The sequence below is a fragment of the Gopherus flavomarginatus genome, chromosome 14 (assembly GCF_025201925.1).
Source record: "Gopherus flavomarginatus isolate rGopFla2 chromosome 14, rGopFla2.mat.asm, whole genome shotgun sequence".
Lineage (NCBI taxonomy): Eukaryota > Metazoa > Chordata > Testudines > Testudinidae > Gopherus > Gopherus flavomarginatus.
In genome coordinates this window covers 43,935,710-44,222,340 of record NC_066630.1, presented here as the reverse complement: position 1 = coordinate 44,222,340, position 286,631 = coordinate 43,935,710, and the positions used below count along the sequence as shown (strand labels likewise).

At 49.3% G+C, this 286,631-nt stretch overlaps 4 protein-coding genes across 6 annotated transcripts; 2 read left to right on the top strand and 2 right to left on the bottom strand.

The window, feature by feature from the left end:
- Positions 1 to 29,012: 29,012 nt before the first annotated feature.
- LOC127034029 (C-factor-like) lies at positions 29,013 to 45,199 on the bottom strand. The gene is made up of 6 exons (XM_050922448.1): positions 44,984 to 45,199; positions 41,065 to 41,116; positions 38,910 to 39,097; positions 37,871 to 38,032; positions 34,366 to 34,488; positions 29,013 to 29,240 (listed from the first exon to the last, which is right to left on the bottom strand). The coding sequence occupies exons 1-6, from the start codon at positions 45,128 to 45,130 to the stop codon at positions 29,127 to 29,129; spliced, it is 786 nt and encodes a 261-aa protein (XP_050778405.1). The 5' UTR covers positions 45,131 to 45,199; the 3' UTR covers positions 29,013 to 29,126.
- A 14,076-nt stretch (positions 45,200 to 59,275) lies between these two features.
- LOC127034492 (galactitol 2-dehydrogenase-like) lies at positions 59,276 to 76,114 on the top strand. Its single transcript, XM_050923374.1, is given in 4 exon segments — positions 59,276 to 59,360; positions 59,363 to 59,421; positions 64,926 to 64,977; positions 74,421 to 76,114. Coding segments are annotated over 4 exon segments (471 nt in total). The 3' UTR covers positions 74,696 to 76,114.
- A 4,713-nt stretch (positions 76,115 to 80,827) lies between these two features.
- TMEM170A (transmembrane protein 170A) lies at positions 80,828 to 98,494 on the bottom strand. Of its 3 annotated transcripts, none has more exons than XM_050922479.1 (3): positions 98,334 to 98,494; positions 84,682 to 84,852; positions 80,828 to 81,407 (listed from the first exon to the last, which is right to left on the bottom strand). In XM_050922479.1, the coding sequence occupies exons 1-3, from the start codon at positions 98,446 to 98,448 to the stop codon at positions 81,277 to 81,279; spliced, it is 417 nt and encodes a 138-aa protein (XP_050778436.1). In that variant the 5' UTR covers positions 98,449 to 98,494; the 3' UTR covers positions 80,828 to 81,276. The 3 variants fall into 3 exon arrangements, with proteins under 3 accessions (XP_050778436.1, XP_050778437.1, XP_050778438.1); XM_050922480.1 differs by having other exon boundaries at positions 84,751 to 84,852; XM_050922481.1 differs by having other exon boundaries at positions 98,363 to 98,451.
- A 1,230-nt stretch (positions 98,495 to 99,724) lies between these two features.
- CFDP1 (craniofacial development protein 1) lies at positions 99,725 to 236,898 on the top strand. Its single transcript, XM_050922442.1, has 7 exons — positions 99,725 to 99,898; positions 102,910 to 103,018; positions 104,057 to 104,297; positions 106,793 to 106,911; positions 147,586 to 147,696; positions 222,389 to 222,547; positions 236,034 to 236,898. The coding sequence occupies exons 1-7, from the start codon at positions 99,844 to 99,846 to the stop codon at positions 236,122 to 236,124; spliced, it is 885 nt and encodes a 294-aa protein (XP_050778399.1). The 5' UTR covers positions 99,725 to 99,843; the 3' UTR covers positions 236,125 to 236,898.
- Positions 236,899 to 286,631: the final 49,733 nt, after the last annotated feature.

The following is a 286,631-nucleotide window of genomic DNA, read 5'->3' as shown; positions in this document are numbered from 1 at the left end:
TGGCAGCCATTGACAGAGTGTTCCTGTGAGGAGATTTTTCCGTCTCTAACAAAGGGTTTCTGTTCCCCCAGATCTCAGCTGCTCAGCAGAATGCGTTAGAGTCAAGTGCTGATGGGCTAGAGGGATCCCAGGAGTCGCTGTGCAGCAGGTGCAGTGTCTGCAGTCACCATGGGCCAAACCCTGCCCTCCAGACAACCCAGGTTGTTTCTCTGGATTGTAAAGGAGACTTTAACTGGTGTGAAATCCCCAGTGGTGAAAAGTGGAGACGCCATGGCTTATGTACACAAAAACCCAGAATGCTGCATACTGTTTTTGTTGCAAACTCTTCCAGTCTAATATTCCAGCCACATTGGGTTCTACAGGAACAAAGAACTGGAAAAATCTGGCTAGAAAGCTGGCATGCCATGAGAAGGCAGCAAATCACCAGAGAGCATTTCATAGGGGGAAAGAACTTGAGATAAGATTAAGGCCACCATAGATGATCGGCATCAAGAGAAGATTTCATCAGAGTCTCTTTACTGACAAAATGTTCTGAAAAGGCTCATTGCCCGTGTGAGAATGCTTGCTACCCAAAGCCTATCACTGTTTAACTCTGCCTTAAAATTGTGGAGCTGATGGCTGAGTTTGATGCTGTACTCCAGGAGCATCTAAGAAGAGTCATCACCCAAGAAATGGACACACTCTGCAACCTTGGAAAAACAATTAAAAATGAGATCATACAGTTACTGGCAATAAAAGTCAAACAGAAGATTATGGCAGATCTGAAGTCAGCAAGATATTATTCTGGACTGCACACCTGACATCAGCCATAAGGAACAAATGACTTTAATGGTGCATGTAACAACAACAGAATTTAGTGAAAATGTCCCTGAAATGGTGACTGTCAGAAAGCATTTTCTAGAATTTAGTGATGATGATACTACAAAAGCTACTACGACAAATACGCTTCTAAAAAAGCTGGAAGATATGGGAATTGTAATAGCTGACATGAGAGGTCAGGGCTATGATATTGGTGCCAATGTGAGAGGAAAGAATAGAGGAGCACAGACACGGATTCGGGAGTTAAACCCTCAAGCTTTTTTTGTTCCATGCAGTTCTCATTCATTGGACTTGGTGGTGAGTGATGAAGCATCAGCTTCTAACAAGGCTGCTGAATTTTTTAGTAAAAGAATAGGAGTACTTGTGGCACAGTACAGACTAACAAATTTATTTGAGCATAAGCTTTTGTGGACTACAGCCCACTTCATCGGATGCATAGAATGAAACATATAGTAAGGCTATACATATATATATATATATATACACACACACACACACACAGAGAGCATGAAAAGGTGGGGTTTTGTCCTGCCCACTCTAAGAGGGTAATTAATTAAGATGCGCTCTAACTTGTCAGGAGAAAAAAAAAACTTTTGAAGTGATAAAGAAGATAGCCCGTTTCAGACACTTTAACATCTTTTCATTACCTAGTCTAAATGTTCCATAATACATATAGAGAGACCTAAGGACACTGTTGAGGCTAAAGGGATGATCTAACCCCTCTATGTGAAATCATGGCTCCAATGAAGTCGATGTCAAAAATTGCCCTTTTGCTTATTTTCTTGCACCCAAATTTTCTGGCTTTTCTCTCCCTTTTTGGGGAACTGCTCTCTACTGAGTCACCAGCAGGGAAACGGAAATACTTTCGGAGGAGCATACCATGAGAAATTTGTCTCTAGCCCTGATCAGAAATGCATTTCGAAGTCTGACAGAATGGGTATTCACCCATGAAAGCTTAATCTCTAATATGTCTGCCACAGGTCCTATTGTCGCTTTTCTCAGTTTGGTATTTTTCACAAAGCTATTGCTATCAAACCACCAGGAGAGATTTCTCATGGCTTTAATAGGAAGACTATGAGTAATTGGTCACTAGCACTAATGAGGAATGAATTTCTCATTTGGTAATTTTTTTGAGACCCAATCTCTACCAAGCCAGCAGCAGTTTATCCTAAAGACTTTTAGAGTAACATTTCATGAGAAGTTTGTCACTATCATTGGTCAGGAATGACGTTCTCACTTTTAGTTATTTTCATGAGCAAGGCTATACCAAAGAAGCAGGGGAGAATCCTAATGGCTTCGAAGGATGATGCCATGAAAAATTTTGTCATTAGCACTACTCAGGAAGGAATTGCTCATTTAAAGTGTTTTTTTCCTCTAGCAATGTCTACAAAAACCACAAGGACAGTAAATGTTCAGGAAGAGAAGAGTTGGTAAGAAAGACAAAAACAATTAGTCAATTATTTCTTATCTGTGCTGGGGACAAGAATCTCAAGCTTCAAAAGCCACTAGAATGCAGTTTGGATCCACTAGGGTGCACTAGGATGCACTAATTTGGAAGAGATGAGAAAGAGGGAAAATGATAAACTCATTCCTGGGCTGTGAGCGTGATAAATTTCTCAAGGAATCATGCTTTTAAAAGCTTTTAGCTTGCAGTGCTAACGATTTGAAAGAGTTCTGTTAATGAGAAAGCTGGGAGTCAACCCTAATCAGCACAATCATCCCAACCAGTCCCCACCAGGGCACAGTAGCTTCCCGGAGCAATGACCCAATGCCTCCCCTCCAACACAGCGATAGAGGCTGAAAGTCCATAGTGGGTCAGGGGCTGGCGTGGATTGTGCTGGGATCTCGGCCTGGGCCCTAGGGGAGTAGGTGACTCCCTCACACACAACCAAACCCAGCAAAGCCTGCACAAATTTTCTCCCTGTTTGTGAGTCCCAGCAGAGAGACCAGGGACTCATTGGTCCACAGAGAATGAACTCCTCTACCCCAAATGGGAGCTGCAACTCAATGGTCGAGGGTAGCAGGTGAGGGGAGCTTGCAGTAGCACTTCTAGAGAGTTCATGGTGTGGGATGAACAGAGAACTCCAGTGTCCAGGGCTCTCAGGCCACTTGTCCATTCCACTGCAGGAGGGGATCTGGACGCAGCCTGCAGGGGCCTGGGGCAGGAGTCTTGAAAGCAGCCGTCTTGGAGAAGGAGAGAATTCAGCTGTGCTGGGGAAGCTGGGCTGACCAGAGATGCTGCTGCAGATGCAGCTAGTTCCCTGGGTACGATGCTGTAGCACTTTAACTACATGGTTAATAGAGGTTGCAACTCAGCTGAGTAAAGTGCTGCACCCGTTGTAATGGTGTTAGGGGTTTTGCCAGGGTATAAGACTGACGTGCAGCTTCATCCTGGCCACATCCCTCCATCCCTGCTCTACCCCCACTCCTCCTCCAGCCTGTCCATCCCCTGCCCCCTAGCACTCCTTGTGCCTGCAGCTGCTGGGGGGAGGCACAAGTGGCACCTGTGTTGGAGGAATTTCCCAGGGTGAGGGAGAGCTTTACACCTTCCCTACAGCCCGTTCGGCCCACACTAGCAAGCATGGGAGCCAGAGCACAGTTGTGGGCCGGGGTCAGATTTCAACAGTGTCTTTTGATGTAGGGCCCAAACATGGGATCCTGCCTTTAAGTGCAGGGGGGCTGGTTCTCTGAGGGGCTGGATGCCTGCAGTGCCCACGGACTCCAGATGCACCTGTGCATGCAGTTCCCTGCAGTCCTGTATTTCAAAGAGCGAAATTGAGGTACCAAAAATTAGGCCATTGTTGTAAATTGAGGCCTTTCCGCCTTTCCCGTTAACAACAGTAGGTGGGCTCAGGCTCATTGTAAGTCACTGTTTAGACTTGCTCATGGCTCACCTGGCCCTGGTTGGAAGCAGAGGTCTGGCAATGAAAGGTCTTGATTCCATCCCAGGGATCCAGAGGCAGATGGTCCCCCAGGGATGGAACAACCCTGGGAATATTTTACATTCACAATCTTCCCCATGGGATGGGTAATTCTACAGCCTCATTCACAGGGCTGGGAATCTCAGGGTTAAGTTGCACAAAGCTGTGTACTTTGCGCATGGCAAGGATGGCCCTGAGAGGCTGCACCCAAGACTGAAGGTCTAGTGCACTCGGTGCTGGATTAGACACACACATTGTGAGACACAGCTCCTAGTGGAAGGATCTTCAAGTCTAACTGTACAAAGCAGATGCAAGGAGGAGTGTGTGGGTGTCGGGAGCCTGTCTGCGCTTAAAGCCGTGCTTGTAAACCAAGTTTTCAACTTCCAATACGTGTGAAAAAACAACAACAGATTTTTCTTCCTCCAAATAACAGCACTTACGCTACAGAACAAGTAGCCCAAGTTCCCTGTAAGTGTCAAAGCCGCACAGCCACCCAGCAGCCTTCTTAGGGCTGCATGGGCACTCAGACAACCCACCCGGTGGCCTGCCATGGCCAGTTGAGGGACACCTCTTCCCTGAACCCCAATCTATCCAGGTCTACAACCCACCTGAACCCAGCTGTGCCTGAGCTGCCCATGCCCAGCCCTGAACCCAGCCCTGGCCTTTCTGGCTAGAGATGCCTCTCCTGTGGCCCCAGCCCTGTAGCTGATATGGGGAGGGGGAAACGCCTCTCCTCCATCCAGCCTACGTGCTGCTGCAGGAAGAGACACCTCTCTCCCGGCCTGAGCACCCTCCTGCAACACTGGAATTCCCCACCGAGGCCTGGGACACTTTCATCTCCAGCTCTAATGAGTTGGATACAGGATCAAATTGATACTAAGTGCAGAGACTCTTTGGGAGGGAAGGAACAAAATAAGAGTGGATAAACTCTACTGTGCCTCTGACATAGGCCAGCGCTGTTGGAGTCAGCAGATATAGTGATGGTAATGGGGAAGGAGGGAATCCCTCCGACTTCTCCTTTTTCTTTCTGGCGTTGCAGAGGCTGAAATGATATATCTGTCCCACTCCTGCTCCTCCTTGTTATAGGGAAATGTATTTTAAATAAGGAAAACGGTAAAAAAGAAAAATACCCACTGCCCAGCACAACCTGTACCAGAGTCAGAAGAACTGGGAAGGAGACATTTTGTCAGCAAAGGGGGGACTTCGTGACTAACAATTGCTCTGCTACTGGGGTGACAGTATAAATGTGATGCTCAGGGATTGTCCAGACCAGGAAAGTTGGTGTCCATTAGGACAGGCCAAAGGATAAGATGCCAGCTAATCCCAACCCCTGTGCTGGGTGATGTCAGCACTGCAAATATAGCGGCGTGTTTACATCTGGATAGCTACCTCAAGCACGCCAACCCCAAGGAAAATCCTAGAGTAGAAGACAAAATCCCTAGTCCATTCTCACTCTGTGAGGCTACTTGTGGTCACCCCAATTTCCCCCACCATGGACTGATGGAAACTCCTTGCCAGGAGGGGAGACACTGCCATGATGATTCACAGGAGAAAGGAATTGGGAGTAAGGAACATGGGATCCACCCCAGAGAAGGGCGAGCAGTAAAAGGCACAAGAGGGCAACACACGAGGCAGCTGCGAGAACAGAGTGATGCAAATGGTGCAAACAAACCAAAAGGGGAAACCAACCACTATGTGGGAATTAGCAAATGTTTTTCAAAAGTCTTTTCTCTGCCCTACACAACGTTTCTATGCTGTGTCTCTGTCCTGTGACCAGCTTGATGTCTTCTAACATGTGGGCCCCGGGTGGAACTTTTCCTGTACTCTCAGCATCTATAAGGTCTCTCTCCCGTGTGAATTCTCTGATGTACAATAAGGGCTGAGCTCACTCTGAAGCCTTTCCTGCACTCTCTAATAGGGTCTCTCTCCCGTATGGCTTGCCTAATGTGTAATTAGGGTTGCTTTTGGACAGAACAGCTTCCCACACTCACAGCACTCAGAGAGGCGCTCTCCCATGTGGATCCTCTGATGGCTATTGAGGGTTGTCTTGACATTGAATTTTTCCCCGCATTCACGGCATTCATAGGGTCTCACTCTGGTGTGTATCCTCTGATGTGTAATCTGAACTCTGTGTGAATGTTTTCGCACACTCAAAGCACTGGTGAGGTCTTTCCCATGTGACTATTCTGATGTCCAATAAGGTCTGAGTTGACAGTGAAGCTTTCCCACACTCTCAGCATTCATAGGGTCTCTGTCCTGTGTGGAATCTTTGATGTTGAATAAGGTGAAAGCTCTGATTGAAGCTTTTCCCACACTCACAGCATTCGTAGGGTCTTTCCCCTCTGTGGCTCCTCTGATGTTTAATAAGGGCTGCACGCTGAGTGAAGCTTTTACCACACACACTGCATCCATAGGGCCTCTCTCCAGTGTGGATTCTCTCATGTTTTAGAACTCCTGAGTGGCTAGTGAAATGTTTTCCACACTCAGTGCATGTGTTTTTTCTCTCTCCTGTAGGTATTCTTAGCTGGGCTGTGGGTTCCAGGAGGTCCTGGTGAGTTCCCTGACAATTAATGGAGTAACCCAATTTCTCCACTGGCTGGTTACTCTGCTCCCTCTCTGGCCTGTGCTGACTCTCACACAGTGCCTGGACACATTCCCTCTGGAGCCTTGCGATAATCCCCCATGTGGTGCCACTTGCTCGGAATCTTCCTCCTGAGGATTCTGCTTCTTCTCCTCACTCACCATCCCAGCACCTGCTGGGACAGAGAGAGAAACCTCAGACACAGGGATGGAAAAGAGGATAACAAGCCAAAATTAGAGCCAGAGAGACAGAAAAGAAACCTAGTAGCTGAATTCTCCACAACTCTTCCCCATAGAGGAGGGGAACAATTTTGCCTCCACATCCCCTCAGGGAGGGAGCTCTGCCAGGTGTCAGTCAGGATGCGCAGGAAGCCATGAGCGACAGCTGCCCTGAGGATACAAGGCCACCTGGGGATACTCCTGAACCCCAAGCACTCACAAGGCTTTTAGGGACTCCCAGCCGTTTCCTTCAGGCACTGAGAGCTTTGAGTTGGTTTAATGATCCCTCACCTGTGCAGGCACCTCTCGGGATCTCTCCTTCCTCAAAGTCCTGGAGATCCGGGACCCATGGCTCCTCCCCTCATGCCAGCTGAGAGATCACATCAGGTTTGGAAACTGGACAACCTGCTCAGGGGAAGGAAAACAAGTGAGATCAGGGGAATTCATGGGACGTTTCTATTACTTTAACTCCAGCCCATTTTACAGCAGTGAAATCCTGTGGGCAGCTCCCCAGATGCAGGAAACTCTGTGTATGAGAGATTTAACTATCCCCATCTCTGCTGGGAACACACACAGCCAGACACTGCTCAGCAAAGGGGCTCCTAAAACAGAGACAGGAACTCCGTGTTCCAGGAAGCTAAGGCTCCAGCCAGAGGAGAAGTTACCCTGGACCTGCTTCTTCATCCCAGAGAGAAACCCAGAGAGAATGGGAGAGTTGTAGGAGAGCTGGGAGCAGTGAGCATGGGCTGGTGGGATTCAGTGCAGTGTGGAATAGGAGGGACTGGAGGTGTCACTGAATGTCGTATCTCAGGGCTTGTCCACACTTGAGATACCATGACTGTACTGCTGTAGTGGGTCGGTGTAGCTACGCAGTAACGGGAAGGGTTCTGCTGTGGTTGTAGGTCATTCACCTCCCCAAGAGGCAATAGTTAGTCCACAGAAGCATCATTTTCTCTATAAAACACAACTATTTTAACTACCCTAAATTCCACAGGTGCGTTCAGATGAGATTGAACTTGAAATTTGATGGTTTTTATGGTCATTGATGGCTGAGTTACTGGTCCCACTATGGGGTGACTGGTTAAAGATGTTCCTGAGATTCAGCCCCACCACTCTAGGCAGCTTTTTACAAAATCATCTTGGTCTTGAAACTTTTTTTGCACAGAGCTGGGGCTGAAATTGTGGTTCTAATTGTCCCTGGACTGATCACAGTCACTTGGTGTTGATCTCTGTTAATACAGGACACCCCTGTCTTCTGCAGGAAACCAGCTCTGAAGGTCAATAGCTGCAGACTCTGGAATCTCAGAACAGCATAAGCCAAACTGAGCAGTCACTGACATGGAAGTGCACATGTGCTGCAAGACTACGTCCCTATGAACTGCTCGAGGGTTGCCAGCAATCTGCTGGCACAAGGAAAGGTTTGCTCAAGGGGATGGGCTGTAGCCACTGAACACGAACTACACCCATGAACTGGAGCCGGAGCCCGAGCTCCGATAGCTTTCGCACAAAATATGTTGTGCATTTTTCTTGCATTCGGCAGAAGTTCCTCTTGGAAGCTTTGCCCTTTTATACCAGAATGTTTGCGTTAAGATTAATAGTTTAAAGTTCTCAAACTAAAAAAAACACTTTCTTGCCCAGTCTGCACTTAAACTTTTTGCTAGCATAGCTCTTGTCTAATGGGGGTGTGAAAAATCACACCACTGACCAACACAGCTATGGTGGGGAAAGCTCTAAGATAGACATAGTTATGGGGATGTGGGGGGTGGAAATCAATTAAAAAATTAAAGGTAATTAAATACCCTTAAACTACATCAGGTCAAGTACATGCCACATCTGCAACACAACCTTAACTCTGCCCCTTCCCTAACCCTGGAGCTGGCAATAGCCACTGGAAATGGTTCAGTAAGGCTGGTGCAAAGGTTTACAAACTACCAATGGAAGTGGAGGATTCCCCGTCTCAGGAAGTCTTCCAGTGAGGCTTGGATGCCTTTGTGGAGGCTGATTAGTCACATACAACGTAGTCAGCTCAGTCCAGCTGTAAGTGGATGGAATTCCTGGCCTGTGTTGTAGACAGTCCTTTCAGGCCATAGAAAGCTATTGATATGAAGACGGACTAAGAAGAACATGCCACTGTTTGTGTTGTGTTCCATGGATCGGACTAGCAGCATTGTCTGCCTGTGTGAAGTCCGTGCTTCAGGAGGATTCCTGGGGGCAAAGAGAAAGGGGTGCTCTCACTCTGCAGGTCTGAGCTGGTTTGTGTGGAGTGGGATCAGTGTTCGAGTGCTGGCCAGGGGTTGGAAGTTTCTGTTTGTTACATTGGACCTAAATTCAAGTTTTGCCCTAGCAAGGAGATGTCAGACTTCGTGCTGTGCTGCTCCTGTGCGCTGTTCCCAGAGCGTCCTGTAGCAGGGGAGGGTAGAGCACCAGCGTGTGTGTCACGAGTATGTTGGGATGTTGCTGAAACAGGGCACAGTAGAAGTTGCATTCAGGGGCAGCTCCAGGCACCAGCATGCCAAGCGTGTGCCTGGTACGGCAAGCCACGGGGGCGCCCTCCTGGTCACTGTGAGGGAGGGGCAGGCAGGCTGTCTTCGGTGGCTTGCCTGCCAGAGGTCCACCGGCAATTCGGTGGAGGGTATGCCGAAGCAGCGGAACTGGAGGATCTTCCACAGGCATGGCCCCAAAGGCAGCCTGCCTGCCATGCTTGGGGCAACAAAATATCTAGAGCCACCCGTGGTTGCGTTGTGGGGATGCCATAAGCCAGGGGTCGGCAACCTTTCAGAAGTGCTGTGCCGAGTCTTCAGTTAGTCACTCTGATTTAAGGTTTCGCGTGCCGGTCATACATTTTAATGTTTTTTTAGAAAGTCTCTCTCTACAAGTGTATATATTATATAACTAAACTAGTGTTGTATGTAAAATAAACAAGGTTTTCAAAATGTTTAAGAAGCTTCATTTAAAATGAAATTAAAATGTTGATCTTACACTGCCGGCCCTCTCAGCCCGCTGCTGGTCTGGGGTTCTGTTCATCTAGGCCGGCAGTGAGCTGAGTGGGGCATGCGGCTGGGACCCCAGCTGGGAAGGGTCCATCAGCCAGAACCCCAGATCGGCAGTGGGCTGTGCGGCTCAGGAGTTCCATCCACCAGCTCCTGCCAGCTGGGATCCTGGCTGCCTGACCCACAGGGCTCAGGGCAAGGGCCTGGGGTGGGGGGGGGGGGGTGCAGAGCTCAGGGCAGAGGGCTGGGGGTGTGGGGGGGGTTAGGGCTCAGGGCAGAGGGCTGGGTGACTGCTCCCCCCCAGAACCCCCAATCCCCCTGCTCCTTGTCCTGATTACCCACACCTGGGACCCCACTCCATATCTAAGCCTCCCTGCCCCTTGTCCCCTGACTGCCCCCTTAGGACCCTACCCCCTACCTGTCCCCTGACTGCCCAAACCCTTATCAAAACCCCCGCACCCAGACAGAACCCCTGGACTCCCATGCCTATCTAACCGCTCTCCACCCCCGACAGGACCCCCCAGAACTCTGGACGGATACAACGCCCTTCTGCTCCCTGCTTGCCCAACCCCTCTCCACACTCCTGCCTCCTGATAGCCACCCCGAACGCGCAAATCATCCAACCCCCCCAGTTTCTTGTCCCCTGACCATCCCCTCCAGAGACCCCCTCCCCTACCCTAATTGCCTCCCCAGGACCCTCCTTGATCCCTGTCCCCTGACTGCCCTGACCCCTATCCACCCCCCAGACAGACCCTGAGACTCCCATGCCCCATCCAACCTCCCCTGCTCCCTGATTGCCCCCTCCAGAGACCCCCGCCCCTAACCACCCCCCGGGATGCCACCCCCCCATCCAACCCACCCTACTCCCTGTCCCCTGGCTGCCCCTACCCCTTATCCAACCCTCCCCGGCCCCAGATCCCTTACCATGAGGTTCCCCACTCATCTGGAGCCCCGCCGCCATGCACATAGCGCTCTGAGAGGCTGGGTGGGATTGCGCACTGCGGCGGAGCTCCGGATGAGTGGGGAGCATCTTTACCTCCTCACGGAGCCAAACGCTGTCCTGCAGAAGCGCGCAGTTGCGGGCCCCAGAGCACTGTGCACGGCAGCAGGGCTCCGGGGGAAGTGGGAGGAAGGCAGGGGAGGGCCGGCGGCTTGCTGCGTCGGCAGGGTTTTTAATGGCACGCTGGGGTCCTGGCAGGCCCCAGCGTGTAATTAAAAATTGGCTTGGATGCCATCTTTGGCACGCGTGACATAGGTTGCCGACCCCTGCCATAAGCCTTACTCTGCATTTCCTCTGCTAAGAATGGAGGGGACAGGAACCCTTCCCCAGCGAGGTCACATTCTCATAGTTCTCCTGCAGGAAGTCTCTGTAGAGGACTCTCAGAGCCCCCTGCTCCATGGTGAAATACACAGCCACCTCCTCAAAGCTCACTGGCCCCTGAAAGAACAGTCAGGCCCTGCTGCCCCAGCCACAACCCCATTACTCACGGGGAAGAGGAACCAATCAAATGGAAGCTCTGAGGGGCTCGCAGTCAGCGTCCAACCCTCAAACCACTCCTAGGAACAGCCAGCCTGAGTCAGACCAAAGGTCCATCTAGCCCAGTATCCTGTCTTCCCACAGTGGCCAATGCCAGACGCCTCAGAGAGAATAAGCAGAACAGGGAATCATCAAGTGATTCACCCGTTGCTCATTCCCAGCTTCTAGCAAACAGAGATTAGGGACACCATCCCTGCCCATACCGGCTAACAGCCATCGATGGACCTACCCTCTATGAATTTATCTAGTACCAGAGCATCTAGGAAACACCCAGATGAGGGGACAAAGAGAGAGCCCCTTGTCTCTCCTAGCAGATCCGTCACACACCTACTAGCCAGGGGCTGATACAGGAGACGGAGCCCTAGCAGGGTCCAGGGACAAGTCTCTGGTAGATACCAACACCCTCCTCATTGTGAGGAGCTGCATATGAAGGGAAGGACAGGTCCCCTAAGCTGCCCCTTTCATATTTTGCAGCTGCCGTTGGCCAGTCAAGTCAGGTTCCAGCACTGGGAGCCAGGGCCACCCAGAGGATTCAGGGGGCCTGGGGCAAAGCATTATTGGGGGCCCCTTGCATAAAAAAAGTTGCAATACTATAGTATCATGTATTTGGAAATGTAAAAAATAACCAGTGAAATACATTCAAAAATTAATTTTTAACAATTTGAAAGTACACTTCTAACTCAATATAATGCTGTCCTTGGGAGCCAAAAAGTCTTACCACATTATCTGTGAAACCGCTTTATATCTAACGTCTTTTGATCCACCAGAATGCACAGTCCCCTCTCCCCCAAGAACTGCTTTACTGCGTTATACCTGAATTCGTGTTATATGAGGTCCCATTATATCAGGGTAAAGGTGTACACGAACTACATTATTTAAAAACATTAAATGCTTTAATGACATATATACATTTGCAATTACATAATGGGCTGTCGCTGGGTAATGGAGAGGGTTGGTGCCAATGGGCTGTCACTACCTGGGAGTGGCACTGCTGTTGCCCAGAGCTGAGTGGGGAGCTGGGCTCTGGGTTGTGGGGTGCCCAGTTCACTGGGGCTGGCCTCAGAGCTCTGGAGGGAAGGGTCACGGGGTGCCCAGCTCAGCAGGGCTGTGCTCAGAGCTGGAGGTCAGGACTGTGGGGGGGCAGGGGGTGTCTGGCTCAGAGGGGCTTACCATGCTGCTTACTCCTGCCTCCCCCATCTCCCAGAGCTTCAGTGTGCCGCGTTCAGAAGGGCCCTGGACAGCACTGCAGTGGCCTGACTCAAGGAACCCGAGCTCCCACTGGTTGGCTGCAGTTTGCAGTCCCAACCCCTTACCATGCGGCTCTGAGCGGGAGGAAATGCAACTATGCCAACACTGACTTTGGCCATTAGGCCTCATTGCCCAGATAAGAAGGGTGAGTATGCTGATGGGCTAAGGAGGCATAGATGTAGGTTATGTATGCCCTAACCCTGATATCCTAAGAGATGGGGGGCACCTGACCCCCCCACTGGACAGGGTCTCCCCCAACATTGTCATACCAATGCTTCACTGAGGGTACGTCCAGACTACCCGTCCTATTAGCGGATAGCGATTGATTTATCGGGGATTGATATATTGCATCTTATCTAGATGCGATATATCGATCCCCGAACGCGCTCCCTGTCGACTCCGGAACTCCACCGGAGCGAGCGGTGGTAGCAGAGTTGACGGGGGAGCCGCGGACGTCGATCCCACGCCATGAGGACGGGAAGTAAGTCAGAATAAGATACTTCAACTTCAGCTACGGTATTCCTGTAGCTGAAGTTGCCTATCTTACATCGACATCCCCCTCCAGTGTAGACCAGGCCTGAGTCTTGTATCCTGACACAAACAGTGTCCGATCTCAGTTGCTTCAGAGGGAATGGACAGCACATGGCAATCACCACATGATCCACACCTCCAATTTCTTGCAGTCAGAGATTTAGGGATGCCCAGAGCACGGTGTTCTATCCCTTACTATCTTGGCTAATCTTGGCTTTTCTGAACCCAGTTATAGTTTTGGCCTTCACAATATCCCTGGCAATGAGTTGCACTGTGCATGTGTGAAGAAGTAGTTTCTTGTGTTAGTTTTAAACCTCTGCTGCCTAAGCTCTCCTGTCACAGTGTCCATGAGTCATGCTCTCCATGGTCTCTGCTCAGCTAGGAGACTGTGTCCCATCCCAGCAAACAATGACCTGGCCTCACTTAGTCATGCCATGGGGACTACAGCAGTGCACTATACCTGACCATGATGGCCTCAGTGCTTAGGACACTCCAGCTACTACTGAACCCAGCGGCGTGTCCCGTCAGCAATGCTGCTACTGTGAACACATCACTGTCGCACATAAGAATATAAGAACGGCCATACTGGGTTCAACCAAATGCCCATTTAGCCCAGTATCCTGTCTTCCAACAGTTGCCAATGCCAGTGCCCCAGAGAGAATGAAAGAACAGGTAGTCATCAAGTGAGCCATTCCCTGTTGCTCATTCCCAAGGTCCACACCTTTGTATTCAAACATCTCCCCAGGTTCCTTGGCAAAAACAATGCCAAGGTTTCTTTGCAATAAACAGGAACGATACAGCTTTTGTCCCCAGAGGGGATTTGAACCCACAATCTCTAGCTTGAGAGACTGAGGCTAGTGCATTAGCCATGATGCCACTGGGGGCCCATAATAAGCTAGAAGGAGGGACAGAAATTCTTTCACAAATGCACATTCCTCACATTAGCTTGGAAGAAAAATACCCTCTTTATGCACCTTACAGAACTGTCTGCATCCCCTGTGTGATAGGCCCAGGCCAGCTGGGAAGAGCAGAGTAGTCCTGTTGGTATCCAGGAAGTGGGCAGGCAAAGCCTGTCCACTGCTAAAGGACCTCCCCCCAGCCTAAGGGGAGGATCCACAGGTCTGTGAGACCAAATAAATATGGGGGACAACTAATGAAAAAAACAGGAGCAGGAGTGAGGTCATAGGGCTAAATGAAGGGAACCTGATGGGGACACCTAGCAGAGAACTCCGGACAACGCCCACTGCTCCTCAAAAGCATTAAGGGAGCCAGCGGACGCCACCCAGAGGAACTCAGCCTAGATGCAGACGGAGGAAAGGAAATAGGCCCCACAGTAGCAGGAAATCCTGTCGGCCAACCTCCTCTCCATGGTTTTGTAGATGGCTAGTTTGGCCAGTGCTAAGAGGAGGCTGATAAGGAGATCCCGTGACTTTGTGGGGCCACGGATGGGGAGTGAATAGATGAACAGGTGAGGGGAAAAGTGCAACCAAAAACATAATAAGAGATCTAAGAGGAGCCAGAATAGGGACTGCAACCTGGCACACTCTAGATAAATGTACATCAGGGTTTCCTTCATGCTGCAAAAGGGGCAGGTGTTCGGAATGGGGTAAACTGCACCAAGTACACGCCTGTGCTCATGGCCCCGTGAAGGAGCCGTGAACTGATATCCCCAGCAGGCTTTGGAATCAGGGTGGAATATAAGCTAGACCACCAGGGCGTCTCACCCTTGAGGGACGGCAGAAGGTCCCGCCACTTTGTGTCAGGGCGGGACGTGAGGGTGAGGAAGTGAAGAGTGTAGAGCACGAGCGTGTACAGATGTATCCTTGGCGCGGTCTGGAACAGAACCGGCTGCAGATCGTGCAGCCAGCTCGCAGTGAAAGGGTGGGAGGGCTGATTGGGTCCACGAGGCAGAGGCCCGATAAAAAGGTCCATGAGGCCTGGGGTGGGCGGGGCATGCCCTCTTGCAGGACTCGGTCGACATAGGCCTGAGCAGTGGTCAATAAAGCGGCATTCACCTCCTAAAGTACGCACTGGGGAGTGCGAGGTCTGGAAAGCCCCATGCACCGAGCAAGCATCAGGGGATCCAGTCAGTCTCCCCGGTCATAGTCCAGGAGGTCTCCGACCCTGGTGACTTCCGCCAAGACCAGCCTCTGGCGTACCACGGGGGACTCCGCCACTTGCACATGAAGCTGGAGGTTGTGTAGCAGGGGCTCCATAAGGAGATCAGCCCCGCCCCAATGGCCGCCATGGACCTGGTCATTGAACACAGCTTCCAGGTCAGGAGGAGGTCTTGGTAGAAGACCGGCAGCCTGGAGAGGTCTTGCGGAAGACCTCTCGGATGGAGGTAAAGGAGCTGCCGGTTGTATCGGAGCCCTCAGAAGCGGTGGAGGAAGGTTCGCGCCAATACGCTCCACGCCGGACTACCTGCAGCATACAGGAGCCTCTGCAGGGCCTGGAGAAGGAAGACATGGGCCTGAGTGTGTAGGCACTTCAGGCCCTGCCCCCCCTCCTCCAGGGGCAGGTGGAGGACCCCTGCAGAGACCCAGTGTGTTCCTGGCCAAAAGAACTCCAGAATCGCCGTCCTAAAGTACGCACTGGGGAGTACGAACTCCGAATCGCCGTCCGGAGGTTGGCCAGGAAACCAGGGGCTGAGGCCAGGGTGTTGAGCTGGTACCAGAGCATGGACAGGACCAGTTGATTAAGCACCAGTGCCCTCCCTTGAAGGGAGAGGCACCAGAGTAGTCCTGTCAATTTCCGGAGCCACTCTGTCTCCCTGCCCTCTAAACCATGCCAGTTCTCCAGCGGAGAGGGATGCATGGCCGAAAGGTAAAAGCCGAGATAGAGCAGCGGACCCAAGCTCCACCGGATGGCCTGAAGCGCTGGTGGGAGGGAGCTCGCCTGCCACCCATCCCCGACTACCAGGCCAGAGCTCTTGACCCTGTTGACCTGGGTGGAGGAGGCCACTGAGTACACAGCCTGGCAAGCCTCCACCCGCACCAAGTCGCCCAGGTCTTGGACCACGAGGAGTACATTGTCGGCATATGCCGACAGGACCAGCTGCAGCTCCGGCTCTCGAAGCACCAACCCAGTCAGCCTCTGGTGGAGGAGACAGAGGAAGGGCTCTATCGCCAGAGCGTACAGCTGACCCGAGAGGGGGCACCCATGCCGCACTCCTCACCCGAAGCTGTCCAGCTCGGTCAGGGTCCAGTTGAGCCTGACCAGACACTCTGCAGAAGCATACAGCACCTGGAGAAAACCCACAAACAGGAGTCCGAAGCCAAATGCTCGCAGAGTGCTCAGGAGATACCCGTGGTCCACCCTGTAGAACTCCTTCTCCTGATTCAGGGACAAGAGGCCGAATGACAGACCATCCCTACACCCTACTTCCAGGAGGTCCCGGACCAGATACAGGTTATCAAATATTGTGCGGCCCGGGACGGTGTAGCTCTGACCTGGGTGGACTACTCCGCCAGCAGAGACCCTAGCCGCATCGAGATGGTCTTCGCCACCATTTTGTAGTTCGTGCTGAGGAGTGAGATGGGACACCAATTTCATAAGTCGCGAAGGTCCCCCTTCTTTGGCAATAAGGCGAGCACGGCTCACCTGCACGAAAGAGAGAGGACCCTGCTCTGCAAAGACTCGGCTCAGAGGGTGAATAGGTCTGGGCTGAGGACGTCCCAGAACACGTGGTAAAACTCCACGGTCAGCCTGTCCATGCCTGGAGATTTATTGATGGGCATGCGACGCAGGGCTTCCGAGAACTCGGCCAGAGCAAAAGACAGCTCAAGCTGGTCCCGGTCACCTACACTGACTGTCGGGAGTCTGTCTCAGAGCACTCTGCAAGAGTTAGGATTGGTTGGATCCGGGGAGAAAAGAGTCGCATAGAAGGCCCTGGCCCTCTCACACATCTCCGCCGGATCCGTGAGGGGGGTGCCGTCCTCTGCCAGGAGGCAGGTGACGTATTTCTTGGCCCCTCTCCTTCTCTCCAGGGCGTAGAGGAAATGGGAGCCGCGATCCATCTCCAGAAGGAGGTAGATGCGGGATCGAACAAAAGCACCCCGGGCCCAATGGTCTTCAAGGGCCCGGAGCTCCTTCCGCTTCTCCCGGCACGCTCCACAGAGGGATGGATCCTCGGGGTTGGTGGCCAGATGCCTCTCCAGCTCCAAGACCTCCTGCTCCAACTGCCCTATCGCCGCATCCCTCCGTCGGCTGGCGCCCCGGGTGTAGTCGCGGCAGAAGAGTTGGGCGTGCACCTTCCCCAGATCCCACCACTGCCGCGTCGAGGAAAAGGCGCACCTCTGCCCTCGCCAGGCCAGCCAGAATTCCCGGAAGGACGCCACAAAGCCCGCATCCTCCAGCAAGCTATTATTAAAGTGCCAATAGGCCGGCCCCGGCCTCTCTGCACAGAGCGAGGCTGTCACGGTGGCAAGGTGGTGATCCGAAAAGGGGGCCGGCCGAACGCTGGAGGAGTGGGCCCGTGAAAGGTGGAAACACGATAGGTAAATATGATCCAGTCGGGAGTGGCGCGACCGATGGACCTCCACCCGGACAAAGGTGAACGTCGAGACGTCGTCCGGGTGGTGGTCACCCCAGACATCCACCAGGGAATGGCGTTCGACGATCTCTCAGAGGACGTCCGCGGCAGCCGGGCACTGCTCGGTTCCCGAGCGGTCCCGTTCCTCGAGGGTGGTGTTAAAGTCCCCTCCCAGGACCAGGCAGTCACAAGGATCCAGGGAGCTGAGGAAGGCGGACACCTGCTGATAAAAATGCAGCCTCTCCGGGCCCGACGTCGGGGCGTAAATGTTGACGAGATTAACCACAAGCCCCTCCATGCGGACCTGGAGGTGCAGCAGGCGACCCGGCACAGCCTCGGCGACCCCCAGCACCTCGGGCCGTAGGTCGGGGGAGAACAGGGTCACCACTCCAGCCACGCAGACCAAGAAGTGGCTAAAGTAGGCCCCGTCCCCCCACTCCAGCCGTCAGCTAGCTTCAGTGGCCGAATCCATATGGGTCTCCTGCAGAAAAACCACAGAGTATCCCCCCTCCGGGAGGAAGGAGAGCACCTGGCTCCTGCGGAGACCCATCCTACAGCCCCAGGTGTTTAAAGTGGCAAGGATGATCGGCACCATGAGGAGCGCGGTGGGGAGGGATCCTCGCCGGCAGACACATCCACGGCCTCCGGCAGGCCATGCAGCAATCCATGACCTACCCTGTAGGTGAGTAGAGTCATGGAAGACACGGACCCTCCGGTAGGCCGCGGAGGCCTCCTTCCCAGTCCTCTTACCCTCCCCCATGAGGGCCCTCGCGGCCCGGAGGACCTGAGGGAAATCCCCCCCACCGCTGGAGCGCAAGATGGACTTTGTTCCGGGACCCACGGACGTCCTCAAGGAACTCCTGCAGCTCCTCCCTCAGCGCATGGGGGGGCGGGGTCACTGATCGATGACCGTCCCCCAGTGGGGCCCCCGTCACAGCCCCGTGGCCCACCGAGGCGGGCAGACAGGGGGCAGACCCCCAGCGTGGCAGCAGATGGGCCGACGCCACGCGACCCGCCCCGCTCCCAGATTCAAGAAGGGGCGGTGGAAGGAGAACAGCAGCCACTGGGGGGTCAGGACAGGAAAAAACTAGTGAAGCCACTCCCTGGGGGGTATTCCCAGGGGCGGCACTGGCATCACAGGAGGTGTGGGGGACAAGGACAGGGCTAACAGGAGTAGGGAAGGGATCAGGGAGAGAAGTCGGGAAGGAGGTATAGGCAGGATCCGGAGCCTCTATATTTGAGCCGCCGGACAGTGGCTCCTCCTGGCCAGGCTCAGGGATCTGGAAAGTGGGAAGGGGACCCCTAACGATGCCGGGCTCACCCACTGTGGCACGTGCAGCAGCCTCGGCATCCAGAGATAGATGTTCGTCAATGGATCCCTGCCTACTAAGGAGGGCGGGTCCTCCACACTCAAGAGGGACTCCCCCTGGGAGCCGGGTCTCGGCAGCAGGGCACTGGCCATCGCCCCAAGGGGCTCGGCGGCCGTCAACAGGGTGCCACTCACAGCCAGGTTGATGGAAGATTCCAGGGGACCCTCAGAGGTGGGAGCAGAAGCAGTGGTTAGGGGAAGGGAACTCGGGGACAGGGGGGCCAGGGTGAGGTGGCCCAGATCGAGGCCCGCTGGCAGAGGATCGTCCTCCCACTGCGTTACCGGGGTCAGACCCGGGGCCTCGATCTCCTCGTAGATGGAAGGGAGATCACCGGCCACCACCCCAGGGCCCTCTCCGCCAGCACCCGAGGCTATACCCACCGCGGTGCTCGCAGAGGCGTTGAGTGGGAAGGGGGCGAGAGAGGCTCCTTCATGGTCTACCATGGGAAGGGATCCCAGAGGAGGGGCGTTGTTACCTTCTGTTGCTGCCACGGCGTCCCCAGCCGGCACCACAAAAGGGGAGTCATCGGGGGCAAGGCGGAAGGCTCGTCATTGGCGCCCCCCTTCCTGCTCTTCCGGTGGGGCCTCCGAATCCAAAGGAAGTAAGGAAACCCGAGCCTTCCGCTTGCCCCGCTTCCCCTGCACTAAGGACCAGCCCTCTATGGCATCATCCGGGGGCTGGCTAACAGGGGTCTGCTCGGGGGGCAAGGGCAATGGCTCAGGGACTCGGGGAGGCAGTGGTGGGACAGCAGAAGAGAGGGAGGACTCCCCCTGGGAGAGCCCTCTCCCACGTCCGACGGTAGCGCCGCCACACCCTCCTCCACAGAGGTGGACCGAGAAGGAGGAGGAGGAGGGGCAACTTCGTGTGCCGGGTAGCCAGGGGGACCGGCGATGACAGAGCCGGCGCCTTGCTGGGGCTTGTGGGTCCCGGACGCTCCTCCCTGCTCGGCTAAGGGATAGTCCCTCCGGACGTGCCCCATTGCCCGGCAGAGGTAGCACCGGGCCTCCCCCGTTGAATAATGCACCTGGTAGTGGGCTCCCTGGTAGGGGACCAGAAAGGACCCCTTGAGCGCCTCTCCGCCACGCGCCGCCAGCGGCAGTTGAAGCTGCACTTGCCGGCGGAACGAGAGAACATGATGGAGGGCAGGGATCTTGCAGCCCAAGGGGAGATGGCTGATGACGGAGATGGGGTGCCCCAGGGCAGAAAGGGCAGGCAGCAGGGTGGCATTGGGCAGGAAGGGAGGGACAGAGGTCAAGATTAAGCGGACCCCCAGGTCTTCCAACGGCTCCAGGGGGACGAACACGCCCCCCACCGTCAGGCCCATCTCTACTGCCTCCTGGGCAGCGGCCTCCGATGCCAGGAAGAAGACCACCTTCCCATACATTTTGGAGGCCGCCACGATGGCCGTGGGCCCCACCACCCTCGCCAACGCCCGCATGTAGCTCTCCACATGGGGCGAGGCGGGCACCAGGAGGCAACGGACACCGTGCTTCCTGGTCAAAGTGGGAAAAGGGCCCCGGCCACTGTAGATGGTAGCGGAAGCGGTGGTCGGAGGAGCGGTGGCAGGCGGGGGGCCGCCACCACCTGGGCGTACGCCCTGGGGGCCGGGGGAGGGACACCTGCAGAGCTGGTGGAGGGAATAGCGGGGAGGGATGCCGCAGCTGATAGCGGCGCCGTGGCAGCAGGGTCAGTCTCCGCCATGGAGGTCCTGGCCTTTTTAGCGGGGCCCTTACCCTTCTTCCCACCCCGACCCTTCCCACCGGCTGGGGGGGCTTCCCCCGAATCAAAAGGGGCGAGGGACGTGGCAGCAACGGAGGTCTCCCCGGTACTCGCTGCCGCCGGTGCCCCAGAAGGGGCGGTGGTAGGTGGATCGGCAGCCGCGGACGAGGTAGAGGCTTGGGCAGGGGACACGGGGGCAGGTGGAGGAGGGGCGGTGGGAGCATCGTGAGGGGTCTCTCCCGCCACGTCCCCTGCCATAACAAGAGCAGGGAGGGGGACAAACAGCGAGGGGAGGGGAAGGAGAGGAGGTGGCCACCCCTCCCCGCTAGGCTGCAGGCAGGGGAGGAGGGCGACAGAAAGGGAAGGCTAAAGGGGCGTGGGGAGCAACCAAGGACCTAAGGGTGGGAGGGTTTCAGGTCACCGACGCAGAGGGGAGTTCCGGCTCCTCTACTTGCACTAGGGGATCAGGGGGGACAACGGCAGAGGGGGGAGTGCAGTGAACAAGGGGAAACCAAATGGGGAAGGGCACAAGCGCATGGGAGGGGGCGTGGGCGCACGAGGGGGGGGACCGATCAGGGCTGGGGGAGCACGGGGGGGGGGCGAGCTGGGAATGCGGTAGAGGGACCACAGGGACAGCTGCAAGGCTGGGGCAGGACTATCAGGGCCGCAGAGGGAAATGGGTGCGGCAGACAAATGTGGCAAAGGGGAGGGGGTCAGCCCAGGGGGCGGGGGTGTGTGCGCTCACAGGCACTTGTGCCAAAAAGTCAGTGGTTGGCTGCTGCTGCTGCAGGCCCAAATGATGGAAGTGGGCGTGGTGAGCCAGGCGAGCAGCTCAGTCCCAAAGGCAGGAGGTCGAAACAGAAGGAAAACAGCCAGCGGGGGTGGTGGAGGGGGCAACGATGGTGGTGGGGGCGAAGGGGGACACAGATGGACCGGGGGCAGGCTCCACACCACATCCCCGGCATCCCAACAAACACAGTCCAAACCCCCACCACAAGAGCACAGTTTGAAAAAGACTAAGTCCAGAAAAGCCTCCTCCACAGTGGTCTTCACACAGTCTCCAGCAGCAGGCGGTCCTCTTCTCCTTCCTCTCCTCCTCCGGGCACCAACAGCTCCCCAGCAACAGCCACAGCAGCCCCAGCAGCTCCAGGTGGTGGTGGTCTGGTGTCCAGGCAGGAGGGACTCCGCTCAGAGGGTGGTGTCCTCAGCAACAAGAGCTGGGGTCCCTCACTCCCCTCCTCTCTGGGAAGCAGGCCAGCAGCTCCCCCCCCAAGGGGCTGTAGGTGGAGTAACAGCAGTAACTGAGGTTGGGGGAACCACTAGCCAGCCAGCAAACAGACAGCAGAGAGAGGGGTGGGTGGTGGTGTCTAGCCCAGCCAGGGGAGCAGCAGGAGCAGGAACAGCAGCAGAAACAGCAGCAGCAGCAGTGAGGGCCCGGTGCCCAGCAGGAACAGCAGCAGCAGCCCTCTCCCTCCTTCCTCTGCAGCAGAGCGGGCGAAGGGAGAGCTACTGGCCACAGGAGAAGCAGGCTTTTGCTCCCTGAGGGACCAGAGCAGGGGCTGCTCCAGGCTAATGAGAACACCTGACTCCAACTAACCTGCTAAGAGTCAGGTGAGGCTGTTAAGCACCTGACTCTAATTAAGGCCTCTCTGATGTTATAAAAGGGCTCACTCCAGTGAGGCCAGAGAGAGCCGGGGAGCCAGAGGAGAGGAAGTGCATGTGAGGAACTGGGAGCAAGAGGTGAGCAAGAAGCTAAGAGTGAGTAGGCACACTGCTGGAGGACTGAGAAGTATAAGTGTTATCAGACATCAGGAGGAAGGTCCTGTGGTGAGCATAAAGAAGGTGATGGGAGGAGGCCATGAGGAAGTAGCCCAGGGAGTTGTAGCTGTTGTGCAACTGTACCAGGAGGCACTCTAGACAGGTGCAGTCCACAGGGCCCTGGACTGGAAGTAGAGGGAGTAGAGGGGGGGCCTGGGTTCCCCCCATATCTCCCAACTCCTGATTAAACACAGGAGGAATTGACTTGGACTGTAGCTTCTACCAGTGGGGAAGGTCTCTGGGCTGTTTCCCAACCCACAGGGTGAATCTGAGGTGAGAAAATCTGCCAATAAGTGCAGGACCCATCAAGGCAGTGGAGGAACTCTGTCACACCTGTCAGAGAGGCAACTGGGCAGGTCGCTGACAGAGCTGAGCACCTTTCTGCCAGCCATCTTTAGAGAAGAACCCCATCCTAGAGTCACACCTCCCTCCTTCAGCACCCCCAAGTCTGGCTCTGGGTGGCAGTAAGATGTTTAGGGGGCAAATTTGGGGCTCAAAAGGGGGTAAGGTCGGCCTGTAAGAAGTAACCAGGTAGGGCATACCCAGGGTGAGGCTGTGGGCTGCTGGTTGGTTGGTGGGTTCAGAGCTCTAGATCAAACCTGCACAGCAATCTGACACCCAGGAGTATAGGGCAGACATCGTGAACCCCTTACAAGCCCTGATGAACCCTAAACTCTTGTTACAAAGGGCATTTAGGAGTCTCTGCCCCTTAGTAACTTATGGGAGCTCTCCAGCAGGCTGCGGGCATCAGCCTGCCTCACTTTTGGCACTATGCAAACTGCTCCCTTGCTTGAAGGCCCAGTGTGAGAAGCAGGCCTGGTGCTAGCAGACGAGGATTTTGATTAATCAACCTTCATGTTATGGGCGCTGCACACTTCCACAGTGTCACTCTGCTGGCTTTTCCTAAGCAGCACGAAGCTGCCCTGGCTCCACGCTAGTGCCTTGCAAACTCTGGCACTGCCACAAGAAGCAGTGCAGGGTGCTGGGCAGTGGCCCTGGCAAACCAGCTGCTTGTAGGTGTCTCTGTGGTATCATGGATCAGTGAATTCAGCCATTAATCGAAAGGAGAGTGGTTTATGCTGCCCCAGGGATGCCACTCAAGGCTCCTCGTGGGCTCCTCAAGGTCTGCTGGGAGCTACGAAGTCATCCTTTTGCCACCTTCAGGCCATCCCTCTTGAACACAGTGGCTTCACCTGGTAGCCATAAGTGTGCGGTGGCTGTGACACAAAACCCCATCTCCCAGCAGCCATGCCCCAGACAATCATCAAGGCTGAGAGCTGGTCTGCACTAGGGGAGGGGATCAATCTAAGATACGCAGCTTCAGCTACGTGAATAACATAGCTGAAGCTGAAGCATCTTAGATCGACTTACCTCCCGTCCTCACAACGTGGGATCGATGTCCGCGGCTCCCCCGTCGACTCCGCTACCGCCATTCACGTTGGTGGAATTCCAGAGTCGACGGGAAGCGCATTCGGGGACCGATATATCGCGTCTAGATGAGACGCGATATATCGATCCCAGAGAAATCGATCGCTACCCGCCAATACGGCCGGTAGTGAAGACGTACCCTGAGTGAAAGCCCAAGCAGCAAGGAAGAAACGATGAGAGATGCCAGCTCTAAGAGTGCCTCCCTCCCACTTCCTTGTTGACTGCACACAGCTCTTAACCTGCCTCATCAGGGAAGCGCGGCCATGCTGCCCAAGCCTGGGTCATGTCCACATCCTGGCCCGCCCCAGCTGACGGAGAGCAGAGCCACGCGAGTCAATGGCAGGTCGAAGTCGGGCACCTCAGTTTTTTCCCCTGACAGCCACACATTGCTGCCTAGTGTCCTGAGAGCCTCCCATGTGTGCTCCCGCAGCAGCTGCCTGCCAGAGTGGATGGGAAAAGGGGACAAGGAAGCACTGCTGCCTCTGACTGGGATAGGAGGCCCTCACCTCATGCAGGTCTGCCTCTTGCCTGCATTCCAGGCAGCCAGAGGCTCACACTTAATTAAACTGACACCAAAAGTCTTTTCAGTTTAAAATACTCCCAAACACTGAAGTATGTTCTTTCCCAAAGTTTAATTCTGTTCCCTTCATGCTGAGCACCCAACTAGCTGTTTCTAGAATTGGTCCTTACAGATTACCCTCTTTCCTTTTCAAGAGGACACTTGAGGGGTTAGTCACTTTTAGAAGGTAACTAAATAAAGACCACTAGGCTCCAGGGGCCAAATCAGCTGTTGCTGGTTCCCATAGTCTGGAAGATTGGTTCCTCAGTTTGATGAGATGCCGAGTCCAAGGAGATGCCACCATGTCTGTTCCTGAATGGCTGAGGCCTGGATATGTTAAAGACCCATTAACTATAAGTGACAGACCAAGAATCTTCAGCGGACGTGGGTTTTATTCAGAGCTGTCAATTAATTGCAGTTAACTCACACGAATAACTCAGAACTAATCATGACTAAAAAAATTAATCGTGATTAATTGCAATTTTAATCACACTGTTAAACAATAGAATACCAATTGAAATGTATTAAATACTTTGGATGTTTTTCTACATTTTCATATGTATTGTATTCTGTGTTGTAATTGAAGTCGAAGTGTATATTTTTATTACAAATATATGCACTGTAAAAATGATAAAGTATTTTTGATTCACCTCATACAAGAATTGTAGTGCAATCTCTTTATCTCTAAATCTACATGTGTAGATTTTTTTTGTTATAACTTCACTCAAAACCAAAACAATGTCAAACGTCAGAACCTACAAGTCCACTCAGTCCTACTTCTTGTTCAGTTAATGTCTAAGACAAACAAGTTTGTTTACTTTTACAAGAGCTAATGCTACTTTCTTCATATTAACAATGTCACCAGAAAATGGGAACAGGCGTTCGCATGGCACTTTTGTAGCGGGCATTGCAAGGTATTTATGTGCCAGATATGTTAAATGTTCATATGCTCCTTCATGTTTCAGCCACTGTCTCCATCCCTCCGTGAATCACAACTGAGAATACCAAATGCAGGACAAACTGCTGAGAAATAGGGCAGATACACCCCAAAACTGGTGGTTTTTCTCCCATAAGATATACCAAACCTGCAACAAAAGTAAACTTCTGTTTCACCACATTGCCTAACAAGAAGTTAGAAAAGCAGTCTTCTTAGGCATTCCAGTCCTGGATTCACCACTCAGACATTAGACTTAAAGATGAGTGGTTACTTAAAACCAATTCCATCAAACAAAAGGGCTCTTCTGATCCCAAAGGACCAGCCACATACCCAGATCAATATACAACTCAGATATTACCCAATAATCACGCTGTTGACAATCCTTTAGTATCTAAAATCTAAAGGTTTATTTATAAAAAGAAAGAAAGGTGAGAGTTAAAATTGGTTAAAAGGAAGCATATACATACAATATTGTAAAGTTCTTGGTTCAGGCCTGTAGCAGTAAAGGAATAAACTGCTGGTTTGTTAAATCTATGTCTATACTGGCAATTGAATGACAAAACTTTTGTCTTTCAGAGGTGTTACCTCCACCCTCTCCCTGTAAAAGACAAAAGTTTTGCCATGACAAGTGTCAGCATGAATAGTGCATTGTTTGCAGGAGAACTGACAAACGGCATCTACACTGCACGACTTTTAGCAGCACGGCTGTAGCAACACAACCATGTCACTAAAAGCTGTGTAGTGTAGACATCGCCTAATTCTCTGGTTGCTTCTAAATCACTAGCTGGTCCTCGGTCCTTTGGTTAGAACGGTCCCATTCATATAAGTCCATAGTCCAGAGGTCTGAGCAGGAAAGAGGCCAAATGGAGATATTGCCAGGGCCTTTTATAGCTTTTCTCAATGAAGAGAAACCCATTGTTCTCACTGTGAAAAATTACAGGTGACTAGATGGTTTTTGGAGTCACATGATTTTGCTTAGTCACAGCAAATCCATTACCTATACTGCAGATGGAACGTTCACAGGAAAGTCCATTAAGTGTAGATAGGTGTCTTCCATTGTGAGTTACGTGTTCTTTAATGGGCCATTCAACTTGAATAGTTCCTTCACAACGTGCTGGCTAAATACCTTGTGGGTGCTACCCAGGAGCAAACATTTGAAATCCAGGTATAAAACCAATACTCAAAACTTAAAATACAAAAATGATACATGCATACAAATAGTATAATCATATTCAGCAAATCAAAACATTGCTATAGACACCTTACTTGACACACTTTGTACAAGATTTGTTGTAATTATATAACAGTGGTCGCAGAGTCTGAAACCTGACATCTTTTGAAATGGCGATTGCCCTTGTCTGAGCAGGTTCTAGCTGAGCCTTCCTCTTTGTCTCAGTACTGTATACAATGGCCGTTCCTGTTACTGGGTATGTCACAGAGGTGTGGTCCCACTGGAGAAAGGTCTTTGTCTGAGAGGCATGCTGGTGCTATGGAGATGGAAATAGAAACTCTTCTGATCAGGTTCCCTCAGGAAACATGGGAGGGGGTCAAATGGGGAGATCTCACAGAGTGCTTTCTAGTCTGACTTAGCCAGAGGTTTGCTCTATATAGCCACCAGCCCGGAGTCCCAGAACACGAGGGTTGAAGCCTGGGGGTGCTGCCACAGGGCCACCGGGCTTTTCCACATGCCACAGGGACAGGAGCCCGGATGGATGAAATGAACCTATCGCCCAGCTCCTGGCAGATGGAGACCCTCTGTTCATCGCACTAGGAAGGAGATTGGGCTCCTGGGCCCTAGTGCCATAGCATTTCCTTATCATGACCCCAAATGGGCAGTCCTTTCTTTCTGCCCCCTGTTCCAGCTGCCAATGCACAGCTCCTCTGCACAGCTGCTTCCTCCTCTGAGCTCGGCTCAGGCTTACCTGGCTGGAGTGTGCTCCACCTCATCCCTGGTATGGTGTTTGGGAATTTATAGTGATGCCACTGAGCTGAGGGAGGCCCTGGCAGAATCAGCCCAATGAGTTTCAGCTCTTCGACTGGCGAGGGTGAGTGGCAAGGTCCAGAGCTACAGGAACTGGCACCAGGAGGGCAGCAGACAATGCAGCAGTCCAGTTGGGGACCCAGCCAACATGAAAGTATGGAGAGCAAAATGCAGTGTTTGTAGTGGTGGTGGATTCTGGTGGGGTGGGGTGGCCAGCGTTAAATGGAAGTGAGAAAGCTGGCATAGTGTGTATGGTGTGGAGGGTGTCTTGAGGCAGGCTCTCCCTCAGCCAATGGAACTGCAGTTGTGTTGCAGGTAGGCAGGGCTGGCTTTAGCCCAATTCAACCAATTCCTCTGAATTGGGCCTCACCCCTAAGAGGGCCCCATGCCCAAGCCCCAGTACCGTGTACCAGCAAGAGCCGGTGCACTGTACTGGAGTGGCCCGGCTTCCCCAGGGGAACAATTTAAAGGGCATGGGGCTCCCAGCAGGGGCTGGAGCCCCAGGCCCTTTAAATTGCCACCAGAACCCCACTGCTGGAACCCTGGGGTAGGGCTACGGGGCTCTGGGGGCTATTTAAAAAGTCTGTGGCTCCTGATGCTTCTACCACCCTGGCCCTTTAAACAGCTGCTGGAGCCCTGCCGCGTCCCCAGGACTCCCTCAGCTATTTAAGGAACCGGGGCAGTAGAAGCAGGGGCCCTTTAAATATCCCCTGAGCGCCAGGCTGCTGCTGCTACCCCAGTGGGGGAGGGAGGACAAGGGGGCACTTACCGTACAGAGTGGGCTGTGCCCCCTGTACCCGCAACCCCTGCCCACACCAGCACCACACCCCCTGCCCAACCCGCAACAGCCTCTGCCCGCAGCCAGCCCTGCACCCCCTTCCCGCAGCCAGCCCGTCTGCAGCCAGCCCTAAACCCACTGCCTGCAGCCAGCCCATCTCCAGCCAGCCCCGCATCCCCTGCCCACAGCCAACCCCTGTCGCACCCCCCTGCCCTGTCTTCAGCCCACCCCTGCTGCCTCCCCCTGCGGCTCTGCCTGAAGCCAGCCACCCCATAACCCCCTGTCTCCAGCCAGCCCCACACCCCTGCCCTGCCTCCAGCCAGCCCCATGTCCACTGGTGCCCTATAGTTCCCAGGGCAGTAACCCTGCACACCTGCTTCAATGAGTGGGGAAGGGAGCAGCTGGGACCCACACACGTGCACACCCTAGGGTGACCAGCAGCAAGTGTGAAAAATCGGGATGGAGGTGGAGAGTAATAGGCTCCTATATAAGAAAAAGACCCCAAAATTGGGACTCTCCCTATAAAATTGGGACATCTGGTCACTCTAGCACACCCCCAGGGATTGGTGGGGACCCATACATGTGAAATGGAGCTCAGTTCTAGTTCAGGCCCATCTTTTTCAAAAAGAACTTTAGGTAGGGTTAACATACATCTGTATTTTCCCAGACATGTCAGGATTTTTGGTTCTTAAATGGCCATCTGGGAGGAATTTTGGGGAATTCCTGGGAAAATATGGACGTATGGTAATCCTATCGGTACAAAAAATACATACTGTGGCACACCCCTTAAATCAGAACTTTTCATAGGTAACCGGTTGCTAAGAAATGAAAGGCTTTTTTTTTACTTTTTTTTTTAGTCATCCCTGCTGGGTCCCACCGAAAATGTTCCAATTAGGCCCCTCACTTCCTAATGCTGGCCCTGCTGAGGTGGGGCCCTCTGCATTGCTGGCGCTAGGTGAAGGATTTGCTCTTTTAAAGTAGTTCTGTTCCTTGGTTTGTGTCCCATTGCTGTATCTTGCCCCATGGCACCACTGAGGAGAGACTCAACACAAGGGAGTGATTTTTATTCATCCACATTCATGACAGATGCACCAAAAGGTGCCAGAGTGCTCAGCAGATGCTGCTGCTTGATTCCTTCACACCTCCATGCAGGGTTCTCACCAGGGCAGGGTATTTCCTTCCCAGTTCACCAGAATACCATGGTGTTTCTCAGAGAGGTCACAAATCACCTTCATGAGCCCACTCACGCTCTCGTCCACCGTCAGGTCTGCCTGCAACATTCACACCAGAGCGTGAGATGGAATACAGCTGCACTTTCCTTTCCAAGCACTAAGTATCCAGGGCTGGCTGGGGGTTCTCAACCTCTTCCATATGGTGACTCCCATGTTCCAACAGAAAGATGGCCAGATACCCTGGATTTCTATCTGGCCATTGATTGTTTGAAAAGTGTGAATTGGGAGTGCTTTATTCCAGGTGGGCCTGATTGCTATAAAAAGGCAGCCGTTGCAAACCAGTTGAGCGGCAAACAGTGGAGAGGCTAACAGAGGGAGTTCGCCTGGGGAGAGCCCACTGAGACTTTTATCTTGCAGGCTTCTCTGAGCAGTTACTGCAACAGCTGTGAAACTGCTTAGAAGGAAGGTAATATGGATGGTGAGCAATCAGCTGTTGTGACCTGCACAGGATATGCCATGTTTGTCTTTCTTCCCCAGGACAGAAGCAATTCTGTCTGTACAAAGTGCAAGCTGGTCCCCATATTGGAAGAAAAGGTTCAAGGTCTGGAGATCAATATCAACCCTGCATTACAGAAAAGAAAATGAAGACTTCCTGGACAGATGTCAGAATATGTTTCTACAGGCACAACATTCTCAAAAATCAGAGCAAGTTGCTCAGTGGGGACAGAAAGATGGTGAAGAAAATTGGCAGCACGTGACCTCCAGAAGAAGAAAGAGAAGAATCCATGTACCAGCAATGCAGCTACAGGTGAGTAATCATTTTCAAGTTCTCTCCACGGTACTAATGCGGAGAGTGGACTAGATGATACATCTGAGGGAAGGGAGCAGAAGGAGACTCCACCAATTGGAAGGCATGAGATGCACTGTCCTAGGGATGGGGGTTCCATGACCACCGCTCCAAAGTGGTGGTAGTCAGGGACTCCCTCCTAAGGGGGACTGAGTCATTTATCTGCTGTCCCAACCGGAAAACCGAGAAGTGTGCTCCTTGCTTGGAGCTAGGATTCACGATGTGACGGAGAGATCGCCGAGACTCATTAAGCCCTCGGATAGCTACTCATTCCTGCTTCTCCACATGGACACCAATGATACTGCCAAGAATGACCTTGAGTGGATCACTGTAGACTATGTGGCTCTAGGAAGAAGGATAAAGGAGTTTGAGGTGCAAGTGATGTTCCTGTCCATCCTCCCCGTGGAAGAAAAAGCCCCAGGTAGAGATCGTTGAATTGTGGAAGACAACGAATGGCTACGCAGCTGGTGTCAGAGAGAAGTCTTTGGATTCTTCGACCATGGGATGGTGTTCCAAGAAGAGAGAGTGCTAGGCAGAGACAGACTCCACCTAACGAAGAGAGGGAAGAGCATCTTCGCAGGCAGGCTGGCTAACGTAGTGAGGAAGGCTTTATAGGAGGTTAACCAGGGAAGGAGACCAAAGCCCTGAGGTAAGTGGGGAAGTGGGGTACCAGGAGGAGGCACGGGAAGGAGAGCGCAAGAGGGGAGGACTCCTGTCTCAGACCGAGAAAGCGGGACAATCAGCAAGTTATCTTAAGTGCCTATACACAAATGCAAGATGCCTGGGAAACAAGCAGGGAGAACTGAAAGTCCTGGCACAGTCAAGGAATTATGATGTGACTGGAATAACAGAGACTTGGTGGGATAACTCCTATGACTGGTGTACTGTCATGGATGGATATAAACTGTTCAGAAAGGACAGGAAGGGCAGAAAAGATGGGGGAGTTGCATTGTATGTAAGAGAGCAGTATGACTGCTCAGAGCTCCAGTATGAAACTGCAGAAAAACCTGAGAGTCTCTGGATTAAGTTTAGAAGTGTGAGCAACAAGGGTAATGTCATGGTGGGAGTCTGCTATAGACCACCAGACCAGGGGGATGAGGTGGACGAGACTTTCTTCCGGCAACTAACTGAAGTTACTAGATCACAGGCCCTGGTTCTCATGGGGGACTTCAACCACCCCGATATCTGCTGGGAGAGCAATACAGCGGTGCACAGACAATCCAGGAAGTTTTTGGAAAGTGTAGGGGACAATTTCCTGGTCCAAGTGCTGGAGGAACCAACTAGGGTCAGAGCTCTTCTTGACCTGCTGCTCCCAAGCAGGGAAGAATTAGTAGGGGAAGCAAAAGTGGATGGGAACCTGGGAAGCAGTGACTGTGAGATGGTTGAGTTCAGGATCCTGACATAAGGAAGAAAGGAGAGCAGCAGAATACAGACCCTGGACTTCAGAAAAGCAGAATTTTACTCCCTCAGGGAACTGATGGGCAGGATCCTCTGGGAGAATAACATGAGGGGGAAAGGAGTCCAGAAGAGCTGGCTGTATTTTAAAGAATCCTTATTGAAGTTGCAGGAACAAACCATCCCGATGTGTAGAAAGAATAGTAAATATGGCAGGCAACCAGCTTGGCTTAACAGTGAAATCCTTGCTGATCTTAAACGCAAAAAAGAAGCTTACAAGAAGTGGAAGATTGGACAAATGACCAGGGAGGAATATAAAAATATTGCTCAGTCATGCAGGAGTGAAATCAGGAAGGCCAAATCACATTTGGAGTTGCAGCTAGCAAGAGATGTTCAGAGTAATAAGAAGGGTTTCTTCAGGTATGTTGGCAACAAGAAAAAAGTTAAGGAAAGTGTGGGCCCGTTACTGAATGAGGGAGGCAACCTAGTGACAGAGGATGTGGAAAAAGCTAATGTTACTCAATGCTTTTTTTGCCTCTGTCTTCACAAACAAGGTCAGCTCCCAGACTACTGCACTGGGCAGCACAATATGGGGAGTAGGTGACGAGCCCTCTGTGGAGAAAGAAGTTTGCAGATGACACTAAACTGGGAGGAGTGGTAGATATGCTGGAGGGTAGGGATAGGATAAGTAGGGTAGGGTAGGGATAGGGACCTAGACAAATTAGAGGATTGAGCCAAAAGAAATCTGATGAGGTTCAACAAGGACAAGTGCAGAGTCCTGCACTTAGGATGGAAGAATCCCATCAGGGCCGGCTCCAGGCACCCGCATTCCAAGCTGGTGCTTGGGACAGCAATCTGCAAGAGGCGGCAGTCCCCCTTGTTTTGCCCCCAAGCAGCACACCAAATTACTGCCGCGGAGGGCGGGGGCAGTCTGTGTACCCTTAGGGCGGCAGGCACGTTTCCACGGCGGCGGCAATTGGGCAGCAGCTTCTATGTTTAGCTGTCTGGGCGGCTTCAGCTAAACATAGAAGCTGCCGCCAAATTGCCACTGGTGCAGAAACACGCCCGCCGCCCTAAGAGCACACGGACTGCCCCCGCCGCCCAGGGCGGCAATTTGGTGCGCTGCTTGGGGCGGCGAAAACTGTAGAGCCGGCCCTGAATCCCATTCACTATAGTAGACTAGGGACTGAGTGGCTAGGCAGCAGTGCTGCAGAAAAGGACCTAGGGGTTACAGTGGACGAGAAGCTGGATATGAGTCAACAGTGTGCCCTTGTTGCCAAGAAGGCTAACGGCATTTTGGGCTGTATAAGCAGGGGCATTGCCAGCAGATTGAGGGATGTGACCATTCCCCTCTATTAGGCATTGGTGAATGGGCCCCACACTACAAGAAGAATGTGGAAAAATTTGAAAGAGTCCAGTGGAGGGCAACAAAAATGATTAGGGGGCTGGAGCACGTGACTTATGAGGAGAGTCTGAGGGAACTGGGATTATTTAGTCTGCACAAGAGAAGAATGAGGGGGTATCTCATAGCTGCTTTCAACTACCTGAAAGGGGGTTCCAATGAGGATGGATCTAGACTGTTCTCAGTGGTACCAGATGACAGAACAAGGAGTAATGGTCTCAAGCTGCAGTGGGGTAGGTTTAAATTGGATATTAGGGAAAAACTTTTTCACTAGGCAGGTAGTGAAGTGCTGGAATGGGTTATCTAGGGAGGTGGTGGAATCTCCATTCTTAGAGGTTTTTAAGGTCAGGCTTAACAATGCCCTAGCTGAGATGATTTAGTTGGAGATTGGTCCTGCTTTGAGCAGGGAGTTGGACTAGATGACCTCCTGAGGTCCCTTCCAACCCTGATATTCTATGATTCTAGCAAGGAAGGTGGTTGTGACCATCTGAAACTGGTTTGGATCCCACTTGCCTGAAGGGGTCTGAGAATTCCTGGCCTAAAGAATCTTCTTTTCCATATAAAACTAGTGCAGTTCAATCAAGTGTCCCTTCCTCCTAGCCTGGAGTCTTGTGTAGGGGCTTGTCTGACTCCTAAAGGTTTCCATTCAACAGGCCACTTGCCAGAGAGTCATACCCTGCTCCCAACAGTGATTTACCTTGACCTGGGGGCTTCCCACCAGTTTCCATGCTTCTGGCAGCTCTCTACCCCAACTGACCTCTTGGCTTTTCTAATCACCTGGTCCCTAGCTGATCAGTCTCAGCTGGGGGGGTCACTGATCTGTCACAGGTAAGACTGAGCCTAACTCCCCTTAAAGAGCCAGCCACCCTTTGACACCATGGTTAATATTGTCCAAATCTCAGTGTCTGGACAGACAGGGTGGAGCTCTGGACTTACATAAAAATGGAATGGGTATGTCATTGGAAAACACTGATTTCAAGACTTGAGGATGACTCAGACGCTGCAGCTACACAAACCCATTTTGGGACATACACCATTGCACTAGGACCAGTTCAGCTTCCCCGGTGCTAACAAAGGTGAGCGAACCCGCGTGCACTGGAAATTGGCCCTTTTAGCTTCCTGTCGTCTAACCCCATCCAGAGCAAGCCTACATACTACAGCCATAGAAACACCAGCAGCTGGGATACACTGGCCCTCACACTGTTGCTTAGCTCTGGTGGAGATACGCTGGTCCTGTATTTCCTAAGTATCATTGGGGTAGATGAGGCTCAGTAGTGTGTGCTGCAGAAGGCTTTCTCCATACCCTGCTGTGTACCATCATAAGCCTGTTTTTGCTGAAAGTCCTTCAATTTTATTTCATGAATGATGTGGCCTGAAGGCTGGTGGATCCTCTGTGAATGTTCCATTTTTCTCCTGAGCAAATGATTTAATTATGGCTGTATTAGTATCTGGCTCTAGTTCCTTTTCCCTGCCAACACACATATCACAGCAGAGGCAGCAGAAGGATCCCTGAGTAAAAGGAAATGCTGGTGCATCCTCACCTTTCCCCAGACAATTTCTCTGCTGGGAGCCATAATTACCTGCACATTAGGTTGAAAGTTTCCCAGCTCGGTTTTCACCCAGCCTGGGTGCAGTGCAGTGCACAGGATCCCGTCTTGCTTGTATCCCATCGACTGGCACTTTGTGAGCATGTTCAGCGCCGCCTGGAGGCGAAGCATATGGTGAGCTGAGGCAGAACCACAGCAACCCCAGGCACAACCCACCAGACCCGGCTCATTCACATGTGGGGGACGCTGCATCTGGGAATGATCCACATTCACTGCCTGAATAGCCAGGAACTGAGGGATTCAGCCAGGCTGTGGGAGGGGAGAAGTGCTGTAGTGGCAGGGGGAAGAAGATCCTGGGGCAAGGGAAAGGCAGCAGAGGGAAGACGAGAGGAAGGAGCCTTCTGTAAGGGAACTGTTGGCCCTTTACTGACACTCAGGGGGGATTTGTGGTGGGCCATCTCCCAGTACCAAAAGAAAGAGGAAGAGAAATCAGGATCCTGAGACTGACTGACTGAGGCCAACGCTCCAGGTCAACCTGATTGACAGGTCAGCCAGGCCAATGAGGGAGTCACAAGGCAGGGGGTCCCATCCTCTGTGTGAGCTGGAGCTGCTGGGCCTGAGCAGGGCCAAGCTAAGGAGAGCTGGAGTCAGAGCTGCGCCAGAGGCAAGACCGGCGCTAGAGTTTTTCGCGCCCTAGGTGCACGGCCATTTCACCATCCTGCGCGCCGCTTCTGCGGCTCCGGTGGAGCTGCCGCAGCCATTTCTGCGGAGGGTCCGTTGGTCCGCGGTTCCAGTGGAGCTGCCGCAGGCATGCCTGCGGGAGATCCACCAGAGCTGTGCGGGACCAGTGGACCGTCCACAGGCATGCCTGCGGCAGCTCCGCCGCAGCCACGGACCAACGGACCCTCCGCAGGCATGACTGCAGCAGGTCCACCGGAGCCGCCTGCAGCCCTCCCCCCCCCCGGCAAAATACCGCCCCCTGAAAATCCTGGCGCCCTAGGCGATTGCCTAGTTCGCCTCAATGGAAGCGCCGGCCCTGGCCGGAGGCAGAGTGGAGCTGGAGCTCAACCTGGGGCTGGGGCTGGAGCCATCTGGAGCCAGGTGCAGGGAGCAGCTGGGCAGAGTAAGGGGGTTCCTGGGCATAGGGTCCAGCACAGGGAGACCCCACCAGTCAAGAGGCATTGCAGGCCGCACTGGGAGGGGGATCATAACCCCCATGGGAGGACAACACTGGAGGGAAGGGCCCTGCCACCTAGAACTTGAAGGCATGTGGCCATCGCCTGAGTCAGTGTCTGACCCGCAGCATCCCTGCAGCACAGCCAGAACCTGGGCAGGGGCCTGGGATATGTGAGGAACAGACTGTGCACTTCCCATGCATTCTAGCAACAGCTGTTTGGGGTTCCCCTGTGCCACAGAATGGAGTGATGGCTTTTCCTTTCACCTTTCCCAGTTTCTACTTATTTTTAATGACTTGCTGTTTAATAAATCATGTTTGCTTTGAACTATATGCAATGATCAGTTGGTCAGGGAAGTGTCCGGAGCAGAAAGAGTACCCCGGAGTGGGGAACACCCTAGCCCTGTCCTAAGTATGACAACCAGATTGGGGGTCGAGTCCCCGGAATCCTGGGCCCAGTCTTGTCAGGGTTACAAGGACTCTGCACAGATGAGAGTAGATGGGGTCTCCTCAAGCCAGGGCCTCTGGGTAAAGGGAGTGAGAGCGAGGACTAAGGTCCTTTGACTAGCGAATTCCAATGGTGTAGTTCACGGGTTCTCAAACTGGGGGTTGGGACCACTCAGGGGGTCACCAGATTATTACATGGGAGGTTGTGAGCTGTCAGCCTCCACCCCAAAACCGGCTCTAGCAGGATGGGGGTGTCTGGGCTGTGGGGGTTCCCCACAGCTGGGCTCTGGGAGGAAGTGAGTGCAGGTGTCTGGGCTTTGGGGGCCCCACACAGCCTCCTCCATCACCCCTCAACTAGAACTGGGTTGTCATAGGGGTTTCGTTAACTCTCTACTCCTGGGGAATCTTTATTGCTGTTGTCTATATTGTTGACATACTTGTTGACAGTATTTTGAAATAAATTACAACAAGAATTGAAACTGGAATGATTATATTGTGTTATTTTGACAAATAAAATGCAGAATTTTCCACAATTGTAAAATGTTTTGCTCAGAATTTTTAAATGTTGGCATAGACTTTTTATTTTTTTGGTGCAGAATTCCCCCAGGAGTAATCATTTGCAGGGTTTGCTCAGCACCTTAGGACCCTTCAGGTGAGCAATAAGGTGGCTGAAAAATATTGGTCTTAAAACAAAGCTTGGGCTGTTGGAGAGAGAAGCAGCGTGCACATGCAGGAAGAAATTCCATCAAGATGACCACTGGACGCGTGGTGAGAACATCCCTATTGGGAGCTCAATGCACATGGGCATTTACGAGTTGTGGAGTGGAGACAATAGGAGATTGTAAGATCAAGAGACTTAGCAGCGTTGGAGCCAAGTGTGGTGGAACTTGTGAGGCAGCAAACTTCCCAGGGAGAGTATGAAGTTTCTAACAGCTTTGTAGCTCCATATCCATCTTGCTTCAGGAGTCTGGCCAGTATGGTGGATTACATGGCCGCCTTTAGGCCTATTCCATCAATTCCCCTGAATTGGGCCCCGCGCCTAAGAGGGCCCCGCACCCAGTGAGAATCCCTTCCCTGGCTAGAGGCGCCTTTTTCATTTTTACTCACCTGGCGGTGCACCGGGTCTTCAGCGGCACTTTGGTGGCGGGTCCTTCGCTCGTTCCGGGTCTTCGGCAGCGGGTCCTTCAGTGCCGCTGAAGACCTGGAGTGAGTGAATGACCCTCCACCCAAGGGCCGCCGAAAACTCGGAGCACCGCCCGGTGAGTACAAGCCCCACGTGGTTTTTTACATGTGGTATGTTGTTTGATTGTTTGTTTTTTTTAAGTAATACCTGCCGGGGCCCCATCAAAACTGTTCGAATTGGGCCCCGCACTTCCTAAAGCCGACCCTGGTGGATTATATCTGCCTGAGGATGGTCCCTGTTATGCCACCAAGGAAAAGGGGGCAATACTTTACATCCCATCCCAGAGTGAAATCGATAACTATGCACTCACAGTCAGCGCTTGTAGCAGTCTGAAAAAAGTGTGTGTGGGTGTCTATCATCTGTAAAGCAATTAATTCTGCCCCCCAAGCCTGACATCAGTTCTGCTCCCCATCTGACCACTGCTCCAGCTGCAGGGCCTGGGGTTCCTCATGCCTCTGTCCCGGGACTGGAGAGGGAGAAGGTTTAGGAGTTCTTTGTCCCCCTCTGCTTCTTCTCTCACTGGGTGTTGCAGGGAAGGTTATTCTGTTATATGGACCAGTCACAAGTAGTGGGCAAAGACCCACCTTTCCTATTGGGGGTTAAATACACTACATTTGGGGGCATTGTGGATGTAACTGTTTCAGAATGGTCATTACCTTCACTCATTATCTTCAGGCTGAGAAATATGAGATTCAGTGACTATCCCATGACTGGTTAGCCTGGGAGAGACATACCTTGCTGCAGCGGTAGGAGACTACTGGCACGAAGGAGAACGTTTCAGGAGTTTTCTCAATGGATCCCAGAACAGTGGAGATGTTGACAATGGCCGCCTTGCTGCAGCTCATCCCTTTCTGGTTGCTTCCCAGGGCAGCCTTCTTCAGCAAGGGCAGGAACGCCTGGGGAGACATTCGGTCACTTTGTCCTTGATAACAAACTCACCAGCTTCTCATACCTAAATCTGCCTGCACCTGAATCCTACTTCCTGTGCTCCCACAACTGGCTCCCCCCTTTGCTTCCTCTTCCCACTCCCCATTTCCCACCTGCCTTCACGGCACCTCTTTTGCTAGGAACAGCTTCCTAATTAACTATCTTTGAGCATCTCTGCCTTCAAGCCACTCCTCAACCACCACCTGCTCTGTTTCTTCTACCACCTAGAATGTCCCTAAAATGCCACTGTCTGTCCTGAATCTGTTTGTGTCTTCATACTATAAACCCTTTAGTGTGAGAGCTGCATTCTATTCTGCTCTGCACGTTGCCAGCTGTAAAATGCCTGGTCCAATTACAATACTGTATAAGTAATAATAATACTAATTGATTAATAATAAGGCTCTAGATGAGGCTTGCAATGTCTGGATCACCAATGGCATAAAAAGTGGGTGCACTAAATTCTCTTCTTTGTTAGGCCTGTGTCACCCCATTAAAGTGAATGGAGCATGTCAGTTGTTACCAGGGCAGCTGCACCTTTGACCCCTTCTCTGGTCTCTGAGTGCCCCCCATCAGGTGTTACACCTTGTGCCGTTACCTCCCCAGGTTGGAATCCTGAGATTCCCCAGGTCTCAGAGCAGGTCTGGTTTGGCACCTGCAAGCAGAGCTGAGCAAAAGTTTTTGACCAAAACTTGTTTTCAGTGAAAAATGCAAATTAGGTGACATCACAATATCTCACAATTTCATGGCAATTTCATAGAATTGTTCTTTTTGGAGAAAAATGCAACGTTTCTGAAAAAATTGAAACATTTTAATTTTTCATTTCAAAATGACATTTTGGACTCTTACCTGGGTCACTAACAGTGGCCCAACAACGTTCGTGTTATAGACACTTAACATATCTTCAGGAGTGGCTGACTCAAGTGTGCTTGGTGGCATAATGCCAGCATTATTTATCAGCAGATTTAGGCCAGTTCCTCCCAGATGGGCCTCAGCTTTCTTTGCAGCGCTCTTGATGCTCGCTGAGTCTGTAGCTTCTGGACAGAGAATACAGGACTGGTTATGAGCATGGTTTGATACATTCCTGATACTATATGAAATAAATACAGCCACAGTTATGGTAGCCTGGTTAAAAGCATATCTCTAGAGACAACTGACACAGAATTCAGTTAAGATGTTGAGCAGAGGCCTGGCTCACTCCTAACTCTGATGGATCGCCCACAACCTGCAGCCCAATTTTAACCACATCACTGTTAGAATGTGCGCTCCATTCCCGAGGTCAGAGCAGGGAGCACAAATTCAGTCCGGGATTTCCTGTTTCAGGTGAAAAGTTCAGGCATTTTAAATTGAGAACAAGTTAGTCCAGACCTGGCAACATCTCTAGGTTAATGAACTGGAGACTTCAGTGCAATAAGAGTTTATTGAGTAGATTGTAAGTGCAAAATTAGACTCACATAATGCCACTTAACACTTAGAAGTATGGGTTTGGATGCAAGCTAAGGAAGGATCTTCTGGAAAGCAAGGGGAAAATTTGGAATGAGTGCTTTCATGGCTGCACCTACCCTCATTAACATTGTACTACATAACTTGAAGATGTGATGGTGATTTGTGCAGTAGAGAGGTGAAAACAGTGTCTAATGACTCTTTGGGCCAATTTAAAGCTGTTTTATCAGAACTAGCTTTGTGCTAATTTACAGATTTACTCTAAGTTAATTAATGTTAATCATGGACAACCTTAGCTGAGAACTTCCAAGTGTTTTCGTGTTTCAGTTTTATGCTACAAATGGTCAAACTTGAATGGCTAAAGTTAGTCTTCTACAGTCGTATTTTGGCACCTGAATATTAGTAGCTTGATCAACCACTGAAAGCCAGTAGTTCATGTCTATTCAGGTGCTTAAATATGGATTTAAGAGCTTAGAGTTTATGTCCTATGATTAAAACACTGGGTTAGGAACCAGGTGATCGGGATCCCAACTCTGCCATAGACTTCCTTTGTGATCTTGGCCAAAAGTGTCCACTAATTTTGGGTGCCTGTCTTGAGATACCATTGGGCCTGGTTTTCAGAGGTGCTGAGAAGTCTGGTTGAAATCATTGATAGATGCATGTGCTCAGTTCCTTTCATAATCAGGCTCTCAGAAACTATAAATGGCCTCTTTGAAATTCAGACCAATGTAAACCAAAGACATTTGCTCACCTGAATTTGTTAAAACCCGGGTCACAATCTAAGGAAGAATCTGCATGCATGCGAGGGTGAACAACAGACTACAAACAAAACAAAACACAACAAACCACTTCTGTCTGCAGAATAATCTTGTGAATTCTCAGGCTAAGGGAGATTTATTTTTGAGAAAGTTAGAAGGGAGGAGGAAAAACTGTACTAGGACTGGAATGGGTCTGGAAACTATAATCACCTAATCTCTGCTGAATGATTCCACAATATGTAACCTCATTCAACACCTTATATTGTTTGGTCATGTATTAGTAGATAAGTTCTGTTGCTATGACAGCCTCACCCCACCTTAGGGCATGTTGTATAAGGAATATTCAGGCACATTCTACCGTAATATTGTCAATCTAGACTGTTCTCGCAGACTCTAGGCTTGGCTGAGATTTCATTTGTCATCTTCTCTCACTGCAATTCTCACAAAGGTGAGCATGATCCAGTCCTGTTCCTGTGCTGGACTCAGTGACAGAACATCTTTTTGATTTAAAGGGAGCAGAACCAGGTGCAGTGTTTGGCACAGATACCAAACGAGGCAGGCAGCCTCTGTAACTGTGCGCTATGCACTGTTCAGCGATGAGGAACTACGATCCACTGACACTGGCAGTGCATTAAGAAGTTGTGGTCTGTTTAGCGGTACTAGGAAGCTGGAAAAGAATGGATGTGGAAAGGGTCATAGAGAACATAGAGCAGAGACTGCGAATCAGAAAGCAGCTAACGGAGAGCTGGCCTTGCAGTGTCTGCAGCGTGCTGGTTGGCAGGAGAAATGCACTGAGGACATACCTAGCTGCAGAATCACAACATTTGGGTGCTTGGAAGCCAAATTTTTTAGTTCCTGGAAGAAAAAAAAAAAAGCATTATGTGCATCACCCCATCAGCCGGAGCTCTGGCACCAAGAACACCCACAGCCCTATGGCACAGATTCTGCTGTCACCCACATGCAATCCCATTCATTTCAATGGGGTATGTGAGCTTAACAGAGAGCAGAAGCTGACACTGTGGCTGGCCGTTAGTAATGCCTGGGAGCGCCAGGACACTGCTCTGAGTGAAGACCATGGGAATAGTGTGGGTGATCATGGAACCAAAAAATCAGATTAGGTGCATATGAAGTCCCAGCTTTTCCCATTTAGGGCCCTTACCCCATGTTGTTCCCCATCCATTCTGTCCTTCAGCTGGCTTTTCCTTTCCACACACCTTGCATGTTGTTCACTCCCTTTTTCTGTCCATCACTCCTCATCCCCCATCCATCCTCTCTTCTAACCTGACTCCTGGTTCTTCTTTCCCCATCCCCTCAGCCTCTCTCTATCAGTTCTCCTCTTTCCCCCATTCTCCCAACTCTGCCCCAGCCATCACTCACCTGCTCCCCCATACCTATCACTCACTCCTGTTGACAGATTTTTCTCTTATTCCAGAGCCCCCTGGAGCAGGTACTGGGGATCAGCTCATGTTTTAGTAATTGCTCTGTGGAGACCCCTGAGAAACAGCTAAGGAACCTCCCAGACCTCCTCCCTATGGGCTGCTGTGAAGTAGTAAAGGTGCATCTTTTAGCACCAGGTGGTGATAAAGTAGCAGCGCATAAACCCTTTTTGCCCCATTGGTGTCATACGGGGGTTGGGGGACTGGCTGGGGATATCAGTACAGCTGAGTGAAAATTTTTGGCCAAAACTCCTTTGAGCGAAAGTTGCAGATTTGACAACACCAAAAGAGCTTGCGAATTTGTGGTGATTTCTAGAGAAATCTGAAAAAAATCAAAATGTTTCAATATTTTGGTTCGAAACACTTTTGTTTGGAAATTTCCTGTAATTTTATTTTGAAAAAAACCTTCCAAACCATTTAAAACTGCTCAGAATCAGAACATTTTGATTCAGATCGAAGTAAACGTTTTATTTCACCTGAAATAGGCTTCTTCCGAATTTCTAACATTTTTGTAAAAATTGTTTTTCGTGTGACCCATAACAATATTTTTGTTCGTCTGCTTTTTTGGAATTGCCAGCAAACCAAAATACCCATTACTCGCCCAGCTCTAGATGTTGGCTTCTGGCCGGCCCCTCCGTGACAAGTCGTGGGCAGATTCGGAGAGGCGGGGTCACTGGGAACCTCCCTGAAGACAGTTGCTGGAGAGCAGGAGCCACTTAGTACCAATAGTCCCTCTAATTTTTTACGTCCATGTGCGGAATGAATTTTATGTGCACCCATAGGGAGGTGATGTGTGGCAGGGGTGGGACCAAGGGGTTCGGAGTGCAGGAGGGGGCTCAGGGCTGGGGCAGAGGGTTGAGGGGGTTGTGTGGGGTGCAGGCTCCGGTTGCATGTGTGGGATCTGAGGTGGGGCCGGGGATAAGGGCACTGATGAGCTCCCAAAATCCTAATAACTGGTTCCCTCCTGGGTCCTCGGCGGCTCTTTGGTGGCAGGGGTGGTCTTCACTTGCTCCAGGTTTTCGTTGGCATTTCGGCGGCGAGTCCTTCACCTGGAATGAGTGAAGCCTCCCTCCCTCCCGCCCCCCCCCCCCCGCTGCTGAAGTGCCACCAAAGGCCTGGTAGGGAACTGCGCAGTGAGTACACACCCCACCTGCCTGTCCTCCCCCACCATCCGACCCCAACCCAACCCACGTCCTGCCCCCAACTGCCCACCTCAGAACCTGCAACCCATCAACCCTCCCCCCGGCTCCCTGTCCCCTGACCAACCCCTCCCGAGACCAGGGGTGAAAGTAAGTCCAGTGACTTACCGGTACCCTGGGGCCAGCTCTGGCCCCTGGGAGGTGCGGGGCCTAGGGTGGAAGGGGCATGGTTGAGGGAGTCAGAGCCAGCCCCAGCCCACCCTGTAAGGTAAATGCCCCCCTCCAGGGTAGCAGCAGCAGCCCAGGGCTCTAAGGGCTATTTAAAGGACTCCCCTGCTTCTGCTGCACCGGCCTTTTAAATAGCCGCCGGAACCCATCCCCTATCCAACTTGCCCCACTCCCTGTCCCTTGACTGCCCCAACCCCATCCACCACTACCCCGAAAGACCCCTGGAACTCCCACATCTACCCAACACCCCCGTTCCCCATCCCCTGACTGCCCCCCCAGAACCTCCACCTCTTCCAACCACTCCCTGCCCCTTATCCAACCGCTCCTCCCAGCCCCGGCCCGGCCCCATTACCATGCTGCTCAAAGCGGCAGGAGCTGCAGAGCTGCCCAGAGTGCTAGCGCTGGTGGCGTGGAGTGAGCTCTGTGAGGGGGGAGGGAAGTGGGGGAGGGGCTGGGGGAGCCTCCCCAGCTGGGAGCTCAGGTGGGATGGACAGGAGGGTCCCGTGGGCCAGATGTGGCCCGCAGACCGGAGTTTGCCCACCCGACGGCCCCTTTAATAACCGGTTCTACACCAGCTTCTAAATTTAACAACTGATTTTTGTGAACCAGTGCGAACTGGCTCCAGCTCACCACTGGATGAGGGGCTTGGGGTGGTGGTAGGGCTCAGGCAGAGGGTTGGGGTGCAGGAGTGAGGGCAGTAGGGTGAGGCTGGGGATGAGGGATTTGGGGTGCCGGCTGCCCTGGGGCTGCATCGGGGAGAGAGGACTCCCTGCAGTTCTCTCTCGCTGCAGCAGCTCCGGGCACAGGGGAGAGGTGCCTCTCTCTGCTGGGGCAGCTCTGGGGCTGGGGTCAGCTTAGAGGGAACTTAGTTTATTACCCTCGCAGGGTTTGTCTACACTGCAATTAAACACCTCTGGCTGGACCATTCCAACAGGCTGCTTAATTCTGTTGTAGATGTTCATACTTAGACTGGAGCCTGGACGGTAGAACCCTGCGAGGTGGGAGGGTCTCAGAGCTCAAGTTGCAGCCTGAGCCCAAATGTCTATTGTGCAAGGAGCCAGAGAGGAAGAAGCATCAAAGGAAGAGCGCCCACTATAGGAAGGATTATGGGACACCAGGCAAATCTCACTTCCCCCACAGCAACATCAAGGGTTAATGGGTGGTCCCAGCACTGTTGGGGAAGGAGGGCTGGGGTCTCAGAGGAGGTGAGGTATTTGGGCAGAAATCGTGCACTTTTTGGATTCAGATGTCTGAGCATTTCTTGAATATCAGCATCCTTCCCCATACTGAGCCTGAACATTAGCCAGGTCTGCCTTCAACCCCTGGCATAACAGGCCTATGGTTCTGTAACAAATCGGGAATCTGATTGGGCAATGTGCCAGGCTCCCTGCCATCATTACATATCTGTGACATTCTAGCTGTGGCTAGATAATGATAATGGGGACAAGCGAGTGATGCAGCGTGCACTAGAGCTGCGTATAATTAACGTGCAGCAGTAGAGTTGCATAAGTGTCCAGGGGAGTGGAGGAGCAATGTCTGAGCAGCAATGGCTGAGGGTCATCTGGTGGCAGAGGCAGACAGAATGTCTGTGTGTGTGTTGGAGGGGAGCTAACAGAATGGCAGCACCTCACACCCACTCTGCATAAGACGCAGGGCAGTGGAGAATCTGGCCCAGTATTGTTAGGTTGGGTAAAACTGGGGTCAGTCCAAATCAGGCCTCCTACTGAAACTTGCAAGGTTCCTTGTTTTAAGAGGGCAGGAGGCTTCAGGAGTGGAGGGGAACATACAGCTGGGAAACCATGTTACAGACTGTCTCAGCCCTTATGGGATCTGCCATCTAAACCTGCTTTTATTCCATGCCCTTTGGGGGAACATTTTCTAAAACAAAGTTCAGCTAAGCAAAAAAGGCTGCTTCTCACCTGCGCTCGCACTCCCTCTGGGTCCCGGCAGGTGGCAAAGATCACTTCTGGTGGGTTCAGTTTCCCAATAAAATGCTTGATCAGCTCCAGGCCAATTCCCCGATTGGATCCAGTCACCAGGACACTACGGACATGAAACCCTGCCATGGTCTCTTTGCAGCTGCCTCTAGTCTCTCTCAGTCTCCTTCTCTTTGCAAGTTCAGTTAAATTTGGGCTGTTTCATTTTCCCTGATCTGATTTCACTCAGTTGAGTCCCCGCCCACCTTTTTTGTTAGTTTCATTGGAGGCGTATGTTTGTTTGAAAAGCTTATGCTGTGTTTGAGAAAATGACTCCTTTGATGAATATCCGGAATAAACAAGAGCTGAGTTGGTGGACATGAGGGTGAAACACGAGTTCGCTGTCTGAACAGCTGCAAGTCATTGAGATAGAAAATCCCTGTTATTTTCGTTATCATTCTTAAGGTCTTAGGATACCTCAAAGCCTTTTCTTTTATCACTAACTTCTCTGTGGGGGTCTCTCTTGCTTTAGCTGTATGTTCAGTTGAGTACATCGGCATAGGTTGCCTGAAACTGCAGATCCAGTGTGCTATGTAGCTCAGCGGACTTGCACAGATCTAGAAAGGGTAGGAGGGGAAATGGAGCAAAGTTTGTTAAACAAAACAATAATCAGAGAACTGGAAAGGAGAGTCAGTGCAAAAAACTGTCCTAGGGTAAAAAGAACAGGAGTACTTGTGGCACCTTAGAGACTAACAAATTTATTTCAGCATAAGCTTTCGTGAGCTACAGCTCACTTCTTCGGCTGCATAGAATGGAACACACAGACAGGAGATATTTATACATACAGAGAACATGAAAAGGTAGAAGTAGCCATACCAACTGGAAGAGTCCAATCAATAGAGATGAGCTATCATCAGCAGGAGAAAAAAACCTTTGAAGTGATAATTGAGGGTATGTCTACACTACAGGATTATTCCGATTTTACAGAAACCATTTTTTAAAAACAGATTGTATAAAGTCGAGTGCACGTGGCCACACTAAGCACATTAATTCGGTGGTGTGCGTCCATGTACCAAGGCTAGCATCTCTTTCCGGAGCATTGCACTGTGGGTAGCTGTCCCATAGCTATCCCATAGTTCCCGCAGTCTCCCCCACCCGTTGGAATTCTGGGTTGAGATCCCAATGCATGATGGGGCCAAAACAGTGTCGCGGGTGATTCTGGGTAAATGTCACTCAATCCTTCCTCCGTGAAAGCAACGGCAGACAATCATTTCATGCTCTTTTTCCCTGGATTGCCCTGGCAGACGCCATAGCACGGCAACCATGGAGCCTGATTTGCCTTTTGTCACTGTCACCGTATGTGTACTGGATGCTGCTGACAGAGGCAGTACTGCAGTGCTACACAGCAGCATTCATTTGCCTTTGCAAGGTGGCAGAGATGGTTACCAGCCCTATATCACTGTCTGCAATTGGAAATTGGCAATGATGGTTATCAATCCTTTTGTACCGTCTGCTGCTGTCATGGGTGCTCCTGGCTGGCCTCGCTGAAGTTGGTCGGAGGTGCATGGACAAAAATGGGAATGACTCCCCAGGTCAGTCCCTTCTTTATGTTTTGTCTAAAAATAGAGTCAGTCCTGTCTAGACTATTGGACAAGCCTACTAAAGAACCAGAGAAGCAAATGGGCCACTCCGGGTCAGAGCCCCAGACATCCCGCAGAAATGATGAGCTGCATGCCATTTTAGGGGGTGCCCCTGCAACAACCCCACCCATTGCTTCCCTCCTCCCACACCCCTCCTGGGCTACCATGGCAGTGTCCCCGCATTTGTGTGATGAAGTAATAAAGAATGCAGGAATAAGAAACACTGACTTTTTAGTGAGATAAAATGAGGGGGAAGCAGCCTCCCGCTGCTATGATAGTCCAGGCAGTCCAGAATCTTCATTAGACATGAAAGGGGGGGGGTGAGGAGTTCAGCCCCCAGTTGCTATGATGAGGATGTTTTTCAATCCTTTTGCACTGTCTGCTGGGAATGACCAGGAGTCATTCCCATTGTTGCCCAGGCGCCCCCGTCCAACCTCACCGAGGCCAGCCAGGAGCACTCACGGGATGATGAGGATGGTTTCCAAGCCTTTTGTACCGTCTACCATCAGGAAAGGAAGGGACGGGGATGCTGCTGTTCAGCGCCACAGCACCGTGTCTACCAGCAGCATGCAGTAGACATACGGTGACATTGAAAAAAGGTGAGAAACGATTTGTTTCCCTTTTCTCTCGTGGGGGGAAGGGGGTAAATTGACGACATATACCCTGAACCACCCGGGACAATGCTTTTGACCCTTCAGGCATTGGGAGTTCAGCCAAGAATGCAAATGCTTTTTGGAGACTGCGGGGACTGTGGGATAGCTGGAGTCCTCAGTACCCCCTCCCTCCCTCCATGAGCGTCCATTTGATTCTTTGGCTTTCCGTTACGCTTGTCACGCAGCACTGTGTTGAGTCCCTGCTGTGGCCTCTATCTGGAGATTTTTTCAAATGCTTTGGCATTTCGACTTCTTGAACAGAGCTCTGATAGAAAAGATTTGTCTCCCCATAAAGCGATCTGATCCAGTATCTCCCGTATAGTCCATGCTGATCAGCGCTCCACGCTGGGCAAACAGGAAATGAAATTCAAAAGTTCGCGGGGCTTTTCCTGTCTACCTGGCCAGTGCATCCGACTCCAGATTGCTGTCCAGAGTGGTCACAATTGTGCATTGTGGGATAGCTCCCGGAGGCCAATACTGTCGAATTGCGGCCACACTAACCCTATTCCGAAATGGCAACACCGATTTGAGCGCCACTCCCCTCGTCAGGAAGAAGTACAGATATCGATATTAAGAGCCTTTTATATCGATATAAAGGGCTTCATTGTGTGGACAGGTGCAGGGTTAATTCGGTTTAACGCTGCTAAATTCGGTATAAACCCATAGTGTAGACCAGGCCTGAGATGACCCATAGAAGGTGTGAGGAGAACTTAACATACAGACTAACACGGCTGCTACTTTGAAACCTGTCCTAGAGTAGTGTTAGCTAGAGAAGTCAGATCCATTCTGAGTGCCCCAGAGTACAGGTCATAGCTGCGGTTTGGCCCATCGATAATTGTGATTGAAATATGTAAAAGTCATGAAGCTCAAAGAGACGGGGATCTGATTCTGCTCTTATTTATGCTGGTGTAAATTAGGAGCAACTCCATTAACTTTGGAGATATGTCACCAGTTTAAATCTGACATGGCATGGGTAAGAATCCACCCCAGGGGTTCCACAGCAGATAGAAAGCTGTCCTCTTTGCTCTGCTTTGTGAAGGTTAAAGGGCTTGTGCCAGTGAGCAATTGCACATTTGATTTGTGCACAACACATGTTGTGGCCTTTCCTGCTCAGTATTAAGCATCAGTGTGTTTCTTGCGTGAGACTTTAATGGGCTGCACAGTGAACATAAGAATGGCCATACTGGGTCAGACCAATTGTCCATCTAGCCCAGTGTCCTGTCTTTCAACCGTGGCCACTGCCAGATGCTTCAGAGGGAATGAACAGAACAGGGCAATTGATCTTGTCATCCAGTCCCAGCTTCTGGCAGTCAGACGTTTAAGGACACCCAGAACATGGGGTTGCATCCCTGACCATCTTGACTAATAGCCATTGATGGACCAATCCTCCATGAATTTATCTAATTCCTTTTTTGTTTTTTAATCCATTTATACTTTTGGCCTTCACAGCATCCCCTGGCAATGAGTTCTACAGGGTGACTGTGCAATACACAAAGTACTTCCTCTGGTTTGTTTTAAACCTGCTGCCTATTAATTTCATTGGGTGACCCCCTGGTGTTAGGCTATAGATATTCAGGCCTGTCTACAAAGGCCTATACTTTAAGAATGTAGGTGCATTCTTATCACTAAGCTAGTTATAGAGGTATAAAAGAAAGAATCATAATCACTGTCTGTCTGTGTAAGGACCTTTTCTCACTGTGACAGTCTGAGGCCTTGGTTTTAGGCTAAGCCTTTGGCTAAGCAGAAGAGGCCAGCCATAAGCTGGGAAGTGTATGGTCACATCAGGGCCAGGGCAACCATTCAGGTAAACTAGGCGGCCGCCTAAGGCGCCTCGTGGTTGGGGGGCGCCTAAAAGCCCCCTCAGGAGAGGAGGTGGAGGTGAGCTGGGTGGGGGGGGCGCGCAGAGAGAGTTGCCCACAATAACAAGGGTGGGGGGCGCACAGGGGAACAGCTCCCCGCCCCAGCTCACCTCCGCTCTGCCTCCTCCGCTGAGCACACAGCCCAGCTCTGAGTCTCCTCCAATCGGCGCCGCACGCCTGGGCGGGGAGGAGAATTAGAGCAGCGCCGGTGTGCTCAGTGGGGGAGGCAGAGCCGAGGCGAGCTGGGGCGGGCTACCCAGGCAGGGTTAGCTTCTGCAGGAGGTCTCCCCAGGCAGGGGTAGCTGCCGGGCGGGGGGAAGTCTCCCCAGGCAGGGGTAGCTGCTGGGGGGGGAAGGGAGGAAGTCTCCCCAGGCAGGGTTAGCTGCCGGGCGGGGGGAAAGTCTCCCCAGGCAGGGTTAGCTGCCGGGGGGGGGGGGAAGTCTCCCCAGTCAGGGTTAGCTGCCGGGCGGGGGGAAAGTCTCCCCAGGCAGGGTTAGCTGCCGGGGGGGGGGAAGTCTCCCCAGTCAGGGTTAGCTGCCAGGCGGGGGGAAGTCTCCCCAGTCAGGGTTAGCTGCCGGGGGGGGGAAGTCTCCCCAGGCAGGGTTAGCTGCCAGGCGGGGGGAAGTCTCCCCAGGCAGGGTTAGCTGCCAGGCGGGGGGAAGTCTCCCCAGGCAGGGTTAGCTGCCGGGGGGGGGAAGTCTCCCCAGGCAGGGTTAGCTGCCAGGCGGGGGGAAGTCTCCCCAGGCAGGGTTAGCTGCCAGGCGGGGGGAAGTCTCCCCAGGCAGGGTTAGCTGCCGGGGGGGGGAAGTCTCCCCAGGCAGGGTTAGCTGCTGGGGGGGGGAAGTCTCCCCAGGCAGGGTTAGCTGCTGGGGGGGGGAAGGAGGTAAGTCTCCCCAGGCAGGGTTAGTTGCCATGGGAGGACGGGGGGGAGAGGAGTTAGCTGTCATGATGGGGGGTAGCTGCTGCGAAGGGGGGCTCCTCGGGTGGGGGGCTGAGTTAGCTGCCGTGGGGGGGGCAGGGTTAGCTGTGGGGGGTGCAAGGTGGAAGTTTCACCTAGGGCGTGAAACTTCCTTGCACCGGCCTTGGGTCACATCCTCACATTCCAAACTAGTCATAAGGTGCTATTGGGCTCTTAGGAATACAATCCTGTCCTGATAGTCCTGTCACCTCCAGAGAAAGGAAAGAGCCTAGGAGATGTAAAAGGAAACTTAGTTTGGTAGCATCCTGTCTGGCAAGAACTCATTTATCAAGAGCTGGGATGTGAAACCCTCATTTCTGTATTGTTCTCACTGTAGACTCCACCTCCCTATTGTTTGTCTGTATAATCTGTCTGGTTCTGTGATTGTTTCTGTCTGCTGTATAATTAATTTTGTTAGGTGTAAACCAATTAAGGTGGTGGGATATAATTGGTTAGATAATCATGTTACAATATGTTAGGATTGGTTAGTTAAATTTCAGTAAAATGATTGGTTAAGGTATAGCTAGGCAGAACTCAAGTGTTACTATATAGTCTGCAGTCAATCAGGAAGTAAGGGGGGGAATGGGAACAAGGAATGGAGGTAGGGAATTGGAAACATGTTTCGCTAAGGAGGGGAATGGGAACAGGAAATGGGAACAGGGACATAGGCAACACTCTGGTGTCAGAGGAAGGAAACTGGAATCACGCTTGCTGGACGTTCACTCCAATAAACATCTAATTGTTTGCACCTTCGGACTTTGGGTGTTGTTGCTCTCTGTTCATGTGAGAAGGACCCGGGAAGTGAGAGGGTGAAGGAATAAGCCTCCTAACATCTGGTTCTGGTGTTACATGAAGGGGTAGATAACACTTCCCTATTCATGTCTCCATGCCACTCATGATTTTATAGTCCTCTATCATCTCCCCCCTTAGTCGTCTCTTTTCTAAGATGACCAGTGTTAGGGAAACCCCCCCGACCCCACCTTACCCAAGGCCCCAGGCTTTTTGCTGAGAATAGAGTAAGAGTAGGCCCTTAGCTAGAAGCAAGAGTTTTAACTCCTGCTAAACTTGTTTTTCTGTACAAAGGGCACGCTGAGGCAAAAAGATGTGGTCAGGGCCCCAAAAAGAGGAACTAGAATTGGATAAAGGGGAACCAGGAGATCTGTTAAGTTATAACAGCTGAGTTATAAGAAAAAGTAATAGAACGGTCAAACCGCAGACTTGACTGGCAAAGACAATAACAGGAAAAGCCATAGATGGAAGATTGGGGTTTTGCCATAGATGGAAAATTAATTGGTCAGCTTGCTTGTTATCATTATATTCCAAATAAGGCAAATAACATGTGTAACCAGCGTGCTACGTTTTGCGGTTTTAATCTTTATAAGCCTGGTAAAATTTGTAACATGTAGAGCAGCAGCCAGCCTCTTGCGTTTGGTCTATGCTGTCTCTCCCTGCATATATTCTTGTATGAAATAAAGGCGTCTCAGGCTGTCTGATCAAACCAACTGGGTGGTGGTTTTTTCCCCGACACCAGTCCCAATCTTTTTAATCTCTCCTCATATGGAAGCTCTTATAATTTTTGTTGCCCTTCGGCTGTACCTTTTCCAATTCTAATTTATTAATAAAATAATAAAATAACAGTGGAGAGTGCTGGGGGTTCCCCACGTCACTCAGAGGAAGGAAGAAAGCGTTAGTGCCCCAAGTCCTAACCCACTTTCATACTCACACATGCACTACCTGGGGCTGGCCAAGCCTGAGTGTAACATATGAAGAATGAGGGGAAGAGGTGCATGGGAGTTCTGTCCTGTGCACAGGTCATCCAGGGTTTGCTGTTGATCTCCGAGTTGCTTTAGCTCCCGAGAGGGTTTTAAGTCCTGGAGTCTCTTGGGGACGTCTCGTTCAGGGACCTCTGTCCCCCGTGCTCTTTGTACCAGTCCAAACCAGCCTTCCGTGGCTTCCTCAGCTTTTCCAAAACACACCGGCTTCTGGGATACGAAAACTGTTGTTTGGGATGCCAAAACCGTTGTTTTCCCCCTTGCTGGCCTTCCCTGTCTCCCTTGTTTTTGCAGCCCCTGCAGGTCAGTTCAGCTGAAGCCTCCTTTCTCACAGCTGGTCAGGTTTGGAATCCAGGCCCCCGTCTGTCTTGGCAGGCAACCGAGAGTCAGTTGTGTGCTGTGGCCTTGGGCTGGAGTCAGCGTCTTATCTCTGCTGGACCTAGCTTGAGAGTTGAGTTAACCCATTTCTGTCTCTCTCTTCCTCCCTCTTCAGCCTCTCACAACCTTCAAAGGAATATTTCACTCCACACTCACACCCTTAACCTTCCCAAAAATGTCTTGCAATAGTGTTAGCAACATACAATGCTGATTTGCCTCCCCAGGGGACCCCCTGAGGGAGTGGGGCCATTGGGTTGTGACATCATCCTATCTCATGAGCTGAAGGCCCGTCACCAAAATCCCAGATCTTTTACCTGTCGGAACCATTCATTTTCTTCATTTAATGGCACCGGAAACCAGCCTAGCCCACCGACCACACTGGCTGGTAACACCACCCCGATGTAACCCATCATCCCTGAAAATTTTGGCCAATTGCAGTAGCAGATTTACCATGGCATGGGCCCCCTCTCCAAAGAGGCCCCGGCCCAGCCTACTCTTCTTTGCCCCCTGTCCCCTGCTCTCTCCTGCGGGGGCAGAGGCTTGGTACCGCTGGCTCCTGGAGCTCCTGCTCCAGCAGGGCAGGCTCCGCCGGCAGCCAAGCTCCTCCCCTGCCTCTTTCCCCCTCCGCTCCCCCTCTCCCTCCCTCTCCCCGCCGACAAACCGCTGTTGGCTGGCATGAGGGAGGGGGAGGAGCGGAGCCACAACTCGCTTGCTGCTTGGAGGAGGAGGTGGGGAAGAGGTGGGGACAGGGCCTTGGGGAAGGGGGTGGAATCAGGACATACCTCCTCCAGCCCCCTGCCCTGAGGTGCTCAGGGCAGGGGGTGGGAACACTCCAACAACCCCAGCCCACATCCTCCAGCCCTCTTCCCTGACTCCTGCACCCCCTCACAGACCCCCAGCCCCCAGTCCTCACTCCTGCAACCCCCATATCCCCAGCCCCTCCCAGCCCCCATGCCCTGACACTTGCACCTCCCCACATCCCTACCCCCACCCTGAGCACCAAACGGAACATCCTGCACACACATTCCTACCTGTACCCCTTGCACCAAATGGGAACTGCTCCAGGTAAGCGCTCCACACCCCAGCCTCCTGCCCCAACCCTGAGCCCCCTCCCTCACCCTATCTCCTGGCCAGACTCTGCATCCCAACCCTCAGCCTGCTCCTGCATCCTAACTCCCTCCTAGACCTTGCACCCCCAGCACTGTGCTCAGTGCACCCCCACCCTCAGCTCAGTGCAGAGAGAGAGACAAAGAGAATGGGTTAGAACCAGGGAGACGGTAGATACCCGCTCTATGTGGGCAGGGGTGGGAGAGATCCTGTTTATCTCCTCCCGAGCCCTGCTGCACTTGCAGTTTACCCCCGGCCCCTCCCTTGCTCCAGGGACCAACCCTAGCTCCCGCCCCGCTGTGCTTTTGCCCCCATCCCCTGCCTTACTTCAGTCAGCAGGGACTAATCCTCTCCCCATGCCCCACTATGCTCATCTTGCCCCTGACCCCTGCCTCGCTCTAGCGGGGACCAATCCTTCCCCCCACATGCCCCGCTGTGCTCTTGCCCCTGGCCCCTGCCTTGCTCCAGCTGGGGACCAATCATTCCCCTCCCCCACACTATTCCCTGCTGTCAGGGTGGATAAAAATGATTTTTTTTTAAAAATCAAAAAATCAGATTTTTTTTAAAATTTAAAATGGATTATTAAGATACGTTATAGCTCATCATGGAATAGGAATTATAAATTCTAATTCTATAGTATGAGACAATATATTCATGTAATGTTTAAGAAAAGTTTTGTAAATGAGTTCTAATAGTTCATGGATTAGGAACCCAATTTTATGGGGTTCCACAGGCATTTGTATAGATTATTTAGCTTAATCTTTCCATCTACCCAATAGGACGCAGTGCTCATTCTAGAAGAAACCATCAGAGATGAATAGTTTTGCAGTTCTCAAACTGTGGATTTGTGTCTCCAGAGGTAACATGCTTGTTAACAGCAAAAATGTTTTAAAATAAATAAATAATATATAGACGTGAGAAATAACAGACCTCAATGCTATTGTCCCTCTGCAAATTTGTGTATAGAGAGTCAATCTCTCTTTAAAAGTGAAAAAGTTCAATGAATAGAAGATTGTTGGGGGCGGAATAGATCTGGACAAGGACAAGAAGTCTGGAGATAAATGTGAGACGGGAGGGACATATGCTTTTTTGTTAAAATATTACGTTTGCTGTTGAAGAAAAAAATCCAGAATACTTAACGTGGTTGTTTTAGTTAAATAAAACAACTTAAATGTCTGTCTGGTGATGTTCTCTTCCTAATACAGCTGGCAAGAAAATCTCCCAAATATTAGTGATTAACCTGTTGAATTGGAGATAGTTCACCTCCTAATGACTTCATAAATATCTGCTCCAATTATCTTTGGTAAATGAAAGAACCAAACCATTATTCATTTTCTGATATCACTGTAAAACTCATCTGAAAAGTTTTCAAAATAAATCACTGTTTAAAAATGTATAGTGCATACCTTCTAAAAATGAAACCTACATCTATCTCCGAATTGTGAAGAATATGTATTAAGGTTATAACAAGAATGCACTTTCATGTAGAAAATCATGATTAAATTGAGTCTTCCTGACTAGTGATTTAAATCAAATCCACCCTGCCCGCTGTGCTCTTACCCCTGTTCCCTTCATTCCCCGGAGGGGCCCACAGATATGTTTGGCGCTGGGCCCACAAAAAGTTAATCCGGCCCTGGCCAATTGTAACAGAAGTCCCCTTGCTGGATCACCGAATATCTTGGTGCCCTACTTTCCTTCTAGCTCTCTCCATACAGGTTGAGTCTGCTCCCAGCCCTGGCCTGACGGAGAGAGCAGAAGTGCAATGAGTTGATCTCACTGCATACCTCTTCTGGATGTGTACTTTGGCCCTGAAGCCCAGGTGAGATCCGGCTGCTATCCTGCCTGCCCTCTTGTGGGCCCAATGCACTATGGAGTGCCCACAGATCCACACGGTGCAGACACTGTGGGTAGCTCCTGAAACAAGTGCAGTTACATTTTGGCATTCCCTGGCCTCTTTTCCTCGGTGCGGCCGTCAAGCCCTGTACATCTTGATTTCCAGTGCCCTATGGCCTGTACTGCCATGTGCCAAACCTCCCTGCAGCTACTCCAACCCTGAAAGAATAAGTATTAAATTTACCCAGGTAAAAGTCGCAGTAGTGCAAGGTTTTCCTCAGTACTGCACTAAATTGGTACCTTGTCAGGAAGCTGCCATTGCCGCATGTGAACAATGGGTCTGGCTGCAGGCCCTGGATTTTTGGTAAGGCTCTTATTGTCTTTACAGGGCACAAGCACTCATCTGCACATTCCTTCTGTACCACCTCAGCCCTCATTTTCCTTCTCATCTGCTTCGAGTACTTTAAGTGCAAGGACAATGCCCCTGCAGATAGTTGCACGTATGTTAGGTTGAGTGCATGCTGAGACCTGTCCACAGCTGCCTTAGGCACCAGCTCGCTGACTCTGAAAGCACCAAAGATGGCAACAACAAATGCCACCTTAAGTAAAATGGCCTCTCCCACAGCTGCAGACTGAGCCCTTGATAATTCTGCTGGGGTTTCCAGTATTACAAGTAATCTGTCATGCCTCCGGTGCCCACCCCCTCTGGTCACTTAGGAGCAGACTTTTCAAAGCCCTGGTCTCCCTGAGTAGCCCTGAGTAGACCTGCCCGCTGGTTAAGAGTTGATGGATGCTAAAAGGCTTAGGGATCACAGCCTCGTTAAGAAGCTCTCAGCTCTTGGCTTTGCCTAGCAGGCCACTACATGGCTATGAAGAAATACATTATTTAGAGTAAATGGAATAAGTGAAATTGCTATAAAGGTTAGGCATGCCTTTCACTGGGGTCTGTCTACCATTTTTTAAAGATGAATGCTAAAGGCATTATGTAGAAAGAAATGAGTAACAGGTATGAAAGCTTTATTTAATCATATTGTTCTAAGGCACCCGATAAATATCAATGAAACCAACATTTAAAAAATCTTTTTTTTCAAAATGGCCAATAGCACCAAATATGCACATATCCAAAAATGAGACTGAGGGGTGAGCCATAAAGCAAAAAGTGGGACAGATTCCAGGAGTCAGACTGGGGCTGGGACCTGCCGCTAATGGGCAGTTCTTTGTGACTCTAGGAACTGCAGTCAGCTGTGTCCCCTTGATCAGCAGAGGAGGGGAGCAGAGAACATGCCCTGGGCTGGTTGTAAGGGCAAGGAGGTAACAGGCTGGGCTTTGCCCCAGATTCTCCATTCTTTCAGCAGGTGGCACTTTTCTGCTGGCAAAGGGCGCTTTGGGATTTGCTGACTCACTGGTGCAGCTGGCGGTTTGCCCTGCCCATTGCCCAAAGCCTGGCTCAGCCATGGTGCAAAGGCACCTTTCAGTGATAACAGACAAGCCTGGACCTAGCACCATCTCTGGGCTGTGTAACTCTGGGGCCTGGTACAATCAAGGGGAGTTTATCTTTGCTGCCTACGTGCAAAGCCAGAATCAGGTGGGATCACTTACTCTGCAGGGCTTTGTGTTTGCTGCTGCAGCAATAACAGCTGCTGACAGCCGGGATTTGCACAGGGTGCAGCTGAACTGGGCTGGGCTCTGACTCAGCTGCAAGTGTAGGAAAGGAAACCTGTTCGGCCCCAGGTCAGATATCTTTGCAGGTGAGAGGAGGGATGACAGTGGAGGTTTAAGATAAGAGAGGATCCTCTGGAAAGAAAACAGAGGAGGGAAGAATTGGAGCAAATCTGTGAAGAGTCCACACAGAGGACTAGTTGGAATCATAGAACCAGAAGCGTCCGCAAGGGTCATCTAGTCTAATCCCCACCAAGATGCTCAATTTGTTGTATCGAAACTGTCCCAGACACATGGCTCGCCAGCCTCCTTTTGAAAACCTCCAGTGAGGTAGATTCCACAACCTCCCTAGGCAGTTTGTTTCATTGTCCTGCTGGTCTTCTGTTAGGAAGCTTTTCATGAGACTTAATCTAAATCTGCTGTGCTGTACTTAGAACCAATTGCCTCTTGTCCTACCGTCTGCGGCAAGAGAGAACAACCTTTCTCCATCTTTTTTATGGCAGCCTTTTGAGTATTTGAGGACAGCTATCATAACCCCGCTTAATCTCCTCTTCTCCAAACTAAATATACTCAGTTCCTTCAGCCTTTGCTCATATGGCTTGGATTCCATCCTTTGAGAATCTCTGACACTCACCTCTGGATCCTTTCCAGTTTCCATGCATCCTTTTTTTACGGTGGTGACCAAAATTGGACACAGCACTGTGGCTGAGGCCTAATTCGCACTGAGTAGAGCTGTTCTATCACCTCCTGTGACTTGCATGCTATGCTTCTGTTAATGCAACCTACAATTGCATTTGATTTCTTTGCAACAGCATCACATTGGTGACTCACGTTGTGATTGTTATCCACCACAGCTCCCAGATCCTCCTCAGCGGTGTTGCTGCCTTGTCAATTAACCCTCATTCTGTATTTGTGCGCTTGGTTTTTCTTCTCTAACAGTAGCACCTTACATTTGTCTTGGCTGAATTTCATTTTGGTGTCTATAGCCCAGTCCTCTAATTTATCAAGAGTTAAAGTACAGCACTTTGGTTTGCACTGCTATTCATACCCCCATAGTCTGAACAGCTAGGCTGTGTAGACATAGCTTCACAGAGGGCCAAATTCCTTGTTGGTGGAAATGGGTTGGTGTAAAAGCTCAATGGAGCTGAGTCGATTTACACCAGTAAAGAACTTAGCACAAAAATTTGTAGAGGAGAGCTAGAATGTAGGGCGTTTCCAGGAGAGGGAGTTGCAGAGAGGATACCTAGCTGCAGTATCACAGTTAATGAGTGAAAGCCACATTCTTACATTCCTGGAAGGTGAAAGATACTACATTATAGAACCAAAGTGACAAACATGGTCAAAATATAAGGGGAAGTTTACAGAAAATCTGCTCAGGTGCCTGCAGTTTTTGGGGAGCCAGGGAGGGGTGCAGAGGGAGCTATTGGGCTGACACATTATTGCCAGTAGGAGGAAGCAGCTAGCCCAGCTGTTTGCCCCCCTCTGATGGAAATGGTGTCACCTCCGCCCACTATCCCTGCTAAACTCTTCAGGGGGCTCCTGGAGGGGGGAGCAGCAGGCTGGCAGATCCAGGCTCTGCAGGGTCATTCTTCTCTTGTGGGGAGGGACACATTCCCAGGCTTTCTGCCTGGGGACCCAGACCCAAACTCAGTAGCCCTTCTCTCTGTGTGTCAGTTTTCCCGCCCCACCTTTCCTATGTCTGTTAGGAGAGCCCAGGATCCCCTGCTCTTCTCTGGGTTCCAGACCAAGGACCCTGTGCCCAGCAGCTAGGCGCTGCTTCCTCAGACCCCCTGGACTTCTTCCCACCTTAGCCTTTCTTCAGGCCCTTTCTCACAGCCTCTCCCTGGCCTGACTGTACATCTGTCTCTCTCAAGGCCTTTCCTCCCCTTTCAAGCAACCAGAGGGACAGCCCCTCCTCACCTGGGCTTCTGCCCTCAATGCCCCACCCAGCTCCTGCCCCAGCTGGAAACAAAGGGTTACATATAAAACAAAATCATCACACACGTTCTAGAGCCTAAGCTTAACTCACAGGACAGTCCCCATCTCTGACAAGCCCCAACTCCTTTCCTCAGCATTTTCCACCAGATTGGCCAAGATTCCCTTTTCATAAGATCAGGACCACTGGCAGCTTGTCTTCACAGACAGAACAAGGCCAGAGTGTGTCTCTGCACCACAAATATACCAGAACAGACCTTTGATGTTCATCTGAAAACGGTACCCCTAGTTTATCTCTCCCTGCTAGTTTCCTTCTGAAATCTCCGCTAGCCCTTCACTATGATTTGACTTATGACTTCTGTTGTACGACACACAATGGTCCATCAGGAGGCAGGTGCTGAGAAGGCAGGTCTGCTCACTCAGGGTGACTCAGCACATAGCTAACATTTATAAAGAGAGCTAGCGAGTTGGTGGAGGGCTGGAGCCAGCAGCTGGGTGAAGATGGCAGGGCTGACAGCTCACAGTGTGCTGGTGACTGGGTCTACTCGGGGAATTGGCCTGGGACTGGTTAAACACTTCCTGGGGAACCAAACCCACCGGAATGGATCTTTGTGGCCTGCTGGGACCCAGAAAGTGCACGAGCGGAGGTGAGAAACTAGGGGGAAATGATCCCAACAGATTGAATGAAGCCTTGTTTGTACTGCTTCCAGCCTCCACTGTAGTTGCCTTGCTGTAAAGCCCTAGTGTAGACAAGCTAAACTGCAATTTGCATCAGTGCAGTGTACCGCAGTTTCCAGCTCTACTGGGGCACATAATGGCTTTACCTGTCTACACTAGGGGTTTGCACTAGTGCAGTTAGAGTTACCGTATATTTGAGTTTCCCTGCACTGAGCCTCTTTTTCAAGCCTGTTTTCTCTGTCCTGGCGGGGATTTCAAATAACAGAAAACCTGTGGGGCTTTGCAGAGCAGACAAGCTGCAACTCAGAAAGCTCTGGTTAGTCTGCTTTCTGATGGTCCATTCCCCTGCATCCACAGCTGATTGGTTCACATCCACAGCTGCCGGATCCCACCCGCCCAGGCCCCACCTCTCAGCCCTTGTGGATGGGTCCCACTGACTGATGGCTGTTGCTGCGTCCTGGGCTTGTGCCAGCCGCCCTGACACTGTGACAGGGAGTGACATTGACCCCCACCTCCAGCGAGCACCCCTGCTGCGGATACATGAGAACATCGGAATGGCCATACTGGGTTAGATCAAAGGTCCATCCAGCCCAGTATCTGTCCACCGACAGTGGCCAATGCCCGTGCCCCAGAGGGAGTGAAACTAACAGGCAATAATCAAGTGATCTCTCTCCTGCCATCCATCTCCATCCTCTGACAAACAGAGGCTAGGGACACCATTCCTTACCCATCCTGGCTAATAGCCATTTATGGACTTAACCTCCATGAATTTATCTAGTTCTCTTTTAAACACTGTTATAGTCCCAGCCTTCACAACCTCCTCAGGTGTGGAGTTCCACAGGTTGACTATGCACTGTGTGAAGAAGAACTTCCTTTTATTTGTTTTAAACCTGCTGCCCATTAATTTCATTTGGTGACCCCTAGTTCTTATATTATGGGTTCTCCACACCACTCATGATTTTATATACCTCTGTCATATCCCCCGTCTCCTCTTTTCCAAGCTGAAAAGTCCTAGCCTCTTTAATCTCTCCTCACATGGGACCTGTTCCAACCCCCTAATCATTTTAGTTGCCTTTCTCTGAACCTTTTCTAGTGCCAGTATATCTTTTTTGAGATGAGGAGACCACATCTGTACACAGTGTTCGAGATGTGGGCATCCCATGGATTTATATAAGGGCAACAAAATATTCTTTGTCTTATTCTCTATCCCTTTTTAAATGATTCCTAACATTCTCTTTGCTTTTTTGACCGCCTCTGCACACTGCGTGGACATCTTCAGAGAACTATCCACGATGACTCCAAGGTCTCTTTTCTGACTTGTAGCTATATTAGCCCCCATCATATTGTATGTATAGTTGGGGTTATTTTTTCCAATGTGCATTACTTTACATTTATCCATATTAAATTTCATTTGCCATTTTGTTGCCCAATCACTTAGTTTTGTGAGATCTTTTTGAAGTTCTTCACAGTCTGCTTTGGTCTTAACTATCTAGAGCAGTTTAGTATCATCTGCAAACTTTGCCACCTCACTTTTTACCCCTTTCTCCAGATCATTTATGAATAAGTTGAATAGGATTGGTCCTAGGACTGACCCTTGGGGAACACCACTAGTTACCCCTCTCCATTCTGAGAATTTACCATTAATTCCTACCCTTTGTTCCCTGTCTTTTAACCAGTTCTCAGTCCATGAAAGGACCTTCCCTTTCATCCCATGACAACTTAACCCCGCTTCCAGTTCCCCCTCCCTTTCTGTGTCCTCTTTTTGTGAACCTGAGTTATGGACCTAAGGGCTGTCCGTCAGTGGCTGCAGCCCCTGATGCAGACAGGACCTTATGCCAGGTGTCCCCTGACAAACCTAAAGGCCAATTTTTTCAGTGTGGGTTGCTCCTGCTCTCCTTATTCATGTGAGTCATCCCACTGATGTCAGTGGAACTACTCATCTGAGTAAGGGGTATTGGATTTGACCCAGAATGTTCAGAAAAAGAATCTTTGTTCATCCTGGGGTGAGAAGGGTGTGAGCCCAGGTTCCTGTGGGCCTTACTCCAGACAAGGGCAGGTCAAAAATGATGCCGCAAAATTTTATTATTTTTTTTAAACAGAAAATTCAGGGATTGAAAAGATCTTTTTTTTTGCCAGACATGTCTGCATTTACACGTCTATGTAACATTTTGACTTTTTGCCAAGACCACACAAAAAATCCCCAAACTGAAGAGTTGTTGTGTTTTGGTCAAAAGCCAAATTATTTTGAGGGAAACTCAAAATATTTCAATTTTGATAAGCTGCTGCAGTCCCTCACTGGAGTCATAGTCTGGTTTACTCATGTCCCTATTCTCCTCTATAGATTGGTTCTCCAGCCAGACTATATCTCCTATCATACACAATGGTCAGGGACTCCCATGATGCACCACAGTTGCCCCACTGGGGAGAGGAGTTGTACTGCTGCACATAATGGCTTTCTCTGTCTTCGGGAGGCTGCACCATGCAGTCTGACCAGAGAGCCTCATCTGTGGAGGAGAATGGGAGCAAGAGACACTCAAATGTTGTGTCACTCCATGGCCCCATTGCTGAATTGAACTATTTACATTTTTGATTTTTTGGCAGCAAGTCAATATTTCTCATGGGGAAAAAGCCCCACTATCTGACCGTCTCTCCTTCAGACAAGTGGAGTAGCTAGGACAGGAAAACTGAGTGAGCACTGACTTTTGGGGTAGGGGGCAATGACAGGGGAGACAGGGAGGAAGGGGAGGCAGAGGAGATGGGGGGCCTGCCTCCCCCTCCAGCTGGCTCTTACCTCTCAGCAGGCACCAGAAGATGAGGCTGCCCAGGGCACACAAGCTGCAGGGCATGCCCATAGGGCTGAGGGGGGGCCCCACCAGGGATCGAGCTCCGCCTGCCCCTCCTGATCCTGACTAAGTGTCCATCCGCCCATCCATCCATGTCCCTCTCTTGCCAGCACTGTGCGCTGCCAGGTCTCTAGCCCCAGCGCTAGCCCCATCCAGACTCACTCCTTCCAGGCACACCCCTCACTGAGGATGACTCACCTCTTCCCACCCTGTGGATTCAGGGAGCTCCAGCCCTGAGATTTGGGTGGGCCTAGATGCTAAGTGGGTGGATAGTAGCCTATCCAGGGCCACACACGGCTACGCCCCTGCTTCAGACAAATTGCCCATTGATCGCAAGGGCAGCTTTGCAAGAATAAATATTGCAAGATCAGGCCTTGAAAGTTAATGCAAGTAACAGAAACGTTCTTGTTCTGAACGTGCCCTAACACATAGTTGCCGTGGGGCTGATAATGGCTTCGTACCTGGTCAGGAGAGAATGGAACGCTGGGGACCTGAGCCAGCCCACTCATCAAGGGACTCACATCACGTGCTGCATCCCTGACCATCTGGTCCAATAATGGGCCTAATCCTCACCCAGACTCCTATGGGAAAGCACTGGGGGTTAGAGGGTGGCCAGCCCCTGCTCCCCCTTCCTCTCACTCATGCTTCTGGCACAAGAGTTGGATTCATCGGCACTCCGCACACTTCTGTGTGGGGCTTGTGGCTCAGGGACAGGGAGAAGGTAGGACCATAAGCTTGTACTGCTTCCCTGCATCAGATAGCAGAGCCGGCCAGCTGCAGAGGGCAGCTCACTCTGGGTGAGGCAGAATGTTTCCCAGAGCTGCCAGGGGGAAGGCAGCTCTGACCCATCCTCAATGCAGGCCTGTGCCTTAAGGCCATAGCTTGGCCCTGAGCAAGCACAGCAGTGTTTTAGCTCAGTGCCGCTCAGTATATGTCACGGTAGCCTTATAATATACAGTGCAAGCAAGCAGTGTAGAGGGGAAGCAGGGGTCTGGAAGTCCCTGCTCTGCCAGACTTCCTTTGTGACCTTAGGTCAGTCACTGAGGCTATGCTATGCTGGAGGTGGCGTGGTAATTTCCAGCGTGGGTAGATGGACCCACGCCAGCTCTGATCAAGCGAGCATACTAAAAATAGAAGTATAGTCACCTTGGAGACAGCAGCAGGAGAGGCTAGCTGACCTGATACATGCCTAGGATTTCAGACAGGGCTGCACAGGAGTGCTACTAGCCTGTCCCATGGCTACTTTTAGTGCAGTAGCTCAATCAGACCTAGCGTGGCTTGGTCTACTCAAGCTGCAAAGTGCACCTCCAGCTCCAGTACAGACACACCCTGAGTCTCTCTGCGCCTCAGTCCCCCCTCTGTGTAATGGAGGTACTAGCACTTCTGTGACAAATGAAAGGAGTGGGAGGGTAGCTCCCTTTTATGGACACCCAGCCAGCCAGCTATAAGCCCTCTCGTAGTAGTTGTTCTCTATTTGCTTTATCTGTAAAAGGTTAAAAAGTCTCCCTGCCTGAGTAAAAGGAAGGAAGTGGACACCGGACCAAAAAAGTCAATGGGAAGGCTAAAACTTTTTTTAAAAGGGGGAAAAAATGTCCCTGTTGTCTGCCTGTTGTGGTTCTCTGGAGAGGGGGGACAGAGCAGCGATGCTGTAAAAAGCTTTGGACCAGGTGTGAAAAATCATCAGATCATACCTAGAAACTATACATTTGAAACCCCAGATATGTAAGTAGATCAGGGAATGTTTAGGAAGACGCGATTAGGTTTCTCTCCTTTTTATTTCTTTATGGCTTGTGGACGCCTCTGTGCTAACCCCATGTGCTTTTGTTATGCTTGTAACCTTTAAACTGGACCTCAAGAGAGCTATCTTGATGCTTAATCCTTGTAATTATTTTCTTTTAAATCTAGCAAAAAGCCTAAGTTCCAGATGTATTTTCTTTCTTTTGTTTCTAATAAACTTTACCTTTTTTAAGAACAGTACTGGATTTTTGTGTCCTAAGAGGTTTGTGCACATGTTTAATTAGCTACTGGCAACAGCTGATTTCCTTTGTTTTCTTTCTCAGCTCTTCCCTGGAGGGGGGGCGAAAGGGCTTGAGGGTACCCCCCAGGAAGGAATTCCCAAGTGCGCCTTCCTGGGTCCTCAAAGGGGTTTTTGCATTTGAGTGGTGGCAGCATTTACCAAGCCAAGGTCAGAGAAAAGCTGTATCCTTGGGAGTTTAATACAAGCCTGGACTGGCCAGTATTAATTTTTAAACTCCTTCTGGGCCTCCACCCTCTGCACTCGAAGTGCCAGAGTGGGGAACAGGCCTTGACAACTTCCAAACCTCACAGGTGCGCTGTGAGGATAAATACATGACAGATTGTGAAGTGCTCAGACATGATGGTGATGGGGCCAGAGAAGTAGATAGAGGCTGGGAACACAATAAAAGCCAGCATGAATATACAGTGCTCATTGCCTTGTTACTGCATCAGGCCTCCTCAATGCTTTTCAGTCTTACTTCCAGAAATAATTCAAAATTTATCATATTTATACCAGTTTGATCATTACAGCTGCAAATGCCGCATAAGCTCCTCAGCAACCCACCCTTTAGCCTTATATTTCCAACAGTTTTTTAAAATGTTTCTATTTCCAGGAAATTAAGAATCTTGCTGCAAAACATCCAAACCTTGTGCTGGTGCCGCTGGGTATGTCATTTTTGCATAATCTCCCACTATAAACAATCTCTCGGAAATCTGATCTTTTCTACTTCTGGTTCCTATTATTTGCCTTGAAATTCAAGGTCTCTCTTCAGTTTCCATGCTCCTTTCTTCATCTGGAAATAATGTGCAACACTCATTCCAGCAAAATGACTGTTTTGAACTATTGAACCATTGCAGGTCAGCGTGGAAAGCGGCCCATCAGAAATGGCTCAGATCCCAAATTCCTTTATAAAACATCTGTTGTCAGTGTAAAAACGTGCAGACATGAAGTTTGGGCTTTGGGGTTGTCTCAGGCCAGGAGCAGACTGTTGGGGCTGTGTTCAGGTCAATCCCTGAAAGAGTTTTGCTTTATTTGCCTTATCAATTATCAACAAGGGCACAAGGACCTTTAGTTACCTGTTCTCCACTTCAGCAAGGTTTTCCTGAATCCAGTAAAGCTTGTAAAGACCCCAGATTACAGGCTTCAGCACAGCACCTGTGTCACAGATCTGGCTGGAGTCCCACTCACTAGATTGCTGTGGGGGAACCCAGCTTCTTGATCCCCAGGTGGTTTAAGCATCTCTGGGTCTCAGCAGGTGCAGCTGTGGTTCCTCCCTTAACCTTTCTGTCACTGTTCCTGGGTTCCCACTCCGTCTGCTACCCCTTCATGAAAATGGAGCCCCTCAGCCCACCTGCCTTGGGCACCCAGGAGCAGTGCTGATCTCCCCTGTAGATTAACCATACCATCTCCCAGAATCCCTTCAAGGATGTGAGTATCTCTCCCAGGAGACACATGGTAGGTGTAGCATAGAACTCACACAGACTTTGCAAGAGTTCTAGGATGCTGTTGCTCTTAACTTAATCACATGAAAAATACAGGAGTGCTTGTGGCACCTTAGAGACTAACAAATTTATTTCAGCATAAGCTTTCATGAGCTATAGCCCACTTCATCGGATTCATAGACAGGAGTTATTTATACATACAGAGAACATGAAAAGGTGGAAGTATGCATACCAATTGGAAGAGTCCCATCAACTGAGATGAGCTATCGTCAGCAGGAGAAAAAAAACCTTTGAAGTGATAATCGAGATGACCCATAGAAGGTGTCAGGAGAACTTAACATAGGGAAATAGATTCAATTAGTGTAATGACCCAACCATTCCCAGTCTCTGTTTCAACCTAAGTTAATTGTATCCAATTTGCATACTAATTCAAGTTCAGCAGTCTCTCTTTGGAGTCTGTTTTTGAAGCCTTTTTTTTTTTTTCATAATTGCCACCTTCAAGTCTGTCACTGTGTGGTTAGAGAGGCTGAAGTGTTCTCTCACTGGTTTTTGAATGTTCCAGCTCTGGGCCTCCCCCAACCTGCACCTCCCTGTTGCCCCAGCTCTGGGCTATCCCCCCCACCTGCACCCCCTGCTGCCCCAGCCCTGGGCCTTCGCCCGTGACCTGCACCCCCCTGCTGGCCCAGCCCTGGGTCACTGGTAACATGCTCCCAGGGCGGGTCATTCAGTAGGAATTTTGGATGTGCACAGAACACAGACAGGATTGGTTCCCGTGTGGTTACAGAACTGAAGTAAAGTGGAACAATTTTCAGCTTGTGTGGCTGGAGGATCTCTGGATGCATATTATAAGACTGTCCTCCATAAATGAGGAAAAGTTGAGGTGCCTTTATTATTCTTTTGTTCCACTCTTTCTTTCTATGGGGAATTTACCAATGCAATATCACTGTCTTCTTTTTAAACAAATAAAACTAAGAGAAAAAAAGGCACTGGCTGTTGAAAATAGCAATTCCAGTCCTAATAACCACTGGGAAGCATTTCTTGCTCAATTTTATCCTACTTTTTCTACAGCAAGTTACAGTGGATCAGTATATTTGATTTGGGAGAAATGAAGTACCAGCTGCCCAAACTGAGCCTGAGCGCTCCTGAATTTTGAGGTGTTCAAATCTGGAAGGCAGGTGCTAGATTCCCTCTCTGAATATTAGCTAGATCCGGAAAGGAAAAGTCAATTTCTGCTTCCATGGCTCAGAAGTGGAAATCCTCCTACATGCCTGGGACTGTATCTAAAGCTGCCCAGGTCCAGAGCCTCCCCTCCTTTACTTTTCATTTTAAATTCTAGTGGGATCCACGTACCTCCCTCGCTAGGCTTCAGATAGAGAGGGGCACGATCCATTTAGTCCACCCAATTCCTTCTTTGGGGGCTGCAAGATGAGGTCACACCAGTATCCCTAATCCAGTGTGGGGAGGTCTTCTGAAGGGGATATCTGGGCCAAAGCCTCCTACTCCTTGGTCACACTTGTTCCCCATTCCCAGTGCCACCCCGCTCTAGCAGTGAGCTCTCCATTCACAGCAAGCTGCAGCATGAGGGTTCAGCTACAATACTCCCTCCCCCACCCTTTCCGGTTGATAATGCCCAAAGGAATGCTGGGAAATGTAGTTCTAGCCAGGAAACTAGCTCTATAGGCAGGGAGCTAACCAAGGAACTACAGTTCCCAGGGCCCCCTGTAGGTTCTCAGCTCCAAGACTGGATCCCTGCCAGCTGCCGCCCCTGCAAATGGGCTGCCCCAAGCAGTTGCTTGTTTTGCTGGTGCCTAGATCTGCCTCTGCCCTCCGCATCCTCATCCAAGATTTTCTCCTCCTGGCTTGGTCTGCTCTCAGCTGGCACATGAGCCACCAAAGTATCCAGAGAGGCCTTCGCACTGGAGGTGGGGTTGCCCCTGAATATTGTGTCCAGCTCTTTGTAGAACCGACAGCTTGTGGGTGCAGCACCGGAGCGGCAGTTTGCCTCCCGTGCCTTGTGGTAGGCGTTCCACAGCTCCTTCACTTTGACCGTGCACTGTCCCCTCTCTGTCATGCATCGTGAAATCTGTCTGTAGGTATCAGGGCTGGCTCCAGGCACCTGCCCAGCAAGCAGCTGCTTGGGGCGACCAACGGTGAGGGGCAGCATGTCCAGCTTTTCGGTGGTGGGTCCCTCACACTCTCTCAGAGTGAAGGACCAGCTGCCAAATTGCCGCCGAAGACTGAAGCAGCAGCGGTAGAGCTGATTGCAGTCATGTTTTTTTTCTGCTTAGGGAGGTAAAAACCCTGGAGCCAGCCCTGGCTGTCTGTGCATAGGCTATGGCCAGCGCCCTTTGTAACTTGAGACCCAGCAGGGAGATGTGATCAGGTGATACCTTTTGCCCAGGAAGCAGGACAAAGTCCAGGGCATCAAGCCCAGGACTCCCCAAGATGGACTTAGCTAAGAGTCACTAAGTTCTGTGCTAACAAGTTCTGTTCTACGCTGTGTACCTCTTGACAAATAAACTTTCTGTTTTACTGGCTGGCTAAGAGTCACTGCTGACTGTGGAGTTGGGGTGCAGGGCCCTTTGGCTTCCACGGGAGCCCCGCCTGGGTGGACTCGCTGAGGGAAGCACATGGCGTGGATGGGGATGCTGAATGCTCTGAGGTCAGACCCAGGAAGGCTGAAGCTGTGTAGGCTTCTTGCCCTGGCGACAGTCTGCTCACAGGGAGGAGGCTCCTGCAGAGTCCTGACTGGCTTCCTAGGGAGTAGTTCCAGAGCATCACCCGGTGACTCCGTGACAGCTAGCTCTTCTCATTAGTGGATCTCAAAGGGATTTACAAAGGTCAGGATCCTTCTCCCCCTTACAGCTGAGGAAACTGAGGCACAGTGAGGGGCCCAAGTTCACCCAGCAGGCCAGTGGCAAAGCTGGGGATAGAACCCACGTCTCCTGAGTCCCAGTCCAGTGCTCTGTCCACAGCAGGTGTCACTCTCTAGGTCCAAGTGGAGAAGGGGCTCACTTTGAAAATGACTTGCAAGTGAGCTCTGCATGGGCTGTTTGTATGGGTAAGGGGCTCCCAGGCAAAATGACCCCTCCACAGCAGGATACATAAAGGTGACCAGATAGGCTACTTCTGCCATGACAGATACAGCAACTGTGAAAAAACGGGATGGGGTGGAGGGTAATAGGCGAGTACATATGAAAAAGTCCCCCCAAAATGGGACATCTGGTCACCCTATTGACAGGGAGATGTGTTCACATGGACTCTGCTGATCGAGCTAGTATCAGCTGAAGGTGACCCCTGCAAACTATTGGAGAAACTGACATGATCACTGGCCAGTGAAATCAATTGCACTAGATGTGTGGGGGTGCAAAGGCAGTTCCTACTCACTAGAGTAGGTTACCATATGTCCGTATTTTCCCGGACATGTCCGGCTATTTAGTTGTTAATTGCCGTCGAGGAGGATTTTTTAAATATATAAAAATGTCCGGTAAATACAGAGGTATGATAACCCTACCCACTGCCCCTCTCTCCTCTTGGGGTGTCAGCTCGCTGCAACCTGCGGACTTCAATCTCTCCCCCTGTGCTACTGCAACCCCGCACCCCACGGCTAGGAGCAGTGGCATCTCTGCAGCCAGTTGCGGGTAGGAGGGACCCGCGGCCGCTTCTCCCCCCTTCGAGCATCCCCTGCGGCTCTGGCAGAGCCTGTCTCCCCGCTCCGCCCCGGCCGTGCAAGGAGCCTCTCTGCCAGCGGTCCGTGCAGCACCTCCCAGGAGCCCGAGCTCCCCTCGGAAGGGCCCGCGTGCAGCCTCCCGCAGCTGTCTGGCCTAAGCCGCCATAGCCTCACCAGGTCCGGTTGGGAGCGGGGTGGAGGCGCCCTGACCCAGGGGCAAGGCCTGGGCCACGCATGCAGCACTTCTCTGCTCCAGCCCGGCCAGAGAGGGAGCCCGCGGCTGGGATGCAGCCTCGCAGGTGGGAGCGCGTTGGGATGGGATGCCCAGCTCGGGGCCCGAAGCAACTTCCCATCCCCTCAGCTCCAGCTGCTGCTGTGCCGGGGGAAGCGCCCGACCGGGGGCGCATGGGCTGGAGAGCAGGGAGCCAGGAAACTTGGACCCCAGGAAGGTGGCAGCTGTTTCACGGGGGGCGGGAGGGGGAATGTGGCACGCTCAGGGGAGGAGGCGGGGCTGGGGATTTGGGGAAGGGGTCCAATGGGGCAGGGAGGGGGTGGAGTTGGGGTGGGGACTGTGGGGAAGGGGTCCAATGGGGCGGGGAAGGGGCGGAGTTGGGGCAGGGCAGGGAGGGCATGGAATGTCCTCTTTTTTCAATGTTCAGAGATGGTAACCCTAGGCTAGAGGACAGTTCAGTTGACTGACCTCTCTCATCTAGACAAGGCTGCAGGTTTGGGGTGCTGGGTGCTGTTTTTTGCTGTGGACTAACATAAACCTCACAGATCTGCTGAAGGGGGCAGGGGTGAAGGAAGGTGGTTTTATGCCACATTTGTACCCTCCCAGTCCAGGGCTGAACCAGCCCATGCAGCAACATAGGCAACCCGCAGGCCCCCCGCACTGCCCACTGGATGACAGTGCTGCTGCTCACTCCCTCGCCCCCAGCTTACCTCTGGCTCCTCCACACACTCTCAGCATACACCCTGCACCTGGCCCAGGGGGCAGGGAAGGGCAGGTAGGGCCTCCTGGGACTGTCTTCCACAATGCCTGCCAGCTGCACGTTCCCCTCCGCCTGAAACCTCGGCCCTGTTAAATCCAGGAATCTTGCCTGTCGCAAAAGGAGGTCAGATTTGGGCTGACTCCACTTTTACCCAACTCTGTGTTGGGCCTAATTCTCCATTGCCCTGTGCCGTGTATGGAGTTGGTGCAAGGTGCTGCCATTGTGCTCTGGTGACTCCCCACACCCCAGAGACATTCTGTCCTTTGCCAATCCCAGTGCCTCCAGACCCTGCTGCTCGGATGCTGCTCCCCCACCCCATTCTTATGCAACTCCGGTTCCCACGGCCACGATTCTGTAGCCTTAATCACTGTTTTATTAACTCACCCCCATTAAAGTCCAAAATACTGACTCATTCCACATCAGTCCCCAAGGACATATCTGTTTATTGTGATATATTACAGCAGCCGGGCAAACTGGGATCAGGTACCACCAGCTGCACAACCCTGTAGGGAGGTGCTCTAAGGAGCCTGTGCAAATTTGGTGTTTAGGTTGGAGCTCCCAGACATCACTAACTTCAAGACCCAGGGTCAACATGGGCTCTAACTTACCCTCATTACCCCATTCAAATGAAGGGGATCACACGTGTGTAACAGCAGAATGGGCACCATAGAGCAGTGGGGTTTAGCCTAGCTGAGGCGCTCTCTGAGGAGTTAGACTTTGTATATTCCCAACAAAAAAGACTTTTCACAATAAAATGTCATTTTTTACAGGAAATTTTGAAAAAAAAAAAGAAAAAATTTTCTTTTCAGTTTTTGAAAACCCCAAAATGTTGGAAATTTCATATTTAAGTTTCTCCCCTTCTCTAATTTTTTCTCCACTAAATGAATAGATTGGAGTGGGGAAGTGTCCAATTTTCTTTTCTCCTTTCCACTCTGAAACTTCCAAAGTTGAAAAAAGTCTGAAAAAAGTTAAGAGTGGAAGAAGGAAAGGCTGCGACTTTATCACTCTGGAATCCTTTAAAAGATGAGGGAGTTTTAAAAAGATCTAGAATCCCACAGTTTGCTTTTTTCTGTTGCTGCTCTGCAAACTTTTCCAAAGTTAGAGAAGTTTTGAAAAGTTACAGAGTGGGAGAAAATAAACAAAACTCTGAGTATTAGTCATTTTTATTGCACCTTCTGAGAAAGAGGAAAAAAGGGGCTCTGTGTGTGTGTAAATATGTAAAAAAGGAAATTTAACGTTTTTTAAAAGGTAACAAAAATTTTTTAAAATTGAAGATTACTTCATTCAAACACTGCAAAACGGGGGAAAAGAACTGATTTTTTTGTAAATGTTTTCCCCTAAGTTTTGACCATATTTTGGTGGTTCCATAATGCAATATCTTTTAGCTTCCAAGAAATTTGCCTTACAAGCATCCAAACCTTGTGATACTGCTGCTAGGTATATTCTCTCCAAACACCCTAGAAATGCCCTACATTCTAAATCTCCTTCACAGTCCTTTTGCCCAGCTCTGTGGAGCTTTTCCACCAGCAGGGAACCTGGCCTTTTGTGATTCTATGTCTACGTGGCTCAGCAGTTCAAACTCCACGCTGTGCACCTGAGCGCACTCAGGTGTTGTGCTGTGACTCCCCTGCGTGGGATTCGCTCCAACCGTTCCCTCTTTGTTCTCTTCCCAGGGGAACCCTTCTTACTTGCATCTAAACCTGCACTGTCCCCCCAAAGATATCTGACCTGGAGCCGAACAGGTTTCCTTTCCTACACTTGCAGCTGAGTCAGAGCCCAGCCCAGTTCAGCTGCACCCAGTGCAAATCCTGGCTATCAGCAGCTGTTATTGCTGCAGCAGCAAACACAAAGCCCTGCAGAGTAAGTGATCCCACCTGATTCTGGCTTTGCACGTAGGCGGCAAAGGTAAACTCCCCTTGATTGTACCAGGCCCCAGAGTTACACAGCCCAGAGATGGTGCTAGGTCCAGGCTTGTCTGTTATCACTGAAAGGTGCCTTTGCACCATGGCTGAGCAAGGCTGTGGGCAATGGGCAGGGCAAACCGCCAGCTGCACCAGTGAGTCAGCAAATCCCAAAGCGCCCTTTGCCAGCAGAAAAGTGCTACCTGCTGAAAGAATGGAGAATCTGGGGCAAAGCCCAGCCTGTTACCTCCCTGCCCTTACACCAGCCCAGGGCATGTTCTCTGCTCCCCCCCCCCCTCTGCTGATCAAGGGGACACGACTGACTGTAGCTCCTGGAAAGAACTGCCCATTAGCAGCAGGTCCCAGCCCCAGTCTGACTCTTGGAATCTGTCCCCTCAGTCAGAGCTTCGACTCACATCTTGTGGCTATCAGCCAGGGCATTCGGGGGTGGGATTCCCTCCTCAGAGTCAGCCCTCCAATCTCCCCTCTGTGGGGGTTCAAAGCCAAATGACCAGGAGATGCCTGAGCTGCTGTAGCAGGACAAGCTGGGGAGGGGAAAGGAGGAAGCCAGCTGGGCTCCCTGTCTGATCATTCCTCTGATCTGATACATAGCACCAGCGCAGTTCCCTTTCTAGGGACACGACATGTAGCAAGAGCTCCTGACTTTTTTGGAGGGAGAGGGGGAAGCAAACCAGGCTTCCCTGAATTTTTGTTGGCCTCTGCTGGACTCTTTCCAATTTTTCCAGAAGGATGTGGAAAAATTGGAAAGAGTCCAGTGGAGGACAACAAAAATGATTAGGGGACTGGAGCATGTGACTTTTGAGGAGAGGCTGAGGGAACTGGGATTGTTTAGTCTGCAGAAGAGAAGAACGAAGGGGGATTTGATAGCTGCTTTCAACTACCTGAAAGGGGGATCCAAAGAGGATGGATCTATACTGTGGTGGCAGATGACAGAACAAGGAGTAATGGTCTCAAGTTGCAATAGGGGAGGTTTAGGTTGGATATTAGGAAAAACTTCACTAGGAGGGTGGTGAAGCACTGGAATGGGTTACCTAGAGAGGTGGTGGAATCTCCTTCCTTGGATGTTTTAAGGTCAGGATTGACAGAGCCCTGGCTGGGATGATTTAGTTGGGGATTGGTCCTGCTTTGAGCAGGGGGTTGGACTAGACTGACCTCCTGAGGTCTCTTCCATATTCTATGATTCTATTAAAAAATAATACATGGAGATATGCCTATCTCATAGGGCTGGAAGGGACCCTGAAAGGTCATCAAGTCCAGCCCTCTTCCTTCACTAGCAGGATCAAGTACTGATTTTTGCCCCAGATCCCTAAGTGGCCCTCTCAAGGATTAAACTCACAACGCTGGGTTTAGCAGGCTGATACTCAAACCACTGGGCTATCCCTCCAGGAATATGACGACACCAACTCATTCCCTTTCAGTATAACAACCTTCTCCTATTGCTAGCAAATGTATTTAGTTTTGTAGACAAGTGGCAGAAGTCTGTGCTGAAGCATTCACAATTCAAAGCTGTATTCATGATATATGAAGTAGGGTGGTTACAGGTGTAAATAACAGAGTTTCTTTTTAGCTTTTTCATTCCCTAAAACCCCCCTAGGAAATGAGATTAAAAAACGACATTAAAAGAATGTTAATTGGATTGCAAAATCAAGCTCCCATATGTTAAGAAATGCCAGAATTAAGATTGCTCATGTCACCTGCTGCATCATGATACAGTTCTTAATTACATGACCACATACTATTTTTTCCACAGGCTGCATGCCTCCTTCAGTGCACAGCTAGATGGGCAAGGGAACAGAATTAAGGTTGTGCAGACAATTATAAAGCTGCAAATCTTACATTTGAGGGCTTGACTTTGTAACCTAATTAACTCCATTTGTATGCAGTTTTTTGTATGTGATATATTGATAGCTTGAAGGAATCAGCCACAGCTCTACAACTATCTCCCGAGAGCTCAGCTGGTAAGGGATGACATCTCTCCCTCTCCAACACAAACCACTGTAACCTCAGCCATATTTATTTCATACAGTATCAGGAATGGAACCAGCTCATGCTCGTAATAAATCCAATCATCACTCTCTCCAGAAGCTACAGACCCCACGAGCATCCAGGCCACTGCAAAGAAAGCTGAGGCCCATCTGGGAGGATCTGGCCTGAATTTGCTGATAAATAATGCTGGCATTATGCCAGAGAGCACCCTGGAGTCAGTGACTGCTGCAGATATGTTGGCCGTGTATAAAATCAACTTTGTGGGACCAATGTTGGTGACCCAGGTCAGTCTGCCTGACACAGGGCTTCAGCTGAGAATTTGTAGCTTCTACTTTGGTTTCCAGGGAAGAAAAACAGCTGATGAGATCTAGAACTTCACTCATCTCTGTTCTAAGTCAAAGGGACTTGATCTTGCCTTAGTTACACCTGTGCCACCCCCATGACATTAATGGAGTGGCACTTACATAGCAAAGAGGAGAATTTAGCCCAAGGTTCATATAGGCATCCAGGCACCCGAAGCAAGACACAAATCATTCATTGCCATCTCTTTCCATTTCTCAAACCAGAGTGGTGCTTTGCTTTGCTGCTGATGCCGAGACAAGTTTCCTAGTGGGAAAAGTTAGCCAGACTCAGACCTTTAGTATCATCCAAATGAAATCCCCTGGCCACGCGCTGCTCACATTCACTTGGAGCAAATGGATAGCACTGATAACATCTGTGCTCATTTGGCTTTTCTCCGCACTCCAGCCACTGCTGGTGCTGAACATGCCCTGCACCCCCTGCCCTGTTTGCACCTGCAGACTCCTCCACTTTGAACAAATATGCTGTAGTTGTAAAATAAACAGGGTTTGACTAATGAAGTGAGAAGCCAGGACATTTCTGGAGTCCTCAGACATTTGTGGGGCTGCAGGACACTGTGAAGGCTGGGAGTGTCCCACTGAAACCTGCATTTGTAGTCACTTCACTAGTAGGCCCTAGGATCATCAGGGCACAAGACCATTGTGATTTCCCCCCTGGTGCAACCCACACTCTTGCAGATGGATGGGGAATAACCAAGGATGTGGTTTGTGTTTTCTGGAAGTATGATGGGGTTAAATCTTCCTCCCTTTCCAGTCATTTTTCTCCCCATCTTCCAGTGTCCCTGTCTGCATCTCACCTATGTCCTTGGGTCCCATGTGCTCGAGCTGCATCCCCCATCCTGCCTCATCTGTGTCCCCAGGTCCTATTGTCTCCCCCACCCCAGCTCCTGTTCTTATTTGTGCTTCTACCTGTCCACGAGAACTTGATCTGCTTCCAACTTTGGGAGGTCCAGCAGCTGCTGTGGCTTCTCCTCCGGTCCGTATTTCCATCCCTGCCTGCTCCCAGGTTCACAAGATCTGTGCTCCCCCTTCCTTCCAGAAAGGCAAGTATTGACCTCCCAGCAACAGCCTGGATTTGCTAGCTGTGATCCAGAAAGAAACAATGAGCACAGGAAGGTGTGGGCCAGCTGCCATCGAGGCCAGGATGGGTGGGTGCTTCGAACACGAGTGAAGTTTCATTCTCCCCCTTTCATGTTGTCGGGGATATCTTTATCCCAGACTTTTCAGGTTCGTTGTCTGACCGCAAGAGAGACAGGCAACCCAGCAAAGTCCGAAACCAAGTTCTTTATTGATGCATGCACACAAGCAACAAAGAACAAGCCCGTTCTCCACAGAGAACCAGAACCAGCCCCCCCCCCTTTCTTCAATAGAGCACAAATTTATATAAGCACGTTTACACCACAGTTAAAGCATGTAATTGCCTGCGGTAAATTAACAGCACCTGCTGAAGCATTTGATTACAAAATTCATGGCCTTGAGCAGTTCCTGGGGAACAAGCATTTTCCTTATTAGTACTGAGTGCAAGGGGTGGGGGGGTTAATTCACCCAGCTCCTGCTTGCTGACTTCATTCACCCACCTTCTGAGCCCCCCTTGTTCATGCATCAAGCGTGTGATTACCTGCTCAGCCTATCTTGTGGGCCTTCGGGCCCACTTTAAAGCATCCTATCTATCAATGTGCATGCTGCAGGCAGAGCTGATGGTGGAGGACAGCATGCAGGGGATTCTGAAGGTGCTCTCCATCCTCTCTGAGAAACACCATGGGATTGTAGTGGACTGGACAGGAAGAAATGTGCCATGGTGAGAGCCTGGCCTACAGGAATGATTTCACCAGCAGTGTACACAGGACACCCCAGCACCCGTCTGCATCTCATGAATAAACATCTCTGCCTGAACTAGTGCTGTTACTGAGTCTCTCTCCTCAGTCCTGCAAGGATGCCTTTTGGGTTATGGGTTCAGGACAAAAGGAGGACATTTCTTTAAAGGAGATTGCCTAGTAATTAGAGGGCAGGCAGCTCTGCCACTGGGCTGGTGGGCCCTTGGGCATGTTGCTTAGTCTCAGTTTTCCCCCTAATGCTGCCTGACCCTTGTGTAGCATTTGGAGAGCCTCTGATGAAAAGCAAAGTATTACAATGGCAGTTATAGTGTGCACAATCCAGCTGAGCTTACTGAAATAACTCCAGGCACGGGGTAGATAGTGTGGATTTCCATATATAACAAATTGGGCTTTTAGCAGGAAATTCACCTAATTCTCTATCTATATTAGCTCACTAGGAACAAAGGAACGGGAACAGGAACCAGTTGAGTGGGAAGCACCACTATCCACTGTCCCACCGCTCCACAAAGAGGATGTACACAGGTCTGCTTCACAGCGATCATTAGAGTTTATTGGTAAACAGCAACACCAGCATTAGAAGTGTCAGTAGAAAAATATAATTTACTTTTACATGGTTTTCTGTTATACAAAGATTTGCTCATATTGGCTGCAGCAGTGAGTGAGATAGAAAGGGAGGCTCATTTGGTTCAGCCAGCACACAGTATAAGCACACACGTGAACGACAGGACCACGAACCTCCGCTCCAGGCATAACATGACTCCAGTGCAGAAGGCCTCTTGCCAGGCTCTTTGCTTCACTTAAGCTTTTGATTAGGCCCTCTGGGCTAGGGTGAAATGCACCTTCGTCAGTCAGTCAACAGCACATGTGCTTTCACATTTTTCTACAAGTTCTTTGCTAGTTTTGGTCATTTTGCCCCATTATGCAGTGGGAACTGCACTGCACCAAAACAAGCCTGGATCATTTTAACAGCCCCATGCAACAGCTGCACAGACCTTTGATAAAAAGTTGGTGACAAAGAGCTACCTTCTAGGCATGAACTGTTATTACAGCGTCTTCACTGGCTCTTAAGATTCAGTCCCTCCCTGCCCCCCCAGTAAATATTTTTATGTACAGGCTGAGGGCCAGATCCTCAGTTTTTGTAAACTAGCATAGCCCTATTTATTTCAGTGATGCTACGTCCATTCACACCAGATGAAGATTAACTGTGAGCCTCTTCTACTTCCTTAATTAAGTTTGAAAGGACATTAAGGAACTGAGCAAGCACATTTGATGGTGGGGGTGGAAGACAGACATTGCTTTTAATAATGATTTGTTGTACCAGCTCACAAGTGCTCCTTTTGGGCTAGGTTTACTGCGTGGGAAAGGAGAGAGAAGGATGTCTCCCCTGTAGCCTTCTGCATTTCAACAGAGGGTGGAGAAGAAGACTGGAGAACACCGAAGATAGGGGAATCTCCAAAACAATATGAACAGTCTTGCCCACGGGACTCAGTATTGATAAGACTGGTCACATTTACAATTCGCTGGACCTGGGCAAATTCAGATAAACACTACAGATAACAAATCATTCAACACTCAATACCTACTGAAGAGGCATATTCACATTCTTCAAGATGAGCAGATAAATGGTAGTTAAGGAAATTAAATAGGTAGAAAATAGAACAGCTTCTAGGTCTTCCAGTTGCTCCAAGCCATTTTATCCTCATGTTTGTTCTAGCTCATAATCATGAGTTTTTCTCATTCAAGTCCAAACACAGCAATTAACAGTCAAAAGAACTCTGCTAGTGAGTGGCCATGGAAAGCACCAGTGAGCAGAGAGACCTTTTAGGAGGAGAACTTTTTGGCACCAGCTCTCGCCTCCCACCCCTGCTTTCTTCACATCCCTACAGGAAGAGTCAGCAGAAGGACAAAGTTTCCTCTCCAACCCTCTAGATTTGTTGAGCCAGCAGTCCCCCAAACTGGCTGTATAGATGAGGGCACCTGCTCTCCAGCTTCATTTATCCCCCTGGATTGTCCTCATGTGAGACCTGCAGATTCTTTGCTCTTTCGTGTCAGGACATCATTAAGCCTTTTCTGTTAAACTCTCCCATGGGGCATGATCCTTGCTCTTGAGAATCCAAACACGGGAGTGGGAACACAGCACAGGGGGCACTGCAGATGTCTGGAACACCAGTTTCTAGTGGCCCCCATAAAGAAAGGATTCTAAGATATTCAGTTTACCTGACCCGAGCCCCATGACCCAAGACTTTTATAGACTAAGGAATTTTGTACCCAACAAAATTCAGGGTCATCTGTGCAAGCAAGCTGTGTTTAGGACATGGGCTATGCTGTGCAGATATTGGAAGTAAGTGGGAAACAGGACAGGATACGGGTGACTTTTACATAGCTCATTTCAGACTGCTTTTCCTCCTTTCAGACTCTTGGCAAAGAAAGAGTCTGAGGTGGCCAAGCTAACCCAAGCCTTAGCCACCAGGAGAGAGGGATACAAGGATAATGGTGACGACAGCCCTTTGCATGCAGCATAACACACACAGGATACGTTTAGAAGTCCCAGGGTTTAGTACAAGTTACTTGGTGTTCAGTGGGTTACAACAGCAGTTACGTATAATTTGAACCTTTGCCACCTCCAGACTAGGGACTCACATGAAAGCCTCTCTCAGATTACACCACAGCTTGTATTTTTTTGACTAATGCTGACTGGCCTAGTTTAGATAGATTCTAGGAAGGCCTCATCACAATAAACTGCCTCTCCAGGTAACTGTTGATGGGCAACAGGACACTATTTTCTTTATGCTGCGACAAGTGCACTACCTCTCTTCTGACTGTTTATGGTAGCTAGCACTCGGTTCAGAGGAAGCGATGGGTGTTATTGTAAAAGGAAGCAGGAATTTAGATGTAAAAAGCAATCTGGTTTGCCTGGTTTGTTAATAAAATAATTAAAACCAAATTCAGTTAGAGAAAAAAAAAAAAACCACTTTTTTAAACGTGTCTCCTGAGGAGCGGATGCCCTACTAATGGACCCATCTGATGCTTCCCTTGTAGCAAGCCGAAGGACTCCATTAATTGATCTAGAAACGCAAATACATTGCCCTTGGCACCATGACAAAACAGTGGGGAAGCTGCAGATCCTACATAGCCTGAAAGGAATGCTGAGGGTTAATCCCCAGGCTCTAGAGAACTAGGGATACACCAGCCCCACAGAAAGCACAGGGCTGTACAAGGGCCTTTACTTCACAAGTGCAGAGAGAAAAGAGTTTAAAATCCTCTTCTTAAAAAACAAAAAACAGAAGAGATCATGTTTCCTGGCAGTACTAGTCATCGAAGGAAGGGCAAATCCCCTTGACACTTTCTGGGATCCCAAGGATGCATCCAATCCATGGAGATATCTCAGAGACAGTTAGGCCCAGATATTTAGAATGGAGGATGTGCACAGTCTGTGCTTGCAGGTTCTACAGCGGCATTAGCAAGTGGCCTGTTAAGACACACAGCTGGCACATGGTGTGACTGCAATTGTGCAGTCATGGAAGCCACGTGCAGAATTCTAAATCTCTGGACCTCTGATTATTACATCATCAAATTAAGACTTGAATTAGCATCATGCCCTTGTAAAAATGTTAAGATTAAGTACTTAAAGGGAGAACTAACAAAAGCTTAATCAAAGTCAGGCTTTTTCAAGGCTCGGAAATCAAGAGGGATACACACGTGATTTCCAACTACTTGTTGCTGGGGTAGTGGTCATTTGCCCCCTTAGCAGAAGGTATATGGTGGCTGGTAAGTTTCACTGTAATAGGATGTTATCAATAGTGACCTCTTAACATACAATAATTCTCCTGCCTCAGCAATGAATGTGAATACAATCTGGCACCAATTTCCATTTCCAAGTATCTGAAATGAGGTCTCCTTTTGCTCCTTCCCCCCACTAAGCCCAACATTTAGCATTAGAAAGAGGGGGGCCAGAAAGGTCAATTAATATATCTCATAAAAACTGCATTTCACATCTTTAAAAAGTGTTTTAAAAGGTTCAATCAAAGTGTAAAGTAGCGAGAGGTCAAAGCATTCACTGAACTTTGCACCTGCCACGTCATTCAGTAGTAACATTCCTACAGCAGAACCTCTCTATGTCCCATTGTGGATGCTCTCTGTTGCTACAACAGTTCATTGTTTGCAACATTATACTAAATGTTACTAACCTCCTACCCCATCCTATGACTCCTCCCCTCAAAAAACCTTGGCACTTAATGTTACCAAAATGTAACAAAATAAATGTTAATAAATTAGCTTCAATTTCAACAAAGTATACAACGGACCAAAGACTGCTCAAACAGTATATTCTGGTTTGAAGATGATAACGCTTGCAGTAGCATCTGTAAAATATTTTACCCCTTATTTTCCAGGAAAGTGTGTACACAGCTGTGCTACAAGAAAATCAAGACAGGCCTTTTTACTGTGCCTCCTTTTGTATTTTACAGAAGCCATGTATAAACAAACCACCTTTGTGTTGAGGAACTTCATTTGGAGCACATAACCCCTCAGATTAGATCTCTTCCCTAGTTTAAATCATTCTGCTACCAAACCAGTGACAGAACCAGGCCTTTAAAAACCAAAGGCATAACACCTTCCAGATATGTCCAGGATCTTCATCTCATGCAGTTTTCTGCCCAGAGATTGAAAAACTGCCACATTCATGGACTACTTCTGCAACGCAGTCGAAATCTTCTCCCCTCCCGATTTGACCTTCAGACTCAAGTCTCCGATGGAATGCTATAGAGTTGCTAAAATCCGTGAGAAGGAAACCACCATCACACAGAATGTCTGCCCCACACCTAGAGTAAGTGCTTCGAAGGGGATCATTTGTTTTGCGGCAGCTCTGTAAACTCCAGCAATAGCTGCACCTGATAAGAAAAGAGCGTTAATGTGCTATGGCAAGTTTGAGATAGAAACTTAGTCATACACAGCAATGGACAGCAAGGGCCAATCTCACAGTCTGGTCTATTTTTTTATGTTCAGTTTTGGTTATTTAGATGTCCAAACCACTGAGTACATCAGGGTTTTACATCTAAACAAAAGAAAATAATCATGCTAGCAAATAACTGTGCTTACAAAAAGCAATATAAACAAAATCTTGCCTGGTCTTTGTAAAGTCTCCAGTAATTAACCAGACATTTGTTTAAACCAAATACCTGAAGTACATTTTAAAAACTAAGGAGCTGGAAAGAATTGCTCTTTATTCAGCAGTTAAGATTAGAGTCTTAATTTCTACGTTTTCTTCTCCAACTCTTCACTTCATTAATGCCTACAACAGCACAGTGTACTTAGAGAGACACGTCAGCGTTCTTTTAATGTAGTTTTAACTATGCAACAGGCCAGTCCACACTTAACAGCCACCAAAGGAGGGTTTAGTTTCCCAGCCACCCTATTAGACTGTCACAGCACCACAATTAACAGGGAGGTACTGAGAGTTTATTATCTGATAGATCATTGTTAGCAGGTTTTACTATAGGTGGTATACATATACACGTGCTGGGTGCTTTGTTTACCATCCTCACAAGTTAAGGGAAGTGGAGAGAGGTTTCGACAGGAGAGGAGACTGGATACTACAGAAGGATCTGGGCCAATGGAAGGGATTTCACTGGAGAAAATGCAAAGCATTATATGAGAGACGGACATGTACTCCCACTCCAAGGTGGGAGTACGACAGACAGAGAGAGAATGCTGAACTGGATCCTGAGAAGGACAGCAATATCACATTACACATACATTGCAATGTGATACCAAGCACAGTCCAGAAGTATAATGAGGGAAGGAATAAAACCTTGCTAATGCCTCATTGAATGGCATATTGTATGGGCCTTCTTCAGATAAACTGTTTATTCAGTGAGATGTGGGACTCTGTAGACCAGGATCTTTTGTGCCCATAACTCAGAATCCTTTGTTCAGTTTCAGGCAAACACAGATGACTGTAAAATACGTTAAATATATTTCAAGTCTGAAAACGACTAGATGTGCCACAGTTAGATTCCACATTTATCATCTAGCTCCGTGTTAACTGTGCTCCATTTGAGTCCTTTCTGAAATCCTCAGTGGAGGGCACTAGAGAAAGAGCATTAAGGAAGTGGATATTGGACAAATGACCATGGAGCAGTATAAAAATATCGCTCAGTCATGCAGGAAATCAGGAAGGGCAAGTCACACTTGCAGTTGCAGCTAGCAAGAGATGTTAAGAGTAACAAGAAGGGTTTCTTCAAGTACGTTGGCAACAAGAAAAAAGTCAAGGAACGTGTGGGCCTGTTACTGAATGAGGGAGGCAAACTAGTGACAAAGTATGTGGAAAAAGCTAATGTACTCAATGACTTTTTTTCCCCCTGTCTTCACGAACAAGGTCAGCTCCCAGACTGCTGCACTGGGCAGCACAGCACGGGGAGGAGGTGACCAGCCCCCTGTGGAGAAAAGTGGTTTGGGACTATTTAGACAAGCTGGACAAGCACAGGTCCATGGGGCCGGATGCGCTGCATCCGAGGGTGCTAAAGAAGTTAGTGGATGTGATCGAAGCGCCATTGGCCATTATCTTTGAAAACTCATTGCGATCAGGGGAGGTCCCGGATGACTGAAAAAAGGCTAATGTAGTGCCCATCTTTAAAAAAGAGAAGGAAGAAGACCCCGGGAACTACAGGCCAGTCAACCTCACCTCAGTCCCTGGAAAAATCATGGAGCAGGTCCTCAAAGAATCAATTCTGAAGCACTTAGATGAGAGGAAAGTGATCAGAACAGTCAGCATGGATTCAGCAAGGGCAAGTCACGCCTGACTAACCTAATTGCCTTCTATGAGGAGATAACTGGCTCTGTGGATAAGGGGAAAGCAGTGGACGTGTTATTCCTTGACCTTAGCAAAACTTTTGAAATGGTCTCCCACAGTATTCTTGCCAGCAAGTTAAAGAAGTATGGGCTGGATGAATGGACTATAAGGTGGATAGAAAGCTGGCTAGATCGTCGGGCTCAATGGATAGTGATCAATGGCTCCATGTCTAATTGGCAGCTAGTATCAAGCGGAGTGCCCCAAGGGTTGGTCCTGGGGCTGGTTTCGTTCAATATCTTCATTAATGATCTGGAGGATGGTGTGGACTGCACTCTCAGCAAGTTTGCAGATGACACTAAACTGGGAGGAGACATAGATATGCTGGAGAGTAGGGATAGGATACAGAGGGACCAAGACAAATTAGAGGATTGGGCCAAAAGAAATCTGCACTTGTCCTTGTTGAACCTCATGAGAGTCCTGCACGTAGGATGGAAGAATCCCATGCACTGTTACAGACTACGGACCGAGCGGCTAGGCAGCAGTTCTGCAGAAAAGGACCTAGGGGTTACAGTGGACGAGAAGCTGGATAAGAGTCAACAGTGTGCCCTTGTTGCCAAGAAGGCTAACAGCATTTTGGGCTGTATAAGTAGGGGTACTGCCAGCAGATCAAAGCATGTGATCATTCCCCTCTATTTGACATTGGTGAAGCCTCATCTGGAGTACTGTGTCCAGTTTTGGGCCCCACACTACAAGAAGGATGTGGAAGAATTGGAAAGAGTCCAGCGGAGGACAAGAAAAATGATTAGGGGACTGGAGCACATGACTTATGAGGAGAAGCTGAGGGAACTGGGATTGTTTAGCCTGCAGAAGAGAAGAATGAGGGGGGATTTGATAGCTGCTTTCAACCACCTGAAAGGGGGTTCCAAAGAGGATGGCTCTAGACTGTTCTCAATGGTGGCAGATGACAGAACAAGGAGTAATAGCCTCAAGTTGCAGTGGGGGAGGTTTAGGTTGGATATTAGGAAAAAACGTTTTCACTAGGAGGGCGGTGAGGCATTGGAATGGGTTACCTAAGGTGGTGGTGGAATCTCCTTTTTAAGATGTTTTTAAGGTCAGGCTTGACAAAGCCCTGGCTGGAATGATTTAGTTGGGGTTGAACCTGCTTTGAGCAGGGGTTGGACTAGATGACCTCCTGAGGTCCCTTCGGACCCTGATATTCTATGATTAAAACACATGGGAAGGACCCTTACTTTGAGATGTTAGCTCCTTTCTCATGGGGAAGAAATAACATCCCACTTTAGCAAGCTTCTGAAGTGAACTCTCACTAACAGACACCCATCAGTCAAACAAGTACTTTGGAACGTCTAACATACTTGTTAAGATTCCAGCAGAAATTGGTCCCACGATGCCCATCAACAGGATGCTTACGGACATGAACCTACCATATTTGTGACGTCTGAGTGTGAAGAGCGCCAGTAATCCCGCAGGGATGTGGAAAGAGAGAGAGGACACCAGTGCCCACAGGAATACACCATACCACATTTCTGCAAGGCAACGAGAAAGGATGTTGACATAGACAGGACACTTCACCATCTACCTGAACACAAGAGCAGCTACCAAAGGCTCCTATCAGGATTGGGCTCCCTCTGTGCTAGGTGCTGTACAAACACACAGAATGACAAAGCTCCTGCTCTAAAGAGTTTAAGAGGAAACAAGATATAGATCATGTACCCTAAGGATGTCCGTGATGTAAGGGACCAAGCTGCGATCTCACTACGGGCAGCTACAGAAGTTTGTTCTGTACTAGGGATGGTAATGCTAAGACAACATTCAGCCATTGCAAATGCCTGCCCTGATTTCAGAATAATTTGAAAGTTTCATCACTTCCAAAACTACAATGCATCACAAGTGTAAACAGCCCTGTAATAATGCCTTGAGCATCTACAATCTGATCATTTCCTTATTATAGGAGCCAAGATACAGGCACAATTCTGTCACTCTCTTCATGCTACCAAAACTTATTTCATGCTGCAGGAAGATCAAAGTAACACCAAAATATTTTGGAATAAGAACCTGAAACAGCAGTAACTAGACAGAACACTGCACTGGTCTGTATCGCTGTCACAAAATGAGCCTTCTTAGGGGGGTTGGGGGAAGGTAAGGAAGAGATCAGGAGAGCAATTTCTTTGGCATGGCCAAGGAATACGACTATGCATTGAACCCCATGATCTAGCTTGAAAGTGACACTGAATAAGAATGGCAGCACCTCCTTAGTCTGGAAAATTTTCCTCACAGTATAGAGTCAGACTTGCTCAGTTACGTGACAACAACATGACTGACTGCTTTCTACTCCAATGAGTTAACACAGCTACAGCTGGATTCTACGCTGGCTGGTGCAGAGTGGAACATCTGCAGGGCCAAATTCTTCCCTCATTTACACTCATCCAACCCCATTCAGGACAAGGGCTACAGAGGTATCCTTGCAGGCAGGATGTGACCTGTCACTTGTTATCGGTGATGATTAGGGCCCTACAAAATTCACAGCCATGAAAAACACGTCACGGAACGTGAAATCTGGTCTTTTGTGTGCTTTTATCCTATGCTATACAGATTCATGGGGGAGACCAGCATTTCTCAAATTGGGGTCCCTGACCCAAAAGGGGTTACAGGGTTATTACAGGGAGATTATAAGGTTATTTTAGGGGGCTCACAGTATTGTCACCCTTGTTTCTGCGCTGCCTTCAGAGCTGGGCAACTGGAAAGCGGTGGCTGTTGGCCAGGCACCCAGCTCTGAAGGCAGTACCCTGCCAGCAGCAGCACAGAAGTAAGGATGGCAATACCATGCCATGCCACCCATTCTTATGTGCTGCTGTATTCAGAGCTAGGCAGTCAGAGAGTGGTGGCTGCTGGCCGAGGGCCCAGCTCTGCATGCAGCAGTGCAGAAGTAAAGATGGTAATACCATGCCAGGCCAGCCTTACTCCTGTGCCGCTGCTAGTGGCGGCTCTGCCTTCAGAGCTGGGCTCCCGGCTAGCAGCCGCCGCCCTCCAGCTGCCCAGCTCTGAAGGCAGCGCTGCCGTCAGCAGCAGCACAGAAGTAAGGGTAGCAGTACTGCAACATCCCCTACAAAATCCTTGTGGCCCCCCACCCCCAACTTCTTTTTGGGTCAGGACCCCACTGTGAAATTTCAAATTTAAATCATGAAATTTATGATTTTTAAAATCCTATGACCATGAAATTGACCAAAATGGACTATGAATTTGGTAGGGCCCTAGTGATGATGCACAAGCCAGATAGTAGCCATCTTGACCTGCATATCCTCAGTTGAGTTTGCAAGACTGGCAATTAAGGAAAAGTTGTATTTGTAAACTGACTAAATATGAGATGGATTCACCCAGATAGTCAACATGGATGCAAGTTTTGGTGCTAGGGCACCTGTAAAATCTTGAGTATTTAAAAAAAAAATTCTAGTACTGACCCTGAGAGGAAAAAACACCCAATTGCCATGGCATAAAGATCCTGTGTTATTTATGTGCTCGATTTCTGCTGGAAAATTAGTTAACAGCTTGGATTTCTAGCACTAAAGAGCTGTTTGAAAACCACATCTTTAAGTCAAACAGCAGAGTACAATAAAAAAGAAATCTATGCTATTACTTGCAATTTGTTTTGATCCTTTGAGTACTACTGCTCTGCACCTGTTCTTCTAGAGATCAGCTGCCTTTGAACCTGAGCAATAGGGATGCCTAGAAACAGAAGGCATTTTTTACTCTTGTGTAAGTGTAGCACTTCAGAAGCAGTTCTCTCTCCAGGGGATAGCCTGGATTCTAGCATCATTAGGAAGCAGTTAAATTAAGTTGGCAGAAAAACTGATTTGAGTTTTTCTTCCCATGCTGAAGCAGAACTCAGCCTGTAAGCTTGCTGACAAAGACTCCTGTACAACTTCTGCAGAAGTTATTTCAGGTTAACCAAGCAAGGAATTTAAAGTCTTGTAACGTGACAAGTGTTAATACCACAGATTCTGGAAACTATTTTGTTTTGTTTTGTTTTTTTGAGAATGTGGGGACTGGAGTCCTGATAGCTCTGCCAGAGGACTAAAATGATGATCTTTGAGAACCACTGTTGTTCCTTGTTTCTAAGGATGTTTACAGTAACTCCTGCTGTACGTCTCCTTTGTCTTATTACGTATTATTGTATTATAATACCAAGCTCTGTATGGATGTGCACTTTCAAGGCCTGCTTAATCTTTTTAAAATAACAAAAGCTCTACAAATTAATTAAATCTCCCTCAAAAAGAAGTTATTAATTGTACCTCTGAATTGAATTTGACATTACAGCTATGCATCTATTGCTTGTTACATTTTCCATTATTTAATGCAGTTGGAGTCTCAACAGCTTACCTATTTTAATAGAGTTGGTCCCAACAAAATGCATTACCTGTAACTCCTGGTTTTGTTTACTAATCAAACAAGCTTGCCACTTCTATATTCTGCATTCAGAACAACATGGAATTCTTAAATCAAGATTAAATGTTCTTCTAAAAAAAAAGTCTGCTCTAGGAATTATTTTGGGGGTGTTCTCTGGCCTGTGTTACACAGGAGGTAGATAGGATCACAATGGTCCCTTCTGATCTTCGAATCTTGAGGCCGTGCTATATTTAAAAAAAGCAGCTTAAATTCTGCGGTGAACGAGGTCTCAAGTGTAGAAGTGAGAGAGATAGCCAAGGACTCTTTTTTTAAAATTTCCTGATGAGATCGCTGTTAGAAAAGCCTTCCTACTGAGTAAACAAAATTGAGTTCTGTACCACTGTTCTCTGAAACAAAAGGAAGTTCAGTAAAACACAACCTGCATTTGTGACTGAAGTGATACCAAACCCGTAATGAGATGATTAGTAGTTTTTAATGCAAGCAAAGACATCCTTGCGTCCAGCCTCTCAACAACTAACCAAAGAGCAGCCCCTTTTTACACTTGCTTCAACTAGCAATACTGTACTGTAATAATCAGAAAAGGCTTCACTCCAGAGCTCTAAACTATCTAAAGACTGTATGGATCAGACTGATACTGTATGTACACTGTAAGCCTGCAGCCCATTTTTCTCATACTGTAAACTAGTCTCTGTATTTTAAATGCTATTCACTATATGGGGTGTCAAATGTCACGAAAGCTGGAGAGGCAGATGTACTGCCAAAGATATCCATCCATACAGGGGACGAATAAAAAAGGGGATTAAGAACATAAGAACGGCCAGACCAAAGATCCATCTAGCCCAGCATTCTGTCTTCCGACAATGGCCAATGCCAGGTGCCCAGAGGGAATGAACAGAACAGGTAATCATCAAGTGATCCATCCTCTGTCTCCTACTCTCAGTTTCTGGCAAACAGAGGCTAGGGGACACCATCTTTGCTTATGCTGACTAATAGCCTTTGATTCAAGTGACCCCATTGGTACCTACATTCATTTCGCCTGGGGGAGGGAGGGAGCAGGTTTTACTTACAGGGCCGGCTCCAGCTTTTTTGCTGCCCCAAGCGGCGAAGAGAAAAAAAATAATAAAAAAAGGCTGCGATCCACAGCAGCTCTATCACGCCGCTTCATTCTTTGGTAGCAATTCAAGAGTGACTGAGGGACCCGCCACCGAAGACCTGGATGTGCCGCTCCCTTCCCTGGGCCACCCCAAGCACCAGCTTGCTGTGCTGGTGCCAGCCCTGTTTACTTACAGGTTTTAAAATGGAAGCATGGTTTTGGTGGCTGGTGCATATGGGACACAATCAATCAAATTGATTTTTAAAGGTCAGAGTCATTGCGTGATTGCATCTGAGCATTCTCTGACCCTTGACCTATTACTGTCGCTAAGAACACTTAGTCACCGTTTCTCACATCTGCTTCCCAAGCATTTACCATGTTTCAGAACTTGCTGAGGACTGGCAGGGTTTGGCTTGAATCTAGGAGCAATGCAAACCCATTTGATGAGCTTCTTTCTAGCAGAGACACCACAACTCTTTTCTCTAAGCTTACCTACCTATAAGACATGTTTACAAAAGATTCCCAGTGTGGCCATCACCTAATCAGCGATCGCAAGGATAGGAGCCCTAGGGGCAGGCTCTGGCAGATGAGTTCAGCACCGACTCAATTAGATTTGCTCAGTTCTGGTCACCCTTTCTTAAAGAGCATACAGCAGCGGGGGCTTGGAGTCACGCAATGAAAAACTGTGAAAGACCAGGAGTGATTCCAGAGCCAGGGACTGCTTAGTTCAGACAAAGAGTAAAGAAAAGAGAATGTGATCAGAGCATCCAGACTGATGCATGAAGAGGGGAACATGCCCGGGGGCAGTCCTGGGCGGACGGGGGCAGGTCCGTCATGGGGGGATTGGTCCTGGAGGAGAAAGACTGGGTCTGGGGCGGATGTGGGCGTAGCTGGAGACTGTCCTGAAAGATGGGGTGGGGAGGGTTGGGTCCGGAGAAGGGATGTGGGCAGGAGCTGCGGCAGCAGGTGTAGTGAAGGATACTGCTCCTCGTAGGAATGTGCTACTTACTGTACATCTGAGCATGCTCGGTACTTCTGCTGAAGCCACTGCCCTTTACCCTGCCCTTATACCCCTAGGATTCTGCTGACTGCTTTTGACGGAGTTTAAAAAGTGGCAAAGGGGGCAAATCTGAGGGTGGGGGAGGGACTGAGCAGGAGGCGGAAATTTACTGGTCTGGGGGGTCAAGCAGCTGAAGGCAGCATTAGGAGAGGGGCTAAAGGGCAAAATAAGGAAGGGGGGGGGAAGAGGTGGAGTTAAGCCCAGGAGGGAGGCACTGGCAGAGGGGGTCAGAGGGCAAAACCCAGCACAGGCAGGGGCACAGGGGGCAGCAATTACCTCATTGGCACGGAGACACCAGCGCTTTGCAAAACAGTTTGTTGTGGGGGCCAGAGGCTTTTTTATTTGAGCAAAGTGGCTTTTTTGTATGGTCACACAAACTGAGCATGCTCAGTAACAGCTGCTGAAGCCACTGCCCTTCACCCTGCCCTTATTAGCCATGAAAATCTGCTGATTGCTATTTAGAGGGGTTAAAAAGGGGCAAAGGGGGTAAATCAGAGCGGGGGGGCCCAGGATCTGAGTAGGAGATGGAAATTTACTGGTGGGGGGGGGTCAGACAGCTGGAGACAGGGTTAGGAGAGGGGCTAAAGGGCAAAATCAGGGCAGGGGGGAGGAGCAAGAGTTAAGTTTGGGGGTGAGGTACTGACAGAGGGTAACCAAGGGCAAAACCCAGCACAGTCAGGGGCAGAGGAGTAGCAGTTACCTTAGTGTGACTGAGGCACCAGTGTTTGCAAAAATAGTGGGGGGCAGAGGGGCTTTTTAATTTCCCCTCTAACAGATAGCACCTCGGCTTCCCAGGGCTGGGTTCTTAAAGGCACAGGCACATCAATGCAGCTCCTCTTTGTCTGATCTAACTAGGGTGACCAGACAGCAAATCTGAAAAATTGGGATGGGGGTGGGGGGTAACAGGATAAGATAAAGACCCAAAAATCGGGACTGTCCCTATAAAATCAGGACATCTGGTCACACTAGATCTAACCTACTGAAGCTATTTCTACACTACAAATTTCAAAGCGCCATGCTCATGGTAATCCACCTTGATGAGGGGATTAGCTCTGAGCACTGGGAGATGAGCGTGTCCACACTAGCGCTTTAAAGAGCTCCAACGTGCTGCGCAGGGGTGTGTGTTTCTGTGTGATTTTTCACACCCCTGAGCCAGCAAGTTATAATGCTTTCACTTGCCAGTGTAGATAATCCCTGAGACTTAATTTGGTGAAACATTTTACATCTATCCCCTCAGAAACAAAAGAATCCCTTATCACTGTTTCTGAATGCATAGTCTCCCCAAGCAGTTTCCCAAGTTGTCTTATCTGCTGTTGGGGTTCCCTGAATTTTTTCTTCTAATTTTTAGAGCAGATGTTTATTCTGTTGGATCATATGACTTCCATTCTGACTAAATTTCTGGCCTATTGTCAAAACTTTGTTTTGAGTCAATCCACCAATAGTTACACTATTGGTGGTCAGACCAATAGGCCGCCTAATCTAGTATCCTGTCTTGTGACAGTGGCCAATGCCACCTGCTTCTAAGGGAACAATCAGACCAGGCAGTGACTCATTGAACCATCCCATTGTCTATTTCCAGCATCTGACAGTCAAAGAATGTTTCAAGGACATGCAGAGCATGGGCCTGCATCCCTGATTATCTTAGCTAATAGCCAATGTACTTATCCTGAGGGACTGATCTAATTCTTTGTTTAACCCACTCACAGTTTTTCTTTTCAAAATATAATGAACACACATCTATAATGACTTCTCTGTTTCGGTCTTGATCGAGAAGTCTGAAGGAAAGCCTAACATTGTGAATGCTAATGGGAAGGGGATAGGTTTAAAAGATAAAATAAAAAAAGAACAAGTTACAAATCACTTAGAAAAGTTAGATGCCTGCAAGTCACCAGAGCCTGATGAAATGCATCCTAGACTACTTAAAGAGCTAAGAGAGGAGTTATCTGAGCCTCTAACTATTATCTTTGGAAAAATCATAGGAGACAGGAGAGATTCCAGAAGACTGAAAAAGGGCAAATATAGTGCCCATCTATAAAAAGGGAAATAAAAACAACCCAGGAAACTACAGACCAGTTAGTTTAACTTCTGTGCCAGGGAAGATAATGGAGCAAGTAATTAAGGAAATCATCTGCAAATACTTGGAAGGTGGTAAGGTGATAGGGAATAGCCAGCATGGACTTGTAAAGAACAAATCATGTCAAACCAATCTGATAGCTTTCTTTGATAGGATAATGAGTCTTGTGGATAAGGGAGAAGCGGTGGATGTGGTATACCTAGACTTTAGTAAGGCATTTGATATGGTCTCGCATGATATTCTTATCGCTAAACTAGGCAAATACAATTTAGATGGGGCTACTATAAGGTGGGTGGATAACCGTACTCAGAGAGTAGTTATTAATGGCTCCCAATCCTGCTGGAAAGGTATAACAAGTGGGGTTCCGCAGGGGTCTGTTCTGCGACTGGCTCTGTTCAATATTTTCATCAACAACTGAGATATTGGCATAGAAAGTACACTTATTAAGTTTGCAGATGATACCAAACTGGGAGGGATTGCAACTGCTTTGGAGGATAAGGTCATAATTCAAAATGATAGGGACAAATTGGAGAAATGGTCTGAGGTAAACAGGATGGAGTTTAACAAAGACAAATGCAAAGTGCTCCACTTAGGAAAGAAAAAAATCAGTTTTACACATACAAAATGGGAAGAAACTGTCTAGGAAGGAGTACGGCAGAAAGGGATCTAGGGGTTATAGCGGACCACAAGCTAAATATGAGTCAACAGTGTGATGCTATTGCAAAAAAAGCAAGCGTGATTCTGGGCTGCATTAACAGGTGTGTTGTGAGCAAGACACGAGAAGTCATTCTTCCGCTCTACTCTGTGCTGGTTAGGCCTCAACTGGAGTATTGTGTCCAGTTCTGGGCACCGCATTTCAAGAAACATGTGGAGAAATTGGAGAGGGTCCAGAGAAGAGCAACAAGAATGATTAAAGGTCTTGAGAACATGACCCATGAAGGAAGGCTGCAAGAATTGGGTTTGTTTAGTTTGGAAAAGAGAAGACTGAGAGGGGACATGATAGCAGTTTTCAGGTATCTAAAAGGGTGTCATCAGGAGGAGGGAGAAAACTGGTTCACCTTAACCTCTAAGGATAGAACAAGAAGCAATGGGCTTAAACTGCAGCAAGGGAGGTTTAGGTTGGACATTAGGAAAAAGTTCCTAACTGTCAGGGTAGTTAAACACTGGAATAAATTGCCTAGGGAGGTTGTGGAATCTCCATCTCTGGAGATATTTAAGAGTAGGTTAGATAAATGTCTATCAGGGATGGTCTAGACTGGGGTAGGCAACCTATGGCACGAGTGCCGAAGGCGGCACCCGAGCTGATTTTCAGTGGCACTCATACTGCCCGGGTCCTGGCCACCAGTCGGGAGATGGGGGGGTGGGGGTGGGGGAGGCTGAATTTTATTTTAATTTTAAATGAAGCTTCTTAAACATTTTAAAAATCTTATTTACTTTACATACAACAATAGTTTAGTTATATATTATAGACTTATAGAAAGAGACCTTCTAAAAACGTTAACATGTATTACTGGCATGCAAAACCTTACATTAGAGTGAATAAACGAAGACTCGCACACCACTTCTGAAAGGCTGCTGACCCCTGGTCTAATCAGTATTTGGTCCTGCCATGAGGGCAGGGGACTGGACTCAATGACCTCTTGAGGTGCCTTCCAGTCCTAGAACATATGAACCCCAAGATACCTTTACAACCACAAGAATTTTAAAATCTTTGTTCCTGAGCCTGTAGCATGCAGTAAGGTCAGTTCCAATGCCTTGAGCTGAAACTCCTGAATGAATTGTAGTCTACCCTCATACTCCCAAACATTTCATATACCTAAGGCCATATCTACAGTTTAAGTGTGGGTAACTCACATTATGTCAGCACAGAGTCACTATGGTTACTATGTCACTTGTGTGCATGCCTCCTGGACTCCTTGCCTCAGCAGTCAGGGTACTCACCAGAAGCACTTGTATAGATTCAGAGTGAGATGCACTATGAATAGATATACCACTGTCCACCCACTGTATTTTGAGATGCTTTGGTTTGGCAGTGTATGCTGGGCACCAAACAGGTCAGACAAGGGTGGTTGTGGCCATGGGATCAAACTTCTTATAATGCATAAACGTACACATAATGTTTACACCTTTTTCTCTAAAAACTCACTAACCTGCTTGGCCCTCCTCACTGTCTGCCATCTGTTGACTGTGTTTATCCAACCTGTATGCATGTAAGACTGCTATCTGTAGGAATTAGCTACATCAGATGGCTTTTTTTTTAAAAAAAAGCAAAGTTGGACCTCTAGCTGCTGTGGGTAGCACATTCCTACAGAGAGCATTTTCATACACATACGTGTATGAAACTGCAAACTATAGAGATGTGCTGCTACCTTAGCACTGCAATGTGATGAAGCTAATTTCTACAGGCAGCAGTTTCTCACACCACTGGAATGTAAGACAGCTCTCTGAAGGAATCAGCTACATCAGATGGCCTTTTTTTTGTTGCTGTTGCAAAGTTGGACCTCCCGCTGATGCAGGTAGTGAATTCTTAAAATTAGCAGTTCCTGAGAACTGCGAAGGGCTGTACCTGTTAGCTTTGTGATGTTCTGAACAACAACTATTAGCTATTATTCTAACAGAAAGTGAGATGGATTAGGTATGAGCTAAAGATATGACAGTCTTAACTCCTCTGCTGACAAAACATGAAAATAACCTTCTCCTTACATATGTTTCTGGGTGGTACAGAGCTGTAGCCAGCTCAGTTAGGGCCCAGCTGGCCCTGATAAGGGAGCTGTGGGCCAGAAGCTAGAGAAGTACCTGAAGTTGAGCAGCGCTGGGGAAAGACAGGGGGACCTGTTAATAGTTTTGTTAAGTGAAATGGAACACAGTTTACAGATTTTAAGTGTGGTTTATTAATATTTAAGGAGTGATTAACTGTGTTAAAAACTCCCACCTTAACCTATTACTTCCCAGCTCGTGAGGATAAAAGAACTAACACAGCGGATACCAGTAAAATTCTAAACTTTAACTTGTCTTTGTGGGTCAATTGGACAAGTCTGTACAAACTAATGAAGAAAAATAACCACAATATCCAACTGACTGAAAACGCAACATTGGTATGATATTCTGAAAGGATGGGCCGCATCTTAACATAAGAACGGCCGTACCGGGTCAGACCAAAGGTCCATCTAGCCCAGTATCCTGTCTACCGACAGTGGCCAATGCCAGGTGCCCCAGAGGGAGTAAACCTAACAGGCAATGATCACGTGATCTCTTTCCTGCCGTCCATCTCCATCCTCTGACAAACAGAGGCTAGGGACACCATTCCTTACCCATCCTGGCTAATAGCCATTTATGGACTTAACCACCATGAATTTATCCGGTTCTCTTTTAAACGCTGTTATAGTCCAGCCTTCACAACCTCCTCAGGTAAGGAGTTCCACAAGTTGACTGTGAGCTGCGTGAAGAAGAACTTCCTTATATTTGTTTTAAACCTGCTGCCTATTAATTTCATTTGGTGACCCCTAGTTCTTGTATTATGGGAATAAGTAAATAACTTTTCCTTATCCGCTTTCTCAACATCACTCATGATTTTATAGACCTCTATCATATCCCCCCTTAGTTTCCTCTTTTCCAAGCTGAAGAGGCCTAGCCTTTTTAATCTTTCCTTATATGGGACCCTCTCCAAACTCCTAATCATTTTAGTTGCCCTTTTCTGAACCTTAAATTGTTACACTCAATTATTCTTTTCTTTATTCTGATAAGTTTAACATTAATTGTAATGTGTGGCATGTTCTGTTGGATGCTGAAACCACTAGCTTATATTGTTTCAAAAAAATTATATCGAATGAGACAATTACATAAAGTATGACCCATTCAATACCTCTGGATTGAAGAGTTATTTGCAGGTCAATGTACAGCTGAATTTATGACCATGTTTCTATTCTTTAATTACAATTATTAATATAAATTTTATTTTGTATCAAATGAACAAACCAAACTTCACTGTTCTAACACTTTAACTCCCGTTTGCCTACCAACATTCTAAATTGTTCATTACATTACTTTTTTTTAAAATAAGATTCCCTATTGTAACTAAAACCCCATTTTAAAATGCTTACTCCATTTTGCAAAACCCTGCTGTAACCTCATTAACTTAATTCAAGTGTGTGAATGAGGTATGCATGGATAATGAAATCAATCTCCAGCTGAAGCCTATCCTGATAAAGTTAAGTGCAAATGCCAATGGCCAAAGATGCAGACAACAGCCCTGACAAAGTAAGAAGAGTCCACCCCACCCCAAAAGAAAAGAACAAAGGTACAATTGACGGATGATCAATCATATCGAAACCAGAGGCAGTCTGACACAGCTAGACTATTGATTCAAACTAAAAGCCTATAAAAAAGATGGGTGAGATGTAAGACTTTGGGTAACATTCTGCTGCCAACATTGAATGGCATCTTTGCATGCCTGACAGAGAGACAGCCCTTATTCATGCCTGGCTTTCCTGGCCAGTTAGCTGCCACAAGCTACAAATCCAACCTGCAAAATCAAGCTATATACTCAAGCTATGTCCAGCAGCTGCAGAAGATTTGAATTGTGTGTGCATAAGTATTAGGTATTAGCTATTGGTTATAGATCAAATTGTGTTATCTAATAAACATGGCACTGAAACAATCCTGTGTAGCTTTATCTGTATAACATTTTACTCTTGAGTTAACAGGAGACGGACAGATAAATAGGCCAGCTACAATTCTGATTTCAGCAGCAGATATTTTCACCCCTCTGGATCTATCACCTGGTGCTACACAGAAATTGCTGTGCCTCCCACCTCTCTTGTGTGGTGTAGTGGACAAAAGAGATAGAGAAATGATTTTTGCAAACTGTCCCTCTGAATGATAGTGCTATACAATGGGGACTACTTGACCATGATCAGATACCTCTATACAGTGGGTGCTGTTGACCCAGGTCATGACGATGACAATGACAACCTACGAGAACAACCAGAAACACCTGAGGTACAAAGACTGAACGTTGAAAAATGATTGATCCAGCAATCTGGATGATGGGAAGACAGACACTTCAGCTCACCTCAGCATACTGAGAATGATAAAGATCTGATATTATCAACCACTGAAAAATAATCCAGGTGTGTCTTATACAGGGGTCCCCAACACGGTGCCTGCGGGAGCCATGGTGCCCACCGGTGCATCTAAGTGCACCCGCGTACTGGCCAGAGGATGAGCATCCACCGAAATGCCGCTACCTGTCGGTGGCATTTTGGTAGCAATGCCTATTGACGCTGCTTGTCAGCAGAATTTTGGCAGATGTTCATCCGCCGCCACGGTCCTCCATGGCTCGTTGTCTGGCATCTGCCAGACAAAAAAGGTTGGAGACCACTGGTCTAATATATCTGTTGTCCCCATTATACAGACATAGGCCTTTTTCTTTAGTTTTATTAGCAGTGAGAAAATAACACAAGACAAGTTAAGTTTTAACAGTGAAGACAAAGGCTAAAGAAAATGTCTCAAAAACGAAATGAGAGAGCAACGAGGCGACATTCCTACAGAGGAATTAGCTTCATCACATTGCAGTGCTACAGGTAGCAGCACATTTCCATAGGTTGCAGTTTCATACATGTATGTGTGCGAAAATGCCACCTGCAGGACCGTGCTACCCGCAGCAGCAAGAGGTCCAACTTTGATAAAAAAATGTATTTCAAGCAGTTTCACATGTAAAACCAACCTGACAGCTTTCCTTAACAGTGTAACAAGCCTACAAGCAGTACACGTGGTATATCTGGCCTTTGGTAAGGCTTTTGATACTGTCTTCCATGATCTTCTCATAAACAAACTATGGAAATGAAACCCAGATGCACGTAACGATAAATAAGATGGGCATAACAAGTGGGGTTCTCCAGGGATCAGTACTGGATATAATGGCATAGAAATATGATAACAGTTTCCAAGCATGTACAAATAAAGCAGCATCTTCTCACAGAAGCTGTGTCTTACAATCTATAGGGGTCACTACCGCTACAGGGAGCACATTTCTACACGTAGCAATTTCACATATAGGATACGGTGCACGAAACGGCTCCCGTGCGCATCTGCTACACCAGGGAGCCGTGTAACACAACAGCAACGTCTAACGATCCGTTCGGATCGGGAAGCGCTGCCAGCAGCACACTCCTCTGAGGAGCAGGATCCTTCACTCCGCCGGGGCCCGGAACCCGCTTCCGGCGGGGAAGCCGAGCCTAGGCGCGGGGGCAGGGGGCCCGGAACCCGCTTCGGGCGGGGAAGCCGAGCCTAGGCGCGGGGGCGGGGGGCCCGGAACCCGCTTCGGGCGGGGAAGCCGAGCCTAGGCGCGGGGGCGGGGGCCCGGCCCGCCCGGTACCTGGGAAGCTGACCAGCGGGGTGGCGTACAGGGTGCCGTTGCCCACCCGCGGTACTAGACGCAGGCTCAGGATCTGCTGCAGGAGCCCGCCCGCGCCCGGCTCGCCGCTCTCCATTCCGCCGCCATTAGAGCCTCGCAGCAGCCGCGGCGCCGCACCTGCGAATGCCGATCCGTCTCCCCGCCCCGGCGGAACGGACGGCTCTGTGCGCCAATCGCACCGCGGCTCGCTCCTCGGGTCCCGCCTCTCACTATGACAGACAAGGACCCCCGCCCATCACCCCGCTGTGCGCAGCGTGCGGGACGCCGCTCGGACCTGCCTCCCGCCCTGCCCCTCTTGCAAGCGCAAGTGCGCCCCCTGCGGGACGAGGGCGCTGCGCACCCGTGAGCGGCTCGAGCCGCCCAGCTCTGCGCGTCAGAAGCTACTCCGTGCTCGGGGAGTGCTGGGTCCCCTTGGCCGGGAGGGAGGGGGCGGCCCTGGGACCGCAGCGGGCGCTACAGAACCAATCGTCCACGTGCGGCCTCAGACTGCCGGGCCCATCCGCAGAGCTGGCCCCCGCACGGCTCCTCCTGCTTTGACCGGCGCCTCCCTCCGCTGGTCACCGCGCCTGTCAGCCCAAGGCCTGGCCACCCCTTGCGGTGACTTCGCTCTGACGCCTGAGCCGAAGTGCTGCACGGGGAGGGGGGCAGGGAGGTAATTAACGGGCCATCTATTTTTAAGGCAATAAAGGAACAGAGGGGAGCAGCACGCTGGTTGGCGCGGGGGCCCTGTGTGTGTTATTAGCCGCCGAGCATTTACAACCACAGCTTGGAATGGAACTCTGTCAGCTGATGAGGTATTCAGTATTTCGTATTCACCCACAGACGCTCCTGCTCCAATGCAGGTTAGTCTGTAAGGTGCCACAGGCCTCTCTGTGGCTTGGAAACAGACTGTCCGAATGGCGCAGCTCGTGCCGAGCAGCAACTGCACAGACACCGGCTAATCCAGCCTCAGGCCCCCAGCCCAGGAGTGGAGAGGCGCAGCGAGCTGCGCACAGAACCCAGGCAGCCGGCTCGCCGCAAGGCCACGGCGGGTACGGCTGAACCACAGCCCCACAGCGGGGGGAGCGCAAGGCACGCTGGGACGTATTGGTCCCAGCAGCAGCCTGGTGCGTCCTTCGGACAGAGAGCGCCGCACAGCGGGAAAGCCACTTCCGTAGCCAGGTAGCGCCGGATGTTCCCGTCCGTTCCCTTCCGGTTCCCCTCAGTGAGGTGAGCGCCGGTTAGTTCTTCCCTGGCTCGCGCAGAGATCACAGGGGACGCTCTAGCCTCTCAGCGCATAGCTCTATGGTGCCTCCTAGCGCAATAGGGCGCTCTAAGCCTCCCAATGCGTGGCTCTATGGTACCTCCCCCCTTTGAGTTTATAGCTCAGGCGCGAGTCGCGGAGGGCGCTCTAGGCCGCTGTGCTACGTCTCTCTGGTACCGGCTGGCGGCCTGAGCGGCTGGCTTGGAACAGGCGGCGGCCGCCGGCAGCATGTCGGACTCGGAGGAGTATTCCTCCGCCGAGGACGAGGACTATGTGCCCTCAGGTGGGGGGGACGGGGACCTCCGCGCACAGCGTCCCGGCGTTCGGGGGCTGTGCTGGTGGGGGAGGGGCATTGGGGCTATGATGGCAGAGGGAGGGGCATGGGGGGCTGTGCTGGTGGGGGAGGGGCATTGGGGCTGGCAGAGGGAGGGGCGTGGGGGGCTGTGCTGGTGGGGGAGGGGCATGGGGAGCTGTGATGGCAGAGGGAGGGGCGTGGGGGGGCTGTGCTGGTGGGGGAGGGGCATGGGGAGCTGTGATGGCAGAGGGAGAGGTGTGGGGAGCTCCGCTGGCAGGGGAGGGGGGGGGCATTGGGAGGCTGTGATGGTGAGGTGGCTGTGCCGGGAAGGGGGGTGGGGGGGGGGGGAAGGGCAGCTTTTGCTGGAGTAATAACAATAACTTGGCTCTTACCCAGACCACCCCGTGGGTAGATCCTAGAGCTCATGACAAAGGAGGCGATTAGCTCACTGTGTTCAAGGAGCTGCATGAGCCCTGCCACAAATGTGCGTGGTCTGAGCTGTGCCTGCAATGAGCCGGCCAGCCTGTTCTAGGGTACACTGGGCCTCAGCTGGCCACATGCAGTCGTTTTCAAACCATGGCTCAGAGCACTTGCTGGTGGCCCGGGAGGGCCAGCTGGACTCCTGGCTGCTGCAGAGGGTGGTTACAGAGTCTGTGGCTCTGTTCTTGACCAGCCTCAGATTTTAAGTCCTCCTCCAGTTACTGCCTTCAGCACCTCTCTTTGCTGCTGGTCATAACTCTCCAGAGTAGCTTCAGAGTGAAATTGGCTTGTTTCTAGTCAGTTTTCACTGTTGCCCAGACGTTCTGAATAGCTTCTATAAGTCAGTTTCATTCTGCAGTTGCAAGGAAGCGCTGAGCACCGGTAGCGGCAGTCTGCAGACTCAGGCAGGTATCACTGCATCATTAGACTTGGTTCACATGTGGAAGGATTTCTTTGGCTACCATAGTGGCTAGAAAATTAGCTTTTTTAAAAAACAAAAGCTCAGATTGTGCAGAATGAGGATATACATCCATAATAAGATCTGCAAACAGCGTGCAGAGCATCACCTGCAACTCCAAGGTGAACAAGTGTCTCTGTGCATTAGCATTTATATTGTGGTAGCACCTCATAGGCTGATGTTTTACCACACTGGTAAGATGTCTGTCACCCCTTGCCCTGTAACTTGGAAGTGCCTTGGTGCCGAGTGGCTGTGGTTCAGATCCATGATGTTATAGAGCCAGCCCACAAGCATATGGTCTCACCTTGGGCCTCACCAGTCTAGTTACTTCTGATAGGGTGATCCCAACATCTGGAGTCTCCCCAAATCCATCTTCCATGAGTTCTTAATTGCCAGCTGCTCAGACCATTCTCCTGTGGTTCATCAGTTCCAAAGGTGTAAAACCGGCCTTCCAGTTATCAGTTGATTTTGGTGTACATGCTCCACACAGTTTGCACACCAGAACCTACATGAGATAAAATTAAACCAAAAGTTAAATAGAAAACCTACAGACTCCAATATGAACTAGTAAGGGAAAGCAGATATGCGTAAGTTACAAAGAAAATAAACATATAGATGCAACCCTCAGGCTTTATACTTTTCTATTGGATAAAATCCCGTGTCTAATACAAGTTACCTGTTGTCTTTTAACAGCTTTCTGGTGCTCCCATTAAGCTGTAGTGGGGATCTCGTGTTCGTGGGTAGCTTTCCTTCGAGAAGCTGTTCCTCAGTTTCTAGTTGATCAGCCTCCCCTCCAAGACTCTTTTTAAAAGGCTTTGTCCTTTTTTAATTATCCTGGGTCTGGTCTACACTACACATTTAGGTCGACAAAGGCAGTTTACATCGACCTAACTCTGGAAGTGTCTACACTAAAATTTTACTCCCACCGATATAACTGCCCTGCTACACTGACTTAACTCCTCCACAAGAAACGTAGAGTCAAGGTTGATGTAGTTAGGTCGACACAATGTCAGTGTAGACACCGTGTTGCTTACATCGACTGTTACTGGCTTTCAGAAGCCGTCCCACGATGCCCCACACTGTGACAGTACAATTGATATACACGCTCCTGGTGGGGACGTGCACCACCAACACAACGAGCAAAGTGTAGGCACGCAAAACCAATGTAATTACTGCAGCAGCTGTATGCTGATGTAAATTAGGTCAACTTAATTTTGTAGTGTAGCTATGTCCTTAGATTATGGTTGACTCATGGTTATTCACGGAGAAATTCCCTCTTGACATGATACCTGAGGATGTCTCACTGTCTTTCCATTAACTCAAATGGTCCATCCTTGTCTTTTCCTGGGCTGGATAATGAATGGGTATTTGCAGATGGTTTAATGTAAATAACTTGTTTGGGAGGTGCCCCTCCCCACTTGCCTGCTACGCCACCCTGCTGGGATTTGTAACTGAAGCTTATGAGCCCAGTTTTTTATATACATAAATATATAAATTCATCACCATGGTCTGTTTACATATCTAATAATGACTATTAAGTTAGAACATTACAAGCTTTTATAAGAGATCTTACTTGATGTATTTATATAATACGACAACGAAGTATGCAACCAGTTGGTTTAATGGCTTATATTTGAGATTTAAACTTTCTGGTCTCCCCTTGGTGTGTCTGGACATTGATTGTCACGTAGGCCAACCAGGCTGAGGCCCCACTATGCTAGGTGCTGTGCAAACATAGTAAATGGCAGAATCTAAAAGACGAGTCCTAACAGGTGAATAAGACAAACAAGTGGCATGATAGAATTGAGCACTTCCCTCTGAAGCCTGACTGCTAAGGAACATTTGAACACAGTATGCCTATAGCTTGTTTCACCAGCATGCTTTTTGTGAGCAGGCAGAGGAGAAGGTTCCACTGGCAAGACTTGGATATGCCGCATAGTTACGATTCTAATTTTGGCAAATGGGTTGTTTGAAACCATTTTTTCCTGTAGCAAGAGCAAAAGCGTCTTTGTTTTCCTTTGTTTCTTTGGTGATTGTGGGTCCTGCTGCTGTGTGGTTCCAGGCGGAGAGTACAGCGAAGATGACGTGAGCGAGTTGATCAAGGAAGACGAGGATGAGGAGAAACCATACAAAGAAAAAGGCAAAAAAAGTTCCAAAGCCACTGTGTGCAGGTAAACGCCAAATCCACTCCATCTTAATGGGATAATAAGGGGTCTGTCAGTGGCTTCATTGCTAAGCCACTGAGGTCAGCCGCAATCTCTCTCCCTCACTTCAGTCACGAAAATGCGGTGTAGTTTAAACTTTTCTCTTTGGTTACAATTAAAGCTTACCTGCAAAGACAGTACAAAAAGTGCCAAACTTATAAGGGAAGATTGTCAAAGAGCATTATCTCTGTTCTGCAGACAGATGTGGAGACAGAGGTTAGATGATTTGCCCTAGGCCATGCTGGAAGTCAGTGTCAGAGCCAGGAATAGAGCCCAGTTCCTGACCTCCAGGTTCAGGCTCTTCCCCTAGACCAGGGCTCTCAACCTTTCTAGACTACTGTACCCATTTCAGGAGGCTGATTTATCTTCCATACCCGAAGTTTCACCTTAAAAACTACTTGCTTACAAAAGCAGATGTAAAAATACAAAAGTGTCACAGGACACTTTACTGAAAAATTGCTGACTTTCTAATTTTTGCCATATAATTATAAAATAAATCAGTTGGAATATAAATATTGTACTTACATTTTAGTGTATAATGTAGAGAGCAGTGTAAATAAGTCATTGTCTGTGTGAAATTCTAGTTAGTACTGACTTCACTAGTGCTTTTTATGTAACCTGTAAAACTAGGCAAATCTCTGAATGAGTTGATGTACTCGCTGGAAGACCTCTGCGTACTCCCAGGGGTACACATAGCCCGGATTGAGAGCCACTGCTCTAGAACGCTTTCTTCCTCACCCAAGTTCTCCATCTCCACCAGTCTTTGTAGCATGGGCTTTTGCCATATAATAGAGCATTTAAAGAGATTCTCTGAATCTTGCTCTTCAACTTTCAGACCAGTGTGGGGTTCTGGCTCAGTGTCTCCTCTTGAAGGTAAATGGAAGCCTCACGGTTAGAATCCAGCAGTCTTTAAATACAGAATCGTCAAGTCACTTCACCCATGCTCATGTTTCTACTGGTGGGGCTTTGCCCTATCTCAGCATTCCTGTTGTCATCTGTTCCCAGGAAAAGGAAGAGAGGAGGCCCCTTGTTAGTGCTAGGGGACAGAGAGGACTCGAAGAATCAACAAAGCGACAGTGGGGAGAAAGAGGAGGACGACAGTCTAAGGCAGGTGAAAGGAGGCAGAGCGGAGGAGGAGGAGAAAAAGAAGAAAGAGGATGCTCTGTGGGCCAGTTTCCTCAGTGATGTGGGTCAGAAATCTAAAGCACCGGCTGCTGCTCAGCTGACCAGTCCACAGACTAACAAGGTAATGGAGAAACCCTGGCTGGGGCAGTTTTTATTGTATGGAGTGAAGGAAAGAATCCAAAGGATTAAAATCTGCAGATGGTGATGAATAGTTCTAGTTTGTATTGAGTGTTGTCTTGAACAGCAAAACAATGGATTCTCTCTACCCTGAATGTGGCCTTGTAGGGCGAGGGTGTCAGAAATGGGGTTGAGCTCTTGGCACCAGCTGGAGTGCTGAAGCCAGAGTCTTTTATTCCAGTTAGAAAGAAGTGATACCGTAGAGTAAAGGGTGCTGATCTATCCTGGCTACTTTTGGTGCTAAGCAGCAGCTTTCTTTGCCTTTCTCTGAGCGTACAGTTGGGCACAGATGTCCCTACAAGGTACAAGGCCTATCTCCTCACTGGCTTTGGCATGAACGCTTCATCTAGCCTGTTGCACTGGCTAAGAGTGGTGAAGTCCTGGCTAAATCCGTCAGTATGATGGTGGGATGGGAAGGTCTGGTCCAGCATGGGAAGGAGGGGAACTGGAGCTGCCAGCTGCCAATGGCTTGTCAGGTTCCTGTTAAATGTTGGGCAGGCTGACTCCCCCTACCATGGGCTGCACGCAGCTGCAAATGGCAAGTGTAATTTGCATGAGTGCCTCTAGAGCAGCACTGTTCCTCTTTGGTTCCATGTGCATTTCCTAAAAGGACGATTAGGAGGAGGGGAAACATGGGGTATAAAACATACCAATGCGACCTCCTGCAATCCAGGCTGTCCTGAAGATGCTGCAGGTTTGGATTGTCACTCTGGGATGAAAGGGGATCTCAGCTCTCTGCTGCCTTTCTCTGAAGTGGTGCTTTTTAACATAAACTGCTTGACTGTGGAGTCTCTGACCCAGCTGTCCTTTTCTCCATAGCAGAAGTCTGACATCATAAAGCCATTGATTTTGGGTTCTTTGGTCAGGATATACTTTGTTGTAAACATTTCAGCACAAGAACCTGAATGAGAAACTAACTAGATCTACTGTTAACCTAATGAACTTGACTAATCCAAATGGTTTGGCACTTACTGGTAGCAGGTCACATGGAGGTAACTCCCCCTAGCTTTCAGCTGCTAAATTGCAATAACCACCCCCCTTAAAATACATTATTTTCCTGATGTCACTTTTCCATGTCCTTGAAGACAATAGGGTTGAACAGGAGTCAGTGAGGGCTCAGTTTGCCCCCAAAACCTTAAGTAGAGGCAGTGGTGAGTGAAAGGAAGGAACCCAGATTGACTCTCAGATCCCAATATGAGTGTACAGGGCTGGCAGCTAGAAAAAAACATTTGTAAACTTGAGCATACATGCGCTGTAGTCACTGAGCGACATGAAACACAGATCCCCACAAGGCCATTTATACAAAGCCACCCTTCAGAATATAGCTGCATCTGAAGGCTCCAAAATGGCTTCAGTTGTATAATCCTTGGTTTTCATTTGCTCATAACTTTTAGGAAAAAAATCTCCAGTTGGGTTGAAATCTTCATGCTTGATCTCTTCCCAAAGGTGAAGTGGTGCCTGTTGACTATTTGAGTCACTTACATTCAGGATAGTTTTAAAAATAAGCTGGTGAAAAAAATACACTATTCTGATAACTACTTTTTTGCAGGCTTATTGCGAAAAAATGGCTGGACTTTGAAAGTTCCACATGCAGTTAATTCTCAGTGCAGAGCCTGAGCTAGGTTTGCGAAATCTTGGTTTTAGATTTCTTAAAAGTCATGTCTGTTTTTAAATGTCTGACACTTGTACAGTGGATAGAAAACAAAAGTGTTACAGGCATGTTTGAAAAGTTTGCAGTTGTCATTTGTGTGCACCATTATAAATAGCAGTTGTTTCTGACTGGGGACACTGCCTGACCAGAAGCTAACCCCGTACCTGGTAGCTAAAAATCTGAAGACTTTTCCTTAAAACAAAGTATAAAATTAACTAAGGCAATTAAATGCAAACACTAGTGTTAATATAAGATGAGAAATCAGTCATCAGAAAATTCTCAAGAGCTCTACTGCAGCAGTAGTGTAACCATTGTGCATAGATGTATTTTCTCTGTTTTCCCTGTTTAAACGCATTGCTTTTAGTTGTTGAAAGGTAATGGGACAGGTGAGTGTAATTTGGTAGTAGAAAGCTTAATTTGGAATTTCCAGATGCTTACCTAATTTCTGAACTTTATACTGATGCTAGTTTTTGCATTTGGTCCCTTAAAGGGCAGCCCTTGGATTCCTCGGGCTTTTCTGCTGGGTGTGCAAGAGTCTGAGGTTCCAATCCTGGCCTTGCAATGAGGGTTAGAATCCAAGTGGCAAATTTAAATCTGCAAGCTGAGCCACTAATCTCCTTTGCCATTATTGTGGGTGACTTGCTTTGGATAGTGACCCCTAGAGCCAGGATCTGAGCTGTCAATCCAGTGCCTCGCACTGATGGGGCGGTCCATAGGCCACTTGACATAATTGGGTGGTCTCACTGCAGGTTTCAGGTTCTTTGATTTGTCATTGCTGTGTTTCTCAGACTACAGAGGAGAAGAGTTCGAGCAAACTCCAGGAAGAAGTAAAAGAGCCAGAGAAGCCAAAAGAGGTGGCAAAAGTGACAATCACCAAAGTGTTTGATTTTGCAGGTGAAGAGGTCAGGTGAGTTTGCCTTTAGCTGGTATGTCCAGGTTATTATATGTTGCCTTTGGAAAATGAGTGTCTAGAACATCTGTCTTCCTGCTAAACTGTTGGTGGTCCAGAGCAGAGCCAGATGCTCCTTCTGTTCTCAGTGTGCGGTTCTAGTTCCGTGACTGAGCATGGACAACTCTTGTAATGCAAATTGTACTGCAGTTCACCGTAGCTCTGGGTGACGCATGAAGTCTTGTTTAAGACAAGACACAAAGATAGTAGCACCTTGCTGTTAGCCAACCCCCTTATAAAACTGACAGACTTAGGGCTGGACTAATGAGCTGTTTGACGCTGAGTGTGCTTGGAGGAGCTGGTTCTCTTCAAAGCCTCCCATGAGCAACGTCCTGACTCTCTCTTGGACTGTGTCTCCTTTCACTCCCTGCGAGAGTGCTGGGATCAGCAAGTAGGCTAGTTGAGAGAGCTTAAGACAAAGCTCACAGAATCATAGAACTGGAAGGGGTCTCGAAAGATCTTCTAGTCCAGTCCCCTGCACTCATGGCAGCACTAAGTATTATCTAGACCGTCCCTGATTGTCTAACCCGCACTTAAAAAACCTCCAATAATGGAGATTCCACAACCTCCCTCATCAGTTCATTCCAGTGCTTAACTGCTCTGATAATTAGGAAGTTTTTCCTAATGTCCAACCTAAACTGGCCTGGTGCTGCAATTTAAGCCCATTGCTTCTTGTCCTGTCCTCAGAGGTTAACAAGAACAGTTTTTCACCTTCCTCCTTGTATCAACCTTTTATGTACTTGAAAACTGTTATCTTGTCCCTCCTCAGTCTTCTCTTCTCCAGACTAAATAAGCCTATTCTTTTCAATCTTCCCTCACAGGACATGTTTTCTAGACCTTTAATCATTTTTTCTTGCTCTTCTCTGGACTCTCTCCAGTTTGTCCACATCTTTCCTGAAATGTGGTGCCCAGAACTGAACACAATACTCCAATTGAGGCCTAATCAGCGCAGAGCAGAGCGGAAGAATGACTTCTCGTGTCTTGCTTACAACACTTCTGCTAATACATCCCAGAAGGATGTTTGGGTTGTTTTGGTTTTTTTTGGAACAGTGTAACACTGTTGACACACATTTAGCTTGTGATCCACTACAACCCCCAGATCCCTTTCCACAGTACTCCTTCCTAGGCAGTCACTTCTCATTTTGTATGTGTGCAACTGATTGTTCCTTCCTAAGTGGAGTACTTTGCATTTGTCCGTATTGAATTTCATCCTGTTTACTTCAGACCATTTCTCCAGTTTGTCCAGGTCATTTTGAATTTTAATCCTGTCTGCAGCCCCTCCCAGCTGGGTATCGTCTGTAAACTTTATAAGTGTACTGTCTATGCCATTATTTAAATTATTAATGTGGTGATGATGATGATGACGGTAGTGGGGCAGGTTTCTCAGTGGACAGTGATGGAACACCCTTCTGTGGAGCTTAGTCGTTGGCCATCTTTGGAGCACAAGGATAAACTCGCTACTTTGCTTAGGCCTTTCCTCAATGAGGGATGCTGGCAAATGGCTTGCCAGCCTCTACCCCATGGAATTCAGCCACCTTGCAGGATGATGTGTCAGGAAGTGCAGGGCATTCGGTCATAGTGGGACAACGGTGATGCCTCTTATTTTAAATGCCACAGTGAGAAGCATGTTAGCAATGCCCGAAGTTAGCACTGAGGAGCATTGGCTGTGCTGGGTTGGTGAAGCTTGCATAATGCCTGGCTGCATTATGGCCTGGTAAAGATAATGATGTTGGCAACAGAATAGAGTCGTCACTCTACGTAATAAGGCAAAATGCTGATCCCTGATCTCATGAAAAATTAAAATGTATGGAATTGAATTCCCCACCAGGGGGAGCCAAACCCAAGCAATAACACCCCAATCTTATCCAAGAAAGAAGAGGGAAGCATAGATAAACTGCTCCCAATGACATTGCTTTTAATTATGGGTGATTGAGTGATATGGAAAGACAGTGAACTAGTCACATAACTTGGACCTATTTCTCAGTGGAATTAGTACTGTTGAAATAATTGATACCTTGTATTCTCTGAAGATAGCACAGTCTGTTGGAGAATCTCCAAGTGCTTTTAATACGGTAATGAGGTAAGCCTCCCAATTGCGGTGCCTCAGTTTCCCTATGTATAAAATGGAGATACTGTATACCTTCTGGAGGGTGGGCAGGGGACTTTCACAAAAGCATCTGTTGCAGAGTCACAGAGAGAACCTAGGTGCCCTGACTCCCAGTACTCTACTCTAAGTGCTAGGTTCCATTGCTTCTCTCCAGGACTGTCTTAAGATTTGAACTTTTGCATATGTTCTTATTTCTTACCCACACGTATGAGAAATAGAAGTTCAGATGCAGTTGTGCTCTTAAATGAAAAGAGACTAAACAATGGCACTGCAGGTTGCCAGTTTAAAAACCCACACTGCTACTTGGATAAAGCAGCTTCTCAGCCAAATGAAGCATTGCAGAGACATGTTCCCTCTCAGTTACCAAAGGAATCTTTCTTCCCTTCACATCACACAAATGCCTTGTATTCAGGATACAGTCTAATTAGAGGTATAAGAGCACTCAACAAGAAACTATTACTGAATTTTTCTGAAATCTGTGGGATGTGGATCTGCAATTGCTATTGCTGATTCAAGTCTCTTGTGCATATAGGTGAGTATGATAAGAGTATAGTTTAAAGAACGACTTTGATTAATAGGCAAATGTACCTTGTAGGTTTTCTTAAGAACACCAGTATTCCATGGGTGGAAGAGTGCTTAAGCATTAATGCCTTTAAAGCAGGGATTGTCAAAGAAGCCTAGCAGAATTAGGTGAATTTATTCTCCTTTGACAAACTTAGCCTTAATTTTTCTCTCTTGTCCTCAGGAAAGAGCCTCTTGCTGAATGCCAGGACAGCACTGTGAGAGGGACAAGGGTGTTGTGAGCTTCTCCAGGCATGAGATCTGTCCCTAAATCTGTCTTGGGCATATGGAGAGGGCCCATTATCACAATAGCTAGATCTTGCAAAATGGATGTGAGAATTCTCACTGCCCTCCCTCACCATGGTGGTGATAATTTTGTGGAGGAGGAATTGGGGAGGGATTATTTTATTCCTGCCTGTCAAAAAGAGTGACATGCCCTGGGGGAATAAAATTTAGCAAGGGGCTCAAATACTAAGCTCAGGACTTTAAACATCAATATCCACTCATTCCATTTACAGCTTTTTAATATTACATCCTGAATGCCCTACATTCATGTAAGGCATCTTTTTCCTGCAGGAGCTGCTTTTCTGGCAGCCTCCCACTCTTTAGCAGTGGACTTATCTTTAAGGGGTCTGTCGGAGAAATGAGTTCAGTTACTAGTTAAACTGTCACTTCTTTCTAGAATAAATCAAATCTGGGGATTTGGTGTAATCCTGCAAACCACCAAGGTTAATTTATTTTATATTGTTTAAAGCAAGCCTTGTGTCAGCAAGTCCCCAAAGCTCGGGGTGGCTCGAGATAGACCAGCAGAGCAATGCCAACCATAGTTTGTGGTGACGTTCCAGTGGCATGCAGCTAATTCTTAACTCCTTGGAACATCTTTCTAATCTCCTTTCCCTGTTTTTATGAATAACCAGCCTGAAGCTCCAGCCATTCTGACATCAGAGTAATTGACACCCCAATCGCCCAGCTCCTTGCATCTCACAGCATCCCATACTGCAGGCTGCCAGTAAAGATTCCATGGACCATGGCTTGAGAACCACCCCTGTGAACACCCATCTGCACAGTGCTAGGTTGGGGAAGTGGGGGTATTCTTTTCTTTAAAGGAATATTATGCTGTTTGTGCACAATGGTAGCTTATAGAAAGGGCCTGAAAACCAAACACTGGATTTTTCTCCCAGGGAGATAACTGGCAAGTGTCTGTTATGCTGCTTTCTAAGTGGGCTGAGGTTGCATTTCAGGAATGGTTCCTTTTTTGAAAACTATAGAATTTAGATCAAGATTTAAGCCTGGATAGCTTTGAGGTACAGATCTCAATGGTCTTTTCTTGAACCTCTATTGCCTAGAAACCATTTTTTTTTATTCATATATAGATACAGAGAAAACACATCTAATCTGCAACACAAGGTGTTTAATACAGAACCATCCCAAGCTTCCTAGGGGATGGGGTGGGAAAGGCTCCTCTATGTCCAGCCCATTGTGTCATGTAGGATATTCCATGATTCCAGGGCCAGGAGAAACCACCCTTTCCTATATTAGATTAGATTAATCTAATTAGACTAAGTCTGCTGTTGGCTCACCCTTGCTAGTTTAGAGAAGCTTCTTAGGTTCAGAATATTCAAAATGCCAAATAAAGGACCAAGTTTGTGGCCTACTCTGTTTTCTAAATTAATAGTTTACCTATTACTATTCAGAGTTGAAGCATCTCAGTCTTGGAATTATTCATGATCATTCTTCGATGGCTGATTTCAATTTCTCCTTGGCACTTATTCTCCTGTTCTGACACTGTCTCTGCCGCTCATTGTCAGCAGTTCATGTCCCTTTTGTGTGCAATAGGCACGGAGCAGCGGGCGATTGTCACCCAGAGAGCTGTAAATAGTGGACAGTGGGAGCAATTTGCAAAGCCCGTTTACCTCTCAATGAAAGTTCAGCATCATCTCGCAGCACCTGGGTGGATAGAAGCCCTTTTGAAGCACTCTGCTTTATGGACTTGCCTCATGATGCAAGGCATGCAGCTGCATTAATAAGCAGCAGTTCTCTGGTGCCAGTCTAATTACAGATAAAAGCCCCTATCAGAGGCTTGTGTTCTGTTTGGCTGCCGCAGCTCCTGTGGCTCCTGGTCTTTCTGTCGATTACTGCTGGGCACTGGGTACAGAAACCAGTCTCCAGCTGGAAGGGAGCGGGTGCTCATCCAGAATCGCAGTAAAGCTGACCTAGTGTGAATGGAGCTGGCCATGAATCCATGCTATCGCTGCAATGTGTCACGGGCCAGGTTAGAGTCCAGGCGGCTGGGAGGAGGCCAGAGAGAAGCCAGTTCTGATAACGATCAGAAATGGGGGAGCTAATCTGAGAGCTCATTTCAGAGGACATTAATTACAGAGAAGAAGCATTGTCCAGTGGGCAGGACACTTCCCTACCTTACAAGGATGGGAGGGTAACTGTATTGAGAGATTGTGAGGTGCTCACAGACTATGGTGATAGGGGCTGTATAAGTACCATCAGTACAGGTGATATCCATGCAACTAGAGACGCGATCTGGATTGACTGGGCTGAGCTTTGGAGACCAGCTTTCTAGACTCGTGGCTCTATACCTTTGAGTTTCAGCCATCCAGCGTCCTTAACTTCTCCAGGCTCCCCACCACCACCACCACTCCTCGTCCTGTCGCCAGTCATGCATTTGCTTTAAATAGTGCTTGTGTGTGGGCTATTGAAACAACTGGCCCCCTTAGCTCCCCCATGGACAACATGGACAACCACATCCAGCTGCCCATGAAAGCGCACCCACACAAGACAAGCCTCACAGAAAAAACAAATGAATTTCCTGCAGGTTCCCAGTCATTGCAGTGAGCAGCTACCTCACTTCATTCCATGCACCAGGTGGCTCCATGCAAGGTTATAAACAGCAGCAGTTGTACCTTCAGCAAGGAGTGGTGCCTGCTGGATCCAGAGGAATCCCAGAACAGGCGGGACCAAGTGCTCAGTGCTGCCCAAGGCTGCCCTTGTGATGAGTGTCTGGGTCTCTGTTTGAAACACAAGGGCCAGATTTAAGCAATTTGCTTTCTGCAGTTGGTTCCTCTTCCTAACTTCGCGGAGGGGCTTGCTGTTGTCTTTGTAGAAGTGTTTCTAATGCAATTAGAATCCATTTGTATTGCCTCTTGTAGTTCTCTTCCCACCCTTACCCTGAGGGACTTTCATCCTCCCTGGCAGATGGCTCCATCAGAGAAGCTCTTTCCACCTTAAGGAAATTGAGCAAGGATCATTCTGGGGCACTTACTCTTGATTGAGGTCCTAGAGATGGGCGAGGGTTCTTTTGGAGAGTGAAGGAGGTCAGGTTTGGCCATGACATGAGGTAGAGAAAGCAAAGCCTGGGGGATAGTGGGTGTGAGGATCTGAACCATTAAGGGTTTGCCTGTTCTGATAAAACCACACATCGAGCCTGATGCTGCAGGCCCCTTATGTGCAGGCTAGAGACTGAGGCTGGGAGTTGTGTCTGCAGAACTGCAGCATTAAACCCAATGCTAGGAGAGCAATACAGCGGTGCACAGACAATCCAGGAAGTTTTTGGAAAGTGTAGGGGACAATTTCTTGGTCCAAGGGCTGGAGGAACCGAGCAGACCTCTTCTTGACCTGCTGCTCACAAACAGAAGAGTTAGCAGGGGAAGCAAAAGTGGATGGAAACCTGGGAGGCAGTGACCATGAGATGGTCAGGTTCAGGATCCTGACACAAGGAAGAAAGGAGAGCAGCAGAATACGGACCCTGGACTTCAGAAAAGCAGACTTTGACTCCCTCAGGGAATTGATGGGCAGGATCCCCTGGGAAAATAACATGAGGGGGAAAGGAGTCCAGGAGAGCTGGCTGTATTTTAAAGAATCCTTATTGAGGTTGCAGGAACAAACCATCCTGATGTGTAGAAAGAATAGTAAATATGGCAAGCGACCAGCTTGGCTTAATAATGAAATAAAAGAAGCTTACAAGAAGTGGAAGATTGGACAAATGACCAGGGAGGAGTATAAAAATATTGCTCAGTCATGCAGGAGTGAAATCAGGAAGGCCAAATCACACTTAGAGTTGCAGCTAGCAAGAGATGTTAAGAATAACAAGAAGAGTTTCTTCAGGTATGTTAGCAACAAGAAGAAAGTCAAGGAAAGTGTGGGCCCCTTACTGAATGTGGGAGGCAACCTAGTGACAGAGGATGTGGAAAAAGCTAATGTACTCAATGATTTTTTTGCCTCTGTCTTCACAAACAAGATCAGCTCCCAAACTGCTGCACTGGGCAGCACAATATGGGGATGAGGTGACCGGCCCTCTGTGGAGAATGAAGTGGTTCGGGACTATTTAGAAAAACAGGACGAGCACAAGTCCATGGGTCCGGATGCGTTGCATCCGAGGTTGTTAAAGGAGTTGGCGGATGTGACTGCAGAGCCATTGGCCATTATCTTTGAAAACTCATGGCGATTGGGGGAGGTCCCGGATGACTGGAAAAGGGCTACTGTAGTGCCCATCTTTAAAAAAGGGAAGGGGGAGGATCCGGGGAACTACAGGCCAGTCAGCCTCACCTCAGTCCCTGGAAAAATCATGGAGCAGGTCCTCAAGGAATCAATTCTGAAGCACTTAGAGGAGAAGAAAGTGATCAGGAATAGTCAGCATGGATTCACCAAGGGCAAGTCATGCCTGACTAATCTAATTGTCTTCTATGAGGAGATAACTGGGTCTGTGGATGAGGGAAAAGCAGTGGATGTGTTATTCATTGACTTTAGCAAAGCTTTAGAAATGGTCTCCCACAGTTTTCTTGCCAGCAAGTTAAAGAAGTATGGGCTGGATGAATGGACTGTAAGGTGGATAGAAAGCTGGCTAGATCATCAGGCTCAATGGGTGGTGATCAATGGCTCCATGTCTAATTAGCAGCCGGTTTCAAGCGGAGTGCCCCAAGGGTTGGTCCTGGGGCCGGTTTTGTTCAATATCTTCATTAATGATCTGGAGGATGGCGTGGACTGCACTCTCAGCACGTTTGCAGATGTCACTAAACTGGGAGGAGTGGCAGATACACTGGAGGTTAGGGATAGGATACAGAGGGACCTAGACAAATTAGAGGACTGGGCCAAAAGAAACCTGATGAGGTTCAACAAGGACAAGTGCCGAGTCCTGCAGTTAGGATGGAAGAATCCCATTCACTGTTACAGACTAGGGACCGAATGGCTAGGAAGCAGTTCTGCAGAAAAGGACCTAGAGGTTACAGTGGACGAGAAGCTGGATATGAGTCAACAATGTGCCCTTGTTGCCAAGAAGGCTAACGGCATTTTGGGCTGTATAAGTAGGGGCATTGCCAGCAGATCGAGAGACATGATCATTCCCCTCTATTTAACGTTAGTGAGGCCTCATCTGGAGTATTGTGTTCAGTTTTGAGCCCCACACTACAAGAAAAATGTGGAAAAATTGGGAAGTGTCCAGCGGAGGGTAACAAAAATAATTAGGGGGCTGGAGCACATGACTTATACGGAGAGGCAGAGGGAACTGGGATTGTTTAGTCTGCAGAAGAGAAGAATGAGGGGGGATTTGAAAGCTGCTTTCAATTACCTGAAAGGGGGTTCCAAAGAGAATGGATCTAGACTGTTTTCAGTGGTACCTGATGACAGAACAAGGAGTAATGGTCTCAAGTTGCAGTGGAGGAGGTTTAGATCGGATATTAGGAGAAACTTTTTCACTAGAAGGTTGGTAAAGCAGTGGAATAGGTTACCTAGGGAAGTGGTGGAATCTCCTTCCTTAGAGGTTTTTAAGGTCAGGCTTGACAAAGCCTGGCTGGGATGATTTAGTTGGGGATTAGTCCTGCTTTGAGCAGGGAGTTGGACTAGATGACCTCCTGAGGTCCCTTCTAACCCTGATAGTCTATGATTCTATAACCCTTACCGAGATGGTTAACTACAGAACAGTGGATCTGGCCTGTGAGAGCTCTTAGCGTGCTGCCAAGAGCTGCCCCCTACAAAGCACCTTCCCTGCTCCCTGGGGGGTTCTTTAGTTACCACCATGCAGTATTCCACATCCCTGCTCAGCTCTGCCTTCCCTCCCAGTAACTATAGTTTCACTCCTGCTCTTTCCTCAGCAGCCAGGACCCCTGGGGTAGGGTGGTATCCCTTCTGCCTCCCACGCTAGGTGGCTGAGTGAAGAATGAGCCCAAGGGTATGTCTGCTTTCCTGCCACAGTCCGTAGGATGGAATTCTGCCTCTCGGTTCTTTTGGGCTATCCCTACACTTAAGGCAGCATGTAGAGTACAGAACTATATATGTAGCCACATGCTGTGTCTAGCAGTGGGGAAAGGCTCCAGAAGCTCCCCACCACTAGAGCCTTTCACTGTGGCAAGGAAAGGCACTGGCAGCATGGAATCTTCTCTCCTGGCTTCTGGAGCCTATCTCACCGCCTCCCCCTGCCAGAGCCTTTCCTCGCCGCAGTGAAAGGTTCTGGTAGTGGGAGGCAATACTGCTAAAGATAGCAGTGTAGGCATGAGAGGTGCTGCTTGGCCTGCAGAGAGTGCTGCAAGGTTGTCAGGGTTCCTTCCCCACTCTGGACTTTAGAGTACAGATATGAGGATCTGCATGTGAACCCCTAAACTGAATTATCAGCCATTCCCCCACCAATTCCTGGTGAGTCCAGATCCAATCCCCTTGGATCTTAAAGCAAGGAAAAATCAATCAGGTTCTTAAAAATAAGGCTTTTAATTAAAGAAAGAAAGTAAGTTAAAAATCATCTCTGTAAAATCAGGATGGAAAATAACTTTACAGGGTAATCAGATTGATAGAGCCCAGAGGAACCCCCTCTAGCCTTCAGTTCAAAGTTACAGCAAACAGAGGTAAATCCTCTTAGCAAAAAGGAACATTTACAAGTTGAGAAAACAAAGGTAAAACTAACACGCCTTGCCTGGCTGTTACTTACAAGTTTGAAATATGAGAGACTGGTTCAGAAAGATTTGGATTGAGAGCATGGATTGATATCTGGTCCCTCTTAGTCTCAAGAGCGAACAACCCCAAAACAAAAAGCACACAAACAAAAGCCTTCCCCTCGACCAAGATTTTAAAATATCTTGTCCCCTTATTGGTCCTTTGCGTCAGGTGTCAGTCAGGTTACCTGAGCTTCTTAACCCTTTATAAGTAAAAGGATTTTGGTGTGTCTGACCAGGAGGGATTTTATAATATTGTACACAGGAGGGCTGTTTCCTTCCCTTTATAGTTATGACAAAGGTATAGCTGGGTGCATGGAGCACTTGAATCGCCTAAGTCGTGTCTCATCACCTACACTTGTGTTTATACCCAATCTAGCTGGTCCTCTGTGCACCGCCGCAAGTGTAGACGTAGCCTTAGTCTGTCAATACATCATGCTGAGCCCCTATCTCCTACCAGCAAGTATAGGGAACAGTTGGGAAATGCCAAGCATGAGCTATAAAATGAATCTTCTTTTTTTTAAAGCAAGGATTTACTGCAGTGACTTTCAGGATTTAGAGTGTTTTTCCCATCCCCAGTATAGCTCAGCCAGATGCCTTCCAGCTCTATGGTCACTCACGGTGTAGCTCAGACAAATGCATCACCTAAATCTGTCAGGATAGGCTTAGGATAGAACACATGGTTAACCCTCTTCTTGCATTACCAGTCAGGCTTCTGGAAATCCAGGCTGTTAGTAGCGAGAAGTTGAGAGAGCCTTCAGAATTCTTGCTGGAGATGTTGGTGAGAGTCTTGGATGCAATGTGTCATTCCCAAGTTGTTGTGCAGGGATGAATAGAAGAGAAGGACAGTGTCATTTGGTGCCATTCAGAAGTGGGGATCAGTGTTTTGATGTCTTGTCTTCAGTTGCTGATTCTGTAAATGAGGTGACAATGCTGATGTGTATTGCTGATCTTCATGCAGATTGTTTTTTTCTTTTTCTGAAAAGCTTTTGCAGCATCAGTGAATGATGGGGCAAGTAAGTGCTAGCGGAATTGTTCTTTGTGTCCAAAAGTCTCCAGTTCCTGTCGCTTTATACAGAAAGGGTTGTAGGATCCAGGGCTCTACAAGGGCTTCCGGCAAAAGTGGATCATTTAATTATTAAACCTACTTCATGGGACTGATCTGAGCAATTTAGTAGAAGCCCAGTTCATAGCCAGGCAAGGGATCACCCTCTGGAAACCAAACCCCATGGCTTCCTTCTGGACTGACAGGAGTTTGGAATACCCTGCATTTTCCTCTAGTTATTTCCTCAAAGAGAGGTATGGAGAGAGCTACATCCAGTGCTGATATATGGAGGTCTACTGTTTACTGGAAATAAGGGTAATTAACCATTGAAATAATTGGAACTCTTTACCAAGGGCTGTGGTCGATTCTCCATCATTGACCATTTTTCGATCAAGACTGTATGTTTTGCTAAAAGATCTGCTCTAGGAATTATTGTGGAGGAAGTTCTATGGCCTGTGCTATACAGGAAGTCAGACTAGATGATCACAACGGTCCATGTGAATACCTTGAAATAAGGCTGGTTGAGGGCAGTGGCAAGTAGGGGAGAGAGACACCCGTCTAGATATTTATACTGTGCTCCTCACCGTGGCATTGAGTGCAGTGCTGCTAAAAGCAGGGTCATGAACGTGGAATGGAAGTCCTGAGTCTGCTTGGCCAAGCTTTGAGTAGGGTAAGCTCTGAGGACCATCAGGGTGTCTAAGGCTGCCTTGTCTGGATGGGAGAAGATTGGTCTGTCTTGTATCCGTTTTAATTCCAGATCCTCTAACCTGGCGAAGGGGATCTGGAAGAGCCTATTCTAGTTGCTTCCTTGTTATTTTTGTTTCCTGGGATTAGCCTCTACATTCCTCACAGAGCCCTAAGGATCTTCCCACTTGGAACGCCCTGATCCTCAGTCTTTTTGGGATCCGCAGCTCCCATCCTTCCTGCAGAGTGAAGCTAGATAGTATTTCCTTTTGAGCCTGCTCTATCAGAGCTGTCAATGACTGTCACTTATCCCCATTGCCCCCCATAACATCCCCAAAGCTGAGAGCTCTTTTTCTATAGCACTTCCAGAAATTTGGCCTAGATAGTAAGAGACCAGAAGTCTTTTTGGACCCACAATTTCTGAAAGAGAATAAAGCCATCCTGGGAATGAAGCCAACCCCAAGTAGATTCCAGGGATGAATGCCTTTGGTATTGGTTTTGCTCTTTAAAATGAGTAGCAGCTTTGTTGCAGCTGATGCATAACCCGCTGATCTTGGCATTATGACATGTCAGCAGCACAGTTCAGTGCTGTATCCGTCCTTGCAATGTTATTGCTCTTAGAGGTCAGAGGATACCTCAGACCTGTGCGGTTTATATTGACTTATTCCCATTTCAAAAGCAGCTATTGATTTTGGAACCCAGTAAGTAAAAGTATGATACCTCTGAGGAGATGCATAAAGCTTCTGAACGGGTCTCCTGGCAAGCTTCGATAACCTTTTTGAAACTTATGTAGACAAATAAGGACATTTCCCCGGAGGGTTGGGTCGGGTCTAATTTTAGCTAATAGTGATTGACAACTATTGACCAAAGCTGCCGTCATTAGGTGCAGGCATCAGTTATGCTCCTATACATTATGCATAGGGTTCGCTGGCACTTCTGCGAGTAGATGCAGCTGTATATTCCACTTAGGTGTTTGTGCACTGGAGCCAGAGAATTTTGCCTAGCAGTACCCATAGGCAGCAGCATTCACACCTAGTGGCCATAGTCCTTCGCCTGGCTATGAGTTGGCGCCGCCTTGACTCCCCTCAATTTTTTCTTACTTTTCCTAGTAACCCTTCATAATATCACCCAGAATTCATACATTTGTGCAAACAGTTTGCCAGATCACCAAAGCCAATAACTAACCAGTGTAAGGAAAATGAAAGATCTCATCTATGTGTGTGACCCTCAAGGAGGGAATCTCAAAGCATCTTCAGAATTGTCAGCTGGATCTTTCCAACCTGTATTGGGTATTTTGAGGAATTCCATCACCATGACCATGCACAGTGAACTTGATGATGGACTCTACTCCTCATCTCTCCCCTCTCAGTTGCTTTCTGGTGGGATATTTTTATTTGCTGCTGGTGCCTTGTCTTCAGTCAGCACTGGAATATTGTGGGGGAAAAGTTTTTGAAAAGCATCTTCAGTGCAGTAGAGAAGAAATCTCCTCCTATGGCTACAGAGGTATTTGTAGCAAATTAAGTACCACAGCAACACACCAGCTAAAGCACAAGATGAATAGTCAGGAAATCTGAGTTCTTTTCCGTCTGCTGTGGATTTTTTGTGTCACTTGGCTAAGTCTGATCCAGACTGAATCAGATCAGGGTCCGTCTGGCTGAGGATCTTATCCCTACAACAGTGGCCAGTATCAGATGTTTGAGAGGAAAATGTAAGAACCTTGCAGCAGGCAGTGATGGCATAACTTCAGCTCTTCTATGCGTCCATTTCCGCATCTGGAAAAGGAAGACAACACTACTTGCCTCCTGTGGGGTTGAACAGCATAATGCTGGCAAAGCACATGCAAAATACTCTTCTTGTGCATTAGATCTTAGAAGAGGACAGTAGTTTTCAAGATTTAGTTGATCTGGTTTGTGCCTCAAACTCAGAAAATGGGAAGAGTTGGACAACGTAGTTGAGCCACAGATGGAGGAAGGGTTTTGTTTTTTGAATAGGTGTTTTCCTTGGTAGTATCAGTTGACAGTGTGACCTCTTGGACTCAGTTTGGCTGTAAAGAATCATGCCTGGTGTCGATGGATCTCAAAGCCTAAGGAATTGAGTGAGCTGTCCATGTTTCAAAGCTACTCTTCTGCTATCAGGTCATACACAGGGACCAAGAGCCTCTTTTATGGTTTATTCCAAAGGCCTCCGAGCCAAACTTGCTGTAACTTTTTTGCTGTGTTCCCCTTGTCTCCAAACCACTCCTTGTTCCTGACAGCTATGGGCTTAGACAAGTACTTTTGATGTCTGAATAGATGCTGACAGAGCCAGCTTTGTAGCCCACAGCTTTGGGTTTCCACCCAGGACAAAGAACAGCTTATGACATTTTAGTAACTGCCAGACTTTGAACCCCAGAGGACCTTTGTGTTTCCCACAGGAGACTGAGGGAAGGGAAGCTGGACTTGTCACTCTGTTATGTCATTGACAACTTACAAACAAAACCAGGCCTAATCTGTTCTCCTTTGGGTGATATTTTTCTCTGGTTATAGTATGTAGCATCTGTGACCTGAGTATTCACCATCTTTGTACAAACATTGGTAGTTTTAAGGTGCAGTTTTAGTACATGCTCTTTTGGACCCAGGAGACCCCTTCCTCAGGTGAGGGTCGTTTTCCGTAATGAAAGTAAATCTGCTGTACAAGAAGAATCAGAGAGACTAGCAGAATATTGATCAATCTTTGACTTTGATTGTACCTCCTTGCAAATCCAGGTAACAAGATGAGAGCACTATATTGCATTGACTTACAAAGAAATTCTACAAGAGCTAACTGCATCCATCCCCCCAGCTTGGCTAAGGAACCAACTAAAGGTTGGGGCCAGGAGTAGAGAGTTGTTTGGGCCCAGGCTCCATGAATATTCAGGGCCCAGGGGCCCAGCTCCAGCAATGTTCGGGGCTGGGTCTCCCCCGGCCCTGCCTGCTGCTCCCACCTGCTGCCCCCGCATGCCTCCCAACCCCTCCTGCTGCCTCTGGGCGATTGAAAAGGGCCCGGAGGCCCCTGCCACCACTGGCAGCACAGCGAGACTGCTCACGTTAGAGTGTGGCCGCAGCAACACTGTGATGTATAGTCATGCTTTATCACTAGGGGAGAGCTCTCCTAGCGATAAAAAATAAGTACCCTGAATGAGAGACAGTGGCTTTTTTTTCACACCCCTGAACGACTAAAGTTTTAGTGCTGAAAGTGGCAGTGTAGACACAGCCTAAGGTGGCTTCCTGCCCACCCACTGTGCGCTGCTCCAGGAAGCGGCCGGCACGTCCCTATGGCCCGGGGGAGGTGCAGCATGTCTCCATGCCTTGCCCCCGAGCCGCTGCCAGAGGGGTTTGTGGGTTGCTTTGGGAAGCTGGCACCGCCCGAGGTAAGCGCCAACTCCCAACCCCCTCCTGCACCACAACCCCCTACCCCATCCCAGAGCCTGCACTCCACACCCAAACTCCTTCCCAGAGACCGAACCCTCTCCTGCATGCCTGTCCCAGCCCAGAGCCTGCATAGAATCCTAGACTTTAAAGTCAGAAGGGACCATTATGATCATCTAGTCTGACCTCCTGCACTGCATTGCCACCGAATCTCACCCACCCACTCCTGTATCAGACCTGTGTCTGAGCCACTGAAGTCGTCAAATCATGGTTTAAAGACTTCAAGGTGCAGAGAACCTTCCAGCAAGTGACCCCTGCCCCATGCTGCAGAGGAAGGCAAAAAAAACCCAGGGCTTCTGCCAATCTGCCCTGGAGGAAAATTCCTTCCCAACCCCAAATATGGCAAACAGCTAAACCCTGAGCATATGGACAGGTCTCACCAGCCAGCACCCAGGAAAGAATTCTCTGTAGTAACTCAGATCCCACCCCATCTAACATCCCATCACAGGTCATTGGGCATATTTACCGCTAGTAGTCAAAGATGAATTAATTGCCAAAATTAGGCTATCCCGTTATACCATCCATTCCATAAAGTTATCAAGCTTAAGGATATGTCTGCACTACGAAATTAGGTCGAATTTATAGAAATCGTTTTTTAGAAATCATTTTTATACAGTCAATTGTGTGTGTCCTCACACAAAATGCTCTAAGTGCATTAAGTCGGTGGACTGCGTCCATGTACCGAGGCGAGCGTCGACTTCCGGAGCGTTGCACTGTGGGTAGCTGTGAGTAGCTATCCCACAGTTCCCGCAGTCTCCGTTGCCCATTGGGATTCTGGGTTGAGATCCCAATGCCTGATGGGGCAAAAACAGTGTCGCGGGTGGTTCTGGGCACATGTTGTCAGGCCCTCTTCTCCCTTCCTCCTTACCTCCATGAAAGCAACGGCAGACAATCGTTTTGCGCCTTTTTTCCTGGGTTACCTGAGCAGATGCCATACCACGGCAAGCATGAAGCCTGCTCAGTTCACCGTCACCGTACGTCTCCTGGGTGTTGGCAGATGTTGGACTGCATTGCTACGCAGCAGCAGCTCATTGCCTTTTGGCAGCAGATGGTGTATTATGATTGGTAGCCATCGTCATCATATTCCTGGGTGCTTTTTAAGTCGACCTCGGTGAGGTCGGTCGAGGGGCCTGGGCAGACATGGGAGTGACTCAGCTAGGTCATTCTCATGTTCTGCCGAGCTCCCAGGAGATGACGATGGCTTGCCGTCGTACTGCACCATCTGCTGCCAGCCCAAGATGTAAAAGATAGATGGATCAAAACAAGAAATTGACCCGATTTGTTTTGTGAAATCAACGGCCTGCTAAACTCATGGTTTTAAGTTCAATCCTTGAGGGGGCCATTCTGTGTGACAGTTGTTTGTGTTTCTCCTTGATGCAAAACCACCCTTTTTGTTGATTTTAATTTCCTGTAAGCCATGTCGTCAGTCGCACCTCCCTCTGTCAGAGAAATGGCAGACAATTATTTCGTGCAGAACCAGGCGAGGAGGCGATGACAGCATGTGATGAGAGGGACATGGTCATAGACTTCTCACAAAGTTAGGGCCGGGCAATGTGCAGTGTGCACATCATGCTGATGAGCTCTGCAAACACGCTGGCCAAACAGGAAATGAAATTCAAAAGTTTGTGGGCCTTTTCCTATCTACCTGGCCAGTGCATCTGAGTTGAGAGTGCTGTCCAGAGCGGTCACAATGGAGCACTCTGGGATAGCTCCTGGAGGCCAATACTGTTGAATTGCATCCACACTGTCCCAAATTCGACCCTACAAGGCCGATTTCAGTGCTAATCCCCTCATCGGAGTTGGAGTAAAGAAATCGATTTAAAGAACCCTTTAAGTTAAAAAAAAAAAAGGGCTTCGTCGTGTGGACGGGTCCAGGCTTAAATCGAGGTAATGCTGCTAAATTCGAACTAAAGTAGTAGTGTAGATGAAGCCTTAGTCTTTTGAAGCCAGATATGTTTTTTGCCCCCACTACTTCCCTTGGAAGGCTGTTCCAGAACTTCACTCCTCTAATGGTTAGAAACCTTCATCTAATTTCAAGTCTAAACTGCCTGATAGCCAGTTTATATCCAGCAAAGAATCCTGTGGCACCTTATAGACTAACAGACGTTTTGGAGCATGAGCTTTCGTGGGTGAATACCCACTTCCTCAGATGCATGTCATGCATCTGAGGAAGTGGGTATTCACCCACGAAAGCTCATGCTCCAAAACGTCTGTTAGTCTATAAGGTGCCACAGGATTCTTTGCTGCTTTTACAGATCCAGACTAACACGGCTACCCTCTGATACTTGAGTTTATATCCATTTATTCTTGTGTCCACATTGGTACTGAGTTTAAATAATTCCTCTCCCTCCCTGGTATTTATTCCTCTGATTTATTTATAGAGAGCAATCATGTCTCCCCTCAGCCTTCTTTTGATTAGGCTAAACAAGCCAAGCTCTTTGAGTCTCCTTTCATATGACAGGTTTTCCATTCCTCGGATCATCCTAGTAGCCCTTCTCTGTACCTGTTCCAGTTTGAATTCGTCCTTCTTAAACATGAGAGACCAGAACTGCACACAGTATTCCAGATGAGGTCTCACCAGTGCCTTGTATAACAGTACTAACACCTCATTATCTCTACTGGAAATACCTCACCTGATGCATCCCAAGGCCGCATTAGCTTTTTTCACAGCCATATCACACTGGTGGCTCATAGTCATCCTGTGATCAACCAATACTCCGAGATCCTTCTCCTCCTCTGTTACTTCCAACTGGTGCCTCCCAAGCTTATAACAATAGTTCTTGTTGTTAATCCCTAAATGCATGACCTTGCACTTTTCATTATTAAATTTCATCCTATTACTATTACTCCAGTTTACAAGGTCGTCCAGATCTTCCTGTATGATATCCCGGTCCTTCTCTGTAGTGGCAATACCTCCCAGCTTCGTGTCATCTGGAAACTCTATTAGCACATTCCCCCTTTTTTTGCCAAGGTCAGTAACAAAAAGATTTAAATAAGATTAGTCCCCAAGCCGATCCCTGAGGAACTCCACTAGTAACCTCCCTCAAGCCTGACAATTCACCTTTCAGTGTGACCTGTTGTAGTCTCCCCTTTAACCAGTTCCTTATCCACCTTTCAATTTTCATATTAATCCCCATCTTTTCCAATTTAACTAATAATGCTCTATGTGGAACCATATCAAATGCATTACTGAAATTGAGGTAAATTACATCCACTGCATTTCCTTTGTCTAAAAAATCTGTTACTTTCTCAAAAAAGAAGATCAGGTTGTGTCATATACAGATAGTTAAGGGTTAATGTCTCTTTTACCTGTAAAGGGTTAACAAACAGGGAACCAAACACCTGACCAGGGGACCAATCAGGAGACAAGATACTTTCAAATCTCGGTGGAGGGAAGCCTTTGTTTGTGTTTTTTGGGTTTTGCTTTGTTCTCTCTGGGCTCTGAGAGTGACCACACGTACCTACAGGCTCTCTAATCTTCTATTCCAATTTAGTAAGTACAAACGGTAGAAAGGCGGTTTAGTCTTTTTGATTATTTTTGCTTTATTTGCAAATGTGTATCTGGCTGGTAGGAGTCTAATGTGTATTTGGCTAAAAGTATTTTAAATTGTATTTCTGCTGGAGGAGGCTTTTTTCTCCAGTTTCTATAAGCTGACAGACCCTGTAATATTCCATCTTGAATTTACAGTGATTTTCTTTATTCTTTTTTTCTTTTATTAAAAGTTTTGCTCTTAAGACCTGTCTGATTTTTCCCCTTGTTGAGACTCAAGGGAATTGAGTCTGTACTTAACAGGGAAGGAGAAGGGAGAAGGAGAAAAAGGGAGGGGAACCCACCTGATTTCTCTGTGTTGTGATTCAAGGAGTTTGAATCACAGTGATCTTCTAGTGTACCCAGGGCGGGAAGGATCTGGGAGGAAGAAAGGAGAAAGGGGAATCCCTTTGTTTAGATTCACGGAGCTTGAATCTGTATCTCTCTCCAGGAGCCCAGGGAGGGAACACCTGGAGGTGAGGAGGGGGAAGGGAAATGGTTTATTCCCTTTGTTGTGAGACTCAAGGAATTTGGGTCTTGGGGGTCCCCAGGGAAGGTTTTGCGGGAGACCAGAGTTTATCAGGTACTCTAAGTCCTGATTGGTGGCAGCACTACAGGATCTAAGCTGGTAATTAAGCTTAGGGGAATTCATGCTAGTACCCATATTTTGGACGCTAAGGTTCAGAATTGGGAATTGTACTATGACAGGTTGGTTTGGCACTATCTACTTTTTGTAAAACCATATTGTATTTTGTCCCAATTACCACTGACCTCAATGTCCTTGACTACTTTTCCTTCAAATTTTTTTCCAAGACCTTGCATACTACAGATGTCAAACTAACAGGCCTGTAGTTGCCCAGATCACCTTTTTTCCCCTTTTTTAAAAGATAGGAACTACTGTAGCAATTCTCCAGTCATATGGTACAACCCCTGAGTTTACAGATTCATTAAAAATTCTTGCTAATGGGCTTGCAATTTCATGTGCCAGTTCCTTTAATATTCTTGGATGAAGATTATGTGGGCCCCCTGATTTCATCCCATTAAGCTGTTGGAGTTTGGCTTCTACCTCCATATCCTCATTCCTATTTGTCATCCTACCATTATCCCTAAGCTCCTCATTAAAGACTGAGGCAAAGTGTTTGTTTAGATATTGGGCCATGCCTAGATTATCCTTTATCTCCACTCCATCCTCAGTGTTTAGTGGTCCCACTTCTTCTTTCTTTGTTTTCTTCTTATTTATATGGCTGTAGAACCTTTTACTATTGGTTTTAATTCCCTTTGCAAGGTCTAACTCTACATGGCTTTTGGCCTTTCTCACTTCATCCCTACAGGTTCTGACCTCAATAAGGTAACTTTCCTTGCTGATCAGTTCCATCTTCCACTCCTTGTAGGCTTTCTGCTTTTTCTTAATCACCTCTCTGAGATGCTTGCTCATCCAGTTTGGTCTGCAATTCCTGCCTATGAATTTTCGCCCCTTTCTTGGAATGCAGGCTTCTGATAGTTTCTGCAATTTTGACTTGAAGTAATTCCAGGCTTCCTCCACCTTTAGATCCCCAAGTTCTTCAGTAAAATCCACTTCCATAACTAATTTCCTTAATTCTTTAAAGTTAGCCCTTTTGAAATAAAAAACCCTGGTCACAGATCTATTTTTGTTTATCCTTCCATTTAGTTTAAACTGAATTAGCTCATGATCAGTTGAACCAAGGTTGTCCCCTACAACCGTTTCTTCTATGAGATCCTCACTACTCACCAAAACCAAATCTAAAATGGCATCTTCTCTTGTTGGTTCAGCAACTACTTGGTGAAGGAATCCCTCAGCTATCGCATCTAGGAAAATCTGAGCCCTATTATTATTACTAGCACTTGTTCTCCAGTCTGTATCTGGGAAGTTAAAGTCTCCCATGATCACACAATTCCCATTAGTATTTACTTCATTAAAAACATTAAAAAGATCTTTATCCATATACAAATCAGATCCTGGTGGTCTACAGCACACCTCAAGCACTATCTCAGGGGAGGCTCTAGTAGCTTTCTTCTCCAATGTGATTTTTGCCCAGACGGACTCTGTCGTATCCATTCCATCACTTCTTATTTCTTTACAGTTAACCTCATCATTGATAATACAATGCTACTCCACCACCTTTGTCTTTATTTCTGTCTTTCCTAAACAGCACATAGCCTTCAATACCTGTACTCCAGTCATGACTACTACTGCACCCAAACTCCCTCCCAGAGCCTGCACCCCCTCCTACACCCCAACCCTCTGCCCAAGCCCAGAACCTGCACCCAGCACCCAGAATCCCTGCGAGAGCCTGAACCCCTTCCCGCATCCAAACTCTCCCTCCCAGAGCCATAGGCGGGGGTGGAGGTGCGGGACTTGGACCTGTTTTGGGCACCACCAAAAATTACCCAAACCTGCCGCCTCTGGCTGGGGCATTTGTCAAGGCCGAATCCCCACTCTGGCACTTTGAGTGCAGAAGGTGGGGGCCCACAAGGATTTAAAAAATTAATACTGGCCGCTCCAGGCTTGTATTAAACTCCCAGGGTTACAGCTTTTCTTTGACCTTGGCTTGGTAAACGCTGCCACCACCCAAATGCAAATCCTTGAATCCAGGAAGGAGCACTTGGGAATTTCTCCTTGTGGGGTACCCTCAAGCCCTTTCACCACTGTCTAGGGAAGAGCTAAGAAAGAAAACAAAAGAAATTAGCTGTTGCCACCAGCTAATTAGGCAACATACACCTCTACCCTGATATAATGCTGTCCTTGGGAGCCAAAAAATCTTACCACGTTATAGGTGAAACTGCATTATAGCAAACTTGCTTTGATCCGCCGGAGCTCGCAGCCCCACCCCCCTAGAGCGCTGTTTTACTGCATTATATCCGAATTCGTGTTATATCAGGTCACATTATGTCGAGGTAAAAGTGTATGCACAAACCTCTTAGGGACACAAAAATCCAATCCTGTTCTTAAACAAAGTACAATTTATTAAAAATAAAAAGAAAGAAAATACATTTGGAGCTTAGGCTTTTTGCTAGATCTTAAAAGAAACAATTACAAAAATTAAGCATCAAGATAGCTCGCTTGAGGTTCAGCTTGAAGGTTACAAGCAAAACAAAAGCATTTGGGGATAGCACAGAGGAGTCCATTAGCCATAGGAAATAAACAAACAGAGAGAACCCTAATCGCGTCTTTCTAAACATTTCTGATCTACTTACATATTTGGGGTTTCAGATAAGTAGGGTTGAGGTATGATTTGATGTTTTTTTTATATCTGATTTTAAAGCTGCTTACAGCATTGCAGCTCTGTGTCTCCTCTCTTTACAGGAGAACAACACACAGACAAAGGGAAGTTTTTTTCCCATTTAAAAAAGTTCTAGTGCTCCCATGGCTCTTTGGGTGAGGTCCCAACTCCTTTTCCTTTACCTGGGGAACTTTGTTAACCCTTTACAGGTAAAGCAAGCAGAGAACAGCCACCAAGAGGGACTTTATAGCTAACTGGCTGGCTGGGTGTCCATAAAAGGGAGCTACTCTCCTCCACCCCCCTTCATTTATCACAGCATGTCTGCAAAATTTGCTACTGGTCCTTTTAGGGGGTGTAACTAAGAGTCATGGGATGCTGTAGGAAAGATGAAATCTAGACTGAATATCTGAATAGAATCTTCCTGATAGTGAGCTGTTAGGCTCAGGAATAATCTCCCAATGGAAGCTGGTAGAAGCCCTGGGGCACTTCAAACTAGTGTGGCCAAAGCTTTAGGAAATGTACAGAGGAGAACGATCCTGCACTGGCTAGGGAATGGACCCCTATGGAGGACAACCTTGTTACCTCATTCCCAAACCAAATTCTAAACTCATAAATCTTTGAGAAAACAGTCACCTCGAGGGCTGCTTTTCAGAATGTGTTAACTACTTTATGGTAAACAATCTGTTCCACCCTGTATTTGGCTGTGACCGAGTATGTTTCCCAGAAATGAAGAAGAGCTCTGTGTAAGCTTAAAAGCTTCTCTCTCATTTACAGTTTAATAAAAGATTGTATCTCATCCACCTTATCTCTTGACCTTGTTAAGTGTCTTCCATCTCTAATCCTGTGGATGATTCAATAATAGGAACTCTGCTTTTCATGGGAGTCAGACCTCTCCTAAGGGAGAGGCACATTCAGGCAAAATTAGGTTTAGGGTGGACATTATGAAAAACTTCCTAACTGTCAGGGTGGTTAAGCACTGGAATAAATTGCCTGGGGAGGTTGTGGAATCTCCATCATTGGAGATTTTCAAGAGCAGGGTAGACAAACACCTGTCAGGGATGGTCTAGATTGGGGGTAGTCAATTATTTTTTGTCAAGGTCTAAATTTCTTGGTCAAGATATAGTCAAGATCTAGATGCCAGAGAAAATAATAGTAATTAAAAACACAAATAATGATGACAAAAAGTACATAAAAAGATTTTGCGTTCCATTCAAATGCATCTGGCAGTCAGGATTTGGCCTGCAGTACCCCTATTGACTACCCCGGTCTAGATAATACTTAGTCTGCCATGAGTGCAAGGGACTGGACTAGATCTCTTGTGGTCCCTTCCAGTCCTACAATTCTATGAAAATAATGTAGTTCTTAAATTTCACCTGCCTCAACAGTTAGATCTTGTCTGTTCAGAAGAAAGTGGGATTCTGAAAAGTAACCCTCAAGGTGACAGTTGTCATAAAGGTTATGAGTTAGAATTTGGTTTGGGAATTATTTACTCCTAAGCAAAGCAGTGCCACTTGTTTTCCTATAGAGCGGTTGGTACAAAAGACCCACAGGCAGGATTGCTGCAGACTAATCTCTGCACGTAAGCACAAGGCTGCTCTGTTTCAGACAGGTAAGGAAGCAGTGCCGAGTTGCATGGAGACTGAGAACGCAGGTCAGATTTTCTAAAAAGCACCCAGCTGCCCCCAGTCTGACACAGACCAGATTTCCCAAACAGCGGTGCTGAACTCTTTTAAAAACCAACCCTAGTGGCCCAGTAGTGTATGATTGCTTTGTTTGTGAGGTGCCTTGGCTGGTGGGCCAGAGGGAGAAACTCTGGGATTTGAAGACTCAGGGAGTCTGGTGGGTGCTAGGGAGGTGTCCTGGGGGCCTGGCCCTTTACGAGGAGTTGGGGCCCAACCTCACCTGTGACTTGTTAGCTGAGCAGTTTTAGCTGGGATGTAGCTAGGGATCAGGTGATTATAAAAGCTGCATTTAGCCCAGTTGTGGGCAGAGGAGCAGGAAGGCTCCTGCAGGTGGGAGAGCTACAGGGAGTGAGTTGGCTCCTGTGGCAGGCCATGGAGCAGGGGACTGCCACAGAACAGCCGGGAGCGGGGTGGCTGTGGCTGGAAGGTCCAGCTGAGGAGGACAGAGCCCAGTTTGTGGATGACTCTCAGGCAAGTGGCCTGTAGAGTGGAAATCTGTAGGGGATAGGCCAGCTGCCTGAGCGAGGCTGTTGCTGTCAGTGGGACAGAAGCAGACTCCCATTACAGTGCTACCTTAGGCAGGAAGGGAAGGAAATGCCTGGTGTTTGAGGAACACAGGGAGTGAGAAATCGTGAAGGAGGAAGAGGCTGTTCTCAGCCATATAAACGAGGGGTGGGGGGCTGGGAGTTGCCTGGAGTCTCCAGAAACATGAGGTTCGTGATTCAGGGGTCACCTGCCACCTTCTCTCCAGCTGTGATCTTGGCTAAGTTTTGTGGGCTAAGGAGATGTTCTGCCCCTTTCCCATTCCGCTCCCCAAGGCATGGCCTCTCCTGACTGGCTGGAGCAGCTGGGTTTGATGGGTCCTTTTTTTTTTTGAGGGCCGAGGAGTAACATCTAACTCAGAGCAGCAGTGGGTGTCGTATGGAAGAGACATAGGGACCAGTTCATCCCTGCACTGAGCTTGGCCCAGGGACCGAGGAGGAGGTAAAGGTGGCTTTGTGCCATGGCTAGGCAGTCAGGGATAGCCTGGGCATAGTCTTAGCCCAGCTGTGCACTCTCTCCTCAAGCAGGATGGCGTGTGGCTGTTCCTGACAAGGGAATTCCTGGGCTTCTTCACATTAGCAGAGCCAGCACATAGGCGCAACACACCTATTACTATTACGCTGGGTGTCGAATCTTGTCAGGGGCTGAGCACCCACAACTCCCATGGCTTCACCACCTTGCAGGATGGAACCCCTTAATTCTCAAAGTGCAGCTAGCTCTGGGGAGAGCACCCAAGCAGTTAGGCTCGGGCATGTGAGATCCAGAAGAGGAAACATTTCCTCTCTGTCTAGTCCAAAGGAGAGGTGGAAAGTGATTTACAAAACCTGCAACAAATGAGCATCTGCTCTGGAGTGCTTATAGAAAGCTGGTGGCCTGTAAAATAGGCCAAACCCAGCTGGTACTATTGAGAACGGGATAACTAGCCGAATTTTCCCCTTCCCTAGCACAAGTGGTGAGAAGTATTAGAATTGTCCAGCATGTCTAGGCTGGAGCAGGATCCCTGAGCAGGGCTGGCTGTTGTGAGATGTGACAGGCAAAAGAGCTGGGATTTTCCAGCTGAGCCACTCTGAGCACAGAAGGGTGGAGGGAGAGTTAGTGCTGCAGTTAGGGTCTGGCTGGACTGTAGGAGTTCCTTTCTTCCTCAGTGTTGGCATACCTTCTTAGCCTACACCTCTTTGTTCACCCATCACTTTCGTTGCTTTGAAGAAAGCTGTGTTGGCCAGTGTCCCCAGCATTGTGCTGAGCTGTGTCAGGAAAGGCTTGTGTGCAAATTTGGAGCCCAGTAGCATAAGGGGTGGGCTGGTCATAACCCAGGCATAGTGCAGACATGCTGTGCATGCTCTCTTCATAGAGCTTTGCACGTGGGCTTCTCTCCTGTCCTGATGTTATCCTCCCTTTCTAGTGCTGGACACCAGTTCTGTACCTTTCTTCCTCTCTCACACACAGCTCTGTTCAATAAGGACCCCCTTGCTGTTCCAGTCCTGAGCTTCATAAGACTGCCAAAGCCCCTGAATCCTAACTGCAGCATTCTGCATTTCCAGCCCTCTACCTCCCAGGGGCAAAAGGGCAGACTGTGTAACAAGGTATGGGAAGTGGTCCGGTATCTATCCAGGACCAGGCGGAGAGCACAAACCTTGTTTCACTTGTGCCTGAAGCCAGAAGCTGGACCAGAGAAGAGCTAGTATATTATAGTCCCGCTCTGCCATTGAATTCAAGTATTAAGCTTTAGGGTTTAATGGATTAAATTCAATGTTTTATCCAAATTGACTCAACGTTATAAAAGCAATATTGAAACTAGGCTGTATTGGCTTAGTTGCTGCTGTTGCTAAGAGGGCCGTTGTCATGAGTGGATAGCTCTGAAGCCCTGATTTATATTTGAAAATTTTGGGCCTGGTCTACACTATGTGTTTATACTGAATTTAGCAGTGTTAAACCGAATTAACCCTGCACCCGTCCACACAACAAAGCCCTTTATTTCGATATAAAGGGCTCTTAATATCGATATCTGTACTCCTCCCCGACGAGGGGAGTGGCGCTCAAATCGATATTGCCATTTCGGATTAGGGTTAGTGTGGCCGCAATTCAACGGTATCGGTCTCCGGGAGCTATCCCACAGTGCACCATAGTGACTGCTCTGGACAGCAATCTGGAGTCAGATGCACTGGCCAGGTAGACAGGAAAAGCCCCGCGAACTTTTGAATTTCATTTCCTGTTTGCCCAGCATGGAGAGCTGATCAGCACAGGTGACCACGCAGAGCTCATCAGCACAGGTAACTATGCAGTCTGAGAATCGAAAAAGAGCTCCAGCATGGACTGCACGGGAGGTACTGGATCTGATCGCTATATGGGGAGAGAATTCCGTGCTAACAGAACTCAGTTCCAAAAGATGAAATGAAAAAACGTTTGAAAAAATTTCCAAGGCCATGATGGAGAGAGGCCACACCATGGACTCAGTACAGTGCCATGTGAAAGTTAAGGAGCTCAGACAAGCCTACCAGCAAAGCAAAGAAGCAAACGGAAGGTCCGAGGCAGGGCCGCAAACATGCCGCTTCTACATTGAGCTGCATGCAATTCTAGGAGGGTCCGCCACCAGTACTCCACCCCATTCCGAGGCGAGGTAATCTTAGCTGTGCCTGAGGATTCTGCAGACAGGGAAGATGAGGAGGAGGAGGAAGAGGAGGACGAGCTTGCAGAGAGCACACAGCACACCGTTCTCACCAACAGCCAAGAGCTTTTTCTCAGCCTGGCAGAAGTACCCTCCCAGCCCTCCCAAGCCACTATCCCAGACAATGAAGCCATGGAAGTGACCTCTGGTGAGTGTACCTTTGTAAATATAAAACATAGTTTAAAAACAGGCGTTTTTAAATGATTAATTTGCCCTGAGGACTTGGGATGCATTCGCGGCCAGTACAGTTACTGGAAAAGTCTGTTAACATGTCTGGGGATGGAGCGGAAATCCTCCAGGGACTCTCCATGAAGCTCTCCTGGAGGTACTCCAAAAGCCTTTGCAGAGGGTTTCTGGGCAGGGCAGCCTTATTCTGTCCTCCATGGTAGGACACTTGACCACGGCATGCATGTAGCAAGTAATTTGGTATTATTGCATGACAAAGCCTAGCTGCGTATGGTCCCGGTGTTTGCTGGCACTGAAGCAACATCCGTTCTTTGTCTCGCTGTGTTATCCTCAGGAGAGTGATATCGTTCATGGTAATCTGGTTGAAATACAGGAATTTAATTAAGGGGCAGAGATGGTTGGGCTGTTTGCCTGTGGCTTAAAAGAAATTAGCCAAAAAGGGGGTGGGGGGGTGATGGGCGCTGAGCTTTTTCGCGTTTGGCTAGTTGGGATCTTCCTTGCTACCAGCCACGCGGTGAGGGGACGGTGGCTAGCAGCGATCTTCCATGATACCAGCCACGCGGTGCGGGGAGGGGTAAAGCGATCATCCCAGAGAATTGGATGGGGGCAGATCTGGTGCTACACGTTAACAGGAAAGAAGCAGCACTCAACGGGCTTTGCTTGCTTTTTGGGAAAGGAGAGCTCTGGATATATGAAGGCTGCAGAAGTTGAAAGACAGTGGCTTACCGTGGCTGCATGCAAGCCGAATTCTGCTGCCCAGACCTGCGTCTGATCTCTAACACCAAAGCCACAGGCACTCAATATTAAGATGCAAAATGTGACCTTGTATTGAGATCACATGTGCTATGTAATGTGTATAGTCTTGTTCATCGTGAAAGAGTATAACCATTGTTCTGTAAAATGTATCTTTTAAAATACTTCTCTCCCTTTTTTCCCTCCCTCCTGCAGCTGCAAATTTTCAAGTCTCCCTCCTCCGTCCCGAAAGCTATCTCAGATAAGGCGGCGGAAAAAAAAGACGCGAGACGAAATGTTCTCGGAAATCATGGAAGTAACCCGCAATGAAGGAGCTCATCTGAATGAGTGGAAGGGCGTGGTATCAAAGTACAGGAAAGATGCCAGTAAAAGTGAGGAGAGGAGAGACGGTTGAGATGAGAGGTGGCGGCAAGAAGATCAGAGGAAACATGATGCAATGCTGGGGCTGCTGCGTGATCAAATGGACATGCTCCGGTATCTGGTGGAGCTTCAGGAATGGCAGCAGGATCACAGAGTGCTGCTGCAGCCCCTGTATAACCACCTTCCCTCCTCATCATGTTCCTTAGCCTCCTCACCCACCAAACGACTAAGAACGCGTGGGGGGAGGCTTTGTGCACCCGCCCATTCCACCCCCATGGACAGCCCAACCAAAAGGGTGTCATTATTTTGAAATTCTTTTAGTGGCCTTTTCCTTCCCTCCTATCCTCCTCCCAAACCCCACCCGGGCTACCTTGTCAGTTCTCTCCCTCTTTTTATAATTAATTAATAAAGAATACATGATTTTTAAACAAGAGTGATTTTATTTCCTTAGAAAGCAAGTGGTAATTGAAGAGGGAGGTGGGTGGCTTACAGGGAATGAGTCAATCGGGGGAGGGGAGGGGGGGGTTCATCAAGGAGAAACAAACGCAACAGTCACACTGTACTCTGGCCTGTCGTGAAACTGGTTTTCAAAGCTTCTCTTATGTGCACTGCTTCCTGGTGTGATCTTCTAATCGCCCTGGTGTCTGGCTGCGTGTAATAAGCGGCCAGGTGATTTGTCTCAGCCTCCCGCCCCTCCATAAAGGTCTCCCCCTTACTCTCACAGAGATTGCGGAGCACACAGCAAGCAGCAATAACAAAGGGGACCTTGGTTTCACTGAGGTCTGAGCGAGTCAGTAATGTGCGCCAGCGCGCCTTTAAACGGCCAAATGCACATTCTACCACCATTCTGCACTTGCTCAGCCTGTAGTTGAACAACTCCTGACCACAGTCCAGGCTGCCTGTGTATGGCTTCATGAGCCATGGCATCAAGGGGTAGGCTGGGTCCCCCAGGATAACTGCAGGCATTTCAACATCCCCAACTGTTATTTTCTGGTCAGGGAAGTAATTCCCTTGCTGCAGCCATTTAAACAGAGCAGTGTTCCTGAAGATGCGAGCGTCATGAACCCTTCCCGGCCATCCCACGTGGATGTTGGTGAAACGTCCCTTGTGATCCACCAGTGCTTGCAGCACCATGGAAAAGTGCCCCTTGCGGTTTATGTACTGGGTGCCCTGGTGCTCCGGTGCCAAGGGATATGGGTTCCATCTATCGCCCCACCACAGTTAGGGAATCCCACTGCAGCAAAGCCATCCACTGTGACCTGCACATTTCCCAGAGTCACAGCCTTTCGTAGCAGCAGCTTAATGATTGCTATGGCTACTTGCATCACAGCAGCCCCCACAGTAGATTTGCCCACTCCAAATTGATTCCTGACTGACCGGTAGCAGTCTGGCGTTGCAAGCTTCCAGAGGGCTATTGCCACTCGCTTCTCAACTGTGAGGGCTGCTCTCATCTTGGTATTCTGGCTTTTCAGGACAGGGGAAAGCAAGTCACAAAGTTCCATGAAAGTGCTCTTACGCATGCGACAGTTTCGCAGCCACTGGGAATTGTCCCACACCAGCAACACTATGCAGTCCCACCAGTCTGTGCTTGTTTCCCTTGCCCAAAATTGGCATTCAGTGGCTAGAACCTGCCCCGTTACCAGCGTGATCTCCAAAGCACAGGGGCCCGCAGTTTGAAAGAATTGTGTGTCCATGTCTTCATCACTCTCGTCGCTGCCGTAGCCGCCACCGCCTCCTCGCCTGGTTTTGCAGGTCCTGGTTCAGCATAGACTGCACGAGAATGTGCGAGGTGTTTACAACGTCCATGATTGCTGTCTTGAGCTGAGCAGGCTCCATGCTTGCCATGCTATGGCGTCTGCGCAGTTCACTCAGGAAAAAAGGTGCGAAATGGTTGTCTGTGACTTGCACGGAGGGAGGGGTGAGGCTGTACCCAGAATCACCCGCGACAATGTTTTTTGCCCCATCAGGCACTGGGATCTCAGCCCAGAATTCCAATGGGCGGGGGAGACTGCAGGAACTATGGGATAGCTACCCACAGTGCAACGCTCCGGAAATCGACACTAGCCTCGGTACATGGACGCACACCGCCAAATTAATGTGCTTAGTGTGGCCATGTGTGCTCGACTTTATACAATCTGTTTTTAAAAACCAGTTTCGGTACAATCGGAATAATCCCGTAGTGTAGACATACCCCTATTCTCCCGTTTCCCAGTTTGTTTGCAGAGGCAAGGGCTCCTTGGCATGGAAAAGGCTGGGAGTGGGAGGGGTGTCTGTTTTTCTTTTTTTTACAGCTACCCAATGACTAGGGGTAACTGTGGGCATTTCTTCACTGCAGTTAACCTAGCTCTGATCCAGGTATTAGCCCAACCCCCGTTTGTGTCCACATACACCAACCTTTACCTGGTGTCACGCGGTGGCTGACCCTCTGTGATTGAAATAAGGCCAGCGCCCCTGTACCAAAGCAGGTGCTCCCAGAGAAGGCATTTAACAAGAGAGGGCTGAACCAAGCTGTAAAGTAGGGTGACCAGATGTCCTGATTTTATAGGGAGAGTCCCGATATTTGGGACTTTTTGAAATATGGGCTCCTATAACCCCCCACCCCCTGTCCTGATTTTTCACACTTGCTATCTGGTCATCCTACTATAAAGCATAAGGGAGTTCAGTGAGATGAGAGCTAAAGGGGATCTGTGGGGAGAGAGGGTCTTCTGCGGTTGTCCCTGAAGAAGGGATTTGGGGCTGGGGAAGAACACCCAGCTGAACATTTTGTTTTCCTTTGAGAGAAGAAAAGGAAGGCAAGCCAGGCCTTGCATCTTCCCAGCTGCTCAGACCTTGTGAAGGAGGAGCAGCACCCAGCTTAAGGATGGGTGAAAGATTTGGTTTTGTGTTTGCTTTTTGGGAACTTTGTTAACTTGATGGAGAACCAGACCCCAAGAAGGGCTGCAATTAGCAGAGAGACAATGTGGAGTTGGTTTAAGGAGACCTGAAGAAAGGGAAACAGTAGGCAGGACACTGCAGAGGCATCCCTAGCCACAAAGGGGTGTTCGCCTGGCAGCCTCCTAGTTACACTAGGGTTTACCTAGTGTAACTGGGAGGCTGGGAGTATCAGTTCCAAACTATGATTTAACCTCAGCTGGGACCCACCCACTTCGCAGCGAGGAATCAGCTAAACCACTTGAGTGCTGATAGTCATAGAATCACAGAATATCAGGGTCGGAAGGGACCTCAGGAGGTCATCTAGTCCAACCCCCTGCTCAAAGCAGGACCAATCCCCAACTCAGGGTATGGCTACACTTGAAATTTCAAAGCGCTGCCGCGGCAGCACTTTGAAGTGTGAGCGTGATTGGAGCGGCAGCGCTGGGAGAGAGCTCTCCCAGCGCTGCACGTAAACCACATCCCTTACAGGTGTAGCTTGCAGCGCTGGGAGCCACGCTCCCAGCACTGCGGCACTGATTACACTGAGGCTTTACAGCGCTGCATCTTGCAGCGCTCAGGGGGGTGTTTTTTCACACCCCTGAGCGTGAAAGTTGCAGCGCTGTAAAGTGCCAGTGTAGCCAAGGCCTAAATCATCCCAGCTAGGGCTTTGTTAAGCCTGACCTTAAAAACCTCTAAGGAAGGGGATTCCACTACCTCCCTAGGTAACCCATTCCACTGCTTCACCAACCTCCTAGTGAAACCTTTTTTCCTAATATCCAACCTAAACATCCCCCACTGCAACTAGAGACTATTACTCCTTGTTCTGTCATCTGCTGCCACCACTGAGAACAGTCTAGATCCATCCTCTTTGGAACCCCCTTTCAGGTAGTTGAAAGCAGCTATCAAATCCCCTCTCATTCTTCTCTTTTGCAGACTAAACAATCCCAGTTCCCTCAGCTTCTCCTCATAAGTCATGTGCTCTAGCCCCCTAATCATTTTTGTTGCCCTCTGCTGGACTCTTTCCAATTTTTCCACATCCTTCTTGTAGTGTGGGACCAAAACTGGACACAGTACTCCAGATGAGGCCTCACCAATGCCGAATAGAGGGGAATGATCACGTCCTTCGATCTGCTGGCAATGCCCTTATTTATACAGCCCAAAATGCTGTTAGCCTTCCTGGGAACAAGGGCACACTGTAGACTCTTATCCAGATTCTTGTCCACTGTAACCCCGGGTCCTTTTCTGCAGAACTGTTGCCTAGCCACTCGGTCCCTAGTCTGTACCAGTGCATGGGATTCTTCCATCCTAACTGCAGGACTCTGCACTTGTCCTTGTTGAACCTCATCAGGTTTCTTTTGGCCCAATCCTCTAATTTGTCTAGGTCCCCCTGTTCTCTATCCCTACTCTCCAGCGTATCTACCGCTCCTCCCAGTTTAATGTCGTCTGCAAACTTGCTGAGGGTGCAGTCTGCGCCATCCTCCAGATCATTAATTAAGATATTGAACAAAACCGATCCTTGGCAGCTGGTTTCAAGCGGAGTGCCTCAACTAGACATGGAGCCGTTGATCACTACCTGTTGAGCCCAACAATCTAGCCAGCTTTCTATCCACCTTATAGTCCATTCATCCAGCCCGTACTACTTTAACTTACTGGCAAGAATACTGTGGGAGACTGTTATCAAAAGCTTTGCTAATGTCAAGGAATAACACGTCCACTGCTTTCCCCTCATCCACAGAGCCAGTTATCTCCTCATAGAAGGCAGTTAGGTTAGTCAGGTATGACTTGCTCTTGGTGAATCCATGCTGACTGTTCCTGATCACTTTCCTCTCCTCTAAATGCTTCAGAATTGGTTCCCTGAGGACCTGCTCCATGATTTTTCCAGGGACTGATGTGAGGCTAGGGCCTGGGCTACACTAGCAGGGGGGATTTGACCTAAGATACGCAACTTCAGCTACGCTATTCGTGTAGCTGAAGTCGAAGTATCTTAGTTCGACTTACCTGGCCATCCTCACAGCGGCAAGTCGACTGCCGCGGCACCCCCGTCGACTGCGCTTACTCATCCTGCGTTAAGAAATGGTTGTTAGAATACTGGTTTTAGGTTTTGAGTTTGGGGATGCAGAGTGAGGTGGAAGGGTTGCTTGTCTGTCTGCATAAGGCTCCTGGTAAAAACAGGAGGTGCTGCATTAAGGGAAATTGTATTTGTTCTGTCTGTCCATGGTGAAGTTCTGTGAAGCAATGTGGTCTAGAGCAATGGTTCTCAAAGCCGGTCCTCTGCTTGTTTAGGGAAAGCCCCTGGTTGGTTTGTTTACCTGCCGCGTCTGCAGGTTCTGCACTCCAGGCCAATGGGGGCTGCGGGAAGGCGTCCAGCACATCCCTTGGCCCGCGCCGTTTCTCGCAGCTCCTATTGTCCCATTGTCCTTGAGTGGTGAGCCACGGCCAGTGGGAGCTGTGATTGACTGAACCTGCGGATGTGTCAAGTAAACAAACAGGCCCAGCCTGCCAGGGGCTTTCCCTGAACAAGTGGCGAACCGGCTTTGAAAACCACTGGTCTAGTGGAGAGGGCTCCGTAGTCCTGGGCTCTGTTCCAAGCTCTGCACCTCACCTGTCTTATGACTGTAGGCAAGTTGCTTTTCTTTTCTTTTCCTTAATTTTCCCCATATGTAATATGGCCTCCTTCTGAAGTGCTTTGAGATCTATGAATGAAATATTATTTATAAAACTGGATCAAAAGAACTACTAGCCAGATAGGAGGAGGATGTCGTCAAACTTTTTCAGGCCCTGTAGTCAGACCCTCACTAATGACTGGAAGACTTGTGAAGTGCTGGGTTTCACAATTTAATATCTCAAAAGCAAGGTCACTGTACTGCAAAATGTGCTTTATGCGTTTGTTTGACAAAGGTGGCTTAGGTTAGTTTTCAAGTATTCACTCAATCTCATATGTAGCTTGTAAATGTTAGACACCCTTAGTGATATCGTTAGTACTGTACTTAGAATATATGGTCTTTGGGGACAAGTATCAGAGGGGTAGCCGTGTTAGTCTGGATCTGTAAAAGCAGCAAAGAATCCTGTGGCACCTTATAGACTAACAGACGTTTTGGAGCACGAGCTTTCGTGGGTGAATACACACTTCCTCAGATGCATGCATGCATCTGAAGAAGTGGGTATTCACCCACGAAAGCTCGTGCTCCAAAACGTCTGTTAGTCTATAAGGTGCCACAGGATTCTTTGCCGGTCTTTGGGGAAAGTGCTGTCTTGTGCCCTGTGTCAGGGGTTCCCAGGCACTAATAATACCTAGCTCTTATTTAGCACCTTTCATCAGTAGATCTCATACTGCTTAACAAAGGAGGTCAGTAACATCATCTCCAATTTAAAGATGGGGAAACTAAGGCATGAAGTGGGAACATGACTGGCATAAGGTCCTCATCTGGCCACTGCCAGTCAGGAATAGAAGCTAGGTCTCCTGAGTGCAGTCCTTTGCTGTATCCACTAGGCAACACTGCCTTTCCTTATGCTAGTGCCATACAAATGACGACAATGTTCGTATTATTATATTTTGTACAAGTCTGAGGAAATTCATTTTAGCACTCAGCTACTGTATTAAATCTCCATAGAGAAATGAGGAGAGGCAGCAGATTTGTGTGTGCAAATTACAGGGTACATGAGTGGGCGAGACACGTCTGTACTTATTTTAATGCTGACAATATATTTATTTTCATGTTTATTCCTCGGTAAGAAAGTGTGAATAGGATCCTGGTAAACAGCCAGGCAAATAGTTACCTACCAAGTATTTAGTAGCAAAAGGTCTTGTAATTTTCTTTAGTAATCACTGTTGTTTCTTCCAGATGGATTAGCGGTTCCCAGTTCTGTTAGTGCAGAGCAGGGAGTACCTAGGTTAGTGCATGGTAAGCTATTGTCTCTTGAGAACCTGGCCTCCGTTATTACTTTCGCTTGGCCAGGGATCTGAGGATGGATGAAATGTACAAGCTCTGAGTAGGTGCCCATCAGAGCCTTTTAATATTCTTTCATTTGTCAGTTACGTTGGAACGATGCAAAGTCATTGCCGGCTTCGGCCCAGCCGTACCTTGCTGCCGAATTCTTTTGTGTCATTTTATGAGGCAGTATAGATCTCTTGTGATGGAATGATCTTCAGAGATAATTCTCTTCATTTTAATTCGTTTCCTGATGCTTGTCTCCGTCCCCAGCTGTGCTGTGCTGGCGAAACAGGCTGCGCTCTGCACTGTATCTTGGTGCTGCGATGGCTAATGATTTCTTAAGAATAAATTCAGAGCAGCTGTTGACAGGCCAAAAGGAGTGATAACTAATTGCAGACAAAGTGCTTTGTTGTACATCCAGCCACCACTGCTGTTGCTCTAAGCCGAGGTGTGAAGCAAGCCTGTCTCCTCTCACTGAAGCGCAGAGGGCCTCCTCGGTCCTGATCCTGCCTTCTCATTGAGGGACCTAGCCGTAGTCTTGCTGGATTTAGCGCTAGGTGGGGGTGAACTGTGGAAGCTCAGCTAATGTGACTGTGCTCACTGGGCATCTCTGCTGTATGCTCTTTGTCACATTGTACACAAGCAAATCTAGTCAGATATTTTCTTGGGAATCTTAAACTTAATAATGTTCTTTGGCCAGTTTCTTTCCTAATAATTTGGGGCAATGATGTCTTGTGGTGAGACCAGAGCAGAGGGAGCCAGGACTCCTGAGTGCTGTTCCTGGCTCTGTGACCTTGGGCATGTACTGTGGCTTATCTTGTGCACTGCAGTTCGCTCAGCACTACCAAATACACAGTGGGGTTGTGAGGTTAAATGCTGGTGCACTGCCTGAGAAAAAGAGCTCCAGAAATGCAGAATATTATAAGCTGTTTCCAGTTGTGTGTCATTGAAGGCAGCACCAGTAGGAGAGGATCTACTCAAAGCCAACGTACGCTCCCATGCAGTCACTGCTATTATTAGGTAGGCTAACCTAGGACTTGGGAGACCCGGGTTCACTTCCCTCCTCTGTTGCTGACTGCCTGGGTGACCTTGGGCAAGTCACTTAGTCTCTCTGTGTCTCCATTCCTCATCTGTATAATGGAGTAATAGGGTTGCCCTGCCTCATGGGTGCAAATGAGGATAAATCCAGTAAAGATTGTGAGGTGCTCAGATACCAGAGTGATGGGGGCCAATCAGGATCAGCATTTCATTATGCTAGATGCTGTCCCTGCTCTAAAGAGCTTATGGGCCATTATTCTTGATCGGAGCATACAGAGTTAATAGAGGCATTGCTCCCAGTTTAAATTTTCCTCCTGTAACCCTTGCTTTATTCCCAGACTGCTGCTCTCTGTTTGCCGTCTTCCCCAGGCCAAGGCTATCAAGTTCCAGAAAGGAGTTGAACAGAGAGTTTGGCTCCCAAGTGCTAAGCTCCCCTGGCAAATTGGAGAACAGGGGACAGTAGAGCCACAGAGTTCCGTTCCATGTCTCTTGAACTCCTGTATCCCTTGGGTTGTTCTGATGTTTCTCATGGCTGTTTGTCACTGTCTTTATGCCTTGGAGGCACACTTCAGGACTGGGTGAAAGCATGTGCGGGGCTGATAACAGCCAGGATAGCATCTACATGAGCTGTCATCTTTGTGCAAAATGCAGGAGAGCCTATTTTGCTGCACAGCAGTGAGGGGAACTGAGCTTATTGAGCTGGTGCATTTATAAATAGACACTGCAATGGTTTTAATCTGAGCCTGGCATCCACCGCTGATAGGCCTCCTTGGGGAGTTCCAGCTAATTGCCGCATAAAGGCGATGAGTTTATTCTGTCTAATGAAATTAATGAAAAGTACAATAACTGGTTGTATATAAATACAGCACGACACGAACATTATCTCTGAGGGCTGTGCATGGGCAGCATGTTCTGGATATTCTAAATTGTAATGCTGCTGTAACAAGAATTTTGCTTCTTCCTGAATAAATTTTTCCCCTTTCAATCTGATCTGCAGACACTTCTAAATATTCCTTGCTTTGAAACAGACTTCAGTCCATGTGGCTGCTGCCCATTGGAAATGCAGGTGGCAAAGCTAAAATGAAGCTAATCTCTCCTTTCTGCACTGAATGAACAAGGCTGGGGCAAGAATCAATTAACACAGATGTTAATTTACTTTTCAACATTCCTTTCCCTCCATATTTGGGCTTCAGGGAGGAAGATGAAGGTCTTTTTCTTTCATCCCCTCACCTTATTGCATCTTGCTGGCCTTAAGGTGCTGTTGTCGCTGAATGTTGACTCTGTATAAACAGCACTGTGGGAATTCCTCATCTGTTCCCCTGTCAATGTCTCCAAGTCAACAAGTTGACAGCATTTTTCTCACTGCCAGTCTTGGAAACTTATCCAAGGATATGAGAGTTAGGCTGGGTTTTCCTCTTGCACATCAACTGTAATAAACGGTTACAGATTGTGACCTCAGTGACCCCTATGTAACCTCATTGCATTCCTTTGATTGCTCTGGTGTAACTGATTGGAACATAGGTTGAAGGGGAGAATACAACAGGTCATACTGAAAGGGGAACTAATGGGCTGGAGAAATCTTATTAGTGGAGTTCTTCAGGGATCAGTCTTGGGATCAGTCTTATTTAACATTTTGATTAATGACCTTCGCATGAAAAGTGGGACTGTGCTAATAAAATTTGGGGATTATGCAAAGTTGGAGGTGTTGCCAATATGGAGGAGGATCGGAATGTCATCCGAGAAGATCTGGAGGATCTCGAAAACTGGGATAATAGATATAGGATGAAATTTAATAGTGCAGGGGCATGCACTTAGGGACTAACGACAAGAATTTTTGCTATAAGCTGAGAACATATCAGTTGGAAGTGACAGAGAGGGAGAAAGACCTGGGTGTATGGGTTGATCACAGGATGACTGTGTCATAACCTATTCCCAGATTTGGACCTTAGCGTCCAAAATATGGGTGTTAGCATGAAAACCTCCAAGCTTAGTTACTAGCTTGGACCTGGTAAAGCTGCCACCACCCAAAAAATTAGAGTGTTTTGGGGCACTCTGGTCCCCCCAACAACCTTCCCTGGGGACCCCAAGACCCAAATTCCTTGAGTCTTATAACAAAGGGGAATAAACCATTTCCCCCCCCTTCTCCCTTCCAGGTGTTCCCTCCCTTGGTTCCTGGAGAGATACACCGAAGCAAGCTCAGTGAATCTAAACAGAGGGACTCCACCCTCCCCGTTCCCAGTCCTGGAAAACAGAATTACTGAGAGCTAATCTCTCTTCCCCCCTCACCCAGAGGGAATGCAAAGTCAGGCTAGTAAATCTAACACACCCAGATTTCCCCCTGACTTCTTCGTCCCACCAATTCCCGGGTGAGCACAGACTCAATTCCCTGGAGTTCCCCACTAAAGAAAAACTCCAACAGGTCTTAAAAAGAAAGCTTTATGTAAAAAGAAAGAAAAATACATAAAAATGGTCTCTCTGTATTAAGGTGACAAATACAGGGTCAATTGCTTAAAAGAAATATGAATAAACAGAATAGAATTCAAAAAGAATAGAATGCAAAACATTCCAGCAACTACACACATGTAAATACAAAAGAAAACCATATAAACCTTACTGCCTTATTATATTTGTACTTACAACTTGGAAACAGAAGATTAGAAAGCACGAGACAGAAATCCTGTCATAGCCGAGAGAGAGACAGATTCAAGACAAAGAACTCGGACACAAACTTCCCTCCACCCAGATTTGAAAAAGTCTGGTTTCCTGATTGGTCCTCTGGTCAGGTGTTTCAGGTTACTTCTTTTCAGGTGTAAGAGACATTAACCCTTAGCTATCTGTTTATGACAGACTGTTAGACATCAATGTGATGCGCAATGCTAGGATGCATCAGGTGAAGTATTTCCAGCAGAGACAGGGAAATGTTGGTACCATTATACAAGGCACTGGTGAGACCCCCCTTGGAATACTGTGTGCAGTTCTGGGCTCCCAGCTTTAAGAAAGGTGAACTCAAACTGGAACAGGTGCAAAGAAGGGCTGCTAGGATGATCAGAGGAAAAGAGAGCCTACCTTACTAGAAGAGACTCAAAGAGCTTGTCTGGTTTAGCCTCACCAAACGATGGCTGTGGGGAGCTATGATGGCTCTCTATAAATACATCAGAGGCATAAACACCAGAGGGGGAGAGGAGTTATTTAAGTTAAGGGCCAATATGGGCACAAGAACAAATAGAGATAATGTGGAAATGGTCATTAACAATTTTAGGCTTGAAATTAGATGAAAGTGTCTAACCATCATAGGAGTGAGGTTCTGGAACAGCCTCCCAAGGGGAGCAATGGGGACAAAAAACCTAGCTTGTTTTAAGACTGATAAGTTTATGGAGGGGATGGCATGATGAGATGGGACGCATGCCATTTTAGGCAGTCGGCAACTGCTAGTAGCAAATATTCCCAACGGCCAGAGATGGGGCATTAAATGTGGAGAGCTCTGAGTTACTACAGAAAATTCTTTCACAGGTGTCTAGATGGTGGGCCTTGTTGAAGTGCTCAAGATCTAACTGATTGCCATATTTGAGGTTGCGAAGGAATTTCCCCCCAGGTCAGATTGGCAGGGACCCAGGGGGGTTTTCACCTTCCTCTGCAGCATGGGCAGGGTCACTCGCTGCTTTGAACTAGAGTGTATTCTCTGTAACTTGCAGTTTTTAAATCAAGATTTGAGGATGTCAGTAACTCAGCCAGAGGTTATGGATCTGTTACAGTAGTGGGTGGGTGAGGTTCTGTGACCTGCAATGCTCAGATCAGGCTAGATGACACGATAACCTTCAGGTCTGAGTCTATAGTCAGCAATTGTTTCATGTCCCATGTAGGGACCCAGGTAGCTCCAGCTTGCTCTTCATAGCGGCATTGGCTCAGCAGGGTTATGAGGAGTAAAAAGTTAGCAGCAGTGGGTCTGGATTTTGCCAGGCAGCAGGTCTTAGAAATCAGAGGAAGAGATTTTTACACAGTCTCTTTCCGAGAGAACGAGCATTTGTGTTGACCTGAAAGGAGTCTGTTCAGCGGGCAGATCCAGCAAATGGAATGAATGGAGCTGAGGTCTGGCGGTGGGTGGGGTGAAGGCTGTCCAAAAGGAGCAGTGATTAGCTGCATGGGGGCACACCACTTCCTTTAGGATGTTTTCAGGCTTCGGATGCTGAACTTCAAGGAGGTTGTGAGAGGCTTTAAGTTTTGTATAAGGAAGTGAGGCTTTTAGTTTGAAAAAACAGGACAAGCTCATTAGGAGCAGCTGAGTGCCTGCAAAACACATTGCTAGGGGCAGGCAGCAAAAATGAGGAGACTAAACTAGCTGGATATTTTGAATGATTCATTATAGAGTGGTTTTCTGGAGATTTTCTTTCTAATATTTATATTCTCCATAGCAGATGCAATGCTGACTTTTTTTTTTATAAGTTCAATATTTTGTATCCTCTAGGCCTGAAACGAAAATAGCAGCTAGAAAATTGTAGCAAATTTCTGCTTTCAGCATTAAGTCGGAGCGTGGTCACTATAGACATGTTCTCTGCTCCAGCATCAGTCACGGGGGTAGTCACCAGCCCAGTCCATTGTTGGTGGGGAAGTGTGGGTGGGAGAGATGCTATCACAGAAGACCAGCAAATGAGGAAATCAGGCATCCAATTAAAGAACAGACTTGCCTCCAGCGACCCTTTTGGGGTATTTAGTAGCTTCCAGTGAGATGGGCCTGTTTGAATGAATAAAAACATTTCTGTTCATTTCTAAAGCCCCGTTAGCTCTAATCTGCTGTCATTTCATTGTGACATGAATACAGACAGTTTGCAACTGGAATGGGATCTCATCAAGACGTGCTGATTCCGCCTGCAGTGGTTAATAGAAGGGGAATTAACACAATGCATGTGGCCCAGTGTCGCCTTTGGTACCGATATTTCCTGTGCTCCCTTGCTGGATCTCTCATTCTCATTCTGTGTGAGTCTCTGCTTTGACACATGGCTTTGTCTCTCCTGTGCCACAGGGTGACTAAAGAAGTGGATCCTGCCTCAAAAGAAGCCAAATTCTTCCTGAAGCAGCAAGAGAAGGAGAAACCGCAGCCAATGGCTCCTGCTTCCCTTCCAACAGTCTCTGGGTGAGTGCATGTGTTTTACATCCAGGGGTGCCTGAGCTTGTGGGGAGGAAGGAGGCCTGCTTGGGGCGTAAGGCCCAACCTGTGCTGTCAAAGCCAAAGGAAGCTTTGTACCGACTTCAGTGGGAGCAGGACTGAGCACTCGAGGCCTGATTCTGTGAGGTGCTGAGCATGCACAACTCCCAGGACTCAGTAGTTCTCAGGATCAGGCTCTAATTCTATTGTTACATCATCTCGTCTCAACAGGTGATATTAAAGGTCTGAAAAGACTGTCAGATCCCCTCCATGGATCTGTGACACTCGTCCTTATGAACAGCTTGAAAAACTCAGCACAACCTTCTTACCCAGCTAGGGCACACAAGAGATGCTTCCAGGTTCTATTGGGGATTTTTGTCTAGGCCTAAGCCATCTCTTTGGGTTTGGAGTGACCTAAAATGAGTTTGATCGGAATGTGGTTAGAATGAAAACCACTAAATTGTTATTTCATCAGCCTAAAGCGTGTGTTTGAAAGGACAGTTTCTTGCTGTGAGTTAATTCTGATATTAACTGGTAAAGCTTGAGTTCTTCAGCGTCTGCAGCTGGATCGTCAACTTTGAAATTATCTGTCTGAATATTGTCTTGCCTGTTAGCTAAATTGGGGAAATGTAAACAGACCATTATGAAGACTTCTAATACTCCTTGGATGAGTCTGGTCCTTCGAGGAATGAATGTGTATATAAGCTTAGTGTTGTCACATGTGACAGAATCCTGGAGTAGTGTGCTTGTCATGTAGGGCATTCTTCGCAACAAAGTTAACTCGGGTTAAGGGTTGCGTCTAAATTGAATCCTGTCCACAAACATGCACCCTTCACTGGAATGTGGGTGCTTTGAACTCGAGTAGGCTGCCTCTCAGGAGATACAGGGCTCAAGTGAGCACAACTTGTCAGCTGTTAACATAAAAAGTGTGCAGGATAGATGCAGATTAGCAACTCCTGCACTGCCTCCCTTACAGTCCCCCCGAGTGCCAAGAAAGGACAGACAAGTTCTCTCACAATACACTTTGCAATAATGTGTATGTGACTCAATTTACTGCAGCACAAAAGATCATGCCTCCAAAAGTCTTAGCACCCCACACAAATATATTGAATGAGTAATGAGGGCACTCCTTTAAAACATTCTGCTTCTGGAGTGAATGAAGTGGGGCCAGTTGCCTCCTACTAGATCCCTGCCCAGTTGAGTGAAGAGACCAGGAACAGCCTGCTGAAGACATGAGCCGAGGTTGTCGAGTTGGGTGCCAGTGAGGGGAGGCATGTCATGCATGGTCTGGCGTTGTAGAGTAACATTTAGCTGCAGACCAGCAGTTTGTAGCGCAGCCTAATGACTTGACTCAGCCAAAAGCACTTCTGACATCCCCTTCACTGGCATCTATGTGCCAAAACACTCTAAGCCCTACGGCATACTGTCATGATGGCACATGCATACATTGTGGGGCTTTATTTAGTTCAGTGTTTGGAATGAGCTCAAGTAGAAGAAAAATCAAAGGGCGCTAGACTGTTGCAAAGTCAGTCTATGCAAGTCAGTGGGCACTGCTATGATATCCTAATATCATGCTGTTCTAAGCAGGCTTACCAGTAGACTTTTACTGTACGTGAATTTCTTTGTACACGTCACTGGGGATAATCCATCCTGGTGCGTTTGCTCTGACCATCCATTGGGACTCTTTCCTTTAAGCACAAAGGTAAATGTGCTTCAGAGAATTCTGCTCCCGATTTGGAAACCAGCCAATGTACTTTCAGGTAAGAAAATTACTAACAGGCCTGATTTGTGTCTTTAAGCCAGAATAAGGCACCTTTACATTAAAAAACGCGCTCAGTTTCTAGACACTGAGCTCAGCTAGTGTCTGGGCACTGACTCCATGTTTCTGGAGTGAGGATCTCCAGACTGCTCTGACATGAAAGCTCTATGTGCGAGAAGTCTGTTTGGAGATGATAACGCTGCCCTTTGTCTGGTCTGTTTAGCACCCTGTGAGTTCTTTGGGGCAGGGACCGTCTGCCCCTCGTGTATTACATCACCTAGCACAGTGGGGCCCTGATATTGACTAGTGTCTCTAGAAGCTACTGAAATACAAATCCTCAGTAATTAAAGTTGTGCTGTTGTTGGAGCCTTCAGAGATCCAGTAACTGATCAGTGATCCCAATGAGGCGTATGTGTCAGTTGTGAAATGACCTGCTCTTTGACTGGATTGTATTTTTAGACCCCTGAAGTGTAAGATACAGTTCTAATAACGAAGGGTGGATTCTATGTAGGCTTTTCCTCCCTCATCCTGCAAGCAGTTTGTTTTGATTCTGCATGCAGCCAGCCTGCCCCATATTTATTTATTTTCCTTTATCTAAACAGCTTGAAGTAATCCAGGAAAGCAATGGTAGCAAAATCAAACATCCTGTTCTCATCTCCACCTTAGCAAGCCCTGGTAACTAACTTGTCCTGGGGAAGGGACCCTTGAGGCTGAAAATGCATTTCTGGCATGCTTGACATCCACACCAGATGTGCTATAAAAAGCAATGGTTTGGGGTGGGAGGGAAGGAGGAAGGTAACAGTTCTGGAGAGGAGCAAACTAAACACTTGGCTTTAAATAAAGCCAGGAATAAAAGGCAACGAACCCTGTTCCCTCAGCAGAGTTTCTTCCCAAGGTCAGTCCTCGGGAGCCTTCTGTTTGGTTCCCAGCCTCTTCCTTATTCTGATGCATTAGAGTTGTCCCACAATGATGCCCTAGCTTCTGAACTATGATTACGGACCATTGCATGGATGCCCCTGGTGATGTTCATTAGTGATTTGCTGGCAAATCAGACTGCCATTTGACACCATTTACCTGGCTGCATTACCATTGCGGTGCTAATTTGTTCGAATTTATGGTCACAGCCACAAGCGTCAGCTAGCATTAAGAAGGCCTTCCAGCTGTCAGCATTTGTTTGCTATCCCTAATATTGGGCAAGGACTCTCAGCCATACAATGCCATGCCAAAAAGCCACATGGTTTTTCCTGCAGTATTTCTTACTGCTGTGCATCTGAGCTCACACTGGGGAAGCCGTTACAGTCTGTCTCGTCAATAACATGCATGCTTAGCCAGTCCCGAGTAGTTCTCGGTGACACAGTAGAGCCTTTGTGGTCTATAGCATGAGTACTCCACGCTCTTAAAAAAGCCCTTCAGTATGCAAGGTAATGAGGACATAAAATGAAGCTGGAGGAACCTCAACACAGGCTGCTGGAATCACATTGCATGTGAATAGCATTGGCTTCAAACCAAGGGAGTTCAGTGAAAGATTGAGAAAGATCATTCCCTAATATTTGTGTCCCGATGCTTTCTTGTATCTTCCTTCCCCCCTCCATATAGGCAGCCATCCATGTTGCTTGATCTGTGCTCCTTGGTTAAGGAGCAAAGTTGCTTCCACTCTGAATTTCCTCACTCTTGTAAGTTTTTGGTTTTGTTTTAATCAGTGTATTTGATTTGAAAAGGGGCTGGGGGGAGATGTTTGTACTTGAGTTGAACTTAAGCCAGGAAGGAGCAAGGGATTTTCCACCAGCTTTGTTCTCATGTTTGTTTATTGTCAGAGCTGTTTGTCATTAAACAGGGGCTTGAACTCTCAACCCAGCTGTGCCCTCCCTGTTTAATTACAGTATTGCGTTTGTGACTTCCCAGGCCTTTTTGCTTTACGGGCTGACAGGAACACAGGGTAAAATCCACCTTTGAAGCAGGCAGGTGCCACTCCCAGTGACTTCAGTGGGAGGGGTGCACGTTAGCACGAAGAACTGGATTTGGCTTGCAGGGTTGTGATGTCATTGCAGGATCAGGCTGAAAGAGATGCTGAAGCTATGTGACTTCTCCTAGCCAAGCACGAGTATCTTCAATAAGAGCAAAAGCCAGAGAAATACCTGCCCAGTAAGTTCTCTTCTGGTCAGGCGCTTTTCTCCCACAACCTTTGATCTCCCTGTCTGCTTCAGCCAATTCTTTATTGGCCTGAGGATAGTCTGCCCTTTGCTTTTAGAAACATGCAGGAGGAAAACCACTGCACAGGTGATTGCCATCCGAGCAGTACTGCAATGGGCAATGCTGACTCCCTGCCTTCCACTGGGCCATGTGGCTGCATCCCAGCAGAAGTGCTGCCAGGCCTTGTTTCCTCCTCAGCCTTAAAGGTAGTGGGAGGAGCAGCTGTGGGACTCTTTCTGGGAGCATGTGCATGGGCTGCATCCCAACCCCCATAAACCTCAGCTGAACTTGCTCCCCAAGCGAGGCTGTTCCTAAGGTTTCTTTCCAGGGCTCCTCTGCCTAGAGATGTGCACCAGCCTCCTTTAGATCCTGGTTGGAGTTTATTGGACCCAACCTCCTCATAGCTCAGAAGTAATTGCTCTGGGTCTTAGTGGAGCATTTTAGCCCAGAGCCTGGGGTTCCTCAACAGAAGAGTCCTGTATTCCCAGGATCTTGGTGTCTGCCAGTCTGCTATGGAGGATGTGCAGCAGTTTGAGCGCTGGAGGAATGACAAGGTTGTCCAGTTTCAGAGTGGGCGTTGGTTAAGGAGGCCAGTGCTACTACACCATTAAAACTGGAGCAGCAAAAGAATGCTGTCCCTCATGGCTACCACATGCTCTGGTTTGCCTGGAACACTTTGCTGATTTCACAGCAGCCTGATCTGCCTCCTTTCTTCTGCACACCTGATTCCTGTGTTCTTGGGGTTGATGCTGAGTTGTCAGTCGTTTAGGTGTGGCAGAGCTCACCAGTGAGGAGTGAAAAAGAAGGTCTGCCTATAACCATCAGAGTAGCACAGAGGACGAAGAGCTCACTCTTGCTTGGACTTGATTTTCTTTTTAATAGTGCACTATGTATAATTGGACAGCTGAGTCCTCACTAACCATTTCAAGAACCATGCCTGTGCTTCTCTCTGGTGCCCCGGCTGTGCTCTAGGGGGCAGTATACTCCCAGCTAGGATGAGAAATCCTGGCTCCTTGCATTGGTGCCAACTGTCTGGAGGCGAACAGTACATGACATATATATTTTTCTTTTCATAATGAGGTGAGGCTGCCAGGGTGCGACTTGTGCCCCACAGTTAGTTTTACATATTTCTTATTAATTCCACTTGGGTCTGGAAGATGAGCTATTTTCAATGTGGCATTGGCTTTTCCAATGGAGCGAGCTCTATACAGGTCTCTGGTCTGTTTTTATTATCGTCCTTGTTATTTCTTTGCATCTCCCTGGACACTTCCCTTGTTAGCTTCTGCTAACTATTGATTTCTTGACTGACTCCTCTTTGATCCACCAGGGCAATTGTTTTTTAAAGTTACACTTTTGTTTATTACATTGAGATTAATTGCCATGGAAGGAGCAGTGTTTAAAGGCTGGGGAAGAAGGGGTGTCATCAGCTTGACTAAACAAGGGTGCAGCTGCCTTATTATCCTGTTTAGGGCATTCCAAGCAGCTTGACCCCTTGAACGTGCCCCTGTTGAAGTCATGGGGAGCTGAGTCTGCTAGCACTGCACAGGGCTGGGCCCTAGCTGAGACTCTACAACAGGAGTCGGCAGCCTTTCAGCAGTGCTGTGCCGAGTCTTCATTTATTCACTCTCATTTAGGGTTTCGTGTGCTTGTAATACATTTTAACGTTTTTAGAAGGTCTCTTTCTATGTCTATAATATATAACTAAACTATTGTTGTATGTAAAGTCAATAAGATTTTAAAAATGTTTAAGATGCTTCATTTAAACTTAAATTAAAATGCAGATCTCCCCAGACCGGTGGCCAAGACCCGGGCAGCGTGAGTGCCACTGAAAATCAACTCGCGTGCTGCCTTTGGCACACGTGCCATAGGTTGCCTACCCCTGCTCTACTAACTAGGCCGGGTTATTGTTCAGGATCTCCTCCCTCCATCCCCCAGTTCCCACTGCGGGGTTGCCATTAAGCATTTTCTCAGGACTGCGGGAGAACTGGGGGACGGGAGTCTCGGAGTTTGGAGAGCTCTCTTGCTTTGTGTTTGGTACGTTGGGCTCAAAGCAAAGAATGCAGCCAATATCTTCCTCCAAGAGGGAGATCACAGATCCTCAATCTCTTCTCCCTTGCCTATGTGTGGAATGGGTAAAACTCTACCCGCTTGGATGGAGTGATGCCTGAGTCACAGCAGGGTGAGATGAGAATCCGTCCCCCTGGCGCCCTGCCCCACTGCCACTTTTGCAAGTGTGTGGTGGGGGTTAACTTTGGCTTAGCAGAGCCCAGGCCGCTTCATGCCTCATTGTATTTCTTTGCCTTGATCGGCCTGAGTAGGTTCCCCAGGCCAGGCTAACTGGGATCAGCTGTTTCTTTTCCTAGTCTTGTCTGAGCTCAGCAGACTGGAATCTCAGCTATTTGAGGACTTAAACTCTCTAAAGCATCTGTCTTATAAAATACAAACGAACCCCTTGAAACTGGGTCCTTTAATAGTTCTCTGATGAAAGTTGGGGGGCAGTTTTCCCTCCAGGCAGCAGGGGTTCCAAGAAGCCTGCTGTTCTCTACCTCCATCTCCTGTGTCACGTGCATTTTTCTCTCTCTGAGAACGGTTGTGGAAACCAGCTGCTAATGGAGGTGGCTGTATTTTTATTCTGAACCATTTGCAAACATGCAGAGGGAGCCCCGTGTATCGTCTGGTGCTGGGCATTGTTGTATTGGAATGGGAAGTGAGGGAAAGCATTGCTGCCTAATGGTTAAAGTATGGCACTGGCAGTTGGGTGCTAATAGTTCCTTTGTTTCAAACTGACATGGCTTAGGGCAGGGGTCTCAAACTCAAATGACCACGAGGGCCACATGAGGACTAGTACGTTGGCCTGAGGGCCGCATTTACTGACACCTTCCCCCCGCCGCCCTTGGCCCCGCCCCCACTCCACCCCTTCCATGAAACCCCGCCCCAACCCACCTCTTTCCACCCCTTCCCTGCCCCCATTCCACTTCGAAATCCCCACCCCAACTCCGCCCCCTCCCTGCCCCCAGGGGCTCAGGGCATTGAGTTGGGGTGCAGAAGGGGTACAGGGTGCAGCATGGGGCTTAGGGGAGTGGGCTGGGGTGTAGAAGAGGTGTGGGGTGCAGCAGGGGGCTCAGGGCAGGGGGTCAGGGTGCAGGGTATGGCAGGGGGTGAGGGTGCGGCAGGGAGCTCAGGGCAGTGGGTTGGGGTGCAGAAAGCATGCGAGGTGCAGCAGGGGGCTCAGGGCAGTGGGTTGGAGTGCAGAAGGGGTGCGGGGTGCAACAGGGGGCTCAGGGCAGGGGGTCAGGGTGCAGGGTATGGCTGGGGGTGAGGGTGCGGAAGGGAGCTCAGGGCAGTGGGTTGGGGTGCAGAAGGGGTGCGGGGTGCAGCAGGGGGCTCAGGGCAGGGGGTCAGGGTGCAGGGTATGGCAGGGGGTGAGGGTGCGGCAGGGGGCTCAGGGCAGTGGACTGGGGTGCGGAAGGGGTGCGGGGTGCAGCAGGGGGTTCAGGGCAGGGGGTCAGGGTGCAGGGTATGGCAGGGGGTTGACGTGCAGCATGGGGCTCAGGGCAGTGGATTGGGGTGCAGGAGGGGTGCGGCAGGGGATTGGGGTGCAGGAGAGGTGTGGCAGGGGCTCAGGGCAGTGGTCTGGGGTGCAGAAGAGGTGTGGGGTGCAGCAGGGGGCTCAGGGCAGGGGGTCAGGGTGCAGGGTATGGCAGGGGGTCGAGGTGCGGCATGGGGCTCAGGGCAGTGGATTGGGGTGCAGGAGGGGTGTGGCAGGGGTTGGGGTGCAGGAGAGGTGTGGCAGGGGGCTCAGGGCAGTGGGTTGGGGTGCAGAAGGGGTGCGGGGTGCAGCAGGGGGCTCAGGGCAGGGGGTCAGGGTGCAGGGTATGGCAGGGGGTTGAGGTGCGGCGGGGGATCAGGGCAGTGGGTTGGGGTGCAGAAGGGGTGTGGGGTGCAGCAGGGGGTTCAGGGCAGGGGGTCAGGGTGCAGGGTATGGCAGGGGGTCGAGGTGCGGCATGGGGCTCAGGGCAATGGATTGGGGTGCAGGAGGGGTGCGGCAGGGGGTTGGGGTGCAGGAGAGGTGTGGCAGGGGGCTCAGGGCAGTGGGTTGGGGTGCAGAAGGGGTGCGGGGTGCAGCAGGGGGCTCAGGGCAGAGGGGTCAGGGTGCAGGGTATGGCAGGGGGTGAGGGTGCGGCAGGGGGCTCGGCAGTGGGTTGGGGTGCAGAAGGGGTGCCGGGTGCAGCAGGGGGCTCAGGGCAGGGGCTCAGGGTGCAGGGTATGGCAGGGGGTCAGGGTGCGGCAGGGGGCTCAGGGCAGTGGGTTGGGGTGCAGAAGGGGTGCGGGGTGCAGCAGGGGGCTCAGGGCAGGGGCTCAGGGTGCAGGGTATGGCAGGGGGTTGAGGTGCGGCAGGGGGCTCAGGGCAGTGAATTGGGGTGCCGTGCAGGAGGGGTGTGGCAGGGGGTTTGACTGCAGGACGGGTTCGGAGGGGTGGGCGCCGGCCCGACGCGCACCAGGGACAGGGCAGGCTCCCTGCCCCCCTGCCCTACCCCCGCACCGCTCCACTCTGGGAAGCGGCTGGAACGTGGGGGAGGAGAGGTGCAGGGGTGTGTGTTGCTGTTGCTTCAAGCACCGCCCCCAGCATCTCCCATTGGCCGACAACAGGGAACTGTGGCCAATGGGAGCTGCTGGGGGTGGTGCCTGAAGCAACATCGGTACACACCCCTGCACCTGTGTCCCCAAGGTTCTGTCTGCTTCCTGGAGCGGCGTGGGGGCAGGGCAGGCAGGCAGGGAGCCTGCCCTGCCCCCCAATGCATGTCGGGCCGGAGCTGCTCTAGGTAAATGCTGGGGAAGGGTGGGGGGGCCACGAGGAGCTCGCAGGCTGCAGAAGATAACCTGATGGGCCACATGCGTCCCGCGGGTATGAGACCCCTGGCTTAGGGTCTCTCCGCCAAGGTGCTGATGCAGTCTGTTCTGCTTTTGTAGTGCCTCTTTCCTTATGGACATGGTGCATATTTCCTTCACAGGAAGACAATGGTATACATTCTGCTTTCCTCCGATTAACGTCTGGGAGCCTTTCGGGTAGCAGGAAGCCACATCAATCCTGTCTTCCCTCTCGGAATAGAAACTGGGATAAGAAAGGGAGAAGCTGTGCTGTAGTGTGGTAAAGGGACATCCCTGAGTGCAGCATATTTAGCACTCCACCGAATGGCCTTTGCCTTGAATTCCTTCTCTCCCCTGTTGGAAGGTGGATAGCCTGGCGTAGAGAGCACTGGCTAGGTGACATTGTCAAGTCTGCTTGTTCTCTGCACGTTTGATTTGCATCCAAGGTTTTACTTTCCTCTGCTGGATGCAGGTATAGAAAATGGAACTGATCAGGTTGGCTCGGGTGGCATTTTGAATGAAGTTGGCTTCTTGGGTTGAATTGTGAAACTTGTTGGCTACAAGTGCTGGCTTCTCCCTTCCCATTTGAGTGAGCATTTTCAAACCCTTCCTAATGCTTTGGGGTCTCAGCCCATCAGGTCTGTTGAGCTAGGTAACAAGTACAGCCTGGGCGCAAACTTCCCTCTGCCAGCATGCCTCAGTCCTGATGTGGAGGGGCCTGTTGCTAGAACTCAGCAGGGAATTTAGTCTCTTAATTTTCCTGGAGCATCTCTGCTAAAGAGCCTGGTCAGTTAGCGATGTGCACGGCATGGACCCTGAGACTAAGACTCCCCAGCAAGCTTCACATAATCTTCCAAGCAGCTGTTTGATGCTACCAACCTTTATTGACTGCTGGCCTGCGGTCGATCGAAATCTATGAAATGGCCCAGGGACCAGGCCCTGGTTCAGTTCCCTTTTCCCAACAACTACAGGAAGGCTGATGGGAGACCCCAGGCTTGCACTGAGTGTAAAAAGGCAAAGTAAATGTGTCCCTCTATTTCTGTAGCCAAGGGGGCTCTGACTGGAGGGGAGCTTTTCCGCCATGCCTTGCTGCTGGGGCTGTGGTATGCAGCAGGCCATGGTGCTTGTGTTCCAATGGGTGATCAGCTGTAATGCTTTGAAAGGTATTTAGAGCACCTTTGGCAGTGATGTAGGGGTTAAAAATGGAAAAGAAAAGGCTGCTGTAGATTGCATCTCATGGCTTTCCTAATGCAAAGCCAGTGGGAATTCTGCCAAAAGCCTTTATTTCCCCCCTCCTGGCTAGAGGCAGGCTGACCTTTCCCGCACTTAAGGAACTCTGTCCCTGCCGCTGCTGCTAACTTGGAGAAGCTTTGCAAGGGAGCAGAGGTGTGAGCTCATGAAAGAGGAGGGTGATAAACTGGCTTGGGAGAGGGGCAAAAGGGGTGCTTTCTAAACTGATCCTTCTGTTTGATTGCTTGATGGCTGGCACACAGCATGACCATCTTTACACCATGCAACCGTCTTGGTGCAGCGGGTGTAACAGCTGTTCAAGGCGATCTGATAGAGCAGCTGGTGCATAGGGGCACTCTGTATGGATCGTGTGGTTTGGGGTCTGGATTGGGCCTTGGGAGATCTGGGTCAGTTCTCAGCTCTGCCACAGACTGCCTGGGTAACTGTGGACAGGTCACTTAATCCCTGTGTCTCAGTTCCCCATCTGTACAATGCTATACGCCTGCCTGACTACTGTAGATTCTGCTTAATAGTAGCCCGGATATAAACAGCGTTTTGCCGGGCACCAATCGCGGCCCATTGACTTTAATGTTAATGGGATTCAGATATTGGCACTGGCATGCTGCTTATTAGCAACATTTTTTGGAAGAAAGGCCCCACCTGCACACAGGTTTGCAAGGCTGCAACCAGGGAAGGGAGCACTGGGACGTGTGGAGCATCCCCTGCAGGCTGGTTTGCAGGGCTGCAGCCAGGGCAGGGGGCTGGGATGTGCCTTCCCTTGCTGCAGCCATGCAAACCTGGCTGCAGCCGGTGCTCAGCCCCTGTCAATGCAGCCATCTGGGGCTGCAGCCCCAGAAACTGCCTGCACACAGGTTCCATACAGGAGGTAAGGGCAGGGAAGGCTGTGTGCAGGGCAGTAGTGGCGAGAGGGGCTGCACCTGGGGAAGGCATGTCCTCATGCTTCGTCCCCTGGCTGCTGCTGCCTCACAGGCCTGACTTCCGCTTAATAGCAACTTTCTGCTGGCAACCAGGAGGTTGCTAATAGGCAGAACCTACAGTATATCCCATCCTGCCATCCTCTGTCTGCCCTGTTTATTTGAAGTGCAAGCCTTTCAGGGCAGTGACTGCTTCTCAATATGTATACCACCTAGCACTCTGGGGGCCTGCTCTCTGTTAGGGCCTCTAGTTGCTGCTGTAATACTAATCACAGTGTCTCAGTTTTCATCTATGCTTGATGCGCTAGACTGGCTGTCAGATCCCCCCACTGCCTCTTGTGAATGGATAATACAATCTAGGCCCTTCTGCTTTTTTGAGTTGCAGTTGCTTTAAGATACAATCATGATGGTATTTTTCCCTTCTCCCTCCCCACTGTTTTGGACTAACCCTATGGAAAACTGGAACGGATCCCTGTTCCCTTCCCTCCCTGACACGTGCATAGTGCTTTATTGGGAGGCCTGGCTATGAGTGCCTGGCTATTGCATTGTGGGAAATTTTCCACACACACACGCTCGCTCGCTCTCACTTTCCCCAGTTGAAAGAGCACTGGAGCATTTGTGTTGGAAACCAAGTCACTTCTAGAGAATTACATGGACTCTGCAAATAGATTTATAAAAAATAGGTCAGGCGGTTTGGGCCTTCTCTAAAGACTAAGCCAAGTCGCCCAGTGCCTCTTTCTGTTTCCTTTCTTTCCTGTTACATGGCTGTTGCATTTGAGCACTCTGGAGAATTCTTTAAAGGGGAAGTTGCACATGGCCAGCGCTGTGCGATCAGTATGTGTGGTGGTTCTCTATAGGTCCAGGCTGGATTGTAGGGCAGGGAATAGGATCTCTTTCTGCTCCTGGAGAAATGAGTAGTTTATCTGCCCATCTCTCTTCCTAAACCTCCAGTGGGGTAGCAGAATATTAGCATGAGCTTCTCAGTCTTAGGCAGCAAATGATGCTGTGGGCAGTTTGTCCTCATCCTTCTCTTTCAATGCACACACATCTCTCTATAGCCACTCCTGTAAAAAGCGTCTACTCCGAGCACTGGGCAAGCTCTGGGTTGGGACAGTGCTGCTGTTTTAAGGAGCATTCTGCCTTCTTAATGGTACGGCATGGTTGTTTTCAAACATAGGCTTGTATCCCAGGTTAACTGGGAGTTCCTGAAATCACCCGTGATACCTTGCTGCTCTGTACGCTTTATTGATTGCATCTGCATCGCATGGGTATCCACACAGACTGACTTCGTTCCCTTGAAATCTCATCCTAACAGGTATGGGGTTCAGTGTAAAGTTTGGGATGGATTCTCTTCTTTGGTTGTTCCAAAACACTGAGGAAGTTTGGAGGGAAGGGACCCAGGATGTTGCGCAAAGATGCTATTGCTCCTCTTGGCCCAGATGGTTACCCCAGCATTTGGGGCCAGATGGGTGCTCCACTAGGAGGAGAAATTGACTGTTGTCTCTGACGCAGTCTGTTTGTTTACAAAGAATGTACACAAAGTCCTGATTCTCTGAACACAGTAGGATCAAGCAACAGGAAACCGTTTCCTTGTTCACAACTCCAAGCCTGCCTTTCCAGCTCTGCCCCAAAAACTCTTTCTCAGCTTTCTCTCTGGGCCTCAGTACCAGAGCTTTGCTTGCTCTCTCCTATTTTCAGGATGCTTTCTCTTGGCTTTCTGTTGCTCTCTCCATCTGCTCTTGGTTTCTTTTTGATCCATACAGACAGCTGCAACAAAATCAACCCCCAGACCCTGTGTTTTCATTCAGTCTAGTCTTTGGGCAGTGGCTTCCATTGTTTTAGCTCTTATTAAATGTGGGAACCATTAAATGTCCCTTTGTTTAAGGTAAGTGGAAACCAATAACATGTCCATCAGTTTCAGCGACCTCTGTGACTGCCCGCAGATGAGACACGCTTGCTGGGAGCCACCCAACCTCCAGCATAACAATCCTAAGTTATTTGGCTAGATCCCAGACTCTTCTTCCACCCACTCTTGTTCACGGACAACTCCTGCCTGGGATGGGAATGTGCACAGTTTCCAATATACTAGTAGTGTAGTGACCCGTGGGTTATTCTGGTCCACTTCATGTTCCAGCAAGCAATATCCTGGTGGAGAGAACCCTACAAATGCCTATAAACAAACTGAATGTCCTGCTTGGACATGAGATTCTATCTGAACTGTTCCATAAGGAGCCAACAAGATGATGCCGACTGGATTGTGAACCTAAATCCAAATTGTGCTCTGGCCCCTGGTTAGAGGATGACATAGAGCGAGGGACCTTGGGTTTGAAAACCTAAGCAGAAATGTGTTTATTCCTTGTGCATGTGCCACTCTTGTTCTAGGGGTTTCACTCTCTTAGATTTCTAACAGCCAGGAGAGTAGGATGGTGAGAGATCAGCTACTGCAACTATTCAGTCTCGTGATTTTCTGTCTCAAGACTCAGCTAATGGAAAGAGCCTGAGACAAGACCACAGCTACCCCAGAAACTCTGAAGCGACTCTCAGCAGGATTCAGTGCTTGTAAAAACCGTTTGTGTGATTTTCCCCCCATGCAGCAGCCACAGTCTGTCGTTGCAGGGCAGCAACGATTGCCAGTTTAGGTATCCGCTTGTTTTATGTCGCCTGTGTTGTGTGTAATTTTACTACAGGGGAGAGCCATTAACTGTAGCCCTGGCAATGTAAGCCAGATTGATGGCTTTACAGTGAATGCTCCTCAGGCCAGTGTGGAAAGCTTATTCTTTTAGGGTGCCCATATATTTAGAGTTTATGGGGTTGTGTCATATTTCACAGCCAAGTACCATGTAGGAAAAAAACTCTCGGTGCGCTGTTCTGTAGTCAAAGTAGGACTGGCTGGTGGACAGTTGGGTAGAGTGCTGGGCAGAGTGCTAAGCAGAGCCTGGCCTTGAGTGTCCTCTGGATCCCTGGTTGCTCAGCAGCCCTGCTGGCCAGAGGTTGCCAGCAAGCTCAGGGTTAGGCCCTATCTGTGCTTGGAAGGGGACGTGAAGCAACTGGGATGCTCTCTAGCCAGCTGGTCTGGATGGTCCCAAGCCAGGTTAAATGTGTTTGAAGCGAGGTCGCTGCCGGAGTGACTTGACTGTAGTTTTGGCATGTCCCCTCTGGTTGACTGTACTGGGTTTTAAACGTCTCAGTCTAAAGTTGTTTTAAATGGTGAGTAATGCTGCCTCGGGACATGCAGGCCCTTCCCAAACACACACAAGGCTTCAGGGCTGCCATCCTATTTCTGGAGAAGCAGCCAAAAAATTATCTTTTTAATGGGGAGCTGTGCCTGCCGTTCCCCCCAGGAGCAGAGTCTTGTGAGGTAAAGCTCTAAGCACCAACCCATGGCATTATCTCAGGGGTAGAGCCGGGGATGCCTGCCCAGACTTGTGATGTCTGCAGCGATACGATGTTTGACCTGCTGGTTCAAAGAACCCACCATTATTAGTTCTTGTTATGTCTTTTGTCAAAAACTGGTTCTATTTATATCTAAAAGAAAGAAATGGAGGAGGGGATATAAATACAGCAGGGGTTTCCTAGGACACTACCCACTGCTTGAGTTTGTTCTGGTGGGTTTTAGTCACATCACACGTTTGTCATTCATAATGGCCTGTTGCTTTATTTCTCTCTGTTAAACTTTCTCTCCAAATCACTATCTTTATGTTTGAGAATGAACTGTGGCTGATTTTCTGTAACACTTCTCGTCTTGAGCATGCACGGGTGAACTCCAGAGTGATTCATCTAGTCTCCCATCCTACCTGAAGGGCAGTGTCATAGCAAGGGTCAGCTGTCATGCTGCTGTGCGAGTAGATCTCTCATGCGCACCTTAAGTGCAGATCTGTCACTCACATGCACATACAGTGTTATGTGACAATTCTAGAAACTCAGAGTGTGCAGAAATAAAGGGTTCTGAACATGAAGTGTTGGTAAAACACAAAGCGGGAGTGGGGGTGTGCAATCAGTCCAGAGTAGCATAATGCTTCATGAGCATTGGGGCATCAGGCTGAGTTGTGCCCCGCACCCAAGATCCATGGGAGATCTGGTGTTCCACAATAGGTAACCAACCATTTAAAAAAGTAATAAGTTCATAAATTCGAAAGCCAGAAGGATCATTGTGATCATCTAGTCTGACCTGTATAACAAAAGCCAAAGAACTGCCCCAAAATAACGCCTACAGGAGATCTTTTTAAAGAACATCCTATCTTGATTTAAAAATTGCCTGTGATGGAAAATCCACCACAACCTTTGGTACGTTGTTCCAATGGGTAATTTATCTCTCAAAAATTTAGCCCTTATTTTCAGACTGTTTTTGTCTAGCTTCAGCCTCTAGCCATTGGATCGTGTTATATCTTTCCCTGCTAGATTGAAGAGCCCATTGTTAAACTGTTGTTCCCCATGTAGATATTTATAGACTGTAATCAAGTTACCCCTTACCCTTCTCTTTGTTAAAATAGATTAAGTTCCTTGAGTCTACCACTATAGGGCCAATTTTCTAATCCTTTAATCATTCTCATGGCTCTTCTCTGACCCCTCTCCAATTTTTCAACGTCCTTCTTGAATTTTGGACACCAGAACTGGACACAATATTCCAACGACTGTCACACCAGTGCGAAATACAGCAGTAAACTAACTTCTGTACTCCTGCTTGAGATTCCTCTGTTTATGTATGCCAGGATTGCATTAGCCCTTTGGCTACATTGTTGCATGATTATCCACCACGATCCCCATATCTTTTTCAGAATCACTGTTTCCCATGATAGAGTCCCGCATCCTGTAAGTATGGCCTACCATCTTTGTTCCCAGATATACACATTTACATTTACCCCACTAAAACACACATTTGCTTCCGCCACTTTACTATGCAGTCCAGATCGCTCTGAATCGGTGACCTGTCCTCTTCGTTATTTATCACTCCCCCAATTTTTGTGTCATCTGCAAACTTTACCAGTGACAATTTAATGTTTTCTTCCAGGTCTTGATAAAAATATTAAATAGTGTAGGGCAAAGAACAGATACCACTGGACCCCATTGTAAACTTACCTGCACGATAATGATTCCTCATTTACAATAACATTTTGAGGCCTGTCAGTTAGCTAGTTTTTAATCCAATTAATATGCCATGTTAGTATAATATTGTTCTAGTTTTTTTAATCAAAATATTTTGTGGTACCAAATTAAATGCCTTACAGACATCTAAGTAGATATCCACACTATTACCTTCATCAACCAAACTTGTAATCTCCTCAACAAAAAAGATATCAAGTTAGTGTGATAGGATCTATTTTTCATACACCGTGTTGATTTGCATTAATTATATTATCCTCCTTTAATTTCCCTATCATCCACTCCATTATCTTGCCTGGGATCGATTTCAAACTGACAGAATGACCCAGGTAATTATAGGTCTATTTGCCCTTCTTAAATATTGGTACAACATTAGGTTTCTTCCAGTCTTTTGGGACTTCCCCATTGTTCCAAGACTTATTGAAAATCAACATTAACAGTCCTGTGATTTCCTAAGCCAATTATTTTAAAACTCTTGGGTGCAAGTTCTCTGAACCTGCCGATTTTAAAATGTCTAACTTTAGCAGCAGCTGTTTAATATCCTCCAGAGATAACAGCGGAATGGAAACAGCATTTTCATAACCTTATGATGAGAATACATCATCTGTTTTTCCCCCAAATATAGAACAGAAATATTCATTGAATACTTCTTCCTTTTCTACATTTTTATGGGTAATTCTACCATTTCCATCTAGTAATGGTCCAATACCTTTATCAGGATTATTTTTTTTCCTAATATGCTTAAAAAATTCTCCTATTTCCCTCAACCATGCTAGCCATAGGTGCCTTTGTGTCTCCTTGCTTCCTTTTTCAGTTTTTTGCAGTTCCTGGATTTTGATTTATATTCATTACTATCAACGTCCACTTTCTTCCATTTGTTTTATAAATCTAAAAATTTTACAGTTTCCTTCATTTCCTCGCTAAACCTGGTCATATTTTACCCAATACAGCCTTCTTTCTCGATTGTGGCTTTTTGGGCACCTAGAAAAGTGTTTGTAAACAATTCCCAATTCTCACTGATATTTTTCTGTACACATTTTTCTGGTTGAAATTCTTTCTGCCAGCTGATTTGTCTCATAATTGTTTTCAGCTATGTGAAATTAGCCCTTTCAAAGCACCAAATATATACATTTACTGGTTCGAACTTCATTCTGCTTGCTCTTCATAAATGTGATCAAGTCAATGATCCCTTGTATCTAAGCTACCATTCATTTTTAGGTCTGTGATCAGTGCCTCTTTATCTGTCAAGACTTGATCTAATAGAGAATTCCCCCATGTTGGTTGCAACACTTTCTGAGTTAGGAAATTGTCCTATTCTATTATAGAATGTTTAGAAATTCCAAGCATGTTTTACTACGGGCAGCATGAGATTTCCAGCATATGTCACTCAAATTGAAGCCCCCAGTGACCATGTCACTTGTTTTTCCTGCATATTTTAGATAGGTGCATAAGGTGGTGGTCGTGCTGTTCCCTAGTGTGATGTGGTGGCCTGTAGCGCACCAACTAATACCTTATCTTGTGTTTTATCTGTTAGGACATTAATCCAGAAACATGCAAGTAAAGAAAACGAGGCTTAAAGCCTTCTGGATGAACTGATGTACATCCCCTAGCACAGTAAATAAAACCGAATTGCACAGATGAGCGTTGAAAATTATCAATCTTTTCATTTCTTTTTATTTAGTTTTTAGATTAGTTGGCAACAATAAAATGTCAGCATCAGCTTGTGCTTCTCAAAGCAAGATTTGAAGGGCTGATGCAAGTTGATAGACTTCTGAACTGAAGCCCAGTGATTCATTTCAGTGCAGTCAAGGAATTATGATGTGATTGGAATAACAGAAATTTGGTGGGATAACTCACATGACTGAAGTACTGTCCTGGATGGATATAAACAGTTCAGGAAGGACAGGCAAGGCAGAAAAGGTTGTATGTATGAAAGGTTGTATTGTATGTAAGAGAACAGTATGACTGCTCAGAGCTCTGGTATAAAACTACAGAAAAACCTGAATCTCTGGATTAAGTTTAGAAGTGTGAGCAACAAGAGGGATGTTGTGGTGGGACTCTGCTATAGACCACCTGACCAGGGGGATGAGGTGGACGAGGCTTTCTTCCGGCAACTAGTAGAAGATATCAGATCACAGGCCCTGGTTCTCATGGGGGACTTCAGTCATCCTGATATCTGCTGGGAGAGCAATACAGCAGTGTGCAGGCAATCCAGGAAATTTTTGGAAAGGGTAGCGGACAATTTCCTGGTCCAAGTGCTGGAGGAACCAACTAGGGGCAGTGCTCTTCTAGATCTGCTGCTCCCAAACAGGGAAGAATTAGTAGGGGAAGCAAAAGTGGATGGGAACATGGGAGGCAGTGACTGTGAGATGATTGAGTTCAGGATCCTGACACAAGGAAGAAAGGAGAGCAGCAGAATACAGATCCTGTACTTCAGAAAAGCAGAATTTGACTCCCTCAGGGAACTGATGGGCAGGATCCTCTGGGAGAATAACATGAGGGGGAAAGGAGTCCAGGAGAGCTGGCTGTTTTTTAATGAATCCTTATTGAGGTTGCAGGAACAAACCATCCCGATGTGTAGAAAGAATAGTAAATATGGCAGGCAACCAGCTTGGCTTAACAGTGAAATCCTTGCTGATCTTAAATGCAAAAAAGAAGCTTACAAGAAGTGGAAGATTGGACAAATGACCAGGGAGGAGTATAAAAATATTGCTCAGTCATGCAGGAGTGAAATCAGGAAGGCCAAATCACACTTGGAGTTGCAGCTAGCAAGAGATGTTAAGAGTAACAAGAAGGGTTTCTTCAGGTATGTTGGCAACAAGAAAAAAGTCAAGGAAAGTGTGGGCCCGTTACTGAATGTGGGAGGCAACCTAGTGACAGAGGATGTGGAAAAAGCTAATGTTACTTAATGCTTTTTTTGCCTCTGTCTTCACGAACAAGGTCAGCTCCCAGACTGCTGCACTGGGCAGCACAGTGTGGGGAGGAGGTGACCAGCCCTCTGTGGAGAAAGAAGTGGTTCAGGACTATTTAGAAAAGCTGGATGAGCACAAGTCCATGGGGCTGGATGCGCTGCATCCGAGGGTGCTAAAGGAGTTAGCTGATGTGATTGAAGCGCCCTTGGCCATTATCTTTGAAAACTCATGGTGAATGGGGGAGGTCCCGGATGACTGGAAAAAGGCTAATGTAGCGCCCGTCTTTAAAAAAGGGAAGGAGGAGGATCCAGGAAACTACAGGCCAGTCAGCCTCACCTAAGTCGCTGGAAAAATCATGGAGCAGGTCCTCAAGGTATCAATTCTGAAGCACTTAGAGGAGAAGAAAGTGATCAGGAACAGTCAGCATGGATTCACCAAGGACAAGTCATGCCTGAATAACTTAATTGCCTTCTATGACTAGATAACTGGGTCTGTGGATGAGGGGAAGGCAATAGACATGTTATTCCTTGACTTTAGCAAAGCTTTTGATACAGTCTCCCACAGTATTCTTGCCAGCAAGTTAAAGTAGTATGGGCTGGATGAATGGACTGTAAGGTGGATAGAAAGCTGGCTAGATCATCAGGCTCAACAGGTAGTGATCAATGGCTCCGTGTCTAGTTGACAGCCGGTATCAAGCACAGTGCCCCAAGGGTCGGTTCTAGGGCCGGTTTTGTTCAGTTTCTTCATTAATGATCTGGAGGATGGCGTGGACTGCACCCTCAGCAAGTTTGCAGATGACACTAAACTGGGAGGAGTGGTAGATACACTGGAGGTTAGGGATAGGATACAGAGGGACCTAGACAAATTAGAGGATTGGGTCAAAAGAAATTTGATGAGGTTCAACAAGGACAAGTGCAGAGTCCTGCACTTAGGATGGAAGAATCCCATGCACTGCTACAGACTAGAGACCAAATGGCTAGGCAGCAGTTCTGCAGAAAAGAACCTAGGGGTTATAGTGGATGAGAATCTGGATAAGAGTCAACAATGTGCCCTTGTTGCCAAGAAAGCTAATGGCATTTTGGGCTGTATAAGTAGGGGCATTTCCGGCAGATCGAGGGACTTGATCATTCCCCTCTATTTGGCACTGATGAGGCCTCATCTGAAGTACTGTGTCCAGTTTTGGGCCCCACAGTACAAGAAGAATGTGGAAAAATTGGAAAAAGTCCAGCAGAGGGCAACAAAAATGATAAGGGGGCTGGAGCACATGACCTATGAGAAGGGGCTGAGGGAACTGGGATTGTTTAGTCTGCAGAAAAGAATGAGAGTGGATTTGATAGCTGCTTTCAACTACCTGAAAGAGGGTTCCAAAGAGGATGGATCTAGACTGTTCTCAGTGGTGGCAGATGACAGAACAAGGAGCAATGATCTCAAGTTGCAGTGGGGGAGGTTTAGGTTGGATATTAGGAAAAACGTTTTCACTAGGAGGTTGGTGAAGCAGTGGAATGGGTTACCTAGGGAGGTGGTGGGATCCCCGTCCTTAGAGGTTTTTAAGGTCAGGCTTGACAAAGCCCTAGCTGGGATGATTTAGTTGGGGATTGGTCCTGTGTTGAGGTCCCTTCCAACCCTGAAATTCTATGATTTTGTGATTTCCTGGGTGACTGATGGAGAAAGTGGCTTTCTGTGCTGAGTCTTTTATTTAAAAATAAAGGCCCTGTGTGAAAACCTTCAAAATGATATTGTTCCCAAAGTAGTCTCAGGGTGCGTGCAGCTTTCACACTTCCTGGTTCCTCTTGAAATCCCTGCTCTGTATTGATCAATTGCTTGACCACGCTTTGATTCATTATGAAATATATCTCAGAGGCCAAATAACCAGGGTCAGTCCGGTTTATTGCTCTAAGCCAATAATAATGTAATAGAAGGAAAAGGTTCTGTACGATGCCAGTCTCTGGAAAACTGTCTTATGCAACGATGTTACATTCACCTTGCTCAGAAAGTAAGTTCCCAAAGTTACACTTTTCAGCTGGTATTCTAATATGTTGGTTGTGAAAGTTACCCGTCTCTTTACACATCACTAAAATCCAACCCATCAGTTTGTCCCAGCTCCCTAAATTCTTGTTCTGTTCCTTCCTTATTTTTGTTTTGGATTCTTGCAGTCCAGGTACTGGTCCGTGAAGGTACTTCTCTAGCTTGTACTGAGACATGGAACAAATGTCTTAATTTTGACAAGTTTTCTATCTGCTTATGCCAAAGTTTTCTTCAGCTAATGCAAGGTGCTGTGGGCTACTTAGCATGAGAGAACAGGATTATAGTAGAGGTTTAGGCCAGTTTAGGATATATAACTGCTATATTCTTTGTGGTTAATGCATACTAATGTATGTATGGTATGTATAATATATGATATATCCCAGGTGCTGCTGCGGGGAGAGAGAGCTGTGGGGGAGCCCTCTCTCCCCGCTGTAGACCCAGAGCACCCTCCTGTACCCCAAACCCCTCATCCCCAGCCCCACCCTATGGCCTGCACTCCCAGCCAGAGCCCGCATACCCCTGCATCCCAACCTTCTGCCCCAGCTCTGAGCCCCTCTCCACACTCCACACCCCTCGATTCCAGCCCAACCACATGAATTTTGTTATGTGTAATTTGTCACACATCACTTCCATATTGATGCACATAACAAAATTCATTCCACACATGGGCGGGGAAAAGGTAGAGAGAACACTGACCAGTGTTTCCCAAATTGGGGGTCCTGACCCAAAAGGGAGTTGCAGGGGGCTCACAGGGTCATTCGGGGGGGTTGCGGGGGTGGCAGTATTGCCACCCTTACTTCTGTGCTGCCTTCAGATCTGGACAGCTCGAGAGTGGTGGCTGTTAGCCTGGTGCCCAGCTCTGAAGGAAGCGCCCCACCAGCAGCAGTACAGAAGTATGGGTGGCAATACCATACCATGCCACCCTCACTTCTGTGCCGCTGCCTTCAGAGCTGGGCGCTCTGATAGTGGCGGCTGCTGGCCGAGGGCCCAGCTCTGCAGGCAGCAGTGCAGAAGTAAGGGTGGTAATACCATGCCAGGCTATCCTTACTTCTGTGCCGCTGCTAGTGGCGGCTCTGCCTTCAGAGCTGGGCTCCCGGCCAGCAGCCGCCGCTCTCTAGCTTCCCAGCTCTGAAGGCAGCGCTGCCGTCAGCAGCAGCACGAAAGTAAGGGTAGCAGTACCGCAACCCCCTCTCTCCCTTGACTACAATAACCCTGTGATTCCCTCCACAACTCCTTTATGGGTCAGGACCCCTAAAATTACAGCACCATGAAAATTTAGATTGAAATAGCTGAAATCATGAAATTTACTATTTTTTAAACCCTATGACCATGAAATTGACTACAATGGATCATGAATTTGGTAGGGTCCCATCTATCTATCTATCTATGCTAGATAGATAGATAGATAGATATATTGGTCAACATTTGTGTGTGTAACCTATAGAACATGTTTGTATTATTGAGACATCAGTAACCACTCCTTAGTTAAAGTTGCATAGCGATTCACATTTAAAAAAAAATAGGCTGTGTATGTTCCAATAACGCATTTCAGTGGTCATTTCTTTCTTTTTGCTGCTGCTGGTAACCTTGAGAGTGGTCACACACTCATATATTTTGATTTTGCTGTCTCCAGCTTTTCATCAAACCAGAGGTTTTTTCCAGCTGTAGCCTGCTCTTTGCAAAGTTCCGTTATGACTTCTCCAAAGTTGGTGGATTTTTTCCGTCTTTCTCTCTATTTCTCCCTTCCTCTCCCCTGCTATGATTCTAGCCTGGTGGAAAACATAGAGCATATTGTGAAGCCCAGAGTGAGAGCTGACTCAGCAATCCTTTACAGTTAGTCCATTTTGCTGTTCTTGGAACGTGAGGTTGGGTTTAAAATGTTGCTTCCAAAAATATTGCTCCTGTAACAAAATCAGTGCCCATTTTAGTAACTGCCACTCCTCTGTCCTTTAACTTGATTTCTTTGTGTCTTTGGGCTTGGCTACACTTGCGAGTTACAGCGCAATAAAGGAGCCCTGGGCACACTAGCTCACTTCCTGTCCAAACTGGCAAGGCACGTTGGGCGCTCTGACTCCAAGGCTGCAGTGCTGCTGGTTCTCCACCTCGGCGAGAGGAATAACGTTTGCTGTGCCTTGGCTACAGCGCCTGGGTGTCAGTAGGAACAAGGTGTTGCATTACTGCTCTCTGATTGGCCTCCGGAAACATCCCATAATCCCCTTAAGTCAAGTGGCCACTCTTGTCATTGTTTTGAACTCCTGTAGGAATGCAGAAATGCCCTTTTAAAGATCCGTTTCTGACAGCTGGCATGCAAGCCGTTACTGTGGAATGCTGTGTGTGAGAGAGGCAGGCAGGGGGTAGGGGAGGTCTGCTGCTGCCTGAACTTACAAGACAGCGTGCTGACATGCTCTCAGCCCCCCAAAATCTCACTCTCTTCCCCCCCTACATACAACACACCCCCTGTCACACTCCACCCCACCTCTCCCCCATTTGAAAAGCACATTGCAGTCACTTGCATGCTGGGATAGCTGCCCATAATGCAACACTCCCAATGCCGCTGCAAGTGCTGCAAATGTGGCCACACCAGTGCGCAAGCAGCTATCAGTGTGGACAGACTACAGCGCTTTCCCCACTGCGCTCTACGAAGGCTGGTTTAACTCAAGGCACTCTACAGCTGCAAGTGTAGCCATGCCCTTTATCCCCTAGGGTATTTAAAAAGAGAGAGAATCTTAATTATGTAAAGAAACTTAGTAGTGCTTTGTGAAAGGGTAATAGCTCTTGATTGTTCTAGCTTTCAGGAGCACAGCATCTCTGGGTGCTAAAGATTGAGTGCTAGTCTACACTGGCAACACTAACGTGTCTTGTGTGGTCGTGGTGCTCCCAGCACTCTAAAAAACCCACCTCAATGAGGGACGCAGCTCCCAGTGCTGGTGCACTGGCTACACTGGCGCTTTACACTGCTGCAACTTGCTGTACTTGGGGGTGTTTTTTCATACCCCTGACCGAGAAAGTTGCAGCGCTGTAAATTGCCAGTGTAGACAAGCCCTTACAAGACAGCCTATGCAAGCACCTCTGTTGCTCTCTCCCTGCTGTTCCAGACTGAGCCCACCAAGAAAGGGTCATCTTCTCTGCATTGGAAAATGCCCCCAGCACATCTGTTCATGGAAAATAAGAGTGAGTGCGTGCTCCTGTTTGATCTCTGTGTGTTTGCATGGTCGTCTTTGTTTACAAACATGCTCATGTTAGAAATAAGGTATAGCCTAACATAGGAAAGTGCTTTTACTGTAGCCCATCATACAGGAGAAAAATAAATTACATGAGGCCATAATCTTCTTCAAGGCTGTGTTGCTGCAGAAGAGAAGGCTGAAGAGGGGAGATTGCTCTGGAGCACTGTTCCCCACAATAATGGTGAAAATGGTGCATATGTTTCATTCATAACGCTAGGTAAAACCGAACCTTTTCCACAGGGGACTTCAGACACCATGAGGACCTGGCCTAGTTTCTTTAATGGATTTAAAACAGGTTTTGGCATGGCCCTGTCGAGCACATCAGGAATGGAACAGAAAATATCCTTAAAGCCAAAAGCCATGGAAAGTACCTTGTGTGCCATGGAAAGCAAGGAACAAGTGCTCTTTCTGTTGTAATCTGAAGTCCACCCTCCACCCCCCATGCTTATAATTTATGCCTGATTGAAATCCATTGGCACCAGGCTGAGCTGTAGCCATGATGCCTTTTGTTATGTGGGATTCTTGCCCTGTGGCAGGAAGATTTGATATTAGAAGATACTTAACAACTGAATGAACAGCAAAGAATCCTGTGGCACCTTATAGACTAACAGACGTTTTGGAGCATGAGCTTTTGTGGGTGAATACCCACTTCCTCAGATGCATGTAGTGGAAATTTCCAGGGGCAGGTATATATATGCAAGCAAGCTAGCTAGAGATAATGAGGTTAGTTCAATCAGGGAGGATGAGGCCCTGTTCTAGCAGTTGAGGTGTGAAAACCAAGGGAGGAGAAACTGATTCTGTAGTTGGCAAACCATTCACAGTCTTTGTTTAATCCTGAGCTGATGGTGTCAAATTTGCAGATGAACTGAAGCTCAACAGTTTCTCTTTGAAGTCTGGTCCTGAAGTTTTTTTGCTGCAGGATGGCCACCTTAAGGTCTGCTATAGTGTGGCCAGGGAGGTTGAAGTGTTCTCCTACAGGTTTTTGTATATTGCCATTCCTAATATCTGATTTATGTCCATTTATCCTTTTCCGTAGAGACTGTCCAGTTTGGCCAATGTACATAGCAGAGGGGCATTGCTGGCATATGATGGTGTATATTACATTGGTGGACGTGCAGGTGAATGAATCGGTGATGGTGTGGCTGATCTGGTTAGGTCCTGTGATGGTATCGCTTGTGTAGATATGTGGGCAGAGTTGGCATGGAGGTTTGTTGCATGGATTGGTTCCTGAGCTAGAGTTTCTATGGTGCGGTGTGCAGTTACGGGTGAGAATATGTTTCAGATTGGCAGGTTGTCTGTGGGCAAGGACTGGCCTGCCACCCAAGGCCTGTGAAAGTGTGGGGTCTTTGTCCAGGATGGGTTGTAGATCCCTGGTGATGCGTTGGAGGGGTTTTAGCTGGGGACTGTATGTGATGACCAGTGGAGTCCTGTTGGTTTGTTTCTTGGATTTGTCTTGCAGTGGGAGGCTTCTGGGTACACGTCTGGCTCTGTTGATCTGTTTCCTTATTTCCTCATGCGGGTATTGTAGTTTTGAGACAAAACCCGGAAATCCTAGAAAATCCTAGAAAACCTAGAAAATCCTCTCTGTGGAAAAGGATAAATGGACATAAGTCAGATATTAGGAATGGCAATATACAAAAACCTGTAGAAGAGCACTTCAACCTCCCTGGCCACACTATAGCAGACCTTAAAGTGGCCATCCTGCAGCAAAAAAACTTCAGGACCAGACTTCAAAGAGAAACTGCTGAGCTTCAGTTCATCTGCAAATTTGACACCATCAGCTCAGGATTAAACAAAGACTGTGAATGGCTTGCCAACTACAGAACCAGTTTCTCCTTCCTTGGTTTTCACACCTCAACTGCTAGAACAGGGCCTCATCCTCCCTGATTGAACTAACCTCATTATCTCTAGCTTGCTAGCATATATATACCTGCCCCTGGAAATTTCCACTACATGCATCTGAGGAAGTGGGTATTCACCCACAAAAGCTCATGCTCCAAAACGTCTGTTAGTCTATAAGGTGCCACAGGATTCTTTGCTGCTTTTACAGATCCAGACTAACACAGCTACCCTTCTGATACTTAACAACTGAATGTAATTTGTTCTGATCTGCCTGCCATTTGAATTACTTGGGTATGGACAGTGACACTTGTCTCCCTTTTATACCTATTTCTCCTTCCTGATTTGTCCCTTTTACACCTATTCTTCCTTCCTGATCCTGTTTTTTGACATCCATTTCTTGTTATTGCGATAACTGACACCACAGTCAGCTTGATGACTTTCCTCCTGGATCCAGACGACAGTTTGTAATGAGCACAGATGATCTTTGAGCATCTGGAAATGAAAGTCAGAGACAACTGTGGGAAGATGGAGGCTGTACAGTCTGACTTGTCATGGTGGGTGAGCATACAGGCCATCTGGCTGGCTGTTGAGGTGGGAACCCAGAGGCTTGTCTGTCTGTCAAGGGTGTGCACCTCTGTTAAAGTTTCACCTTAGTACGAAAGCCACTCTTTAAGATAATGGCATCCACAAGACAGAAGGTTATAGGATGGTGTTTTCAGAAGCGCCCAGCTTTGTTCTAACTGCGCCGGTTAGCCCTTGCCCTTAGGGTGACCAGATAGAAAATGAAAAATCGGGATGGGGGTTGGGGGTAATAGCCACCTACATAAGAAAAAGCCCTGAATATCGGGACTGTCCCTATAAAATCAGGACATCCACTCATCCTACTTGCCCTTGTCATTGAGCTGAGGACAAAGGAGTAAAAATGTTACTCTATAAGGTATATGCTGAGCAAGTTTATAGGTGCAGGGACCCAGCCAACACATGGTAGCACCCAGTAGACTGTATCAAGTTGACGGTGACCAGCAGTGACTTGTCAGGTACGTGCTCTTGGGTTTCTGCAGGGCCTCTTGGTGTGGGTTGGTACTGCTCCTTCCATAGCTGAGGCTGAAGGTATCTTAGCCTTGCATCCTGAGCACTCGGAAGCTTGTTTTTCTGTTAGGCCATGATTCTATCGCACCCTACTTGTCAATCTGCACATTTCAAAATAGGAGGAGGAAGAGGGCAAAGAAATAACAGAGGGTCATAATACAATGGAAAGGAAGCCAGGGAAATGGAGGAGGAAATGGACAGCAAGAAATAGAAAAGGATCCAAACACAGCAGAGTACATAGACTCAGACTCATACACTTTAAGGTCAGAAGGGACCATTATGATGGTATGTTTGCCGGGGGCTTTCTGCCTGGTATTTAGAGAGAGGCAAAGCACTGAGGGCTTAGATTGTGTATTTGAACTTTCTTGCGACTTTGTGAGCCATTCAGACACCTAACAATGCCCATTATGTAGAGAGACTTGTTTGTTTATACACAATGCCTATTAATGCACCTTCTGTGTTCCATACCATTTTTTAAAAGCACACAATTAAAACAATACCCTCCAGGCAAGGTGGCCAGACCTTGCTATTTTATTGCACAAAAACCCCATTGTCTGCATGCAGGGAACGCCTCATTGCTATACAACGTCTGCCTTGCACTGCATCCTACGTCTCCCCATGGCAGACGGAATAGGCTCTGCAGGAGAGAGTCCTCTGCTGCGCACACTGTGCTGCCAATACTAGAGCTTCCTCTTGGGGACTGGCAGCAAGGACATCTCTACTGGTTTTACTCATTGCACCAGACGGAGCCTAGGGGAAGCAGCAGCTTCTCAAATGATAAGATTCCAGTCCATTCAGAGCTTTGCAGGGCAAACCAGTATGTTAAGCCGCATGCAGAAAGATGTCAGAAGTCTGACAACTGGCAGCCTGTGATGTTAGGTCTCCCTGGCAGCTGAGGCTTCTGGGTGATTCCATAACCAGACTGTGTCTACACTGAGCCTGTATCTGTGGGAACCCTGGGCTTGTGGACTCGGTGTTTCCAAGCCTGCATTTGAGCATCCACCCTGGTGTATCCCTGGGTTTACAGTTATGGGACCCAGGACTCACGTCCATGCTGCACTAGGCAGACCTCCTGATTTGGATCTGTGGCTTGAACTGTGTCCACGCTGCAGAATGACAGGGCTAGGCCTGGAGTCTCTGTGAGACTTGAGCTCTGCCCCACTCCCCTAGCCTGTTCCTAGGACTTGACTGCTTGCTGACCCAAATCAGACTGATTGTGTGTGGACAGGAGGATGGTTTGGGCTCAAACTTGAGAGTACATCTTCACTGCAGAGTTATCGTGGGTGGTTGGCATCCAAGTTGGCCTAGCCCTGCTGTGCACAAGGCAAGGTCCTACTGAGTTACGATATCTTTACTGGTGCCACACGCCCCCGTGTGTGTTGCTAGGACTAAGGGGGGCATGCCCCAGGGTTCCTTGTGCTGCAATAAGCTGGTCCACTCTCATTCTTTCCCAGTGAATTGCTGGAGGACTTGTCTGCCCTTCTGGGCACACAGGGGAATTGTGGGACAGCAGTGAAGGACTGCCAGCACGCAAGTGATTTAGCCTGCACCTTTGTTACAAAGTGGGTGGATTACCAGGCCAAGTGAAAGCCTCACTTGGGATTCAGCTAAAGCATCAGCTAAGCCAGCCAGCCAAGTTGATTGCACCACTGGCCATGGGTGAGAGGGTTGTATGTGTGAACAGGAGAGGGGTTGGGACAATGTCCAAGTAGGAGCCCAAGTTAATTGCAGTGAAGACAGCCACTGCAGCCTTACAGCCAAAGGTTTAGCCTTGTTACACAGTTCTCATCTGCTCTACAGAGTGTAATCATGTTGTCATTAGATCCCCTGATTCTGTTACAATGTGGACAAGGGCTTGTTAGTATAGACAAGCCCTTATGTGAACCTTTATAACACGTAGTTTGCAGCAAGCTGGGGTGAAAAATCTGCCATGTGTAGACAAGCCTGGTGACTTGATGGCCCATATGTTCCTACGTAGGGAGGGAGTTTTTGGTAGTAAAGGCTCTTTAATCTATCAAACAAAGCCATAACTACATCCAGCTGGAAGCTGAAGCTAGACAAATTCAGGCTAGAAATAAGGAGCAAATTTGAACACTGAGGGTTCTTAACATTTATGACGGAACACGGTGGACTCACATCCTTTGCCATCTTTCAATCGAGAAAGCCTTCTTCTAGCTTGCTTGTTCAGTCTTACGTCCTGACTTCTAACAAGCGCTTGTTCAATGAGAAGCACTTAGCGCCTTTCAACAAATTCCTTTTAAAAAAATAATAATAAAGTTTGTTTTTTAAAAAGATAGAAAATTTCATTCTCTCTCTTCAAGGGAACATCTGGCATCATTGTGCCTAGAAACTGTAGTTAACGCAGCCGGCTGAGCTCATGAAAGAACTCTCGTTTCTTACAGAAGCTACTCTGTCTGAAAGAGAGAAAATCTTAGTTATGAAAAAGATAGAGAAGGCAGCCCACCATACTAATCCATCTTTGGAAAAATATAGCAATACCTCTCAGGTTATCAGCTCCTGTGGGCTTGGAATTTGTATATATAGCGAGTAGCACAGTGGGTTCCTAGTCCTTACTGGGGGCTCTGGATACTACTGTCATATAAATATTAAGCTCAAGATTTTCAAAAGGGTTTCAGTGGCCAACTTGTAAGACATCTTAAAGGGGCTCAGTTTTCTATGGGTGAGAAAGAGCCAGACTTTTTAGGTGCCTCTACTTCAGCACCATAAAAATGAGGCACCAAAAATCACTAGTCACTTTTGGAACATCTTGGTCTAAATAATTCTCTTCTCATTCAGAATTTTGCTATAAGAACTGAGGGAAAAGGGCATTTAAATGGAAGAAAGAGAGGTGCTGCAGAAGCCATAGCCCAGCTAGATAACCTGTCAGTCTATTCATTGCTTTTAATTCTCACTTTAAGGCAGATGAACAGTAGGCAAAGCAATTAACCTCTATCCAGAATATTAACAATAAAATTAAATAACACTCGGCCTCAGCTAGTTCCTGCCTGCATAAATTAAAGGGCTGATCTAACTCTTCTTCCAACATTGCTGAAAAGACATTTCCCTTGCTTGAACTTCTCCAGTAATTTTTTTTTTGCATTCAAAATATCTAGAATTTAAGTATCAAATGTCCTGTTTTCTCTTCCTCTTTCTAAACCTGTGGAGGAAGAGAATTATGGATCTTATGGTCTTTCTTCTTTTCCTCCCTCCCGTCCCTGACTTCTTAAAAGTGAGTAGGACAGGACTACCTATACTGTAGTTCGTTCTCGTGGTAAATGAAATCTTACGAAAGCATATGGGGGATTAAGTGTGCTGTATTCTTCATGCTTCAAAGGTTACCTGAAAAGGGGGGTGCTTACCCTTTTGGGCTTCTTCTTGCACAAGGCATAGAGGAAGCTGGAAAGGTTTTTACTCTTTCTAAAAAAATTTCCTTCTTGTGGATATCAGAAATTCAGTTCTTGTACACCTTGCGAGATTGGTGAGAGACTGCAGTATTAAAGAGAGAAATTGGCAGGGTTCAAGAAGGTGGAAGCTGAGCCACTGAGAGGGCTGCTTAAAACGCTGCTTCTGTTTGGTTTGGGCAGTTAGCCTCAACAACTAATAAAAATTTTGGAGAAATGGCATCTTTGTTACAGATGCAACCCTCCAACCTTCAGTTAAAGTGATAAAGATCCCTGAGACCTCCAAGAAGTCCTCCAACAAAATTAAGCAAGACTAGACTTAATGTCCTAAAAGCAGCAAAGAGTCCTGTGGCACCTTATAGACTAACAGACGTATTGGAGCATGAGCTATCGTGCATCTGACGAAGTGGGTATTCACCCACAGAAGCTCATGCTCCAATTCGTCTGTTAGTCTGTAAGGTGCCACAGGACTCTCTGCTGCTTTTACAGATCCAGACTAACACGGCTACCCCTCTGATACTTGACTCAATGTTCCTAGTATTTCTAAGAAAGAAATGAGGAGGGACTTATTTTCGGAGGGAATTAACACCTTTTCAGTTGCCTTTATCCATAAAAAGGGCACAAAACCCCAGCTTAAAAAACCCTTTATGTGTCCTCTCTAAGCATGACACGTGGTATACACAGTGATGCTGTCTTTGCAACAGTTGCCGTGGTAGCGATGGGGAATGGCATGCCGATTGCATTCATACCAGTGTGTGCACAAGAGGAGGGTGCTAGCAGTTCCCTTGTAGGCTTTTACAGGGGAGTCTGGAATAATATTTAACATCCTTGTGCCAATCATTCATCCCTGCGCTGGTGGGGTGATGGGGGTGGGGGGGGTTGGTTGTGTGTGTGTGTGGAGTAAAAGAGCCTTATTTTGTGGGTGGAGGAGGAGGATTCTTGGTTGGTTTGACAGTGGAGAGGTTACTGGTTTTGACTGTCACCAGCTCTGGGGAGCAGTCTGAGATGCCAAATGGCTTATTTCCACAGCAGATGTTCGACCTCCTGCCTCTGTGTAATCTAGAGGGTAGGTTACTGAAAAGTGCCCGGGAAGCTTTAGCCCAAAATCCCACTTTCAGAAATCAAGAAGTTGTAAAGCCCTGTATCTGAAACCTCCTCGCTTACCTGTCCAACTCTGTTTAACCTTTGGGGTGCTGATATTGTTCCTCTGGCTTTCACCCACTTTCCCTCGCATGGCATCTGAATCTGCAACTCGCCAGCCACTGGCCGAAGAGACTTTGTCCATTTGGAGCATCTCAGTGCTGCTCTTTACATGTGCTGCACACCGACAGCATGTCCAGCCGTCCAAATCTTAAAGAAAAAACTATTTCCTTTCATCTTTTTAACCATCCACTTGTCACAGTCTCAGTGCCTGAAACAGCAGCAAATGCAAGAAAAGGGGAGGAGGTGGTTTCAGAAGGGAACTGGGAGCCAGCTCTTATAGGTTCCATCCCAACTGCATCCCTGACTTTACTGTATGATCTTACATGTCACTTAACCTCCCTGTCCCATGGCTCCGCAAGAGGTCTACCCCATAAGGATATGGTGAGACTGAGTTCCTTCGCACTCCTCTGGCGAAAGGTGCAAGAGAAGGGAAGAGCTTTAGTTGAGTGAGTTATTTCAGTTCCTCTGCAGGATAATTACAATTACAGCTGGTGGAAAAACATTTTGGTGAAATGTTTTTTTTTCCCCTAGGAAAATGCCTTTTTGGTTGAAATCAAAACATTTTGAAAAATACTGATTTGGATACAAATTTGGACCCTCCGCCCCATGAAACAAAACATTTCAATAATGTGAAATCATCCAACTTCACCATTTTCAGAATGGCACATTTTGATTCTTCGTTTTGAAACAAAATTCTTTTTACATGTAAAAAGATTTCCAACAGTCAAGATCAGGACAAAAAGTTTCAATCAACATAAACCAAAAATGTTTTTGGAATTTTGTTTTTCAGGAAATTTCAAAGTCAGATGAAAAAACCTCAAACTCACAGAATTTCCTGCAAAAGAGCAAATGCATTCTCTCTCTTCCCCCCCACCAGGCTTATTCACAATGGCTTAGCCCATAGTTTCTGTGTTTAGGGCTACTTTCCCAGCGTACCAGCCAGTGGCTGCTCTCTCTGATTCACTTACTGTTCTCTGTCCTCCACTGTTCATGGCTACAGGACTGAGGCAGCCAGGTTCCATTTTGCCTAGTATTTGCATGAATGAATGGGAAGGAGGTGATGGCAGCTAGACCTAGCGCAGCTCAACATTTAACAGATTGCAAGCTCTTTGGGGCAGGGTCTGCCTGTGTTTGTACAACCCTGGCACAGTGATCCATGGCTGGAGCTATGATGATGGTAATAACAGAGAGAGAGGAGAGCCTAGAGTACCAGTGCTGGTATGGGGAGCCATGATTAGGATCTGTTGGCCTTAGTAACTCACCTGTTAACTTAGTGGGATAAGTCCTACTGCTCTTCCTCCTGCAGCACCTGCTTTCATCCTTCCTGCCATTTTCAGTTCCATCTACTTTTTCAAATAATCTTTTACTCTTTTAAGACATCTCACCTATTTCTTGGTCACCATGAAGAGTCAAGAACCCAGCAGCACCCAGACAAGGAAACACTTGGCCTCAATCATTTGGGAGAGGGCAGATCTGATAAGAAATAGGTAAAAAAACCAAATACTCCTACTAACTGGTTACTGACAATACAATTGACACAGCCTGCCTTTCTCCTTTGCTGCATTTCTCAGAGGAATTCAGTGCAGCAGCGTCTGCCAACTTGAAACAAGGACCACCCAGGAAATGCTCAACTGTCTTCCTGCTGAGAGGAAAGAAAACGGAAGTCTTGTTTTCTGCCCATAATGAAAGGATCTCACTTCCAAGCTATGCATTGGGGCGAATTTTTGGGTAGAAGAGACTGTCAGTTTTACTTCTGTCAAACCTTTTCCTGTTGCTTCATTAAAAGCTGGTTCACTTCTGAAAGGTGACGCTAATGGCACAATCTTACTCTGCAGCTCTGTTCCCTTTGGTGTGTCAAGTCAGATCTGTGCAGGTTTTTACTGCCTTGATTTGTTTGTGTTATTTTTGTCAGGCCTGTAAAGCCAACACAGCTTTGGGGCAGGGAGTTCCATTTTTACTCACTTCATCAGCAGATTTAACCAAATTCTGATTTACTCTTGTACAGCCCTTTTGAGACAGTTGAGTCATATGGGTACTGCTGAGGATAGTATCTGGCCTGCATACTCTTTATCTGTGGTGATGATGCGCAACCCAGAAACAGCCAGATTGACCGTCATATCCCATAGTCACACACCCTGCTGATGACTGGCTGCCCAGTTTTCATACCATGTCTTTGTATTGATCAAAAGTGCCAGTGTAACATCCCTTCTGTTTAACCACAGTATAAACTTCCTCTGCACACCACCTCCTCCAGTGTGCCAAAATCCTGATTTGGGGACATCCACTTCTGAGGACAAAAGGGTAATTCAGACTCCGTGGTCTACATAACCCTTGGCCTCTCTGCTAGGGCTGCCAGAAAGGTGCCAGTTATGACCATGTGTTTCATGGTGATATTTTTCCACCAAACTTTTCCATGTAAGTGACCAAGCAGCTGCCCTGAGGTAATAGCTGGTCTGGATTCTAACCAATGACCTTGAGTTAATAACTTCTGTACCTCATTACAGATCCCTGGAGCCATCCAGAGCCCTATTGAATTTCAAGAGAGGAATGATACGAAATCTAACAGGAGCGATGTTACAAAGTCTAAAAATGTTGGGCAATTTTTTTTCTTAAAGCCCCAGCTCTAGGAGGCCAACAAGTATCCCAGCTTTCATTAAAAAACAAAAAACAGATTTCTGGCTCTCATCCTTGCAGAGAAAAGCTGGAAAATGTGACCCAAGTGCATCCTAAAGGCACAGAAATCAGAAGGCAAATAAAAAGAACCCAAATGTATTATTTTTTAAGACAAACTCATGACTTTCTGGGAGCCTGACTCACGATTTTTGAACACTTGGGGTTGGCAGTACTGGATGAGGATACCCATGTGCTCTTGATTACACTAGCATTCTGTGCTTGTAAAACTTGGGGGTATGCTCTGTCTCGTATTGCTCATTAATAGCACGGGGCTGCATAGGTAGCCTGCCCCTCCCCTGGCCTGTAATTTGGCTGAGGCTAATGAATCAGTGCTGTGCTAATTTGCCATGTGTTACTTGTTTCCTTGTCACAGAGACTGCATATAGGTTTCAGGTAGTAGAATCCTCATGGGGGTTGCTGTTGGGAATATTTTAATTGACCCAATATTAATTTAATGTCCTACTCTCTTACAGAGTCAAGAGTGCTTTGTGTTTAATAAGTTGTTTTGTCTTTTGGCTCTGTAATTTATCTAGTTCCTTTCTATTGTCAGCAGAATTATGTATTATCAGGAAGATTATTGTGCTGAATTTTATACTGTGGATTGGAATAAAACCGCTGGCACACTCTCTGTCTCTCTCTCACACACATGCTCTCCTCCCTCCAATTAGTGCTGGGCTAGACTAGGATCAGCTGTCTTGATTTAATAGCCAAAGCGGGGGAAATCCAATGCCTTTGCATTTTTTTCTTCAGTGAACTTTAGCTTTGAGGGGCACGTCTCTGCTAATTGACTATTAAATGAGATTGCTTGCTGAGGTGCGCTGTTTTGCAATTTGAATCCTTTAAGGAACAGCTCTCTGTGCTCAGCTGTACACATGGCTCTTAAATATAATCTGCCTAATGACTGGAAGGCTTTGACTGGCTGCTTTGCTGGTATTAAGCAGCCTACAGTTTGGGTTACGAAACAAAACCTCTGTGCTTTTATTTCTAAAACAGTAACTTTCCAAACAAAGGGCCACTCTTTAATCATGAAGTGGGTCCTAAAAGCAGGGTAATTTTAGGCTGGAGTTATGGGTAAATAATGCAGAGAGGTCTAGATTGTCAGAATTGTCAACACTCAGTTGCACATTCAAGTGAGCAATTAGATGTCCATCTGTCCATTTTGATGTGCAGCTGCAATGACTGCATGCAAATAATCCCGCGTAGCAGTGGTTACCCCAGGGATGGGCAAACTACGGGCCGCATCCGGCCCGCGAGCCATTTTAAGCGGGCCCGCAAGCCGCACCATGCGACTCAGCCCTGCTCCGGCCAGGGTGCTAGGTTGGGGGGCCGCACCAGCGGCTCAGCCCTACTCCAGCGCTCCGGCTGGGGTGCTGGGTCAGGGCCACACCACGCTGCTCCTGGAAGTTGTGGCATGGCCCCGCTCCAGCTCCTACGTGCTCCAGTGGCTCCCTCTGGCAGTCCAATGGGAGCTGCAGGGGCGGTGCCTGTGGATGGGGCAGCGTGCTTAGGTGCCTGGCCATGCCTCCATGTAGGAGCCAGAGAAGGAACGTGCCACTGCTTCCGGGAGCCACTTGAGGTAAGTGCCACTCAGAGCCTGCACTCCCTGAGCCTCTTCCCATGCCCCAACCCCCAGCCCCAGCCTTGATCTCCCTCCTGCTCTCCAAAGCCCTCGATCCCAGCCTGGAGCACCCTCCTGCACCCCAGACCGCTCATCTCCAGCCCCACCCCAGAGCCTGCACTTCCAGCCGGAACCTGCACCCCTGCCCCAGGCCTGATTCCCCCACCACCACCCTCTGAATCCCTCAGTCCAAGTCCAGAGCACCCTCCTACACCCCAAACTCCTCATCCCAGCCCCACCCCAGAGTCTGCACCCCCTCCTGCACCCCAACCCCAATTTTATGAGCATGCGTGGCCCGCCGTACAATTTCTATTCCCCGATGTGGCCCTCAGGCCAAAAAGTTTTCCCACCCCTGGGTTGCGCAGTTCTGAAATCTGAGGCACCCTGGTTTCATTTGTGTTATGTAACAGACTGTATACCAAGCTACCCAATGAGCGCTCTGCAGAAGCAGCTTCCAGTCTCCTGCTCCTGCAGCTGGCAGGGCTTTGGAAGTGGCATGCTCAACTTTTGAGAGGACTCACGTTACTGAACAAGGATCCCTTCTGCCCATTTGAAGGGCGAGCACTGACTGACTCCAGAGGGGATTCTGTCCACACCTACTCAGACACCACATGGTAGCTGTAGCACCCGCCTATGGGTGACTGGACAAAATTTGGGATTGACTGAGAAAATGAGGCATACTTAATCCTTCCTCACCTTGATCCCAGGGTAAGAAATAACCAAATCTGTTCCCTTCAGTACGGCTGCCTTCTGCACAGCACTGTCAGCTGGGAGTGCCCATGTGAGGAATGCCGTGGGAGCCTATGCCCCTTGTCATGGGAGGCTGGGTGAATCCTCGGCAGGGTGTGTGGGGAAGGGACAGATTGCTCAGGTTCCTTCCAGTTTTCTACTGTTGTCCGATATGCATTGTGCTAGAAACCAGTGTCATAATGATTGAAGCAGCAGGACGGAAGTGGTAAAAGAGGCAAATACCATGCTTGCTTTGTTGCTCTAGGGTAGATACTGCAGGAGCAGGTGGCTTTTCATCACTAATATTACTGCTGGACAAGGGAGGAGAGAATCTGTTGCTAACACAGAGCACCTGGCTTTGACAAATGCCCAACCCAATAATAATTCTGTAAATCATAGACAGGTTTCCCATCCCCCATGGTCTCTGTTCCTTTCAAATATTAGTCATTGATTTACAGCAGTGGTCCTCAAACGTTTTTATTCTGTCCCCCCACTCCTGGTCCACATCCCTGGGAGCCACAGTCAGGAGCTGAATGGAGCCGGTGGCAGGGGCCTGACCTGCGGTGGGGCTAAGGGCGGAGCTGGAGTGGAACTGGGAGCAGAGGGGGGCTGGGTGGTGTTCCCTCCCTGCCCTTTGTGGCGGCTGGGCCCAGCCCTGCCACGCCCTCTCCTGCCCCGAAAGTTCCTCTGCACCGCCATAGTTTGGAGACCATGGATTTGCAGGGATTTGTGTCAAGTGGCTTAAATTCTGGGTACAATAGTTTTAATAAATAAATTTAAAATGGTAGCAGCTTTAGAATAGTGGTTGGAGGAGAAATATATATATCTAGTTCAATACTGACTGTGCAAGCTTGTCAGGTTATTCTGCCTTGAAGAATAGCACAGCCAGTTGTTTGTGTTCTACCTAAATATGCTGGAGTCCAACTCTTTAACTGAGGCTTCATGAAATGAGATCTGTATCTCCACAGGGCTTTCTGAAGCAACACAATTTTAAATAAAAACATGCAGCAGGGTAAGGATGTGAGTAATGAATGATCTCCAGCTTGTGCTTGGTTTCTGTCCCAAACCTTAAAATCCACCCCAACCTGTCTCTCCTTCCTGTTACATTCCTCCTTCCTGCCCCAGCTTATTTGATCCCTGTGTTCTAGGTAGCCTGAAGGCCCCCCTTCCTCTTCAGAGATGAAAGGCCAAAAAAAGAACATAGGGATCAACTGAGTTCATGGGACAACAAATGAGAAAACTGGAAGGTTCAAAATCCAGGTTCTGGAAGGGGACACTGAGCAGTGAATCCTGTAACAGAACCTACTGCTCCTTAAAGTAGTTCAAGGAGCTGTTGTACACCGTCCAGAGAGACTGTTCCTGGGCGCCTTTCTACTCCAGACCATTATGACCAGGGGCATAGGAAGTGTTGTATCTACTTAAGCTGTACCCATAAATCCAAGATCTAATCAAGAGCCCACAGTAGCTGCATATTTATGTGATAAAAGGAAGCGGTTAACCCTGAAACCCAATTACAATATAAATATCAACATCCTGAGATAAATAAAGTGAGTTCTACCTGTGACAGTGCTGCTGTAGGGCCACATTTGAAAGGCTCTTTGCACCAGCAAAGACCAGAAACACAATTTTAAAAAGCTTAGATTCTGCAGAAACTGACCATGCCAACAGGGAGGCAGCAGAATAGCGTCCTACCAAACACTGGCTCAACCCGACTCTTGTTTTGGACCATGGCGGTGTCTGCAGTTAAGGACTATTAGGAAAAGCTGGACATGCGCAAGTCCATGGGTCCAGATCTAATGCATCCAAGGGTGCTGAGGGAGTTGGCTGATGTGATTGCAGAGCCATTGGCCATTATCTTTGAAAACTCGTGGCGATCAGGGGAGGTCCCGGACAATTGGAAAAAGGCAAATGTAGTGACATCTTTAAAAAAGGGAAGAAAGAAAACCTGGGGAACTACAGACTGGTCAGCGTCACCTCAGTCCCTGGAAAGATCATGGAGCAGGTCCTCAAGGAAACCATTTTGAAGCACTTGGAGAGAGGAAGGTGATCAGGAACAGTCAACATGGATTCACCAAGGGCAAGTCATGCCTGACCAACCTAATTGCCTTCTATGATGAGATAACTGACTGTGAATAACTGGCTCTGAAGGTGGTGGATGTGATGTATCTTGATTTTAGCAAAGCTTTTGATACGGTCTCCCACAGTATTCTTGCCAGCAAGTTAAAAAGTATGGATTGGGATGAATGGACTTTACGGTGGATAGAAAGCTGGCTAGATTGTCGGGCTCAATGGGTAGTGATCAATGGCTCCGTGTCTGGTTGGCAGCGGAGTGCCCCAGGGTCGGTCCTGGGGCTGGTTTTGTTCAACATCTTTATTAACGATCTGGTTGATGGGATGAATTACACCCTCAGTAAGTTTGCAGACGATACTAAGCTGGGGGGAGAGGTAGATACGCTGGAAGGTGGGGATAGGGTCCAGAGTGACCTAGACAAATTAGAGGACTGGGCCAAAAGAAACCTGATGAGATTCAACAAGGACAAGTGCAGAGTCCTACACTTAGGAAGGAAGAATCCCATGCACTGCTACAGGCTGGGAACCAACTGGCATGAGTCATGCCTTGAAAAATTCATGAGATTTGGCTTAAAATGAGAACTTCAAAAAAAAACCTGGGGCTTTTTTCTCTGCTTTCTGGTTTGGGAGCCTTTGGGGAGCACTCACACTTGAAAACAGGATATATGCCATCATGTGCCAGCAATGCCCCTCTTCCGTATACATTGGCCAAACCCGACAGTCTCTATTCAAAAGAATAAATGGATACAAATCTGACATCAAATATCATAACATTCAAAAACCAGTGAGAGAACACTTCAGCCGCTCTAACCACTCAGTGACAGACTTGAAGATGGCAATTTTACAACAGAAAAACTTCAAAAACAGACTCCAAAGAGAGACTGCTGAACTTGAATTAATATGCAAATTAGATACAATTAACTTAGGTTTGCACAGAGACTGGGAATGTTTGGGCCATTACACTAATTGAATCTGTTTCCCCATGTTAAGTATCCTTCTATGGGTCATCTCGATTATCACTTCAAAAGTTTTTTCCTCCTGCTGGTGATAGCTCATCTCCATTGATTGGCCTCTTACAGTTGGTCTTGCTACTTCCACCTTTTCATGTTCTCTGTATGTATAAATATCTTCTTGCTGTATGTTCCAGTCTATGCAGCCGATGAAGTGGGCTGTAGCCCATGAAAGCTCATGCTCTAATAAATGTGTTAGTCTCTAAGGTGCCACAAGTACTCCTGTTCTTTTTGCGGACACAGATCAACACGGCTGCTACTCTGAAACCTGTCACTTATTTCTTTTTATCGAGATACAGTTGTGCTAGGCTGGAGAGGCCTGCTTTAATTTTGGGGGTCTTTCTCATCCTGTTCTCTTTTCCTTTTCCGTTGGACTTTGCAAACATCTACTGATGGGAAGCAGCATGTTTTGTTTTGAACCCGACCATTCACAAGTCTGTCACAAGATGCATTGTTCTTTCAGTCCCTTTCTGCCCTGCCCCCATCTTGGCTCTCTTGCCTCGTTTTGATCAGAGTACGGCGTTAAACTGGCGCAGTGGGAAGCTGATCAGAATTGAAGCTCAGGCATCTATCAAACCACCTCTGTCATTGTACGTGGGCACACTGATATAGCCTGGCCCCCGTTCCCTGGAAGATGAGCACCGGGCACGTTCTCAGGCTCGGCTGAGTAGGATGTTACGACCTCTATGCAGTTATACTACTGCAAGGCACATAGGGCTAAAAAAAAAAAAAAAAAAAGTGTGGGAATTGCATCAGTTGCTGTATCATCCAAAGTCATTCACTTTGAAATCCCTTTAGTCTTGGAACAATTCCATCACCGTTACTTTTTATACACGATTTGAAGCAGCTTCTCAGCTGGCTAGAAATGAATCAACACATCAGTCTGGAGGGGATATCATAACCAAGACATTCCTGGAGTACTTCAAGGCTGCTTAGAACAGGAATTCTAAACAAAGGAGCTGCTATTAAACAGAAGGGGATGGAGTTTGCCTCCATGAAAAGAGAGGAAGAATTTCTGTTCTGTGCACCAGCAATTTTTTTTTAAATAAACTCAATTGTCAATTAAAATCTGAATAGTTTGGCAGGAAGGAACATAGATGTTTTTAAGGTAGCAATGTGGAGTAATTTTGTGCAAACATTTTCAGCTACTCCTACCTTTCTCAGGCAAATTCCTTTTAAGTACATTTTATTCCAGTCTTAATTTCAGCCTAGAGCTGTGGTGGCTGGTGGTTTGATTTTAAACATTTGACCAACCTCCATTGGTCAGTAAGAGCTGAGCGCTTAGTCGCTTTGAAAGTCAAGTCACGTTTATTTCCATGCCTGGCTATAGACGTCACTAAAGGGTGTTACTCCAAATTGTCACCAATGTTAGTGAGCTGAATTTAGCCTCAAAATTATGCAGAATATAAGCCACCAACAGAGTCCACTACTACCTTGTGGTATATATGCCAGATTGGACCATGTAATTAGAGCCGGGGGAAGTGTTTTCAGCAAATAATAAATTTTCCAAAAATGCATTTTTTGGGGCACAGAAACTCTTTAGGAATTTGGCAAATGGTTTCAGCCCAAAAATGATTTGTTTTTAAAGTTGATGGGGTGTGTTTTGACCATTTCAAAATAAAACACAATGGCTTTTCATTTCAAAATGTGTCCTCTTGAACTTTAGCTAGATTTATATTAAAAACCCAAACAAAAGGAAACAAACATCTGAAAATGAAACATGATTGATTTATTGGTTTTTCAGATCAAATAAAACATTTGTTCAACCCGCAATGAAATTTTGGTTATGGGGGGGATTAGATTATGGTGAAAAAAAAACCCCAAAACATGCGATTACAGCTCAAACTGAACCAAAAAAAAATATTTTTTTGATATTTCGGTTCCACTGCTCTCTTACCAACAAGTCAATAATTCGCTCATCTTTACAGGCAACAAAATACCACTGAATCTGTCCTTTCCTTCTGTCTGCTATTGGCATGCCATACCAGTTGTCTGACCCATTGTGTAAACACAAGTTTTTATACTGATTTAACTAAGGTAGTTTAGAAACAGATCTAGTTAATTTAGAACACGCACTAGCATGGACAAAGTTATAGAAATATGAAGGTGCTTATACCAGGGGTCTCAAACACGCAGCCCACGGGGCTATTTCCTGCGACCTGTGCCGCCCCAGCCTACCTCCAGGCCAGAGATGGGCAAAGTACCGTGGATTGCCCCCCTCGAGCCCCACGTCACTCCCTGAAGCGGCTGGCATCATGTCCCTGCGGCCAGGGTGGAGGTGCGGGGGAAGCAGAGGGCTCCATGTGTTGCCCTGGTTCCAGGCACAAGATTCCCCCACTGCCCCTCCTCACCCCCGCAGATCCCATTGGCTGGGAATGGGGAACTGCGGCCAATGAGAACTTCAGGGGATGTACCTAGAGGAGAGGCAAGCAGCGCGCAGAGCCCTATGGATCCTGCCTCCAGGGGCTTCAGGGACATGGCTCCAGCTGCCCTGGCCCCAGTGTGCGCCACTGCCACCCCGAGCCACTCTAGGTAAGCATCCCTCCTGCACCCTGCCCCCAACTCCCTGCCCTGAGCCCCCTGCTGCATCGCACACCCCTTCTGCACCCTGAGCCCACTGCCTGCACCCCAACTCTGTGCCCTGAGCCCCCTGCCTGCACCCCAACTCTCTGCCACACCCCAACCCCCTGCCCTGAGCCCCCTGCTGCATCGCACACCCCTTCTGCACCCTGAGCCCCCTGCCTGCACCCCAACTCTGTGCCCTGAGCCCCCTGCTGCACCCTGGACCCCTCACCCCTCTTGCTCCCCACACCCAAACTCCCTGCCCTGAGCCCCCTACCACACCCTGCACACCTCCTGCACTCCCTGCCCTGAGCCCCCACCACACCCCTCCTGCACCCTCTGGAGGCAGGGAGGGGGCAGAGTTGGAGTGGAGACTTCGGGGAAGGGGTTGGAATGGAGGCAGGGAAGGGGTGGGAAGAGGTGGGGCAGGAGCCGGGCCTCGGAAAGGGGTGGAGTGGGGGCAGGGCCAGGGGCAGTGAGGGGGGTGTCAGTGATGCGGCCCTCGGGCCAATGAACTAGTGCTCATGTGGCCCTCGTGGTCATTTGAGTTTGAGACCCCTGGATTATACAGACAGCTTATTGTCTTAATATGCCAGTGCAGGCACCTTTAAAGCAATACATCCATATTGGGGGTCTGATCGAACTGTATCCGTCTTCTAAACTGGTATAGTTAAATCAGTGCAAAACTAGTGTGTTGACCAACCCAAATAGTTTACAGACTAAAAAGAAGAAAAACACCTTGATGGTGAAATTATCCCGCAAATGGTGAAAGAAATGAAATTCAGCACTTCTATTTGACATGTGCCATTAATTTAGAGGATTGTCTTTGTTACAGTTTATTTTTATAAATGTTTTAAATACATCATAAAAATATAAAGGTTGTGGATACACCAATGTTCAACCTCACCTCATCTTTGCATATAACAATAAATCAGAGGATTATTTATTTCCCTTTTATTTAAAGTGGCTGGTCTCCACCAAGAAGTTGCACTGGTGCAGGTAAAGGTGTGATGTTTCACTGATTTAGTTAAAGGGGTACAACGGTGTGTACAGGGCAAACCCTAGAACCCGTGGTCAGGTGTGAGAGGAGGAATAGGTGGTTACTAGTGGGTTGGAATCATTCTGTCTGTCCTCACAGTATCAAAAGCCAGGGCTTTTTCACTTAAACCTCCATTGTGGTCCATGCACAGTCGTTATAAAGTAATTAGCTTGCCTTCTGTGACTGCTTTAGAAATCTCTGCCAATCAGAGTATGTCTTCACTGTAGTGTTAGCCTGGGCTAGCCTAGCCTGGGTAGGGTGTCCCCACTGCAAAGCCCTACCCGGGCCAGACACATTTAACCACATCCATAGCATCTCTGGACTAGCTTGTGGGCTGGGGTTGATGACTGATGGGGTAACCTATCGTTCTTAGCAGTGTATGAAGCTGGGCTACTCTGTGAATTCTTTTGCTGGGTGTTGCCCCTTATCTCCTCTTTCATCCACACAGGAAAATCTCTGTCCCAGGCTTGAGCTGGATTTCTCTTCGGCTCAGCTGGCCACCTGCCTACTTCGCAGTGAGCACGCAGGCTATAACTGCCTCACACTATCCTGTAAAGGAGCCAGAGTTGGGCCTGGCCTATGTGCGGTTTTTGTACTGGTGTAACTGAGGGTATGTCTTCACTACCTCCTTTAACGTGGCTATGTGGTCACAGCAGCTCTCCCAGGGCTGTGAAAAAACCGCTCCCACAAAGGGAGTAGCTACCTGCTGTGCTCCCAGTGCTGGTGCACTGTTTACACTGCCACTTTACTGCACTGAAACGTGCATCGCTTGGGGGGGGAGAGGGTTTTCACACCCCTGAGCAAGAAAGTTTCAGTGCTGTAAAGTGGCAGTGTAGACAAGGCCTAAAGGCGGGGGTGCTTTTGCACCAATATAATTATACCAGTATAGTGCCCCTATTGTGGATGCAGTTATACTGGTATAAAGGGGCCTGCTACCAGAATAATTTATTCCCCTACACCACTGGGAGCACCTTCTTACCACTCTAGCTGCATCCACACAAGGGTTTAACTGTTCTGGGGCACTTTGACTGTGTAGACAAGCCCTTAGCAACTATCTTTAAAAGGCTCCAGGGAAATATTTTCCTTCATCCCACTGGCAGGAAGTGCGCTTTCCATGGCAGCAGTCTCTTCCCAAAACATTCTGAGCTGGGCAGGAAACTCCCATCCATTCCCTGATGAGGTTTTCCTGCTGAGAAAGGAAACTTGCGGGTCAGAGGCTCACAAACTTTAAGGTCAGAAGGGACCATCATGATCATCTAGTCTGACCTCCTGCACATCACAGGCCACAGAATGTCACCCACCCACTCATGTAATAGGCCCCTAACCTCTGGCTGAGTTGCTGAAGTCTTCAGATCATGATTCAAAGGCTTCTAGTTGCAGAGAATCCATCATTTACTGTAGTTCAACCCAGCAAGTGACCTGTGTCCCACACAGAGGAAGGCAAAAATAAACGTGGGTCTCTGCCAATCTGATCTGAGGAAAATGTCTTTCCACCCCCAACTATGGCTGTAGTTTGAGCTATGTGTTTGCCACATAGCTTTCCAGAACTGTGCTTTCAAAAGGCAAATCAAAGATGGAGGGGGACTTTTGTAAAGTGTTTATAAAGCTTGAACGGTCATCTGCGCTCATAGGGAACACTGGACTGGGAGTTGAGACTAGGGATCTCTGCCATTTGCTTTCTGTGTGACCCTTGGCAAGTCGTGTTGCTGCTCTCTGCCTCAGTTTCCCCATATGTAAATTGAGGGTGATGATGCTGACCTTTTTAAAGCGCTTTGAGATATACTGATGAAAAACACTGTATAAGAGCTAGGTAGTTCACCACTCTCTGCCTCAGTTTCCCCATCATGTCAATGGAGATCATGCTGTTTATCCCCCTTGTGAAGTGGTTTGAGATCACAGGAGAAAAGCATTGTGGAATAGCTAGGGTGCACTGTATATCTTGAAAAGTACCATGTAAATCCCCTGCACTGGATTAATATAGAAATATAGCAATAAAAATACCTTAGCATGGCAGAGTTTGACCTTCTGTCAATCGCTACCACCAGGAAGTTGGAATGACATTTTGTCTTCCTGTAGCAAATCTTTATTCCCTGCTGACTTGACTTAGACAAAAATACATCCAGCTCTGGCTGTGCTGTTAGCAAGCTCTTCCACTGCTTCGAGCAGTCCTCACCATGTCAATGACAGCCTTGCTCTTGGCCTGTCATATCCTTCCTTGCGTCTCTGGGCTGATGGAGCCCACATGTCATCTTGTCCGGAGCCTGGCCACTGGGCTTTTCAGGTCTAGCAGTCTGCCTGTTAAAGCCACCTTCTGGCAGCCCCTTTATTATTGTAATGATGCTGAAAGAACTAAACTCTCTTCCTCGCAGAGGTTACAGGTTCCAGGCTGTGGGAAAGAGAGGTGGGGAGATATTGATTCCCAGTTCTCTGTACTAATCACTGGTTAGACTGCTACTTTTGTACTTCTTTTAGGAGCCCTGGTGAGATTTAACCCAAGGGAAAGAAGTCTGTGTGGTTTTGATGGTTATGCAAACATTCCTTTCTCTGAGACTGATAATCCACTAGGGTTTTCAGCATTGCACATTCAATTTTGTTACCATCATTATTCATTTGGAAAGGACCATTCATTTGATAGCTGACACTGGCTAGGGCAGGGGTCTAAAACTCAAATTACCACGAGGGCCACACAAGGACTAGTACATTGGCCCGAGGGCCACATCGCTGACACCTTTTCATACAACGATACAGAAGTGTAGTCTAAAATGAAAAAACTGAAGAGTAACATAGTATGCTATTAAAAGTCAATGTATTAACTTTTTTAAAACTGTAATGCGAAGAGGGGTTTTAATAAAATACAAACACCTGTAACTATTCCTTATGTGATCAGTAACACTGATGATGATCTACACTAACAGTCTATCAACATAGCTGTAATGGCAGGAACTTTTTAAAGTAACTATTCATACAAAATACGTTGCCACTTTTAACAAACATTCTTCCCGACTACTCATGTCAAAGAATAATACATACTGAACTTCATACCTGAGACTGCTCATCTAGTCCATGAGGCCCTGCCTCGCTCCACATCTTCCCTCCCCTTCCCTCCCTCTCTTCCAACCCCTTCCCCAAATCCCCACCCCAGCCCCACCTCTTCTCCGCCTCCTCCCCTGAGTGCGCCAGGTCCCTGCTCCTCCCTCTCCCTCCTGGAAAGTCCTGAGCGGTGCCAAACAGGTGTTTAGTAGCAGGAAGCACTGAGAGGTAGGCAGAGGAGCGGGGATGCAGCACGCTTGGGCCTATGGCCACGTGTTTGAGATCCCTGGTCTAGGGAGATGGGTGGTATGCCTGCACAGGCTATCACCGCTGTTTAATTTGTTGCAGTAGCCCCTAGTAGCCTCACCAGGTGGGACCCCACTATGCAAAGCTCTATACAAACACATACATGTATAAAATAAAATTGTACATGTTTCATACCCAGAATCCTTCCTGACATTTCCACGGTATGTGCCATTCAGTCCCCAAGCCAAGGTGGATTGATTTAAATCAAGGCAATTTAAATCATCAGTTTTTTTAATCAACTTTTCCATTTGTACTTCAGTTTTTCCCTAAAGAAAGGTGTGCACTCTCATTGATTGATATAACCATTAAAACATGTTGATTTACAAGTAAGTAGACCTTTTACGCTATATTTGGTATATCTGTTTGCTTCCTGGTTTACTATAACTATGTAGGCTTATTTAGGTAATGATATAACCTAATATTTTCAGATTCTTATTAATTGTGCATTTTTAGCACAGTAGAAAATGGTGAATGAGATATTGCTTATTTACTAGATAACTTTTTGCGCATGGTTTGTGTCAAGCTGCATTAGTATGGTAACTGGAATTTAGACAAACACACAAAATAGCATATACAATTTGATATAACAACGTTAAATATTTTGAATACATAAACATCTCTGATCAGAACACATTTCAGATATACAACCGACTATCTATTTCTATTAAATTCAGATTTCATTTTAAACAGGTTTATTTTAAAAAAAGAAAAAAATGATTCTAATTGAAATAACAAAATAAAAAAATCCAATTCAAATTAAAAAAATACTTCAAAAAGCTCTTCAATTTGTATCACCTTGCTCCGCTCACGAGGCTTGGACACTGCATCCGTGTCCTGCTCCTTTTTGTCTTTTTAAGTTGCAGCCTCTTACGAGTACAGCAGCCTTGTTTTCCCATATGGCTGCACGGCATCTAGCACATGTTGTCTATTACAGTCTTAAAAAAAATTAAATGTAACGTTTTTTATTCATTGATGTGAACAGGGAGCCTGGCAGCATGCAGATGCTTAAAATAAGTCCCTTGCTCAAAGAGTTTTCAGTCTAGTAAATTATATGATGGAAGAGAGAGAAGAGGGAGGATGGGAGTGGGGTGGGGAGGAAGAGAGGACAGTAACAAGACTGTACAGTTTATTAGTGTGTGCATAGCGCAGTGGATGTAAGAGGACGTTTTTGAGAGCACAGCGCAGTTCAGTGCCCAAGTCCCATCAAAAGTCGGAACTGCCCTGTACTTTTCAATATCTCCCCCTTAAAAACAAACCACACAGACCTATCAAATAAATGACCTACAAGGAAGTTGTCTTTGCCAGGTCCTATCCTGAGTCTGTCATGGTAGTGGCAACTGGTTCTGATGGGGCGAGCATGTGGGGGCGGGCAGCATGGAGATGGGCTCCAATGCCTTGCACAGAACTCACCGAGGCTGGTATCATTAGCAGAATGGGAGAAAGGAGGCAATTTCTTTTCCTGTTGAAGTAAATAGCAAGGCTCTCCTTGGGTTAAATTCAGTGGGAGGTTTGCTACTGACTTTGATGGAGCCAGAACTTGCATGGGGAGTAGCATGGCTGTGGTTGCAGTAGTCAGAATTAAGTGTCTCTTCATAGCAGCTATGACACGTGCGGCAATTTCCTGCAGTATCTTTCGGAGATGTGAGTGAATAGAGTTTCAATAGCTTTGGAGTCCATTGTATTCTAAATGTAAAGTGCATGTGTTATTGTGGGATTGTGTGTAACTCCTCTAGGGGAGAGATGTGGCCATTGGAAACCTTGGGATGTATTGTGAACTTCAAAGCATGCTTTTAAACAGTGTGCCAGAGGAGAAGGAACTTTTGGGACAAACCATGGGAAGTGGGTTTCCTAGGATATACCTGGGGTGAGGCAAATGCAAGTTCTCATCTGGACCCAAACTTTTGAAGCTACGCCCTGAGGAGGGGAACATTGTCTCCCTGATTACCCCCACTGTATGAAGGAAAGGCTAATCTATGAATGGGTGTGTTTGTTCTAACAACTGTTATGAACTTGTTACCACAGAAAAACCCCATGGTGGGGTTCAAAAAACTGTTCACCTGCCTTTGTTGGAGTTGGGGTGATATCTAGTGAGCTTATTAGCATGTGTGTAGGTTCTTTTATTGTTTTTAATGTGTTTTCTGTGCAGTGCTGACAAATAAATGTGCTTGCTTTAGAAAGAGCTGTGTGATAACTTGTAGCTCCAGGCAATTGTGCTGTTTGTAGCCTCTGAGGAAAAAGCAAAGGTCATCTAGCTTGCTGCGGAGGTCACAGTGTAGGCAGGGAACTGTGCAGCCTGGAAAACCCCCATTCAGGAGGGAGAGAGACGCGGGTCTCTGCCCTAGAGAAGTGACAGCTAAGGAGCTGGGACCATGCTGGACCATGAGGGGAGCAATAGAGGTGCAGTTGCCTTGAACTGTGACAGAAGCAATGTAAATTCCTTTTTCTCTTGAATTCTTAGCCCTCGTCCAGACTAACCCGCGGCATCGGCGGGTTAAAATCGATTGCTCGGGGATCGATATATCGCGTCTAGTCTGGACGCGGTGTATCGATCCCCGAGCGCGCTTACATCGATTCCGGAACTCCATCAATCCGAACGGAGTTCCGGAATCGACGCGGAGAGCCGCGGACATCGATGCCGCGCCGTCCAGACTGGTGAGTACCTCGATTTTAGAAATTCGACTTCAGCTACGTTATTCCCGTAGCTGAAGTTGCGTATCTAAAATCGATTTTAATTCCTAGTCTGGACATGGCCTTAGTGCGCAAAGGCCAGATTTTCAGTAAGTCAGTGTTGATCCTCTGAAGTCAACTGAGGCTCTGAGCCCAGGTGTTTACAGTCATGCCCACCCTTGAGATAACAGCACGGTCAAATGACCAGTCGACTGCCTGGCATCTCGGTAATCAGGCAAACAAATTATGTTACAGATGTTTCTAAAAAACCTGCACCAAAGTACATGACTGTTTTTCAAGTGGTATTCAGGCCTTTGCCGCTGCTGTTGAATTATTCAGGTGATTGTGCATCACCCGAAGTGCTTTTCAGTGGGATCAAAAGATGCCATCCGTGATTGGCTTTCCCAGCGGTTGGGGGGGTGGGGGGGGCAGTTGAGCCCTTCATGGTCCTGCTAGTGAAGGCAGGGGGCTGGACTCGATGACCTTTCGAGGTCCCTTCCAGTTCTAGGAGATTGGTATGTCTCCAATTATTATTATTATTTATTATTTATTATTATGGCTAATGCCATAAAAGTAGAAGGCTGCTAATTTTTTGTTTTGATCTTTTAGCACAGGGGGGCTATTAAAGTAATGAAGCTGACTGCAAATGTGTGGGTGTGCAGACATGACACATCTGGGGCGCAAGGGAAAGCAGATGTCTCCCCTTCTCCTTAATTGGTGAAGGGGACTTCACCACGTTTTGCGGAGGTTATGGCCTCTCTTGCCCCAATGGCTGCCTGACTTAAACGTTCATTTTGGCCTGCAGCTATCCCGCCTTGAGCTGTGATCCCGGATTATCCCCTAAGCTAAGCAGGTCAGGTCAGCTCTTACGTGAAAGACTTCCGAGGAGTGCACTGGGACTGCAGGAGGAGCTGATGAGTCACTAGTTGGCAGTCTTCCCTCTTGAGCCAGTGCTCCGCCATGGTGCTCTGGAAGGCACTGTCCTGCTGGCAATGCAGGCTTGTCAATGGGAAATGCTAACAACATTGGTCGCCAGAGACCCCACTGGACTTTCGGTCAGTCCTGAGCTGCACCTGATGGGCTCGATGCATCACCAGGGCAGCACGGGGGGATTTGCCATCCTGGCAGAGAAGTACTCTTCGCACCTGTTGGTGGAGAAAACTGCTATGAGGCAGCTTGCAGAGCAGTAGAAGCCCGCGCTTTGCCACGCTGGCCTGGCACCTTTCTGCTTCATCCCTCACTGCTATGGGGTGCGTCAGAGCTTGAACTGGTCTGGGAAGAGCAAAGGAGCATTTGCTGTCACTTGTGCCAGCCCTGTGCAGGGCAGGGTTTGAATCATAGAAGATTATGGTTGGAAGAGACCTCAGGAGGTCATCTGTCCAATCCCTGCTCAAGGCAGGACAAACACCAACTAAATCATCCCAGCCAGGGCTTTGTCAAGCTGGGCCTTAAAAAGCTCTAAGGATGGAGATTCCACCACCTCCCTAGGTAACCCATTCCAGTGCTTCACCACCCTCCTATTGAAATAGTGTTTCCTAATATCGATCCTAGACCTTCCACACTGCAACTTGAGACCATTGCTCCTTGTTCTGTCATCTGCCACCACTGAGAACAGCCGAGCTCCATCCTCTTTGGAACCCCCCTTCAGGTAGTTGAAGGCTGCTATCAAATCCCCCCTCACTCTTCCCTTCTGCAGGCTAAACAAGCCCAGTTCCCTCAACCTCTCCTTGTAAATCATGTGCCCCAGAGCATTTTTATTGCCCTCCGTTGGACTCTCTCCAATTTGTCCACATCCTTTCCAGTGGGGGGCCCAAAACGACACAATACCCCTGGCCTCACCAGTGCTGAATAGAGGGGAATCTACTTGCAGTTCTCCTACTAATGCAGCCCAATATGCCATTGTGCTCTTGGCAGGAAGGGCACACTGCTGACTCATATTCAGCTTCTCATCCACTGCAATCCCCAGGTCCTTTTCTGCAGAACTGCTGCTTAGCCAGTTGGTCCCCATGTTGTAGCAGTGCATGAGCTTTCTTCCGTCCTAAGTGCAGAATGTGAGAGGCCAGATCCTCAGCTGGTGAAAATCAGCCTATCTCCATTGCCACCAGTTGGCTTTAATGGAGCGACATCTATTTGTACCAGCAGGGGAGCTGCACTGAAGCGTGCCCTGTGCACTGCCAAGGGGAGGCACCTGGTACAGGAAGGGTGCAGGGAGCTCCTGGAGGCACTTATTGGATGTGGGGGGTGGCAGGTGTTGTAGTGGCTGGCTGTAGGGGGTGCTCTAGTGGGTGCCAAAGCAATTGGCCCTGGAAGGGCTTTAATTGAGTGAGAGGAAAGGAAAGTGGCTGGTTCCAGTGGGAGGCACTGGGAAGGGGGTGGCAATGTGGCTTTGGGAGGCAGGAGAGGTGGCTCTCCAGGGTCCATAGATTTTTTTGCTTCGTATGTGGAGTGGTGAATCTGGAGGGTTTTCTGTGGAGAGCCATGCAGGCAGAGGAGGTGAGGACCAGGCTGCTGGATAACCGTTCCCTGGCGCCTGTGCTGCTTATCGGAAAGCCAAATTGATGCTCTGAGGATGGTGACTTGGTGCAGTGAGAGCAGACAGACTTCACCCACTGCCCTGGAGGTGTGGGAGCAGAGGAGAAGCAAATCCAAGGCAACTTGGTTTTCCCTGTAAAGGTGACAGCTCCCTTTCCAGTGCTACCTCTGCCTCTGCTACAGAGCTTTCTGGCTGCCTCTTAACTGAAAAAATATAGTGACTGTATGAAGTGTGATTTCTCCTCCCACCCTCCCAGGCAGGAAGTAACTGCTGCCGCCTCCCCACTGCAGTGTGCCCTGGGGCTGTGCTCCGCACGCCTAAAGAAATTGCATTGGCAGGTGGAGCTCTGACAAGCTGTTGCAAGACTCCCAGCATGCTGTGTGCTTACACCAAGGACAATGAGTATGTCCGTTCTTACTCCCTTTCTTTCAGCTTCCAGGGAGCATAGAGATGCTGCTAACTCTCGCTCTAGGTTGTTTTTAGAAAGCATGTGACTCATGTGTCTTGGAGCCTCAAAATCCCTGTCCTGCTTTCCCGAGAGCTTCTGAGCTCACTGACCTGCTCGGTATGGGCCATTTGTGTCTATTCCCATCATCTGATGGTGAGCACATGTTTCCTCTTGAAGTCTGATAGTGTAACCAAATCCCCGAACTGCCAGAAATGGACACACTTGCTGTATGAATTCCAACCCCCCACTGGAAGATGGGCTTCAGCTCGAAAAACACGGGCCAGTCCCAGCTGAGCTGCAGGGGAGCCCCCAGGTCTGTTGTAATAACATGTCTCTCACTCTCTCTAGGGAAAGCCCGCAGAGAGCGCTGTGATGCTCCTACAATGAAGCCGGTACATTAGTGTGAGTCGGGCAGGGGAGCAGCCCAGTGGAGCGTGGGAAGCAATCGCCAACTCTTAGTAATGGGACTTAGACATGTAATAAATATTAAGGGAAACTCTTGAACATTGGCCTGGAGCCGCTGCCCTGCTGCTCCAATCCTCCCAGCAGCGCGAATGGGACTCTAGAGTTGATCCTTTCCAGAAAGGAATGTGACGTTAAAACTGTCCCATCTTCACTGCTCCCCAAGCATATGGTCAAACAATCCATTTCATTGGCTGCAGCTCTTGGGGGAATTTAGGGCTGGGCAAAGGCGGTGGGTGGTAGCTCTGGAGACCAAGTAGCTCTGTATACCCCAGTGGGCACAGGCTGGGCAGTGGCAGTGCACACATCTCCGCACTATGCCACCCAGGGGCTCTGGGCAAGAGGAAAGATCCCTCATGTGGCCCTTCCGTCCTGCCCTCTGCTCGAGGTGAATTTAGCAAAGCTAGAACTGGATGGAGATTTTGCTCTTTCATACAGGCCACTGCTCAGCCCCGAGATGGTGAGGCTGAATCACTGCTAATCTGAGCTAGAAAATTTATTTAATTAGACTTAAATACATAAAAATCCACCTAAACTAAGGCTGTCAGTGCCTGGGAAGAGAATTAAAACTACAATCAAAATGCAAATATCAGCTGGCCGCCTCCCCATCCTTCTCCTTCACTCCTTCACCAAGCAAAGAGCCAGTCGTCAGTATCAGAGGGGTAGCCGTGTTAGTCTGGTTCTTCTTCGAGTGATTGCTCATATCCATTCCAGTTAAGTGTGCACGCGCTGCGTGCACCTTCGTCGGAAGATTTTTACCCTAGCAACACTTGGTGGGTCGGCTGGGCGCCCCCTGGAGTGGCGCCGCCATGGCGCCGGATATATACCCCTGCCGACCCAACCGCCCCTCAGTTCCTTCTTAACGCCCGTGTCGGTCATTGGAACAGTGGAGCGCGGCTTAGCTGATCTCCACCTCCCTAGCTTCTCGTAGTTCTTTCATCGTTATTGTGTATATAGTTCCATTTTCTATATTTCTACTTAGTTTTATTAGTTCTTTAACGTAGTTATTGTATATAGTTAAGAGGGATTGGGGCTTAGCCCTTTCCCCTCACCCGGTGCCGGGGCCCATGCCCGGTTCACCGGGTTTCAAACCCTGTTCGGCGTGTCGCAAGCTGATGCCGACAGGAGATCCTCACGACTCCTGCCTTAAGTGCCTGGGGGAATCCCACCTCGCAGACAAGTGCCGCATCTGCAAGGCCTTCAAGCCGCGGACGAAAAAGGAGCAGGACTTTCGTCTCAAACAGCTCCTGATGGAGGCAGCCCATACTCCTCCACCCTCGCCACTGAGCGCTGGATAGTCCGCACCGGGGAGAAGTGCATCTTCAGCACCGGAGCGCACTGGCACCGTGAAGGCCCCTCAGCACCAACCATCGCCGACCCAGAAGCCTGCCCGGCACCGCGCTCTCTCCCCACGGTTCAAGAGGCACAAGACTCCTGCGACACCCGTGCCTACGTCGCAGTCAGAGCACCCGCCTAAGTCGGACCGCCCGGCATCGACAACTGCCCCGGCACCGACAACTTCAGCGCCGTTGATTCCGGCCTCGCAAGAGCCATCGAGTCCGGTGCCTGACAGCTCCCCGGCACGTGCTGTGGTTGAGCTTATTGTTCCCTCCACACTGGAGACATTCTTTACGGCAGGCGAGCTGATTGCCCTGACAGACCCTGCGCTGCCTCAACCCCCGGCACCGCCGGTGCGGGTTATCCAATCAGTAGGCAAGCCTGCCCTGCTGAGACCATCCTCGCTCGGCACCACTGAAAGGCACCCGACACGATCGAGGTCCCACTGGCATTCTCGGTCCCGTCACCGATCCCGGTCCCGGTACCGCTCTCCATCTTGGTACCGGTCGTACTCGTGGCACCGTTCGAGACCGCGCTCGCCGACCCGACACTCTCGGCACTGATCCAGCTCCCAGCACTGTTCACGGCACCGCACTTCTCTCAGCCACTCTCAACGTAGAGCTTCGAGGTCCCGGTCGACCTCCCAGCACCACTCCGGTTGCAGGTCCCGGTCTCATTCCCGGTACCGGTATGGCACCCGGTACCATTCTCCAGTGCCGTGAGGAGACGGATCAACCAGACGCAGAGACCCTTCCCAAGTGGTTTCAGCTCCTCCGTGGCCGTCTCGCCATACATCAGTATCATCACACGCGGACAGTGCCTCCTACGCACACGACCGTGATTCCGATACTCACAGCCGAGTCTTCCAAGAGACCCACGGCCCAGACCAGGGACCTCATCAGTGGTCCTTCTGGACACCTTGGGCATATCACCAAGCCCCAGGTGGACCCGCAGTAACATCATGCTCCGTTCCATCAGAACATCGGGTGCCAGAGACCACTGTCAGCCGCCCCCCTCCTGCGGGTATGGAGGAAGCTTCCATCCACGCACCAGACCCTGAGGTCCCACCGGTCCCTGACGTCCCCCATGGTCAGGAGACCATACAGGACCCACTCGTCCCGAGCCTTTCGTCTTCCTCTTCCCCGGATGAAGCGGTAGCCGGGACATCCTCATCAGGTCTGCCTCCAATTGACCTCAGGGCACACCAGGACCTCCTGAGGCGCGTCGCCCTGAATATAAACCTACAGGTGGAGGAGGTTCCGGAGGTTGAGGACCCCTTGGTAGATATACTGTCGGCTGATGCACCAACTCGAGTGGCCTCACCGTTCATTCGATCGATTCAAGCTAAGGCAGATACCATCTGGCAATCCCCGGCATCTATTCCGCCCACGGCCAGAGGAGTGGAACGGAAGTACATGGTGCCCTTTAAGGGGTATGAGTACTTATACGTGCACCCTCCTCCCTGCTCACTGGTCGTACAGTCTGTAAATGAACGGGAGTGCCATGGCCAGCAAGCCCCTGCCCCAAAATCTAAGGAGGCTAGGCGCATGGATTTGTTGGGCCGTAAAATCTACTCCGCGGGGGGCCTCCACCTCAGAGTGGCGAACCAGCAAGCCCTACTTAGCAGATATAATTACAACACCTGGGAGGCGGTAGGGAAATTCACAGAGCTGGTCCCTCAAGACTCCCGCCAAGAATTTAAGGCACTACTGGAGATAAGAAAGAAGGTGGCAAGAACTTCTCTCCAGGCCTCGCTGGACGCTGCCGATTTGGCAGCCAGAACTGTGGCCTCTGGAATTGCCATGAGGCGTATATCATGGCTTCAAGTGTCAGGCCTGCCACCCGAACTTCAGCACACTATCCAAACTTGCCATTCGATGGCCAGGGTCTTTTCTCTGAGAAGACGGACCCTAGGCTACAGAGTCTGAAAGATAATCGGGTGATTATGCGTTCGCTCGGGATGCATACACCACAGACTCAACGAAGATCCTTCCGCACCCAACCTCAATGCCCTTTCCCACCGCCTAGACCAAGACAGGACTTTGGCAGGAGGCGAGGTCAAGGCAACCGCAGACGACAGTCTGGGCCTCAAGGGGGTCAGAACAACGGTCCCTCGAAGTCAATGATGGGATCCAAACCGAAATTTTGAAGGTGTGCCCGAGGGCGGTGTACCAGTAGTCTCCCAGGATCCTTTTCAGTTTTACAACCGCCTTTCCCCTTTCCTCCCTGCGTGGACCCAGTTAACCTCGGATCATTGGGTCCTACGCACGGTAGAATTCGGATACCACCTCCAGTTTATTTCACTCCCTCCCTCCCAACCCCCCTCCTCGTCCCTCTTAAGGGACCCCTCTCACGAGCAATTCCTCTTGCAAGAGGTACGGATGCTCCTTGCCATGGGAGCTATAGAGGAGATACCGAAGGACTTAAGGGGCAAGGGGTTCTATTCCCGGTGTTTTCTAATCCCCAAGGCGAAGAGAGGCCTCAGGCCTATCCTAGACCTGCGAGGACTGAACAAGTTCATGAAAAAGTTGAAGTTCCACATGGTATCCCTGGGGACAGTCATCCCAGAGACTGGTATGCCACCCTCGACATGAAGGACGCATATTTCCACATTGCCATTTACCCTCCGCACAGACGGTACCTCTTGTTTGTGGTCAGCCATCAGCATTTTCAGTTTACGGTCCTTCCGTTTGGCCTCTCTACAGCCCCTCGGGTATTCACGAAGTGCAAGACTGTAGTCGCTGCCTCCCTCCATCGTCATCGAATACATGTCTCCCTGTACCTCAACGATTGGCTCATTCGGGGGACCTCCGAGGCCCAAGTCACCAGTCATGTGGGCGTCGTCAAGGACCTCTTCATGCGACTAGGACTGATGATCAACCTAGAGAAATCTACTCTAGTGCCCACGCAAAGAAAAGAGTTCATTGGGGCCATCCTGGACTCCAATCTCGCAAGGGCCAGTTTACCACGACCCTGATTTCAGGCAATAGTATCAATTATACAAAGCCTTCAAAACTTCCCGACAACTTCGGCTCGCGCTTGTCTTGGCCTCCTCGTTCACATGGCTGCCTGCACGTTCGTGACCAAGCATGCCAGACTACATCTGTGTCCCCTTCAAACTTGGCTCGCCTCGGTTTACCACCAGGCAAGGATGCCATAGACATGGTAGTCACCTTTCCCCTGAGCATCTTAGGCTCCCTCGACTGGTGGCTGATGCCCTCCCTGGTGTGTGTAGGACTGCCATTCCATCCGCCATAGCCCTCCATGTCCCTGACGACGGACGCGTCATCTCTCGGCTGGGGTGCTCACCTCGGACATCTTCACACTCAAGGCCTTTGGTCGTCTCAGGAGCTGGCGTTACACATAAATGTCCGAGAACTAAGAGCAGTCCGCCTGGCGTGCTAGGCGTTCCAGCAACACCTACAGGGCCGTTGTGTCTCAGTGTTTACAGACAACACAACGGTCATGTACTGCATAAACAAGCGGGGAGGGACACGATCCTCCCCCCTTTGTCGGGAGGCAATCCAACTATGGGACTTTTGCATAGCCCACTCGATAGACCTGGTAGCGTCCTTTCTCCCAGGAGTTCGGAACACTCTGGCAGATCAACTCAGCAGATCCTTCCTGTCTCACAAGTGGTAGATTCGTCCGGACATTATACATTCTGTCTTCTGGAAGTGGAGATTTCCCCACATAGACCTCTTCGCTTCCCGCGAGAACAGGAAATGCCAGAGGTACTGCTCCTTCCAAGGTCTCTCCCGGGGTTTGATCTCGGACGCCTTCCTGATTCCATGGAAGAGCCATCTACTTTGCACCTTTACGCCATTCCCGTTGGTTCACCAGGTCCTACTAGAGCTCCGCAGGGACAGAGCTCGCCTGATCATGATCTCCCCTGCGTGGCCCAGGCAACACTGGTACACCATGTTGCTCGACCTGTCGATAGCCAACCCAATCACCTTGCCTCATCATCCAGACCTCATAACTCAGGACCACAGCAGGCTTCACCACCCAGACCTGTAGTCCCTTCACCTCATGGCATGGCTCCTGAGTGGTTAACCCAGTCAGAGTTACGTTGTTCTGCTCCAATGCAACAAGTAGTCCTGGGTAGCAGAAAACCTTCCACTCGATCTACATATCTGGCTAAGTGGAAGCGTTTCTTCTGCTGGTGCGAAACGCAAAATGTTACTCCCATCGAGGTCTCGATCGTCACCATCCTGGACTACCTCTGGTCTCTCAAACAGCAGGGCCTCATGGTATCATCATTGAGGGTGCACTTGGCGGCCATTTCTACCTTCCACCCAGGAGAAAGTGGCCGCTCCATGTTTTCACACTCTATGGTTTCCAGGTTCCTTAAGGGCTTGGAACGCCTATTGTCATAAACAGATAGCTAAGGGTTAATGTCTCTTTCACCTGAAGCACCTGACCAGAGGACCAATCAGGAAACCGGATTTTTTCAACTTTGGGTGGAGGGAATTTTGTGTCTGAGGTCTTTGTCTGTCTGCCTGCTTTCTCTGAGCTTTGGAGAAGTAGTTTCTGCTTTCTAATCTTCTGTTTCCAAGTTGTAAGGACAAAGAGATCAAATAGTGAGTTATATGATTTCTTTTCTTTGGTATTTACATGTCTGTAGTGGCTGGAGTGCTTTGATTTGTATTCTTTTTGAATAAGGCTGTTTATTCAATATTCTTTTAAGCAATTGACCCTGTATGTGTCACCTTAATACAGAGAGACCATTTGTATGTATTTTTTCTTTCTTTTTTATATAAAGCTTTCTTTTTGAGACCTGTTGGAGTTTTCTTTTCTGGGAAACTTCAGGGAAATTGAGTCTGTACTCACCAGGGAATTGGTGGGAGGAAGAAGTCAGAGGGAGATCTGTGTGTGTGTTAGATTTACTAGTCTGATTTTGCATTCCCTCTGGGTGAAGAGGAAAGTGCTTTTGTTTCCAGGATTGGAATTACACAGGGTGGGCTCCCTCTGTTTAGATTCACAGAGCTTGTGTCTGTGTATCTCTCCAGGAGCACCTGGAGGGGGGAAGGGAAAAGATTTATTTCCCTTTGTTGTGAGACTCAAGAGTTTGGGTCTTGGGGTCCCCAGGGAAGGGTTTCGGGGGACCAGAGTGCCCCAAAACACTCTAATTTTTTGGGTGGTGGCAGCAAGTACCAACTCCAAGCTGGTAACTAAGCTTGGAGGTTTTCATGCTAACCTCCATATTTTGGACACTAAGGTCCAAATCTGGGACTAAGTTATGACATGGTGTGCAGTGGTGGGATAGAATCCAGAAGCCAGTAGGAATATTATATTTTTCTTTTCTCTGCTAGGGACTTTTTAGCAGAGAGGGTTTGGTTTTCAAAGAAACCAGAGAGAATTTTTTTTTCTGCTCTCTCTGGCAGTTTGTGGCTTGCATATTAAGCAAGAAGCCATTAAGAAGCTGTTACAGATCTTTTGTCATGCAATAGCACTCCCATTAGGAGGCAAATACCAGCACTATATACATGCAAATAAAGTGGTTTTTCTAGTTTACGCTAGAGGAAGAAAAGGAAATAAGCACTGTTGCTAGGCAGACTTCAGGAGGCAACAGAGAACCTGCAGTTCTGAAGATAAACACCAAAGGGCACCCCAACACAAGAAAACAGAAACCATGTCTACCAAGACAAAAATGGAGGCCGAAGAACAAATCGAAGAAGCTGAACACAGGCGACAACTGGAAAAAAGACAAAAAGAGGTGGAGCTGAAAGAAAAGAAAGAAAGCATCAAACTGGCAGCCTACCAAAGAGAACAGGCAGCCAAAGAGGCAGCACACAAAAAAAAACTAGAAGAAGAGGTGGCCCACAGAAGGAAACAAGAAGAAGAAGAGGCGGCCCACCGCCGAGAAATGGAAAAAACAACAAAAAGAAAATGAAGAAAAGGAAAAACAGAGAAAACATGAACTGGACTTAGCGCAAGCTGGGCTGCATGTGCCAGCTAATCCTAACAACCCTTCGCCAATTATGGTTCCACACCACAGAAAATTTCCCACCTACAAGGCAGGTGACGACACCGAGGCCTTCTTGGAAAATTTTGAAACAGCCTGTCTTGGGTACAGCATCCCTGAAGACCAGTACATGGTAGAATTGAGGCCACAGCTCAGTGGACCTTTAGCAGAGGTGGCAGCTGAAATGACATTTATACCCCCAAATACGCTGCCCTGCCCCTACCTGGGACCTCAACCTAGTCTTAAACAGACTTATGTCTCCACCATTTGAGCCATTGGCAACTTGCTCGCTTCTATACCTGTCCTGGAAGACAGTTTTCCTCGTAGCCATTACATCGGCCAGACGAGTCTCCGAGCTTCGGGCGCTCATGGTGGACCCACCGTATACACTGTTTCACAAGGACAAGGTGCAGTTGCGACCACACCCAGCGTTCCTCCCTAAAGTGGTATTGGCCTTTCATACCAATCAGGAGATCTTCCTTCCGGTCTTCTTCCCGAAGCTGCACTCATCACGACGAGAACAACAATTGCACTCCCTAGATGTCCATAGGGCCCTCGCATTTTATATCGAACGGACGAAGTCCTTTCGTAAATCGCCCCAACTCTTTGTTGCAGTGGCAGTCCGAACGAAGGGACTACCTGTCTCCTCGCAAAAGATCTCCTCTTGGGTGACGGCATGCATCCGCACTTGCTATGACCTGGCTCATGTTCCCTCGGGCCATCTCACCGCACATTCTACCAGGGCTCAGGCTTCATCTGCTGCCTTCCTGGCTCATGTACCAATCCAGGAAATATGTCGCGCAGCTACCTGGTCCTCGGTCCACACCTTTGCTTCACATTATGCTCTGGTTCAACAGTCTAGAGATGATGCAGCATTTGTCTCAGCAGTTTTGCATTCTGCCACATCTCACTCCGACCCCACCACCTAGGTAAGGCTTGGGAATCACCTAACTGGAATGGATATGAGCAAGCACTTGAAGAAGAAAAGACGGTTACTCACCTTTGTAACTGTTGTTCTTCGAGATGTGTTGCTCATATCCGTTCCAAACCCGCCCCCCTTCCCCACTGTCGGAGTAGCCGGCAAGAAGGAACTGAGGGGCGGTTGGGTCAGCAAGGGTATATATCCGGCGCCACTCCAGGGGGCACCCAGCCAACCCACCAAGTGTTGCTAGGGTAAAAATCTTCTGACGAACGTGCACGCAGCGCGCGCACACCTAACTGGAATGGATATGAGCAACACATCTCGAAGAGCAACAGTTACAAAGGTGAGTAACCGTCTTATCTATAAAAGCAGCAAAGAGTCCTGTGGCACCTTATAGACTAACAGACGTTTTGGAGCATGACTTTCGTGGGTGAATACCCACTTCGTCGGATGCATGTCCTCAGTAGTATCAGCCACCTCATCTCAGAGCCCACTGAGATGCTCACCCATCAAAATTCAGGCCCTCACCCCATGAGGATCCTCTGCCGCATAGACTGTGGAAAAGGCTATGGAAGCTGCTCTCAGATATTGGCACCTAGAGCCACCTGTGGGAGTAGAACGGCCAGCCACCAGCAGAAGTGGCCGTGAAAGAGGAGCCTGGAGCTGCTGATCACACTGGACCCACCATCAGGCAAGAATCTCCACAAGAGGAGGGGACCAGGCGGCAGGTGAGTCTGGGCGGGGAAGCCAGGGGGTGGGTGAGATGAAATGGGGAGTTTATTGTATTAAACTCAATCAGCAATCAATGTGTCCCCCATGCCACTGATCTGTGTCAGCCATCGCTACGGGTAGCACTGGGATATTGCATTATGAGTGGCATTGTTACTCGCAGCCTGCACTGTGAATGAGTCACAGAGCCCCTTGCGTCCAGCTGAGCTCAGCCTGCCAATGCCTTTGTGATTAGTCACTGTCCAAGCTGGAGCGACCCCAGCCTGGTTCATTTCAGCAAGTTCCTAGCCCAGGACTGGGAAAACAGGGCTTTCCTCTGAGAGGATAACCCAGCCATCCCACATCCCCGGGGGGAGGGAGTGGCTGCCCTGTGGTGAGTAACGCTCCACTCGTGCTCTGTACCCACAGTGACTGAGGCCCCAGTGCTCCGTCTGAAAAAGGCGGATTCAGAGACGTCGCCAACCAAGAACCAACACTGGTGTCTAGGCTGCGAGTCAGAACTGCGGATTTCTACACAACTTCTCTCTTTGTGGTGTTGTTGAGAGTGCCTCTCGCACGCAGGCACATTGTCCTGGGACAGGAGGGGGTGGGCTTGGTGGTCTGTGATGCATTGGGTAAGAATCTTCTATTTAGGACAGAGAAAGTATTTACTGGCTGCATAGCTTGCCCAGCTGTGGTTAGTGTCTAATGAGAACCATTTCCTGCAGTTAAGGAAACTATTCAGCTTCACAGCAGCCCCTGCTAGGCACAAGTATTTCTATTTATTAACCCCTCAGCACCCTTCTCCTTGCAAAATGACGTCGTTCCTTGCCTCGCCCACCTTTCCCCCCACATTTAGGGATTTCCTGCTTGTTCCGCTGATACCAGGTGGCCTGCCATTGCCTGGCATACCTGCACCTGTGGGAGACCAGGCGACAGAGCCTCTCTTCGCCACCACTCCCGAAGAGGTGCTCTGCAGCAAGTACTGGGACAAGCCTGCTCTGTCAAAGCTGGAGGGGGGAGAGGGGAGGGAAGGCAAGTGATTGTACTTCATTAAACTGGTCTGTGCCATTGGCAAGCACTGTGGTGTGTGGAGATCAGGTGCGCAGCTTCCTCGGCTGCGCTGCAAGGGAATAACATTGCAGACACTAGTTCAGCAGAGGGCTAGTGAGGAGCGTAGCAGCAGGTCTAAGGTCTGATAATACACACAGCCTCTGCAGAGCCGCCTGACGTAGCTGCAATGTGGAGCGAAGCGCCATCCCGTTGCTTCCCTTCACTTTTGATTGCCAATGTCCCTGTATAGACCATCAATATGGGATGCCCCCAAAGCCTTCCTCTGCCCCACAAGCAGCTAGCAGGAAAGGGTTAATCTGGCAGTTTGGAGTCAGGTTTTCTTATGGTTGGGACTCTGCAAAGCCCTTGAGCTGTGCAGTCCCCTTGCGTTTCCCCAAGAGTCATGTGCCTACCATCCCATGCAACAGCGAGGTAACGGGTCTTCTGGGAGGGCTTGAATTGTGCAGTCTGCCGTCCGCGGCAAATGAGGAACTGAGGGTGGGATGCCCTCTCTTGTGCCTGGGTAGCGCCGCGCTCCTGTGTGTTACAGCTCTCTCACTGCCTAGACCGTTACAAAACTGACCCCCAGAATTACTTGAGTGAAGTGTTTTCTCTTAAAAAATGGGAACTTGGCCCGCACCTGCCCCTGAAAACCAGGTTTAGAGCGCAGTTACAAACCAGCATTTTTAGCGGTAAATCTCCAGGTAAACTAACTTCTGGAGGCTCTTGTGGGTGCAGAATGGCACAGGGCAAGGAGGAGGTTCTGCGCCTGGCTCTGGCACAGGTTTCCTTGGTGACCTTGGGAAAATCACTGAATGTCTGTGGGTGTCAGTTCTGCCCTGTATGAAAAGGGGAGAAAACCCTCCATCACAGTGGGGCTAGGAGATGTACACCACGACTGTGTGTCTAGCCACGCCTGGACATCTTTGATTGAAGGTGCTAGGGAGGGATGCAGTGTTCTCTCTGCTGCAGGGGGTGGGGAGGAGCCTGGGAGTGCTTTGTGGGGGATGTAAGGTGCCCATCATCTTGGTATCAAAGCCCCACCCTAGGGCCTGAGCTGAATGTGGCTCAACAGCATCCCATGCTGGTGTGCTCCATTATGTGCTTGTAGGAAAGTCCTGGTGAGCTGGAAGAGGCCCGTGGTGGTATGAAGGAGGCCGTAGGTTAGAGCTGTGTTGGTCTAGGGTGAATATGTACACACCTGTGCTGCTTCCCAAGTCCTTTGTTTTATCTTCTGCTCCCTCTGCACATGGGATGGAGAAGGGGTAGCTCCCAAAACACTTGGTGTGGGGCTGGATAGGTCTTGTGCTGGGCGGAAGCTGGTGAAAAACACATGGACAACAGGTCTATAATTATAACAGGATTTTAACGAAACCACTGCAGCTCCATGCTTCATAACATGGATTCATGCGACTTCACCCAAGTCCTCAGAACCCCCCCCCCCCCGCCTTCCCTTCCAGTGGTGTCCAGTGAACCACCCTGGCTTGGCCAACCACGTCTCAGGCGAGCAGGAAGGTTTGCACTGTGTTCTGACGCAGAGTGTAATTCCCCATTGGCTCTCTTTGCCAGGGCAACGCTGTGCTTTTAAAGACTTGCTAGGGCTTGATGGGCTTCTCCAAGTCGCTGAGGATGCAGCAGCACAAAGATCTCTCCTAAAAGGGGGTTCAACAGAAGAATGTCTAGCTTTGTCATCGTATGTTCTTCTCCATTGGTCTGCTGCTGTGGCACGCTGGGTGCCCTGCAGGAGCCAGCGGCTGTAAAATAAGCTGGATACCTGCGTGAGCTCTTCCACGCTGCAGCGGCCACTTACTCATTCACAAGATGTTCATTGACAAAAATACAATTATAGGTGGGTTACTAGCAGCTATGCTTAATAGCCACTTTTTGAAAGGAGGCAGAAGGCCGAGTCTTGGCCCATGAATGGTTTGTTTATGCACATCACTAACAGTTCTCCTCTGATTATGCTGCTTCTCCCAGTTTGACCATGGAGTGAGGCAGGGAAGTTTTCACTTGGCAGTCCCGCACTGGCCAAGCACCATCAGATTTTCAGCACCATCAGATTTTATCATCCAGGGTTTGCCGCTTATGAATCGAAGGCCAGCAAGCCCTTTGTAATCTGCATTGCTGCAGGCCAGAAGAGATCCTGCCTGGCTTTAGGAGCGTAACACGCCATATGGTACACAGTGGGGAGAAGGGAATAGGGACTGAGCCAAAGTGCCCCAAGATCCCAACTCAGCCGGGAGCAACTGGAAACTGGGCAGGGATTGGGAATCGATTGCTGAGCAGCTTTCATTCCATTTCATCCCCAGTGCTGGTGGAAACTTAAAGGCAAACAAAAGGAACCCCAAATGTACTGTTCTTCAGACTGTGGGATTTCTGAGACAAGCTCATGATTTTTGAATGCCTGGGATCGGCCTTGCTGAGATCAGTACGCCCTTATAACGTAGAGCGTAGTGTTATCACTGTTGTTCACTATTTGCACTGTGATAGTTCCTAGAGGTCCTACCAGGGATCAGGACACCACGCTGTGCTGGGCACAAATACACTGGGAGAGCCAACCCCTGCTCCAAAGAGCTTGTAGTTGGCTGTGAGCAGATGGCCCCTTACATCCAGGCAGAACCAGAGTTCCCTTACACGGATCTGATTGCTGGATTGGGACTGCACTATCTCTCCAGGTTTTAAGCATGGAAAGTTAGGGCTTGTCTAACTAAGTAGGTGATTATTATTCTGCTGTCATGACGATGATCCCAGGAATCCACGCACACAAGGAATGATCCCTTTGCACCTAAGCAAATTGCCTTCTCTCCATTAAGTGTAAGAATGATTAAAGATGCTACAGCAGATACCCTTAATGACTACAAAAAGAGTAATAATTCCTCAAGTTGGCACTCAACGCAGCTAATCTATCCCCTTTTCCTGCTGTTCAAACCATCGAGGCATATAATGCCGTACGACTCCCTAATTAGACTTTAATGGCCTTCGGTTTTGGCACAAGCTCAACAGCTCTCGTCCACTGTGGGGATTTGCTGTTGGATTTATTTTGGGAGTTCAGAGCCGCTGCACAGAGCAAGAAGATCTCACATGTGTCCTTCAGAATGGTGACTGACTCCGTCCAACGGCATCTCCCGCATACACAGTGGCAGGGAACATAGGAGTAGCCAGCCTGCCTTGAACCCCCGCCCAGCTCACCCAGCATCCTGTCTGCAGTGTGGCCGGCACCAGCTGCTGAAGAGGAAGATGCAAGAAGCCCGTCAGTAGGCAGATGTGGGCAGATCTGCCTCCCCTGATAGTTTCATCCTAATGTCTAGTGCTTAAAGGTTGACTTACGCCCTGAAGCATGAGGTTTTATCTGCCTTCCAGTAGCATTTACTGCTTGTAGACCTGCAGACTCACCCGTGTGGCACCGCCTGCTGGTGACTCCTGGGAATTAGCTCGATTCCAGCTCCAGAGCGCCCTCTGCAGGCCGGTGATCCGCCTGTCCTCTGGCCCCGTGTCCCTCCCAGGACCCCAGTGCCCTGTTACCTGGGGTGCTGCCCCCTGGCAGTAACCCCTTTCTCTCAGGGTCTCCCCTCCCTGGGAAACCCCCACCCTCTATCCACACCTCACTTCAGTGTATGGCTACTGCCAGTAATCATCTAGCCCCACGCCCTGGGGCAGACTGCAGTATCAGCCTACTCATCACTGGCAAGGAGGGTTTGGACCTACTGCCTTGGCCTATCCCTGGGCTGCCCCCTGCAACCCCCAGTACCCCTTGGCCTTCTGCTAGGCTGCAGCCTGGGGCTTTCCAGGCTAGAGCTCCCCAGCTCCTCAGCCTGTCCCCAGCCCTGCTCCACTCAGGTACGCTGTCTTTAGCTCCCTGCAGCCAGGCCTTTTTCCCTCTACAGGCAGAGGGAGAGTTGTCTACCCCTGGCTTCTCTGCCTTTATAGGGCCAGCTGAGTCTGTTTGGGGCATGGCCCTAGCTGCAGCCACTTCCCCCAATCAGCCCAGCCTTTTAGAGCTGTTTTCTCCAGCCGCAGCCCCCTCCCAGAGCTGTTTTTAACACTTCAGGGCAGGAGCGGGGGTCCACCCCGCTACACTGCTATAACTCTGAGTTTTGCTCTGCATTGGTTATTCCCAGATTCTGCCAAGGACAGGGCCTTTTACAAAGTCCTTGTTCCTATGTGCTCTTTCTCAGTCCCCTGCACCACGTATGGCGTGTGGCTCCCACAGGAGTTTTGTTCCTGTGATGTTCTCTGCCACCTGTCCACAGCCCTTCACTTCCCCACTCCAAAAAACACCCACTTGGTGGGACTTGGGCTGCACATCATGGCAGGGGAACGGCTGGGAATTCCCATGGGGGGGAACAAGGAGATGGAAAGCTACTTTCCCCAAGCAGTGCCCTCGCCCGACCTGCAGAGCCAGCAGTGTCCTCATCTCTCCAGCCCAGATCCATTTCTTTTTGACCCCCTTCACTCTTGGAAGTGGATGGGAGTTGGGTGGGACAGGCATCTGATGCCTTAAGGTGAACATATCCCAAGCTGTGTTGCTGTGGGCCGTGCATCTGGAGCACTAAACGGCCTTCTGCAATTGATCAGAATTAGGGGAAAGTCTTCTCAGACAAGCTTCCTAGGTGTCTTCATCAAGAGAGCCCCCAGCTGGATTTCTCTGTAGTCGCGGTTTTGTGTGTCCACCTGCTGAAGAGTGAGCAGGGAAGAGGAAGTAGTACCTTCTGGTATCTATTTGTTCTCAGTGGTGTGGTGATATCTGTGATGTGTCACTGAGGATGTACGAGGGACAGAACATTTCCAAAGAAGACAGAGGAATTTACAGACACCCTTTCTATCCAGTTCCCACTTTAAAGGCAGGTGAAATTGTACTAAATATTGGTCCAGCAAATTACACATATGCATAGCATCCTGTTAACTCTGATCTCGCCTTTGCATCCCACTCTAGAAATAAGGAGAAGAGAAGGAGACTTAAAAAAAAAGCTGGGTCTCCCAGTTCATCTTGTCTTGTAAGCTGCTGGGGCAGTGAGCATGTTCATTGTGCGCCTTGGTCAGGACCTAGCACGTCAGCATGTAACAAATTGCAATAACTGGACACCTCTTGGCATGTGCCAACTCCTGTCTCATACCCTGTCCAACTTGCATGTAGCTGTCTGCCTAGCACCAATGAGCAGAATCAAATAATGAGATTAAGGTGATTGGAAACATCTGTCTGTATAGGTTCTTTAGCTCACGCCCGTTGCCATGGTAGCCATGTTTCTACACACCCTCGAGTTACCTCCTGTCCTACAGAATGCATGTGTGTTTATGTACATTCTCCCCTTCGTCTGTGCCGGAGCAAGGGGTTTAAAGCATTCTCACGGTTCAATGTATCAAGCTGCTGTGTGTGAATACAGCATTAGTCATTCCACTCAGTTGTGTTTAGTTCAGGGAATGCCGCCAGGGAATGCTGTGGGGGGCACTAGCCCAATATTTTGTTTGTTTCTTTTCTTCCTATTTTGTCATCTTGTGGGGTTTTTTTCCACAATTTAAACAGACATCTGATATTAGAATTGGCACTTCTGCAAGGCAAACGCACAATCATCTGCTCCAGGGTGTTCTCTCTTGCAAGCAGAGTGCCAGTAGCTGCTTCCTTTGCCCTTGTATTCCTGTGGGAAGGTTTTTTGCATGTCAGAGGCATCCAGAAAGGTACAACTGCACCCTAGAACAGTGGTCTCCAAAGTGGGGTGCGCGCACCCCAGGTGGTGCGCAAGACGATCCATTGGGGGGCACGGCAGGAGGAGTGTCACCGGGGGGGGGCGGGAGGGTGGCTGGAGGAGGGAGGGAACGAGCAAGCGAGGAAGCTGCCCCACGCCCTCTGCAAGTAGGGCCACCCGGAATGCATGGGTTTTAGGGGTCCCAGGGCCCCGGCCTGCAGCTCTAAAGCCCCTTTTGGAATGCGGCCCTGAGTCCTCCGGCCCCTGGAGGAGCAGGGGCAGCCACGCAGCCAGCGGTGGGAAAGAAGTGGCGCTTTCCCCTTCAAAGCCAGCTGGAGAGAAGTGGTGCTTTGAAGGGGAAAAACGCCGCTTCTCTCTGGCCGCTGGCTGCGGGCTGCCCCTGCTCCTCCTGAGTGCTCTGGCCTGTGCTCGCAGGGCCACATTCCAAAAGGGGCTTTAGAGCTGCAGGCCAGGGCCCCGGGGCCCTGCAGCCCCTAAAGCCCCTGTGTTCCAGGTGGCCTTGCCCGGGGGGGGCAGCTTCCCCGCTCGCTCATTCCCTTCCCACTCCGGCGGCACTCGTCCTGCCGTGCTCCCAATGGCAGCTTCCAGAATTGTGGCCATGGGCGTGGTGCCGCGCTGCGCAGAGCCACCTGCACACCCCCTGCACCAAACAGGAGCTGCCCCAGGTAAGTGCTCTGTACCCCCTGCCTGCCCCAGCCCTGAGCCTCCTCCCGCACCCCCTCCTTGAGTGCCTTCCCACACCCTAACTCCCTCTCAGACCCCGCACCCCCACCCGGAGTGCCCTCCTGCACCCTAACTCTCTCCCAGACCCACACCCCCACCCTGAGCCCCCTCCCAGACCCTACATCCCATCGTGGGCAGCGTCCCGCACCCTAACTCCCTCTCAGACCTCGCACCCCCACCCGGAGTGCCCTCCTGCACCCTAACTCTCTCCCAGACCCCACACCCCCACCCTGAGCCCCCTCCCAGACCCTACATCCCACCGTGAGCGGCGTCCCGCACCCTAACTCCCTCTCAGACCCTGCACCCCCACCCGGAGTGCCCTCCTGCACCCTAACTCTCTCCCAGACCCCACACCCCCACCCTGAGCCCCCTCCCAGACCCTACATCCCACCGTGAGCGGCGTCCCGCACCCTAACTCCCTCTCAGACCCCGCACCCGCACCCGGAGTGCCCTCCTGCACCCTAACTCTCTCCTAGACCCCACACCCCCACCCTGAGCCCCCTCCCAGACACTAACTCCCTCCCAGACCCCACACCCCCACCCTGAGCCCCCTCCCAGACACTAACTCCCTCCCAGACCCTACATCCCACCGTGAGCGGCCTCCCGCACCCTAACTCCCTCCCAGACCCCACACCCCCACCCTGAGCTCCCTCCCAGACACTACCTCCCTCCCAGACCCCACACCCTCACCCTGAGCCCCCTCCCAGACACTAACTCCCTCCCAGACTTACATCTCACCCTGAGCCCCCTCCCAGACACTAACCCTAATCCAGACCTTCAAATTGCTGCATCACAGTGTTAAACCAAGATTTTCAGAAATAATGAAATATATTCAATCACATTGCTCTCATTAAAAAATATTAACAATTTTTTGAGAGCAAAAAGATTTTTTGTACTGTTAATAAATAAAATACAATAAACATTATTTTAAAAATATTGTTTATTTCATCTTTATCTCATCCTTTTTTAATTTCTATTTTTTTATGTTTTATAATGTACATTATAAATTCGTACCGTAGTACAAGTACATAATTTATATGTACATAAATATACATATATTGGGGGTGCCTGCTCAAGAAGTTTTTACTGATAGTGGTGCGCGATCAAAAACGTGTGGAGCCCACTGCCCTGGAGACATAGGAGAGTACTGTAGCTTTGCTTAGGAATCTTTCCAGTAATGGGAATGTTAGTCTTCATGTCCCTGCTTTAAGCTGGGCTTAGAACTGAGCCATCAGCCCGGTTAGACAGCAACCAGTGACTTCCAGGATTCAATTTGCTGTGGAATTGTGTTTCTGTTTAATGATAGTGCTTGCAAGCCCCCATGGTTATCAAGATAACCTTCAAACTGGACTGAAGGTGAACTGATGCAGAGCTGTCTTCCTGAGGCAGCCCGAAACAATGGTTGCTCCATACACCTCGATGCATCATTGACTCAGTTTGACATGTCAACTCTGTCACTGCTGATCATTTAAGCCAAAACATCCAGCTGCAAACTCAAACTGCAGTCTGTGCCTTTGCAGGTACCAGAACCCAATCTGCCAAATCCTCCTCCCAAAATTCCTACAGTCTAGTTCTCTTTCGTCTGTACAGACGTCTGCAGTACTTTGACAACTGCAAAGGTAGAGACAGATGGGTTAAAAGGGAGCAGGTTCTGAGTCTCTGGCGGTAAGGGCGAGGTTGGTTATTAAGAGTAGAAGGGTGCGTGTTATGAAGTGGATAGACGCTTTTCAGCTGGGATGTATTCCTGGCAGGGATGTGACTGCCTGCTCTGGGTACCTTCCTTCAGGGTGCATTCAGCCCAGCCCCACTGACACATACATGGAGGCTGGTGGGCTCTGTGGTGAGAAGGATTATGCTGTGTGCTCCTCCCCCGGGTTTGACCGGCCCTTGGTTTCTCGTTCCTCAAGCCAGCTGAGGATGAGGGCTCAGCAGAGCCACTGTACTCCACGCCAGAGGCCAGGGTTAGCCTGGCTGTGCTCCACTGGGACACCTGGCTGGCCTGTCAAGGCAACATGAACTAGACCCTCCCACGTGGGAGGAGAATTGTAGCAATCTGGGATCTGTGTAATGAGAGGAGGAAGGGCAAAAGGAGGCCTCAGGAAGGTGCAGGGTGGGCTCCTCAGTATTGCCAGTAGCTGCATGGAACATTGAGGAGAACAAAACAATCAAGGACTGAGCAGTGTCCATCCAAGGTGAAAAGTGCCTGCTGCCGAAATGTTACCCTAGTGATGGACAAGGAGAACTGTTGGGGCAGCTCACGGACGGTGGACCAGACCAATCTGAACAGGAGTGGCCTCTAATGCACACCTGCCACAGTGAGCCTGCCCTTCACATACCGTAGCTGTCGTGCAAACACAGTCTGATCTGGATTCAGATCCCCGAGCAGCATTGCTCCCCAGTAGACCAGCCAATGTCAGGAAATGGCAGGTACTGCTGTGAGCCGTGCTTGTCTGGAGAGTCTTCTGGCTGAAGCCTGTAAAAATCCATCTTCCTGGATTTAGTCTCATAGAAACTATTGAATTATTTTTCTTCAGAAGCTTGCAAATTAGGGAAACATAAACTGTGTTAATGACCTGATAAGGACAGATTTGGATGCTTTCCCAAGGAACAGCAACGCACATGAAGCGTATGCTTGAGTTTGGGTGTTCAGTGTGGATTGGAGCAATCTCTTGCATGCACCTGCACCCCCATCCATCCCACCCCCATTGCTCTGGAAAGCAAATTGTTTCCTTTCAAGCTTTTCACAGCTGTGCAGAAATGAAGGACTGGAGAATGCTTGTAAATAAGGAGTGCAGCAGGGGTGGGGTGCTGATGATTGCAGGCTGGGTTAACATGAGCTGCATTGCCATTTCTGGCTTCGAGGATTGACTGCTTCTGATACTGAGCCTGTTGGCCTGGCTCATTCACATCATAGTGCATTTCCCAGCCCAGACTGGAGGTGGTGGGGTCACGCTGTGTGGCACTGCTTGGGTTTGACTTTCAGCTCCTTTTTGCATTGAACAGGTGGGAGTGCTCTCTGCTACATTGCCCCATGCTATGAGACTGACAGCTCAAGGTCAGTGGAGTTACGATGTGCTGACAGATCTTTAATTTGCCAAGGGAGAGAATGAGGCCTAGTGGTACAGAGCAGGGGAATGGGAATCAGGAGACCTGTTGCCTTTACGACCTAGGGCAGGTCGTTCCTTGTTTGGTGCCTTGGTTTCCCCTGGACAACGGGGATGATTTTGGTCACTAAAGTTAGTGTTTTATCCCAAGAGTCACAGATTTGTGATTTCTTGTTTTTTTCCTCACTGTTCACTGCTGTAACAACTGCTCTCCACTGGATGCTGGCAAGGGGCTGGGCCTTGCTGGACTCTGAATAACAGCTGCTGCACCCCCTCCTGTAACATACGAGGGGAAGGGAGCACCAGGAAGCATGAGAGCGAGAGAGAGCCCAGTAGAGACCGTTTCACAAACAATCCTGGATAACTCACACTTGGGATCGGATCAGAATTTCCCACAGTTGATTCAACCAGGAAGTTTTGCAGAATTTTCTAAGCCAAACCAACAGAGTAACTTTCCCTTGTTGGATAGGTGCTTTGGGTGCCTCTGCTGGTGCAGCATGGTAGACTAACAATCTCGCATCAGGAACAGATCCGGTGTGCGTGGGAAGGTGTCCTCTACTCATAACCATACACATCCGGGCTTGCTTATGTCCATCAGACACCTCTGAGATCCCAGAGATCCAGCCTGAGGCAAGAATCTAGGATCCCAGGGGGCAGAGAGTCAGAGGTGCTGATGTGTTATATGGATGAGAGCATGAGGGATGGGTTTTGCCTGGCTGACTGGGAATTCCTGATGCTTCCATCACCATATTATCCAAGCCTCTAGTGTTCTGGTGGGGGAAGGTAATATTAAGCCTATGCTAGTCTAGAGGTCTAGTGGGGAGTTCTTATTGCGGTGGCAATAGTGTATCACAAGGAGTGTAACAGGATGGCTGGCAAATCATGTGCCTGGGCTAAGCTCTCTTGCTCCATTGTAGGTGCTCCTAGTGGGGCAATTAAGAGGGCAAGGCAGCACCTCGGGGGTTATAAAAAGGGCAGGCAGGAGATAAGAGCTGCCAGAGAGACAAGACAGCTCCTGGGAAAAGACTGAAGGCAGGGAAACAGCAAGAGGGGTTTGCTGGCTGACGTCTTCAAGCCAGAGAGCCAGGACCAGAGCAGCAGCAGAGGTAGATGCTGGCTGGCTCTGAGCTGGAGGGGCCCAGAGAGAGCTGAAGGGAGGGGGAGCAGCAGAGTAGCTCACCAGCTGATGTCTCCTTGCTGGAGAGCTGACCCAGAGTAACCGTGAGAAGGCTGGAGGTGGAGGGATGCTTCCCTGGTAAAGATGCTCTCCCAGCGGAGAGGCTACAGGAGTTCCTGCAGGGGAGAGTGGGGTTGTACCCTAAAAGGAAGGGCTGGGGTGGAAGAAGATGCGTAAGGATGTAATGGAAGACCCTGGGGTATGGTGAGAACAAGGACTGCTTGAACTGGGGTGATATGGATTATACTTTGGGACTATCTGCACTATGTATTGTTAATAAACTATGTTGATGGACTAGATCTGCTTCCATGGACTTACTAGGGTCTCAAAAGGAAACTGAGGCGAAGGGCCACTTGCAGGGCTGTCACGAGGCCACAAGGGTGCATCCCGGAGGAGGTCACTGCTTTACAGGGAGCTGGCCAGCTGCTCCTTCCTAGTTATGTGATGTGCTTCCCATTTGTTATACTTACGTGGCCATCAGCCTCCTTGCTTTAGTAGCCCTGCAGAGGTGGCTACGGCTGATATGATTCATGCCACTGTGAGTGCCACTGCTGTGCAAGCCTCAAAGGGCTTCCCAGTCTCCATGCTTTTCTCTCCCCCCTGCTCCTCACAAACCAACAGACCCTGTTTTTTCATTTAGCCTTATGTATTAGAAGGGGACTCTTAAGCTCTGTGTCTGCCCCAGGTTGTGTATGGGTCTCCTGAAGCAGTGGCTAATACCATTAGCCCCTTAAAGCAGGGTATGGAGCTCCGCCCCTTCCCCCCCCACCCCCCCATCGCGGTCTTGCTGTTCACGGTGCGTTGTGAGCTTGCAGGGCAGACGCTCTTTTCACCTCAAAGAGATTCTGCCCATCAGATCTGCATGGGATGAGAGGCTCCAAGGAAATGTGGCTTGTTGGCTGGAGTGTCTCTGACGTAGGGGTTGAGCAAAGGAAACCGTTCTCCTTAGCTGGGGCCACCTGGTTCACACATAGCATTTCTCATCTCTGTTTTGATTTGAGGTGATAATGACATCTTCTTTCAGTAAATAATGAGTGTCTGCTTCGTCGTCTCTATCAGGGTGAAGAAGCCAAGTGGCATGAGCAGCCTCCTGGGAAAGATTGGCTCCAAAAAGCAGAAGATGAGCACGCTGGAGAAATCCAAACTGGACTGGGAGAACTTCAAGGAGGAGGAGGGGATCGGGGAAGATCTGGCCATCTACAACCGAGGGAAAGAAGGGTAAGACGGGGCTTTATTTAGTCGCAGTTGGGGTCTGCCAAGCACCCAGGAAACCGTCACTTCCTGCAGAGAAGTAACCAAACCCCAAAGCACTAGGCAGCTGTTGATCTCTCTCTAAGGGTCCTAGGGATAGACTGTTGAAGGATGTCTGGCTGTCCTGAGCGCTTCCACAGTCCTCGAAGCCATCAGCAGGATTTTCAGGCCCACCCTTATGGACTCTGGTTGGCATGGCTCCTGATAGGGTGGCAAATGCAGCTTGACCAGGGTCTTTGAGTAGCCAGTCCAGCAATCTACTGACAAAAGATGGTGGCCCCCTGTACTGCTTGCTTTGAAATATCCCTGGCCTCTAACATACCACTCATCCTATTAGATCTGCCCTGTTGGCCTCTCCAGCATAGACAGGTGGGTGCCAATAGAGCGGGGGATGGGGATGGCAGTTCATCAAGCAGAGCAAGGCAAAGGAGCTGTGTTGATTTACACTAAGTGTGGATCTGGCCCTCCAGCTTAAGATGCTCATTTATCAGGCTCTGGAGATGTTAGACCAGGATGCAGGACCGGTTCTAGGCACCAGCAAACCAAGCACATGCTTGGGGCGGCATTCTGGGTGGGGTTTTTTGGTTTTTTTTTGCTTTGGCAGTTGTGCTCTTCGAGGTTTTTTTGTTTTGTTTTGCTTGGGGCGGCAAAAAACCGAGAGCTGGCCCTGCCAGGATGGGGAAGAGGCTTTTGTGCAAGACCTGATGAGTCATCTCAACACAGTGAACTCCGTTAGTGCTCAGAGCTGGACTTCTCTGGGGAAAAGCCCACCTGAGGAAGGCTTACAGTTCAGATGGCATATGTCAGCATCACCAGGAGTGACAGATGTCTGCAAGCAAGGCTGTGCCAGAGCCCTCTGCTCTCTGATGGGCTCCGCTCCCCAGAATGGGTAGATGATGAGCAGTGCCAGTTTCCTCCATACAAAGTCCCACCAGCGTCCCTTAGCTTGGCTTTGCAGGGTCTTGCCTTCAAGAGGTTAGAGAGGGAAGTTGAATCTCCATGCTCATCAGCCTTTGAGATCTCTGTAGCTACCTCTAGTGGTGCCAGTTGCTTAAAATGGTTATGTCCATGTGGTGGACACTTTTTTACCAGGAACTGGACTAACAAGCCACCTGAGAATTCATTTCACATGGACAACTGAGCAGCCATCAGGACTTTAGGCTGCTATTGATCTGGGCTGTATTCAAACCAGTGGCATAAAATGAAAGGCTCTGCAACCTTCTATCAACCCTTAGACATTCTTCTTACCTGGAAATGCATCCTTGTTGTATGTCGATGCAGCGTCACTGCAGTCAATGGAACTGAGCTACATCTGCTTATGTCCGGGCTGATCAGGGCCCCTGCAGTTTCAGTATCACTGCATTAAATATACTAATTTAGCAGCATGGGGACAAAGAATCTTATAGGAAATCATGAAGATCCTTCAGCCTCTTTAATTGCTTGGTTCTAGCCTTGCTTATTAACTGCCCAAGCAGATCTCAGGTCCACTGAGCTATCAGCAGGTGGCTTTGTCATTACACAGAAGAGAAACATGGTGCCATGAAAACACGAGACTTCTTCTTTAAAAAAATTTGATACTAGTCAAATGCATAACAGCAGGGGGTCTCCAGAGAACCGGCTCACCTTTAATCACGTTCACCTCCAAGCACATAAGTGAGCCAAAGCTACTAGTAAATGATGGGGGGCGGGGGGTAAGGTGGTGAAACTGCAGCTGTTAGCCTGGGATCACGAGATCACACAAACACCATTTTCATTGGCTGCTTTTGCAACCCGGCTATTTTGTATGAGCCACTTTTTCTTTTACTATCCTCTCCCTCCCCTCAGATATTTGTCAAGTGGCTTTTGTCCACAATTCAGTGGGTAGTAATTGACACGTCTCATTATAAAAATCCAAACAAGAACTATTAGGATGAGGAATGGTGCCTGTTCCTGGTGCCTGCCTGGTGCTGGTGAACCGTGCTTCATGTGTCTTTTACGAATCTTTCTGCTGCCATTTGTCACATGGGCAGGCTCTGCAGATCTCATTGTGTAACTGAAGATGGGTTCCACCTGATTAGGAAAGCAGCCAGTCACCCATGGCAAGCCAAGGCTCAGATTGTTAAGCACCAGGCAAACCCGAGACGCTATAGAAATAGTAATCGTATGTCTTATGGCCAGGGGGAAGAAATTGTTCATTTAAAAAAAAATAACCTTGCCAAAGTCACTGTTCACATCTCAGGGCGGCGCCTCAGGCCTTCGCTTGCTTTCTCAAGCTGTTAGAAGTTGCTCCATCAGCATTCTTGTTCTGGCTGAGTGGTGGAATTGCAGTTTCCTTCCTTTCGTAACACCGTTCATTCTGCCCTCTGCAGCATGGCCTGCTGTAATCCCAAAACTAAAGGGGACAAGTGGTACCCTCTGGCTACGTCTAACTTGCCCAAGTCTCTTTCTGCCCCTCGTCATCAATTTTCAATCCACGGGTTTATTTTTCATCAGCAATGGAATCTGGGTTTGTGTTCAACCCAAATTCTGTCAGATCCTCAGGGCCTGTCCTGCTTTTGAAAAGGAGACGTTGAGACAGGGGGTGGGGGAAGAGACATCCCTTTGGCTGTAAATCTGTCGCTCTATCATATTTTATAAACTTGAATGTGTGGCACAGCTTCTTAACTGTGCCGTGTTATGTAGGGCAACCCCAGTGGGGGATCTGCACTAGATCTCTCCTCCTCTCCTTGTCTCAGGCAAACTGGGGCTGTCACACTGTGTGATTGCAAATGACTGGCAGGGGACCCAAAGTGCCAATAAAATCCTCCCAAAGGGAACTATCAGCTCTCCTCATTAGCAGAGACATCTTTTACAGCAAGTGTACCTTCATCTGACACAGCTCATGGTTACCCCACTTCCATTATTGCAGGTTATTTATAGCGAATAATGAATTGGGCAATGTAGGTTATTTAAAAAAAAAAAACAAAACCGTTCCCTAGCATGAGTAATTCCGTGTCACTGTCAGTTTCCGACGCTATATCTCATTGTATTCCTGCTCTGAGGTCTTTGCCCAACTTGCACTGTGGCAGCTGTTAGTTCCTGTAGTTTCTTGTTTTGCATGCATATGCTCCGAAAAGCGGCTGTGGACAAATGGGTGTGTGGGGTTCCGTGTTCATCTCTCAGAGACGCCAGACATGCTCCGTTTACAGGCAATGTGTTGGCTTTTTTTTTCCTCCCATTGCTACCAGCCATGCAAACTTAGGCCGGAATTGGAGTCAAGCTGGGCTGACTTTCCCAAAGGGTTCTCGGGCCCACTGCTGCGCTGAGTGACCCGTGCACAGCCCCATAGCTTTCATTAGGTGTTTACGGGTGCGACTGTTTGGACTGTCCTAATCAATCCTGCTGCTGCACAAGAAGGAATAGGCTAATATGAGGGGGAAAGGAGTCCAGGAGAGCTGGCTGTATTTTAAAGAATCCTTATTGAGGACACAGGAACAAACCATCCTGGTGTGCAGAAAGAATAACAAATATGGCAGACAACCAGCTTGGCTAAACCGTGAAATCTTTGGTGAACTTAAACACAAAAAGGAAGCTTACAAGAAGTGGAAACTTGGACAGATGACTAGGGAGAAGTATAAAAATATTGCTCGAGCATGCAGGGTTGTAATCAGGAAGGCCAAAACAGAAGTGGAGTTGCAGCCAGCAAGGGGTGTGAAGGGTAACAGGAAGGGTTTCTACAGGTATGTTAGCAACAAGGAAAAGGTCAGGGAAAATGTGGGACGCTTACTGAATGGAGGAGGCAACACAGTGACAGATGATGTGGAAAAAGCTGAAGTACTCAATGCTTTTTTTGTACTTGGTCTTCACAGACAAGGTCAGCTCCCAGACTGCTGCACTGGGCAACACAGTATGAGGAGGAGGTGAGCAGCCCTCAGTGTTGAAAGAACAGGTTAAGGACTATTTCGAAAAGCTGGACGTGCACAAGTCCATGGGTCCAGATCTAATGCATCCAAGGGTGCTGAGGGAGTTGGCTGATGTGATTGCAGAGCCATTAGCCATTATCTTTGAAAACTCATGGCGATCAGGGGAGGTCCTGGACAATTGGAAAAAGGCAGATGTAGTGCCCATCTTTGAAAAAGGGAAGAAAGAGAACCCGGGGAAGTACAAACCGGTCAGCCTCACCTCAGTCCCTGGAACAATCATGGAGCAGGTCCTCAGGGAATCCATTCTGAAGCACTTGGAGGAGAGAAAGGTGATCAGGAACAGTCAACATGGATTCACCAAGGGCAAGTCATGCCTGACTAACCTAATTGCCTTCTCTGATGAGATAACTGGCTCTGTGGATGAGAGGAAAGCAGTGGATGTGATATATCTTGACTTTAGCAAAGCTTTTGATTTGGTCTCCCGCAGTATTCTTGCCAGCAAAAAATATGGATTGGATGAATGGACTATAAGGTGGATAGAAAGCTGGCTAGGTTGTCCGGCTCAGCAAGTAGTGATCAACGGCTCCATGTCTAGCTGGCAGCTGGTATCAGGCAGAGTGCCCCAGGGGTCATTTTGGTTTTGTTCAACATCTTTATTAATGATGATGGGATGAACTGCACCCTCAGCAAGTTTGCAGATGACACTAAGCTGTGGGGAGAGGTAGATACACTGGAGGATAGGGATAGAGTCCAAAGTGACCTGGACAAATTAGAGGTTTGGGCCGAAAGAAATCTGATAAGGTTCAACAAGGACAAATGCAGAGTCCTGCACTTAGGAAGGAAGAATCCCATGGACCGCTACAAGTTGGGGACTGACTGGCTTAGCAGCAGTTCTGCAGAAAAGGACCTGGGGATTACAGTGGACGAGAAGCTGGATATGAGTCAGTAGTGTGCCTTTGTTGCCAAGAAGGCCAGCGGCATATTGGGCTGCATTAATAGAAGCATTGCCAGCAGATCAAGGGAAGTGATTATTCCGTTCTATTCGGCACTGGTGAGGCCACCTCTGGAGTATTGCGTCTAGTTTTGAGCCCCCCACTACAGAAAGGATGTGGACAAATTGGAGAGAGTCTAGTGGAGGGTATCAAAAATGATTAGGGGGCTGGGGCACATGACTTATGAGGAGAGGCTGAGGGAACTGGGCTTGTTTAGTTTGCAGAAGAGACGAGTGAGGGGGGATTTGATAGCAGCCTTCATCTACCTGAAGGGGGGGGTCCAAAGAGGATGGAGCTCAGCTGTTCTCAGTGGTGACAGATGACAGAACAAGGAACAATGGTCTCAAGTTGCAGTGGGGGAGGTCTAGGATGGATATTAGGAAACATTATTTCACTAGGAGGGTGGTGAAGCACTGGAATGGGTTACCTAGGGAGGTGGTGGAATCTCCATCCTTAGAGGTTTTTAAGACCCGGCTTGACAGAGCCCTGGCTGGGATGATTTAGTTCAGGGGTTCTCAAACTGGGGGTCAGGAACCCTCAGAGGGTTGCAAGGTTATTACATGGTGGGTCGCAAGCTGTCAGCCTCCACCCCAAACCCCACATTGCCTCCACCATTTATAATATATTAAATATATTAAATATATTTATAAATTATTATACCATTTATAATATATTAAATATATTAAATATATTAAAAAGTGTTTTTAATTTGTAAAGGGAGGTCGCACACAGAGACTTGCTATGTGAAAGGGGTCACCACTACAAAAGTTTGAGAACCACTGATTTAGTTGGGGTTGGTCCTGCTTTGAGGAGGGGGTTGGACTAGATGACCTTGTGAGGTCTCTTCCAACCCTAATCTGTGATTCAATTATTCCAGCTCCGGGAACATCTACACTGCAAACTCTCACCCCACCCCAACTGACTCGGGCTTATGCTGCTGGGCTAAAAATCACTGTGTAGCCGTTCCTGCTCGGTCTCTGAGACCCACCTCCCCTTGCCAGGTTTCAGAACCCAGGCCCCAGTCTGTGCAGGAACATCTACACTGCTGTTTTTAACCCAGTAGCATGAGCCTGGCATACTGGAGTCAGTTGACCTAGGCGCTGAGACTTGCTTACCCTCTTTAGCTGCCATGGCTCTTGAGAGGCAGGGACAGATCTGCGGAGTGATTTCACCAGTCCCTTCGCAAGGTAGAGCCCCCGTCTAAGGGCCTCGCCTTTGCATATGTCTGCATGGCAGCTGGAAGGTGTCATTCCGCCCTAGGTGAACATACACAGATTAACACTGCTCAAGCTAGCACCTAAAAACAGCGTGGCTGCAGCGGTACAGACAGGGGCTTCAACTAACGTATGAATAGCCAGATTGGGTCAGACCAACGGTCCATCTAGCCCAGTCTCCTGTCTTCCCACAGTGGCCAATGCCAGGTACCCCAGAGGGAATGAACAGAACAGGTAAAATCATCAAGTGATCCATCCCCTGTCGCCCATTCCCAGCTTCTGGAAAACAGAGGCTAGGGACACCATCCCTGCCCCTCCTGGTTAATAGCCATTGATGGACCTACCCTATATGAACATATCTAGTTCTTTTTTGGACCCTGTTATAATCTTGGCCTGCACAACATCCTCTGGCAAAGAGTTCCACAGGTGGACTGTGTGTTGTGTGAAGAAATCCTTCCTTTTGTTGTTTTAAACCTGCTGCCTATTAATTTCATTTGGTGGCCCCTAGTTCTGCATAGAATATCAGGGTTGGAAGGGACCTCAGGAGGTCATCTAGTCCAACCCCCTGCGCAAAGCAGGACCAATCCCCAACTAAATCATCCCAGCCAGGGCTTTGTCAAGCCTGACATTAAAAACCTCTAAGGACGGGGATTCCACCACCTCCCTAGGTAACCCATTCCAGTGCTTCATCACCCTCCTAGTGAAAAAGTTTTTCCTAATATCCGACTTAAACCTCCCCCACTGCAACTTGAGACCATTACTCCTTGTTCTGTCATCTGCCACCATTGAGAACAGTCTAGATCCATCCTCTTTGGAACCCTCTTTCAGGTAATTGAAAGCAGCTATCAAATCCCCCCTCACTCTTCTCTTCTGCAGACTAAACAATCCCAGTTCCCTCAGCCCCTTCTCAGAAGTCGTGTGCTCGAGCCCCCTAATCATTTTTGTTGCCCTCCACTGGACTCTTTCCAATTTTTCCACATTCTTCTTGTAGTGTGGGGCCCAGAACTGGACACTGTACTCCAGATGAGGCCTCACTAATGCCAAATAGAGGGGAATTATCATGTCCCTCGATCTGCTGGCCATGCCCCTACTTATACAGCCCAAAATGCCGTTAGCCTTCTTGGCAACAAGGGCACACTGTTGACTCTTATCCAGCTTCTCGTCCACTGTAACCCCTAGGTCCTTGCTGCAGAACTGCTGCCTAGCCATTCAGTCCCTAGTCTGTAACAGTGAATGGGATTCTTCCGTCCTTAGTGCAGGACTCTACACTTGTCCTCGTTGAACCTCATCAAATTTCTTTTGACCCAATCCTCTAATTTGTCTAGGTCCCTCATTCTTGTGTTATGTGAAAGAATAAATAACACCTCTTTGTTCACTTTCTCTACACCAGTCATGATTTTATAGACCTCTAGCATATCCCTGCTTAGTTTCTCTTTCCTCATATGGAAGCTGTTCCAGTCCCCTAAACATTTTTGTTGCCCTTCTCTGTATCTTTTCCAATTCCAGTATATCTTTTTTGAGACAGGGTGAGCAGAACCACGCACAGTATTCCAGATGAGGGCGTACCATGGATTTATACAGCGGCAATATGATATTTTCTGTTTTCTTATCTATCCCTTTCCTAATGGCTCCTAACATTCTGTTAGCTTTTTTCGACTGCCACTACACACATTGAGTGGATGTTTTCAGAGAACTGTCCACAATGACGCCAAGGTCTCTTTCTTGAGTGGTAACAGCTAATTTAGAGCCCATCATGTTATATGTATAGTTGGAATGATGTTTTCCAATGTGCACTACTTTGCATTTATCAACGTTGAATTTCATCTGCCATTTTGTTGCCCATCACTCAGTTTAGTGAGCTCCCTTTGTGACTCCTCTCAGGCTGCTTTGGTTATAACTAGCTGCCCGAGTATGTGCCTAGGATCTTGACTGGGGTTGTACTGCAGCAGCTAGTCCTGTGGCCAAACTGCTGTTTTTAGGGGCTAGCCCAGGGAGAGCTAGCACATCTATCTACCCATGCTGGGAATTATCTCTCCCCGCTGCTGCATAGACATAGCTTTTGTGGCACAAAATGATGTTCCTTCATTGTGATTCTTGTAAGGAGTTACCTCCACAAGCTACGTTTGGGATCTGATAACGACAAGAGAAGACCGGAGCTGTCCTACATTCAGGAGGGACGGCATCATTCTGTCCCTGGTACTGATTCTCTAATCCATGCATGCCTGGACTGTAAGCAGGCTGACAGGTGAGTGTGTGCGAAATCAACGCCACACTCTTATTAGCACCTGCCATCAGCCAACGTGAGTACAGACCGAGCCGTCAGTCATCCGTTCCTGTGCAGCATTCTGAAAAGGCACTTCCCCACGCCCCAGTGCCCACCAGCAGTGAGCCTGGCTGGGCTGGGCAGTGTTTCATACAGGGTGATGCTGATGTCATCCAGCGTGGAGCTGGCCAGCAGTTGTGATGTGCTCTGCACCTGGGTTCTGTTTTCAATCTGAATCTTGGCCCCTGGGTGGGAGGGACTTGGCACATTGCTGAGCCTTAGCCTAGCAGTGAGCTAACAGCAGCCATGCTGGCTGACTCTAAAGGGAGTCCCCACCAGTCCTCCCAGGCTGGAAGGATGATTCCCATGCTGCAAGTCTGTCGTTGGGCTGCAAGCTGCCTGGGGTAGGGACTATTTTCCTGTGTCTACACAGTGAGCCACTGATCCATGAATGGAGTGTAGATGTGCTCCCCTAGTATCAATTGCAATACTGAGGGAGAGGTGAATCGCCAGACTTTATGGGAACCATGTTCACCAAGACAGGGTACGTCTGCGCTGCGCACAAAGGCTGGGCTCTGACTCTGGTTTGAGACCAGGCCCCCTTTCGGGACACCCTCAGATCAGTCTTATTCGGGTCAGCACTCACTCAGGACCAGGGTCCCAGGACGCCACTGGCGGGTCAGTCAGAGCCCCGTCATTCTGCAGTGTCAGAAGGTGCTGCATGGAGTCAGAGGGTGCTGCATGGATGTGTTAGTGTGGCTGTGAGAACTGGGCCCAAGTTTACAATGCAGTGTGGATGCTCAGTTGCAGGGTTGCAAACAATGAGTCCACAAGCCCGGGTCCCACTGGTTTACACTGCCGTGTAGACATACCTGAACCGTCCCCATTGCTGCCTGAAGGTTACCAGAGAGATGAGACTCTCAGTGACATTGTGATGAAACCCAGTCAGAAAAGCAGCAGGGGTCAGATGAAGCCACATCCCTAACTCTGTCTCCTCCCCACTCTAAGTGACCCTGGTTTTACTTTCTCTCAAAATGCCAGATTCTTTCCTGTGCCCCTCGGCATTGCAGTATCCAGGCTTCTCCCAGGAATAATTAATAACCCCCAGCTTTTATCGAGCGCTATTCACCAGCGGATTGCAAAGTGCTTTGCAAAGGAGGTCAGTGCCATCAGCCCCACAAGCACCAACGGATTTCTCCTCCCCACAGCTCTGCGAGGAAGGGAGGTGCTCTTATTCCCAGTGTGGAGATGGGAAACTGAGGCACAGAGAAAGCAAAGGTTGAACTCGCATCTCTTTAGTCCAGCGCATCGCCTTAACCAAAGCCCTGTTGTGCTTCCTGTGTCAGTGCAGGTTGCATTTCATCATTTCTTGTGCCCTTGTTGTGACCCCCATTCGGCACCCCTGAACCTACCCCCTTGCCAGGAGCAGCCTGGCTTCATCGCTCATGGGGCTGGTGGTGAGGGCTGCCTGCCATTCACACATCTCCGTTGAGTAGAGGGGTGAATGCTGAACAACCCAAAAACTCCCCATCCCAAGAGGGGTGAGTCCTCGAGGATCTCTGAGGCCGGGCGGAGAGCACTGTCCCAGCGTGTGGCCAGGCCGGTGTCTGTGAAATGTAGCAAATAGGCATTTCCACGTTTCCCTTGGAGCTGTTTTTCATTGGTACCCCGGTGAAGGCTGGACTTCCAAGGGCTCCTAGCAACATGCACAAACTGCTGCTGTGACTTGTCCTGTCACTCGAAGCTCTCTACAAAACCTCATGTGGCCTCAGTGCCTCCGCGGCCATGTTCTCTGGAGCTCTCCTGAGCTTCTCCCCGCAGCCCAGGGCAGAGTGAATAAGATAGAAGATAATCTCCAGCAAACCTCCCATGCTGCAGGTGAGCGGGTTAATCAGTCTGGGGGAGGGGGAAGCTCCCAGCATCCTTTGTGCTCTGCATTTTGTTATGCTTCAGTTTGTTATCATGTGGCCCCTGCTGAGATGGGGACCTCCTTGGCCTGGTGGCAGGTACAGTCGTGGAGCAGACGTTGTTGAGGTAGGGCACTGGAGCTGGAGACCTCGGTTCAGTGCCTAGTTCGGCCACCGCCTCTCTGTAACCTGGGGCAAGGCTACCTGGGCCTCCCTAGCTGTGAATAGGGCTAGCGCTGCCCTGCTGGGAGGTGCTCAGATACGCCAGGCTGGATCCACAGCTAGGCTTACAACTAACCAGGCCAGCTGAGAAAGCCAGGGAGAAAGGCAGCAGGGTTCGCCCCGTTCATTTCCCACACATATTAGAGGACGGGGAAGGGGATGCAGATGAGAGCGAGGAGCCTGTTGGAGAACGCAGATCTGGACAATCCCAGCCGATGCCTCTCATTGAACTGCCAAGCCAGGCCGACCAAGCGCTTCATTGTGGACTGACACGTTCCCCTGGGGGGTTTGCACATCACAGGAGGTGGAGCTGGCTGGGTACATGACCAGGACCTAGGATGCTCTGAGTGTGAATCCTCACTCTTGCGGGACATTGCTCTGTATCCATTACCCCATGGCAGCAAGGGGTAACCTGAACCCCACCTCACAGGGAGGTTGGGAGGGGTAGTTAATTCATGTCTGAGCCGGAAGACCTCACTGCCACCAGAATTTCCAGGCACAAGGGCCTCATGTTAGGCACTTGAATAGAGCTGATTTTCCAGAGGTGGTTTAGGGGAGGTGAAGCCCCCTGAGCTGCCTCTGCAAATGTGGCCCTCATCCAGGTGTCTCAGTGCAGACGCCAGCATACCACGCTGACCCCCAGGCATGCCCGTGTTGGGGTGTGGACACCAGTGGGGGTGCTTGCTCTAGAAGTGCCTCTAGTTTCTGTCCACATCCAGGTAACTCTTGGCCCCCATGGACCTCCCTCACAAACCATGGCTGGCCCGTTCAGTGACTGGCAGTGCTGTTCAGCTCTCAGGTGAGAGGGTGCATGCCAGAGCCACGGGCAGCAGTCAGGGGAGAGTCTGACAAGCTCCTAGAATTGCATTGGGCCTGCCCCGACCTCGGCTCGCTCAGCTCTGTGCCATGTGGTCTGTAACCCCACGGCTGGTACCGTTCCTGCCCCAGGGCCAGCCTGACTCAGCAGAAGTTCTCGCAGCCACTGCAGCAACATTCTTCCTGCCTACTGGAGCGTTCACAGGCACTTAATGCACTAGGGCCTCAACCTCTCTCTTCAGTTGGGGAGAGCCCAGCGCAGGAGCAGTTAAGCTCTGTCAGGGCAAAAGGCTCACTCTCAGGTGCCCCTGGTTTTCCTTTGCTCTGAGCCCTCCCAGCTTCGCCCCATAGAATTGTTTGCTGTGATTGGAGGGTCGTTCTCTGGGAAGTGAAGGGCTAGTGCCATTGGCATAGGGTGGGGACGGTGCCCAGGAGCTCTTTTGCAAGTTTTTCCACACTCCATTGCTGTGCACCCCTGTTCATAGTCGCAGCACCCGGTGTGGGTGCCTACCCCACGCAGCGAGCTGTGCCATGCGCCTCACCTCTGATTCACAGTCCCGTCCCCTGCTAGGCCAGACCAGGCCTTGGCTAAGCAGACACTGCAAGGAGGATCAAACTGAGTGGCAACTTGTGACTGGTGAGAAACAGGAACTTGTGCGAAGCAACCCAACTACTGGGCACTTGTGAACTGAAGCAGGCTCTGCGGGCAGGTCCCCCCAGGAGAGCGACCAGTACTAGCACGCTGGGCCACTGCTCCTCGGCAGCATTCCCCCCGAGCTGACCCGCGTCTGTCATCATGAGATGGCGCAGGGTAGGACCATGTCGGACAGTACTTCTGTCTTTGGGGCAGGGCTGCAAGGGGCAAAGACACATCCCTTAATGTGCAGGCGTGGTGGCAGGCCAGATAGCACTGCGTTTGGAGGACGCTGCTCACCAAACCTTCTGAGTGGGACAGTTTGAGGCTGGCCAGTCACTGCCAGAGGGGAGAGAAATGTGTTATCGCAGCTTGTGAAAGGGGGCTGCAAGCCAGGAATCCCTGCAGTTTGAAAGCAGGCACAGCCGGGGCAGCGGCAGAGCGAGCTTCCCACCCCCAGTCCTCTGCCGACGCGCCACCTCCTGTCCTGGAGCGTCCATCCTAGAGGCAAGTGAATGGTTCTGTAGCCGATTTAGTCCCTGCCTTCACTGCCACCCAGGATGTCAGCTGTGCGGCTCAGCTTGCTGGCCAGCTGCCCTGGGAAGAGGACTGACAGAGCCAGCTCAGCCAGCTAATAGCTTCTAAACCAGGTGGAGTCTTGGGATATTTGTCCCCTCACTGCCCTGGGGCTGGCTCAGCTGCAGCCTTCGCCACTGCTTTGGAGCTGGACTTTCTGTAGGTGGTTAGCACTCTCTGCCTGCTGTGTGTGCCAAGCATACCTGGGGTGGCAATGAGAGAGGACCCGAGCAAACCCACTCCTCTGGGGCCTGGGGCTTGGGCATGTCTTGGCATCCCCATGCTGAGTGCAGTGACCTTGTGCTGAGCGCTGAACATGTTCCATGGTGGAGCAAAAGGCAAACGAGCATGATGAGTCAACTACAGCTCCCGTTTTGCTGTGGCAATAGGTTAATGAGTAGCACGGAGCCCAGGCTAGCTGGAGTACGGTTTGTGGCAGAGGGTATTATAATACAGTTGTAGCTCATTAACAAATGGCAAAGTGTCTCTGCCCGACAGTGTTCTCAGGCACTTCTGTGAGAGCTTGGGGAGATGGGGAAATAATCTTGGGGGGTGGGGGTAGGGAACTAGGTTGGTGGACTGGGGTCCGTTACCTGCTCAGCCACCGATTGCCTGGCCAACCTTGGGCAAGTCACTTAGTCTGGCTGTGCTTGAGTTCCCCTCTGTACAATGGGGAGAATAGCGCTGCCCTGCCTCCCGGGGAGGTGAGGAGGGAATGCGAGGTGCTCATTAATGGAGGCTGGGTAAAGACAGAGACAGTCGTGTAGCATACACTGCTTGCCCCCAGCTGCTCGCTTTGGCTGCTTGGGGACATGTGAAAGTTGCTCTGGGATGCTCCCAGGACTTTTCAGTCAAGGCAGCATTCCACACTACAGGCTCCAGGCCTGGCATCCCTCCAGGGCAAGTCTGTGCTGACCCTGCTTCTCTCGGCCTCCCTCTCCCCTGCAGGTACATTGACAGGAAAGCATTTCTGGAGCGTGTGGATCACAGGCAGTTTGAAATCGAGCGTGACATCCGACTGAGCAAGACCAAGCCGTGAGACTGGCACAAGGGCATCCCGCTCCTCCCTGCATGGCCAAGAACTGGCCAGTGGCTGGCAGCTGCTGAAAATAAGAGACAGAAACAGTTTTTCTCTCCAAGACTCAACCTGTATGTCCTGCAGGGTTTTTCCTTTTACTGTAAAGGCAGGGAGGGGGTTTGTCAGCAGGTGGGGGCACTTTGGGGGTAGTATTGCCTAGCCGATGGCAGTAGCATGTCTCCACTGGCATGATCCCAGTGGGCGCACTCTGAGCGCCAGTCCCCACGAAAGCCCAGGGCAGTGTCCCTCTCCCAGCCCTTTATGCTGCTGGCAGTGGGAGGAATCAGATGGAGCAGGCAGGAGCTGCCCACTTCCTGCCTAAAGATAAGGCCTTGCCCTGCCTGTTGATGGTCTCGGGGCACCAGCGCTTGGCAGCCTGGGAAAGCGGACGAGGGGATCAAGGTTCACCCCACATACTGAGCACAAACTGGACTCCTGCTGACCCCCCAGCAGTTTTGCTGTCGAAGCCTTTTTTTGAGGATGCTGTGGAATTTGGATTGTAGCCCTTCGCTCCACTCTTCCTGTGGAGCCAGCTGGGTCCCAGCCCCTCCGTGCTGGGACTTCCCCCACACGACTCTGGCTCATCTGGGTGTTTTGGTGATTTTATTTTTTTAATACATGAAAACCTCCCTCTGTCTGGTTTCCATTCAGTCTCCCCAGGAAGGTGAGAGCAACAGCAGGTGGGGGAGGGCTCACGTCCAGCCGGTCATACTAATAAAGGATTCAATCCCTGCATTGTCGTGTGCTTAGTGTGTCTCATCATTTCTGTCCCAGGCTGGGCACTCTATACGCTTAGGGAGATGCAGTCTCTGCCCCAAGCAGCTTACAACAGAAGCAGGTAAGGCAGTCACCATTGCAGGGGTGCGGAGCCGGTGAAAGGTGCAGCAAGGAGTCTGGGGCAGAACCGGAAAGTGAACCCAGTTCTGCTCCACCGTAAGATCAGCAGGATGCTGTCTGCACACATGGGACTCTAATATTGAGGGGAAGGATGGCTCAGTGGTTACAGTGTTAACCTAGAGTTCGGGGGACCAGGGTTGGGTTCTCTGTTCTGCTACAGCCTTCCTGTGTGCCCTGGAGCATGTCACTGAGGGTATGTCTACACTGCGCTGTAAACCCAGGTTGTGGGACCTGGGCTTCTGGACTTGATGTGTCCAAGTCTGAGCATGAGCATCCCCACTGCACTGTAAACGTGGGTTTACAGCTGCGCTAACGTCTGCACTGCGCAGACCTTCTGACTCAGGTGTGTGCCTTGAGCTGCATCCACACTGCAAAATGACAGGGCTTGGACCTGGGTCACAGCAGGATGTGGGCTCAGACCCACCCCCCTAGCGCTGGTCCTGCTGCTTGCTGCCCCCCGTCAGATGGATTTGTGCGTGGATGGAAGGTGCGGCTTGTGCTTAAACCCATGACAGAGCCCTGTGTAGACATACCCTTAGTCTCTCTGTGCCTTGGTTTCCCATCCAAAGAACAGCAATGACAGCACTGCCCTACCTCACACAGGGAGGTGTGAGGTGTTCGGCTACTGCGTAAGGGGGCCCAGCTAAGTACCTCAGCTAGATTTCTAGGCTCTTTCCTGTTATATACAAGTCCTATACAGACTAAATTGTCTTATGGCATAATCATTTGATCCGCAGTCGTCATGAATGGCTCACATAGCTCCCTCCTGGCTTTATGCCCCTAGGTTATGCAGCCTCCCTGGGCTTGTGCCAATAAAGACTCTATAGCATCCTGCACCATCATGGATGTTGCTTATGCCAAAACATTTTTCTGTAAATGGGCTGGAGAGTTTGGGGTGCTATTTTCACACCCCTCCTCTGTAACTCAAGCTTCTTGTTGCTCTGAGTTTAACTGCTCTGGTGTCGAGAGAGGAAGGACAATGTAATGAATTAAGTTCTACAAACAATCTCTAAATCATAGCTCCTCGGGCTATAAGAACTGGTGCTGCGAAGGGCCAATGCCCTGGTCTGCCAGTGGTGGAGGCAAAAGCATTTGACCATTGGAAAGGGGCAGAGAATCTGAGCTCCTCTCCAATGGTAGAAAGCATTCACTGCTGGGACCAATGTGTCCCTGCTGCAGAGCGGGATGCGATTCAACCCTGATGTGTTCGGGATGGGAAAATTGGAAAAGCAGCAAATATTTCTGACCAATTATCCTGTTCCACTCCCCTCATTGGAAGTCAAACCAGTAGCTCTTTGAAGGGGAGCACAGCTGGATCTAGAAGCAGAGCTCAGGAGAAGCCATCAAAGGAGTGTAACAAATGCATTGTGTCCCGTGGTCCTTGCACAGGCTGTGCATACAGAGGGAGGGGTTTTCAAAAGCACTCTGTGTTGGCCTAACTCTCCTCCCCCAGGAGTCAGTGGAAGCAAGGCTCTGCCAGTGCTGAGTGCTTTCCCAGATCCCGCCGCCGGGAATGCAGGTCATAGAATCATAGAATATCAGGGCTGGAAGGGACCTCAGGAGGTCATCTAGTCCAAACCCCTGCTCAAAGCAGGACCAATCCCCAACTAAATCATCCCAGCCAGGGCTTTGTCAAGCCTGACCTTAAAAACCTCTAAGGAAGGAAATTCCACCACCTCCCTAGGTAACCTATTCCAGTGCTTCACCACCTTACCAGTAAAAAAGTTTCTCCTAAAATCTAACCTAAACCTCCCCCACTGCAACTTGAGACTGTTACTCCTTGTTCTGTCATCAGGTAGCACTGAGAACAGTCTAGATCCCTCCTCTTTGAAACCCCCTTTCAGGTAGTTGAAAGCAGCTATCAAATCCCCCCTCATTCTGGTGAAAGGTGCAGCAAACTATCCCAGTTCTCTTCTGCAGACTAAACAATCCCAGTTTCCTCAGCCCCTTTTCACAGGTCAAGTGCTCCAGCCCTCTAATCATTTTTGTTGCCCTCCACTGGATGCTTTCCAATTTTTCCACATCCTCCTGGACACAGTACTCAAGATGAGGCCTCATCAATGTCAAGTAGAAGGGAATGATCACGTCTCTCGATCTGCAGGCAGTGCCCCTACTTATACAGCCCAAAATGCCGTTAGCCTTCTTGGCAACAAGGACACACTGTTGACTCATATCCAGCTTCTCGTCCACTGTAACCCTAGGTCCTTTTCTGCAGAACTGCTTCCTAGCAATTCGGTCCCTAGTCTGTAACAGTGAATGAGTTTCTTCCATCCTAAGTGCAGGAGTCTGCAGTTATCCTTGTTGAACCTCATCAGGTTTCTTTTGGCCCAGTCCTCTAATTTGTCTAGGTCCCTCTGTATCCTATCCCTAACCTCCAGTGTATCTGCCACTCCTCCCAGTTTACTGTCATCTGCAAACTTGGTAAGAGTGCAGTCCATGCCATCCTCCAGATCATTAATGAAAATATTGAACAAAACCAGCCCCGGGACCGATCCTTGGGGCACTCCGCTTGAAACTGGCTGCCAACTAGACATGGAGCCATTGATCACTATCCATTGAGCCCGATGATCTAGCCAGCTTTCTGTCCAGCTTATAGTCCATTCATCCAGCCCATACTTCTTTAACTTGCTGGCAAGAATACTGTGGGAGACCGTATCAAAAGCTTTGCTAAAGTCAAGGGATAACACGTCCACTGCTTTCCCCTCATCCACAGAGCCAGTTATCTCCTCATAGAAGGCAATTAGGTTAGTCAGGCATGACTTGACCTTGGTGAATCCATGCTGACGGTTCCTGATCACTTTCCTCTCCTCTAAGTGCTTCAGAATTGATTCCTTGAGGACCTGCTCCATGATTTTTCCAGGGACTGAGGTGAGGCTGTCTGGCCTGTAGTTCCCCGTATCCTCCTCCTTCCCTTTTTTAAAGATAGGCACTACATTAGCCTTTTCCCAGTCATCTGGGACCTCCCCCGATTGCCATGAGTTTTCAAAGATAAGGTCTGGGCGGTGTGTGGTGAGCAGGGAGCCATAGGCAGGGCAAGTCATCCCAGACGAGAGCCAGTAACACCTTGATGCCACATCACGCTGCCCTGCCCCCGGATATCCCAGCTGCTATCGAAAAATTGCATGGATGGCAATGGTGTGTAGAGTTGTCAGACTTGTTCTTGGGATTATTTTTTGTGTCCCACTGCCTGTAAAGCCAGAACCTTTATGACTATGCATTCTATGGTACAGAATGCAGAGGGAACCATAAAACCTTCTAAACAGAACCCCCCTCTCCTCCAAATCTCATGACCTCCTATCGCTGGCCCTCAGTACTGGGCCCGCTGCCAAATCTGGATGCTCCCTTCTTTTCCAGTTCTGGAGAACTCCTGGTTCTGGTCCCGCGGAGGGGAGAATTCAGAGACTTGAATGCCATGACATTTTGAGGTCCGGCAAAGCTGTCACCGTCCCCAGACTGAATGTCAATTGTCCTGCGGCCACTGTCCTTTGAGGGGTGGGGAATTCTGGGGGAAAGAGGAGGAGGGAATGTTTGTGGCAGGCTATTTCATTTCCAAATCAGGATTTGAAGCTGCTCAGAGGGGTGGGACATTAGGCTAAGGGCTGATTGACACCTAAAATGTAGGTTGACTCAGCTGTGTCATGTGAGATGAGAAAATTTTACACCCCTTAGAGTCGTAGTTAAGCTGACCTGAGCCCCAGTGTAGACAGCGCTGGGTCAGCGGAAGCAGTCCCTCCATCGACCTCACTCCCACCTCCCAGAGAGGTGGATTGACTAGAGTGAGGAAGGAGCCTCTTCCATAGCTGTAGGGAGTGTATATGCTGCAGCTGTGCCGCTGTAGCATTTCTAGTGTAGACATACCCTAAAATCAGTGAGCAGAGGGGGCCAGAGAGACTCAACCATTTATTCTATAGTGCGTGTGTGTGCGTGCGTGAAGACATTTCCCTGGGAGTGGTATAATCCTATGGGGCTGCAATTTATCACAAGGACATTGTGTGGGGGGAGAGGGAGTGGTATATACTCACCACTGGAATTCTGGCCATATTCCATATCTCTGGGGGAAGGGGACGTGTGTGTACTGGGACTACAGTACAGGGCTGGCTCCTGTGCTGGGAGCGTGAGAACAGCCCTCACCTGCCAAGGGGAATCAGTCTCTGCTGAGATGTGGCAGACAGTCTCCTAGCCAAATGGGTAACAGCTACGTGAGCTAAAGGAGAGTGGCCCTTTCAGGCTGACAGCAGCAAAGGAAGTTGCCCGGCTTTGGCCAGAGTTGGCAGTTGCATGTGCACAAGTTGGTCATATGCTAAATTGTGCCTCGGCCCTGATCCGGCCCTGCTGCATCCCTCTGACTAATGTTTAACACTCCTTTAACACTGTGTGTGTTCAGAGCACTGCTGAGCATTTGCTGTCTAATTACCCCATGCGAGGCAGATCGCTAAGCAGTATTAGGCCAGTTTGGGGAAACTGAGGCACAGAGTAGTTATGTGATTTGTGCAAGGCCACACACTCACCAGTGCCAGAGCTGAGGTTAGAACAGGGGTAGGCAACCTATGGCATGTGTGCCAAAGGCGGCACACCAGCTGATTTTCAGTGGCACTCGCACTGCCTGGGTCCTGGCCACTGGTCCAGGGGGTTCTAATTTTAATTTCATTTTAAATGAAGCTTCTTAAACATTTTTAAAACCTTATTTACTTTACATACAACAATAGTTTAGTTCTATATTATAGACTTAGAGAAAGAGACCGTCTTAAAACGTTAAAATTTATTACCAGCACGCAAAACCTTAAATTAGAGTGAATAAATGAAGACTTGGCACAGCATTTCTGAAAGGTTGCCGACCCCTGGGTTAGAACAAAGGAGTACTGGGCTCCTCCCAGCCTGTGCTTGCACCACTCGTCCTCGCTGTCCCTAAGAGAGGGATGGAGAGAGAGTGAAAAACAGTCCTAAGCCTGGCCTCGCAGCCCTGAACAGCTGAGCCCAGAGCTCTGCATTGGATTTTATCTCACAGCTTCAGACAACAGCGGGCTCATTTGAATTGTCTCATCCTTCAGGGTCTTGTTCCCAGCAGATTCAGAACCCATTTGTGAACTGCCTTTGTCAAATCCTAACAAGGTTATCACATCTTCATTGTCTCAGGCACCAGCAGCTTCCTGGCAGTCAGCAAGAGAGTGGTTGTCCATTTGCATCTTCACTGTCACAGGTGGTTTTTCACTCTACATCCTGGCCCTCCTCACCAGCTCTCCCAAGACTTTCAGCTTGGCATGATTTGTCACTTCTGGCTGCCACACCTGTCCATCAAGCCAGGCTGAACCATGCAGGAGCTCCCAGGTGTGCAGGGCCCTGTGAATGTGTGCGTTGGTAGGGTGCCTGTGACGTTCCTCTGGTGCTATCTGGACCAGTGATCTGCTAGGCGTGTCCAGTGCTTGAGTCTGGGAGCCAGCCGTACCCTGCTCTGCTGTGAGACTCCCATTCCCAGGCTGTTCATGCACAGCCTCTGGCATGTAAGCTGCTCCCAGCATGTGAGTGAGCACTTTTGGCCAGCTGGTGCTTGGATTGTGCAACCAAATGACACTAGTCAATATCTCCAGTCCCAGACACAACCCTAGGAACCTCTGTCTTGCAGTGTCCAGTTATGCCCGCTGGATGCTGCAAGCTTAAATGAGTTCATCAATTTAACAAAGAAATTGATATGTACCAGGCTTGTTATCCCAAGAGGAGTCTCTGACACACTTCAAACCAAATGCACTGGTTCAGGTAGAATAAACAAACAGATTTATTAACTATAATGATAGGTTTAAGTGATTATAAGTCAAAACACAAGTCAGATTTGGTCAAATGAAATAAAAGCAAAACACATTCTAAGCTGATCTCAACACTTTCAGTGCCCTTACAAACTTAGATGCTTCTCACCACAGGCTGGCTGGTTGCCCTTCAGCCAGGCTCTCCCCTTTGATCAGCACCTCAGTTGCTTGGTGGTGGTGTCTGTAGATGGAGGTGGAAGAGGGAGGAAGAGCCTGGCGAACATCTTTCCCTTTAATCATGTTTTTCTCCCCCCCCCTTTTGGCTTTGCCCCTGCCCCCCTTCAGGGTCAGAAGAGCATTACCTCATCGCAGTCCCAAACGGACCAAGGGAAGTGGGGTGACTCGAGAGTCCAACAGATCCTTTGTTGCTGCCTAGGCCAGTGTCCTTTGTTCCTGTGAGGCTGCTCTGGTTTGTCCCATGCATGGCCTGAGGAGGTGCGAACTGCCCCTCTGCTCTTGGAGAGTTTTGCCTGGGCCTGTTTTCAGCCATGAGGACACATTTTCAGCCTCATCACTATGTACATGAAATACAGCCTATAACATCACTATAACAAGAATGCTCAGTGCATCGTGAACCTTCCAAAGACACCTGACATGACAAACTTTCCATTGGATCCCACACAATCGTAAGGATGGACATGGCGTGCGGGGTGTTCCCCTGAGGTACCGAGCATCACAGTGCCGGCTCAGGGAGTACAGGGAGGAAAAGCATCTCATTCAGGCCAGATAGTGGCTCAGAGCTGCAGGGCAATGGCTACCCAGCACTTCCTAGGCTCTCACTTGGGCTCTCTGGCTTTGGAACAGCAGGGCAGCAGAGGTAATCACAGAAACATAGGGCTAGAAGGGACCTCAAGAGGTCATCAAGTCCAGCCCCTGTGCTGAAGCAGGGCCAAGTACAACCTACACCAGCCCTGACAAGTGTTTTCCCATCTGTTCTTAAAAACTTCTATCGACAGGATTCCACAACCTCCCTGGGAAGCCTGGTCCAGAGCTTAACTGCCCTGAGAGTTCGAAAGGGTTTTCCTTATACCTGACCTGAATCTCCCTTGCTGCAGATTAAGCCCATTACGTCTTGTCCTACCTTCAGTGGACAGTGAGAGCAATTGATGCCCATCCTCTTTAGAACAGTCCTTATCTGAAGACTCTCATCACCTACCCCCTCAGGCCTCTTTTCTCCAGACTAGACATGTCCAGGTTTTTAACCTTTCCTCACAGGTCAGAGTCTCTAAGTCTTTGATCATTTTTGTTCTCTTCTGGACTCTTTCCAATTTGTCCACATCTTCCCTAACTCCTGAGTCCCAGAATTGGACACAGTGCTCTTTCTCAGGCCTCCCAGTGCTGAGTGGGACACTCCCCTCCTGTGCCTTACATACAGCACACCTGTTAATGCACCCTAGAGGGATATGAGCCTTTTTCGCAGCTGCCTCACATCTCATATTTCATTTGTGAGCCCCAGAGCCTTTGCAGCAGTTCTGCCGCCTCCCCAGTTATTCCCTGTGGTGTAGTTGTGCATTAGATTTTTCCCTCTAAGTGCAGTACTTTGCACTTGCCTCTATTGAATTTCATCTTGGTGATTTCAGACCAATTCTTCAATTTGTCAAGGCCATTTTGAATTCTAATCCCATCCTCCAGAGTACTTGCGACCCCTCCCAGTGTGGTGTCATCTGTGAATTTGATAAGCACTCTCTCCACTCTGTTCTCTAAGTTATTAATGAACATGTTGACTAGTACCAGACCCGCTGTAGGACCCCACCAGATACTCTCTCCCTGTTTGACAGTGAACCATTGATAACTACTCTGAGTAGTATAGTACAGTTATAGTCATTTCCTTTGGACCATGTTTCCTTGTGAGAATGTCATGTGGGACCTTGTCAAAAGCCATACTAACATCAAGATACATCATGTCTCCTGCTTCCCCCCTGCACTCGGCCAGTAACCCCGTCAAAGAAATGGAGACGCCTGCTCATTGCTGAAAAGAAACCCAAGCTAGCCAAGACAATAGTCCTGCTCCACTTCTAGGAGTGTGGAGGAAGCTTCAAAATGTGACCCCAGTGCACCTTTAAGGTTCAAAAGGCGGAAGGAAAATAAGGACACCAAATCTATTGGCAAAACTGCAATTCCCCCCTCCTGTACTGTGGCTGCAATGAAGGGCCACTTGGTGCACTGCGGTGGTGTCTGGCACGCACCCTGCTGCCAGCGCTCAGTGAGAGCAACCGCAGCATTTCTCGCTGAGGAACAGAAAGGAAACCAGATGATGCGGGCTGGCTCTGCAGCTGGCCTGTAACGGGGCAAGACACACCCGGCAACTAAACCGAGCTGGGCAGCTCATCCGCAAATGGGCCAAAGCCAGACCCGCAGACGGGCTGTAAAACTGAGCTCTGGGTAAGGGCAGCCGTGTGTACCCAGGTCAGACAGTGCAGCCGTGTGTACCCATTACCCCCCACCCACACACACACAGTGTGTGAGAGCCAGCGTGCACATACTCACACTGTCTCCCTCTCCAGCAAGCTGTTAAAGGGACAGGACACCCTTGCCAATGGAAATAAGCGGAGGTGTAAGATTGTTCACCTGTTTTAAACGTGAGTGTAACGGAATCCCCCCGAGCTCAGGAAGATCTCTTCCCCCTTTTCTAGCAGCCCCAGGGACAGGGGGAGCTAGTGCTATGTAGGGCAAGTGCTGTGTGCTTGTACCTCCCGGTGGGGCATGTTGGTCGGGGTGCAGGTGGGAGGGTCGGTGCTGCGGGAAGTGCTGCTGGGGAGTCAGGAGTGAGTTGTGCCAAGTGAGGCTGTGATATGTGGGGGAGGGGGCACCTTTCAGAGACAATGCATAACCGGGTGCTTTGTCACCCCTGTGCGGCCACCACAGCTGGCTTAGATCTGGCTAACTTCCCACTCAGGCCACCGACCTCAGTCTTCATGGTGCATCGGACACCGGAGGCAACTGCACTTCAAGGGCGGGGGACGGGATTCCACTTCAGGGGTGAAAGATCGCTTAGCAAGAGCAGGGGATTTCAGAGGTGAGAGTGCTGAGCCACAGGTCACCATGGGGTAACTGAGGAAGTGCTGGGATTGCATCTGTGGGGAGAAGCTGCTAAAAGGCCATCTGAGAACCTGAACTATCACTACTGTTTGCCTTCCAGTCGCACCTAGAGGCTATAACTAAGATCAGGGCCCCACTGTGCTAAGTACTGTACAGATGCCTAGTCCCTGCTATGACAGGCCTAGAGTCTAAACCAGGGGTCAGCAGCCTTTCAGAAGTGCTGTGCCGAGTTTTCATTTATTCACTCTAATGTAAGGTTTCGGGTGCCAGTCATACGTTTTTCGGTCTCTAAGTCTATAATATGTAACTAAACTATTGTTGTAGGTAAAGTAAATAAAGTTTTTAAAAAGTTTAAGAAGCTTCATTTAAAATTAAAATAAAATGCAGAGCTCCCCGGACCAGTGGTCAAGACCCGGGCAGTGTGAGTGCCACTGAAAATCAGCTCATGTGCCACCTTTGGCACACATGCCATATGTTGCCTACGCCGGCCTAAACAGACAAGACAGGCAAATGGTAGGATGGTAAACTGAGGCACAGAGAGGGAAAGTGCCTTGCCTGAGGGGAATAGTACCTACGTTTCCAGAGTCCCATACCAATTCTCTACCCACTACCCCACGCTCTCTCTTCTTTTAAAGCTTGTTTTATTTAACTGTTCATATAGTCAGAAAACAGCCCAGTGGAGCGGTACAGGTGTCCCGAGAGCGTGTCAGGGCCAGACCCTTTAACCACCCCATTGCAAGAGCCTCCCTGCTGGTATACCAAAGAATTTTCTCTGCCATTCCAACCATCTGTGATACAGGGCAGACGTCTGGGGAAGGCAGCGAGTGTGGAGGGCAATGGAAGAGTCCCAGAACTGCAGGTGAACCCCTGAAATGACCCTGCCCACTCCAGTGGGGTCAGACCCTAAATCAAACTACTGCCCCAGTGCATTGTGATAATGAAGCCAGCAAAGGGCCTGATTCCACAACCCGGGGTAGTGCTCCCTGACCGAGTAGCCCCAGTGGAGTTTGTGGTGCAACCTCCCTGGGAAAGGCCAACTGAGCATGAGAACAGGCCATAGACCCAGGCCCGTTGTGAGGCCATGTGCTGGATGAATGGCGCAGTGGGCTAGGAGGAATGGCCATGAGTCCTCTTCCCTTGGCAAGTCACTTCCCTCGCAGGGCCTCTCTCTCCTTGTGCCTGTCTCGCACTCGGTGTGTATACACAGTGCCTAACACAATGGAACCTCAGCCATGCTTGTGATCAGGGCCGCTCCGGGGGGGATGACAATTTGCCCCAGGCCCTGCGGGGGCCCTCATGAGAATATAGTATTCTAGAGTATTGCAACTTTTTTTTTATGGAAGGGGCCCCTGAAATTGCTTTGCCCCAGGCCCCCTGAATCCTCTGGGCAGCCCTGCTTGTGATACCATTGGTGAATAAGAGCTACTGTATTCACCAGGCATAGACCGACTGGGTTCTGTATTTCACACGGCAAGTAAGTAATAGAATTGCTGTCACACACGTGTTCCCTGTATTGCACCTCCTCTCTTTTCAGTCTCTTTCACACCAATGCTCTGTTCACTGGCCCGGCTCTGTTCAGCCTGGCTTCCCACCATACGTCTGCCTGCCCTGGCCAAGGTCCTGCTTTCTCTCCGGGCTGGGCCCGCTTCCCTGAGAAGCCTGCACGAAGCGTGGAATTGCACAGCATTCTGCTGGAGCCCCTTCGAAGGAAGCCTTGGGCAGATCGCTAATGTGACTCCTTCAGCCACGTGACTAGCTTGTGAGGGGGAAGAAGGGGGCTGGAGGAAGGGAGCTGCAATTTATGGTGACATTTCTATTTTCACTGTCAGCTGCCAGTCTAGTGGAGCAGTGTTATCCTTCTGTCTGCATACTGAGAGGGCATAGAAGTGCAGCATCTCGGTGCATTTACACCAGCTCCCCACTTGTATGGTAGCGTCTGAACATCTCACAGTCTGTAATGCCACGTGAGGCAGGGCAGCGCTGTTCTCCCCATTGTACAGATAGGGAAACTGAGGCAAGGAGCAACCAAGGCCCTGATTCTCAAAAGCATTTAGGCACCTAAATCCCCCTGAAATCATTGTGCATTAGTGCCTAAATACCTCTCAGGATCTGTGCCGAAGGTCGCACTGGGATTGGGTTACCATACAGCCGGGTTTCCTGGATGTTACCTCTCTTTTGGTCCACCGATCTTCACCCAGGAGGATTTTTCAATGGGAAATGTCCAGAATTTTTCCTTGCTTGTTGTAGCTCAGAAAGAGCCATCTCCGTGCCCCAGTTGGTCCCTCCCCTGCATCTGCAGCTGCCAGATCCCGCCCACCCTGCCAGGTTAGTGGAGCTGCCAAGTGCCTCTCGGCCATGCCCCCTGCCCCTCCGCAGAGCCCCAGAGCCCGACCGGGAAGGGTGACAGGACCAGGCCCTCGCTCCCCACCCTGGGGAGGAGGTGAGCCCCGCAGGGAGACACTGACTGATGGGCTGGCACTGTGTCCCGAGCCTGCGCCAGCCACTCTGCCACCGTGACAGGGAGTGTGAGGCTGCCCCCTACCTAGGGTGTGAGGCCACAGGTACCAACTCCAGCACCCTTCAATACCTCCTCCAGCACCCCAAATACCCTTCCCAGTGCACACACATACCCTGTAGCACCCCCAAATTCCTCCAGAACCCCCAAATATCCCTCCCAGTGCACACACACCCTCCAGCACCCCCCAATACCTCCTACAGCACCCCAAATACCCTTCCCAGTGCGCACACACATAATATAAGAATGGCCCTACTGGCTCAGACCAAATGTCCATCTAGCCCAGTATCCTGTCTTCCAACAGTGGCCAATGCCAGGTGCCCCAGAGGGACTGAACAGAACAGACAATCATCAAGTGATCCATCCCGTCGCTCATTCCCAGCTTCTGGCAAACAGAGGCTACAGGCACCATCCCTGCCTGTCCTAGCTAATAGCCATTGATGGACCTATTCTCCATGAACTTATCTAGTTCTTTTTTAAACCCTGTTATGGTCTTGGCCTTCACAACATCCTCCAGCAAGGAGTTCCACAGATTGACTGTGCGCTGCGTGAAGAAGAACTTCCCTTTATTTGTTTTAAACCTGCTGCCTATTAATTTCATTTGGTGACCCCTGGTTCTTGTGTTATGGGTAGTAAATAACACGTCCTTATCTACTTTCTCCACACCAGTCATGATTTTATAGACCTCTGTCATATCCCCCTTAGTCGTCCCTTTTCCAAGCTGAAAAATCCCAGTCTTATTCATCTTTCCTCATACGGAAGCCGTTCCAGACCCCTCATCATTTTTGTTGCCCTTTTCTGAACCTTTTTCAATTCCAATATATCTTTGTTAAGATGGGGTGACCATATCGGCACGCAGTATTCAAGATGTGGGTGTACCATGGATTTATAAAGAGGCAACATGATATTTTCTGTCCTATTATCTATCCCTTTCTTAATTATTCCCAGCATTCTGTTCACTTTTTTGGCTGCCGCTGCACATTGAGTGGATGTTTTCAGAGAACTGTCCACAATGACTCCACGATCTCTTTCTTGAGTGGTAACAGCTAATATAGACCCCGTCATATTGTATGTAGAGTTGGGATGATGTTTTCCAGTGTGCATTACTTTGCGTTTATCAACGTTGAATTTCATCTGCCATTTTGTTGCCCAGTCACCCAGTTTTGAGAGATCCTTTTGTAGCTCTTCACCTTTCTGTGCCAAGGAAAGGATAGATGAACTTCTTGGCCATAGCTGTTCAGTGGCTGTTCCAGACCATTCTGACCCCTGTGGTGATCCGCCCCCAGTTGCTACATGTGTTACTCACATCCATATTCGTGCGTTTCAGAGCTGAAGGCCAGGCGGGGCTGTTGTGATCATCCAGTTTGGCCTCCCACGTAACACAAGCCACAGAACGTCCAGTGGTGCCTGCACTGAGCCCAACAACCTGTGGCTGGACCAGAGCCTCTCTCTTAGACAAACGTCCAGGCTCCATTTCAAGACTCCGAGTGAGAGACAATGCACCACATCCCTTGGAAAAAGATTCCAGATCCTCCCTGTTTGGAGGCTCAGGCTCCGGGCCCTGGACAGAAACCTCCATGCTGCAGTTCCAGCTCTGGTTGCCAGAAATGCCTCAACGTTTTTTTTTTTTTGTTAGAGCTCACTGAGCAAACGTGGAAATTTTGAAACCTTGGAAGCAACTTGACCCTCTGGAAAAACAAAGTATAAACTTGGTGGCTCAAGCCTGCGCTCTGCCCTGTGACAACTCGGGGCACCGCCTGTTGCTCCCATAAGCCCAGGCTAGCAGCACTTCATAAACAGAGCCAGAGCCAGAGGCTCTTGGATCAAAACCTTTGCTAGACCCACAGGACTCGACTCCCCCGGGTCTCAGCTGCCCCATTCCCCTATTTCCTTACAAACCAGGCTGAGCAGTGACCCTCTGTGCTCTAGCTAATCCCGTCTGGGAATGTCAGGCTAGAGATGAAGCCCTGGGCTCCTGAGGGTTCCCAGCTGGTGGGGACCAGTGCCATGAAAGTGGTGCAGCCAGGCTTCTGGCACAGGAGTGCCCAGGAATGTCTTAAACATAAGAGACTTGCTCCAGGATGGTGAGCGATTGGACCCTCTATGGCAGCTCAGGCCACAGCCCGCAGCTGCCACCTCTCCTGAGCCAAAAGGGATTTGCTCCCCTCTCAGCGTGCTGAGGTCCATGCAATGATCTGCCCACGGGTGTGATGGCCAGGAGATAAAGGGTTGCAGCAGGGACAGCTTTGTCCCCGAAAGGCCTAGCGCCTCAGCAGCCTCCAACTAGTGGGAGAGATGCCAGTAGAAAGCAGCAGGGACTTATTGTTCAGTTGCTTTGAAAAGAGACCAGGCCTCACACCATGCAGCCCTGGGATGCGCTGTGTGCGGCGCGCGCTGACAGCCAGTGGCGGCGGGACGCTGGGTTTGATGGCCCCGGTGGTTTGATCCATTGTGGCCGACCTCCTGTTCCTAGACCCTTCTCACCTGCTGTCCTTGAACCGGGGAAACCCCTGGCTGATGAGTGCTCCCCACTTTCCTCCGACGCCTTACCTGGAGAAGGCTGACCACTGGCCCCTGTCTGGATGTGCCCGTCCCAAGGATCCTCCCAGTGATGTGGCCAGCAAAAGCCAACCTATGAGAAGCTTTGGGTCCAGGGGAGGGAGCAAGAGCCCCACATTCATACAAACCCAAGAGGAGGAAAGGAACAAGCATTTGCAGGGGTGGATAGAACAACCAACCCCAACACATGTTCTCCCTGCCGTTTGCTGGGGGCAGCTTTCCCTGGGGGTGCATGAAGGGCCCAGTCCTGCTCCCAGTGACAGATCTCTCGCTGGCCTCAGCAGGGGCTGGATTGGGAACTAGTTGCACTGGGGCTGGGACATTGTGCAGCCTAGGCCCAGAGCCAAAGGCCAGACACGTTGGAAATGTGGAGCAGGCCAAGTAAAAGAGGTGCTGTGGGTGTGAGAGGATCCCAGCTCCCTTCTGAATGCGCTGCGAGCTCAGCGTTCCAGATCCAGATCTCAGGCTGGGCCTGGGGGCTCTGTTGGCCCCACCCCTACTGCAGCTGCTGACTCCCGCATTGAGATCAGGAGTCTGCCTCTTGGTGAACGAAGGACCCTAGGGCTGGTGCTTGCACACCAGCCATAACGTCAATGTGTTTGAGTCCACCTGGCAAGCTATGGTGCAAGGCTCCCCCCTTGCACTCTGCTGTTCGACAGCGGTTCCTAGGCCGATCTCCTCACCGTCAGATCTGAGGCCCAGATCCTCCAAGCCAAGTGAAATCCAGAGGGGTGAGGCACGCATGCACTTTTAGGGCTGCCTGAGCACCCTGTTGGATGGATGTTAGCAATGCCCGTAGCTCAGGCTAGGTGGGTGGATGGCATAGGCACAGAGTGAGAGACAGAGTGGCCAGGGATGGGACTCACCCAAGGTCACCCCGCAGGCCATGGCAGTGTCAGGACTAAATCCCAGCTTGCCTGAGGCCCAGCCCTGCCCACTACGGCCTTACTGCCAGGGTTTTACCCTGTTGCCTGTCATTCACTCCCTAGCTTTTCAGTATTCCTCGGGCATGTCACTGGTGGCGCAGCTGCAGCTCTCGATGACTGAACGGGATCACCTGGTACATTCAGAGGGCGAGAAAACTGCAAAGGGCTGCAGGCTGGCCATGGCTGGGAGAGGCCATTGCTGAGAGCTACCTTCTGGCAGCTGCGGAGAGCCCGTGAGTCAGACCCGTTGTTATACAACGCTGGTCTGTGGAAGAGAAGAATGAGGGGAGATTTGATAGCGGCTTTCAACTATCTGAAGGGGGTTCCAAAGAGGATGGATCTAGACTGTTCTCAGTGGTACTTGGTGACAGAACCAGGAATAATGGTCTCCAGTTGCAGCGGGGGAGGTTTAGGTTGGATATTAGGAAAAATATTTTCACTAGGAGGGTGGTGAAGCACTGGAATGGGTTACCTAGGGAGGTGGTGGAATTTCCTTCCTTAGAAGTTTTTAAGGTCAGGCTTGACAAAGCCCTGGCTGAGATGATTTAGTTGGGATGTCCACGCAGTGCGCAGAGGCGGTCAAAAAAGCAAACAGGATGTTAGGAATCATTAAAAAGGGGATAGAGAATAAGACTGAGAATATGTTATTGCCCTTATATAAATCCATGGTACGCCCACGTCTCGAATACTGTGTACAGATGTGGTCTACTCACCTCAAACAAGATATTCTAGCACTAGAAAAGGTTCAGAAAAGGGCAACTAAAATGATTAGGGGTTTGGAGAGGGTCCCATATGAGGAAAGATTAAAGAGGCTAGGCCTCTTCAGCTTGGAAAAGAGGAGACTAAGGGAGGATATGATAGAGGTATATAAAATCATGAGTGATGTGGAGAAAGTGGATAAGGAAAAGTTATTTACTTATTCCCATAATACAAGAACTAGGGGTCACCAAATGAAATTAATAGGTAGCAGATTTAAAACAAATAAAAGGAAGTTCTTCACACAACGCACAGTCAACTTGTGGCACTCCTTACCTGAGGAGGTTGTGAAGGCTGGACTATAACAATGTTTAAAAGGGAACTGGATAAATTCATGGTGGCTAAGTCCATAAACGGCTATTAGCCAGGAAGGGTAAAGAATGGTGTCCCTAGCCTTAGTTCATCAGAGGATGGAGATGGATGGCAGGAGAGAGATCACTTGATCATTGCCTGTTAGCTTCACTCCCTCTGGGGCACCTGGCATTGGCCACTGTCGGTAGACAGATACTGGGCTAGATGGACCTTTGGTCTGACCCGGTACGGCTGTTCTTATGTTCTTATGGGAATTGGTCCTGCTTTGAGCAGGGGGTTGGACTAGATGACCTCCTGAGGTCCCTTCCAACCCTAATAATCTATGATTCTATGATTCTATACAGGGCCAGCTCTAGGTTTTTTGCCACCCTAAGCAAAAAAAATTTTGGCTGCCTCCTGTCCCAGCTCTGGGCTCCCCCCCACACACCCCTGCTACCCCAGCCCTGGGCTCCCCCCACACCTGCACCATCCTGCCATCCCAGCCCTGGGTCACTGGTAACTCGCTTCCAGGGCGGGTCATTCAGTAGGAATTTTGGATGTGCACAAAACACAGACAGGATTGGTTCCCATACGGTTACAGAACTGCAGTAAAGTGGAACAATTTTCAGCTTGTGTGATTGGAGGATCTCTGGATGCATATTATAAGACTGTCCTCCATAAATGAGGAAAAGTTGAGGTGCCTTTATTATTCTTTTGTTCCATTCTTTCTTTCTATGGGGAATTTGCCAATGCAATATCACTGTCTTCCTTTTAAACAAACAAATAGCCCATGGCTGTTGAAAATAGCAATTCCAGTCCCAATAACCACTGGGAAGCATTTCTTGCTCAATTTCATCCTACTTTTCTACAGCAGGTTACAGTGGATCAGTATATTTGATCTGGGAGAAATGAAGTACCAGCTGCCCAAACTGAGCTTGAGCACTCCTGAATTTTGAGGTGTTCAAATCTGGAAGGCAGGTGCTGGGGGTGTGTGGAGGGGAAAGGGGGCTGTAGGCTCCGCAGGGGAGTACAGCAGCATGTATGCAGCAGCGTGTTTGGCACTGCATGGAGCCAGACACGCTGGTCTGAGTGGCACAGTAAGGGGGCTGTGGGGTTGGAGAAGGGGTAGGGAGTTCTGAGGGGGGCAGTCAAGGGACAGGGCACAGGGGGGGTTGGATGGGGTGGAGGTTCGGGGGGGGCAGTCAGGGACAGGGAGCAGGGGGGGTTGGATAGGGCAGAGGTTCGCGGGGGCAGTCAGGGGACAGGCAGCGGTTGGATAGGCATGGGAGTCCCAGGGGTTTGTCAGGTGGAAAGTAGGGGGTGGGGTCCTAGGGGGGAAGTTAGGGGGGGTCTCAGGAGGGGGCTGTTGGGGACAAGGGGAAGGGAGGCTTAGATAGGGGGTGAAGTTCCAAGGGGCAGTTAGGGGCAGGGGTCCCAGGAGGGGGTGATCAGGGGACAGGGAGCGGGAGGGAGGTTGGATGGGTTGGGGTTTCTGTGGGGGGCAGTCGGAGGGAGTGGATGGGGGCAGGGTGGGGCTTCCCTCCCTCCCCGTGGAGTGTCCTATTTTTTGAATGTTAAAATATGGTGAAACTCTCCACTCACAGCGCTGCCGCATGAGGTCCCCCTCCTTCCTTTCCAGTAGGTAGTGGCCAAGGGAATGCTGGGAAATGTAGTTCTTTCCCTGCTCCAGGGCTGGCTCTATAGGCAGGGAGCTAACCAAGGAACTACAGCTCCCAGAGCCCCCTGGTGGTTCTCAGCTCCCATGCCGCCCTTGCAAATGGGCTGCCCCAAGCAGGTGCTTGCTTTGCTGGTGCCTAGAGCCGCCCCTGGACTAGATACTTCCTGGGGTCCCTTCCAACCCTGATATTCTACGATTCTATGATATAAGCTTTCCTGGGAACATCCAAACTGACATGTAAACACTGGTGGCGGCCTGCAAAAAGCTGAATCATTCATAGACATGTGACTTGCCCAGGTGACTGCAAAACTCCATCTGGTTGAGGGGATTGTACACAGGGAAGAGAGGAGTTTCCACCCACAAGAGAGAGACTATATAAGCCCCTGGAAACCCCTCCATTTTGTCTTCAGCTGACTCGGAAGATAGCCTCTCCACCCCAAAGAGATGCCTGACAGAAACTGGAACAAAGGCCACTAACTACGGGGGGTGAGTGATTGCTGGACCCAGACTAGGAAGGAGTCTAGTCAGTAAAAGAAGCTTATTGGAACATCTCTGAGGGGGAGATTTACCTGCATTTAGTTTCCTACTGTATTAGGCTTAGACTTGTGTGTTTTATTTTATTTTTCTTGGTAACTTAGTTCGTTCTGTCTGTTATTACTTGGAACCACTTAAATCCTACTTTTTATGTTTAATAAAATCACTTTTTACTTATTAATTAACCCAGAGTAAGTAAGTAATTCCTGGGGAAGCAAACAGCTGTGTATCTCTCTCTATCAGTGTTATAGAGGGTGAACAATTTATGAGTTTATCCTGTATAAGCTTTATACAGAGTAAAACAGATTTATTTGAGGTTTGAACTCCATTGGGAGCTGGGTATCTGTGTGTTGGAGACAGGAGCACTTCTTAAGCTGTTTTCAGTTAAGCCTGCAGTTTTTGGGGCATGGACCAGACCTGGGTCTGTGTTGCAGCAGGCTAGCATGTCTGGCTCAACAAGACAGGGTACTGAAGTCCCAAGCTACGAGGGAAAACAGGCTCAGAGGTAGTCCCAGCACATCAGGTAGCAGTCCTAAGGGGATTTCTGTGACCCAACCCGTCACAATGGTGTGTGTGTGTGTGTGTGTGTGAGCCAATAAGTATTTAACGACAGTGACCACTGAGATCCAAAAAGTTAAAGTTAATGGTTTATAACTACAAAGTGCCAATCTCACATGTCAAAGTGTAAAAAGCCTTAAATCAAACCCTCCAATTTTGGAATAAAAGTGGCAACAGCCGATGTGGTTCCCACATGTGTAAGCCACACGCAGCCTGGTGCCCAAGTAACTCAGCAGGGTTTCCGAAGTGACGGCAGTGCCAGCTGCTGAGAGGATCACCTTGGTGCCACACTAGGTGCTCTGCTCCGCTGGAGTGCACATAGGCCCATCCCGTGCAGTGCAGCGATCTCCCAAACAAGGGAAAGCCTTGTGCAAAGTCAATGCCGTGAATCTTGTCAGCCAGATGGAAAAGTAGCCTGGCACTACCAGGTTCTGACTCTCGGAGAAGGCTGAATTCAGGCCCCCCACCTTCCTCCCCTTCCATTCACCCTGCTCTGTAGCACTTTGTTTTTTCTGAGCAGCACTGTTGTTATGTCTTCATTGTCCAAGGTTGCATTTTCCAGACTCTTAACCTCTCGCTTCCATTTCCTGTAGAGTTGATTCATGTGCAGTGACCTTCTCTTTCATATTAATCCCACCTAGATAGTCTCCAGCTGAGCCCATCCCATGACAGAGTGACAAGTCCACACTCCTGGCCGCATCCTACCTGAATTAGTTACCCCAAGGCACAAGGATGGTTTGTTGGCTCCCCTGGAGTTGCCATTTTTGTTCTGATCTTTGTGGTATGAAGTCCTGCCCTGGGGACAGCAGCTTGGTTTTTAGGCATGTCAGCTAAGCCAAGGGATACTGACCCCGCTCAGCCTCTGTCCCACTTGTGAACATTGACCCAAAGTTCTGCACCTCCCTGGAGAAAATGAACGCAACGTCCTCAGCAAAGGCATGGAGCAAACAGCTTCCTCCTGATCTCTCTTGACAAAGCCCTGGCTGGGATGCTTTAGCTGGTGTTGGACATAGAGTGTGGTTGGGGTGAGGGCGAAGCTGGGGTAGGAAGAGGGGGGGCAAGGGTGTGGCCTTGGGGAGGGGCAGAGTGGGGATGAGAAGGGGCAGGGCCTCAGAGGAGGGCAGAGTGGGGATGGGAAGAGGCATACTGAGGTGGGGCCTTGGAGTAAGGGACAGAATGGGGGCGGGCCCTTGGGACAGAGCAGGGGTGGAGCAGAAAGTCGGCGCCTGTGCCCAGGTGTACTTGTGTAGTGTTAAATGTTGAAATCAGACACTTTTGTTACCCAGTCCGGCCCTTGTTTTGTTCCCTTCGCCCTAGAGCAGTGCTCTGGGGGCTTGCCTGTTTGTCTGTTTCATTTTTGGATCGTACAGAAAATCCTTTGAAATGGCTTTAACATGTCTGGGGAAACCAGAGTGGTTTCCAGAACTCTGCTCTGTGCCCAAAGCTCACTGCTCCCAAAACAGCACTGGCTGGGTTATTTCCTTACCAACTAAACTTTACTTTTGTTTTTTGTTTTTAGTTTCTGTGACCCCAAATAAGCTGCAGGCTCCAGGTTTGCAGTGCTGAGCGCTTCAGAACGGAACCAAATGCCAGTTCCCAGGGAAGCCTGCTCCTGGACAAAGGGCAGCAGTGTCCCTTTGCAATGAGCAAAGAGGGGCAGCGTAACTTACTTGACTGATCTCAGGCGAACTCCCAGTTGTGGAGGAAGAGATTGTAAAGCTGGAGAGACCTGCAGACTGATGCCACAAATGCTGCCAGGCTGGTAGCTGTGTGTACCCCGCTGACTGCAGCTCACACATAACTCGCAGACTTGGGTGTGGTTTTTAAAGCGGTGTATGGGTTTCCAGTGCCATAGCAGTGGATGCGCCCTAAAGGTAAGGGGGGCCACACATGCCAGAACCATGGCCCCGCCTCTTGTACCACTCCTTCTCCCCCAGGCCCCGCCTTTTGCACTGCCTCTTCCCCACAAGACCCCACCCCCTGCTCACTCCTCTCTGCCTCTCACCCTATTGCTCACCCTTATGGCTGGTAAAAAGTGGTGGGGTCATGACCCCTGGGTCCCTCCCCGTTCTGGTGCCCTGGAAGGCAGAGCTAGACCAATTCAGCCTCGAAATAAGGTGCATTTTTGTAATAGGGAGAATAATTTGCTCTTGGTATAACTTACCTAGCAACTGGGGGATTCTCCATCCCTATCCGCCTTTAACCCAAGGTGGGCTGTCATTGTACAAAATCTCCTCTAGCTCAGCCAGCCATGCAGGGCTGGATGCAGACAGACCTGGCTGAAAGTCTCTGGCTTGGCATGAATCTGTTACCCACGGCCATACTGCCATATTGAAGGCTGTGAGATGGCATCTAAGCCTGATTTTGACACCCCCAAGTTTTAGCCCCTCCTTTTAGTCTGCAATTTCTCCTGGTTAGGTGGTGACCAGAGCTGCTTCTCTCCTCTGCCACCATGTCCACTCCTTAGGAACATGCTTGACTTGGACCCTTTTCAGAAGTTCTCCCCAGCTTTCGCCCCCTTCCCTCCCTAGGATGGGTGCACTGGAAAGCTGAAGGTGGCTCTGAGATCTCATGCTAGGCTCGTGCTGTGGAATGCTGGGTGAACAGTTTTAAAATCCATTGAAAGCAAAAACTGCTCAGTGCCGGGAGCACCGTTGAGATCTCCCCACAGGCCCCAGACGGGTGGTCAGAGGCCTGTAGAGGAGTCCTCAGAGGGGTCCTACACGGGTACTTGGGAGCGGGTGAACTTTGATGAGGCTGGCTGTGTTTCCAAATCCTGTCACCGTGCACAAAACGCCTCCCTGCCAATCCAAGTGGTGCTGACAAGCCAGCCAGGTTTTGGAGTGGGCCCTTTGCTGTATTGCTCCCTTGGTTTCTAAGCACTGTTACCATGGAAAATAGGCCTGTGGCCTTGGCCAGTTCAAGCACTTGCAGTGTCCCAGAGGTGTTAGCCAATCAGTGCAGTGCTCCAGGTGCCCCTAAGCACTGCGGCTATGAACAGAAGGGCTCAGCTGCGTTTCTGAGCGGCAAAGCCACTACCCCAGCTCGGGAGGCTCATCAGCACTGGTTGTAACAGCCCTGAAGGGCACAACTCAGGGTGGTTGTCTGCTCTGCTGTCCCCAGGTTGCATGTGCCACTGTGAACCCTCTGGAGTGTGCCATCTCTTTAGGCCCAGAAACTGAAAAGCGGCTATACCGTGAGACCGGTGCTCCAGTGCTCTCCTCTTGCACAAGCACTGATGAGTAGTTGTGTCCAGCACTGCGGGATTCCCAGTGGTGCGAACCATCACTGCTTGGAATAGCTGGAAGAGCTGTGGTGCAAAGTGCTTCCAATCTGGGCTTCTGGCTGTGAAAATCTCCACTGGCCTGGGGACAGAACTTGCAGCCTCAGTGTGTCCAAGCCCTGCAGGACTCCCATTGGTAGGGCTATCTCGCATACTTAGATACTATTTACTGAGCATTGGACTCTGCTAGATGCCAAAAAAGAAAACTCTCATTGATTTAGGGCACGAAAATACCTTTGACGATCAGAACCTTCCTGTTTATGTGGCATCTAATGGGGAGCCATATCCAGGGTTGCGGGGCAGAGGGCCAGGCGGTGCTGAAACCGGAGTCACAGATTTCTGTATTTGAAGGCCCAGTCTACATCCACATATGGCCCCATTTTAACTAAACCCATTTAGTGAGATCAAGGCAACCCCTTCGTGTGAATGCTCTGAATTCAGTCTGAGAGTGGCGATACCAATGGTAACATTCAGAAGCCAAATGAATTAAACTAAATCAGCACTGGCCACTTTTACCCCACTTTCAGAGTATCCATGCACAGAGGACTGCACTGAACTGGGTTCAGGAACCAATTTAAAGTGGTGCAGTGTCTGTGTGGTGCCCAGCCCTTAGACTGGGGTTGAGTCTCTTTGTATTTACGCTGGTTTGCCTTGGTGGAATTTCTCCTCCTGTTGCACCCACTTTAACCTGCTGGAAATCCACTGGCTGTGGAATTGCTCCAGACTTACACAACTCTGAGGGAGAAAAGAATCAGGATCATTGCACTGTTTTGGTCCTATACTGTTCAGTCACACTGGCAATCCATCTTTTTTCCTCTGGTGCAAACTGCTGAATGAGCCAGTGCTATCTTAGGGAGTCAGTTCAGAGTTCAGGAGTAATAATGGGATTGGATACAGTGGAAAATTGGTGCAGCACCACTCAGGGGTGGCTCTAGGCACCAGCAAAGCAAGCACCTGCTTGGGGCAGCGCATTTGCAGGGGCGGCAGGGATCCAGTATGGGAGCTGAGAACCAACAGGGGGCTCTGGGAGCTGTAGTTCCTTGGTTAGCTCCCTGCCTATAAAACCAGCCCTGGAGCAGGGAAAGAACTACATTTCCCAGCATTCCCTTGGCCACTACCTACTGGGAAGGAAGGAGGCGGACCTCATGCGTTTGTCTAAGAGAGATCCTCCAATCACACAAGCTGAAAATTATTCCACTTCACTGCAGCTCTGTAACCATATGGGAACCAATCCTGTCTGTGTTCTGTGCACATCCAAAATTCCTGCTGAATGACCTGCCCTGGAGCGTTACCAGTGACCCAGGGCTGGGGCGGCAGGAGGTGTGTTTGGGGGCACTGGTGGAGGGAAGGGGGGAGCCCAGTGCTGGGGTGCCAGGGGGGTGGGAGGAGGGCATTAGTGGAGGGGAAAGGAGGAAGCCCAGCGCTGGGACGACAGGGGGGGTGGGTGTGTGGGGGGAGAGCCCAGGGCTGGGTCAGCAGGGGTGTGCAGTGGAGAGCCCAGGGCTGGGACGGGGAGCAGACAAAAATTTTTTTGCTTGGGGCGGCAAAAAACCTAGAGCTGGCCCTGGAGCCACTGAGTAGATGGAGCTTTTCAAGATGATTCCAGGATGAAATGAGAGGGCCTGGTGGAAACTAGCCATTGTTAGGGCAGGTGCAATTGGACTAATAGCTCTGTGCTGTTCATTTCCTCCTTCCTGACCTTTGGAATGAATTGCAGTGTGGAGTGGGAGGGCTTTAGCGGAACTAGCATGGTCATTAGAGATGCTATCTCTGTCCTGACTGGGGTTTGCTATCCGATTGTTAATGTTGCCCGAAGCCTATTTTTACAGAATATCTCTGCATGTGAGTGATGCGCCCCAGCTCCTGCTGGCTGTGCTGGAGGAGGGTGGCAGGCAGACCTGCCTGATGCATTGATTACTGCTGAGGAGATTAAATCAGGCTTTGTTTTGTTACTTAGGCTCGTTCAAGCCCTGCAGCAGAAATCTACAAGCTTTATTTACGGTGGTTGAGCTGTGTTGATGCTTCCAGGTATAGGATCCTGGTCATAAAATGGGGAAGAGCATCCCACTGACCATTTGTATCTGTGTCCTCTTGTGACTGGCGTGTTCTTGTTTCCAGTAGGAGTCTGAATCCTCGCCATGAAAGGTTGCATGACTTCAGGGCAAGACTTTCCAAAGTGACTAGTGATTTTGGTGGCCTCTGGTTTTGAGAGCCCTCATTGAGACATCTCAGTGAGGCCTGATTTTCAGAAGGGAGAGAGCAGAAGCAGGTGTTGCAGGCTGGGCAAATTTCCTTAGAGTAGCAGACTCACAACCACTTTTGCAAATCCAAATTCTCCACATCCCTATGCTGATACCTGGGGATGGTGATGCAGCAATTAAATAACATTCACAGGAAAGTTTAATGCACTTTAATACTGTTCAGGTGACAGAAAGAACAACCAAGGAAATCATGCTTTGACAGCCAAACAATCAACAGTTCTTGGTCTACTTGACCCTCAGTCTGTGGCGAGGTCTCCAGCAGCATCACTCTGACACCCATAGGCACTAGAGATGTAATGTATCTTCGCAATGGTAGTGCACAAGGATTGCCTTGGGATGGGGACACAGGGCCAGCATAACTGACTGCTACACCTTCCTCTCTGGCCCCCAATCATCGGCATAGGGGCATGCAGCACTAGGGCACTGGTCATTTATGCTGCCCTCATGGCATGAAAATGGTTAGCGTTTCTGAGTGCTTCTGGGTAAGAGATTTCCTACAGCGCTGGAAAATAACAGAGAGACTAAATGGTACTTTTTCAAAGACAAGGCTACTCAAGGTGAGAGCTCCTGAGGGCTCAGTTTTAAGACCTTCATAGATTCATAGATTCTAGGGTCAGAAGGGACCAATGTGATCATCTAGTCCGACCCCCTGCACAAAGCAGGCCACAGAACCCTATCCATCCACTTCTATAACAAACCTCTAACCTATGCCTGAGTTATTGAAGTCTTCAAATTGTGGTTTGAAGACCTCAAGCTGCAGAGAATCCACCAGCAAGTGACCCATGCCCCACGCTGCAGGGGAAGGCGAAAAACCTCCAGGGCCTCTGCCAATCTGCCCTGGAGGAAAATTCCTTCCCAACCCCAAATATGGCGATCAGCTAAACCCTGAGCATGTGGGCAAGACTCACCAGCCAGCACTCAGAAAAGAATTCTCCGCAGTAACTCAGATCCCATCCCATCCAACATCCCATCACCAACCACTGGGCATACTTATCTGGCGATAATCAAAGATCAATTGCCAAAATTAGGCTCTCCCATCATACCATCCCTTCCCTCTTCTTTTCCTGCTGAACTTTCAGCTCTTGTGACATCATCTGCATACACACATACAGATGATTTTGTGCTTAGTATCACAGCTTATGAAACAGACGCATTGAAGGAGGACTTGGGAATTGTAATTAGATGGGCAAATGAAAATAAATTCCAGCGGAATCTAGCAAAACCAAAGTCCACCTTCCTTACCCAAGAGGTTCAACTGTAGTCTGAAATTGGCATTGGATGGAGAAGGAATTGTTATTGAGAGGAACCTGGTTTACCTCAGAGTGACCACAGACACAGAACTAAGTTTGGACCACAACTCAGAAAGATGGTGGCCAAAGCAAAGAAGAGACTGAATCTTCTATGTGCATTGCCAGTCTCAATTGGGGTTCATGTGCTAGGACAGTGACAACAGCACATTGATCGATAGTTCGCCCAGTTCTTGAATACACCTCCCCTTTCTGGCTATATTCTGCTCCCCATAACCTTGTCGAGATGGACATTGTGCAGTCATCTGCACTTCCCACGATAACTGGAGGTGTAAGATCCACTCCAACAACAATTTGTAAACAAGGGTCTGATGTTCAGCTTCTGGAGAACTGGAGAAAAGGAACAGCAAATTCCAGCGTGGAAATCATCTTTCTTCCCTACCTGCATGTTATCACTGTTCAGGTCTGTTCAGAAATTGGGAAACCAAATCAAGGCTGAAATGATCTTCCGAAGAAATGGAAGAATGTCTAAAGAATGTCTGAAGCAATGAAAGCCTGTGATGTTAGAAGGGTAAAGAAGATGAAGAAGCTCGTATGCCCAGTAGTTCTTCCATGTGAACCTATTCACTTTAGTAAAGACCTCTCCTTTTAGGAACCTTGCTTGAAGGAACACACAAACTTGGCTACTCTAAGGAACATTTCAGAAAAGACCATCCAACAGTATCAGTAACAAGACAAATGGATTGATGGGTACATTGATGGTTCCTCAGACAAATCCTTCAGGAATGGTTGTTTTGGGGTCTATAGCCAGTGGCCTAATAGTGTACAGGAAAAGCATTTGTTCAAGGTCGATCAGCTCGAATGATACGGCTGAATGAAGCTATGCTCAGCACACTGCAAGAAGTAAATAGCAGGAAGAGAGGCAGGGGTGGTGTTTGTTGGTTCACAGGTGCTGATCCTCAGTTCCTTTCAAAGAAACCAGAATGCCATCACCAACGCAGTTCAGAAGCTGGCTTGGAGGATTGGAGAAGGAGGCAAAACACTGACTGGTCAATGGATTCCGTCGCACGTTGGTATGATGGACAATGCTACACGCAAGAGACTGGCCAGGCCCTTCCCTTATATTCTTCAAAATAGAACTTTGAAATAGAGCCACAAAGCTCTGTTGCTGTGGTAATCCAGGCCAGGACTCTTATGTGGTCTTTTGTAAGGGCTTGGGCCAATGTGTCAAATCCAAAGAGTATGACTAGCCTTACAATGTCACATTCTGAAGTGCAGGCAGATGTTAGATCCTGGGCCTGACACCACTTACAGAGCTTGGTCCTACCTCTGTTGATTTTCATTCTTGTGATGTGTCCCAATTGCAATCTCATGGGCCTGGAAAATTGCATCCACTGTGCTTTGATATCAATCCGAGAATCTTTTGTTTTTCAACCACTTATGTCGGCTAATATTTTCCTTGACATGGCGTTAATGTCCTCAGCTGTTGTCATTCCTACTTGAGCTTCCAATCTTCCAACTTTGGCCAGGAATTCAGGGCACACAATTCAGTGGAAACCCCCCTCTCTGTGCCCCTAGCTAGTGGCAGATATGTCGGAGCTTCCCTCCCTGTGTGGCAGGGACATGTGCTGTGAGACGTGTTGGCTGCTGGGCACAAGGAGAAGGCTGGGGTGGCATCTTCTCTTCGTGTTATGCACTGCAACTGGCAGCAACAGAGAGTGCAGTCATGGAGAGAGCCATGGCCCAGATGTCCAGCCACACTTCCTCCTTTCTCTGTGATAAGCCATGAGGGGTCTCTGCTTTCATCCTCCTGCCTACAGCACCGCTAACATCCATGCTGTGCCTGTGCCAGGACCCGAAGTTCTTTGCAGGTGATAGTTAAGCCTCCAAGCCCCCTCCCAGGTGCAGGAAGCATTATTCCCACCTAGAGAGGGGGAAAACAACTCCACCAAGGTCAGATGGTGAATACAGCCACAAACAGAACCCAGGAGTCCAGTGTGCAATCTCTCTTCTCTGACCTCTACAGCAAGTCCTAGAACCCAGGAGTCCTGACTGCTAGTCCCCTTCTTTTCTTCTGCTTTCATATGAGTAGAGAGTAAAAAGACTGGGAATGAGGAGGGATTTGATAGCTGCTTTCAACTACCTGAAAGGGGGTTCCAGAGAGGATGGATCTAGACTGTTCTCAGTGGTGGCAGATGGCAGGACAAGGAGTAATTGTCTCAAGTTGCAGTAGGTGAGGTTTAGGTTGGATATTAGGAGAAACATTTTCACTAGGAGGTTGGTGAAGCACTGGAATGGGTTACCTAGGGAGGTGGTGGAATCACCTTCCTTAGAGCTTTTTAAGGTCAGGCTTGACAAAGCCCTGGCTGGGATGATTTAGTTGGGGATTGGTCCTGCTCTGAAGGGAGTTGGACTAGATGACCTCCTGAGGTCCCTTCCAACCCTGATATTCTATGATTCTCTGGTCAGCTTGGAAAAGAGACGCCTAAGTGCGGGGGCTATACTACAGTGCACACAATGCACAGTCAACCTGTGGAACTCGTTGCCAGGGGATGCTGTGAAGGCCAAAAGTATAACTGGGTTCAAACCAGAATGAGAAGTTCATGGAGGATAGGTCCAGCAATGGCTATTAGCCAAGATGGTCAGGGACACAACCCCATGAACTGGGTGTCCCTAAACCTCTGACTGCCAGATGCTGGGACTGGGCGACAGAGGATGGATCACTCGATAAGTTGCCTCATTCTGTTCATTCCCTCTGAAGCACCTGCCATTGGCCACTGTTAGAAGACAGGATACTGGGCTAGATGGACCATTGGTCTGACCCAGTATGGCCGTTCTTATGGATAATTTTGCATCAGTCAAGTTAATAAGTGGAGGGAGTATGATCTAGTGGTTAGAGGAGAAGGTGCCTGGGTTCTGTTACTAGCTGTATCAGTGATTGGACGAGTGGTGTGGGGCAAGTCCCAGTAATACTAATAAATAAACACTTCGCACAGTTTAGGACTGGACAGGGGCCAATATCATGCTACCTGTAAAATAGTTGCTTGGGGTGAACCCCAAGGTTATCCAGCTGACTTCAGTACCATGGAAAAGCACTGGAGAAAATAATTGAAGGCAGCTAACCTCCCCTCCTAGCTCAGCATGATGTGACAGTAACAAACAGCATCACTTTAGTGAAGATGAACGGAGCCGCCATCACCTGGGAGTGTCCACAGCTATTAAGGGAGCCCGGGAATCATAGACTGAGCTGTAATGCCCTGTCATGCATTTAAAATAGGTTCAGCGATAGGTAGCAAAGAGAGGGACTAAATGGCCAGTTGTCAGTGTGGAAAAAGGTTAAGGGAGGGCTGCCCCAGCAGATCAGCCCCAGCAGCGTATTCCTGATGAGCCGCAGCAGGTTGTAACACGTGGGGTGACATGACTTGCTGCATTGCACCACAGGGTTTGGGGAGGCTTGCAAGGCACTGCCCAGGAATCAGGCTACCCCAGAGCAGCTGGGACTCAAGGGGATACCTGATGCGGGGCACAGTGTCAACTGCCCGAAGGCGAGTGAGTTAGCTCTCAAGGCAAGCTCCCAGTGCCCTCGTGAACAGCTCAGCAAGGACATATGTTCGTGGTTCAAATAGAGACAGATTAAGGTTTCCTGGGGCCTTGGGCCACAGCAAGTGGGGGGCCCATCCCCAGCCTTTCCGCCTTCGCTCCCATACCCATTATGCCTCTTCTGCCTGTGGTCCCACCGCCTCCCCACTCCACCCCTCCTGTCTGCAGTCCCACCCCCCTCCCCGCCCCTCCCGTCTGTAGTCCCACCCCCCTCCCCACCCCTCTCGCCTGCAGTACCACCCCCCTCCCCGCCCCTCCCGTCTGCAGTCCCACCCCCCTCCCCGCCCCTCCCGTCTGCAGTCCCACCCCCTCTGCCTGCGATCCCACTCCCTTTCCACCTCTCCCACCTGCAGTCCCACCCGTTCTGCCTGAGGCCTTGCTCATGGGCCTACCCCATTCTTCCCCTTCTCCCGCAGCCCTGATCCTGTTCTACCCATGGTCCTGCCCCATTCTGCCCCCGCCCCCGCCCCCACCCCCACTGTGGCCCTGCAACCCCTTTGCTCAGTTCTGTCCCCCAGTCCCGGCTGTGGCTCAAGACTGGAGAAGCTTAATCCCCATACCATGGCCCTGGGGCTGCAGCAGGGGGTGAGTGCTCCTCCAGTCCCAGGGCCCCAGCAGGGGTCTGGGTGCTGGGGCTTCCCCTGCCACTCCCCATGCTTCTGCGGAGGACCAGGGTTGGGATGCTGGCTCTTCTCCCACCTCACCCACCCGTCACTTCTTCTGGATTGTGGGGTCGGGCATGGGGGCTTGCCCTGCTGCCCCATGGCTTCTGCCAGGAATCGGGGAAGCATGGGGGATGCGTGGGCTTCCTCTACCTGCCCGGCGGCTGGGGCTCCAGGCTTCTGCCACCCAGACATGGATTTTTTCCGGGGCCCCTGGTCACGGCCCTGTCAGCCCAGTGGCTAATAGGGCATTAGGCTGCATGGTTAGATGTTCATCTGTGTGTGTGCGTTCTCCCTGTGTGCTGCCCCAGCTCTGCAGTAGACAGCCAGCACAGCAGATCTCCAGCGAGCTGCCCAATGACCACAAGATCCGTTAAGGCACGAAGGCGCCAGGCTAGGTTTATTGTAGATGAAGCATGGTAATAGCACCTGGCACACTCTACAAGGATACTAAGATATGTATGCCCATAACAATGGGTGCAGCTCAGTGAATGGTGAGACTTTCCATTCCCCCTTCGGCTGGACAGATACTCCCTCTGAGACTCCATTTTATACACCAATACAAACAAGTCAGTACTGCCTCTGACATAGTTAGTTACTGCCCGGACGTGGCTTGTTATTACCCACCACCTTGTACATGTTGATTTGATCAAAACATCTCTATTACGTACTGTCATCCTGACTTATCTTTTAGTTTGTAGCATCCTTGATATCAGGATATTGTAGTAGAACTTGATATAGGGATGTTTGTGTGACTACTCTGTGCCTAGAACTTCTTAGAAATAGGTATTTCTGCAATATTAGCCCTGTTCTTGCCAGATTCTGTGAGCAGGTCCTGCCTCATACCAGGCCTCTGATACAAGGACTTGTGTCTCAGGCTCTCTTCCTACTACATTCCCCCACTTTTTGTCTTTTAAGGGGGAGGATGTTTACCCATCGTCCTGGAAAAGCATAATGCATGGACTGAAGATGGCCCAGTGGGCTAAACACTGTTATACGGCCATCTTACTTTTCCATCCACACACTTATGCCCCATCTGTCCCTTGCCTTCATGTTGTTTGTTGTGAAAGGAGCAGTGATTGTTCGTAAGGCTGGCTGGTGGGTCAGGACTGGGAGTCAGGAGATGCAGCTCTGCCACAGTCTGACTGTCTGACCTCTGGCAAGCCACCTGCCTGCTCAATGCCTTGGCTTCCCAGCTGTCAATGGGGGGCAATCCCTCCTCACTGGGGTACTGAAAGAGATGGATTCAGGAGCAGGCAACTGCCTGAGGTGCCGAGCTTGGGAGGCGCCGAGCTCAGAGGGCTGTTTTTGTTGTTAGCAACAAAAGGGAAAATTGAATGTTTGAAGTAACCATGTTTCCAGTATTCCGAATGGGGATTCATTTTTCACTAACCTCCTAGAACGTTCTGGGCCTTTGTAGAATCTCATGGAACCTTCCAGACTTTGAGAGACCTACGTTTTCCTCGAACGTCCTAGAATGTTGTCTGCCATGGCCTCCGGGTATATAAGGGGCTGGGTGTCACCAGGCAGTCAGTGAGATATAAGAATGAAACGAGAGCTCAGCTGCGATATTGTGAACCTTGTTGTATTGTGTCATTGTGAAAGTGTACTTGTGTTTTAAGACTTGAAGAGTGTAAGTAGTGACTAACAAAGGACATATTTAATGAGATGCCAGAGATATCTATTGAACCCATGTCTACGCAACAATATAAAAGAAAATACTGTTACTTCTTTGACCATGCTTCACACATAATGCCTGATGACTTTCTAAGACTGGAACACAGACCTTTGCTTTCCCTAATAATGTCCATTTTCCCCCCATAGAAAATAAACAGTGCCCCTGAAAAAGCCTTCCGGAGCTCAGTATAAAAAGCTCAACTGCAAACTAGTTTGCAGCAAGGGGAAGATTTGATGGGCAACAGAACAACATTGCTACTGCCTAAAGCCCAGGCTATCGTCCCAGTGCAGAAGAAATTGAGGAGCGAAGTGTAAGGGTACATCTACACTACGGGATTATTCCGATTTTACATAATCCGGTTTTGTAAAACAGATTGTATAAAGTCGAGTGCACATGGCCACACTAAGCACATTCATTTGGTGGTGTGCATCCATGGTCCGAGGCTAGCATCGATTTCCAGAGCGTTGCACTGTGGGTAGCTATTCCGTAGCTATCCCATAGTTCCTGCAGTCTCCCCCGCCCCTTGGAATTCTGGTTGAGATCCCAGTGCCTGATGGGGCAAAAATCATTGTCACGGGTGGTTCTGGGTAAATGTCGTCAGTCATTCCTTCCTCCGGGAAAGCAACGGCAAACAATCATTTTGCGCCCTTTTTCCCTGGATTGCCCTGGCAGACACCATAGCACGGCAACCATGGAGCCCATTCAGCTTTTTTTTACTGTCACTGTATGTGCACTGGATGCCGCTGACAAAGGCGATACTGCAGCGCTACACAACAGCATTTGTTTGCTTTTGCATGATAGCAGAGACGGTTATCAGTTGTTCTGTACCATCTGCCATGCCATTGTAAATTGGTGATGAGATGATGGTTATCAGTCGTTCTGTACCGTCTGCTGCTGTCATGGGTGCCCCTGGCTGAGGTCAGCCGGGGGCGCAAAAACAAAAATAGGAATGACTCCCCGAGTCAATCCCTCCTTTATGGTATCTAAAAATAGAGTCAGTCCTGCCTAGAATATGGGGCAAGTGTACTAGAGAACCAGTGTATCTGAGAGCACAGCCACTCCATCTCAGATCCCGCAGAAATGATGAGCTGCATGCCATTCTAGGGGATGTCCCTGCAACAACCCCACCCATTGCTTCCCTCCTCCCCAAACCTTCCTGGGCTACCGTGGCAGTGTTCCCCCCATTTGTGTGATGAAGTAATAAAGAATGCAGGAATAAGAAACGCTGACTTTTTAGTGAGATAAAATGAGGGGGAGGCAGCCTCCAGCTGCTATGAGAGTCCAGGCAGGACATTAAGTGGTGTGGGGGAGAGGAGCCCAGCATCCCGCTGCTATGATAGTCCAGGCAGTACAGAATCTTTTCTTTACACATGAAAGAGAGAGCCCCCAGTTGCTATGATGAGGACGGTTACCAGCCATTCTGTACCATCTACTGGGAATGACCGGGAATCATTCCTATTTTTACCCAGGCGCCCCCGGCCAGCCTCACCAGAGTCCAGCCAGGAGCACTCACTGGCTCATGACCAGGACGGCTACCAGTCCTACTGCACTGTACCATCTGCCACCGGGGAGGGGAGGAGAGAGGATGCTACTGTTTACTGCTGCAGCACCGCGTCTACCAGCACCATGCAGTATACATAGGGTGACATATAAAAACGTCAAGAAACGATTTTTCCCCCTTTTCTATCACAGAGGGGGAGGGGTGGTAAATTGACGAGATAGACCCTGAACCACCTTGAACAATGTTTTTGACCCTACAGCATTGGGAGCTCAGCCAAGAATGCAAATGCTTTTTGGGGACTGTGGGATAGCTGGAGTCCTCAGTCCCCCCTCCCTTCCTCCATGAGCGTCCATTTGATTCTTTGGCTTTCCGTTACGCTTGTCACACAGCACTGTGCTGTGGACTCTGTACCATAGCCTGGAGATTTTTTTTCAAATGCTTTGGCATTTTGTCTTCTGTAACTGAGCTCTGATAGAACAGATTTGTCTCCCCATACAGCGATCAGATCCAGTATCTCCCGTACAGTCCATGCTGGAGCTCTATTTGGATTTGGGACTGCATCACCACCCGTGCTGATCTGAGCTTCACGCTGGACAAACAGGAAATGAAATTCAAAAGTTCGCGGGGCTTTTCCTGTCTACCTGGCCACTGCATCCAAGTTCAGATTGCTGTCCAGAGCGGTCACAGTGGAGCACTGTGGGATACCGCCCAGAGGCCAATACCATCGATTTGCGGCCACACTAACCCTAATCCGATATGGTAATACTGATTTTAGCGCTACTCCTCTCGTTGGGGAGGAGTACAGAAACCGGTTTAAAGAGCCCTTTATATCGATATAAAGGGCCTCGTTGTGTGGATGGGTACAACGTTAAATCGGTTTAACGCTGCTAAAATCAGTTTAAACGCGTAATGTAGACCAGGCCTAAATGATGGAAGCCCTATATCTCCTCTATATATGTTCCATTCTATGCACCCAATGAAGTAGGCTGTAGCCCACGAAAGCTTATGCTTAAATAAATTTGTTAGTCTCTAAGGTGCCACAAGTACTCCTGTTCTTTTTGCGGATACAGACTAACACGGCTGATGCTCTGAAACCTATTACTAAAGAATTAGCAGATTTCCCTGACACAATGGAGATGTGAGGAAAGTGATGGAGAATGGTGCGTTGTTCCTGGTGGCGTGAAGGAGACGGATGAGAAAGAAGGATGTGGCTCACGTGGAAAGGAGAGAAGGGATACAGAAGAATCAGTCTCACATGATGACCAAAACAGCAGTGAGAAAAACTGCATGCCACAAATTGATACGTCACATCTTGCTTTATGCCTGGCAATCCTAAACACTGCCAATATTGATAATTCATGGCATGAATAAACACAGATATGCACAGCCTAGCATGCATTTTATTGTCTTACAGGACAGGGAGAAATCATGCCTCAAAGTCATGAAATGGGCTACATTTCACGAATACCAAGGTATTCAAAAGATTAAGTAATGGAGGGGGGCACCGAAGACACTCCTCACCTGGGGTGCCATTCGATCTAGGGCCAGCCCTGGGTGCTGAGATCCTGGGGTGGCTCTGTCAGTACCAGGCATTACAGGAGAATTCCTGCATTCCAGGGCATCCTGTCCCATGCCCTTGGTGCTCTGTGACTGACTCCACAGAGCCAGTGAATGCCCTGGGCTGTTTTTGCCATGGCTGTGATAACAGCAGATTCCTGCGGGTGGGAATGAATGAAACGAGGGGTCTGAGCCAATGAATTCTGTGCTGCCTTGCTGGGCAGATTATCCCACTGCCAATGGAGCACTGAGGATTTCTTCCCTCCCTCCATTTTATCACCTCCCTGCCTCCCCCCAGGGCCCCATTTCTTCTGAGCCCATTAGCCCTCCCTGAGCCACCCAAAGAAGCTTGGCAGCACCTTGAGGCTCCTACCCTGGGCTTTCCACACTCCAGTGGCCCGGGGAGGCTGTAAATCCTGGGCCTGCGGATTGAGATTCATCGTCTGCCCCTAACAGGGCTCAGCTCTTACCCCTACGCCGGCAGGCTAGGCCCTGCTTGTGCCATGCGTGCTCCTTTGGTTGATCTCATGCAAGTCAAATCAAGCATTGCTCCTGCCGCACCATGGGCATCAGTGTCCACCAGCGTCGGTCATGCGGTGCTTCAGAAACAGGCCCCCTGAGAGAGAGCCAGGTGTGAGTTGCCTAGCATGCGCCATTGACAAAGGGCTCAGTCCACATAGCATCACAGCTGGCAGGTGGGGAAATGTCATCCCTGCTCAGATGAAACTGAGGCGCGGGAGGGCTGATTCTGGTCTCACGTTGGCGTATGTCGGGATTAACTCCTCTGCAGTGAATGGAGTTGCATTGGTGTCAGTAAGATCCAGACTGGTGTTAGAGAAGTGGTTGTGGCTTGCTGGCCATGCTGCGAGTCAGGACCCTCTGGCTCTAACCACTGAATGATGCTTCACCCAAACAGTCTGAAGGACGAGGGTGAAATGTGATTTATAGACAGGGAAAAGGTCAAGACCCCAGTCCTGCAATGAACCCCATGCACGCAGGATTGGGGCCAGCCTAGAGCCCCTGACAAATTTGCTGCCCAGTATCCATTGCTTTAGGAGTGTGTAAAGGACTCACCCCTGCGGCGCCTCCTGCTGGTGTCTTGGGAATTAGCTCATTTCCAGCCTTGGAGCGCCCTCTGCATGCTGGTGTCCCGCTGCTGATTGGCCCCTGCATCCCTCCCTGGACTCCGGTGTCCTGTTATCTGGGGTGCTGCCCCCTGGCAGTACCCCCACAGTTCTGGGTCTCCACCTCCTAGGGGAACCCCCACCCACTATCCCCACTTCACCTCAGTCTTGGCTACTGCCCAGGCTCTATCTAGCCCCCATTCACGGGGGCAGATTGCAGTATACGCCGCTCATCACAGGCAAAGGGGTTTGGACCTGCTGCCTCTGGTTACTCATGGGCTGCCCCTCCAACCCAGTACCTAAAAGGCCTTACCGGGCCTGCAGCCTGGGGCTTTCCTAGGCCAGAGCTCCCTGGCTCCCTTGGCCTTTCCCCAGCCCTGCTCCGCTCCAAATACCTGGTTACCCTCCCTGTGGCCAGGCCCTTCTCTCCCTGAACACAGAGAGAGACTGTCTGCTGGAGCTCCTGGGCCAAGCCTTTATTGGGCCAGCTGTGCCATGATTGGGGCATGGCCCCAGCTAAGCCTGCTTCCTCCCAATCAGCCCAGGCGTCTTGCCCTTCCACAGCCCTCCTCCCGGGCTGTTTGAAACCCCTCAGGGCAGGAGCGGGTGACCACCCTGCTACAGGGTGATTCTTAAAACTCCAAATACCTCCAAAGCGAGAGCAAGTGAGGCTTAGCCTGGTGTCAGCCTGGCTTTGGCGCTCTCTCCCACCTTTGGTGCTGCCATCACAGTGGAATGTGAATGCCTTGGGGAGGGCACCCATTGTAAGGATGGGGAACTGAGTCACAGGGCATCCCAGGCAAAGTGCCTAATTCCTGTTGAAATCCCCAGGAGTTAGATGCCAAAGTACATTTGGGAACTGGGTTCCAGGTCCCCCAAGCAGTTTGTGACCAAGTAGGAAATGGAACACTGGGCTCCCAAGCCCCAGCTTGCTGCCTTAACCCCTGGGCCTGTCCTCGCTGCATGGCACTGCCTTAGAAGCTAATTGTTGCAGGGCAGGTTCCTGGCCTGGCCAGCACTGTCCTAGGCTGGCCAAAATAGCATCATGGCTGTTATTATTCCAGGAAGCCCCAAAGCAATTGCATCTTTTACCATTGCTCATTATTTATCCATCCTCTCAAGTTCTCTGGCTCAAGCAGATGAAGGAGGCAGCAAATCCCCGGATGGATTTTATTCCTTTGTGCTCTGCTCTTGCATTTGTTTATTATTGTGAAAAATCTAGATGGTTTCGCCACCCTGCCGGGCATTTGGTAGGTTAAAATGATCGTCACCATTACACAGGTGTGTTGAATTTGCCCCTTTGGGAGCCTTGTTTTCTGTCACTCCAGGGGGGTTCTTCCTTCGCAGCCTCTTCGTGTGCACAAAGGCAGGTTCTGTGTGGCTCTGTACATGCTTCCCAAACACAGTGCAGTATCAAGGGCATGGACCCCTGTCAGGGTTCTCGCTCCACTCTGAACTTTAGGGTACAGATGTGGGGACCCACATGAAAGACCCCCTAAGCTTCTTTCTACCAGTTTAGGTTAAAACTCCCCTAAGGCACAAATTCTCCCTCGTACCTTGGATTAAGTAAACGCTGCCACCACCAAGTCATTCAAACAAACATTTAGGGAGGGCCACTTGGAGCCCTATCTTCCCCCTAATATCCCCCCAAGCCCTACATCCCCATACCTGGAGAGGCCTGAGACTAAACAAGATGAGCATAGACCAACCTTGGGTTTTTTTAGGACACTAAAAAAACCAATCAGATTCTTCCAAAAAAAACCCCAACAACCTATCAACAACAAAAAACAAAAACAAAACAGAACTTTGTTAGAAAGAAAATAAAATGGTAAAAGAAGCACCTCTGTAAAATTAGAATGGAAGATAATCTCACAGGGCAATCAGATTCAAAACACAGAGGATTTCCCTGTAGGCAAAACCTTAAAGTTACAAAAAGGAAAACCAGGAATATACCTTCTTCTCAGCACAGAGAAAAATCACAAGCCAAAACAAAAGACAATCTAATGCATTCCCTTGCTAGTACTTACTAATTCTATAGGAATTGGAATGCTTGTTTCCTTGATCTGTCTCTGGCAAGAGCCACATGGAACAGACAGAACAAAGCCCACCACCCCCAGATTTGAAAGTATCTTGACCCCTTATTGGTCCTTTGGGTCAGGTGCCAGCCAGGTTACTTGAGCTTCTTAACTCTTTATAGGTAAGAGGATTTTGTGCCTCTGGCCAGGAGGGATTTTGTAGTACTGTATATAGAAAGGTAGTTACCCTTCCCTTTATATTTATGACACTCTCATGACGGTGTAATCCAGGAAGTAAGGGCCTGGCTTTGGAAACAGGCTCTAGTCCCAGCCAGGGACTGGTGCAGTGATCTCCAGGAAGTCTCTGCGCCTCAGCAAAATTCATTAAAACAGCTGGTAAACCTTTCCCTAGAACCCAGAATTCACACCTGCTCTGTAATGTGCAAAGAGCTTTGCGATTTACAGCTGGAGGGTGTGAGGTAAGGGTGGTATTAACTAAGAGGTCACTGATCCACTAGCCCAATACGTCCATGATGAAACCTCAGCCCTCCGGGCAGATGAGCCAGGTTCTGCTCACTCTCTGTAGCTAACAGAGAAGACTTTCCCCTTGGGGTTTGCTTTCTCATCCGGCCGCTGTTTGTGCTTGCGCGACTTTCCTGCTGACTCCAATCAGTCTGCCAGGAAACACCTTTCTGACTCGGGCAGTCCCGAGGTCTGCAGTGAGAGAGGAAACACGTGGGCCGCAGAGATCGCTGGCAGCGCTGGATTTGGAAAATAAACCTGTCTCCTCTGCCCCTCCCTGCACAGGGCTGTTTTGCCAGGTGGCATCCTGGGGATCTTGAGTCATTTCAAACAAAACACCAAAACACGAGCTGCAGGAAACTCTCTTCTGTTGTCCCAGGCAGGGGATGGCCAGGGGTCTGCTGACTGCAGAGCTGGCCTTGGGCCCTGGTGGAGCCTGAGCTACCAATGGGGCGCTCAGAGAATATGGTGATGGCAGCCCATGCTAGCAAGGGCAGGGTCACATAGGCAGGAGCAGGCCCACGCTGTTCCCAAATGCCAGACATTCTGGGGATGCAGCAGTGGCCACCCTAACTGGAGTAGCTGGTGGCACTGGCGAGGACTTATTTTTTTCCTGGTGGATGCTCCACCCCTGCTCTGCCCCGAGGCCCAACCCCTTTCCCCAAGGCCCTGTCCTTGCTCCACCCCTTCCCAACCCTGCTCTGACCCCTTCCCAAAGGCCCCCTACTTGCTGTTCTCCACCCTTCTGTGAGCGCCAAACAGCTGTGGCAGGTGGGTGCTAAGCATTGCCTATTTATTTTCCATGGGTGCCTGAGCCCTGGAGCATCCACAGAGTTGGCACCTATGGCTGGTGGGGAGCTGAAGGGCAAGACTGAGGAGCGTCGGCAGAGCTGTGCAGAGAGCCCAGGAGTGGGAGAGCATAGGCACAGAGGGTCGGGACCGAGGGGCATCAGCGGAGCTCTGCAAGAGATCTTGCGCGTCACTTTCTCAGGCCTGTGTACTCAGTGTCTCACTCTCAAGCTCTGAAAGCACTCGCAGCCGTTCCAAGACATGACTTGCTAAGTTGCTGATCTCTCTAGCTTGCTTTCCAACCCAGCTGGCAAGGACTGGTGGTGTGTAATTAACCAGATAGAATGATTTTTAAAACTTCCTTTTCAGGTGAACTCACAATCAACGACTTTAAGGGCCTCCCTGTATCAGAGCCTGAGCCTCTGCTGTCCTCACATGAAGCAGATGTGCCATCGGAAAGGATAAGTCCTTGTACCGCGAAGGGCAGCCGTTCCAGGGAAGACTCACAGCATTCAGCAGCACACGCTGGTCAAGTTAATCAAGGTAGCATGTCGGAAAGACTCGATGCCAGCCATTGGCAGACTTCCCTGTGGCGTGATTGGCCTGCCACACAGGTTTTACTCTGCAGTACCCTCTGCTTAGAAAATGCATCTTTTTGGAGCTTCTCCAGCCTGATTAGCCCAGCCAGCGGTACCTTGCATCTCCTACTGACATGACTGACGAAAATGGAGAAGAGAGCAGATTTCAGCAGATTTCTGAAGCAGTCATGTGTGTTCTCCTGAGCACCTGTGTTCTGCATGCCCCTGCCCTGTTTACCTCTTGTGCTCAGAGCATGCAGAGCTGCATTGTTGTGTAAAGAAAACTGGACTTTGCAGGTCTAAACAGTGTTTGCCTGCCAGGATCTCAGAGCAGTATTCAGTGGCACGCAATGCAGCAAGGCTCACAGCCCCCCGGGGGAAGTGTCACACTTCCTTCAAGCTCTGCCCCCTATTCCATGCCTTTCCCAAAATGCCATCTGTCCAAGGCGTGGCCCAGGGAGCTCTCTGTCTCTCACAGTATGGATGCTGCGGCATGGCCAATGGGACAGGTTAGATCCCCGTGTACAAGTCTGCTCGGTGTCCCCGTCAGGTTCCCTTCTTATGACCCTTTTACCGCACTCCTGTCCCTGTTCTTTTATTAGTTGTCCCCTGTAATCAGTGGGTTCTGTGGTCCTGTTGGTCCTCCCCGTAGGCTGGGCTTCCACCCTCCCACTTCCCGGAAACCCAATAGATACAAGCATTGCCTGTGCTGCTGCATCCACACGGCTATTTTTAGTGCACTAGTTCAAGCAGAACTAGCGTGTGTCTGTCTGCCCAGGCTGGGATGCTCACTCCCAGCTACATTGGAGACATAGCCACCCGCAGCTGCTCTGTGATCAGATTTAGACTCTGCACCAGTCTACACTGCAGGCGGGAGGTGTGAGTGCAGCATGTGCACAGACCTGAGCTTGCTTTGATCTCGCTTGCCCGCAGCTAGCTCAGTGATAGCGGTGAAGCCAGGGCAGGGGCATCCTTGCCTGCCCAGGACCCTGGCTACACTTTCAGCGGCTGCCACTCGTGCTGCCGCGACGTAACTTCTGTTCCTGAGCTAGCTTTGATCTAGCGAGAGCTGTCTACACGTGCCACAGTCCCGCCTCCCGATTGCAGTGTAGACATAGTACATAGTCAGTAGCTTTCCTCCAGTCAGCATTATCTAACATTACACTTCGCCAGTGATCCATGTACCAAACGTTCAGACTTTGTTTTTCATTCTATGTTTATATAAACAGTCAACAGACCATCAACAATAAACTAACACATAGTCCTTAGGGGCTACCATTCAGCAGTTTTTCTCCTATTTTCGTGTACGTGTATCCTAGGTTAATCATCAGTATACTCTGGATATTTCTTTGAATAGGAAGGTTAGAGGGGTTACCATGCCCTTTGTGGCAGCATGTTTTTATCTTTTTCAAACATGGTTTTCAGGGGAGTTTTTCTCCAAGCTTAGTGTCCAGGCCATCAGGCTTGTAAATCGTTAATCAGTATCTCTGTCAGTAATTGGGCTTGTTGCATTCTGGTGCTTTATTATCAGGGCCTAAGTCAGAGGAGGGCAAACTTTTTGGCCCGAGGGCCACATCTGGGTATGGAAATTGTACAGTGGGCCATGAATGCTCACAAAATTGGAGGTTGGGGTGCAGGAGGGGGTGAGGCTCCAGTTGGGGGTGCGGGCTCTGTGATGGGGCCAGAAATGAGGAGTTCAGAGTGCAGGCTGGGGCAGCAGGTTAGACTGTGTGGGGAGGGTTGGGGCTCCAGCTGGGGGTGTGGGCTGTGGGGTGGGGCTGGGGTTGAGGGGTTGGAGGTGCAGGAGGGTGCTCTGGGCTTGGACCAAGGGGTCCAGACGGTGGGAGAGGGATCAGGGCTGTGTGTTGGGGCATGGGAGGAAATCAGGGGTGTAGGCTCCAGGCAGGGCTTGCCTCAAGCAACTCCCAGAAGCAGCGGCATGTCCCCGCTCTGGCTCCTACATGGAGGCATGGTCAGGTGGCTCTGCATGCTGCCCTGTCCGCATGTGCTGCCCCTGCAGATCCCATTGGCTACGGTTCCTAGCCAGTGGGAGCTACGGGGGTGGCATTTGGGGAGGGGGCAACATGCAGAGCCCCCTTGCTTCCCCTAGATATAGAAGCCAGAACAGGGACATGCCTCTGCTTCCGGGAGCCGTGTGGAGCCATGGCACACATGGAGCGGGACAAGCCCCGGACCCTGCTCCCCAGCAGGGGCTTGAGGGCCGGATTAAAACATTTGAAGGGCCGAATGTAGCCCCCAGGCTGTAGTTTGCCCACCCCTGGCCTAAGTAGTTATTTGGTCCCCAACACCACTTTAGAAAATGTTGCTCTAAATGTCTGGTCTAAGACCGCAGCTAGAGATAGTGCCCATGCCAGACATTCCAGGGGCCCAGTCCTGTGCTAATACCTCGTGGTGCTTGGGGCATGAAAACTCTTCTCAGGTAATAGCTGGAAGACAAACCCTCCTAGCCAGAAGGAGACATGAGAATGAGGAGGCCTGCACCACTGAAGTCCAGAGACAGCACCCCAGTGGGAGACCACCTGCCTCCCATGCCCCCATGAGCATCACATAACATGAAGGGGAGGGGACCCTGCTTGGAGGCTCCATCTTTGGCTTTGACTAGCAATGTCAGGCACCTGATCAGCTCGAAGGTCACTACTAACTGGCAGAAGGGAGAAGGAGCCCTGTGTCAGTTCTTCCAGCTCTGGAGCCTTTTGTGCGCTGTGAAGAGAGTCTAGCTACCTTCCCCACTCCTTTTTTGGGGTGTCCCCCCACAGATCACTCCACAGCCGCTGCTCACAGCTTTCCCAAGCAGCAGGAGACTGACATGAACACCATTCTTTACAGGGCATTGCTCACAGTGGTCTGAGTAACAGCCATGAAACTGACCAGAGTCTTGTTAATGTCGCTCTAGGGCTGCTTGGCAAAGCAATGAGCCCCAGCAGAGGAACGGAGCTGTCTATCCACAGACTCAGGCAGCTGGCACTGGATTGGTTCACAGCCAGAAGAGCTAGAGACGTAGGTAAGTTTGGATTGGCTCAGACCCATCTCAGGAATAAGGCAGCCTAAGGAACACAGTATCAGAGGGGTAGCCGTGTTAGTCTGGATCTGTAAAAGCAGCAAAGAGTCCTGTGGCACCTTATAGACTAACAGACGTATTGGAGCATGAGCATCCGACGAAGTGGGTATTCACCCACGAAAGCTCATGCTCCAATACGTCTGTTAGTCTATAAGGTGCCACAGGACTCTTTGCTGCTTTTAAGGAAGACAGCTAGGCTGACTGACGGACCGCCCCGCCTGATGGGCTGAGGGAGCTAGTGGACTTGCTCTTAGACCCCACAGCAATTTGGTGGCTGCTCAAAGCATCTGCCCGTGGCTGTGTTAGCTTCCGAGCCTGCTTGTTCCCAGCTTTGCTCCTCTCCTGGCTCCAATCTTGCCCCCACCTTGCCTCTCTTCAGATAACCAGGCTCTGATTCCTGACTTCTGCTTCTGGCTATGACCACCCAGCAGGACTGCCCATGTCCTGGTCCCTGCCAACCTCTCCCATCACCAGGGGAATCTTCCCACTCACCAGCAGTGAGCTGGCAGATGGATTTTTCAAGCCTTCATTAGGCTCCAGGTACACAGTATCAGAACCAACCATGCTAGTGCAGTGACTGTGGAAGAAAACTGAGCAACAGCTGTTATGCTCTCCCACAGCACATGCCTGGCCTTGGGCCTGAGAACTCCGTTTTGACTGTGGTAGGGGAGTGAGACAGGACTGGGGGCTTCCGATTCTCCTCTCTCTCTCTAGGAAAGTGCCTTGAGAGCTGGGAATCTACGGGAGGTGGCAGAATGAGCTTGGTTCAGTGTCTCCTCCGAATAGAGTGAATGTGAAAAATCGGGATGGGGGGTGGTGGTAATAGGAGCCTATATAAGAAAAAGATCAAAAAATCGGGACTGTCCCTGTAAAATCAGGACATCAGGTCACCATACCTCCAAAGGCTGCAAACACACTGGGGGAGGGGAAACCAGGCCAAATCATATACATTGACATTTTAAAACCCCACCAGCCCCTGCCCTTGGGGGAGTTTGTGAGCAATGCACCACTTTGTCAGACTGAATCCTGGTAAACCTTAAAGGGCCAGGCCTGCTTTTAATCTCATGCAAAAGCTTCTGGGTTCTTTCCCTGCACCCTGCCTCAGTTAATTTTATGTGATGAAAAAACATACAGTACCATGGAAACTTATCAGGATAAAACCTTGTAATGTCCCTGTTAGGTCCCATGATGTTACGAGTCAAGAGAAATGCCCTAATTATTTCCAGCCTAATAAATCCCATGCAGTCTTATAGGATTTATTTTGTCCCTTCATTGCCAGGGGACTCAATCCCATGTAATCCTGTTGCTGCTCTGGGCGTCGGGAGATTGCTTTCTAAGTGATGGATTTGTCGGAGGTTGTGTTGTATCAGGTGCTGTCTGGATACAGCCCTGTACCATCTTTAAGCAATTACACAGGACAAAGAGGGCAGCTACAGCCGGCCAAACAGCACAAGGCTACTGGCTCCGGTCTGTTTCATGTTTAGCTGAGCGCTTTTGATGGGCTACAACTCCGAGCTGTTGGATAGGAGTTTTAACCTGCTGATGTTAAGGAGAGTCATGGAGTGCAACCCCTTCACAGATGGTGCCCCTGTTGGAGTGCCATCATCCCCTGCAGCATAATGTGCTGGATGTGTATGTGCCACCACTGCCCTCTACTGGATAGATGCTGAACTACTCCTCTGTGTGCCATAGGCCTTATATTGCTAACACCTAGTGGAGAGTCTCTGTTAGCTCAAGTGGCAATGGTCTGTGTTGTTGAAGTAGTGGCAGTTGAGTTCATCCCTGCATTTCCAAGTGACTACCGGATGCAAAATAGGGACACTCATGAAGTCCTGTATGGCCAAAGATTTGATACAATATGGTGGTGGTGGTGGTGTTAGCTATAGCTAGAGTCCCAACCATAATCAGGGCCCCACTGTGCCAGGTGCTATACGTATGTCTAGTGAGAGACAGTCCCTGCCTTAAAAAGCTCCCTCTCATACCCTCATTGTGCAGTGAGGAGATTGAGGTATACAGAGGTTAAGTGACTTGTCCCCAGTCTGTAGAAGAGCAAATCCAACCAAGATCTCCCAGTCCATGGCATCCTTCCACTTCTTGGCAGTGCAATGTCATTCTCATAAGTTGATGCTAACCCTCCCCCCGCCCCGCAAGTTTATAGCTCTGATTAGTTTATTTCTCTTTAATTGATTTATTATTTGGGCTCACTTTGTGCTTCACACATTCTTACAATGCAGAATTAGCACAGTTTGGGGAAAACAAATACACCCTCCATATCTGTCTATTATGTTTAGCTGCTTCTCATGGGGGTTCATCTTCTGGAGGCAGGTTGACTCTGGAGGGCCTGAAAGGGGGCAATCAGCGTAGAGTTGGCAACATTCCACTGCACCCCCTGGACAGATCAAGAAAGAGAAGAGCCTCTGGACTCCTGCCAGCTCCAGCACTGTTCAGGAAGGGTTATGGGCAGCTGGCAGTGACTTCCTGCTCCTGCCAGCACTGGGCAAGGTAGGTGCTTGGTTTGAGCCACCTCCTGTCCGGGCACATGGCAGAATGGTTCAGAGCCAGGGTTTCAAAATGCTCAGCATGTCAGGCACTGAGTCCTTTTGCAAAGCTGCTCCTTACTTAAGGGCTTAAATAGCAGCTGAGCCGTGTGCAAAAGCTGGCTCCAATCAGGGGCGAGGGAGCTGAGCCCTTGGCAGCCTGGCCCTGCTGGCTAGAGCTGTGCAGTGAGAGACCTGACTGCTGCTCCTCATTCTGCCATGGACCTGCTGGGTGTCCTTGGACAGGTTGCTCTCTGCCTTGTGCAGAGATGGGCGTTAGCACTCTAAGAGCCTTAGACGAAGGGCCACGGGTCAGGGCCACAGAGCATCAGAGAATCCCAGAAATGTGGGGCTGGAAGGGACCTCGCTAGATCATCTAGTCCAGTCCACTGCACTGATGTAGGACCAAGACCAGCTCTGACAGGGGCTTGCCTAACCTGTCCTTAAACCTCCAGTGATGGGGATTCCACCACCTCCCTTGGGAGCCTGGTCCAGAGCTTAACAATCCTGAGAGTCAGAAAACTTTTCTTAGTATCTGACCTACATCTCCCTGCTGCAGCTTAAGCCCATTATGTCTTGTCCTGCCTTCAGTGGTCATGGAGAACATTCATCACCATTCTCTGTAACAGCCCTTTGAAGATTGTTATCAGCAGGGCCGGCTCTAGCAATTTCACTGCCCCAAGCACGGCAGCACGCCGCAGGGGGCGCTCTGCCGCTCGCCAGTCCCACGGCTCCGGTGGACCTACCACAGGAGTACCTGTGGATGCTCCACCGGAGCCACGGGAGGTCCACCGGAGCCACCTGCTGCCCTCCCGGCAACCAGCAGAGCGCCCCCCCCGTGGCGTGCTGCCCCAAGCACGTGCTTGGCGTGCTGCGGCCTGGAGCCGGCCCTGGTTATCAGGTCACCCTTCAGTCCTCTTTTCTCCAGACTAGACACACCCAGGTTTTCACCCTTTCCTCACAGGTCAGATTTCTAATCCTTTTCTCATTTCTATTGCTCTCTTCTGGAGTCTCCAATTTTTCCACATTGTTTCCAAAGTGTGGTGCCCAGAACTGGACACATGACTCCAGCTGGGTCCTCACCAGTGCCAAGCAGAGCAGGACAGTTACCTCTTGTGTCTCACATACGACACGCCTGGTAATACACCCCAGAATAATATTTGCCTTTTTCTCAACTGCATCACACTGCTGTCTCCTTCAGTTTGTGCTGAGCTATAGTGTTATTACATAGGTTGTACGTGAGCTGGTTTCATTCCTAGAGCTCCTGGCTGAGGTTGGTTTTAGGCGCTTGAAAGTATGGACCACTTTAGGACCCCAGTATCGGTGGGGCTGGGACATACATTGCTGCTGCTCAGAGACTAGACATGTTGGTGGGCTACATGTTTTAAGCTGACAGAGCTTTTTTGGAATTCCAGCCTATGTCCCCGACCCCAAGAGCTGGCTGTGCTCGATGCTCTAGGAGGAAATCCACAGGAACTTAGGGTGCTTGCCGCACTTTGAATAGCATTGAGTGTTGCCAATAGTTTGTAATGGGGTTAGGGATTTCTGCCAGGGGTGTGTGCCTGTCTGCCCATCCCTAATCAAACTGAGAAGTTCCTAGTGCACCCATTGACATCAATGGCTGGCTCTGGCTCAGACCGAGAGCCCAGTCACCAGCTGGTGGTGCCAGAGGAGGCTCTGCAAACAGTGGCTTTTTATTGACTTTTACTCTTCAGCTCAGCTGAGCAGTTGAAATTGATGCTTATAAGTAGTGCCTTACCAAATCCATGGTCATAGGAGTTTAAAAATTGTAAATTTCATGAGGTCAGATATTTAAATCTGAAATTTCACAGTGTTGTAACTGTAGGGGTCCTCACCCAAAAGCGAGTCGCGTTGGGCGGGGGCAGAGTCACAAGGTTATTGTAGGGGGATCGCACTGTGTCCACCCTTATTTCTGCACTGTAGCTGGCGGTGATGCTGCCGTCAGAGCTGGGCAGCTGGAGAGCGGCAGCTGCTGGCTGGGAGCCCAGCTCTGAAGGCAGAGCCACCACGAGCAGCAGCGCAGAAGTAAGGGTGGCATGGGATGGTATTACCACCCTTACATCTGTGCTGCTGCTGGCGGGGCGCTGCCTTCAGAGCTGGGCGCCAGGCTAACAGCTGCTGCTTTCCAGCCACCCAGATATGAAGGCAGCACAAAAGTAAGGGTGGCAATACTGCCACCCCACTAAAATAACCTTGCGACCCCCCAACAAATCCCTTTTGGGTTGAGCCTCCCAGTTTGAGAAGTGCTGGTCTCCCCCATGAAATCTGTATAGTACATGGTAAAGTGCACAAAAGCCCAGCTTTCACCAGGAGAGATCAGATTTCACAGTCCATGATGCGTTTTTCACGACTGTGCATTTGGTAGGGCCCTACATATCAGCCGCCCCAGTCTTTAATCAGCCGGCGGCTCACAATGGAAAGCGTTCTCTTTGTTCTCAATGCCACTGTCCTCTGCGTGTGATGGGCCAAGGCAGAGGCATTAACGGAAGACCTGGGAGCCGCAGATGTGAGCCGAGACATAGACCTGCATTGTGTTCCATCTGTCAACGCACTCAGGACCCAGCACTCAGGGCTGGGTTTCTGCTGTAACAAAAGCTCGCGTGGGAGAGTGAATGGCCTTAGCGAACAAGACGGCACCTTCAAAGGTCCCCACAGATTCCAGTGGTGACCGATCCTCCTCTGAGACAAAGGGAGCTCTTTGAGAGCCAGCAGTCTCTGAAGTCCAGTCTGTAAGCTCCCATTGCCATGCTGCCGGCCTCTGTGGCTAAGCAGAAAGGGGAGCGGGGACCCCAGTGCAGAGGGCAGTGAGAGGTGATACAGCAATTGAGAGTTTGCTCCTGTGCAGACATTGCCGCAAAGCAGTGCTCCAGCTGCACGGCACCAGGAAACAGGCACCTGGCTCAGAACCTGTGCTCCGGGATGTTGGAAAGACCCTGCTTGCTGCTGTGCGGCATAGCCTGAAACTCCCCCACTGCGCCCGGGGGGGGCGGGTCCCCATTGTGCCGTTCCCCAAGCCACCACTAGTTGCATCTCAGCGAGGGGGGCTTGGCTCCCGTTCCCACAAGCAGCTGACTTTTCAAAGGGGCTCCAGGTGGTGGAAGACTTTGCCCTTAGGGGGTCACAGCAGGGGTTGCTGGTGGCTGAGCACTCTGGCCAAGCTGGCCCTGATGGGTGGAGGCTGACGAAGTCCGGCCATGAGCTCTTCTGAAAGCCTGGCCCTGCGCTGATCGGCTCTGGCCAATAAACAGCCCTGCCTGGGAGCGGAATGAGTGTTCGGCGAATGCCAGAGAGCACCTCCTACAGGTAGGGTTGCCCTTGCCAGCCTGGTACCATTTAAAAACCGGACACTCCAGCAGGAACCTCCCCTGCCCTGCCCCTTCCCCCGAGGCCTCACCTCACCTCTTCTTCAGAGACTCCAGCCCACCACTTCCCCAAAGACTGCACAACGCCCCTTCCCCCTAGATCTCACCCCACCCCTTCCCCCGAGACCCCACCCCTCCCCTTCCCCCGAGACCCCACCCACCCCTTTCCCCGAGGACCCACTCCACCTCTTCCCCTGAGACTCCACTCCGCCTCTTCTTCAGAGACCCCACCCCACCGCTTCCCCAAAGACCCCACACTGCCCCTTCCCCCGAGACCCCACCCTCCCCTTCCCCCGAGACCCCACCCCGCCCCTTTCCCCGAGGCCCCACCCTGCCACTTCCCCCGAGACCCCACCCCACCCCTTCCCTCGAGGCCCCACCCCACCGCACCGCTTCCCCCGAGGCCCCACCCCACTTCTTCCCCCGAGACCCCACCCCGCCCCTTTCCCCAAGGCCCCACCCCACCGCTTCCCCTGAGGCCCCACCCGACCGCTTCCCCCAAGATCCCACCCCGCCCCTTTCCCCGAGGCCCCACTCCACCTCTTCCCCCGAGACCCCACCACTCCCCTTCCCTCGAGGCCCCACCCCACCCCACCGCTTCCCCCGAGGCCCCAACCCACTTCTTCCCCCAAGACCCCACCCTGCCCCTTTCCCCGAGGCCCCACTCCACCTCTTCCCCGAGACTTCACCCCACTGCTTCCCCTGAAGCCCCCACCCCACCGCTCCCCCCGAGACCCCACTCTGCCTCTTTCCCTGAGGCCGCTGTCCCCCGTCTCTCACTGCTTTTCCCCTCCCACACCCCCGCCCAGGTCAGGAGGGACTCGCCTCTGGAGCTGGGACCTGCAGCAGCCTGACACAGGTAGGAGGCAGCCCTGGCTAAGTAGGGGCACGAGTGATGACCCGGTGCCTCCCCGCCTCCTCCACACGCAGTAGCGGGACACTGAGTATTTGGTCAGTAGGTCTGACCAGACACCATCAGGTCCCTTCTTAGACTGGACTTCCCAGTCAAAAACCGGGCACCTGGCCACCCTACCTTCAGGGAATGGGACATTATCGCAAATCTGAGCAACTGCGCAGTTAGCAACTCTGAGCAGTGTACTG

Coding starts and splice junctions, on each gene's coding strand:
- TMEM170A (XM_050922479.1), bottom strand. CDS start 98,448: ATGGAGAGCGGCGAGCCGGGCGCGGGCGGGCTCCTGCAGCAGATCCTG. Junction 84,853..98,333: donor CCCGCTGGTCAGCTTCCCAG/GTACCGGGCGGG, acceptor GTTGCCTTGCAG/AAATGTGGTATGGTGTATTC. Junction 81,408..84,681: donor TTCTGCTGGAATCTTAACAA/GTATGTTAGACG, acceptor TTTTCTTATCAG/GTGCAGCTATTGCTGGAGTT.
- CFDP1 (XM_050922442.1), top strand. CDS start 99,844: ATGTCGGACTCGGAGGAGTATTCCTCCGCCGAGGACGAGGACTATGTG. Junction 106,912..147,585: donor TTTGCAGGTGAAGAGGTCAG/GTGAGTTTGCCT, acceptor CCTGTGCCACAG/GGTGACTAAAGAAGTGGATC. Junction 222,548..236,033: donor TACAACCGAGGGAAAGAAGG/GTAAGACGGGGC, acceptor TCTCCCCTGCAG/GTACATTGACAGGAAAGCAT.
- LOC127034029 (XM_050922448.1), bottom strand. CDS start 45,130: ATGGCAGGGTTTCATGTCCGTAGTGTCCTGGTGACTGGATCCAATCGG. Junction 34,489..37,870: donor TCTCCTACCGCTGCAGCAAG/GTATGTCTCTCC, acceptor CTTCGCCTCCAG/GCGGCGCTGAACATGCTCAC. Junction 29,241..34,365: donor ACTTTCAACCTAATGTGCAG/GTAATTATGGCT, acceptor TGAATGTTGCAG/GCAGACCTGACGGTGGACGA.